General features: G+C 39.9%; 2 protein-coding genes across 7 annotated transcripts in view; one reads left to right on the forward strand and one right to left on the reverse strand.

Moving 5' to 3' along the window:
- Positions 1-27,618: 27,618 nt before the first annotated feature.
- mapkap1 (MAPK associated protein 1) lies at positions 27,619-225,174 on the reverse strand. 5 transcript variants are annotated; one of them, XM_052037363.1, is made up of 13 exons: positions 225,003-225,174; positions 221,643-221,729; positions 193,348-193,672; positions 191,796-191,888; positions 190,096-190,244; positions 133,330-133,502; positions 117,176-117,352; positions 101,730-101,842; positions 77,707-77,814; positions 60,899-61,039; positions 51,958-52,095; positions 38,375-38,472; positions 27,619-28,722 (listed from the first exon to the last, which is right to left on the reverse strand). In XM_052037363.1, the coding sequence occupies exons 2-13, from the start codon at positions 221,718-221,720 to the stop codon at positions 28,600-28,602; spliced, it is 1,716 nt and encodes a 571-aa protein (XP_051893323.1). In that variant the 5' UTR covers positions 221,721-221,729; positions 225,003-225,174; the 3' UTR covers positions 27,619-28,599. The 5 variants fall into 5 exon arrangements, with proteins under 5 accessions (XP_051893323.1, XP_051893321.1, XP_051893325.1 ...); XM_052037361.1 differs by having other exon boundaries at positions 224,949-225,174; XM_052037365.1 differs by lacking the exon at positions 221,643-221,729.
- A 34,882-nt stretch (positions 225,175-260,056) lies between these two features.
- LOC127582006 (pre-B-cell leukemia transcription factor 3) overlaps positions 260,057-268,438 on the forward strand; it is a 160,421-nt gene continuing 152,039 nt past the window's right edge. The window contains exons 1-2 of one of the 2 annotated variants that reach the window (XM_052036914.1): positions 260,057-260,972; positions 261,153-261,226. In XM_052036914.1, coding sequence (XP_051892874.1) covers positions 260,773-260,972; positions 261,153-261,226 — 274 coding nt within the window. In that variant the 5' untranslated portion in view covers positions 260,057-260,772. The remainder of the gene's footprint in view (positions 260,973-261,152; positions 261,227-268,438) is intronic. The other variant, XM_052036916.1, reaches the window with a different exon arrangement.

Below are 268,438 nucleotides of genomic sequence, written 5' to 3' on the forward strand. Positions count from 1 at the left end.
GGATTGTTGCTCCTTCTTAATGTTGGGCAGGAACCTGGCCATCAGGTGCAAGGTGCCCTCGGTGTTTCCGAACTTGGTGCAGGTGTGTCCCATCCACTGCTCCAGCACCACACCAGTCGCCCTCTCTAGATGTCCAGGATGGAGGGTGTCCAAAAGGTCATGACGTGCGAGTCTCCAGCGAACAGGGGAGAAGTGTACCCAACACTGCCCTCGTCCTGATGGTCATCTTTATGTGTGGCTGCATCAAACTGTGCGTAGAACTGCAGTACGCAAACACCAAGTGTCGCCACGTGCTGAGGTTCAACCTATCACTGGGGTTGCAGAAGATGGGCTGGTCTTGTTGCTGTGCAGTGTTCTATGAGATATAGGAGCAGGATTAGGCCATTCGGCCCATCGAGTCTGCTCCGCATTTGATCATGGCTGATTTGTTTTCAACCCCATTTTCCTGCCTTCTCCCTGTAACCCTCGACCCCCTTACCAATCAAGAACCTATCAATCTCTGCCTTAAATACGCCCAATGGCCTCTACAGCCCTCTGTGGCAATGAACTCCACAGATACACCAACCTCTGGCTGAAGAAATTCCTCCTTACCTCAGTTCGGAAGGGACGTCGCTTTATTCTGAGGCTGTGCCCTCGGATCCTAGACTCTCCCACCGATGGAAACATCCTCACCACATCCACTCTCTCCAGGCCTTTCAGTATCCAGTAGGTTTCAATGAGATCCCCCCATCATCCTTCTGAACTCCATCGAGTACAAGCCCAGAGACGTCAAACGCTCCTCACACGTTAAGCAGTCCAGCCGGACATCACTACACTGCTTGTCCTTCATGGAAGGTTCTTTCAGGAAAACACCTTTGACCATAAGTCCATCAGGCAGTGGTCAACATGGAACGTCCTGCAGGACTTGTAATTAGTTGTTTGTTCCAAACATCTGCCTTTTTAACTTTTCAGATTTATGTGGAGGATCTGCCCAGTGTCAGAGATTCCACTCCAAGAGTCTTGGCCACATTCTTTACGATGATGTTTTGAGGGAAGAGAGAAAACAGGTTAACCATTTTATTTCCTGTTTTAGATACTTAGTTCTGTTCTGTGTTTGGGTAAGATTGACATTTCATAATGGCTCTGTAGTCTTGTGTCTCCATACCCTTGTGACCTCCTCCCTCCCCACAGCTCTCTGAGATCTGTACTCTCCACGAATTCTGACCTCTTGATTATCCTCAAACTTTACCACCCCTGTATCACTGGGGGCCATTTCTTCAGGTGCTAAGGTCCCAAACTCTGGAATCGCCTCCCTAAACCTCCCCACCCCCCCCCCCCCCCCCCCCCCCCCCCCCCCCCCCCCCCACCCCCTCTCCTGGAAGCTGGAGCAACACACAACCTGCTGGAGGAACTCAGTGGGCTGAGCAGTAGGAGGGAAATCCCCTCCCCTACCTGCCCATCACCGTCCACCCCTCCTCAGTTCACCAGCCACCCCGGACTCCTGTATCACCTCTCCTCTCTCTCGGCCATTTCCCTGATTTTGACCTGAAACATCAACAATCCCTTCCCCTCCCCCACGGATGCTGCTTGACCCGCTGAGTTCCTCCAGCAGATTGTTTGCTGCTTAAGTTACAGAAGCTGGTTTTAACTTCTGCAAGTTCTGACGAAGCCTTGTCTGTACTCATAGAGTGTCTGTGTGAACACTGAGCAGCAGAAGACACAGCAACTCCTTCCAGCCTGACCTCCCTGCAGAGCCCACACTGCCGCAGTGTAGCCTCCTTGTTGAGTGGTGGAGGGTTCTGACAGCAGTGAGTGAGGAGGCTCTCCCACTGGGTTACCAAAGTTCAGGCAAAGAGGGCTTCTCGTCAAGCATGTGACAGTGAACTCCTGACACACTGTCATACCTGGAGTTTGAGTGCAGGTCGTGTCGGTCCCTGCTGAGATTTCAAAGCAATCAGACACTGGTGGGAGCCGAGCGGTGTCAGGAACGTGTGGAGCGTTATACAGATCAGACAAGCCTGCTGCAAACACCAAGGAGGGGGGTGGGGGAGGGGGTAGCAGGCAAGAGGATCACAGGGGCCAACCAGTCAGAATGCCTTCCGCTCTTCAGCTGATCAAGTTATTTCTCGGACACTAGTAGAAGCTGTTAACTCTACAGTTTTGGTAATGGTTTAAAGCGATGTACCATGCTGGTCAGAATGGAGGAGAGAGGCAGGGTGGGGATGGACACTCAGGAACAGTCCATAAATCTCTCCCTTCTCACCTTAAACCTGTGCTCTCCAGTTTTAGACTCCCTTACCCTCGGAAATAGTCTGTGACCTTACCGATGCTCCTCGTGCTTTTATAAACCTCCATAAGGCCACCCCTCAGCCTCCTACACTCCAGGGAAATATGTCCCAGCCCCTCCTTGTGACTCAAGCCCTCCAGTCCCATTAACATTCTCCTGAATCTTTTCTGTGTCCTTTCCAGTTTAGCGACATCCTTCCTATAGCTGGGCGGCCAGAACAGCACACACTTACAAACATTTCATTGTACTGGAAGACCAACGGGTTTCGGGCAGACCAAAGTGCGTCTATCACCGGATTGATAACACACAACCTGCATGTGAGTGAGCATCTCAATGGACGTGGTATCCGACAGCACCGAGAGCTATGGAATTGGAGTCGACTTTAAGGTTGTGGTGACAGGGAGGTTAGTCAGCAACTTGCTGGTCAAAGTGCAGGTCAGTACTCAGCTGTACATGGTCAAGTGAGGGATGGAGGTCGATAGTTTCCGAGGAAGAGCCTGGAGAGGCAACATTCACCCGGCTGAGGAGCGTTTGGTGGTTCTGGGTCTGCACTCGATGGAGTTCAGAAGGATGGGGACAGGGAACTCATTGAAACCTACCGAATACTGAAAGGCCTGGATAGGGTGGACGTGGAGAGGATGTTTCCATCAGTGGGAGAGTCCAGGATCTGAGGGCACAGCCTCAGAATAAAGGGACGTCCTTTTGAACTGAGATGAGGAGGAATTTCTTCAGCCAGAAGGCAGTGAATCTATGGAATTCGTTGCCACACAGGGCTGTAGAGGCCATGTCATTGGGTGTACGTAAGGCAGAGATTGATAGGTTCTTGATTGGTAAGGGCGGTTAAGGGTTACAGGGAGAAGGCCGGAGAATGGGGTTGAAAAAAATCAGCCATAAACTCGACAGTTTAATTCTGCTCCTGTAGGACTCTTAGCAGTAAGGAGAAACAAAGGGATCTTGGGGTCCACGTCCATAAAGCCCTCAAGGTGGCCATGCAGGTCGATAGGGTTGTTAAGAAGGCGTATGGCGTCTTGGCCTTCATTAGTCGGAGTATTGAGTTCAAGAGCTGCGAGGTGATGTTGCAGCTCTATGGAACTCTGGTTAGACCACACTTGGAGTATTGTGTTCAGTTCTGCTCACCTCATTATAGGAAGGACATGGAAGCTTTAGCGAGGGTGCAGAGGAGATTTACCAGGATTTATCAGGGGTTTTTTTTTGACACAGAGTGGTGGGTGTGTGGAACACACTGCTGGCAGAGGTTGTGGGGGCAGATACATTAGGGACATTTAAGAGACTCTTAGATAGACACATGAATGATAGAGAAATAAGATATCTTTATTAGTCACATGTACATCTATACACAAAAGATGCATTTCACCGTGTGTTGAATGTTCTGGGGGCAGCCCACAAGTGTCGCCACGCTTCTGGTGCCAACATAGCATGCCCACAACTTCCTAACCCGTACATCTGTGGAATGTGGGAGGAAACCAGAGCACCCGGAGGAAACCCACGCAGACACGGGAAGAGCATACAAACTCCTTACAGACAGCGGCCGGAATTGAACCCAGGTTGCTGGTGCTGTAACAGTGTTACACTAACTACGACACTACCATACCTGCCCTTGGCTATGCGGGAGGGAAGGGTTTGATAGATATTAGAGCAGGACAAAATGTCAGCACAACATTGTGGGCCGAAGGGCCTGTACTGTGCTGTAATGTTCTATGTTCTATCTTATGGCCTTATGGGTGAACCAGGGTTCCTGCTGAGCTTTGCTGCCAGTGGGTTGGCTGCTCTTCACTTCCAGACAGACTCCGAGCAGTGGGCTGTGCTCAGCACACAGTGCGGTGCAGAGAGGACATGGCTTGCCTCTCACTCATCCATTTAGTGGTTCTATTACACTGAAACCTCAACATAAATTGGTTACAGTCACCGTGTAAACGTGTCCGGCCTGGAAGCCAGTCTGAACAATATACGATGTTCCATTTCACTCCACTGGACCTCTGGGAAATTCATTAGGAATAAAAAAGCGAGATGACTATGGGTAATACATGTACACTGCCACCAATTACTGGTGACCATTCACAGTTTTATTCTAACTGCACTGTGCAATCCCATTACTGCACAGAATCAAGCCCAGAATGTTCAGCTTTATTAATTCTATAAGCTTATAGCACCAGTGGGAGTGAATTCACTTGTACCATAAAATCTATTGTGACTAGTAAGAAGGATTGAATAAATGGACGCATTATTTTTCATTCAGCAGCTCAAGTCCTGTTTGTCTAATCAAATGAGAGAGCTGGAAAAAGTCAACGAGAGATGACATACACATTTTGCCCAAGTTCTGTCATGTCAGAGAACAGTAATGAGAGAGTCAGTGTGACTGAGGACATGAATGGCATGTTCTGATATGATTACTGGTGAAACCGTGGCTTCTGATGAACTCGCCTGTTGTTCTGGAGTTAAACGACCCCACTGGTGATACCGTCGGCTGGCCAGTCAGAGGAAGTAAGGGCTTTCTGTTATTCATGAAACAGAGCCACGTTCTGCTCTCCCCACGCGTCTGCGAATGCCTTTTCCAGCTTCCCCTCAGCTCCAGGGAGTGGAGGGTGGGCAACTCCACTGGCAGGGTGCTGTGGGGGTCTCGTAACCTGGTGGATACGTTACTGGGACTAGCCTCCAGAAGCCCAAGCAGTTGTTCTGGATTGGTTCATTCAAATTCCTCCTCTGCAGCTGAGAAAGTTAAGTTCAAGTAAATGAACGTAGGAGAAAGCTCATCCTGGTTCATGGCGACCACAGAATGACTGGACTGCAATACAGCTGTCTAATTCACTTACATACTTCAGGCAAAGGGTCTGGTTAGGATGTGAGCCCTCACTCCACAATGCCAATGACTCTGAGATACATTGACATTTGGCTAGATAGTGTCACGGTCACCCAGGCCCTTCGGCCACCCTGTCTGTACTACCCATACAGGGGCAAGTAGGGATGGGGAATAAATGCTGGTGTGCCAGTGGTGTCTTTACTCTCTGTTGGGGCTTTTTGGAGCCATGTATGTCTCTAGACAAGAGTTATTCCCTATATTTCACCTACAGGATGTGGGCATTACAGGCAGGGCCAGTATCAGCCACTCCTGACTGCCCTTGCTGGGTGAGGATGACTCAACGCAGGAGCCACACTGAGGCCAGACTGGCTGAGGGTGAAAGATCGGTTTTCCTGAGGACGTCACTGAACCAGATGGGTTTTTGTGACTCCCACTATCACCGTTCATAGTCCAGATTTATTTAATCGAGTGACTTCAAATTCCCCTGCTGTTGAGGTGGGCTTTGCCCTGTGTGAGTGAAGTTAGGCCACCACTAAGATTGGCTGGTGACCAGCTCTTCCCATCCTGGGATGTCTGATTCCATTGGAAGGGCAGAACAAGTCCCCTGTTGCCCCCTCTGTGACCAAGATCCAAGTTCGCTGAGCACATAGCGGTCTCCCTCAGTGAGCAGAGGAAAGAGTTAGTCTACTCCTTAAAAACCTCTGTTATAGAAGTCAAATCAGCTTTATTGCCTTAAATGTTTTTTTTATGGACTCAAGTTGTTAGAACACTGGATTCCAGTGTGGGAGATCACACTGGTTCCATGTGGGTGACCACACTGGATTCCAGTGTGGGAGACAGCCACCATTTTGATACAGAGGTCATGGGAGACTATTGTTCATGTTGGGTCCACAAAGGAGTTTATAGATATGGTAGAGAACGCAGGAATGGGACTTCTGACCACTGCCCCTTCACCTTGTGCACTGGGATGTGGCTCCAATGTGATCAGCTTTCACAACATTGATCGGGAATTGAAGCTGGATTCATCTTCTGTGGACCCAGATCACACTTACCTGGTTAAACCACTGACAGAGTCCCTCAGCACGCAGGTCAGAATCATTCTCCTTCTTGATGGGAAACAGTAACCGTGATCCACGACAGTGGAGTGCGCGCTGATGGGTGTCTCTGCAGGGTCAGTGGATACCGAGGTTAGCAGATCCCACTCCTGGCGACCCCCACAGGGTCTGACACCTCAGGGCCAAGACATTTCAGGGTCAGTGGACCCCAGGGTTAGCTGAATTCAGGATCAAAGGTCAGCAGGTCCCAGGGCAAGGGCTTCTTAGGCAGTGGCCCTAGGTTGGTAACGTTGTGGGTGAGCTGATGTTGGTGTTTGTGGGTTGTAGGAGATACACGTCCACGATATGCCTGCAGGGTGGAACACATGGCTCCCACTTCACCAGGCCAAGAAATGGGTTGAAAAGCAAAGGCCATCTTCAGAAGAAGAATGGGTGGCTTACAGAGGCGTTTGTTGAACCTCGAGTTGTTGTTAACCTGTGGGTCCTGGAGAAACTTTTGACTGAAAGGGGTCATACCCAGCATCCACAGGGGCAGAGAGGGGCAAACACTACCCTGTGGTCACACCTCAGCACAGATCCCAAGGACTTTGAACATTTATTGGCACTTCTCCAATTGTTTTCAGGAAGGGAGTACCAGTGCGAGGGCCAGTATTTATTGTCCATCCCTAATTGCCCTGGAGGAGGTGGTGGTGAGCTGTCTGCTGGTGAAGGTGCTCCCACAGTTCTGTTGCAGCAGGAGTTCCAGGACTGAGCCCAACAACAGTGAACAACCAGCAATATATTTCCAGTTCAGGATGGTGTGTGACCCGCAACCCGTAGGGTTGGATCTCTGAGACAGCAGAGGTTATAGGTTTGGACCCAGTATTGGTGAGAATTCTGTTTTCTTTACACAAGTTGGGCCCCGGTAAGCTGTGTGAACAAGTCCTTGGGAAGCAGCTCAGCTGAAAGACGTCAGAGGGCACGGGCAGCCTTGATCCTCACTGGAAGTAACGCTTGGAGCGTGCATCGTCCTGTCTCTTTGAGCGTGGAAGTGTGGCTTTCAGTGTTGGTAGTTTCAGAATCATGGTCACATCAGCAGGAGGAGGATCTAAGTGAGCGAGGGGCAATTGTCTCACTCACACACCAACCGGTTCAATCACAGATCCAGGTGACCGCTGGCTGCTTGGAGATGCTCCCCTAACTTTGGGTGACTGGGGATCAGGGTTGATGAAAGGTCAACAGGAACCAAATCCTGGAGATGAAGGAAAGCCCCCGTGAAAGGAAAGTCATCTCCACTGTGTGGGTGGGGGTTGGGGAGGACCTAGCTCTGCAGGAAGAGCGGCTGAAACAGAGTGGTGGTGCCTTTGCTCTTTAACAGATTATAAAGATCTACAATGACCTGCCTTATTGTTGTGAAAAAATGGGAACAATTTTCAGATAACCAGCAAGGTATAAGGCAGGCAACAATAGAGTGTTAGAAGTTCTAGGGAGCTTGGGAGGATGAAGAGGTCGAGGAGGGTGCAGGTTTATTATTGTCACATGCTCCGAGGTACATTGAAACACTTTGGTTTGCATGCCATCCCTACAGATCACTTCACTACAAGGAAAAAGCAATAACGGAGTGCAGAATACAGTGTGACAGTTAAGGCATTGTCATCAGTGGTGTATTGATTATACTGGAAGCCAGGATTGCAAGGGTCTCACCCCTCTGCCTCCCCTCCCCACTCCCAGTCCCGATGCAGGGTCTTGACCCAAAACATCGACAGTTCCTTTATCCCCAGCCCCACAGACGCTGCTCAACCCGCTGAGTTCCTCGGGCAGTTTGTTAGTTATTCCAGCTTTTAAACTCCTGTCAGTCAGGAAGCACATCTCCAAACGTTCCACACCTGCTCTTCACAACTGCTACTCTTTGCATTCAGCAGACGGGAAGAGGAACCCACGACGTTGCAGAGTTTGGTCAGTTTCCAGCAGCTGTCCGTTCCCACTCCTTCCCCACCTCCAAAAACCTCCAGTGAGACTGCAAAAGGCAGCGTGACATTACTTCCATTAGAGCTCAGTTTGCATGAAGTGTTATAAATGGCTTGCTTTCTGGTTGTGAGTTGCTTATAAATGCCTTGTTTAATGAACTAAACCAATATAAAGTGGACACAGGTGGCACAGTGACAGCTTTTCACCTCCTGGGTCCTAGTCAGGAATTCCACCGATAGCTTTGCTGAACAGGTTACCGGGGCCACATTATTTCTGTCTTTAAGGCAGAATAGAAGGGAGACACACTTAGGCATTAATTGTCTCAGTGCGGACTAATTGCACTCTGCATCGAACACGTCTCAGGACTGAAGGTTTTGTAAGATAAAGCACCTAACCGTCGCCACTTAGATAGTCGGTTTGTGGGGGGAGGGCGATGGTTTGATGCTGGATTAGTGGCAAGAATTCTAATTCTGCCAACTGCAACCAAATGCCACGAACTACCATCCTCTCCACATCAAGTCTCCAGAGACATTCACCGTGTGCAATCTTCCACCTCAGTCACACTGAGACATCCCCCTGAGTCAACAACAAATCCCCAACAAACTTTGGGGATCAGTGAGACACACCCTTGTCTCTCAATCAGAAGGTCTGGTGCAGAGCGGAGGGAGATCCATGCAGTTAGAGGTACCATGTTAAACCACAGGTAATGCACAACGTGGCACTACTTCAAAGAGAGATATTCTCGATACCTTTAGCAGTATCTATTCCCCACCAATGTCACTGAAACAGATAAACTGGTCATTTCCACCTGACTGCTTGTGGGAAGTGGCTGGATGTGAACTGGCTGCCACGTTTCCTCTGAAATAATGGTGATCGTCCTTCCGAAGTTATTTGGCCGGGGAGGGCGTCACTGTCCCTTCACCATCGCTGGGCTTCTCCTGCAACTCCCTCCCCAACAGCACAGTTGGGAGCACCTTCCCAAGGAGTAGCTCACCCTACACCTCTCAAAGGCAGTCAGGGGTGGTCTTCGCCCTGCAAGACATAGATCTTATCTTAGAATCATATTCTTCCAATGACGCAAAAGGAAACCATTTGGCTCATCAAGTCAATGCTAGCTCCCAGGGGAGCATTCCTATTAATCCCATCTCCCCCTCATTATTCCCCTGTACTCCTGTAACTTATTCCCTCAAACATCTTTGTCCTCGTCTTGTAAAGTACTGTACTGCTGCTGCAAAAAGCTACTTTTCATCGCATTTTGAAATGCATCTCCTGTACAAGATGCCTTCAGGCAAATGCCTAGGCTGCTAAAAAGAGAATGCTTCTCTCTCTTTCTTCCAACTGTAATTATATTTCCTTAATTTACACTCAGTTCCCCAAGATCCAATGTAGCAAGGTTGGCAAAGTGCACAGCTAGTGCTGCTGTCACACAGTTCTAGCAGCCCAGATTTGTTCCTGATCCTGGGTTCTGTCTGTGTGGAGTTTGCACAGTCTCTCCATGACTGCATGGATTTCCTCCAGGTGTTCCAGTTTCCTTCAATATCCCAAAGACATGCTGGCAGGTGAATTGCCGACTGTTTCTTAGCTCTAGTACAGGTAGATAACAGGAGTATCGGGGAGTACATGAACAAAAATAGTTTGTGGGGAAAGTAAGTGGGGAGGGGGGGAAGAGATGGGAATGATGGGATGATTGTTGGGTTGAACGGCCTCCTTCCTTGTCACAAGAAACTATGAGAAATTATGGTGAGACCACACTTGGAGTATTGTGTGACGTTCTGGTCATCCAGCTATAGGAAGGATGTCATTAAGCTTGAAAGGGGTGCGGAAAAGATTCATGAGGATGTTACCAGGACTGGAGGGCTTGAGTTATAAGGAGAGACAATAGGCTGGGGCTTTTTTCTCTGCAGTGAAGGAGGCTGAGGGGCTGACCACTTTTCATGGCATTTATACCCCGGGTATGCATGCCTATGTCAACAATAAACTCGTTGAACTTGAACTTGATACCCATCAATTCCCCACTCCCTCACGCTACCAAATCTTTCTCTTGCCATTCACCCACATTAAGTTACAGTGGCCAATCAACCAACCCACAAGTCTTCGGGACATGGGAGGAAACAGGAGGACCTGGAGGAACCCCATATGGTCACAGAGAGAGCGTGCAGCCTCTTCACAGACACCCCTGGGTCCCTGGAACCCGGAGACAGCAGCACTACTGTGCTGCCCAAAACATAAAACAAAATGTTGGGTGGTAAAACCGTCACATCATTACCTCTGAAAGCCCTTTTAAAATTTGGGATGAAAAGAATTCAAAAAAAATCTTTCCAAGCCAGAAAGTATACAAAGGAATCAGATTTCTCCAGTGCCAGAGGAACTCAGCGTGAAGCAGAGTTTCTGCAGGGTCACCGTGCTTGGGTAGAACACTCTGCAAATGCGGACTACAGGTACAGTTACTGGTTTAAATAAGCTCTCCCATACTGGTCTGCACTGCCCCTGGGCACCAATGGGAGCTGAGCTGTGACCATGACAGGCAGACGAGTACTAATGCAGGTGTCACAATGCAAACTAATTGGTCCTCAGACATCCGAGGTTGTGGCACAGACAGACTCCAGAAATGCTGAGGAAATGCAAAACCCAGACTGGCAAAGCTCCAGCCCCAACTCCACCTAATTAGTCATCTCGTTAACTCTTCCCATTATCTTTTCTTAATTAAGTTGTTGGGGGAAACTTCAGAAAACTGCAACCATTTCCTTATTTATTAGTTGATCAATAAATCAGTTGAAACTGCGCTTTTGAGGCTGGTTTTAGAAGCCCAAATCCAGAGCTGGGATTCCAGTGGGGTCTCATTCACCCCATTGGAACGTGAGCAGCCAGATGGAGCTCACATTATGAAGAGGGTTGTTGTGAGATGGGTGGGGTTGGTCAGGATACGGAGGGTGATGTGGGAGCCATTGATCTTCCTGTTACCTTGGCGCAGGGTGGTTTACTGTTAGAATGGAGAAATCCTGGTCACTCTTACAGATGTACCAGAGAAAGCATCCTATCCAGATGCATCACGGCTTGGTACAGCAACTGCTCTGCCCAGGACCGCAAGAAGCTGCAGAGAGTTGTGAACACAGCTCAGTCCATCACGCAAACCAGCCTCCCCTCCATGGGCTCTGTCTACACTTCCCGCTGCCTCGGGAAAGCAACCAGCATAAACAAGGATACCAGTGCCTCTACTTCCTCAGGAGGCTGAAGAAATTTGGCATGTCCCCTTTGACACTTGCCAACTTTTATTGGTGCACCATAGAAAGCATCCTATCCAGATGCATCATGGCTTGGTATGGCAACTGCTCTGCCCAGGACCGCAAGAAACTGCAGAGAGTTGTGGACACAGCCCAGCACGTCATGGAAACCAGCCTCCCCTCCATGGAGTCTGTCTGTACCCCTCGCTGCTTCGGTGAAGCAGCCAGCATAATCAAAGACCCCACCCACCCGGGTCATTCTCGCTTCTCCCCTCCCCCATCAGGCAGCAGATACAGGAGCCTGAGGGCACATACCACCAGGCTCAAGGGCAGTTTCTATCCCACTGTTATAAGACTAATGAACAGTTCCCTTCTATAATAATATGTACTCTTGACCTCACAATCTACCTTGTTAAGACCTTGCACCTTATTGTCTGCCTGCACTGCACTTTCCCTGTAGCTGTGACACTTTACTCTGCATCCTGTTATTGTTCTACCTTGTACTACCTCAATGCACTGAGTAATGAATTGATCTGTACGATCGGTATGCAAGACAAGTTTTTCACTGTACCTTGGTACAAGAGACAATCGTAAACCAATACCAATACCCCACCCACCCTGGACACTCTCTTCTCCCCTCTCCCATCAGGCAGAATATACAAAAGGTTCAAAACACAAACCACCAGACTCAAGGACAGCTTCTATCCCGCTGATCAGACTTTTGAATGGACCTCTCCTATGCTAAAGATGAACTGTTGATCTCCCAATCTACCTTGTCATGGCCCTTGCACTTTATTTGCTTACCTGTACTGCACTCTCTCTGTAGCTGCTACACTATGTTCTGCATTTTGTTTTCTTTTACTACCTCAATGTACTTACGTATGGCGTGATCTGTCTGGATGGCACACAAACAAATGTTTTGCCACTGTATCTTGGTACACGTGACAATAATGAACCAATAAACCCATCCCTTTCCAACCCTGATCATCTCCTGACCTCAGTAAAAACTAGATACAAAGTACTTAATCAAAATGGATGGCTGTATGGAAGACTGAGATGTAATAATGTGCACAGTGAGCTAACTATGCTACATCACTTATACTGAGGGTGAATGATTGATGTTGCGAAGTTACAGGACTTGGTACAAGGTTGAAAACAACTTTTGGTTTCACACTAGGAAGAGGGAAAGATCTTGCCTTAAGCTGTGAAAATATCAAACCAACTATGGAACTGTATAGAAAATGGAAAAAAAAAACACTGGTGTGGTGGCTGCTGTCAGCTTAAACATGATTTCTCAATTGAGTACGCCCACATTACAGACATACTTGAAATATCTTTCTATCATTTTTCAGTCCTCCCTTGCACTAGGAGTGGTGCCAGAGGATTAGAGCACTGCTAATGTACCATTGCTTAAAAAGGGAGGAAGGAATAAATTGAGTAAATAAAGACCAGTTAATTTAACTGGTGGGGAGCAAATCAATTTTTATTACCCTCATTTATAAAGGCAGAGACTAATCGAAGGCAGTCAACAGGGTTTGCTTTCAGAGAACACTGTGTCTGTTTAATTTAATTGTATTTCCTTTGGGGGTAACAAGGAGGGTGGGTGAGGGTGGTGTGCTTGATGTAATCTACACAGATTTAAATGAGGCTTTTGACAATGTCCCACATTGTCTGTACTGTTATTATTTTTACCTGTACTACATCAATGCACTCTGTACTAACTCAATGTAACTGCACTGTGTAATGAATTGACCTGTACAATCAGTACGCAAGACAAGTTTTTCAGTGTACCTCAGTACAAGTGACAATAATAAGCCAATACATGGTCTGCTAGTCAAACAAATAAAGCTCATGGGATCCAAAGGAAAGTGGCAAATTGGATCTAAAATAGGCTCAGTGGCAGGAAATGAAGTCGAGCTTATTGTCATGTGCACAAGTACAGTGAGGTACAGGTACAATGAAAAACTTGCCGGCAGCAGCATCACAGACACGTAGGTTCAGACAACATACAAAACATAAATTATATGTAAATTATACGAGACAGTGAAGAGAAAAAATGAATGTGCAAAACATTAGTGCAAAACAAACCCACAATCAGAGACAAAATGCTGGAGGAACTCAGCGGGTCAGGCAGCATCATTGGAGGGAAATGAACAGTCGATGTTTCAGGCCGACCCCTTCATTGAGACTGGAAAGGAAGAGGGCAGAAGCCAGAATAAGGAGGTCTGGGGAGGGGAGGAGCACAGGCAGGCAGGGGACAGGTGAGCCCAGGTGAGAGGGGGAAGGTAGGTGGGTGGGGGAGGGGGGGTGAAGGGGAGTGATGCAGGAAGGTGAGAGGTGATGGGTAGAAGAGGCAAAGGGCTGACGAGGAAGGAATCCGGTAGGAGAGGATAGTAGACCATGGAATAAAGGGAAGGAGGTGGGGAATAGATGGGCAGGTCGTGAGGGCAGGGGAGGGGAAAGAGAAAGTATGAGAGGGGGCCACAGGAATGAGGGTAAACAAAGTGGGGGGGGGGAGGGGGGGAAAGGAGGAGAGAAAAGGGGCGGGGAAGTTGGAAGGTTACCTGAAGTTAGAGAGATCGATGTTGAGGCCGTCAGGTTGGAGATTCTCAAGTGGGAATATGAGGTGTTGTTCCTCCAACCTGCATCTGGCCTCAACGTGGCAGTAGAGGAGGCCGTGGATAGACGTGTCGGTGTGGGCGTGGGATGTGGAATTGTGGCTGTTGCGGCGGACGGAGCGAAGGTGCTTGACGAAGAGGTGACCCTATCTGTGTCGGGTCTCACCAACGTACAGGAGGCCGCACCGGGAGCACCGGATGCAATAAATGACATCCTCGGATTCACGGGTGAAGCGCTGCCTCACCTGAAAGGACGGTCTGGGGCCCTGAATGGTGGTGAGGGAGGAGGTGTAGGGGCAGGTGGGGCACTTTGCAGGGATAAGTGCCGGGAAGGTTATCAGTGGCAGGGGACGAGTGGACAAGGGAGTTGCAGAGAGAGCGGTCCCTGCGGAAAGCGGGTGGGATAGGGGGAGGAGGGGAAGATGTGCCTGCCGGTGAGATCCCGTTGGAGGTGGCAGAAGGTGCAGAGAATGACGTGTTGAATGCAGAGGCTCGTGGGGTGGTAGGTGAGAACAAGGGGAACCCTGTCCCTGTTATGTTGGGGGGGGGAAAGAGGGGTGGGCTGAAGGTTATGGGATGTCTATCCACAGCCTTTCTACTGCCACGATGAGGCCAGACGCAGGTTGGAGGAGCAACACCTCGTTTTCCACCTTGGTTGTCTCCAACCTGACAGTCTCGACATCAATTTCCCCAACTTCTGGGAACTCCTTCCCTCTGTTTTCCCTCTTTCCTGTGGCCCCCTCACCCCTTCTCTTTCCCCTCCCCCACCACCTGCCCATCACCTCCCTCTGGTTCCCCACCTCCTTCCCTTTATTCCATGATCCACTGCCCTCTCCTACCGGATTCCTCCTCCTTCAGCCTTTTGCCTCTTCTACCCATCACCTCTCAGCTTCTTACATCTTCTTCCCTCCCCCACCCACTTACCTTCCCCCCCCTCACCTGGACTCATCTGTCACCTGCCAGCCTGTGCTCCCCCTCCTCCTCCCCCCACCTTCTTATTCTGGCTTCTGCCCTCTTCCTTTCCAGTCCTGATGAAGGGTCTCGACCCAAAACGTCGACTGTTTATTTCCCTCCATGGATGCTGCCTGACCCGCTGAGCTCCTCCAGCATTTTGTGTGTGTTTCTGCAGATGCTGGAATGCTGGAATCAGAGACAAGTCCCCGGTGGTCCATAGAACACTACAGCACAGCACAGGCCCTTTGGCCCACAATGTTGTGCTGACATTTTATCCTGCTCGAAGATCTATCTAACCCTTCCCTCCCACATAGCCCCCTATTTTTCTATCATTCATGTGTCTATCTAAGAGTTTCTTAAATGTTCCTAGTGTATCTACCCCCACAACCTCTGCAGGCAGTGCATTCCACGCACCCACCACTGTGTGTCAAAAAAACCCTGACATCCCCCTTATACCTTCCTCCAATCACCTTAAAATTATGTCCCCTCATGTTAGCCATTGTCACACTGGGAAAAAGTCTCTGACTGTCCACTCGATCTATGCCTCTTATCATCTTGTGCACCTCTATCAAGTCACTTCTCATCCTCCTTCGCTCCAAAGAGAAAAGCCCCAGCTCGCTCAACCTATCCTGATAAGACATGCTCTCCAATCCAGGCAACATCCCAGTAAATCTCCTCTGCGCCCTCTCCAAAGCTTCCACATCCTTTCTATAATGAGGCGACCAGAACTGAACACGATACTCCAAGTGTGGTGTAATCAGAGTTCTATAGAACTGCAACATCACCTCGTGGCTCTTGAACTCAATACCCCAACTAATGAAGGCCAACACTCCAATCACCTTCTTGACAACCCTGTCGACCTGCGTGGCAACCTTGAGGGATCTATGGACGTGGACCCCAAGATCCCTCTGTTCCTCCACACTGCTAAGAGTCCTGCCATTAACCTTGTATTCTTCTTTCGAATTCGATCTCCCGAAGTGTATCACTTCACACTTATCCGGGTTGAACTCTATCTGCCACTTCTCAGCCCAGCTCTGCATTCTATCAACATCCTGTTGTAATCTACAGCAACCTTCTACACTATCCACAACACCACCAACCTTTGTGTCATCTGCAAACTTACTAACCCACCCTTCCACATCCTCATCCAAGTCATTTATAAAAATCACAAATAGCAGGAGTCCCAGAACAGATCCCCGTGGAACACCACTGGTCACTGACCTCCAGGCAGTGTTAGGATTGTGCAGGTTGGTTCAAGAAAGGCAGAAAGGGTGTTCTTGTATCTGGAAAGCTGTTACTATGGGTTTCCACAAGGCTCTGTACTCAGCCACTTGCGTTTTGTTAACAATTCAGAGTTAATTGTAGGGGGCATGGTAAAGACATTTGCTGAGGTTACAAAAGTTGGCTGTGTGCTCAGCAGTGGGAAGGGAAGCTTTGGTCTGTGAGGAGATGTGGGCGGTCAGGTCAGGTGGCCGGAGAAGTGGCAGGTGGAATTTAATCTGGAGGAATGTGGGAAGGGGGAACAGGATGGGGGGGATATATAGTAAATGGGAAGGTATTGGGAGGTGTGGAGGACCAGAGCTGTACATCTACAGGGAGCAGGACAGGCTACTGATGTGGTTATAAAGGCATATCCATGAGGCATGAAATGTCAGAGCAGGGAGGTCCTGCCGGAACTGGGTCCAACGCGAGTTGGGCCACAGCTTGAGGACCATTTTTCGACAGGCACTGAAACAATGGGCTGAATGGCCGACTGTGTTCGATGACTGAATTATTTCCATGATTCTATGGGAAAGGCGAACTTAATTGAAAGGAGTGTCAAAGGCTTGGTGAAATTCAGTATTGTGTTGCAACCCCCTCCCCCCTCCCCTCACTGCCTCCCACACCAGTAGTTGCTCCTTTAATGGTTAAGATCCATGGGCTTTAATTACCTCTTGATCAGGACCCAGGCCATCTCCACAATGATAGTTAAGATAAAATATGCACCAATTAATATCCACAGTAAAGTGTTGCAGATGTGTGTTGGGACACACACAAGATGTGACAAGGAACACTAATGATTTTAGTTCACAGGTCTCTACACCATCACACATGGAACAAAATAAGTTAGCTTCAAACCTCTTCATTGGAGAGTGCAGCGCAGGCAATGGACAGCACAATATTTGGATCATGCTCTGTTGCCGATAAGCTGCTGTGATATTGTCCTTCCCCTCCTGACACCCTGGCTTGTCTCAGTATCCCAGATATTGTTGGATTGTTTGGAATGTGAATCCAAGAGAGAATAAATGTTCGGCTGCAAAGAATCCGCTGGAGTAACTCAGCGCGTCAAGCAGTCCTGATGAAGTGTTTTGACCCAAAACATTAACAGTTACTTTCCCCTTACAGATGTTGCTCGACCCACCAAGTTCCTCCAGCAGATTGTGTGTTGCTCCAGATTCCAGCATCAGCCGTCTCTGGTGTCTCCAGAGAATAAATATTCACTGGCTCCAGTGTCTCCTGTGCTGATCTCACTGATAAATATTCCAGTTTCTTCCGACAAAACAATAAAACAAAACACAGGTCCAATCAGCAAAGAACGGCAACTTTCTTCAAAATCTAGAGGAGATAGAAACTTAAGTCTCTACCGGAGGAAGTCAGCTTAAAGTCCCACTGGCAGTGAAAGCATCCAGCTGAAGGGAAAAGTGCGGCAGAAAATCATGAAATGCACAAGCAGGAGAAGGTCATCCGACTCCTTGAGCTTGTTCTGACGTTCAAGAAGATGAGGGCTGGTCCTTGCCCACACCCACCTCCTCCCCCACCCTATCGATGTTCTTCTTGTTCCGTCAACTTGTCCTAAAAGTCTTCCATTTGCATGGCACCTTTCACACCCATGGATCATGCCAAAGGGGTTTGCAACCAATGATGTGCAAGTGTAGCCACTGCTGTGTTATCCAAAACAAAGCAGCCATTGTGCACAGAAAGATCCCACAGACAGCAATGCAATATTGACCAGAAAACATACATTATTGGATAAATGTTGGCCAGGGAAAAAGGGAGAACGTCCATGCTCTTCTTAAAAATGGTCCCATCTGAGGGAGCAGGGTGGGTCTGGTTTAACAACCCTTCTGAAAGACACCATCTTAAGCAGTGCAACACTGCTCTGGACTTCAGTGCTGAATGCCTTGAGTGAGACCTGCCCTGTTAAACACAGAGGTAAGAGAACTACCTACTGAGACACAGCAAGTTCTTAAGAAAGGAACTGATTCTCAGACTGACATTTACTGATAAGGCAAGCAAAAGAATGTTTCTGATTAATAACTATAACTAACCTTTCAGAAGCCTTCTCTCCATCTTCGCAAACCTCAACAGATTGGAGATTATGGTCAAACATGCCCAAGTTCATAATGTCAGATCCCAGAGTTTAGGCTTGAGGTGCTGTGGATTAACTCATAAAGACTTGCTCTCAACGTGGTCCCAATGTACCAGCAGTGGGGGGAGGGGGGTATTTTAATTAGTTCCAGCCAGGGGTGAGAGTACACTGATGGGGCACACTGTGAAGAAAGTGGTTGACACAATCAGTACTTATTGGTTGAACTGGCAATATGACTGTAGTGGGAAGGTAGAACACAGAACAGTACAGCACAAGGACAGGCCCTTCAGCCCACGATGTCTGTGCCAAACACGATGCCAAATTAAATGAAATCTCTTCTGCCTGCACATGATTCATATCCCTCCATATTCACGTGACTATCTAAAAACCTCTTTAACAACACTAAACTTGCCTCACACATCACCCTTAAACTTTCCCCCTCTCACCTTAAATACATGGCCTCTAGTATTTGACATTTCTACCCAGGAAAAAGATTCCGACTGTCTACTCTATCCATGACTCTCATATTTTATAAACTTCTATCAGGTCTCCCCTCAATCTCTGACACTCCAGAGAAAACAACCCAAGTTTGTCCAACCTCTCCCCTTTTAGCTCATACCCTCAAATCCAGGCTTTTAGCTCATACCCTCAAATCCAGGCAGCATCCCGGTAAACCCCTTCTGCACCCTCTCCAAACTTTCTACATCCTTCCTGTAACGGAGCGACCAGAATTGAATGCAAGTGCGGCCTAAGCAAAGTTTTATACAGCTGCAATGAGACTTCCTGACTCTTAAACTCAATGCCCCAACCAAATGAAGGTAAGCATGCCATATGCCTTCTTTACCACCCTGTCGACTTGCATGGCCACTTTTGGGGAGCCATGGACTTGGGCCCCAGGATCCCTCTGTACTTCAAACATTTAAGTTACTTTCGCCTCTAGTTTCAGGGTTGGAGGCGGGGTGGGGGCAGGTGAGGTGGTGGGGAGACACAATCAGAGCACTCATGCCTAATCAGTATTTATGGACCACTTTGCCTCCCTTACTGGATATGCACACGGGCAGTCATCGAGTAAGGACAATATCTGCCATTACAGTCAGAGAGCGGCTGTTTACTCAGGTTCCCACCTGAACATCAACAGATTGGGAGAGACTTCTCTCCGCATCACTCAGAAGAGTCAGCTCCCAAAATCTACATTCAAAATTATTCACAACCAAAAAATGATCCAGACTTAATTTCTTCCAAAAACTTCACCTTTATTCAGTGAATAATGTTTTATAAAAAACCCATTCCCACTTCTAATAGCTCCATTAGCCAAATTCATTAGCAGGTTTGCCAAGTGATTTTTTTTCTCTTGCATAGCTCACTCATTAATAGCCTAAGTTACTCACGCAATAACCTGTTACATGATTTGAATGCTAATAATACAGGCCCAATTACATGAAATGATACCTTCCATTATTCCTGGGCTGTAAACACAGGGTTATTTTACTCAGGTGTAATGGAGCTGTTGGAGCTTCAACGTTAATCTGTACATTTCCGGGTACTGATTGATTGCAAAAGGCAGGGGTTGAAACACAGAGTAGTGATGTGGCAGAAAGCAGAGATGTCACAAATCAGTGTAACTGAGGTGAGAGTTACACCCACCAGAAAAGAAATGCATTCTTTGCAGATTTCTAAACAGCAGTTCAATAACATATTCTGCAGATGAGTCTTCAGGACAATGACTATTCCTCATTTTTATCCATTGTATCAATCAGAGAGAGCGGCCGTCATAAAGGGAGGTTTAAAATTTGTCTGCAAACTAACTGCAGCCTTTTACCATCACGTGGACCCATTCTGCTTCACGGAAAAGGTTTAACTATGAGTGATGGCCCTAGTACAATTTGCAAGACCAGAAATTCTTAGTAATATTTCACCACTGTTCCTGATATGTGAGTGGAATTTTGTGAAGCAAACCAGAAACAAGAATTTACTGAACTACTTAGTGTCTAATGCCTCCTTTCCCAGATTCCTGCACTCTTTACCCCTGGGACACCATATGAGGAGCGTTTGATATCTCTCAGCCTGTACTCGACGGAGTTCAGAAGGATGAGGTGGGGGGGGGGGGGGGGGGGGATCTCGTTGAAACCTACCAGATACTGAAACGCCTGGATAGAGTGGACATGGAGAGGATGTTTCCATCAGTAGGAGAGTCTAGCATCTGAGGGCACAGCCTCAGAATAAAGGAAAGTCCCTTTAAAACTAAGATGAGGAAGAATTTCTTTAGCCAGAGGGTGGTGAATCTGTGGAATTTGTTGCCACAGAGGGCTGTGGAGGCCAAGTCATTGTGTGTATTTAAGGCAGAGATTGATAGGTTCTTGATTGGTCAGGGGGTTAGAGGTTATGGGAGAAGTGGGAGAATGGGTTGAAAAAAAATCAGCATGGATTGAATGGCGGAGCAGACCTAATGGGCCAAATGGCCTAACTCTGCTCCTTGTATCTTATGGACTATGGACCATCATTCCCAGTACAGTCTTTGCTCCTTCCCCTTTGTTGTTGTTTTGTCATGGGCTGGCACTCCCATCTCAAACTCCCACTTTGCCATTCATCCTCACTACCTTCCCTACAATGCTGCTTTTCACCCTTTAGAGGTCGGCCCAATGGACTCTGTCTACATTTCTTTGCGCTCGGTAAAGCTGCCAAATAATCAAAGACCCCCACCCACCCCCGCGACATCTCTCTTCTCCCCCCTCCCATCAGGCAGAAGATACAAAAGCCTGAAAGCACGTACCACCAGGTTCAAGGACAGTTTCTATCCCACAGTTATAAGACTATTGAACGGTCCCCTAGTATAATAAGAGGGATTCTTGACCTCACAATCTACCTCGTCATGGCCTTGCACCTTATTGTCACCTGCACTGCACTTCCTCTGTAACACTTTATTCTGCATTCTGTTATTGTTTTCCCTTGTACTACCTCAATGCGCTGTTGTACTGAAATGATGTGCAGGCAGATAGAATATTTAATTTGGCATCACTGTCAGTACAAACATTGTGGACTGAAGGGCCTGTTCCTGTGCGGTACTGTTCCATGTTCATAAGATCTTTATGACACTCCAAGATCAGGGCATGCCAGTAATGACGTAGGGACTTAACAGAAGAGTAAAGTCAACATGGATATAAACTGTGGGAGAAGAAGGAGTGTGTAAAATACTGGAGTTATGCAGAATGGGAACAAAGTGGTGATTGTACAACATAACTGTACAACTGCAGACAGTGGGGTAAGTAAATAAAATGGTGGGATGCAAAACTAAGGGATGGGTAAGAGGTTTGAGGTTAGATGGGTCCCATTTCATAGCAGCTGAGGTAGAGCGTTCAGTTCCAATTTCTGCAGTACTGGAAAGGTGCAGAGTTATTGGAAGGAGACCAGAGGAGGATGACAAGTGTGATTCCTGAAAGAAAGGCTGGTAATGAGGAGAGATTGTCGTGCTTGACAAACGTTGAGGGGAGGCTTGCTGACAGTTGTTGAAATTCTGTAGAATTAAATGAAATTTTTGGATGTGGAAATAGTTTTCAGTAACACACATGGTTTGAGTGTGGTTTAAAATTCAGGAAAGAGGAATTGTAGTCTAACTGAAGGGTGATAGAATTGCTGAATGAATCAGTGTGTGGGATTGGTGAAACTAAATGCAAACTGTACTCTCACCCAGTAAAACAAACCTAGAATGAAAGGCAGGAATCTGGTCAGGCACTAAGGAGGATTGCAGCAATACTGAAAATTGCAAAGTTTCTGCTCACATCAATCACTGTATTTATATGCACAACAACCATACCTTGTTTGTTGGTTTAGTGGAGGTATTTCTAGTGATTCTCAAGGACTCTGACAATGTTCCCAACCTACAGCTCTCACCTAACATGGGGATATTTTCCTTTGGAAACACAAGGGACTGCAAGACGCTGGAATCTGGAGCAAAAAACGGTTTTTGGAACTCAACAGGTCAGGCAGCATCTGTGGAGGGAATTGGACAATCAGTGTTTTGGGTTGAATCTGACTTGTCTTTCTTTTGTGGCCAGGGCTAATCAGTACATGTTAAAACCTGCCGTGCGAAGAGGATCACTTCCCAAGTGGTGTTACCGAGCCGCTACTGTCTGCTGGCTTATTCCACTACTTACCTTTATGACTGACATCACACAGAGAGGGTTGGCAGTGAGGTGGAGAAAACAAATTGAGGGCAGTTGCCCTGCAATAAGTGCCTCCGGTTTGATTTTACATCAGCCCTGTGTTCACCAGCTGGCACAAGAGAGCCAGTCAGTGTATTGTTATTTTTTCCAAGAAGCGCGATTAAAGATTCCATCTACCCTCATTCCTCAAAGTGCAGAAACCAAGTATGGTTGGAGCCAAGTATCTCACGCCCGGTTTGAAGTCTCTGACAAGTCATTAACATGGGGAGCCAGTGGAATGAACACTGACACCATCAGTGAGTATTGGAACCATTCGCCAGTGCTCCACATCAATGTACTGAACCATCTTGAGCATTTGATGTTCCTTTCCTCTTGTGCATGGGTGGAACCTACTGGTACCCGACAGAAACCCTCTATTTCCAACAGGTCCTGAACAGGATTGGTTCATGGAACCTTTTCAAAATTGTTGAATACATGTAGTTTTGGTCACTGTTATCCACTCCCCACCACCACCACCCCTGCGCCCGGGCATTTCAGGGACATCTGAGACCAAACACAGGCTGGGATGATTTAGGAGCATCTTCTACTACACACTGACCAGGGGCAGCTCAGAAACATTTTCTACTCCATGTTGACCTTGGGAAAATTGATGCCGAGTTGCACTTTGTCCCTGGAAAATGGGAATCCTTGTTCTGTGAATTCATTCCAGAATGATGAGCTCATAGGTCAGGTAAAAAGAAACTTTTTAAAACTTAAATTCAGTGATCCAGTCCCGGGGGGGGGGGGGGGGGCTCCCAGTGTCCCAGTCCCAGGGGGTTGGGGGGCTCCCAGTGTCCCAGGAGAGTGGGAAGCAGGGGTGTTGCCACAAGACAGCGTTGGAAGTTGCCAAATCCCAAATGACAGCATTCTTTGTAGTTAAGTAAATAAATCATGGGCTGTTAGTTTTAAGTGGTAACATTACATTTTTCTCCCACAGGGATGGCACTAGTTGATGCCTGGTGTTTGTGGGTGGCCAGGGTGGAGTTAGTGGGAATGTGTGCCAAGTTACAGGGAGATAAGGGCTTTAAGATGCACATTAAAACCTACCAATAAGACCGTGAATAAACAAGTCTTGCCACTGAGACCACCCTCGGTACTGGACACAGCCTTGATCTCCTTAACTGAGGGACATACTTCCCTTTGAGGTAGCAGTGCAAAGAGTCACTGGAATATTCCTGGGATGAAGGAGTTGTTTCATAAGGAAGGGTTGCAGGGTACAGGGTTTACAGCCTCTGGAGTTAATACAAACAAGAAGTGGTCTCATTGAAAAATGTGGGATTCAAATGTTGATGCTGTGGGGGAGGAGTTCCCCTGGTCGAGGGAGTCTGGAATTAAGGGGCATAATTTCAGGATAAAGGATTGGGCACTTAAGATTCCAAGGAGGAACTTCTTCTCAGAAGACTGCAAAGCTTAGAGTTGTGGTTGCTGAGACTGAGTGTGTTCAAAGCTGAGATGGGAAGATATTTGGACTTCAGGGGAATCGAGGGTTATGGAGATTAGAAAGGGCACAGGAGGCAAAACCAACAATGAGAATGGAACTAAGTTATGGAGCAGACTCGAGGGCTGTACCTATTTGTTGTATTCTACTGAGCCTGAGCAAGAGAAAACAAACCTGTGCTTCATCAATCTTACTGCTTACTTCTTAAATCTACTTCAACTAATATTGCTAATGTAACATTTATTATTAAATGAGAATTAGCACATAGGGAAAAAAGAATGCAGCAAGAAATGGGGTTAGTAAATTGGCTTTTATAGCCCTTTAAAACAATAATGCCCCATAAAAAGAATTTATATTGCATTTTTCTTAAAAGCAATTTACTAACAGATCTTCAGTAAAATATTTAAATCCATCTTTTAGCTATGTTTGTAAGCAAAACTGAAATTATGTTGACATATTGCAAAATACTTCAATTTTGCCCATTAAGGTGTTTATCAGCATGCTGGGAAGTACATGATTGAGGAAAAGTATGCCAGATTTTACTGCAATCGTAGCTTTAAAAATCCATAAAAGTACAAATTGTATCAGTGCCGCAGATTGACATATTTATGGAACAGTTTAGCTTTCTACGATGCATATACCAAGTTTACCTTTTTATAACTGGAACTGGTCCACATTTCACTGTGGCAAAATTCAAAAAGGAAACTCTGAAGGAAGTTGTTTCTAAAGGTCGATCTGGAAAATGTTTTTCTTTAAAATTCAGGTTTATGATCATCCTTGAAGGATTATCCTGCTGAGGTGGAAGAAAGCTGGAGCAGGGTGATGGGGAAAAGACAGAACAAAAAGTAAAACGATCAGAACTTCTACAGCAATAAAAAAATTTAAAGACAGTATAAAAGCTTTTGCAGTTTTGTTATGCAGATGAGTCATAATTTATTGAGGGCACTCCCGGTTACGTAGTTGGTCTTGCAATACAGTGCGTTGCATTGATAATGCGTAGAGCTCAAATCCAATGGTCATTTCACTGTATCTCAGTACATGTGACGATAATGAACCAATTACCATTTGTAGAATCAGAATATGAAAAGGTAGATGAAAGTGTAGGATTCTCTCATAATCCACATGCTTTCGGGGATTTTCGGGCTCTGCCATATATGGCCCCAGGTTTTATCGTTGTTCACGAAGAGACATAGTGACAGTACAAAGAAAATGGCACGAGGCTCCTTTAACCCCATTCCCTGGGTTGTCGGCAACTCTTGTCATCCTGAGAATCAGTACAAAAATAATTTATCTTGTGGAAGGCAAAGCCTGGTGCTAACTCAGTCACGGCTAAGCTGTGACTCAAACCATTAGTGCTCCAATGATCTGTTCCAGTAGAAACAAGAAAGGGCACTTGTTTTGTGGGGTTCAATGCTCTTCATTTCAGTGATTAAGCCGTCTCTTCTTGAACTTCACCCCTGTATAACTGGGAATCCTTATTCTGTGATTTGTTCCAGAATGAATGAGGTCATAAGTCAGATTAAAAGAAACTTTTAAATTTCAGTTTTAAAAGAAATGTCTATGTAAATATTGTGGCTTGATATGTTACTTGCTTTTGGAACAACATACTTGCCGTATCAATTCACGTTTACTCACTGTTATAGAACAATTTAAACATAGAACAGTACAGCACTGGACAGGCCATTCGGCCCACTATGTTGTGCCAATCTTGACGCCAATTTATACTAAATGTCCATATCCATATTCCTCCATTCCCTTCATATGCATGTGTCTATCTGAAAGCCTCAAACTCCTCCAAACTATCTGCTTCCAGTACTAACCCTGGTAACTCATTCCAGGCACCACGTAAAAAAACTTGCCCCTCACGTCGCCATTAAACTTCCCCTCCGTCCCCCACTCTAACCTTAAAAGCACGTCCTATGGTGATTGACATTTCTACCCTGGGGAAAAGATTCTGTCTACCCTATCTATTTAACCAGCTTCTTGTCTCCTTCGCAGTTCTGACAAAAAGACTCCAAACTGATATATCAACTGTTTCTCTATCCAGATGCAGAAATGACCTGCTGAGTATTTCAAACATTTTGTGTCACGCAGCACAGAAACAGACTCTTCAGCCTAACTGGTCCACTCCAAGATTCCCATCTAAGCTTGTCCTATTTGTCCATGCTTGGCCCATATCCCTCTAAACCTTTCCTGTCCATGTACCAGTCTGTGTCTACTAAACGTTGTTGATGTACCTGCCTCAACCACTTCCTCTGGTAGCCCATTCCATATACTGACCACCCCGAGTTAAAAAGTTGCCCCTCGGATTCTTAAATATCTCCTGTACTCTGGCCTAAAGTGGAAGCAACATACCATGGAAAGTAAAAACTAGGGAAAGGAAATTTGCACAGTAGCGCAGTAGGAAAATTATGTACAGGCAATTTACAAATCTTCACATCTCTCCAAAAATATAATCAAGAGTCTTGGCGTGGGCCTTGGGTGTCCAGATGTTTTCAATAGCAGTAACTGTGTCCATTCTTGAAGTGCTTCACATTGGCAAAATTAAACCATACCCCACTCCCCCCAAAATAGAGAAAGGTAGATGAGCAGCAGAGATCTTAACCAGAGGCAAAGGTAGCAGTGGGCAGGGAGGGAGCAAATCCAGGTACAGTAGGTTTTTGTGGAAGTGGGCAGGTTCTTTATTCACTCACATCAGTGCTTCCAACCCCTTATTGACCCTTGAAAAGCCGAGAACCAACTGCACTAGTAGTGTCTGGAGTTTGCATTAGGATGGTAGGGTCCCCTGCCTGAAGACCATCGGTGACAAGAATTCACACTCTCCAGCCGCTGTGGTGGGCTTGACCTTGTGCTTCTGGAACAATGGTCCACCTTGACGACCACAATGCCACCACACCCACGGGTGTAGGAGAGGAGGAACGTGTAGAATGTGCAGGCCGACTTGGCTGATGGTAAAAGATAACCAGGTACAGGGCAGCAGGAAGGTCAGAAGTGTACGAGTGCAAGGAACATATGGAGCTAAAAGGGAGTAAATGAAAGCAGACTGAAGATCCAGAGAGATTAGGACATAATTCTAAATTTGCTGGGAGGGAGGCAGCAGACCACAGAAGTTAGAGGACCATACTCCTGCCCAGGATCAGATACACAGAGCAAACAGAAACAGAAAATGCTGGAAACACTCAGCAGGTCAGGCAGCATCTGTGGAAGGAGAAACAATTAGCATTTCAGGTGACACCCTCCATGAGAACTGGGAAAGAGATCTGGCATATTTTTCTCTTCCCCAATTCTGTCAGAGTCCCAGACCAGAAATGTTACTCGTTTCTCCCTCCACAAATGCTGCCCAACCTGTTGAGCGTTTGTGTTTTAGATTTCCAGTATGTGCAGTTACTTGGTTTTCTTAAACATAGAGCAAAGTTTGAGAAGTAGCTTTTTTTCCCCCTAAGGAAGAACCTGTGAACTGATTCCAGAAGTGATGATAAAGGCCAACGTAAGCACCCAGAGGAGTGGAGGAAGGACCTGGCAAGATCATGGAAATGAATCACAGCTCAACACATAACTCAGTTGTACACCCACAGGTTGATGACACTAGTTTACCGGAGGAGTGGGTATTTTGGTACTAAGGCAGGAATCAGACAGCAGACTTCAATCTCACCAATATGAACTCGATACCTGTGAGATGATCCAAAGGAAGTTTGCACAATTCATTTGAGAATCCAAGCTTTTAACTCATTTTGTTTAAGTGGTCACTGAATGCTGCAGAGATGTTTACAGTGGTTGAATTTATTAAACTATTCCAGGGAAATGGCTGATGTGGAAAAATCTTCAGTTTGTGGACTGAATGAGAGGCCAGAACACTACAAATGGAAAGTAAAACTGTCTGAATCAGCAGTTGTTCATGGAGGATCCTGTAAATATGAGCTTGCTTTAAATTTATGGTGCAAACTTGTTGATAAAGAATATTTCAACTAAAGCTATCAGTTTTTGGAAACTGCAGATTTTTTTTTATACATTTTTGCCAGAAAGAAAATGTTTTAAACATATTATACATTCCCATACTGTCCTGAAATGACAGACTGAAATAATACCAGCTATTTCTTACACAGTGCTTTGTCATTATATTATAGTTAGCAGGTACAATGCAGGAACATTTACAGGTCACAGTAAAAACTAATGTTTATTTCTTCCAGAGGTCATTAAAAAATGTATTATTCAGCTGTTAAGAAAAAACTGTTAAACTACTTATCCAGTAATTGTATTTTTAAAAGAATCAGAAAAGGAAATTTCATGGTTTTGTCCCAACATGATTAACTTTCATCTTTGATCAAGTGACAAGCTACAACACCTGTGTGAAGTTGCTTGTCAGACAGTGCAATTTATTGTATCCATAATCCTTAGGTGATTATATAGGTGGACTCTCCCCATGAATCAAAGCACAGGGAACCAAATTGAGCCACCTGCATTTTTTTCTCTGATATGGCTGCTTGTCAAGAGGAAGAATCTTGGAGCAAAGCCTGCATCCCAAACAGGAAGCTAAGGATCCTTTGAACACACGAGTAGCAAGAGATCTAAATGTCTCCAAGTTTAATCAGTTTCTTTTGCTGTGCTCTGTTCTTGGCAGCCTGGACAGTTACAACTTCATGGTCCTATCTCCCACCTGTAATACTGTGGGGTGGGGACCTTCTCTCTCTCTCTCTCTCAGCAGAATTGTCTAGACAACTAATGTCGATGCTGCTGCTACTGTCCTGATTTTTTGTCCTTCTGAAAACTGAAGCTTGTTCTTCTGCTAAGTTTTCGTTGTTTTTGAGCCTGGTAGTCTGCTCGTGCCGAACTTGCTCTGGATTCCAAAATGTAGTTTATCTAGCAACAAACAGAAAAACACAGGTGTCATTATTTTGGCAGTTGTTGAAGATGGCAGAAAATCAGTAACAACTGTTTAGTTGGCATGGACTCACTTCTGTGCTGCCTTTCTCTATAACTACGACAGGCCAACAAATTTTCAAGAATGATCACAGATTTGGATCTCAGCTCCTGACATTAGGAGATTCTGAGTTTATTTTAAGATATCCTTAATAGTCACATGTACATCGAAACACACAGTGAAATGCATCTTTTTGTGTAGACTGCTCTGGGGCAGCCCGCAAGTGTCACTACGCTTCCAGCGCCAACACAGCAAGCCCACAACTTCCTAACCCGTACGTCTTTGGAGCACCTGGAGGAAACCCCATGCAGTCACGGGGAGAACGTACAAGCTCCTTACAGGCAGTGGCCAGAATTAAACCCAGGCTGCTGGCGCTGTAAAAGGGTTACGCTAATCGCTACACTACCAAGCAGAGGCTGACAGCTCATCCATGTTTAAAAACTGATCTTTGCTCAACTAATAGCGGTCAGTCAGTTACGATCAGCCACGGCCCTATTAGAACGCACAACTTGGATCACCTCAAGCTGTTCTGAAAAGCATTTGATGAACAGTAGTTTGGTTACAACAGGGCTGCACTTTTACCTCAACATTTGGTGGTAAATTTGGTCCGTTTGTTGAAATTTTTAATAAAATGTAACCCTCCAAAAAAAAATACACTTCAATCAATGAAGTTTTGCTGATTTGCCAAGACTTGTATGTTTAATTCCCATCTCACTCTTCTGTGTTAAAGAATTGGTTAACCTTTAGCACATGGCCATGAACTAATTTAGATATGAGTGAAGCTACAGAACTCAGGTTCAACTTTGAATCAAAATGATTGAGTGTGGAAATGATTTTTTTTTACAATGTGTCTCAATTAAAAAGGTTACCCACTTCATGTGAGTTCCTTCCCAGTATAGAACAAAATGCCAGCGCCGTAAGTTTAGGAGTGAATATATAACAGCCTTGAGGCTAATCCCATGAAGAGACCTAAAAAGGTGGAGAGCAGTGAATAAAATTGACACAGAAGCTGGTTCAGCATGAAAGACAGTCACATTAGCAAATCGTAAATACTTGTTTTACATGTCTCATAAAATGCTAATTTATTGGCCACGATACTTTGTGATGATAGCCGTGATAATTTTTAATGGAAGGTTAATGTAAAAATCAAAATGCAAAAAGCCCTTTGGCTTAGCATCAGTTGGTTCACTGAAAAGATTTGGCAGCTTAAAACCTGAACAGTTTTATGTACTGCTGGGTCTTCATAGTCGTTAAATTTTAAAGCTGATAGCTTCAAATGATTTTGAATATTTTTTTCATGGCTAATAAAACCTTAGTCTGGACTAGCAAGAGTGATTGAGACAGTTAACTTGCTAATGTTTGAGTCAATTGGACACGTCCCTGATGTAACACACACAATGACTGCTGGGCTCAGGAAAATCAATGATCATGAAAGTAAAATGGTGATGAAAAATATAAGAACAAGATGGGGGCCACGAGCAGATGGTAAGGTTTTAAGATACTTCAGACAGTTGTACGTTACCAGTTGTTCGAGCCAGCCATCTTATACTGAGACAAGCCAAGAATTTCTGCAGGGTGCCATTTTCCCATGTCTGCCATGGTGGTCACCTCAAGCCAGGGACATGACTTCAAAGAAAGCCCACACAGCAATAACATTCTACAGTGTGCAGGACTTCCTTTGTGTAGAAAAAGGATGGCAAAACTTAAAGTAGAAATAGGTCCACTGGACCAACAGAACCATAGATCACAGCCTGCTCCTCCCCGAACTCTGTTTCCAACTCTGTGCTGAGGAAGGTAAAATCTGTCTGACACAGAAATATTTATTAAATGTTTTTATAAATAAATAAATGCCAGCGTACATAACCACTGTTCACCATGTATTTTTTAATGAGCTTATTAATGTCACATTGAGTACCCCACCTGTACCTGCATTAAAGCTTCTGCAAGTGTATAGGATGTCAGTCAAAAGGATACTTCAGATGGATGACTTTGAGCCTCTCCTGAAACCTGAGAAGGGCAACGATGAAACACAGGAGAAGTGAAGAGCAGCCAGGTTATCCACTGAACATGGCTGCTGAACAAGATGACCCTTCTTTGGGACAATTTACATAATCTGCAGCTTCCACAGAAACAAACAGGGAGTTGCACCTGCCACGAGATAGACATGGACTTCAAATGCCCTTTCTTCGAGAACCCACCTACTCAACAAATATGTCTCTTGCAATGGTTACACAAGAGTGACTGCAGACGCTGGAAAATCTGGAACAACACACACACAAAATGCTGGAGGAACTCAGCAGGTCAGACAGCATCTGTGGAGGGAAATGAACAGCCGACGTTTTGAGCCGAGACCCTTCATCGAGACTGATGAAAGGGCTTGGCTCAAAACGTCGACTGTTCATTTCCCTCCAGTAGATGCTGCCTGACCTGCTGAGTTCCTCCAGCACTTCATTTGTGCTGCTCTTGCAATGTTTGGACTGGTATGCACTGGCAAAAGTTTACACAGTGTTTTGAGGGAGCCAAAATGTCTGGCACAGGAGGTAAACTAGTTAACCACACTGGTGGGAAATAATCAGCATTGTCTAAGCTCAGACTGCTGAAAGCTCCCTTTCTTGTGTGGGTGCTCCATTAATGAGCACATTTGCACTATGTTTAGGACATTCCTTTGTGTGATGATAGCTTGCTTGGTAAACCTGCAAATAGAGCAGTTAACATTTTAAGAACACAAAGTCAGGTATGATATTAAATTACCTCAAATGTGTTCTTGGCACTTTATTGTTCTGAATTACTGCAGCAATGTATGGAAGAGTACAAGTGAAACTTTACCTGCAATATTTAGGTTGACCATAAGATGATATCTTTATTAGTTACATGTACATCAAAACATAGCAAAATGCATCTTTGCGTAGAGTGTTCTGGGGGCAGCCCGCAAGTGTCACCACGCTTCCGGCGCCAACAATAGCATGCCCACAACTTCCTAACCTGAACGTCTTTGGAATGTGGGAGGAAACCGGAGCACCCGGAGGAAACCCACGCAGACACGGGGAGAACATACAAACTCCTTACAGACAGCGGCTGGAATTGAACCCGGGTCAGTGGCACTGTAATAGTGTTATGCTAACCGTTACACTAGCAGAAACATTTCACACTCCTTTATGCCAGTCACTTCACTTTCCTTCCCCTCAGCACCACTGATTAAATTGGTACTTGTGAAGCTTTCTGATTGTTCAGCAAGGATGCAACTTTTTGAATTACTGAAATGCTCGGTCACAAGTAACATGACTTTCTCTCTTGGGTCCTGTTATCTTTAATGTATTCATGTAGAAGATGGCTTCAATTGTGCCACTGGTTGAGAAAATATTTCCTCTACTTGAACTCACTGAGTGATGCTTACTGTCTGAATATTGTATCTTAATATGTTGCAGAGTTTATAGTGCAAGAAACATGACAATGTTGGTTTTTCTTTGGCATTAATGTGTAATATTTCTAAATGTATAAATGCCATTCACACTTGCATTTTTAAAAACTGAAATTCAGCTAGTTTTAATCTACATGGGAAGTACAGCAGTTTAGCACTTAGATGGCAATTTGAGAATTAGAAAAATGGTCCAAATAATTTTGTGTTGCTACTTTCTAATTGGCTTGATTGCCATATAAATTTTAAGCAGCTTAATTACAAGTCTTAAACAAGCAAAATAATGTTAACAATACATGAAGGAAGCTTCAACCTTTCGAGGATGTGCAGAATTGTGTTGGTATCATAATACAGTTCTTTGGTGGAGTAATGTACTGAGCTGAGATCTGGCAGGATTGAACTGGTGGCTGAAATCACTCAATATGATGACAGCATCTCGACAGTCTGCCTGAAGGTGAGGTGATAGTGAGCACCACCCATCCCCCAAACCATGCACAGGTGGAGGAGAGAGTAATTTAAGGTGGAGGATCGAGTGCTGAACATGCAGGTTGCTTTGTCTTGGTTAGGACCAAATGCCTCAGGTGCTGTTGGAACTGGACTCATCCAGGCTATTGAATAGCAATGCATCACACCCTAGATTTGGCAAGATTTTGGGGTGGCAGGATACAATTCACATACTGCAGGATGCCCAGACCCTGACCTATGCTTCCAGCCTTGATAGTTATGTGGCTTGCCAGTTTAGTTCTGAGTCATGCTATGAATACAGCAGGTTCAACGACAGTATTGACATTGCACATCCAGATGAAGCGTTCAGGCTCTTGAGTTGGATTAGTCATTGCCCGGCACTTGTATAACACAAACATTGCTTTTCGGTTCTCAGCCCAAGCCTGAACAGTGACCAGTTTACAGCTGCATGTCGGCAAGGACACGTTCATTACCCGAGTTGTGATGGATGCAATCCTTAGTGAACATCGACACTTTGACTTTTAAGATGGAGAGAAGGTCATAGATGAAGCAGCACAAAACATTTGAGCTTGGAGCACTATTCTGAGGAACTCCTACAACAATGTCCTGGGGTAAAGAAAACCGAGCTCCAATAATTAGAAACATCTTCCTCTTTGCTATCTGTGGGTCTGACCAGTCTGACCACTTTCCAACTGACTTCAGCTTTAAGTAGGGCTCTTTCATACCACATTCTGGTAAAAGCTGCTTTGATGTCAAGGACAGTCACTTGCATCACTGGACCAAGGCTTAATGAGAACTGGAATCAAATGATCCCAGCAGATCCCAGCATAAGCATTGATTAATGAGTTATCGATGAATAAATGCTGCTTGATAACACTGCTGACAACTCCCTCCAATATTTTGCCGATAATTGAGAGTAGGTTGTTAGATACTGGATGTGCCCTGCATTTTGTGGACAGGAGATAACTGGACAAATTTCCACTGACAGGTACACACCAGAAGTTTCCCATGGAAAATTTCAAACCTTTATCACCACAACCAAGTTGTAGTCAAGCTTGGCTGTATCTTGTGCACTCAACCACTTCTTGATATATTTGCTGAATCAAACTGGCTTCTCTGACTGATGATTTTCGCAAACTTGTCAGCCTCTTTTGCTCTCACAAACATTGCAGGGTATCCCTTGAAGCTGAAGAAAAATTGAAATGCTTACTTGGCCATTTTATTTATTTAATATGACTGAATTTCATGTCCCCAGCTTTCATGGTGGGATCTGAACTCTGTCTCAAGACTATTTAGGCTAGTCTAGTAAACTAACAGTTCAGCACAACTAACTGACCCCACATGGAGGATACAAGTCAATGTTATCAATCATGGATTAAGACAACTGAGCAGTGGCAAGATGTGGACAATAGTGTCTTCCCTCACCAGAGGGGGAGAAACAAAGGTTATCTTGGATGTTTTTCTTCTGCTTGTTTTTGCAAGATATTAATAGGAAGTGAGCAATTTGATCACTATTCAACACAACGGATCAGGACTGAAGCATTGCAGAGACATCCAAGTATTCTTATTGTCAGATTAGCAAGATTACTTACTAGGATGCCTGGTTTATTGCCAAGTTGAACTAAGAACAGTGAGACAAGACTGTGTACGTGCAATTCCCCACACAGTAGTTAACTGATTGAAGCAGGATCATCTTAGGAAATGCTGAGCTTGGACAAGGTGCAGGCCATGGAAGGGAACAACAGCAAGTTTGCCAGCTTGTGAAGCACTAAAACAAAACATTTACATAGTAGCACTGGGACAGGTTCCAGAGTGGGAAAATAAAGCATTAAAGTTACACACACTTGATTAAAATGAGTGTGAAGTATTAGGTATTTCCCAATCAATGAATTAGTCATGACACATACAATGCCAAGAGGCATTGACCGGTTACAGTGGGAAGGAGGACTTCTGAGCCTTAGATTGTAGCTTGAAGAGGCCTCCAAATAGAGACAGAAGCAAAAACAACAATTTCTTCTTTCAGACTGACAGATGGTTTACAGCTCTATGGTTTCCCAACTCTAATTTTGAACAGCCATAGCTAGCAATCTTTGAGCAGTTTCACTTTGTTGAAATTTCCAACCACCTGAATTCTCCCATGAATGGGTCTCCCTTTTCCTCATTCTCCTTCCCTGCAAAAGTTAACAAACGTTAATACTCTCTGGAGCAAAAATGAACTGCTGGAAGATCTCAACAGCTCAGGCAACATCTGTGGAGGCAGAGGGATAGTCGATGTTTCCAGTTCCTCCAGCAGTTTGTTTTTTTTTGCTCCATATTCCAGCACTTGCAGTCTCTTGTGCCTCTGTTGCTACTCCCTGCACTGTATGCTGAGATTTAGACCCTGGTGTTGAACCTCTTGGAGGCAGCAATATAACATTAGTCACTTAATCACCAACAAAACAAGCTACAGTCTGAAATTGCAAAGAATTTATGCACGTGGGTGATATTCCTGATCTAGGATACGAGTTCTATTAGTTGTTGTCACACCGCTAAAACTGTCTTGGGCTTGTGGCAGTGAACCATGTAGACATAGGTTAACTTATCTTTGCAGAGAAGCGGCATTAGATCAGGTTTGGTCTGGATGATTCAATTATAAACTCCCAGTCCAGTCCATAACTAGCATCTCTCTTTTCCATCCCCAGTGCAACATCTTTGCCTGGCTGTAATTTTGACCAATACATTTGATTTAAAATAGCTCTATTGCTATTGTCTATGATCTTGGTTTCAAAACCAAAAATTTTTGGTAATGAATTTTAGCCATTTTCGACACATCTGAATACAAATAATTTGAGAGCTTGTATTAATTACATTAATCTTGATATGCCCCTTCATTACAACAATTAAGCCTATAAATATACTTTCATCTAACAGCCAGCATTCATGTTAGTCCTGAACTTTCAAGTAATTCTTTAATCCCTTGTGCAGCCAATGAATCTCGTTTTCACTTAAGGCTGTACTTAATTGTGAGGTAAGAATGCAAACATTTTTCACACACAGAATAGTTGGTATCTGCAATGAGGTGCAAGAGGTGGTGGTAGAGCAGGAACAGTAACATTTAAGCAGCATTCTGTGGAGAGAGAAACAAGGTTAATGTTTCAGGTTGATGACCCTTCGCCAGACTGGGAAGGAGAGAAAACAAGTTAGTGACAAGTTGCACAGAGGTTGGGGGGAATTGAAAAGACAAAGGAAGTATTGCTGATAGGGGTGAGGCCAGGGTTGCCATGGGGTTAAGTTGTAAACAAGGCCTAATGGTCGACGGAGGCAGTTTGGGAGAGAGAACACGGTCCTTTGGTCATGAAAGTTTTTATATGAGGGCAGTTAGAGAGTGAGAATACAGTCAAAGGAATGTAAAAGCTGCAAAAACGCTGGGTCATGTGACATGCCCAGCTGTTGAGCAAGAAACTGAGCCAGTATCACCGATGGGTGACCCGGCCTGTTCTGATACAGGCAGTGAAAGAAAGTTACCTCAAGTTGTAGAACCTGATATTGCAGCTTCCAGTCTCAATATTGAATTCCACAACTAACTCACTTTCTCCGTCTGCTTCAGTACTGAACATTTCCGTTGCAAGTCACTAATCTGTAATATTGGTTCAGTGTTTCCTTTCTCCATCAGCACAGCCTGGGTCTGTCCTGCAACTTTTATGTTACTCAGTTTGTACCCTCATTCTCAAATGGCCTTCATAGCTTTTGTTCATGTTCTCTCACTAACTGCCCCATTAACCGAATGACCCCTATAACCATGCCCACAGTGACCCTGGCCTCACCCTATCAGAGGTGTTCCCCTTGTCCTATCCATCCCTCTCCCGACTTCTTAGCAGTTTGATACCACCTTGTTTTCCCTCTTTCCCAGTTCTGAAGGGCTTTCAGCCTGAAATGTTATCTGTTTCTCTCTCCACAGATGCTGCCTGACCTGCTGAATGCTTCCAGCATTTTCTGTTTTTACTTCTTACTTCAATAGCTCATTTAATATTAGACATCTAACAAAATGGTTCCTATATTTAGTCAAATTAATCTTCAGTGATGAAAGTTAAAAACTGACTCCCAGCAGTTAAGACAATGCTATGGTCAGATGTGGATGGTTTCAATCCCGATTCTCTTCATACACAAGCCACACACGTTACTGCCACAGTAAAAGAACAAAATTTTATTTCTAGAGAATTTTAAAGATAGTGTGCCAATGGGGGAAAGGAAATTCAATGTCAAGAGTTTGCATCACAAAATTATCAAGAGAAGCATTTAGGAGCTCGAGCTTTCCCCCTAAACCAGGCTGAAAATTGTTTGAGGTTACTGAAGAATTAGGTGCACAAAACATGTTCATTATCTTTGATTCCTTCTCTTTCTATTCAATTGTAGGTTTTTGCCATTAAAATGAAATACCCATTGAACTTAACTGCAATTTGAACTGTGTTACATCTGTTTTGATGCTAATGCTTTTACAACAGATTTTAATTTTAATATGTTAAAGCACTTCAATGAAACACTATCATTAACATTTTAATTGCAATTGGAATGCCTTACAGAATCTATAAACTCCAGCAAGTATTTAATATAAACTGTGTAGTCACCCAAAATATTGAAAAATAAAGAAAAAGACAAGTAAATAAAGATCAAAGTCGTAACGAGCATGATGGTGGTCGATAGTGATGTTCTTCTGTCAGTAACACTGACATAATTTACTGATGTGAAATACGTTGTTTTGTATAAAAACAATGAGTAAAACAAATTTAATTACTCCTCCCTAAATCAGTGTGTAAAATATATCATTGATCATAGGGTAAATGAAGCTGCTTTTAAATTTGCCTGCTTCCAATGAACTGGTTTCATGTAGCTTACTGAATTTTACTGTCATTAATAACTAGAAAACGTTCTTTTGAACAGAAACTTTGTTACTGCAAAATTACTTTCCCATCAAGTTACATCAGATTCAACACTTGCATCCTCACTGTGACGATAACACTTAAAAATTCTCAGTAGTTACCGTCCCAGCCCGGTTTATTCAGCTAATTTCATTTAATTCCAGTTTAATGTCAAAGCAGGCAGCTGAAAGTGAACGGATACATTGCATGGATCTGTTGCTATGGATTTTAATCTTAATGCAGATGGCTTAATAAAAGGAATGCTATCAGTTTTTCCTTTTTCAAGCACTTCATGCCAGGTCTTTGCACACGTGTCCTGGACACAAAATTCCTATCAGCAAAATTCCTGGTCTACAGAGACTCATCGCGCTGTTTAAGCAATAAATCTGGAGGCTGACATATTTTGTAAAAGAAGCTCAATGCAACTGCCAGCATGGATGGAGTTCTACAGCAAAGGAAACATACTTAACTCTCTAACACAAGGTCTCCATTCACACAGTCACGGGACAGTTCATGCAGTTCAAAACAATGCATCACACATGCAAAGATCACTTATGAAAGCACTGCTATAACTCACTCTCACTGGTGAAATGCTGCTATTTCCATAAGATGCAAATTGAAACACTTATTAAGATAAAGTGGAATTACTTTTACTGTTGAAATGCAGCGATGATGCTCCATACCTCTAGCAAGTTACAAATCATGTTTGAACTCATTACAGTCAAACTACATTACAACAGAAGTGTACAGAATTTATTGCCACACTGTCATCAGTCACCAGCTTTTCCTCAGCAAAATACCTGCTCTGCTACTAACCTTCAGCACAATTTCATTGACTGTGTTGGTGTCTGCTTCAAAGTAGAGATGCTTGTGGTCATGATTGCTTAGATATGTGAGCTTGAATATTGCATGGCCTGCAAGGCAAACAAAGGACAGGAGTCAAACAGATGAACAGAGTTTTACTACGGATGCAGCTTGACAAAGAAACAGATGGCGATATTAATGTCCCATCAGCAGAACAGAAGGAAATTGCATGATGGCGACAGGCTCCGCATGTCATTTCAACATCATTCAGGCAAAACTCACCACAAAGGCAACAGAACCCTTTTTAATATAATTTGATTCCCCATCCCATCACAATGGACAAAGTGCAAAATCAATCATTTGGTTAGTTAGGTCCTCTGTCAATTCGTTTCTATTCTTCTTGGGGGGAGGTGGTTGGGTGCTGCGGTTGGTGAGGAAGGAAGGAGGGATAAAAAGAAACCAGATTCTGCTTGCTGCTCATGTTACAGGAGGAAAAGATTTAACATTTGAGGTGGATTTATACAGATTTACTGCTTCAGACTGATGTAATATGTTAATAATCTGCTATATGACCTTTCTTAATGCTGTAGTTCTGGAGAGGTTATGTTAACATGCATTAGAAAATGAAATCTTTTTAATTTTGTCTTTTGATGCAGAGTCAAATATTTTAATATATGTTTAATTCAATGCCCACCACTATTCCAATAACCTTTTATGATATAATTTAGTACAGCAAAAGCATTAAATTACAGGGCATCAAGGATTTTTAGATTCATCTTACTAAAAATTATCAGAACTTCAAAATTCAGTATTGCAAGGCCAACATTACAGCTTTCATTGTCTATACCACTGTAGCTTTATGGATTTACAATTGGAAGTGGTAAGAGCAGCACCACTGCAATACATCAATACAAAAGTAATGAAGGAGACAATAGAGAAGAGAGAAAATCCTGAAGCATTTTCAGCCATATGATGCCATATCTTGTACAATGATGGCAGAGCTTGGTAAACTGGGGTACCCTGACGTCTTCCAGAGTTGAATGGCCAAGGTCCATTGAGCAATGAGGGCTTCCCATTTGTGCTTCAACTGTTTTGCATACACTACAGATTGTTGATATCTATAGAACTTGGTTTTCTGATGTAGGATGTATCCATCACTTGGCAAACAACACAGAGCAGTTGCACCAAATTTAAATAGAATAAGCTGATGATTAAGAAATGCACACACATCAGAAAGGAGTTACTGAGAAAAGATGAGCAGGATTCATCGTTGGATCAAAAGTCTCTAACAAAACCAGAATGAGAGACTAGCATTAACTTGCCTTTAGGTAACTAAAGAACATGTGAAATAGAAAACAGCATCTTCATTTATTCAAACAATTTAAAGTCCAATTCCTCCACAGGAATCAAATTAGTTTCTCTTAATATGGGAAATCTCCACATCACCCTGATTAGATATTATTATTTAATTATCCCAATACACATTGCTCTTCAGGACAACATGGTAACAGTAAAATTTGAGAAGTCCAATTAATAAATGAAATTTTTCTTGAATTTTACTACTCAAGTATCCTAGTTTAATGGAACTGAATTCAGTTAATCTAGTTACAAAATACATTGGCTTCCAATTCTAAGTGTCAAAAGGCTGGATGATGCACGGATAACAATGGCAAGCTCATCAGTCCTCACACTTCCACAAAGTGCAATAAAGATTTGGAAAGACTCAGGATTGAGTCAAAGGCAAAACAACTCTTTAAAGTTTCTAGCGCCCATTAAACGAGGCATGAAACATGGAAACAGGCCCTTCAGCCCAGAGTTCACGCTGACCATCAAGCTCTTACTAGCAGTGCCATTCTGTCACCCTGCTCTTGGGAAATAAGAGTCCACACTTAAGAGCCAATTTTCAAGGCTGGTGAGATTGTTAGGCAGTAGTTAACATTGATTATTTCATGAAAAATCAACTTACTCCTGCAAGCACCAGCCCTAACTATTTTCTTCGACTTCAATGGGGAATTATTCAGCAAGGCATAACATTATCTTGGTTAGGTTACTGGTTAAGCAACTTGAAGCACAAGTTTGGTTCTCAATAATAACAGATAACAATAGGTAATAAAATGATCACTCATTTAAGACAGAGGCAAGGAGTTTCTCGCCTCAGAGGATGATGAATACATGGAGACAGTCATTCGATTCAAGGTGGACGTTGACAGACATTTGAACTCAAGGGAATCAAAGGACATGGGGAGACAGCAGACAAGTGGTGTTGAGGCCAAGACTAGATGAGCCATAATCTGCATGAACGGCAGAGCAGGCTCCAGACCGACTGGCGTATTCCTGCTTACGGTCTCGCAATATCAAATATGACAATTTGGAGTCTGCAGAAAGCTTGTGCCATCGGTGGTACCGCGCTGCACCACATTGTGTGCCGTTACAGTCCTTGCTGATAATCAGTGCTGGGACTTCGAGTACACTTTTCCCTATTCATTCATATGAGGTGGAGATCACTGGAAATGCCAGCATTTATTGACCATCTCTAATTGCCCCAGACTTCATTCCCTGAAGGAATCTGGTGAACCATTTCACAACCATCCAGTAGTTCCATGTTCACCATTACTGTAACAAGCTTCAATTCTGTATTTATTCAATTATTTGAATATAAATTAGGCAGCTGCCATGCTGGGATTCAAAATCGTGTTTGCTGACCAAGTCTCCACTAGAGACAGGTGAAAATATCGGGGCTGCTGCACACAGGAGTAAGCAGATTTTTAAATGAATAAATCAATGATAATTACTGCCTAACAACATCACTAGCCTTGAAAACTAACTTAAATAAACATGGAGCCTCATCTCACGCAAGTTAACTAATGCTGGAGATTAAAAAAATGTTTTACCCAAGTCTTTTATCTTGATCTTAATACCACAAGTTTTCCCCAACCCTTATTGCATGTTCTATGCACGACTTAAAAGTTACCACGTACTTCCTGACTGCGGCTCAGCATGTCTGAGTGAGGAATAGGTGACACGGAGAGGGTGCACAGCACATCTGATGTTTGACTAGAGCAAGGCTTTGCTGTAAACCCAGCAAAAATTTTGTGGCCCACTCCAAGGTCAAGAGCAAGTGCTGTCCCTTTGATGCTGACAGTGTCAGGACATCAGAAGATAAATGGTTTGAGTTTTCAGTTGTAAATGCAATTAGAAGTGAACACAACTCAGGACAATTTTATATTAATAAAATGTGAAACTATGGAAAAAAAACTAGGATTAGCTGTGCAGGTTTTGGAGCAATGAATATTTAAATATTTCTGAGCATTTGCAGCAGGGTCAAAAGACTTTTTTTTGCTGTACAAATGCATATTGATCAATGAGAAACTCTCTCTAAAATGCCTCAAATAAACCTCACAAAAATACAAGGATTAGTCGGGTTCAAAACAACGGTACATTGAAGTTATAATTTTGGGTAACTATACAATAAAGTTAAATGGACCAGGTTTTAAACTGTCTAAATTTGCACATTTTAATATCACAGAACAATCCACATTCTCTGCATTGAAGAGATTTCTTCAAGAGGTGGATTATCAGTGATAATTATCATAAAATCATTTTGTTTACAATAATTTTGAAGCAAAATTAAAAATATCCCTTCACCAAGATGACAATAAGGAATGTTTCACAGAATGTTCTGCCTCTAGGAGAAGTTAAAATCCATTCTATAAAACAAAATCAAGACATCTAGTGGCAGTAAAAGCTAACTGCACTGATCTCAGACCCACATCCCAAGAGAGAAGGGTCAAACGCATCAGACTATTGTGAAATGAATACGTCAGAAAATAAATTGAGAATAACCCTGGCTTAAACAATGCCTTCAAGCCCGAGAGTGGTCATATTTCTTTGGAAATAAAATCTCTGGCAAACTTTCTGGGAGAAGAGAGACATAGATGTTTGCATCGTATGTAACCTCAAAATGAAGTGGCTGAGAGCACTTTATCCGGTTCATAACAAACAAGGACAAATATTTTAAACATTATAATGTAAACATTATACTGAATCTATCCATATGCATAGATGAAGATAATGTTTCACAAGAAAAAAAAGTGTTGAGTCAGATTTATGGCTTCACTGCATTTACCCATCTTGTTCAAAAATTCTGAGAATGATTTCATTTTACTTCATAGCACAGCTTTTGGGTTTCTGGTTACACTTTATATAAAAGGTGAACAAAAGTAATTTTGCAGATAAAAATAAAAATTTAGCACTATCATTTTTCCTGCCATTGACCAAACAAAATGACCTTTTTGTTTTTGTAACATTAACTTCATTTCTGACATGAGCATTTAAGTTGCAAGTATTCCTTCAGCACTTTCCATGTGGACCAAGTTTCAAAAACAATTATTCCCATTAAAAAGTCTTCGTCAATTACTTCCAGGAATACATCATTTGCACGATTCCAGATTATTCAGAATCCTGATTGCATGAGTTTCCTGCAAATGCAAATAATGTCTTGGTTTACATCTAACTACGTAGTAACCATCCAAATGTGGTCAGCAGGATTTGTTTTCTTGTCAATTGACTAATCAGGACACCGATCATTTTACAAAGGATAGAACATAGAACAGTACAGCACAGGAACAGGCCCTTCGGCCCACAATGTTACACCAAACTAATTAAACTAGTAATTAAGTGCCTAACTAAATTAATCCTGTCTGCCTACACAATATTCATATCCCTCCATTCTCTTATTATTTGTGTGCCTTAGAGCATCTTAACTTCTGTCGTATTTGCCTCCACTACCATCCCTGGCAGTGCATTCCAGGCACCCACCGCTCTCTGTGGTGTACTGAAGATCTGTGATTGATAACTCATGCATTCAAGAAGTTACTTAAAAGTCCTGGATCTGGCTACAAAGCAGCAAGGTACTCTTATGACAATATAACATAGAATACAAATGTTCTACCACATACAAGGCAGGTTAAAAATAACAGACTGACATTACCCAAGGCAAGTTAAATTTTGAAATCACAGGTGAGCTTACGACAAAGTGAATGTCACCTGCAACTTTTATCAGTGACAACAGCATAACATCTTTTACCCTCCCAAGTTGACGTAAGCGTCATTCAAAAAAGTATTGATGAAGGCAAGGGCCTTGGAGGAAGCAGGGTGCTGGTGGGAAAAATAAAATAGAAGGTGGTTTCTGTGATGAAAGTGATAAAGTCAGAGTTATACAACACAAAAACAGGCTCTTCAGCCCAACTCGTCTATGCTGACCAAGTTGTGCACCCGACCTAGTATCATTTGTGGCCCATATTCCTCTAAACCTTTCCAATCCATGTGTGTCTAAATGTCTTTTAAACATTGTAACTGTACCCGCATTTGCCACTTCCTCTGTACTTAAAAATAAAGTAACTGTCATCAGCAATCACCTCCAGTGGGCTGTGTCTCATGTTCACAGATCGCAGACCAATCCCAATTACCAGGAGAATCATGATTTTCACAACAATAGTGATGCAAGAAGTCCTGTAGCATTGCCTCCAACACAGGGGTCTGACAGAGGAGGAACGGAGTCTGTATGTATGTTGTGGAATAGGACCAAGAATAATTCCTTAGAGCCCAGTTCCTTACATCCACTGCAGATTGCCTGGGATACTTCAACTGCAGATTCTTCTATCCTCTGGGGCAGTCTGTCCCAGAAAGGAATCAGTAATTGTGTCTCAGGAATCAATGAAGTGGACAAGTTCTGGGTTCTACAGTCCTGGAAGAGACACACGCAAAGATCACCCTTTTTGAAATCAGTTTAGTACAGCACTAAATCAGCTGAAGGACACTTGGCCTTATTGATCAGTTGGGTTCCGAGATCTCAAATTCCCTTGCAAGTAATAAAGAAACACAATCAAGTTTTAGGCAATTTTTCTCCACAGTCACTGCTATTTTCAAGGCTGCTGTTGGTGGAAAGGTCAACTGACAATCCCCAAATCTTCAATAGAAGATGCAGACTTGTAGTAGTTAAACTGTCCGTGGTAAACCTCAAGTACTCAATACAGGGAGGGAGTTAGAAGCAGGATCCATACAGCTGAATGGAAATAGAAGTCCGTGGAGGAACTGATTTGCCTCAGAAGTGTAAGGTTTAGCTACCTCAACAATTATTTTGCTATAAGCACAATGGCTCCAATACTTGGGGATTCATTCAGGTTCATAAGGGCAGTTTTCTTCACCAACCAAATTCCCTCTCCCCTTTAAGCCTGACTTCTGACTAGGAATTTCTTTAACAAAAGAGAAAAGCGCTCCCATGTCTGAAATCTCAGCACAGACCACTTTAAACAATCTTGTAAGGTTGCTGATTTTTCTGGGGCGTAAAGGTGCACGAGTTGAAGCCATGATTTAATCCAACATAATAAAAACATTTGTGCGTGATTGTCTGCATCAGGGGTGGGTTTACGAATAGTTTTAACAAATTTCAAAGCTCGAACTGTCATGAAGGAAATGTTTTCTGGAAAAGATCAGGTACAAACTCAAACCATGAAAAAAATGCCCAGGTTCACAACCCAATGAATATCCTACCATCTTAAAAAAAAGTTGCTTTATTTAACCATCTGATGTGAAGATGAAGTAACCGATCCCAAGAACAACAAACAATAATTGTGTAGCAGCCATAAGAGGGAGGGGGAAGGTGAAAGTTGTCAAATTGTCATTAGGCAAAAAATCTCTGTCACCACATTTTTTGGGGCCATGATTTTGTCAAGGCATAATTTTAAGCTTACGGTTTACATTTACAGAAATGTTCTGTCATTTATCTTTTTGAATGTACAAATACTTCTGCAAAAGAAATGAGAAACTACATACTGATGACATATTAATTAGAGTTTCCTACTGGTTTCATGGTAAAAAGGGCAATTAAACATAATTATGATTTACTAACCATTAAGATAAATTCCCAAATTGGAAATTGTCAAATAATTTAAAAAGTATTTTTAAAAAATTTGACAAAAAGCCCCCAGTGGTACTAATGTCCAATGTATTTTAAAAGTCTCAATGAAAAAAAATCTTAATTAGAGGCTCATTAGTATGTAAATGGAGTGGTGTTTTGTTACAACTGAGTAGGGATGTTTTTTTTAAACAGAAAAACCTACTTAAAAAGTTATTACAATAAATGCAAAAATTTCAATTGGATGGTTTATTTCACTTTTTTCCCTAGACAAGAAAAATAATGATACTTTCTCTCATTTCACATGCTGGCTCTCAAACATCTGGTTTAATGAGGCACTTATGTTTGCTCTGACTTTTTGTTATACTGGTGGCAAAATCTAAAAAATAGTCACACACATGCATAATTTTCTCACAACTTTTTATATATACAAATTAATTGCTTGAAGACGTTAACAGCTGTTCTTCAATATTCCAACTTCATTTGGGAAACTGGAGAGTGAAGATCATCAGGCTACTCAAGAATGTGGGTGCTCAATCTCTCCTGCTACCTTCCAGCATTTTTGCATATCCACCAGCAGTCATTAGACTGTGGCCATCAGTGGGACCTGGGGCAAAACCTCCCCTTCCCTTACTGTAGGACCAAACGTTAGCTCAGCCAAATCAATAGTGCCCTAGGATTGAACTTGGGACCTTCTTGGTCTGAGTAATTGAATGACAACAAGGCAAAGAATTTACTATGGTAGCATCTAACAAACTTGAGCAAGAATATATTGAAAATTATCTTTGGAAATTCAACAATTAAAGGATTAATACACTTCTCCAAAGAATTAGCAATGCTTGATAGTGCTCTGTTCAATAAGAAAGGCTGTTGTGCAGTGAATGTGCTGAAATTTGCTGACACAAATGATTTGAATACTACTGAGATTAGTGAGTTAATCTGAGGAGCCCTACTAGACATTTACAGGTGCTGCATATGGAGTTTGCGTTTGAATTACAGTGCCACCACGTTTCTTTTCTCTGAATATGCTGTTTTCAAAAATCAGCAGCCAAATTGCAAGTAATCAAAATTAATGTAAAACAGACATATTGGTATGCAGGAAAGACAAAAATAATTTGGATAAAAATTATATTCAGCATTCATCATACACACACACAAGAAAACAAAACATCTCGCACACCAGTGCTCAGACTAAATGATACTGCTGGAAGATCAATAACGCTAATACCTTTACATACAGCGTGCAATCTTTCCAAATGGCTTGCAGTTAAATGCTTAGCGATTTTGTTTTAACATTTTATTTGGTAACATTCCCCTAGGAATTCATTTTTTATAATCAGCATTAATTTTGAAATGCATTGATAGAACCACCCATGGTTATGTGTAACTGAGAAGAATAAAACCTGGAAATTAAATGCATTACAGGCTGGTTTCTCTCCAGTGACTGCCCTGACCTCGTTAGCAATTCCAGCAATGTTTTAATTTCTGAATCCAGCACCCTCAGTAGTTTTGCTTCTGTACTGTAGTATCTGGTGAAGAATGGACAAAAAGTCTTAAAACAAGCAAAACTACAAGAAAGAATGGGTTGTCCAAATAGCCAATATATGGGAAGCTGAGAAAGTAGAAATCACAGGAGTAAAAGAGATTAAAGGAGAGAAAGGTGTTGAGACTGCACACAATCATAACAACATAGATTTATTGGTTCCAAAGGCGAGGAAAAACACATCAAGTCTGAAGTACAGTAATATTTAAAATAGAGAAATTTAACCTATTTAAAAGAAACACTGCACTGAACTCAGAAAGCTAATGTACTTCTCTTTAGTACAACAAATAATTCAATGAACACTTTGCATTGAGATTTGTTAAGCATCAAAAATATAAAGAGAAAGTATGGAGATGGAAGGATGAAAGTAATCACGAACAATTAAAAATATCAGAATTGTCTAATACTCCAGTGATTTTGTTTTGAATTTTGACACTATTACATTTAACCTCTCAAGGGCCCAAGGTGAGACAAGATACACACTGTACTTCTGTTCTTAAAAAGTTAGTTAATTTGATAAAATACAGAGTTGAAGCTTATAACTGAAAATAGGTTTTATCATAAAATACTGCTATTTCTGTGAGATGTCAAATCAGCTATCACTAGTAGCACGACAAAGGTATATGTGCAGTTTAATTGGAACAGTTTCATTTAACACTGACATTATAGGATACACATCAGGAACAGATCAGATTGCTTCAGTCCTGTAGCAAACTGACAGAAACCTCCTCATTAATACTATGGCGAAATGGCAGAGACTACAGTTACTCGCTGTGCAAGGGCTAAACTCTTTGCGGCAGACTCTTGCATCCTTGTCCTTATATTACAGCTTTCCCCCCTCTGCCAACTGACTCCTTTTGGAATGTTGCAGTGTACCTTGTAAATCACAGCACACCCCACTGCCCACCACTATCACCTCACCAGTCTTGTTTTAGGAACAGATGATAAATAAATCAAAGTGTACTAAGCAGTTCTTCCACATGGCAATTGCCTCCCTCATTCCTTCTGCAGCTCATCAATCAAACTATTGTCTACTTGAAAGCCAAGGCTTGTAAATGTCATCTCCACTCAAGTCCAAGTAGAAGAAAATCAGAATACTGCTACGAGTTTTAATTGGATAGTGTAATTAAACTAAAATACCCTGGTAGGCCAGTTCTGACAGGATAGTCAAGACCTCTTTTAATAAAGCTGATATAGTATTTGTTACAAGGATGATACAAATGCACAGGAAAATTATTTTAATTCCATTCCTAGTACCGTCACTTGCTGGACTCACTTAGGGTTTTAAATGGTTTTCTTTTTGCAAATGATGGCATATTTTAAAAGGAATTGATTAGAATGCAAAATTACTTGAAGTTAGCATCAGCTTGCTTTACACAATAATGCTTGTCGTCTAGTTAAGCAATTAAACTTAAAAAAAAGGCCAACAGGGTTTGGAATGCATTTTTAATAATCATGGGATGGTTTTTGGGTCAAGTGGGAGAAAAGTAAAGAGGAAGTTAAGAGTTTCGAAGGTAACCTGGCTGGGAGTAGCTTGTTTTCTTTATGAAAGAATCCCTTTCTTTCCCCTTACCCAAACCGACAGTTGAGCGCAAGAGCTCCACCGCACTGACAGCCATTTGGACATGCACAAGAACAATCTCGGTCAGCTCCTCACCTTCCTGCCACCCCCCACCCACCTAATTATATTACTGACAAAATTACCAATCATTGTCTCTTTAATAATAACTCAGCACAGCAGTGGAAAGCAGTTAATACAGTATCCAATATTATTAACATATTTGCTAATTGGCCAGGATTTACAATGCTAACAGCAAATCGGAACAGAACGTCCCGTGGTCGTCATGGAAATCACAACCAGTTAATCAGAGCTGTGAACCAAATTGAATCATCGCTATGACGACGATTACAAGAGAACCTCAGATCAGTGCCCACAGCATGTGGACTGGCACAGGCGCAAGGTGGTGTTAAAATGCCAACTTCAATCAGCTGGGGGACTGGGGATGGTAGGTGGGTGGTGCCAATAACTCTTGAGAAGGAAGGTAGTCCACAACCTGAAGGCTGAACAGATTCTTCAACACAAATCTGGACTTAACTCGGAGCCTTGCCCTCAACAAAATGATAATTGTTGCAAATTTCAACAAGGGAAAGAAAAATGCCTCCAACGTGGTGAAAAAATAATCCCTTGAACAGGCAGAGAAGATGGCAAGGGGTGTGGTGGGGTGATGTGAGGATGGGTTGGGAATACCTCTACTTAGCTATCACCAGTTGCAGTAGTTCTTGGTATTCTATCCAAGATGGATTAAATAGCACCAAGTAGGGAAAATGCATTAACAGGGAAAGTTGCATGTGGCTTTTGTACGTTGCCAAAAACAACAAATTGGCACTGGGGCTCAAGTATAGATTATCTTGTCTGACAACTGTGAAAGCATCCCAAATAGTCCAAATGCAGATTTAAAACCTGGACCCATACCAACCTGGCACTGGTTCTCTCCCAAACAGCACCTTAGGGTTACTTATATTAGGTAATTCTTAAACAAACAGGGTTTTTATCCATTTAACAAGGCAGCTGAGTTAACTCATACGGCTAGCTACTTTAACAATAAATTTGCATCAAAGTGAATTCTGTGAACTTGCTACACATATGTAATAAGTCACACAAGAAGGTCAGTATTAGTGGGAAGCCAGTAAATACTAACTGCGTATTAAATGAATTAGGATTACCTCCTTTTAAAGTTTGCTTCTGGTGTAATCCATATTACAGCAAGATTCAAGGCATTAATTACACTGAACTGAATAAACTCAAGAACAGGGCATTGCAGGGCACAGTGCTACATTAGCATGTGTCAAGTTTCTTTGGTTTTAAATGAAAACTACATAAAAACATTTCTGCCATCAATTTTGCTATCACTAACAGCCAGCACGAATTCTGCAAGAGAAGCTATTTTCGTGCAGATGTGAAATTCAATGAAAAAGACCGACTCTTGTAGGAACATCAATCAAAACGTCGACTGCAGTGACAGATCTCAACGGTGAGGGAGGGTTAAAGGTCACAGGTTAAGGAAAAAGCCAAGCTCTGGTTGAGCTCTAATATCTCTGTGGTAGAAGTCTTGGAAAGGTACACCCTCCTGTATTAGCCTACCATCATTAATCTTCTTGCCACCTTCTTTAGCTAGTCAAGCAGAACTGCTCAATAGAAAACTATATGATGGGGCACAACTAGAAGGCCCAGTCCCCATTATCAGGTTAACATTCTGTTAAGCCTCTCTGCAGCAATGGAATGATAACAATTGAAGAGATCAGGGTCACATGATGTAGAGCATCCAATTAATGATAAGCAGGATTTAACCAAATAATGTAGTGCTCACAAAAGAAAAAAAACTGAAATGTCTTTGTTGCATTTAACAGTCTGAAACAAAGCAATCTTTCATCCAGTATCAAGGCTTGACAAGTATATCAGCATAATAGCATTTTCTAACATTTTTAAATGTTGCATTGCGCTCTGTGTGTGTGTGTGTGTGTGTGTGTGTACGCACGCGCATGCGCGCGCGCAAATGCACTACATAAATGGAGCTATCTAATTACTGGCTGAATTGCAAGACATTTTGAGAGGCAAATTTAGGGTGATGCTGACTCTGTACTGTAAAGTGCACCAAATAACCTCTGATTAAGGCCACTGTCCTTCGAGCAGAAAAGAACCAGATAGGCTAGAAGCTGCAATGTTCTTTTAAAACAACAATCAGTTCACCGTGTTTGGAAATGTCAATCTTATTCTGTAAAAAAGGACAATATACTAAATATGCATCAATTTAGTGGTGTTTCGTTCATGATTAAACATTAACATATATTATATGGACCCTTAATATGTTAAATGGTCCCAAAGTATTTTGAAGATATTTATATAAAACTGATAAGAGGCAAGTTCCAAATGTTCTGGAATTTATTAACCAAAATACTCCAACTGACTACTCTGTGGCAGTGAAAAGTGAACATGCCATCTGCAAAAATTGACGATTTGACCATGCAAATCACTGAATTATGAGATCCTGCTAAATTTATACGCATTTCAATGACTAAACTTTAAAATAATTCATTGCACACAGAATACTTCAAATATTTGAAAATTTTTGCTTTGAAACTTTTGTTAATAAACTGATAATACAATGAGTTACAACTGCCACATCACATTTTTCAATTTGAAAATAACCATTTTACATTTTGAACATTTTCTTTAAGACAGAAGATGACAAATTAACTTATGACAGAGGCACAAATGCACCTCTCTAAAAACCGTTTGAGATACAGTGCTAGCATAACTTTGCAGGCAGCAAGCTGGATTTCTTGTAGATGCTGAGAAGGATGCAAGTCCATGAGTAAAACAATCCTGCTTTATTTTAAATCAATCCCCCCCCACCCCCCAAGCCAGTAATTTTGTTTCCCTTCCGTGAGCTTTGTGTAAAACTGCTCTAAAATAGGCTAAAAACCATGATCCTGATATGATACAGTTTAAACTCAACAAGCACTGTCTAATATACATTTGTAAGGACAACATTAAAACAACTGCATAAAGCACAAGACTGAAATCTTACATGTTATTTTCCTTCTCACAGTTTTAACAAATCACCAAAAATACTTGTCAAATTAACTTACTTATCTCTGTACAGACTACAATGGACTCTGATAAAAAAACACTAATATCATTAACTTCTTCCTACCACAACCTTATGTTCAACTCTACTGCATGCTTGTTTAAAAATAGGGGTATGATAAAAAGAAAACATCTAACTGACGTGAGAACACCAGTAGCTGATTGTTAGCCACAGACCTTATTAAATTCTCAACTTAAATTTGACTGGGTTTATCACCAGCCAACTCTGATAGATTAACAGGGCACCACTGCAGAGTGTGACAAAATGTTGTTCAACCTTTAGGCGGCTGAAAATTTAGGAACTGATTTCAGAAGCATAGCAGTTTTACAGCTAGCAATCCAAAAGATAAAATAATGTATCATAGCACCACTGTCTTATCTAATATTAAACCTGTGGACAATATGGAGCTCTAATTTTTCTATTTCAGTGTGTGCACTTATTCACAGAACAGCACAAAGATACAGCACAAAAATATAGTACCACATACTTGGACTCTTCTCTTCCACAAGGTCACAAGCGCAGAGTAGATCAGAATCAATTGAAATGGGTTTCTGTTTAATCCAGAACTTGGTGCTCGCCTTCTGATTAGTAACAGGGTCTATCTCCACCTTTTCTCCCGAGATACCTGTGAATCAGTGGGGATATAAACCAGTGGGCTGTGTAAGTGATTTTATATCAACCATTTGACACACTTTATAAATCTTAATGGAATGAACACATAAAATACTCTCTTAAGCCCTCTGAAACTCTGAGCTTTTCTGCAGCATTCTAAGAGAAGATTGAATACAGAGCAGATTTCTGGACCACCAGCTGAACAAAATAATGATAAAATGCATCTGATATGAACACTGTATTCTTAAAATAGTGGTGGTGTAAATTTGGTTACACTTAAAAAGCTTTTATATCTAATAAGGTCACCAAATGGTACCAGAAAGTTACAGAACAATTACAGCATTCTAGTTATTTAGAACACAAAACTACATGATTTTTAGATCAGATTGTTTGTGAAATGTAGCCAATCACGTTCTGATATTAGTTTTATAATTGTGGCGATACCAATTCCTCAAAGCACACCGTGTACAGAGGCAGAAGCAGTTATTCGGTAACAAGGCCAACCTTGATGGACGGTGCTGAAATACATAACTTGATACATGTAAGGCTTACTGAGATCCAACTTGAAATGCTTATTTGCTTTTATCTTTGACGAATTAAATAAAACTGTGTGGGGACAAAACTAATGGCCTTGATAGGGTAAGGTATGTTATTAGAACGGGGGTGAAATTGCCAGCAAAGTTTTATGGTGTGGAAGAAGATTTACTGTCATAATATGGTGATATTCTACATGAAATAACACTGCATAACTCAGGATGATATTGAATGTTTTTAGATGTGTAACTGTGCATAATAAACTCAGTACAGCAGTTCTGGGTAATAATATCAAGCACCATACAAATCAAACTTCAAAAGACTAAGTGGGTGAGAAAATTTCACAACATTAGTAAGCTCTCATTAAGTGGCTATCTTTAAAAATAAAATAAACCTTTCAATGCTGTGTTAAATCTAAAATGTTGTTAAACCTATAAATCTAATTACTAGGGAATGAAAAATATTGAGGAAATGTCCCAGTAATCATCCCTTATCTTTATGATAAGTTGAATGCATTTTCCTGAACTTTCTACCAGGTAAATGACCCAAAATGATAAATAGTCCAGGCAGTAGCAAAGCAACGCATCTTCAATCCGATGTCAAGAAACTCAAAGATCTAACTATTTCTACAGAGAGCTTTCTGTTTTCTGTTGAGCTGTCAGGCATCAATTCAATGGGATCCCTGCCATTAAGCGGCTGTGATGTCATCGACCTGGTTGAGCAGCCAATCAAAATTCTCCCGCCTTTATCGCAAAGATAGCAAACCAGGAAGTACTCAAGTTCTTTTGTAGGGTACTGTATAAAAATGGGAACCTGTGATTTAAAGGTAGGAGTACCACAATTTATTTGAAATGTTAATTCCCTTGTATTTAAAATCGTAAAAGAAAATTACTATAGATATAAACTTAGTTCTTTTAAGGGCTAGTTAACTTGCTAAGCAGTTACTATTACTTGGTAACACTATTAAAAACTCACTTTGAACACGTAACCTAGGACAAGATTTTCAATTTTGCAACAAGAATATTTTATAAACACCTAAAATTCAGATCTATTCACATGATTGCAGCTTGCTTACAGTGAAATACAGATAAGATGGATTATTGAAAGGAACCCCAGGACTCCAATGTTAATCTAAGTTGCTATCAGTTTCAGGGTGAAGTCCAGGTGGTCAGTGAACATCAGTGTTAGCATCATTACCATTGTGAAATTGGTGCTGATTTGGATATCTAGGAAATATTTTGCATCATCACCAACAATCAATTATAAAGCAACAGATTGCACTTTAGGAAAGCTTGACAGGAAAGATATGTCCACAAAGACATCCATTACATAATTTGCAAGACGGGCAATAGAATAAAATGTTTAACAGCCCTTCAATGAATTTGAACATGTGATTGGCTTCCTTAGTTTCAGACCGCCAAATGTGATCAATATGATATAGTTGCCATTTCTGAGTGCACAGTTGGTTGCTACAACAATGAATTAATGAAGTTATCCGTTTATTCATTTGTTTTGGATAAAGGATTGAAACTGGCCAAAACAGTAAGAGAAATCTATATGTCTGTCTGAACAGCTCCTTGGATGTTTAACTTTAATTCTATAAAGCAGTTTAACTTATCATTTGAAAATGACCCTGCTATCAATGAGCCCTCTTCTGGTAGTTATTCAGGTATTAACTTAGATTAAGAGCCCAAACATATAGTGGAAATAGAACCCATAACCTTCCAACATTAAAAAAAAATCGAGGTCTTGCTATAAAATGAACTAAACTGACACTTAAACAGAAAATTTAAAAAAAATCTGCAGATGCCAAAAATCTGAAATAAAGCAGAAAATGCTGTAAACACTCAGCAGGTCAAGCAGCATCTGAGGAAAGAGAAATAATTAAAACAATACTAATGTCCAGTCTCCTTCCCAGTTTTGCACAAGGGACTTCAACATGAAACATGAACTGTTTCTCTTCCTGCAGATGCTGTTTGATGTACAGTGTTTGCAGCATCTTCTATTTTACTTAAGGAACATATTTTCACGAAAGCCACAGGAATAAAATTTTACACTACACAATTCATTGTTGAACAGAGATATTAGAGGCTGTGATGGCATAAAAAATAAAAATTCATCTCTGCTGAGAAATTTTCAATATGGCAGGAAGCCAGCTCCTTGAGGAGATTGATACCATAATAAATATCAATCCATTGTTTCAACAAGATTGGTAATTCACACAGCCAAACAGGTGCACTCAAGCTCATTTTACTACAGACAAAAGAGTCAAACATAATGAACTATAGTTTGAGTACTGTAATAACCTACTTGAATAATCGAAAATCCGGTTCATTCAGAAATCTATGCCACTAATGTAATTTGTGGAAGGAAGTCTTATTCTACAACTGCTGGAGGTGGTTCTCCTCCTTTCAGAGTACAGATAAACTCAAAATGTGGTGCAGACACCTGGAAAATAGACATGTTCACTTCTGCACAGATTTAACCATTTGCCTGATCATTGTTGGTCAGCTGTTTTAATAAATGTTACCAACATGTTACGAGACTTCTATAATAACTCGTGGCGTGAAATACCTGGTGATTAGTTCTACAAGCTCAAGTAGAGACATAATTTGGTTTTGTATTATTTAAGCAATTTCCACTCCCACTTTACAGAAATTAATATCTCGTAGGCATGAAGCACTAAATTAATAAATAGCTTCCCAACTCTTCAAAAACCCCCTTTAATAAAGTAAATATAAATAAAGAACATTAACATGACAACACCCAACATTAAAAATTTGCCATTAAATAACTAGAGGAAAGTCATCAATATTTTTATGATTGTAATTTTCATTAAACATGAAAGACAGCATTAATGAACAGGATGTGCAAGCCCAGAGGAGTATCTGATCACTAAAAGATTAAAAATAAGCTAATCTCAATAAAAACACTAATTAAAGTCAACAGAATGTGTACATATTAATAAACTGAAGATGGTGAATACTTTCTACAAGCAGTTATAAATCGGATATTTTGAAAAAAATTCTCTCCAAAAAAATTACATTTTAAATTTACTGTAATCTGTCAAAGAAAAAATATAAACAATTGTTTCTACTTGACAAAGCCCCTGAACACTACTATCTAAAAAGGGAATACATCTAAAATTTATTCTATGGTCCAAAAGCTCCAGAAACCACAGAAGCAGTCAATATTGTTAATGTACCTTGTTAATTTGATGGGATTTGTCAGGTAACTCCACTGGAAAATTATATAAAACTGTTCCAGATGAACAGATGATAGTGACATGAATTAAACTGATAGAACAATACCAGAATATAAACCAGAAATGACACCTAAAGTGGCTGTTGATTTATTGCCATCCTGAGTTTGGTTCTGGGCTTCCATGTATATTAGTGCTACAAATCTGGGTCCATTTAGCAGCGAGATGCTCGTACATACATCACTAGCTCCTGCTCCAAGCCAAGGTCATTCCCCATTGCATCAATCTTTTCAGCAAAGGCTACTCCGCCACAGCTTGTTTTTACCCATTCGAGCTTGGTAATGTTTTGGGGGTGGGGGGCTGGTAGAGGGGAGAAGAGGGGAAGAAGAAAGAGGATAATGAAGCGACTTCTACTATTACCTTCTGAATCATTTTAAATTTTAATCTTAAAAACTGCACAGTGAACAGATTTGAAGCAGCTCTCCTTCACAAGCTTTTGGTAAAAAAAAAATAAGTGTACATGAATAGCTACCTCCTCTTCACCTTGCAAAATGTAGTGTGCAACTGAAGATATAAAATGGTGAAAAACTAAGCAATAATGGATCTAAATCATTCTGCATCTTAAAAGCAGAAATCAGTGAGATGTTTGCTGGCGTAATTCACAATTTCAGCTTGTACTACCATTTCTGTGCAGTCACCAACAAAATGGCATATCCCCAAAATATTTTTTTGTTTAGATATTCTCAATTTTTGTTAATCATAATTAACACCCATTTTTATGGGAGATAAAAATACTTTGCCTTGCACTAATTAAATTTAACTGGTCTACTGGAAGTTTGCCAAATTACATGTTACTTTTTCCTCAGCAAAGCATGAATAGCAGCTTCCAAGTTTTTTTCCTACCCACAGAGGTGAGATGTCATTCAGGGTACTTTAGAACTTCAAACAACAGACATGGCCACAGGAATACAAAGCATTATCCGACAAGTGATGGATTCTCCACTTCCCATAGTTAAATCTAAGATTTTCTCCTTTGTCATACAGAATTGTATTTTTTTCAAAATAGAAGGATCTAATAGGAAATATTTAGGAGCAGCTAAAGTCCAATTTAAGAAAAAACTGTTCCAACCAGCAATATCATCAATATTTTACCACTGCAGTGGTGTATTTTTGGTCACAGTGAGGAAACTTAGCAGAAGATTATTTTGAAAACAAACAAATTTAATGAGTCAGAAAAACTGCTCCTGGGAAAAGTCCATTAAGGCAATCCTGTGCAGTGGGCTCTTGTCAATTTTGAGAGAGAGGCAAAATTCTATCGTGATGGAGAAATAGGACATGTGCAGACTACAATAGGACTCTCGTAGTGTGTGAACGCCAAGGCTTTATGGCCATAGTTTCCTGCTTTTGCAAAGCTAGCAGAGAAAGACAGCTGGATTGTGGATTTCAGAGGGATGAATGGAGGTTTCAGGGAGAGAATCAGATTACAGTGGGAACCAAGGTTGGACTGGATGTAGAAAGGATCAGGAAAGTGGTTGAGTTGGGGATGGTTGAGGAGAGGATTGGGCCAGTGTTGGTAAATCATAGGGGGATTGGCAGGGGGAGGGTTGAAGAATGCAACAATCACAAGGAAACCACTTAAAGACCTTCCTGTTAAACAACTAATGCTACAGACCACTTGGCAGCAGCCAAGGTTAGATTTTGCTTCTTTAATGCAGAAAGTTAACTCAAACACCAGCAGAAGCCTGGTTTGGCATGGTGTTTATGGGTTGCCTATACACAGGACCATTTTGTATGTCAACTCTGAACTGTACATGGTTTATCACCACACACAATTAGCAGCACTGTGGGACTTTGCATTTTATGCAAGAACCACCTGCAAAGTTGAGGTACACAAAGCACCTGAATGAAGTTAATATTTGGGTTTCTAACAAACGTGCTACGGGATAGAATTTCCAGGCAGTTGTCTTCTTCTGATATAACAAAATCTTGCATTTGAATACTCTGCAATGCTTAAGATATTAAAAAATGTTTCATTGCTTTCAATCTTGTTTTGTCAGGAAACATGGCAGCTAATTTACACAGAACCAGACAGCACAAAGAACAATGATGTCTTCATGGAGGAATAAACACAATCCATACACCAGGAGAATCCTCATTCTTCGAAATTGCACATGATCCTTTTCTACCAAGAGGGCAGATGGGCCAGGCTGAGCATTTTATCTGACTAAAAGTGCAGCCCAGATAATGCAAACCCACCTTTGCACCAGACTGAAATGCATCTCAGATTGTGCACTCAAATCCTGATGTGGGGCATTAAGCCATGATCTTCTGCTTTGTGAAACTGTAGATAGGATTTGCAGTTGTAACTACCGCTTGTAACTAAATGACTAAATTTACCCAAGAATATCTGCAATTACCAATTATTTGGAGTCAGTCTGTAAATTCTCTGCCTCCTGAGGGATATCGTAAATGCGCCTTCCATTTTAGAGCTACCCTCTTTAACCAATGATAAATGTTATCATCTCGCTTTGGAAGAAAAACAGCACTAAACATTTCAACCACATTAATCTGCAAGTATCATTGTTCTGACATTGTAACTTCAGTGGTTATTGGCAATAGATAAAAATTCCAAACTTACAAGTGGGATATAGGTTTGCCAATATACTGATGGGAGAGAGGGGTGAGATCTCCCACGCTAATGCCATTTAAACAGCAGGCAGCCCAGAAATCGTGCACATGCACTGTCATTTGCTGAAGTCCCAGACTTACTGACAGATTCGAGATGCTGTCAGTTCACTCCACCACTGGGTTCCCCATGGAGACCAGCCTTGCTGAGATTCTGAGTATCATGCTGGGGGAAAATCACCTTTGAGATCCTGTGCCAAAGATCCTGCCAATTTCAATAGTGATTGTAAGGCTGTGTTTTGTTTTAGTTTAATTTTAATCGAAATTATGCTTTTAATTAACTATATTTAAAGTTAAAATGTTTATATTCTCTACTTCAATTTTAGAAGTGTTTATGTCACCTTTGTGAATATGTCAGAAAACATTTAAGATCACACATATTTTACAGCCAACTACAGCATCTTTGCTGGCCGGCAAAGCTTTCAGGACAGTTAAGGCCCTATCACAAGAGGCACTGCTCATGTCCAGATGTTGCTGTGATCTTCTGGGACATTTGGATTGGTCTGGATGTAGGGGACCCAAGTATATGGGTCTGAAACTACCCTGTGCAGGTGAACCAAGATCCAACCCATGTTTTTTTTTTAATTGAGGTGTTATTTTGCTGCAGAAACATTTACTTATTTGAAGTAAAATGAAAATTACTCTAAAAATAGTCCAGTGAAAGTGATTTTCCTTTACATTAATTTCATTGTGCACATCAACACCTTTCAACAGGAGTCCTCAGACGTTTCCACATTCACCATAGGCAGACTGTACCATCCATAAAGCACAGAATTAAAATATGACTGAAACCTCACATTTATAAGCACACTGAAAGGTGCATTAACCCCTGAAAGCTGTACTCACAGGTCAGTCCCATCAGTACTGAACAAGTTGAACCATTCGTTTCACCTAACAGCTCCACTCCCCTCCTATCATTTATCTTTAGTGATAAGGAATGACCTTTTCAAGTGCTCTGTTCTGACAGCTTCCAGATGCAGAGGGGCCAAAAAATTCTCCAAGAAGCAAACTAACAGCAACTAGCAGAAAAAGGTGGGCTTTGCAGAAGGATTGCATGTTTGAACGATACCGTGCAAAATTCTCACCAATATACGGAAACAAAACATTTTCACAGAAGCTAAAAATTCAAGTAGGATATCAAGCAAATAAAAATTGTCAATAGCATTGAGAGAACAAGAATATTTAGAAATTTCATCCTTTAGACCTACTGTGATTACGCCAAAGCCACCTTAACATTTCCTTTTATCCCTTTAATTATTATTTTCATATTTCTTCTTATATGTGGTTAATATGGCAAATTGTTTTGATTTAACAAGCACTTATGGTAATGTATTTCATATTCCAATGTTACTAGGTATGACATCTATGACACTGAATAAAAAAATCAAATTTGGACAGAATCATCAACAATTTGTTGATTGATCAGATAAGGCTGCCAAACATAACTGCAAGTTGGGTATTTTAGAATTATATCAATTTCAGGATAAATAACTGAAGAGGTAAGCTTTAAGTGTTTTCTCTTATGTTAAATTTGAAGGAACTGAGTTAAGATTATGAGATGTACAAAGTTCTTTATTAATAAGATGTAGCAATATTGCCTTCAAAGATATTGATTTATAATTTGCAATACAATAATATCTGACCACAGAGATTGTTGCCATTCTTACTACTTGAGCAAATTGTGGGAAATATCATACAAGGGTGGATCAGAAATTTCTGAGGCATCAAAAGAGTTAAGGCACTCTACTTGCTCAGATCAAAAGCAAAATTTCTTGCTTAGAACATTATGGCAACTTAACCCTGCATAAGAGAGCTTCAGATGGCTATTAAAGTAAAGGTACTTATTTGTGTTTATATTCATTTAAATTCAATTAGCCCTTAGGGGTTTATTGTTAATCTACAAGTTGAATGTTAACTCTAATCCTGTTCAAAGGCCTTTCACTGGTTTGTTTCCCTGTATTCAACTGCAGAACATCAACTTTGTTGAAGTATTTGCAAAATAACATCTTACTCTATCCTAGTAAAATATTTTAGACCTCACAGGAGAAAGGACACCAGAAAGCAGTTTATATGGGGCAAAGAATATACCATATGTATAAGTTCCTATTAACACATCAGTTTAGTTATATGTTAAAATATTATGGCAGCCTTTCCTCGGAAATATCTAATACTTTCTGCAGCAATTTGAATAATTAGTTTCTTTGTGTTCCATTACAATTAATGTAATTGGTGCCTACAATATTACCAGCCATTACAGAATTATTTTGAAAATGAGCGATTTGAAGGAAAGAGCAATTTACTTCAGGTAATTATTTTTAAAATCTAATTTTTGCACTGTTTGAAGTCATTTGGCAAGCATAAAAAGGCTGTTTCTCCCCCAAGTAATAACAATTACCTAATTGAACATCAGTGGTGAATCGAAGCTTGTGAACGACGCTGACTTTGTAAGATTTGTAGCGTTGACTGCTTAGAATGTCCTGCACAGTTGTTATATCCAGAGGCGGCTCATCCTCTGAACTCTCTTCTCCTCTTGAACCTACAGATCGAAGACAGAAGTGTGAGACAATCCATTTGCAAAACAAAAATTGCCTACTTGCTTAAAATGAAAACTCAATATTTAAAACTATAAGCAATGAGAATTATATGAAAAGGAAAGAATATTGGTTTGGTAAAATAAGTGAACAATATCTCATTAATTGTATACTTGAGAAAATAAATTAACATTTCAGATTTGGACTCTTATCAGAAAACATTAGACTTGAGTTCCTGTTGACTTAAAATCTCCAAGACACCGATTCCACGGTCACGTCAAACTTTGCTTTCTTTTTCAGGTGGCCAGTAAATTCTCAGTACTTCCAATTCTGACTGAGGTACCACACTCTAAATATAGGGGTAGATTTTCAACCTCCTGCTCAGGTCTGAAATGGGCTTTACAGATCTGTTGCCCATTTCAGAAGTTGCCCCGTTTTCATTTTCTTTGATTTCAAAACCCAGCAGTTTTAACAACTGACAGTTGACATGCAAAATTCCAGTTTTGCATCTCAGCAGGTGGTGAACAATCTGCTCCCTCGCTAATGCTGAGGCCTTCTGGCATTTTCTTGTTTTGCTTTCAGGTATCTGCAATTTTTTTTTGTTTTGGGGGCAAGCAAATCCTTTTAACACAAAAAAAACTATATTAAAACGTTTTTATGGAAGATCTTATAGTTCTTCTGACAAACATTAATAGCAGGAGTAAGCCATTGGACAAATCCCATATCCTGAGAACGTATCTCCGGCAAGAAGAAACAGCTTCTCATCACATACTCCTTGGATCCATCTCTAACTCATACATCCCAATGAAAGCACATCTCATTCTTCTGAGGAGAGATTCAGCTTCCTCTATTGTTTGTGAAAGGATAATCCCTTCATCTTGGAATTCTTGTTTTTAAATATATATACAAAAACAATGCTGTACCAACTTCAACTTGAGTATATCTTTACTTGGGTATGGAGGCCAAATTTGCACAGAGGTAAAATCTTGTAATTTGGTTTTCCAAACAACACACAATATATTGATCAAAATGATTAAGAAATCTATGAACAATCAATGCATAACTGAATGACATGGAAATAGTGTCAAGCAGAAATGAACACCGGTAACAATGCAATCAGAAGAATTGAAGGAAATTCCAGCAGCCCGAAGCAAGGGTCAGTGAGGGAAGTTCACTGTTGATCTGTGTTAAACATGCACTGGAGTACTGTCTGCACTTTGCACTCGGCTTCTGATTAGGTTCCAATGAAGTCAATGAAACCAAAGGTTGTAGGATGTTTACAACCAGTGGCCAATGCACTCTGCATATAGCTCCAGTGATCAAATATGAACCTTAAGTTACTTCATAGCAGCTTGAGCTCAGTTGTAAAACGTTTCCAACAAAATATATCTCTTCTCTTTGAAGGATTATGCTTTCCAATTACTACCACTTTGCTTTGGAATCTTTTAGTTATTGCTGACTTTTCGTTTTAATGCTTCATTCCTTTCTTTGTGCCAGTTATAGAGCTAAAGTTTTTGTTCTTTGCATAATGCTGCTCATTTTAAATTTTCAAATAGCTTATTTCTGCACTTTCTTAAAGCACTATCTGCTTCGGTACACTTCCATGGGCACAGTCCAATTTAAATAACCTTGCCCAGATGGACAATCTTCACATTCAAGTCTGATTGCAAGTGCTGGAAAGCTGTTTCCCTGTGAAAATATCTTTGCTAAAAATTGATACTCTCTTCTGGATATTCATTTCCAGCAAGAGTTTCAAGCAGGTCTGGCAGATTTTCCTCATTTAACCTAGGTATGTTGTGAGCGCTGTGGTACCCTTGTTACTTTACAAAAGTGACTACTCTTCATTGACTGTGTGAAGTCTGAAGTCACGAAAAGACTCAGACATGAACAATTGATCAGTGATGAAACCCAAAACCTTTCTGCTGATTAAAGTCCAGTAACAAAAATTTGTTCTTTAACATATACTGAATGCACACCACTCTAACAGCTATGCATTGTATACAAATTGCAAAATTTAGTTCCCATGCAGTTCAATGGAACTGAATTTTAAGAGAGCACAAAATGCAGGCACTAATGTAGTGCATGTTCAAAGCATGCTTTGAAGGATGAATTTGTAGCCCAGCATCTCTGCACTATTGGAATGGCAAATTCTCTTTTGTTTTTACCAAAATGAAAACCTTTCCTTATTTTATTCTGAAAGTGAAGGTTGAAGAATGGAGTTTCTTTCGTGTCAACATCAACCATTTGCAGGTCAGCTAAATCAGTCAGTTGTACAAGGTTATGTAGCACTGTAGCTTCAATCTGATCTCATGCAGACAAACCTTTCTGGCACCTCTGTATATAGGTTCTTCAATTTTCACATCCTTGAGGTCAGAGCAAGAAATGTTACTAATGCTAATTGGAGGTCAGTTTCTGATGTGAATCCTTGGAATTGATGAAAGACGCCCCAATTCCTTGCAAGTTTCCCCATTCCCTTAGATTTTCCACATCCTGGATTGGATTTAAACCTAACAACAGTAACCTGTATATATGGAGCACCGCTAATCTAACAAAACCTCAAGCCCTTCCACAGGAGCAAATGCAAAGGAATACCAAGCCACAGGTTTGTTTCGGTGGTTGAAAATGATCCCAGGATGGCACCTTGGCTTTCTGGTGCTACAATTAAGGTCAGAGCTTCTGTGGGAAATTCTGCCATTCGGTGACGATGAGATTTTCGTGTAGATGACCAAACAGGAGAGTTTTGGAAGCTTCTCACAGGACAAATGAAATGCAGGGGGATTACAGAATGAATTACAGAGTTCAGAGGCATAAAGGTGCAGCTGCTATGGGTGGAGTGAATAAATTGGAGTATGAGCAGCAGGGATGTACAAGGAGGAGTGTGGCAATCCCACTGGACCAACAGATCATACTTAGTTTCTTTGATTTAAATTTTCTTTATTTCCTTGATTTTATCATCCCATTATTCATCTATGTCAACTATCTTTACTTTTCCTCCATTTTCTAGAGAGCTTTATTTAACCGTAGTAGTGGTGAAGTCTGAAACTAAAACAAATAATGCTGGAAGAACTTGCAAGGCAAGCTGCGGCTGCAGCTCTTCGCCAGGACTGGGAAAGAGAGAGATGCAAGCAGTTTTCCAGGAGGAGGGAAGGTGCGGGAGGGATTTGTGGAACAAAGGGTGTGTATGTCTTAGGATGAGTCAAAATGGTTAATGGGCACAGTTATCAGCACTTTAAGCTCCTAGGCCTGTGTAATGTGTTGTTAATGGTACGGTGCTGGAACTTGCCCGGCACACTAGACTCTGCACGTTGAATAAATAAAAAGAAAATAAGAATTCCATTTTCTGGTCAACACTCAACTTCACCTGTCTTATGAACTGGTGCATCTACAAGGACCTACTACCGGAAAATCCCAAGAGTCATACCACCACCAAGACTGGTAAAAAGGAACACTGGTTTAGGTATCTGATAAAGAAAATATATAATACTCATTTTACATTTTAACTTGGGCACCAAGTCAGTAAATTACTGCTGGCTCTTTCAATTTGACAAGCACTTTGTGCAGTCAGATGGTGTAAATGATATTTCAAGTACGCACTTGATACACTTGAATATTAACAGTCTCCATTGTGCTCAACAAATGAAACTGCTTAAAAAGAAACACACTTTTGCATAAGGTTTTCCCAAATGAAAAAAAGTCATAGGTAATCGATCACTTAGTCATCAAGAAAGCCTACATAACAGGAAGCAAGTTGCTTTCACTCCAAGTGTGACATTTCCTGGCGCTAGGCTGTCGGCTAGAGCAAGTATTAAAAGCCTGCTGTCACTTGCTGTGAATTATACATTATTTGAATCCCTGGCATTTCATCTATTTTTCACTCTGAAATGAAATCAAGCATATGCTACATTATAGCAGGCAAAGAATGTAAATGTTAACGCCTGTACTGTACATCACAGGAAGAATCGCCCTCAAGTATAAAAAAATCCATAACAGTATCTAAATCCATGTTGAACTTGGTATACAGCTTTCTGGTACAACAATCACATATCACCTGCATAAATAACATGTTTCCGAAGGTTTAAAACATCTACACTAAAGCAATACATTAAACCCTCCATAAAGCAAGATACTACAGTGGAATAAGTATGTAGTACTCAATAAGTTAACTGGAGAACAATAAATTCTACACAAGCTAATCTTAAGAGATCCATACATATCCACTGTAGTGCAGGGGGTAGCACTCTTGCCTCCATATCAGGGATATCCTCTTGTGGGTATGTGAAACCTTGGACACGAAAGATCCTGCAGCACTATTTCACGTTTCAACCAATAATTGTCAGGCAGCATTACGCCAAAGAATTTACCTAATCATCAGGTTTCTGATTGTGGGATCTTTTTGTACAAAAATTGGCTGCTCTGTTTCCAATATCAGAACCCCGATTACACTCCAAAATTACCTAATTGACAAGTGCTTTGGGGACATCCAGAGACCCTACACACATGCATGCTGATTTTTAAAATCATTTCACGATAGTTTCTCAATTTGGAATGCATATTCCTAGCACAGAAACTATGTGAAAACAGAATTTATTGACCATCATAACAACGTAATAATGGGTTGCAAATACCAGTGAGAACCAGACCAATTATGAAAGAATCAGAGGGGAAGCTAAAATTAAAATAGGAGGCAGAGAGGGTATAAGAAAAGATTAGCTGCCAACATAAATGGGAATCGAAGTGTAGTATACCATTCATATGCCTATAAGTGTAACACACAGAGTGGAGCCAATTAAGGACAAAAATGGAAACTTGTTCATGGATGCTGAGAGCAGTGCTAAGGTAGTAAACAAGTACTTTATATTTGTCTCCACCAGGGAAGAGGCTGCTTCCAAAGCAATCATAGAGGAAATACTGGAGACCCGAGCCATGTTAAAAATTGATACCTCTGACACTAGAAAAGTTGGCTGAACTTAAAGTGGTTAAGTCACCCGGACTGGATGGGATGCATCCTAGGATTTTGAGAGAGGGGCACTAACCATAATCTTTCTATGCTCCTTGGACAACAGGTAGCTACTGTTACTTCCTTGTTCAAAAACAAATTGAGAAAGGATAAGCCCAACAACTACAGACTAGTCAGTTTAACTTAAACGAGGACCTTGGGCAATTCAATCAAACTGGTGCACATGGACTTCCAGGCTTTTAATATGGTGCCACAAATAGTCTTATCAGCAAAGTTGGAGCGCATGGCATAAAAGAGACACTGATACCATGGATACAAGGTTGGCTAAGTAGCAAAGTGTCACGGTGAGTGGTTGTTTCTCAGACAGCAGGTAAGTGTATAGGGGCATTTCCCAGCAAACAGTTGGGACTACTGCTTTTTTTTAATCTGAAGACCCAACTTTGGGGTGTAAGCACAATTTCTAAATTTGCCGATGACAGAACTTGCAGCATTGTGAACTGCAAAGAACAAGATATCTATCTCAAGTGTCACCACTCTTCCAGTGCCAACATAGCATGCCCACAGCTCCTAACCCGTACGTCTTTGGAATATGGGAGGAAACCGGAGCACCCAGAGGAAACCCACGCAGACGCACGGGGAGAGATAGCAGCTTTTGGAACGGACAGGCACCTGGAAGATGTGGTTTAATGCACGAAAATGTAAAGTGGTGCATTTTGGTGGGAAGAATGAGGAGAGGCAGTCTAAATGATACTGGTCAAAAATGGATGCAGTAGCAGAGGGACGTGGGGGCATGTGCACACACATCATTGAATGGTTGAGAAAGCTACTAATAAGACATGCCAATCCTGGGCCTTATCAATTGAGGCATTCAGCATACAAGTTGGGAAGATGATGAAACCTTTAAAACATGGTCCTGCCTCAACTGGAGCATAGTGTTCATTCCTGATCAGTGGGTATAGGAAGGATCTGAAAGCAACAGAGAGGGCCCTGAAGAGATTTACAAGATTGGTTTCTGAAATAGAATACATCGGCTTGTACTATTTTCTTTAGAGAAGACCTAAGAGAGATTTGATGGAAACATAGGATGAGACTGGACAGAATGGATAGTGGGAGACCATTCTTTGTGTGAAGGGTTTGAGGACTGAAGGTCATGGGTAATAGTGTGAAATGATGCATTTTGTGGATTTAAACCAAGGCAGGACAGAGAATGGCAGGGATCTGAGCTGTGTTGTTGAATAGAGAAACCTGGGGTACAGGTACATAGTTCCCTGAAAGTGGCATCACAGGTAGGCACAGTGTTGAAGAAGGCACAAGGCACTAAGTGCAAGAGTTGGGACATCATGTTAAAGTTGCACAAAACATTGGTGAGGCTGCACTTGGACTACAGGAAAGATGTGAGTAATCAGCAAAGAAAAGATTCATAAGCTATCTTTATCAGTCACATGTACATTGAAACACAGTGAAATGCATCTTTTTGCATAGTGTGTTCAGGGGGCAGCCCGCAAATGTCACCACGCTTCTGGCGCCAACGTAGCATGCCCACAACTTCCTAACCTGAATGTCTTTGGAATGTGGGAGGAAACCGGAGCACCTGGAGGAAACCCACACAGTCACGGGGAGAACGTACAAACTCCTTACAGACAGCAGTGGGAATCGAACCCGGGTCGCCAGCGCTGTAAAGCATTATGCTAACCGTTACACTACCGTGCCTGCCCAATGGAAGCTGCCTGGTTTGGATAACTTGAGTTATCAGGAGAGATGGGTGAAGCTGGAACTGTTTTTCCTGAAGGAGGCTGAGAGGTAACAATGACAGGCATATAAAGTTATGAGAGACATAGACAGATAATGTAGATAACCAGAGTGTTTCCCAAGGTAGGGGTGTCTAAAACTAGAGAGCATAGGTTTAAGGTCAGAGGAAGTTTAAAGGGAATCTAAGGGGTAAATTTTTCACAGAGAAGTTGATGTCTGGAATGAACTGCCGGAGGAGGTGGAGGAGGCAGGAACAATAGCAACATTTAGGAGGCATCTGTTCAGGTACTTGAATGAAAGAGGCATGAATTAATGCAGGGAAATGGGATTAGTACAGACAGGCATGATGGTCGGCATAGATGTGGTGGGCCGAAGGGCCTGTCTCTCTGCTGTACAACTCTGACTCTATACAATAAAAGGGAAGGGAATTAAGAATGAAATGAGGAGAATTATTTTTTAAATGCATCACCTTGTTGGAATCTGGAACGCACTGCCTGCAGATGTAGTGAAGGCAGATTCCTTTCTGGTGTTCAAGAGGCAATTGGATAAACAAATGGTGGAGAAAAATTTGCAGGACTAGAGCCAAGGAGTTTCCCTGGCAGAGAGCTGGTGCAGATGTGATGGGCCAAATCACCAGCTTCTGAGATTCTACGGTTCTTTGAAGCAGAACTGCATGTAGTAACGTACAAACATAGTATCTTGTTAACAAACTTTAAAAGCAAGCTTTTATTCTGTAATACCGACAAAACTCTAATTAGTACATTTCTAACTTTGAAGGTATCATGCCCAATATTGCTATAGCACTCAAAATGTAACCTCAATGGTCTAGGACCATAAAAGATTACTGAATCTTTCCAGTGTATTTTCTGCAGAATTGAAGTGGGGTGGGGCAATCAAGACAGAAATGTGATGCGTCAACTGCAACTGAGAGTCAGGGTCAACAGCCCTCATGCAAGATTAATGTTTGTAAATACAGGTGCACCATAACACTATCGATTCCTCAAGAATGCGTAGTATTAGAGTCTCTTACAGAACTTGAGTTCATGCTGCATTTATCATACAGAATCTCTCAGTGATGGTTTGGTAATCAAGGGTAGTGCATGCAACCATCAGCCATCCACTCAAATACACACTGGGGATTTACTAGAGTCACATTTTTCTGCAATTGTTATTAGTGGAAGATTGCCAGCTTGTCTCCCAGGGAGCTCAAGGTTCAATCAACAGTTTTAGCAAACAGTATTACAAAAATTGTTCTTCATGCCAAATTGTAAAACGTATGTATACAAAATAAGAGATAACGGGTTAATGACATCAAAAGGATTCCCTTTTATTTGCCAATATGAAATAAAATAAGGCACCTTTCATGAATCAACCTGCTTTTCTCCATTTCTTGGTACAAATTTTTCAATATAAAACTGACTTCATAGCTCCAAAGGTTTTCACTGTATTATTGGAAATACCTTGTAAAATCACTAAGCTATGTGCCAGGGTGAAGCCCTAAGGGACCTCATGATGGCACCCGAATTTGCTTTCGCATGCAGCTTTTATTCACCTACTGAAAGATATTCATACTGTGGCAATATCAAGCAAAAAAAGGAAAACATTTTATCCAGCACTAAATAATTTCTAATTCGGCCAAAATTGCACTGGTTGGCAAATATGCAGCATATAGAGGACAAGTTTTATTTTTTGTTACCTTGCAATGAAAGGTTGGGAATTTTTTTTGATGAAGATGCTATTTCAATGCAAGTTCCTGTTGTTGAAAGCCAAACAAGATGTGTCCTGTGCAACACAAGCAAATCTCATTTTTCAGTTGAATTCTTTACATTCATAAAGTGCCGGTGCCTTTTGTATCCACTCAATGGAAATGATGCCGCAGTCTTGAAGGAGGGTGATCAGACAGGACATTGTAATAGCATTTAGTCTGCGTTTGGTGGTTGGGGGGGGGGGGGGGTCAGGCCAGGCTACTTTATGGGTTCTTCAAATTATGTTTAAAGATTACTCTAATCTCTCATCACAAGCACCAAGATTCATCTAACACCATAATTTTTGTTTACCAACCATGCCATTTCTTTGCCCCAATTTCTGATTAAGATTTAGTAGATGTTGCAGATATCGAAGGATGTATAAAATTACACACCAAGTAAAACCACCACTAAGGTTAGTGCTGCACCTTCCGGGTGTCCAGAGTTCACAAACAGCCATCTGCATAAACGTCCACCTGGCGAGTTTGCATTACTTTTCCACCATCTTTCATTCATCTTTGATCCTTCTCCATTCAACAAACCACAGAAGTTGGAGTTTCCTATTCTCCAACTCCACTATTTAATCCAATGAGCTTTATGACTTGGAATAGATCATACTCTGATGTGCATCCTCCCAGATAGAGTACACTGCAGAAATAGAATCACAGGTTTTTCTTGCAGTCGAGGAAAAGAGAGCTCATATATTTTAGGCCAGAATACCTCTGATAGTTCTGAACCTTGGGAGAATGGAATAAAGGACAGAAACACTGATCTTTTTCAGACATATCCCTAAAAGCACAATGTTAAACTTCCAAGTCAAGCACACACACAATGCAAACTTTCTTGGTTGCAACCAATGAAGGTCTCAAGGCACTCCTCAGCTGACTGTAAAGAACTTCATTCAGTAATGAGCTTTGAAATTATCCAAAATGTCAAGTGACTGATCACAATGGCATGAACTGCAGTATCTGTTACACTTACTCTTACTGCTTACTATTTGATCTGTTAACCTAGATACAAAGCAATTAACATCTAACAGATGCCCAGGATACAGATATTTTTTCTCCCAGATTACTTGGTGCATCAGCAAAAACGTTGGGAGGTGGTGGGAGGGGGCATACAATTCTCAGTCTACTGTGCAGAGGGATTCAGAAAACAGCCCAGTTAAAGCATAAAGGAAACTGCAGAAACTTCTCCCAATCTAAGCAGGCTAATTTCTCCAGCAGAGAAGCATTCTCCGTTATACATTTTTAGGCTTTTGTGAGGAATCACTCCCTGTTCAGGTGAAGGCGATTCAAAGTTTGTACTATGTTTTAAAAAAAATAATCGAGGAACCTTGAACAAGCAGGTACAAGTACAGGTCCTCCCCAGCTTATGAACGCCTGACTTATGCATAGTCCATACATAGGAATGGGCGTTTGGGAGACCAGCGGAATGGATTTGCCAGCTGCTGTGGTGCTGCAGGCATCTTTTGCCGCCTGGGAACGTGGTTCGTGGCCGCATTTCTGACGTGCAGAGTGTTCGGGTCATGAACGGTTTGCAGGAACGGAACCCTGCTGTAACCTGGGGACGACGTGTAGCACCTCATTCTTGTAGGGCAACACACTTTAAACAGACCTTCAAGGATCTGGTTGATAATAAATTTAACATTCTCTACTTGTCTCAGAAATTGCAACTGGAAGGAAAAAATAAGCACAGGAAATAATTTGTGCAACACTTGATTTAGAGGCAATGTAAGAATCGAAGCCACGAAACTGAAACATGGTTGAATTGTGGAGCACGAGGGGATGCTTCCCTCCTCTTCGTCTACATGGCCTTCACCCTTTGAGATTCACATTTGGGGACTTCAAAAATCACAGAACTCATTGGCATCAGCTACCAATGCTGTGAACCAAAAACTTCTGAGGTAATTGGAACAATGTTGTCCATCAAAATCGACACCGATCAAGTTGATACCGCACGGGCTCTACCAACAGGGAAGCTGAAACCTGCTTGGCTGACATGGAGTAGATGTGTGCTTTTGGAGAACATGAAATTCAATGACCTATTTCCTAAAGTGATTTCAATGGAGTTATTAGTTTAGGAATACACTTGGAATACAATTAGAGGCAAGCTGTGTTCTTGCCTTGGTGCAGAAGGTACAAATGGACTGCTTGGTGCTACACTGTGTTGGTAACAGTTTTCCTTCATTTGGAAGATGGCTTGCTCATCTGTAGATAACAGATTAATGAATAAAGACAATAACTTCTTCCCATTCACTTGCATTTGTGCAGAGATCCAAAGCCAAGCCACAGCTCTTGGGAACATATATTTTGGATTTTGAGGTGTCCTAACAATGTACAATGTTCTAGATCCAAAGGACTAAATCCATTTATATTAAATCTGCCTACTACATTATTTGCAGGACATTAGGCCAAGTCAGCTGTATTGATGAGTTTGTGCTGAGCTCCAATAGTAGTAGGACAGGACTGCCTGCTCTCAGCACTGCTCAGCTGTTCAAACAACCTTGCTGGTTTGCCAGCTGCCCTACTGAACACTGCAATTGCCATCTTTAGATTTGCAGATCAGTGATATGAATACATCAGGAGCTTTCAAAACTGATCACCTCAACTGGATTTCCCTGTAATACACACAAAAAGATTCTTACTCAAGATTATCTTAAATAATATCACATATCCCAGTATTAAAAAGTGGTTCAGATGAGAACAGTGCTTTCAAACTGATGTACCCTGACAAGATCACATTGCCTTCATGGGTGACCCCTCAGTAGACTTATCAAGAACCTGACCATACACTTTGATATATTAACCCATTTCTTCTTAATATCCCCTCAAATGCCACGACTCTATAACCTTTGAAGTACTTACTGAAACAAAATTTAAAAAATAAGTCAAGTACAGAAACAACGGTATAGTATAATAAATCAATTGTTTATATTTCAGGACCAACAGTGCTGTTAGTGCACTAAGGCTGCACTCACCTTTATCTGATCCTACTTCTTGTTTGGAGTCTAAATGCGAAGAACTGACATATTTATACCTTTGTTTTCAGCAGAAGCAAGTTATTTAATGTGCAATATAGAATACAAGTGTTATTTATCTTGAACATTCCTAAACCTATAACCCCCAACCGGAAGAATAAATTAGCAGGGATACAGGATTTCTCACTGTTCCTTCACCGCCATTGGGTCAAAGCTCTACAATTTCCTACCCAACAGCAGGACTGCAACAGTTCATGATAGGAGCTCACCAACACCTTGTCAAGGGCAGCTAGGGATGGGCAACAAATGATGGCCAATCCAGCATTAGCCACATCCTGCAAAAGCAGAAATTCAGGCAAACCTAGATCCAATGACCTGAGCACATCAGCAATGGTGGCAAAAAGCACAGAATGTAATGGAACTGAGCTTGCAGGAAACATCAGGAGTAAAAAAAAAATAAATTTTAACAGATTAAGAAAACTGGACAAAGATTAAGAATCACCCCTGTGGTGGAGGTGCAGCTTAATTATTGATGTCCTCTTATGCTTGAAATTGCACCAGAAGCTTTGGGAGTCTTCAACACAGATTGAAACATAAGGCACATGCCATCACCTCATGCCAACGATTTCATTTCTTTTGCTGCATTTGCTTGGAAGAGTCTGTCAGAAAGGAGCTTGGCAAAGATTAAAGTTCCCAGATGTCTTATTATCCCTTCAATCTAACTGTTCTGTGAACCAAAGTTAAAGTACACTTCTGAATGACCAGTTATCCTAAAGCAAACACATGCGAGCAGTTTTCCAATGGATATGTCAGATTAATAATTTGCATTTTCTTTCGCAATTAATTGGAATTAGTATTTAACCCAATTTATGTCCCACCCACCCAAAGGACAGGGTAGACCAATAATATTACAAATCTAGTAATATGTCTATACTTTGACACTTGTGAAGCATGTTGTCAACGTGGTGGCTTTTGCAACAACCATTGATCCCGAAATGCACCTCTGTTGACAAGTTTTCCTGCATGCTTTAAATGCAAGCCATGAACTGGAACTTTATAAACAATTTAAATAAAGAATACCGCCCCCACAATAATTTAGTTATATTACTGCAATTGAATTACTGTAATGATGCACAGCAATTACCTGCAATTAGATAAACTGCCTATTCCAACTCCCCAACTAAATTTACAATATGAACTGAGCATCCACTGGAAGTCTTATAACCAATGTCAATAAATTAACACTAATTTGTTTTGAATGCCAATAATCAAATGATGTTAGGAGTTGACAAAGGCAAAAGGTAAACTTTCAGGCCAACTACCAGTGTAAGACCCACATCTGTGGTCTTTTTAACCAGGCTGGAATTTTAACTGTTCTGCTTGTTTATCTAAAATCTCTGGGCATACTTGAACATTAGAACTCTGAAAATATTCAAGCTGAAATCTCTGTTCAACATTTGACTTAGGAAGTTAGCTAGCTTCAATAAGGACTTTAACATTACAATGGATTGTCTGAATACTGAGCCAAAACCTACCCCTCACTGCATTTGCACTTCAAGCATCAACAAACCAAGCAGCTTAAGGTGACCTCAACTGGTTAGTCTCATTGAGTTATGCTCCGTTGTGGGTTGGGTCCAAACTCTATTTTCACCGCTGGTTAGCACCAGCCAACATGCAAACTGCTTTCCACTACTGTTAATGTACCCCAATCTCATGCTCCAAAAATAACAAATAAGATTTCACACATCTGCATATTATTAGAAGCAACACGGCATGCCAATTTATAAAAGACAAAGACTTTGAAATGTCTACGTTGATACTGCCATTGTAACATTCAACTTCGTAACAATTCCAATATTCTTGGTTAACTTTGGCTGAACCTTCCAAACAGTTATCATTTTAAATGTCATCTGATATTTACTGATAGTCTTTTCCAACATTTGATATTTTAATCTAACAATTCAGATCTACTTTAAATATAGATTTAATACTGAGATGCAAATAGTGCTGTTCTCCATGAGAGCTGGCAGCCAAGAGGGGGTAAGAGAAAGGTGTTCAAAATCATGAAAGGTTTAAGTAGAACGAATGAAGAGAAGTTGTTTCCAGTGGCTGGAAGGTTATTAAGTGGAAGGCACAGATTTCAAGTGACTGGAAAAGAAGCAAAAAAAACTTATCATCCAGCAAGTACTTATGGTTTTGAACATGTGTTAGTTTGGACATGGCAAGCAAACTTAATAGAAGCCTTACAAAAGGGTACTGGACAGATACTTGGAGGAAAAACAATTCAATGCCATCAGGAAGAAACATGAATATGGGATGACAGATCAAGTCAGAACAGACAAATAGGCAAATGTCTCCTCTTGTGATACAAGACTTTGTAATAATGTTAAGTTCCCCAATTCCTCAAACCTCATCTTTTTATATCTTCGTGTACTTCTCAGACTTGTCTCTTTTGTCTACATGCTTTCTGAAGTGCTTTTCTTCAATGCATGATGACCAAAACTGAAGTCTTGCAAAGCATCACTATTTCTGCAGAGGTACATTCAATCGTTCTAACTACATCCCCTAACACTAAATTTAGTTTTCTTCAATGCTTCACTGCATGACCTGAACTGCGATGAACAGAGTTTTCAAATACATGTAATACTTGATATTTCGTCTGATTGAAAAATTGATTTAATTTGGATCTGGTCTCCTAAACTTTCAATTTCTTTTCTCATCATCACATTGATTTCATGACCCATTTTAGTTATGCAGATTACAAACAGGATAATGCCAAGAACTCACCCTTTAAACTTTGTAAAACTTCACTTGGCTTCCTCATCCATCCACATTGTGTTCTCACCTCTCTCAGCAGTACTCTTGGTTTACCCCTTTTCAAGCCACAAGTTGCTCAGCCCCAAATCAATGTACCTTTCAGTTTAATTAGCAATCTTTCATGTGGCACTTGGAAACCTTTCACAATGACTAAACGTGAGATACTTATGATACCACCTATCTGCAAAATTCTCAAACAAGTGGAAGTAATCAGTCAAGCAAGAACCAGCTCACCTAACCACGTTGCCGGCCGTTTCTTATAACTTGCTATCATGTCAAATAGTAAATAAAAAGGAAAATTTAGAGGCTGTGCAAGGAGAATTAAACAAAGTGATAATTTTCGGCTTTTCTTACAATTTCTCCATCCTTCGCCTGATGGAAGGATTTTGTCTTCCGTTTGGCAAGCCAGATATCTCCAGCTGAGATCAAATAATTTGCATTGCAAGGAATGTCAACAGCATGCCAGCATGGTGACAATTTCAAGCAGTACTTGAACAAGCAGACTTCTCCAGCTTTATACTGAAATAGAACTTGTAACTTGATTTGTGAACAGCGCAAATTTCCAAATGATTGTTTCATGCAAAAGACTTGCAGTTTGGTGTATTATCAATAAATTATCAGATTTAATAATTTGCAGCATAACAGGATTGGTTATTGTTTGAAAACTGTACAGTCTTTAAAAATAATATACTGGATTAACACATGCTCTTGAATCGTTAAGCAAACACAAAATGAAACAACAGCCTTGCTCAATTTACAAATTGTTTTCAAAACTGAAAAATAAAACTTCCACTTCATTGTTACTAAATCTCAAAAGATACTAATGATCAACTTAAAAATGTCCTAGAATTGTAAAATACGACCAGCTCCAGAAGTCTTGAGTTAAAATGTTGAGCAGTCTTAACATTTTGACAAGATACTTTGCATTGATTAGAAAACAAAATTGTGTTGTATGAAGCAAATTAAACAAAATGATTGTATTCGTCAATAAACCATAAAAATATTTTAAGTTCTCAGTATATTTTGTTTTCTAATTTATACAAAGCAGCTGTCACAGATAAAGCCTTTCTGAAAGGGTATCCAGAACTGTCCTTGAATTAAAAAGACTGTAGGCCATTTTAGGTGCACGTTGGACTCTACCACTTGCTTGAGAATCTTAGACATGATGAAGGAGGCAGATTTCTTCTCTGGAAGAGCTACAAACCAGGAGGTTAGGAGGTTCATGTTTACTATCCTGACATGAGCTTTTTATTGACTTTCTTAAATTCAAATGCCTCATCCATGTGGTGGGGCCAGGATTCTGGGTTTCTCATTCAGTAATTTAACCCAAGAGTTACAACAATCTCTTTCAACCTCCCTCTCATTTAGGTGCATTTATTACATACAAATTTACAACTCTTAACATAAAACATTGTTCGACATACTACTGGTACTGAAAAGATGACAAGTAATTCAGTGTAGAGGCTATTACTGCACTGTAAAACTACCAAAACTAAAGCCCAATCAGAAATCATTCCCAAATATGTAGATATTTCACTTTCTACAGCTTTAATACGAATCTGACCAGAAAATCTAGAGATCAGCAATGCTTTTAATCCCAGTTTAAAAATATAATTAACTTCAAAATCCTGCTGTTTTGCTTTCAACTGCATGGATTTTTACGAGCATCGTCACATCAGGAGAACAGGTTTGGGTTTTTTTTTCCCCATGGGTTGAGGTAGGGGTGTGTTGGGTGGGTGTGGAGGGAGAAAGGACAAGAATAGAACTATTGAAGCCTTGAACAGCTCAAGAGAACATTTTCATTTTTACAGCAGCTTTGATTCACCTTCCTCACACTGTTAAAAGCTTAGCAATTGCAGCAAGTCTTTAACTCCAAAGTAATTTTGAGATCAAAACAAAAATATAATGTCAAGATTATTTACAATATTTAGGTCTTAGAAAAACCCCATCTGCTTCTGCTCAAAATGCAAAGAATATCTTTGGCATGTCATACATTTTTCTGAAAAATCTTTGACATTCCCGTCATCTTTTTCCAACTAAATGTGGAATGCTGGTTGTTCAAAGTTGAATTATTCAGATACCAGGTTGCAATTGTGACTGCCACTCCTAATGGTCAACATCAGTGAAAGAGACGTTGAAATAGAGGAGATAAGGAATGCAAACTCAGCTTCCACTGAAATTTTCTTCCAAATATTCCCATTGTAAAGAATGCTCTTCCACCAATCACAGCATCCTCAAGCATTCGTTTTATATCATTGACACCAAAATCTGACAACCCAGTGTCCCATTTAGCAGATTTTTATGCAAACACCACAACTTTTTTTATATACTTTAAGCCATTTCAAACATGCACATTTCTAATCAGTATTTTGCTTATACATATATTTTTTAGATGTTTGTCAAAAGTTAAAAAGTCAAACTTACTGTACTCTCTGACCAGACAGAATTCCAAAGTGCTCTGACTCTCTAAGGTACGATCTAAATCTACAGCTACGTTAGGTTCATTTTGCTTCTCAAGCCGATATTGATGTCCTGGAAAGAAAAAAAGGCCAGCAAATAATGTGAATGAGAAACTTTCATCCTAATTGTGTAGAAACTGTAGTTAAACACTTCAGTGATAGTGGTTATATCCCATCGCTTCCCCCAAAGCAAAAAAAAATGCCATGAACTGATTAACACATCAACCATTGTTTCAATAAAACCAGGGTCATTTGTATTTTATAGTCAAGGCTCAAGAAAGTAAATGGTTTTAGGCATAAAAGTTTAAATAATACATTAATACTCGTGGCATTTCTCCTATATTGTACAGCCATTTAAAGCAGCCCAATGGCAACAAACTAATTTAAATTGGTTTGGAAAATCTCCTTATTTTCTCGGCCACTGTTCTCTTTCAATGCAAAAGCAGATACAGAAAACAAGAAATTAGGTCATGGCTTTAATCAAAAATATTTGCTTCCTTCCTCACAATTTTCACTATTTATTTGGGAAGAATTTGATTGCTATTTACTTGCTGAAATATTATGAGATCTACAAAGACAAATGAAATTTAACAATCGTGTTTTTTTTTCCCCTCATATAATTAAGTGCTTTCTCTTGCATCAGTTTTCTCCCTCTTCTGAAGCCATTGAGCTCTTTCTGCACTCCGGTTGCCCTCCTGTATCTTGTCCAAATGGTTGTAATATGAACATGGGCATTGGAATGAGAGTTGACTGTTGGATCACAGTGGGTGCTCAGCTAATCTGTTCTCACTGAATCTCCAGCATGCCTCTACAGTGGGAGGTTCCTGCATAGTGACCAACGGCGTGAGCACTGCTGGATCTTCCCCTTCCCAAGCAAAAAACACATTCTGCTCACATCACTGGTTAACCCAGTAACTTGCTGTGAGCCTAACAAGCTCAACTGTTCAATATCTGAAACAGCTCAGTCCAATGACATTGTTTGAAAATTAAATAGCATACAAATTCAAGTCACAATCTGATATAATCACAACATTTGTGCAATAAGATAGAGGATCTAGTTTTACTGGGCCAGTAAAGCATTTCAGTGCCTCTGTAAAAAGCACTTACCCTGCTGCAGCCTTGCACTCATGTAGAGCAGCAGGGATACTCCAGAGTGCTCTGCACATCCTTGCCAGCTAGCCTTGAGTGTCATTCAGTTTTATGTAAACTGACAGCAATCATCATTTACAAAACAATGAAACTTTAATTCATTAAAAAGCTTTAAAAGTAAGGGGTCTAAGGAGGAGGATGACAGTTGATAACAACACAATCTTTTCCTCTTGGAATTTGAATCCTTGTCTTTCCCCAAAGAAAGTGTCCTGCGCTTGCCACTACAACAGCAACATTCATTCAGCTGCCTCAACATTGTTCTAATGGACACCAGCCCTAGTGGCACAGAAATGAGCAGTTTTACTCCAGAGCCAAAAAGTTGTGAGGAAGAGATCAAGGAGGTCATCTCACTGCAGCAAAATCTGAAGTGCATTGTTGTGTTAATGTGAGGGAAGCTTTATGCTGCAGCTAAACTGTGTCTGTTTGATATTGATAATGGTGTTAGAACTGGAAATGAGTTTCAATCCCCAGCATGTTAACATGAGCATAATTATCAGAAACAGAATGTTTATGAAAAGATTTTAAAAAACAGCAATATTCTTTATCACATGCACTGTGCTGTGTGACACTTAATTCAACGCTTAAAGCAAATTTCAGCAATCTTCATGTTGGCAGTTTAAAAGCTATATATACTTAAAATAATTTCCTAAAGATCCATTTAATTTGTAAAGTTATACTTTTTTTTAAATTCCAAAAGCCTTTAAAAAAATCATCTGGGTGCAGAAACTAAAGCAATTTCTGAATAACATATTGTAACCACCTGCATGTGTTACAAATGAACATGAACCCATCCTTCAAATGAGCCTTTCTCCAAAGTCAAAAGGTATTTTGGAATGACTCTGCAACACAAACCATTTCTATTTGGTGTAGATTTTAATTTCTTCATAATTTAAGCATTAAATCTTAAAATATTAATTACTCTGAAATCACAAGTTTAATTAATACAATTCAGTAAATTGCCCAAATAATACCAATTCTGCCCCATTTATATAGTGTGAAAATGCTGCACTAATCTTTGATGGCTACAGTAACACAAGCTGTCTTTGTAAATCAATATAAATTCTGCAAAGTGACAGATCATAATCTGTAAGACACTTTAGGATATTACATGTCAACTGGGGGTTTTACCATACGAGACAGCAGGCACATTATTGCAATTGTAGAAAAACCTGTGTATGCATAAACATGCTGTATCACAGAACCAACAGTGCAGGTGTTTGCAGACAAAAAAAACGGGCTGAAGCTATGGCTGCCCTTTAGAAAATGCTCATCTCTAACTCAAATGCCTGGTGTTAAACAAAACAAAGGGCTGTTGCAATTATGTACGACTACACAAGATATTTAACTTGTGTTAAGACTATACATATGCACAGCTGCACAAAACAACATCTTCTCCTTCAATGCCAGTAACATATTCAACATTTCCATTATTTTATTGTGGGATAAGATCTTGCGTTTGCACTGGTTTTTGAAACAAAGGAGCCTTGCCTTTTGTTTGAATGCACAGTTCAGACAAGTCCAGTGTGGTGAAAAGACAGAGGTTACTTTCCTAACAAACCTGACTAAATTGGAAAAAAAATACTGAAAACGTTTTGGAAACACAACCCATCAATTCTAATTTTTAAACTTTCACTTTCAGTCAACAACAGAAAAAGGTCCCTTCGAACTTTTATCTTCACTACAAAGTGTTCTTATCTCATGGTGGTGTCAGGAGCTTTATCTCTCTTTCAACTGACAACACAGACAATTCAGTTAAAATTGGAAAAGAATCCCACTTCAGTTGAGTAAATAAATAATCAATACTCATCTAAATGCAAATGAGAAACTAGCCCCCTCTGATAACAGGGTGCTTATCAAAGATCCAATTTTCTCCAGACAGTTGGATGCAACCAAATCACCATCATCCAGTCACAAACTAATGGATAAAAATCGTAACTAAACTGAGCAGATCACTAGAGATCAACTAAGTTGCAGGTTTCGGCCACTTCACATTTAACTAGCTTCGCTATCACTCACTTCCTCGTTTGGATCATTCCAATCAACTATGGTCTCTTTTTGAATGTGGTTAACAATTATTAGTTCAGATCATTAAATCCACAGCAGCAAATGATGAAAGCTGCTTGCTGAAATGAAGTAAATAAAATCTGCTTACAGCATCCTTTACGACAGAGAGCAAGGCACAAAGATTTTGTCCAATTTTCATGAACCAGGACTCTAATATTAAATCAAATAATCAAATTGCTTTTCTGTCACTGTGGTTAAAATAACACGTCTCTACATATCTTTAGTATGGTTGATAAACATTCTGTACTACAAAAAATGCACCATGGATTGCCACTCAATTGGTTAAAAACAGATCATAAAGCATTTCAGTGACAATGATGGGGCAGCAGAGAAAAGGCTTTAAAGATGCTTGAGAGTCTAACTTAGGAAAATATATCAACTTGTGCAAAATTTTGGGCTGCACCCAAAAGCAGCCAGAGTCTGGATGATGAGACAGGCACCAGGTTCACTCTCTGACAACTGTGAGACAACATCTGAAGAATCATCTCCCAGTTGCTTATGAAACATATGTTAACGTTAAACTCCGGTAAAGTTCACTTTGCACCAATCTAGTTCTTAAGATTTTTCACCCTGCCATCCTAAGCTTAGAACAAGGCCAAGGAATAGCTGCAAATTATGGAAGGGACTCATTGCTGGGGAAGAAAAAACATTAAAGCAGTTGTATGCTTTTGTTTGGCTGTCTGGTACATTAATACAGGAACAAACTGATCATAAACTAACCAGTCTGTGATTTAGTAAAGTGAACACTATTTCACCTCAAAGAAATCCTGATCTATCATTTAACCTGGATGAGGAAGTAGAGGGATGGGTTAGTAAGTTTGCTGATGACACAAAGGTTAGAGGTGTTGTGGATAGTGTGGAGGGCTGTCAGAGGTTACAGCAGGACATAGATAAGATGCAAAACTGGGCTGAGAAGTGGCAGATGGAGTTCCACCCAGATAAGTTCATTTTGGTAGGTCAAATATGATGGCAGAATGGAGGAGGGTCAGAGGGATCTTGGGGTCAGAGTCCATAGGACACTCAAAGCAGCTGCACAGGTTGACTCTGTGATGAAGGAGGCATACGGTGTACTGTTCTTCATCAATCACGGAATTGAATTTAGGAGCCGAGAGGTAATGTTGCAGCTATGTAGGACCCTGGTCAGACCCCACTTGGAGTACTGTGCTCAGTTCTGGTCTCCTCACTACAGGAAGGACGTGGAAGCCATAGAAAGGGTGCAGAAGAGATTTACAAGGATGTTGCCCGGAATGGGGAGCATGTCTTATGAAAACAGGTTGAGTGAACTTGGCCTTTTCTCCTTGGAGAGATGGAGGATGAGGGGGGACCTGATAGAGGTGTATAAGATGATAAGAGGCATTGACCATGTGCATAGTCAGAGGCTTTCTCCCAGGGCTGAAATCGTTGCCACAAGAGAACACAAGTTTAAGGTGCTGGCGAGTAGGTACAGAAGAGATGTCAGGGGTAAGTTTTTTTTTACTCCGAGTGGTGAGTGCGTGGAATGGACTGCTGGCAGTGGGTGGTGGAGGCAGATATGATAGGGTCTTTTAAGAGACTTTTGGATAGGTACATGGACCTTAGAAAAATAGAGGGCTATGGGTAAGCCAAGTAATTTCTAAGGTAGGGACATGTTCGGCAAGCTTTGTGGGCCGAAGGGCCTGTATTGTGCTGTAGCTTTTCTATGTTTATATAGTTAAAACCAATTTACAACATTTTAAATCTCAATGGCCTGGATAATTGAAAAACTACACTGGACTCCAGTGTAAGCTGTAAGTACATCTAACTGGGAACTCTGGCCACGAATAAAACAACTTGCAGAACATTTAATGCTTTGATCTTGCATTGGAAATATATTTGCACCCACTAACAAGTTAGGAATTCATGACATGCAGTTTTCGGCTCCAAAATTAAGTATTTATAAAAGAGAATATTCTGCAAATATTTCAGTCTTGTCAAAGCAAGGAAATCTGAAGGAACAGTTAAGGCAATTCAAGTCCAAGTCCAAAACTTGCATCAAGGTATCTACAACTGGGAGAAGTATTTTTGCAAGGCTGAGGCACAAAGAAAAAGGAGATTAAACCATTTCATCTGACTCCAAGAAATACACTGTACTCGATTTGATCAAAAATATATGCGTAGTTTGGGCACTTTTATTCTGAAGGAAAACCTTAACTTATTTTCAAGCTTTCAGTACCCCACTTTCTTCCTGCTGCTCTTTCTGAATTCAGTTCAATGTGATGGAAACAAAATGCAGAGTGACAGGATTTCCAGTTGTGTCAGGGGTTTCTGACACCTGCTCCAGTGCAGTAAAACAACTCCACTTTAAACCAATTCCAGCTAACAGTCTACTGACAGCTGAAGTGATCTAGGCTGAAAACCTAACTCTCAGTAAATCTAATATAATGAATATTTTTAACATACATTATATTGCCTTGGGAAAGATACATTTCACGCTGTAAATGCTTCTACTTGCCGTGTTAATATCCATGGAAAAAGAATTGGTTTTCACTGCCAAATCAAATACACTCATGATAGTCTGTTGCTGCTTTCCAATCTATTTCAGGTACGTGTCATATATCACTGTTCTAACTGTACCCAAGTTTGAGACTATCTTGTGTATATAAAAACCAAGAGCTTCTTGTAATGATTTGTTTAAAATAAAATGATCAGAATGAAGATATTTGTAACCACAGGGTTTTTTTTTTGTTTTGAATGATAAGTAGATTACTAAGCTGTATTGATGGTTGTACATAATGCACAGGAGTATCGTTTTTAACAGAACATCCATCTGGGCATTTGCACAATCACACATTAGGGAAGGAATACCAACGTTCAGAAAACCAAGTAACCCACCTTTTTTCCCTTTCCAGTGGACCATCACAGCTAGATGCAGCTTATATTGTTGGCCATGGCTAGAAAGACTAGAAAAAAAATCTGACAGCGAAATACAACAGATGAGGGTAAAGTATTACGTCCAAGATTTTATTTGGGGAGTTGTGGAGAAAGGCACGAATCCAACAGCCTTACCAAAGCTGAACAGAGCTGCAGAGTAAAGAGGTTAAAGTGCCCTTCGCACTAATCCCCCAACAAATCAGAAAAAGCAGTTGCTGACAATTTATTTCTCTAATGAAGTGCGACTTAATAAAGAAAGGAAAAGCCTCCCTACACAGTGTATGTTATGTTCATATTTAACCAGCCCTTGAGCCAGCTTTTGCTTCCATATGTAGCTGTGAATCGGCCTTTCTGGCAGAGATACTTGGATCTACATCAATTCAGTAACTTAAATGTACATAAATGTCTTCAGCGAAACTTGTGTGTGAGAGTAAAAAAGGTCAGAAAAGAGGAGGCAATTAGCCAAGATTAAGAATTACTCAAGCAAAGCCACTAGTGTTTGGAATGTCATCTTTCGTTACAAAAATCTTAGGAGACAACGAGATGGCCTATGGCAAAAGGTTCAGTGGACCAATTCAAGCTGGGGTAGGAGGGGAAGACAGACAACAGCTGGTGCAACAACCTATTTGTTCTGGAAGAATTTATTGTCTGTTTTAACTCATGAAATACAACTACTGTTAATAGAATTCTCCTGAATGGAAGGTGACAACCTCCACACAACCCTTTCTGCAAGTGCTTCAAAATGCATCCAATACCATTGATCAAGTCTTCCTTCCAGAAATGCAAGATGCTCAACAAAAACCTAATTCTTAAAAGCACAGATTAGAAAATCTCTCCCCAGAACAACCACTTTCTACCCTTACCAAAAAATTTCTTATTATTCACTTGAAGATTTTGGCATGCTCATTGCCAATGTCAGAAGAAATTGTACCAAATGTCACATCCACTGTGAATAGTGGGCATGGTGCTTCCAAGGTACAAGGGAATGCAGAGGACAAAATGGGAAAACCAAGACTAGGACAAAATTTAGCACGTTCACACAAAATACGAGTTCTTGATCCAAATACACTAATTGCAAACAAAGGAAAAATAAAGCAACTGGTACAAAAGACCAACAGTTAGCAGCAAGGGAACAAAATAAGTAACAACAAAGAAGAAAACTGAAGTAAAGGCTGAGGCGAGAAAGTGCATCACTTGAGAGACAAGACTTAAGAAAAGCAAAAGGGACAATCAAGGTAAAACACTGAGTAAAACAAACGTCCAATAGGGGTGCAATGGGTGGCACAGCAGTTATTGCTGCCGTCTTGCAGCTCCACAAACCCAGGTCTGATTCTAACCCCGTGCTGTTTGAATGGAGTTTGCACCCTCCCTAGATTTTTTTTTGTTGGATGCTGTGGTTTCCTCCAACATCCCAAAGACATGCATGGCTTAATGGCAAGTTGCTCTTTAATTACATGGCAAAAGATGGGGAGTTGATGGACATGCGAAAAAGAACACTGATAGGATTGGAGTCTACAGTCTACTCAAGAGACTGAAGATGCTGGAATCCAGAGCAAAGAAACAAACTACTGGAGGAACTCAGCAGAAAGATAAAAGGGTCTTGACCAAAGCCGTCGATTACCCATTCCCCTGCCTGACCTGCTGAGTTCCACTGATAGGATTGCTCTGTTAGATGTTTACATGGGCCAAATGGGTTAATTGGCATCCTCCAGTATAAGTAAAAGATGGTGATGGGCTGTACCACAACAATCAATACAACAATACTGCATTTTAAGATAAAATCCTGTATTATTGAGCCATAGTTGTACTATTTGCTATGTAAATATCAGTGAATATATCAAATTATATAACAGTGTCTCACCAGATTAATTTCTTCCCCACTTCCCCTGTACAACTAAACAAGACAATTTTGTCTGTGCAGGTCAGTAATTTGATAAATTCCTTTTTAAAAAAATGATACCATGACCAATAAAACAAAATAATTACTGATTCACTTACACATTCTTACAACTCCGGTCATCTCTCTCAGTATATATTTTTGTCAAAAATAATGAACCTGCACATTCACAACTAATTTGCTTAAAACTTCCTGCAGTTGGTTTTGTTTGCCTCCAGTATTTAATAGTCTTTCAGTTCCTTGGTTCTGGTTTAAAGGATATAAATACATAGAGTAATGTTAATACTAACTCCACTAAGGAATTAATCTAGCAGTGTTATCTTTCATTTTGTGATGAGAACTTGCCCTTCTAGCTACAAATATTGATGGCGTGTATACAGGGATATAACTTAACAACACAAATAAGGCCTATTTATTCACTATATCTGCAGGCACAAAGGACAACAGAAAACCTAATGGTCATGTACCAGCACATCAATGATTCTAGTCTAAGCACTGACCGATGACTGGCTCTGCAATATCGGGAGTGATCCAATGCAAGTTACTCCAAGTATTGCCACAAAACTACATTTTCCTTTTCTGCTTTCTCTTTACCACATGAGGTACAAATTCCTTCCAAGGGTAAGATTTTATTTAAGCGGAATAATCTTGTGTTGGTATTGGTATGACAGCGAAGGTCTACAGGCTGGTGGATCAGTCTAAACCTACTCTCGCATGCAACTTCTAATCTCTTTTTTAAAGTTCTTCTTCCACACTTTTTCTCTACTTCCAATTAATCACAGAGATTACAACATGCCTTCAAGCTGTAACACCAAGTACTGACACTGGTCAATATTTCCTACAATTCTGGTAGATTTCATCACAAATCTAAACCAAGTTGTTAAAGTGTTGCAAATGAAGTGTTAGATGATGGGTTATGATGTACCATGGAAAGAGAGGAGGATTAAAGAGAACTTTGTTTGTTTACCCAATAGGTTGAAAGCAATACTCGTTAAATTAAAGAATTCTTCCAACACCAAAGAATATACTTTTCTAAATTAATGACGTACAGAAGATAGAATCCTTTATGTTTATCTAAAGCAGATGTTTTAAGTTACAACTGATGATATAAAAGGATCATTCATGTTGGGAGTGAAGACAGTTGATTATTAGTCTGTTCATAACTATGGAAAATGCAGATCATGTCTCTGAAAAAAGCTGGCTTCCATTCAAGACTGTCTGTATTCATAATGTAACAATTCTTCATAAATCCATGGACTGTCTGACATTTAAAATAAACTCTTAGCACACTTATTAGAATACAAGATGCCATTTAATCCAGTCATAAAAGCTCAATGCAAATATATCCAAAACTGGGCAAGAATCCAATAGAAAACTGCACAAACAGGGCAGAACATTCAACTCCAGTGCCAAACATTTGGAAAGAACCATTAGTAGATCCGTGGAAGCCGTGTTGTTAGCTTTTAAAGACAAAAGTTGATTCATTCTTGATAAGGGAGTGGAGGTTACTTGGGGGGTGGGGGGTGATAAGAATGCAGATCTGATGTTACAACCAGGTCACCAATGATCTTATTGAATGGGGCAGTAGATTCAAGGGTCTGAGTTGCTTACTGTAATTCGTATGCTTCTATTATTTTCCTTACCACAACTTCAGTACAGAGATGAAACAGACTGGATGAATAATAGGAAATGCCAAAGGTCATTTTTTCTCTCAAAGTTGAAAATTCTACTGAAAGATTTATGGTATTCTATTTTTGGATGGGGGGGGGGGAAAGAGAGGATATTTATAAAGGATTTTCTTTAGTCTATATAAAAAACACATTGGACAGAGGTGAGCAGATACAATTTAAAAATTTGCTCTTGATCTTCGGCATCAAGATCTGATCAATGCAAGGAAAACCTGCATCCTGACCAACACACTTATTCCAGTAAAGCCTGAGGGCATGTACCACCAGACTTAAGGACAGCTTCTACCCTACGGTGATAAGAATATTGAACAGTTCCCTTATACAATGAGATGGACTATGACCTACGACCTCACAATCTACCTTGTTGTGACCTTGCACCTTATTGCACTGCACTTTCTCTGTAGCTGTGACACTTTACTCCGTACTGTTATTGTTTTTTTTTACCTGTACTACATCAATGCACTCTGTACTAACTTAATGTAACTGCACTGTGTAATGAATTGACCTGTAAGATCGGTTTGTAAGACAAGTTTTTCACTGTACCTCGGTACAAGTGACAATAATAAACCAATACCTAGGTCAACAACTCCTACACTTTCACAGTGACCACCAAGATTCCTTGGGAATCTGAAAAACACTTGAACTGGAGTGTGTATTTTAATCTGATGAGCTGAGCTCAGAAAGCCAAATCCTACCATTTACCAAGAATGCATTCCTATGCAACACCACTACCTCCTCCCATGGTCAGCCTCATAACTGCAGAAACCCTCAGCCATACTTTTATCTTGAGGCTTACCTTCTCCAACAGCAGCTTCATCAACCTGTGTAATATTTGTTCCCAGCATTGTAAATAAGTCACTAAAAGTTAACATCCAGGTTCAGCAAACAATTAGAAAGGCAGACACTGTTTGGTCCTTGTAATGAGAGGATTTGAGTAAAGGAGCAAAAGATGTTTTATTGCAATTGTACGGGGCCTTGGTGAGTATTGTGCTCAGTTTGTGTCTCCTTGCTTAAAAAAAGATACATTTGGCATGGAACGAGTGCAAGGAATGGTTCTTGGCACAGTATGTTTGCTCTGCAAGGAGAGAAAGAGTAGACCAAGCCTGTATTCTCTAGTGTTGAAATTTAGAAAATTCTTACAGGGATCAACAAGGGGATGTAGAGAGGGTGTTTCTTCTGATGAGAACTTATGTAGAGGGTGGTGAATCTTTGGACTTCTCTATCATGGAGGGCTGAGAAAGCCAAGTCATCGAATTCATTGAAAAAGAATAGGTTTCTGGACACTAAAGAACCACCAGGGATATGGGGATACTGCAGGAAAATGGACCCCAGCTAGAAATTTACCAATGATCTGAATGATTGGCTGGACAGACCTGCAGGGCCAGATGACTCACTCCTGCTTTGAGTTCTTACACTTGCATCAAAACTTCAAATGCCTCTTCAAACTCTGTCCAACTGTGCATTTGATCATCTTTCCTGACCCTTAATTCTAATTGGTGCACTTTTCAGTACAAAACACTGATAGTTTATTGAAATTAAACAGCTACAGAAAAGGCAGAGTTGCTTTTCCAAAGGGTTGAAATTGCATTCACAGATTGGTGCAAACTTTGAACTGAACAAAGCAGCTCAACCTGAAAATACATTAATACAAATGTAAACATTTCATAATAATTGAAAGGACCTCATTGTGCAGGGAATAATGCAATAAGAATAAGCATTGCTGCTCCATCTTCGGGGGAAAAAAGTGCAGCAGTGAATTTTAGTCACTGAACAAAGCATATTTCCACTTCTTCCTTTAGAGATGTTAACCTATAGGGAACCTCACTTTCAGAAGGAAAAAAAATCATTGAAACCTGCCAAAAAAAAACGTGAAAACATTCACCCCTGGGTACTGGATCACTTACATCACTGAAGTGACTATCCCATTTATATTGCAAGAGGCCGTTGCTAAACTGGGACAATGCCAGCTCAAATTCTGCCAGGAATAAATCAGTGTCACCAGCTGAAGCATATAACTTTGTATCAATTTTCATTGCTATTATTTGAAGTTATAAGGCTAGTAGAAAATTTCTAATGGCCTGGATTCTGCAGTTGCAGTGATGGCGAAACTGTCAGTGTTTGTTGTCACCATGCCATGCTACTGACAATAAGCTCAGGATTTCCAAACATGCATAGTTTAATGCAGGAAACCCTACACTGCTGTCAGCTATTCAGTGTTCCTCCACAGGGCACACAGCTTGCAGCCTTCACTACGTAATCAAGGGAATCACTCAGTTTATAAAAACAAACTCATTGTGAAAGGCCCTTAAAATGTTTTTTTGCTTTGATGCGAGATATGCAAATGTTTAACGTCACACTAAGCCATAATTATTCACTTGCAAACCTCAATTTGTAAGTGCAGATTGCATTTTCCTCAGATAAAAAGAATTGCAGAATGAAATTTGTTTTACAAAACTGTTTGTGGTATTTCAGCTTCCATCCAAGCTCATGCACAAACTCCAAAGTCATTTAAAATATACAATGCGATTTTTTTCCTTCCTGGTTTTCTGTGACTGTAATAATTCTTCAACGTAACTGGTTGTGCAATGACCTTGTTGAGGTCGTTGTTGTTGCACTGAAGGCCTGACAGTAATCCATGTTGGCAAAATGGAAGTCCACTCCATAAAACTAGCCTGGTTCTTGCAAGTTGCTTTTTGAGGTCTGTGTGCTGCTTTACCACTGATCAGAAAACCCAGATCAACAAAGAGCATTGGGTGGTTTCTTGTGGCCGCTGAATACTCCTCAGCAAGAATTCCTGTGTCATTATTTGCTGCACAGACTCCTTGATTTCCCTCACATTCACTTGCTCTTTCAGAATCTATCTAGTACTCTCATCTCCGCTTTCCCCACCACACCTCCAGTCAAGTCTAAGACTCCACCCACCCCAGACATTCTCTCTTTTCTCCTCTCCCATTGGGCAGAAGTTACAAAAGCCTGAAAGCATATACCACCAGGCTGTCCTTGCTTCTATCCTGCTGTTATAAGACTATTGAATGGTCCCCCAGTACAATAAAATGGACTCTTGACCTCACAATCTACCTCGTTATGACCTTGGACCTTATTGTCTACCTGCACTGCACCTTCTCTGTAACTGTAACACTTTATTCTGCATTCTGTTATCGTTTTACCTTGTACTACCTCAATGCACTGTGTAATGAATTGATCTGTGTGAATGGTATGCAAGACAAGTTTTTAACTGTACCTCGGTACAAGTGACAAAAAAAAACTCCAAGTGCTTTATTTTCTGTCCACTACTTTGTCCCTTCTCTGCCCAAGCTCCAAGGTTCCTCTTCCTTGCGTTAACCTCAGAATAAGCTCTTCGCATTCGTAGCCTTCAGTATGATCTAGCTTCCCATTAGATACAAACCTACTTTGTGCTTGTTACTAATCCTTACACGATGGTCACATTTTATTTCACAAAACACAGGAGTACTTTCAGAATGATAGTACCTTGGATCTCTTGGAAAACCCAACACATTAACATTTGTGTGAGTGGTCCCCAGAAGGGTTGTGGGTCATCAACCTTCCATGCAATCATTTGCTGCATCTTTAGTCTATCCCAGCACCTTCTCCACCTGTTGGCATCTTTTCCAATCCCTCCTTCAGATCTTGCCCATGACTGAAGCTTAGGGAAAGAAAAGGAGGAAGATCAAGTTTGGGTGAGATTGGTTAATTTGGTTCCAATTTCATCTGTGGAAGTAAATAAGGACCTGTTCTGTAATGACTTCCTTCCACACCAGCACACTGATCCCTAGAGGATTCCCAATCCTCTACCCTGCACTTCCTTATTTAAAGACAGCCTCTAAGTGACATCATGCATGTGCAAACTCAGCTTTAAACAACTTCTATTATTTACTCCTGCTCTTCACTTTTCCACTATTTAACACTGGACCACATCTCTCCCCTCTGTCCTTGGAGGAGCTCGAAGAAATACAGAACAAATCAACATAATAACTTTTGCGAACGGTGGGAATTGGGAAAACAATCTACTGGTAAAAAAGGCACTGGCTTAATGTACTGATGGACACCAGATATAATCTGACAAACAGATTTTCTCTGTGGTGCATACAATCTGATTGCAAGAAATTTGGTTTGTCCCCTTTGACTCTCACCAACTTTTACTGATGCACCATAGAAAGCACCCTATCAGGATGTATCACGGCTTGGTACGGCAACTGCTCTGCCCAAGACCGCAAGAAGCTGCAGAGTTGTGGACACAGCCCAGCGCATTACGGACACCAGTCTCCCCTCCTTGGACTCTGTCTTTACCGCTCGTTGTCTTGGTGTAGCAGCCAGCATAATCAAAGACCCCACCCCACCCACCCAGGACTTTCTCTACCATTGGGTGGAAGATACAGGAGCCTGAGCGCACGTACCGCCAGACTTAAGGACAGCTTCTACCCCACAGTGATAAGAATATTAAACAGTTCCCTTATACAATGAGATGAACTATGACCTCACGATCTACCTTGTTGTGACCTTGCACCTTATTGCACTGCACTTTCTCTGTAGCTGTGACACTTTACTCTGTACTGTTATTGTTTTTACCTGTACTACATCAATGCACTGTGTACTAACTCAACGTAACTGCACTGTGTAATGAATTGACCTGTAAGATTGGTTTGTAAGATAAGTTTTTCTCTGTACCTCGGTACGAGTGACAATAATAAACCAATACACCAGTCCTTTGGGTGCACATAAAGCCTCATTGTTCAGACCAACACTTAAAAAGAACACTTTGAATAATTAGCAGATAAAATATTAAAACCCCAAAAATATGCCCAGTTTACTTGGGATTATCCCAGTACTTCCATGGATACTGGTTAAACTGTCTCTCACAACACACAGTTATAATGATACATTTTATCACTTGTTAGGAGGTTGGGGAACATCAGCATTAGTTTGTTGACCACACGTTTTACAACTGATTGATCACCCTTTTGATCATGCTAGGTGCAAGGAGCGACAAACAATGGACACTTCTGCACGTTTTATATTGATAATTATATACGTGCACTCCGTTGAGTAATTTGACAACCACTAAATGACATGTCTCAAGCTCTCTTCTGCCAATATTTGAAACATGCCAAACAATGTGAAGTTAGCTTCCCTGCACAAGATCAATGCTTTCGTATTTTATTAAAACATGTGAAAATCTTATTCATGTATATTCATTTCTGAATCCCCAGCAGATCTCAGCACAAGTTGCTTTCCATCATTCACTTCACCTTACCATTATGCAGTTACGATCAGCACTTCTGTTTTACCAGTAAGCCATTTTCCACCTGTGACTGCCAGGAAAGCCATCAACCAAAAACCTGAACATGTCCATTGAGACAACACTCTTTGGATTTATCCAACGTGACTGCTTCTAATTAAATATCTGCCGTAACTGCTTCCTTTGCACATTCATCTTGTGCTGTAGAGAAGAGACCCTTGGAATTAGGTAGCATTGTTCACTTTTTATTTAAACTTCTCCCCCAAAGTTCTGACACAAGACATGTAACCTACAATGATACAGTACTTCCATTAACCCCCTACTGCTTTCCCTGGTAAAGCTGTTGTTGTTTATAAAGCTGCTCAATAAAGCAATGATAGCTACAGATGCTTTCTTTGTCCTTACCTTCAGAACTAGGGTATATTCACAAGGCATTACTTTCAGGCATAATACAAAATGTTGAAGAAAGCCCATAAATACATCTCAGCTTTAAATAAAACTAGCACCCAACATAAATTCAAGATCAGAGCTTTAACACAATTTCATATAATCCTAGTTTGTGGTTAAATTGAGAGTTGACAGGAAGACGTGTATCTACAAAGGTGAATTCCCCTTTATAGAATGCACCTTCGCAGTGTGCAGAATGACTCATTGCTGCAAACAGACATTGTGAGCATGACTTTTTATTGCTCGAGTCACCATGTCGAACAATTCCCTAGGATTGATCCGGTGTATGGATAAATGCACTTTAAGCTGTAGAGCCAAGGAAAACAAAGAAAATTAATTACCTGTATTGATATGGAACCTTTGAAAAGTAAAATCTGAAGATGCCATTGAATGATTGACAACAAACTCAAGGGTGCATATTTATAATATGCAAACCATTAACTTTTACGTACAAGAAAACTTCTGCTCAAGAAAAATACTAGAGAATAAATGTTCTGCACATAGAGTCACGATTTGAGATACGATTCCAACTGGATTAGCTGGGAAATACCAGCAGTTCCACATGGAACTGCCTGCAGTTCTCTGCTTAAGAGCAACCAAGTTTAGAATCCCCAAACTTGTTAAATGCCCTTTGTTGGTGTTTTCCTCACTATGATATTCTTACATCACCTAGACACACCGGAACATGTCTGCTGAACTTGCATGAGTCAAGGGCAGCAAGCTCATTTAAATAGAGGGGAATGGATTCAAGGAACAAGCGTGTTAGTCAATTTTTGAATTAACCAAGTTTACATGAATGATTTTAGTTGTTAAGTCTTAAATTTTATTGATTTAAATTAATTGTTTTTTGAAAAAAGAACATTAGGATTATTAAGGGAATCAAGGAATGGGGGCTAGTGCAAGAGAGTAGTGCTAAGCCAGGTTTCAACCATCATCTTTTTGAGTGGTGGAAGCAGCTTTTATTTCTTATGTTCTCAAATTCTTATGTTCTCTATTCAAAGTCCTTGCCACATTTGACGGTCAGCTAAGCTGAAGGGTGGCTTAGCTGGCCGTCAATGTTTATCAGCAGTTTTGTGGGTAGTACACATTCTGCTGCTATCTTCCCATCCCCCAGCCTGTCGTGGCATTGTGGCACAAAAGGCTGTGTTTAAAATTGAGGACGCTTCAGGCAACAATTTGACATTGACAGATTGGATAAAGGCATGTTTGTTCTGACCACACAAGTTGGCACAGGTAGCAAATTCTGGCCCGAGGTCAAACTTAAACTACAAAAGAGATTTCTTACTTCAGTTTTAATAGTCTTAAATATCAGAAACATCTAAAAAATTGTTGAGTGTAACATAGCTTTGTTTTCTGTTAGGCACACGTCAGCGATACGCTGCCCAAGGCCATGTTGCTCTTGGGACCCCAAGCACCTGATGAAGGAGTGGGGGACCTGTGCAATTAGCCTTCCACCACCACACCAGGCAAGGCCAGGCACACAAGGATCACTGGCAGCAAGTCAGATATTAGGCCAGTATTTAGAAATTACTTACAAAAAACGTGTAGCTGGTTTAAAAAAAACAATTTTGCTCCCCTTCACTGTTGAGGTGAGATTACTCAAGGATATTTCATTTAGTTATCTTGGGCTCCAGCTGATGTAGTTCACATCAATTGTTGAAGGTGCAAGATAATGGACCAAGTATTCTTGAGCAATGACACTTCAACCAGCACTAAAAGGGAAAAAGATTTGCCAGCTACTTGCATGCTGAGACAGGATTTTCGTCAAAGTATAACTGAAGGAATGGAAAAGTTTAATACCTCTGCACTGTAATCAGTGTATTTGATACAAATTTATTTCACCACCATGAATATAAAGCTCCCTTTACCAGCTAGCTTATGAAACAGCTTCCAAAACTACCTTTGAAATTTGAGAGCAGTTTGCCCATATTTTATTTATTCATGGGATTATGAACATCTCTCTGAACTGCAGCATTTGGTACTGTTTGTGCTCAGCTTTTTAGAAGGCAGTTAACATTCATGTACTGCACTGGGGGTCTGGAGTTACATACAAGGCAAACCACGCAGAATAAAAATAATTTACTTTCTTAAAGGAGATCAGAACAAGTGGTTAATTTCATGATTTCATCATCAATGATGATGCTAATTTTTTTTTTAAATTACAGCTTAACTAACTGTGTGTGAAGTCTCACCTGCCATGGTAAGCCAAATGCGTTTCCAGTCTCAGAGGCTTCTAACTTTGGTCAAAGTTTGAATGGTCAAGCAAAGCAAGCCACACCCATAAACTGGGGTTTTAAGTGGTATGCGGTGATACAATTGGTCACAAGTTCCAACAAATCAAAGCATTGCCTAAAAAACATGAGAGTTTATTTCTGGGAGGCCAAACATATCTGTACAAAATTTGTACATATTGAATTTCACAGAAAATTCATTGTGACAGTACAAATAACCAAGAAACTTGCAATGAAAATTTTAACAAGATGCACAAGTTGTTTCAAAGAACTAATTTTTAGAATTTCTTTTTTCAGATGCCAAGGATTATTAAGCAATTGAATCACTGTTCTTTAAACAACAGTTAAGAAACAAAACAAAAATCTCCTTCGTAAAGGGTAATAAAACTTGCACACAACAATTACTTAACTAGATGATCAGTGCAGTTTTGTTTGGGGTGGATAAAGATCCAATGGGCCAAAATATCCTCTAATAGCAAACATATACTTAAGGAAAAAAGTAAACTTTGAGATAATTGAGCTCATTTATCATCGATCAATTAAACTTAATGATCATCAGCCTCTGAGCTTTCAGTCAATAGGACTGATTGGTATTTACTGTATTCAGATTACTCAGTGAGGTGAACCATTTTTGTACTTCATACTGCTGTGGAGTGCTCATTTTAAGCTCATGAATTCAAGTACTTAAACTGAAGAACACGACAATAGCTCTGTATATGAATCAATATGGACACAGACTACTATTTCACTACATTTTGCACACTTCAACATTTTTTCCTTTCAGCTGAAGGACACACCAGTGAGATATGAGCTTTTCAATGATAGAAGACACACTTGCTGTTGCAAAGAACTGCTGGTCTCACTCTTTTCTTTGCCAGGACTGATGAAAGTTATCATGAGTGTGACTGGCTGACTTGATTTTCTTTTTGAATGCTAAAAAGACTCTTTTTAAAAAAAAGCTATAGCAAGACCAATCCTTAAGTTAACAGTCAGTCAATCATCTGAAATAGTAAGTTTCAAAGCTGTCCAAATTAAGTTTATTATTTTCTTACTCTATGTGCATTGATAAATTCCCATCTGGGTATCTACAATTGTTTGCAAGCCCAAGTCCTTTTAAAAACAATCCTCCTCTTTCAGGTTCTTGGCAATGCACTTAAGACAATAAATTGGACTTCAAAACCATTTTTGAAACTTTCCATTAATGCATTTAACTTGGCAAAAAAACTGATTATGCTTCCCTATCTGCAAGAAATAATGTGCCACTATTTAGATTATTTAAATAAATGAATTATATAAGAGGATATATTTTCATTTCACCTAACTGGAATTGCAGAAAGTAGTTTATTCATTAAGTGAATTATTCTGCCGCCACTATACATATTCAGATATCCTACAATTCTAGACATAGCAACTAGCAAAATAAAAATGAACGAAAATTGAAAAGTGGATTGAAATGCGCTGCTTAAATAATGTTTCTCTGGGCATAGCTGAGAGCCCTCTAATGCAAGAGAGCTGTTTAAGCATTACCCTGGCACAATGAACTAATCTCTCCCTTGCTAGGGAGATAATGTGACCCCCAGAATGCATAAAGTCACCCAAAAAGCGAACAAAAGCAGCTCTCAAAAATATAGAACCATTCATCGAAGCTAACGACTTGTTCATTATGAGTGATGATGGATAAAGACTTCTCATGCTGAGATGAAATCAAGATTTATATGCATTGCTTCCTCCTGCAACTTGTGGGAAGATCATCATCATTTAATTCTATCTCTGCGGCCAGTGATGGGCATCCAGAGAGCTGGTTATCAAACGGCGCAGTCAGCTGGCAAAATCAGAACGTGCAGTTGGCACATCTGGACTGCAATGCCACAGCTGAGGGTGAACAATGGCTCTTGGCAAGTGGCCAAATTGCTTGCAGACGCTAGCAGGTTTGATCCACAACCACCCTACTAGCTTTTTATGTGAATCAGATTTCTGAGTGTTAAATGCTCCTCTGCCATTTTTTTACTGCTCTTATCGGCTCTGCCGAATATGGCCTTGAGACAGCTCATCCATGTCCTTTCCTACTTTATCTATTCAAACTTTTAATAAAACTTCACGTTTCATCCACAGATAGTTAATTTAATCTTTGACAGATTATAGACCAGGAAATAAAAATTGCTGGAAATCAACTTTTACTATCTGATGGCATTTTGTGGTTCAGATGCCAACATAAAACTTTTACACTCAAGAACTGGCCCCGGTTTAAAAACTGAGAGTAACCAGAGTATGTCAGAAATGTCAAGAATGGAGGGATGCACTTTACAAATGAAGGAAAAAAGTTCAACTGTGTATTTTATTTCCTATTTCTGTATTCGTGGGATTTAAATTCTGTTATCTATCACAAAAGCATATCCAGAATATGGACTGGTAAATGACATTACTGGACTGCTAGTTCACCTTATGCACACTTGAGTTTTACATGTGGCAGTAATAACTGATTTTTATTTTACTTATTTGCAATTGGCTGTAGAAAAATTTAAGATTATCAATTTCTGGTTTTCTCATCAATATGTCTCGAGGACATCAGAGTCAACTGTGGATACTTAGCAAACATTTTTATTGCCCAAATACGAAGTAGTCTCATTTTAGAATTTGTTTTTGGACTCTCAACGTACATCCCTGAAGGCGATCCATCTGGTGCATTAAAAACTCAAGCTGACATGCTCTGATGACATCAACGAAGGGGATCCCCATGGACTGCATTCGCTACCTAGCACTGCAGTGTTGTTAGTGCGATGTTTTCAGGCCAATCAGAAGTAGGCTTTTAAACTCTGTCTCCACTGAGATGTTCATTACGTTTTGAAAAATCTCTGCAGGGACTACCGTTTTTTCTCACTATCATTTGAAAAAAGTTACCTTGAAATGAACCAACTATGTTCCCAACAATGCCAGCTCTCGAACATGGTTTACTGGAATCCCCTTGATGGATGTCAAAGCCAGCTCGTTTGTCTCTTTTAATGTACATTTAGACAATCTGTAGTCTGGCTTATAGAGGAACCTTCAGAAGATTGATCAAATTACTTCCACTGTTTCACCATTTCTTCAAAAAGTGAATGGTACATTAAAATGAATGAATAGATAATTTCATAATCTTTCAGTCACTAATCTGAATGCATTGGTTAATTATTATTAGCACTAAAAGGATCCAGTACATAGTTCCCAGAAGAATTCACTGGAAAATTATGAGTCCTGTCTCCATTAACCCTTTTACCAATAGCCCAACATAAGAGATCAATGTTACAGAGTATTTAATAGCCCTAGCAGTGACAAAAGGACTGGTAAATGACAATACTGGACTGCTAGTTCAGTACAGAGTTATCGGCATTACAAGTACAAATAGAGGTCACTGTTCCCATTGACTCCCAAAACTTCCAATTCTATTGAAATTCTCTGCTTTTTACACACGGTTACTTTATATTTTCTCTTAGATATTTTATCACCTTCCTTTTATTATTAAAATCTTCGGTCTGGCAGCTGTCTGTAGTACATTGTGGAAAATGATGTCATCCAAGTTCCAATTTCACTACTGTCCAGTGGTAATGTCAGAGCTGTACCTCTTTTTACCAACCAGTAGAAATAATGGACAGGACCTGGCTGGGGAATGCTGGCCCGAAACGGCTAGTGACCGCTCTTGAAACACCAGAAGGTTCACAGCATCTACACCAAAGTGGGAGGTCTGAACTTGTTGGATGTGCTCCAAGGTTGCAGTACAAACTCCAACTCCCCAGCAGTTACATGGGAAGCTGCCCCCGAATCTGCACAGGAAACTTGATCTTATTTGCATGAACGTTGAGAGGAACAGTCTTGGGGCAAAATGATAAACAAGCGACACTTTTATGAACTGACATTTTTAATAATTTAAGTGTTTTGAAGAGCTTAATTTTGTTTTGATCTTCATGATTTTTTAATGAAGCAAATAAAAAATTATGCTTCTGATATTTGGAAATATTCAGTGTTCTTGACAGATTTGACAGGCGCCCAGAGTTGATGTGCAGTTTTGCTGGCTGTCAAAAGATGTTTCTCAATCATTTCATGGGTTACTCTGATCTGCACATGTGATGGCATCACATCACACAAAAGCATCTGCCAGTTTCCAATAGTGGAAAGACAAGTCTGCACATACCACATACAGCGGCAAGCTCTGGAATAACCTTTCACTATTTACCCTCTTGGGATCTTTCAGAATTACTTAAGGTTTTTCAGATTCCCTTTTAACTCTTTCTGCTCCACATCAGAGGACACGAAGCTATGAAGAGGTGCTGGTCCAGGTTCAGTTCCATCTGCAAGGTTAGATTTCACTGAGTCTGCTCATCTCTCAGCAATTGTCATTGATTTTGTGCCTTCAATGAAGACTCTTCCAATGTGCATCACAATAGTGTTATCAAAACCAAGCCACACAAGGACACATTGATAAGCCAAGTATTTAAAATTGACCATTTTTGGAGAAGCACATCAAACAGATGTATATTACATGCACGGCCACCACCTTAAGTTCAGCCAGATTGCCTGCCACTCTGGACTTTGAATTGAGCTTCCAACCACATATCTTTCAACATTAAAGATCCACTACTTCCATTTCGAAATATCAGCCATCTTTGCCTATGCCTCAACCATTGGTTCCAGCCAGCATACCCGTGTTTGATGATGCAGTGGCTCCCAGGCCACCAATGACTGGCAGTTACAATTCTCATCATGAGAGTTAAGAGAAATTCTCCATGACTGTTCTCAATGGTCTTCTTCAGCCTGACAAGCCACCAACTACATTCCTCCATCTTCACACTTCAATGCATTGGTCATTCTCTTCGTTTCGCTGTTGGCTATGCACTGAACCATCTAGGTTGCAAATTCTTGAGCTCCCTTTCCCAAGTAGTCTCTCTTCAGAACCTCTCTCATTAAGTGTTTTGTCACCCATTCTAAGATCATCTTTGACCAAGATCCATTTTTATTTGTTATGATTAAGTGAAGCACGATTCCCACAAGGTCTGTGTGGCCTTTTGTTATATTTAGGATGTCTACTTAGTAACTACTTTGCCAACATTCATTTTCACAAATTCTACTCCGGAATAATATTTCCATTACGATGCAGCTCCTCGTAAGAATTAGCATCAAAGGATGAAAGTTGTGGAAAGAATTGGGATGAAAAGATTTCAAACATTGAATAAAATGTCAATTGCATACACTGTCATAAGGTTCAAGTTCCCACTGTAGAGAAATATAGAACGAAACAGTAGCTGTGCCACAAGAAATAATTAGCTTCTCCCCAAAGTTACTTCCCTTAGGAATGTATCTTTATATCTCCTTACAATTCCTGATACAGTAACACTCAGAAAATTCTTTGAGATTTTATCTGACCTCAGTATCAGCCATGATGGCACTGAATGGCAGAGCAGGTTTGAAGGGCAGAATTGCCAACTCCTGCTCCTACTTTCTAGGTTTCGATGTTGCCTCACTTCAGTGCTGATGTAAATTTTGTTTACAATTGATTTATAAATGGGTCTTAGGCCTTGACAAAAGCCAAAAAGAATTAATGTAGCAAACACTGATTTATCCCATTCTTTATTCTACAGTTGCTTATGAGCATCTTAATCTTTGAGCAACCTGCTCCTGTTTGAGACAGGGGTTAACTTTAAGGTTTTTGCCATTTGAAGGAATCAGTTTTTCGTCGTGCCTATTACAAGACAAAGTGACACCTATTACAAGAGTGGAAAGGAGGACAGAAGTAAAACAGGCCTTTAGCAAGAAAATAGAAATTACAAAAATAGGGTAACATTAATAATTGAAATGAAGAAATCGCAGCTAGTGGATATCCAAAATAAAAACAATAAGCAGGAAACACTCCAGCAGCTAAGGCACCATTTATGGATGGACTTGCAATGTTGTCTTGACTCCTCTTTGAGATGCTGTCTGACATGTTGAGTTTTTCCTGTATTTTGCGTTTTTATTAAAAATAATAAAATGGGTAAAGAATGAAGAGAGAGGAACAAAGGCAGGCTTTCCCCCCCCCTCTTTTATGCAAAAATTGTGGTCATGCAATTTTGCTCTGTAGCTTCTGGTTAATGCTAATACCTTTGGATCAATGTGTTAGATTGTTCCTTGCATCAATACACTTGCTCAACACTTTAAAAATCTGGACAAAAAAAACTCTGTTGATCAGCAAACTGAATGTTCATAATAGTAAGATCCTTCTGATAATGTAAAGCCTCAAGATCCTACTTAAAATGTGGCACAATTATATAACTGCTGCAAAACAAGTCAATTTACGTAATATCAATATTAAATCACCACACTGTGCATCTAATTTTTATATGGGCTTCTCATTTTTACCTGCAGCCTTTTGTGAACCTTTTCTTCGTTTTAGAGCCTTCTGTAGTATCTCCTTCATAGTGACATTCATACTGTCAACTTGAATAAGTGAGAATCCACTCTGTGGTGCATTACTACAATAAAAGACGAACAAGCATCATATTAAAGAACATTTGAAACTTAAGTTTAATTATTTCAAGATTCTATTGATTACACTACATCAAGCACTGAATTAAAGCATCTCAGATCACATGGTTGATATCATTCTGTGAAATGTCTCAAGACAGTTCACTACTCTAAACTCAAAAAAAATTCACCACCCATAATGCGGACATCAGAATTACAGTTAATTACTTAAATAAGCATAGCTTGATCTGAAGCAGCTCGTGCTAAATAACAGGTAGGGTAACCTATAATAATAACGCAGATTTTATAACAAGATGAAATACTGGCACAAATTAACAAATTCAATTTGAAAAATTCCCAGCAATTTTTCACAAAATATAAGATCATGATATCCAAGAAAAAAATATCCTCCATGATCGTGCTATTAGTAAGGTACAATATTCACCCAGTAATTTTCAGACATGTGTAGACAAATAAACAGATATGGACTGTCAAATTGAGCTGATTTTTTTTTTAGAAATTAATTTATCTTTTAGTTCGACACCTGATTATACACTATTCCATAAAACATAACAGTTTTATGTTAAAAATGTACATGGCATATTTGTTATTTAACTATTAGATTGCAATATTCCATTTTAAATTGGTGTCAAGAAGGCTGCTGTGCACTAAGGAGAGCTATAACACCAATCTTTTCTCATGTCACAATTCATGTGACGATCAGCAACTTTTTAGTACCAATTCCCTCTCCCCCTGGGATTTAAACAGAACAAGACAGAATTTGCCAGATCAGCTGTTCTTGACACCCAGTGAAGATTGTAACATTTTTCTGCTTCAGATATGAATACATCTAAAACCCATCTGAAGATTGTGCAAAGAACTCCTTCACCAGATATTAAACTTACAAATCCACATCCTTAAAAGAAATGCATCAACTTGACAGTAATCCTCAACCATAGCAAAGTGTCGGGAAAGAGGTACATAACGAGACAACCCAAAGAGATTTTTCTTGGGACTTGTGTATTTCAGTTGAGAGGAAGCAACTCTTTGCTTGTCTGATCTCATCAGATGGCTCAGAAGTTGCTGATTTTTGTCCCATTTATGGAAATAGTCTGAGGCCAGATTTTTAAATATCAGGACTGAACTATTATAAGCATAAATTGATTAAATTATCATTTCAACATATTTCATTCATTGGAGGGAGGCTGGTTACATATGTTGTAATATTTCACTGATGTGCACAAGAACCTGTAGAATTAAGAATGAACTTGGAAATAAAACTGAACTGATGAATCCTTAGGATCAAGCAGCCTTTCCCTCAACAACTCAGCCCCCACCACCTCCATTTTATTATATACAGCTCGAGATGGTGAGAATATAGTGAATTTTATGAAAAAACTTTTTTTAAACAAAATATATATACACACCTGCTGCAAGGTTTCCTTAAAGTTGATATATTGATTTTTGAATTGGCAAGGGAAGTGAAGTGGCTTCCAACTGACGTAAAAATTAACTTTTAGTCTTTTCCTGTTTTTTTTTAAAAAACTTCCTTTCCTTTCTCCATTTTGCTGCTAATTCCAGACAGGGGTTTGAATTCAACTATCAACACCTTCAAGATGGAAATGTAGCCAGCAATGATGCACACTGAATCTGAGCATTGTACCATCACCAGCTTAAACCAACAGCACGTCAGTGAACAGTGCACTCGCAACCAGCTTGCTGGGCAATAGCAAGAGGATCCTCTTGCTTTGCCAATCTGTTGGGCTAGTTTACCATGGTCAAATCCTTCCTACCAAGCAGCCGGCTGAGAACTGTCAAACTAATCATACATTACACTCTGTCACCGAATGCATGCTGAACCACAGCCATCACTTACATCAATATCTGGAGCTGATCCCAGACTGCTCACTGCAGACAGTTTTGCAAGCCAACCTACCATCAGAATTCTCTTTTCACAGTTACACAAGGAATACAGAGGTAATCATTTTTAAATTTCACTGTTACTGCTGTAGGATTCAAACAAAATTAAGAATGCGTAAATAAATTATAAATCTTCACCAAGTGCTTGGAAACGGGGAGAAAAATATTGTCGCAACAAATCCTTTCAACCCACAGTAAATACCTCGGTATAAATCTGACACCTACATCCAAAAGCTCCAGATATGAATATTCATATAAACTGAAATACAGATGGTTAAATTTCAGCTTTATTCATGAATATAAATTTATAAAAGGTGCTGTTCCAACATGAATACTACAAACTAAAATTCTGATGGCATTTAAGCACTTACAGTACAAGAAGAAATGTATAGCATCAAGTAAAAAATGTCTTCAAAATGACTATAATTCACATTTGTCAACATAATCAAAAAGACGAACTGTGGATCTTTTGCTGTAACATTAGAATATAGCTGATTGCCAACTTTTCTCTCTAGTCCCTCAAAACAATTGCACCCCACTCAACAATCTCATCTGGAAGTCAAAATACTATGTTTAAAACACAAAGTCATGAATCAGAAAATCTGCCATCTCCTTTGCTTCAAGCTACGATCTTACAGCAGTGAATATCTGGAAATAATAAAACTGCTGAAACATTACTAGAAATAATTTTGAAAATAACAATTTTTCATCTGGTGTACATTAATGATATCTGATATCTACGAATGAATGCAAGGAGGTAATCCAAATACAGGGTTCAGTTGACAGCCGCCTTCTCTGAGATTATGAGATCATCTGCACCCCATAATTTGATTACTTAGGGGCTGCAGTCATTGTTTTATGGATTATGACATCCCTAATTGCAAATACTTCCTGCTGGCTGACTAGCAACATTGGATGACAGGAACATTTTCAGCATCAAGGCTCATGCACTGAATATTTGTCATGATCCCATTATTCAAGGCTACTTGCATTAATACTTATAATACATGCACAGATGATCACAGGTTGGGTTGCAACTGATTACAGCTGATTGCAGAAGTTATTTCACCATGATTGAAGACCCGTGTGGTTTCTATCGTGTTCAAAATAACAGTTTATTCAAGTTGCAGTGCCTCACAAACATATCCTTTCCTGAAAAATGGAACATGCAAGATTGTGAGTAAAGCATGTTCCTCATGGCAATGGGAACTAGGTTAGTTACAAGAGATTCTGTAGATGCTGGAATCTGAAGCAACACACACAAAATGCTGAAGGAACTCAGTATGTCAGACAGCATTCACAGAGGGAAATAAACAGTCAACGCCCTTGATCAAGGGTCTTGACCTGAGGTGTTGACTGTTTATTTCTCTCCTTGAATGCTTTCTGACCTGCTGAGTTCCTCCATTCTGTGGAAGTAGATTAGTGTCTGAAACAGTCTCACTTGAGCCATGTTGCTATGGAGGGTAGTGAGGTCCATGCCAATAGTTGCAGCTGCTACTTCAGTGAGACCAGAAAAAGATAATAATGGGGTGCAAGGTTAAACACAAATTCCAACAGTGAGAAATTATTAAATTGGTTGAGGAAAAAACTGGATATTTATATTTAAATTGAATCAAATTTGACTTATTGCAATTTGTGGGTAGATGCATTGGTCATGCTGGGAACAACAATATTCAATGAAATGAATTTTGATTTTTTTTTGATGGTGGTTGAGGAAAGAACATTGATAAGTGCACTAAGTCACTTCATTTTGTTTGAATAATGCCATTACATCTTTCATTTCCGCTTAAACAATAACGAAGAGACAGTTGGGGCCCAGGATGAAAGAGCACTCCTACAATGGGCATTAGCCTGGGTTGTTTGCTCAAATGCAAAAACACCGATGTTCAGCCATTGAGGAGAATCCTAATTGATGTTCTGATTAAAATTCGGCAGCAGTGAAGGTTAGCTATCAAGTAATCAGAATAACTGACCTTTGATGAAGAGATATTCCTGATTCCTGACTTCTCTAAAATAAATTAAACCAACATCTTTTAGTTGACTTTAACATTAAGTTGGATTGACTTACACTGGTTTACATCACTTATTTTTAAATATGGGCAAAAACACAGGATAAAAGAGGCCAAAATTAATAATCAGCCCTATAGAACACAGTTTCAGAAACTGGTACATGCCCTGTTTGGGAAGCACCATTACACAAGCCTTCTTTCTAACACTGCATTCATTCCTGTTATTGATTCTTGCATTTAATTCCCAGCTTCATTAACTGTACCTGCTTCTGATCTTTGAAACAGCCTGGACACTCCAGGACGTCACGAGCCAGAAAATGTGGCTCGACTTAAGAACATCCAGGTCATAGGGCTAACGCAGATTTTAAAAAAAGTGCTCATCTTCTATGGACATTACTGACAAATAGTGTGGTGCAGGAATAAAGAATTACCCTCTGTATTTTTTCATTAGACTTTTCTTTTGTAACCGAATACATAAATCCATTGTGGCACAATGTTATATGTATCATCTTGTTACACCTGCAGACGTTTCATAAAAAGGCTGCCATGTCTCTGCAGTCAGAAATGATAAGTGAACCACCCGTGAATGTTAATGATAGTGATCATTCTGAGGTAACTGTGCTCTCCATCTTCCTCTACAGCTTCTGCAGCAGATAAAGGGTGGCAGGGTTTATTGGAGTAAAATGAAAATAACATACTAGGAAATTGCCACAAAATGCAACAGAAAAGTTACGAGTATAGCCTATATGAAAGATACTATGTTGACACCATTAAAAATATAAAAATCTACACCTACCAATCTATTCAAATTAACTAGAAATTACAAATGTTAAATGCAGAAAAGGGATTAACTATTAACTGAAGACAGCCACTTTGCTTTTTTTTATTAAAAATAGCAAAACTAAAATTTTTCAAAATTAAAACTCTCCTTGTCATAATGGAGCTTTCTTACCATCTCGGACTGCAACCTTTATCGCCGAATAATTTCCAACTGGGAGGCAGTCCTGGGTTGACTGAATAATATGGGCCTGTGAAACTTTCACTCCCAATAAACTACTAAACTTAATTTTGGAGCACTGTTATGAAAGTGACTTCCACAAACCATTAGGTGTGATATGCTTGAGATCAAGAATGCCAACAGCATTATGTAAAATCTTGGTCTCTCAAAAAGCTGCCTTCAATTGAGACCATTATTCGATTGTACAGTGACGACACTCAAAAGTTAGGTGAATCATGAAATCCAGTTTTATGCAAAAATTAACCACCAAAGATCTTTTCATTGTTTGACAGCTGTGATGCAAGAATGTAAGAAATAGGAGCAGCAGTAGGTCACTTAGACCTTTGAATCTGCTCCACTGTTAAGATGACAGCTGATCTTCTACCTCAGTGCCATGCCTCAGCACCACCCTCCACTCTCCTCAGATCCATAAATCTATCAATATCTGTTTTGAATGAACACAGTGACTCAGCCTTCACAGTCCCCTGGGGTAGAAAATTCCAGTTTCACCAATCTCTGAGAAAAGAAATTTCTTCTAATCTCAGTCCTAAATGGCCAATCTTTTATTATGAAATTATGTCTCATGATCCGACACTCTTCACGGGGGGAAAATCCTCCCTGCATCCAGACTGGCAAGCTCTTGAGAATTTGTTTTCATGATATCTTCTCTCATTCTTCTGAACTCTACAGAATACAATCCCACTGTATTCAATCTCTTCATACAACAAATCCACCATCCCTGGAACCAGTCTAGTGAATCACTGCTGTCCGTCATCTATGCCAAGTTCATCCTGTCTTTAGTTAAGGAGACCAAAACTGCACACAATACTCCGCATGTGGTCTCATCATACAATTGCAATAAAAATTCCTTGCTTTCAAAATTCAAATCCTCTTGTAGTGAAGGCAATATTTACCATATACCCTCCAAAATTGCTTATGCAGCTGCATGTTCGCATTCAGCAACTTGTGCACAAGCACTCCTAGAACATCAACATGATCCAATCTCATCATTTAACAAATACTGTACTTTTCTGTTCCGTGTCCTGAAGCAGATAACTTCAAGGCTTTCCACATAATATTCCATCTGCCAAGATGTCACCCACTCTCTGCCTCAAAACCTCTCTACATCCCCACTGTACTCACAATCCCACCTGGATTAGTTTTCAGCCAACTTTGAATTATAACATTTGGCCCTCAGCCAAGCATTGGTCCAGTGTATGAAAAGCTAGGACTCAACCCCCAAGCCTGCAATACCCCACTAGTTACGGCCTACCAACCTGAGAACAATCCTTTCATTTCCACTCTTGGCTTTCTACCCAATGACCAATTCTCACTCCAAGTCCATTTACAACCACCAATTTCAAGTGCACAAACCTTGTTAATCAACCTCACGTGAGAGACCTCATCAAATACCTTCCAAAAATCCAATACACCACATCCACTGGTTCCCTCTCATCTACTCTATTTGTCACATCCTCAAAGAACTTCAGCAGATTTGTCTAACATGATTTTTCTTTTATAAATTTAATTGGCTCTGATCAATTCCACTGTTCTTTTCAACATCTTTCATTATTAATAATCCAGCATTTTCCCTGCTATTGATGATAGGGCCAAGGGGTTGATATAGTTTCCCCATTTTCTCTTTCTTAAATATAAAAGACACATTTGCTATCCTCTAATCCACAAACAGTTCCAGAACCTACAGAACTTTGGAAGGTCATGTGAAATTGCTTATACTGGTGAAAGATGCTGGACAAAGCAGCGAACTCCAGTTATTTTATTAGAGCTTTTATTCTTTAAATACAAGCAGCAAACAAGTCACCCAAAAATTTAACTTAAAAAATGTTGGAATTAGAAAAACAATGAAACACACTTCTCTTCTGTAACTGGCTTTTCTCACATCCTGGCTAAGTAACTGCACAAACTATTCCCCAATTAGTTGCTGTCTCATCAAGGCTACTGTTGCAATAAAATGGTAGGTCGTGTGTGTATTATGGTCAGTATCATCGCACTATATTGTGTACATGTTCATGCAACAGATTGATTTAATATCTTTCTGCTGATGGCCTTTTATGTTCTCTGACCATTTGAATATAGTTCCTGTTATTTACAGAATATCTGATTGCAAACAGTGGGCTGGAGGAACATTTGTATCACAATTCACACTGAAAAGGATGAACTCAAGTTCAATAAGGACCCAACTGAACATGGCAAACACTTAGAGGATAAATACAATAAATTAAGGAGCAGCATGAATTCAATATCCATTCCCTTCAAAGTGGAAGGAGAAATGGAGGGAAAAAATAGAATGCAGTATGGGAAAGGAAGGTGTGCAAGTATTTTTACATTTCAATAATGACAAAATCTCCTGGAAAATTCAAGCCCTGAAAGAGTGAGAATACCTACTTGTAAGACTTAATATTCAGCAGTGCCAGACAAACAGCACAGAAACTGGCCCTTTGGTCAACCAAATCTGCGCAAACTATCAAGCACCCATTGACACTACTCCTACACTGAACCCATTTTATTAATACTGTGGTGTACAATCTTCAGTTTGCAGATCCCATGCCACCCACAGGACAGTCTGCGTCAGTGAATGGTGAACCTCATGCACTTACTCCCCCACCTGCAATCTCTTGTGAAAGCTACTTGGTCCTGAAAGCCATCTCCTGATTGTCAAGACATTGTGGAGGGCAGACTTCCTGCTGAAACACAAGCTCTGCCGCCAGAAATGCTTTTAGAACTAGCCAAACCACTCCTCCAGATTATTGGTGGCAAGGCTGGCATAGGACTTGGAATTCCATAAACAACTGCAATATTCAAAAACTTGATGGTTGTGCTTCAAAAAAATTAAATATTGAAAGAATTTTAAAATAATTTAATTAAAAATATTAAGAAACCAATATAATTAAATGCATGCTCATTTAAGCAATCACAAATATTTAAGTTATCTGAAATGTGCCCATCCCTTGCCACTGAAAGTCCTGTAGTTACTGAACATGCATCAGGTTTAAACCATTGCAGGTTCTAGGCCGAAATTTTCCAGTGCAATGACTTGAAGTTGACAGTCCACTGCAACAAGGACCTCTCAGTTAGTTCAGGATTCTCAAGTCTTCATGAGTGACTCATGCTGTCAATATGGCAGTCCCCACCAAAACATGATACATTTATGTTTTAATAAATATCAGATAATACAAAAGGTTAGCCTTGCTACAAGGAGCCTTAGGCTCCCTTTACAAGGTTTGTTAAGAAATAAGAAAACTAATGCAACAAATTTCTGGAAGATTCACACCATCTTCCCCAACAGTTTGCAGTTATAACCAGCCTAAACAGTACCAATGCACAAGAACTATTAGACCCATTCATCTGCAGGCATGTAGGACTCTAGAAGTGAATGGGAAATTATCTCAACCCTCAATAACATTCCAGGTCACATAATTACGCTTAGCTTGCTGGCCAATCAACTTTGCCGAAGAGTACTTTGGAAATACCTCAAAAGTCACCAGATCGGGTGGTTAAGACTGCCAAAGTACTTCCATCTTTTATGCACATCAAGTCTAAAGGCAGCACAATTCCCTCTATCGCTACTGCCATCCCCTCTGTCTCCCAACAGAATAGTCACATGAATGAAAAGCATTCCTGGAATGCTGATTTGTTCGTGAGCTGTCCTAGCGGTGACTTACGGTCAAAGCTCGTGTATGCCTCCCAGATATCTTACACCTGCTGTCAGCCAATTATTTGAAAATCAGTAATGGCAATTCATAGAAGTCAAACAGAAGTGAAAAGTTAATCTTTGCAATAATGTGAGGATTCATATCTGTAACTTGAGCTGCAACAATATCCAAATAAAATGATGGAAATCTGTAACAGGACCGGGAAGAGAAAGCTGGGTCACTTTGGATATGACCTCTAATTGGGACATTTAACCTACATTTTTCCCTCAAATGGTTGCGATGTCTTGCCTTTCCTCTTCAGCAATTTAGATCCTGATTTCAGACCTAGAGACTTGTCAGATATTTTTCAACAATGTACCTTAATTTACCAGGTTTATTTCATCACTAATTAGCTTCTTAAGAAAGCCATCAACCACTTAATGGTATTTTTTGACATTGCACATTCAATAAAGGTCACAGCCCAGAATTTGCTGAGGTTAAAATGGTGTAACCAATAGCACTCACTATTTTCAATAATAGAAATCAACAGACATTTCTGGAATGCACCCAACGCCCAGTCAAACACAAAACCTAGATGTTATTATCAGTGACATCTTTCTCCAATTTCTGCAGAAATTCTCAAGTTGATGATAACTTCAATGATGTACGCTCTGAAAATATTACACAATATTAAATGAGTGACTGAGATGAATGATCTACTAGGCTCTAATTTCTACTCCGTGGCCTTGAAAACCAATTCTGGCTTATTTGCATACGTAAGTAGGGCTTACATGAATACAGAGTCTGTGGAAATAGTTTCAATTATATCAAAATTCCTCACTTTTAATCATAAATATTTAAGTTCTAAGATATTTCTACTTCTACCTATACTTTGTGTACATCACAAGTTTTTCCACTCTATTATCTGGTTGAAATTGCACTTTTAACTTCCTGACTTGTTGGGTATTCTTCAAATGGACTGGCTCCTTATCCTGTTTGACGACATCAGTTATCGGAGCAGATTCCTGACAACAGCTGAAGTTTGATGAAAAGTCATCAACCTGAAGCATTTGCTGTTTGTTTCTCCACAGATACTGCCAGACCTGTTGAGTCTTTCCAGGAATTTCTATTTTTAATTGTGATGTACATCACACATTAGATATTAATGGTCAAACTAAAATATTTTTGTTTTTTCACAAATAGTGGGATCATTTTTGAGATTATGGAATGGTCACTGGCACAAACAGGGGCCTCGAATAAAAACGTTGTGGCCAATTCCAATTATATGTTCAACGCTCCACATATGTATAACAAAGGACAAACATTTTACATCTGGCCCAAAGCATAAATGGACAATCTATTTCTATCTAAAAAGTTATCCATTTACGTTTTAAGTTGTCAGAATGTAATATAATTATAGCAATTGCCTACTACTTTCATTAGTATTTTAAGCCAATTCTACTTGCACTCCTAGGAATAAACTGGAGAACCAACAGTACCTCCAGCCAGCACTGCAATCACTGTGGAAAATGCAGTTACAACAGACCTTTTAAATAGTAAAGATGAAAGGAGAAAGCAACCAGTTAAGACACATTTCATCAGGAAAATCTATACTTTATTCAATCCACTTCCCCCCGCAAAATGGACTGGTTTTAAACAAAGCTCTCAATACACTAATGATGGCATACAGGAGCCAAGTAACTGCCCTCAGACTGTTCCTTAAAAGCACTGCTGCATTACTTTGCCAAAGTCCACAGAACTTGCCAAATTTGGTCATGCCTGCTTAGCTTGCTCGACTGATTGTGCCAGAAAAGAAAATAAGACACAGATGTATTTGAGCTCTTTGTGGTGCCAGTAAAAGACAGTTAATGGCTTTATCTCAACCCTCCCCTCCAGCTGGGCACAGGTGGAGGATAATGAGGGCTCTCTCCCTATTCAAACTCAATTATTTACCAGTCATGATAACCAACATCTTGCACAGACAACCACATTAAGCTCGGCATCAAACACGCACCAAGAACTATTTCCGCTGACAAGCACTGAGCTTTGCTTACAAACTCAAGTGGTAATAGTTTTCATTGGCACAAATTTAACTCTTGACATTTTCCCCAATGGCTTCTGCTGAAATACTTCCTACTGAAATGGTGGTGCAGAAATAGTCTGACTTGAATATTTAAGATTCATCGCATAATCCTGCCTTTCCTAATCGTATTGTTAAGGGGCCAACTCAGTCACCTCATTTTTATTCCTAACTCTACCAATATGAAGTAAAATGATGCCTACACATCTGGCAGTTTCAGAGCAGTGATAATGGATTCCATCGGGAGAAGTGTATAATTGAGCTAGGTTTATTTGGAATTAGATGCCTAGGAGAATATCAGGAGGAAAACAAAAATATGAAAAGGCATTGAAACATAGAACAAAAATTTGTAAGAAAGGCTTATTCAAATAAAATGCAATGTATAACTATAGACCAAGACCCAAATTATAAAAAAGAACTTTTGTATGTTCAACACATTAAAATTATACTCTATTTCCATTTTCCTTCAATCAGCACAAAAGATACAATGTCAGCTCAAGTCTATACTTCCTTGATCGCTACATTTTAAATGCTTGGCTGTTTTGCACCACTACAGAACTTAACACTGATAAATAAAAAAAAAATGCCCATTTAGCCTTTTCAATCAAGTTTCAAAATCACTCACTGGTAGCAACTTGTATGACGTGCTTATGTGCTTATCACCACTTAATCTAAAAGAGTAAGCAGACATGATTTTAAGTTATTTAACATTTTGTAATCAGTGTGTTAAATTCTGTATGGGTGCAATAGAAAAACAATTAGAATTGCAGCATTACAGAAATACTACTTGAAAAAGAATTGTTAACAGGATTATGACAAGATAAATGTCATCTCTTTGATCTACTTCATCAGTATGAAAGTACCCATCAGACCAAATGCTCCCATAAGATTGAGAGAGGTGCTCGCTAAGATTATACCTTCATTCTCCTTCCTTTTCCCTTAAATATAGAGATACACCTTCCCACCTCTCATACAAACAAGCATCCAACCTGTACAACTAATATTTTACTCCTAAGGTCATCCAAATCATCAGCAGCTTCCTTCAAAGACGAGTCCTTGATTGCAGTTTCACCAGTGACCACTTCCCTCTTATCTTACCTAGATGGTATTCAACTGCAAACAGTTGGAATTTTCTGTCAAGTTGCTTGGAACTTTATCCAAATGAGGTTCACATTTTGTTTTACAAAAGACCATCGTGTAAATGCACAACATTGGTCTCAATGAAATTGATGGATATATAGCATGTGAACATTACTGTCATACATTACTTTAAAAAAAAATCCAAAAGTTCAGCATCATCAAGGTTACAGAACAGAATGTGGCCACTTGGCCCACCTAGTCCCTGTCAGCTCTGCAGTGTAATCCAATCAGTCTCATTCCACTGCTTTATCTGAGGCCCTGCAGAAGTTTATCTCCGTTAGGCCTGCACAATTTCCTTTTGAAATCTGTTATCATTTCTGCTTCCACCATCCTTGGAAGCCCAAAGTTCCAGGTCATTATTACCCACATCCACCTGTATGTGGCTTGCCCCAAACCTAAATGCTGCGTGTCCTTCTCTGGGTACCATCAAGTTAATGGGAACAATTATTTTACCTTATCGAAATCTGTCATAATCTTGGGCACATCAATCCACTCTACTCAAGCACTGAGAACACAAGCTTCTCCAACTTCACCATGTCGCTCAAATTCCTTGTCTCTGGAACCACCTCGGTAAACCACCTCCGAGCCCTTTTAACAGCCTTCACATCCTTGAGTGCGGTATACATAAATGGACATCAGACTCTAGTTGCCTAACCAGAGCTTTTTCTGAATTCAGTACAATTTCCCCACTTTTGTACTCCATATCTTGATTTCGGAAACCCAAGACCCCATGTGTTTTGCTAACCAGTTTCTCAATATGTCCTTAAATCTTCAAAGATCTATGCATACAGATCCCCAGGTTCCTCTGTTCCAGCACATTTTTGAACTGTGCCATTAAGTCTACATTCCCTCTCTCACAGTCACTGTGCCAAGAATGCATCAAAAGCAAATTTTAACATGTTACTCTCAGCAGCGGTCCTTGCACTGACCCTTGTGAAACATCCTCTACCACTGACCAGTGGGCAAAACCACAATTTGCTTCCCCCCCCCCACCATACTTAAGCCATTATAAAAAAATCTAAATTGAAACTAATCCCACTATTTCATGAACCTCAAATTTGTAAGCCAGCCTAGTGTAGCACTTTGTCAAATGGTTTCTTAAAATCCATACAGACAATATCCACTGCATTCCTTTCAACCTCTTTATGCATCAAAAAATTCTGATTGGGTCAGTCAAATAGGATTTGACTTGTACAAATCCATCCCGCCTTTCTTCAAATAACTTGAACCTCTCCAAGTGCCTGTTCATTTCTTCCCCCAATTTCTAAAGCCTTATGGAACACCAATGTACATTGATCAGTAACTTGGAAGGTTCCTGCATCCTTTCTTGAAGGATATCACATTTTCCCCTTTCCTGTCTCAAGATTATGACAAGTCCTCTGTTCATCACCCTTAGAAACCCTGGATTTAAACCATCCAGAAACCAGGCAACTTACCCACTCTAAATAAAGCCAGCCTTTTAGATATATTCTGCCTTTCAATTTTCAACCCAAAGATTTATCAACCACTCATTAAATACATAGTCTTGCCCTAGACCAAGAATTTGCCATCTTCTTTGCCCTTAGTGAATCATTGTTCACATGCTCGAAGACTACTTTTGGGTTCTCTTTTAAGATAACAACACAATTAACTTCAGAGCAAGGAAGGAATATGCATACTTTAAAAAAAAGATCAAGTGGGAGCATGTGAATTCTATTTCATTAAGTGGAAATTTCAGAAAAGAACCATGAATTTCAAATCCTTTTGTGTCTCGAGATGTATGCACAGTAATACTGGGGCAATGTATATAGACATCATTTAGCATGGTAACCCAGTACCTATTCCACCTAGGGTTAAACATTGTATTTTTTAAAATCATTTTTGACACCAGTTTTTCAAATATAACCGAAACCATTTTTGCATGGCCAACTTGACCTTAACTTCAAACTCTCTATTTTGCGATCCTTATATCAAATTAAACATGAAAAAGACTAGACTAGTCCTATTTGTCATTTCAGAGTATTGCCTTGAACATCTGAACGGCATTCTCCAAGTTTCCAGAAAAGTAAAAACTTAAAAAAAAATTCCAGACAGAATCTCCTGCCAAAAAGGAAACCATGTCAGGTTTACTTATTCTAAATCTACGTTAAGTCCATATGTAAGATTTCTGACTGGAACAACAATCTGGCTTTAGAATAACAAACTATTGTAATACTCAAAAAATGTGAAGGGCAAGAACTTCAGCTGGCACACAGCCAGATCAAATACTGGTGCACAGTATAAGACAGTACTGGCTCAAAGAAAGACTTTGCAGCTGCAATATGTAATTTCTCAAATAAAGGAAAGATGAATAAAAAAAAGGCATCAGAAAATGTTATGCAACAAACTATTCAGTAAATTCCAAGGAAATAAAGTAAATAAATTGCTGACCAAATATATTGACCCTAAGGCACCCCCTATTTACACAGATTTCAAAAAGGTATTTTCAACATTCTTAACAACTAGAACAAGCCTTCAAAGGATGCAATACTACATCAGTAAAAGTGCACTGACATAATGGAAGCTAGGAGTAATTTTACCAACATTTTGTTCTAATTAAATTCAGATAGATTTTACTTTAGTTATATTTTTCAGATTTTGTACCCTGAAAGTGCAAAATCTGGAAAAACTAAATGTTTAAAAAAATATACATTTACGTGTGGGCACAAATAGCTCCTTTACTCTCAAACAAGTGAATAAAATACACAGATTAATCTTAAATATAGAATTATAATCAGTTAAGGGTTAATTAAGCAATATATTTCAAGTTATTGAGCATGGTTATTGCTCTACCAATCGATGTACTATGCCAATGGTGCTGTGGGTGAAACTGCATGTTTATCATCAACCTTGTATTTTTAATCAATGTATACCAAAGATCTTATGCAGAATTAAAAGTGACATGAATGGTTGGTAATTATACAAATGCATGACTAATAACATAGACAAAAATCAAATGCAGCAAATGTTGATCTTAGTTCTGAGTTTGTAATCAGAGTCAAATCAGAAGGCTCATTTTGATTTCTTTAAGAAACCATGACTGCAGATATTTGTCCATTTGTCTACTGATCATTAAATAAACTGCAGAGGCCCTTAAGAGAATTCTTTAAAACATCAGGAATCAACAGGAGTAGTACTAACTAAACACTGCAGAGGAAACGTGCGTAATTATAACTTTTAGCAAAATAAAACATTCATCAGTATCGAATTACTTGAAACATCCCCAGTTTAAACAGTTTTTTGAAAAACAGATATTTAATTGCTCTTTTCATATGTGATGTTTTTCGGTGAATTTGGGAAGTTTGCACAAGGTTCTGTAAAGCAGAATAAGGATTCTCTATTAAACTACATTTTTCACATGTGGTGGAATATCATTCAACTGGTTAACAATACAACTTGATATTTATAAAATTTTATCAAGCCTATTAAAGTGCATTGTTTTCACCAAGTAAAATGTACTGGGTCAAAGTGGAAATAGTGTCAACATTAAAATATAACGGTTAATATATTTTTTTTAAACTTACATCCGAACAAAGAGAGACTGTTTTGCTGCCAGCCCAGGCGGTGAGTATTTCTCAACCAATGCCAGTGTACTGAAGCCGAACTTGTGAATCGGCTCATTGGAATCCAATGGTGGAAAATCTCCATCAACTTCTCCATCGTCCTCTGCAATGTGAAGGCAGTAGACATCCACATTTTCACTGTAATGAAGAAACAGGAAGCATAAGAAAAAGTCAAATTACCAGTGGTCAACTGACTGCAGTGGTCTGGGTCTGGCTGCAGTAACCTCCTGCTGATGAACAAAAGCCTGATTGGGCAAGAGTGCATGGTTGAGGAGAAAAAAGACAAAGTGCTTTGCTTTAAAAAGAAAAGTAATTTTCTTTGGGGAAAAGAGACCTCCAAATAAATCTAACAGTGCAATAGCTTACATTTTAACACATTTGCTTCCCACTCATGTTTGTAAGCAGAACACTGACTTTGGCAGAAAACTAGAGAAAACCACCATGCCACTGGTATTTTTGCCAACATATCCCTTGGCATCATTCGTATTCTTTTCTTAGTAAACAGCATCGTGGTTCACAGATTTGAAATGTAGGAACGCTCAACTGCTAATAAGCATCGAGAAAAAGCAATGTTCACCAGAGCACACGTTTTTAAAACCTAATCTACTTAACCGTGGACAAAATGCTTCCAAAACAGTCCAGACCAATATTTAATGGTTAGTGAGAATCTTATTTTAGAGACGATTAAACATTTACATTCTTTTGGCATTTGAGTGCAGCAGGCAACCAGAACACGAGAGACTTACAGAAATATACTGACAGATGAGACACACTACAGCCAGAAGACAGCCTTAGAATGCTGTGGCTGGTGGTACAAAGAGACAGAAGCTGCTCGCTGAATGGGGAACTTTCAGTTAAAGCAGAGGGAATACAATTGCTGTAATAATTAGCTTCTTACTCCCTATGCACAAAGGAACATTCAAAGTAAAATGCAGCATCTGAAATAAGAAGTGTCACAAATATAGAGAAAATATATATTACTTTCCAACAGGCATACATAAATTTCTTTAAATACCTCAGGTATAAGCAGAACAAAACACCAACAACAGCATATTCCCTGGATCTTATTCTTTCTAGTTATTTCATTTGGTTTTCTATCAACTATAAACAATAGTTCAGGCAGAGTGAAGACAGTCATGTTCTTTCTTAGTTTTTATTTCTCACCTAGTCCTCCGCACCCCTGAGCAGTGCCCAAAAAACTATTTTTAAAATTCAGGTATTTGATTAAAGAATATCTGATCCATTCCAACTGGGCGACCAGACAATTAACAAGGAGCTTATGTTTTGATACTAGATCAGACCAAAATAATTAACAAACATCACTGAAGACCTCCAACACACTTTCTCTCCAAAATACCCATAACGATATAACAGCATTATTTTACCATCATAAAATTTGTTTCATGTGAATGAAATATTGACAAATCTGTACTTGACATAATTGCTATTTTCCTACCTCTTTATTGCAATTTTTAAATTAGCTCCAATATAAATTAAAACTTGAATACTTTTTCAAGAGTCAAATTATTTATCCAATTTATTTTATCCATTTAGAAGCAGCACAAACAAAATTACTTTTTGGATAACCATCAATCTTCACCAATGCTCATGAGACAAAAAATAAATATATCCAAGCTGTACAATAAGGATACATGGCAACTCAAGGTCAAGGTAACCCCCGATTATTGAACCTCCATCAACAAAGTCATTTGATCCGTCACATCAGGAAGTGGAAATACAGAGTTGACGTGATCATTATAACATTCCCTGAACCCAGGACCTAATTTCAACAGTGAAGGGACCCCGAGAACTGATGGAATCAGAACATTCAAGCAGTTGGACAAAAGAAAGTCTCACAAAACTCAAGACTTCATCAATCTCATTTAGGTGAACTTGCATTCCATTGCAATCAACTGTGCCGTAGTTCAATATACAAACCCACTACAGCAGCATGATTTATTACACTAAAATTTCTCTTGGAATTGAATTTCCAATAAAATGGAATATCATAATTTTGTACACTGCATTCACTCACATTGCTTAACATCCATGGCTCTCCAAGAGGAATCTACTGGAGGTCAGGTTAACAATCACATCAATACACCTACATCTGAAACATATCAGCCATGGTTCAGTGGTAGTACTTTTCACCCAAGGTCAGAAGCTCGACTTTGTAATCCAATTTAATACATCACTGTAGCACAAAGCACTGTCTTTTGGATAACAATTGAAACCAAAATCTCATCAGCTCTTAAGTGCACGATAAAGACCCCATGATATTTTAAGACAGCAGGAAAATTTCCTTGTCCTTTCCAACAGTTATGCCCTAAAAAGATTATGGTGTCAATGGCCACTTGTGGGAACTTGCTGTGTGCAAACTGGTTTCTGTATTCAGCTACACTGTGATAGTAACTACGTTAAAAGCTGTCCATTGGAACTCAAGTACTTGTCGGATGCTCTGACGATGAGGTGTGACATGATTTATTTACTTAATAATGAGCAAGTCGGAGTAAGATAAATACTCCAGAATAAAAGTAATTTTAACAAATTTAATGTTTCTTCTTTAAAATTCAAAGATGTTTCAGAAGTTTCCCACTCCTCTGCCCTACCATTCAGCATCCAGGGAATCTACTTCACTGCTGGTCTATCAAACTACACGGTGAATAATATAACCCAATGGTAAGAAAATACTTGCATGGTAACTCAGAGGTGGATTCAATAAAATTAAAGAAAACGCCATGAGAAAACATGGGGAAAATATGTTTCCATGAGTTGGCTTTTAACTCTGCTATCCCAAGTATCAAATCCTGCAGGACCAAGCGGCATGAAGGCATGACATTTTACAACAAAGCTACACAACTCTTTATGCTTATAATTTAGGTTTCAAATCATGTTTATCATATTAATATTTTGACTTTGTACCATCCAACAATATTGAATTCAGTGACGTGTAAAATTGACAAAATTATAATATGTAAAAACTACAGGGCCAGAAAATTAAGACTGTGTACATTATCTTATTTGAATGCGGTAACTCAGTTGAAAAATGTCTGCATGAAAGTATTATACATCTATATTGTTTATAAAACTTGGGAAAAGGGTCAGAAAGTATTAACAATTATAAGGATATTGCAAACTCAGCTATCTCTTAGCTGCATCACAATTTGAATAGAAATGTCTCTTCATTTTTCCATTTCTCTTCAATTTTCATTTATATGAACATTCTAAAAACATGCCTGCAAACTTTTGTTCCTCATCAAATTCCCTTCCACAAGATGCTCATTTCTTGCTCTTCCATTTTTGCCTTTTCCTTTTGTCCAATCATGAAAGAGAAAGCTTTCTGAAACCACACTTCACCAACCTGATGAGTTTCAACATAGCCGTCCAATCCCTGCTCATCTCCAGCCCCAAGATGGGCCATGGGCACTCAGCTTCAGTGTGCCAAACCAGACCCTACCCCTCAGACCTCCAAAGAACTGAAACAGTTCTTGCATAGGACAAGTTTCCTTTGACACCAGCTAATTCCAACAAATGAAAGATATTGCTTGGATGGTTTTTACATGTCCTAGCTTTAGGTGACTTTAGAAGGATTTTCAAATGTTCTTGGATTCCTTCACTCACCGCTTCAGATTCTCAATCTGAACTGAAATTTTGAATCAACTTTTCTGCCAAATTTTCACCCACCCCTTAACTTCATTTGCCCCCATCTCCAAACGTTTTTTTTCTCAACTTCAGTCCCTATTCCTCAGGGCAGAATAAAGTCAATATCCACAACAAGCAAAGGCATCCAACACTTCAATTACAATTGCACCCATTTTGCTTTCTGCAAAGGCCTCCACTTTGGATGCCTAATCTCAGATACATTTGCTCCGATTCCACCTTTCATGCTGGTCTTTTCAACACCTCCCCTTTCTCCTCCATTCTCTTTTACCATAAATGACAGCATTTGAACATGTCCGTTCCATTTCCCACAATTCTGTCACCCCTTCCCTTCTCAACTGAACCTCAAGTCTGATCTCACCATTTCCACATTCAAAATACCAGCTTCCACAATCTTTGGCACTTCCGGCATGACACCCACCATCCAGAACACCTCAAACCCCCTTTACTAGAATTCACTCCTCAATGTAAAGCTCCAGTCCTCAATCACCAACACCATTTCCCCTTCCCACAGCATCTTCCTCTGCAACTACTATAGTGATACAGCATCTTCTCTTCCTTCCATCCAGGGCCAGAGACGTTTTCTACATGGAAGTGATTTACTGGTACTTCCAATTTAGGACACAGTTTGTTGTTCATAATGTGGCCCCTTTCACATTTGGCAAAGCAAATGCAGGTTGGATGAATGCTCTGAAAAATACCTCTTCAGTTTGCAAATCAAACCCTGGCTGATTGTCACTTCAGTCCTCGATCCAACAAGTTCATGATGATTCTGGTTATCGGAATGTATCATTCTCCTTTTCAGTTTTGTACATTGATCATTCAGTCATTTAGTCAACTTTTCATCCGGTCAGACATTCCATTGTATCCTGAAACTTGTTCCTTTAACTTCATGATACGTCATTGACTCGAAGCATTAACTTATTCTCTTTGTGCAGATGCTGCTTGACCTGCTGAACATTTCCTGCAATTTTTGTTCTTACTTCCATAATCTATAATACCTTTTGACAAATGACTGCAGCTTGGATAACTGTTCCACCGCGACAAAGAGCTTTAAGATCTATAATCTATTTGCAAAGACACACATAATAGATTAAACCATCAATAGAAACAAGCAACTTTTATACATCTTAAAGAAAATTGATATTTCACCACTAACAAAAAAAATTGTAAATGCATTCCTCAAACATGTAACCACTTCATTTGCTGTTCAATTTTCTCCAGTCCAGAAGTGAAAAATTAATTTAAGGTTGTCAAGATGAGAGTTGAATCCTGCAACATTGGATTATGGGTAGCAAAGCTGATCAGAATGCATGATCTCAAAATGTATACTTGACCATAAACTAAATGCATCTTTTCTTCCTCTGGAAGTACTGATGAAAATTGAGAACTACAACATCCATTGTGCTATACTTTGCCCAAGATACCCATGGTTAATGCTGACATAACACAAACTTGTTTCACAATTACACAAAAAAGGACGTGTACTTGTACTATTCCAGTAGCCTGATAATCATTACCAGGTGCTCCAAAACTGACCAGAAAGTCAAACCAACAAGTATAGTTTCAACAGTCCAAGATGAATCAAAACTGGACCCAAATATTAAATTGATGTGCTTAGGGGAATCTTATTCAAAGATCCTAGAATCATCGAATTGTACTGCTGGTTTGGCCCACCTCATCCATGCCAATCGTGATGCATATCTATGCTAATCCTATTTACTCTCATTAGGCCCATATCCCTCTACCCTTTCCCATCTAAGTACCTGTCTAAATGCCTTGTAAACATAGTAATTGTACCTGCCTCTACCACCTCCTCAGGCAGCTTGTTCCAGATAACCACCAGCCTATGTGGAAAAACTTACCCCTCAAACCTCCATTAAATTTCTCTCCTCTCACCTTAAACCTGTGCCCACTTGTTCTAGACTCTCTTGCCCTAGGGGGAAAAAAAATCGATCCAATGTATAATTTTATAAACCTCTCTAAGATCACCCCTAAGCCTCTTGCATTCCGGTGAGAATAAACCCAGCCCATCCAAATCTTTGTAACTACAGCCCTCCATTCCAGGCAACATCCTGGTGAATCTCTTCTACACACTCTGTTGCTACTATATTCTGCCTGTAGTGTGGTGACACAACTGTACACAATACTCCAAATGAGGTCGAACCAACCTTTTGGACCGCTGCAACATGACGACCCAACTCTTATATTTAATGCCTCAACCTACAGAGGCAAACATACAAATGGCTTTTTTACTACCTGTGTGGCCACTTTCAGCACCCAAGGTCTCAGTACATCAATGGTCCAAAGGTCCCTGCCATTTATTCAATATGTCCTACCAAAATTTGACTTCACAAAATGCGTAACGTTACTTGCCTGGACTAAATAATCTGCCACTGCTCTGCCCAACCTTCCAGCTTGATAGAATGCAGACCTGGGCAGATGGAGTTCAACCCGGATAAGTGTGAAGAGATACACTTCGGGAGATCGAATTTGAAGGCAGAATACAAGATTAATGGCAGGACTCTTAGTGTGGAGGAACAGAGGGATCTTGGGGTCCACGTCCATAGATCCCTCAAGGTTGCCGCGCAGGTTGATAGAGTTATTGAGAAGGTGTATGGTGTGTTGGCCTTCATTAGTCAGGGTATTGAGTTCAAGAGCCACTAGGTGATATTGCAGTTCTACAGAACTCTGGTTAGACCACACTTGGAGTATTGTGTTTAGTTCTGGCCGCCTCATTATAGAAAGGATGTGGAAGCTTTAGAAAGGGTGCAGAGGAGGTTTACCAGGATGTTGCCTGGATTGGAGAGCATATCTTATGAGGATAGGTTGAGCGAGCTAGGGCTTTTCTCTTTGGAGAGGAGGATGAGAGGTGACTTGATAGAGGTGTACAAGATATGAGGCATAGATCGAGTGGACAGTCAGAGACTTTTTCCTAGGACGAAAATGGCTAACACGAGGGGACATAATTTTAAGGTGATTGCAGGAAAATACAGGGGGGATGTCAGGGATAAGTTTTTTTTTTACACAGAAGGTGGTGGGTGCATGGAATACACTGCTGGAGGAGGTTGTGGGGGCAGATACATTAGGGACATTTAAGAGACTCTTTGATAGATACATGAATGATAGAGAAATGGGGGGGCTGTGTGGGAGGGAAGGGTTAGCTAGATCTTAGAGCAGGATAAAATGTTGGCACAACATTGCGGGCCGAAGTGCCTGTACTGAGCTGTAATGTTCTACGTCCTGCTGTATCCTGAGACAACCTTCGTCGCTGTCTATGGCTCTACCAATTTTTGTGTTGTCTGCGAATTTACTAGTCAGACCACCTAAATTCTCAACCAAGTCATTATATATTACAAAACCAAGGTCCCAGCGTGGAACCCAGCAGTACACCACTTGTTACAGACTTCCAGACAGAAAAATACCTATCGACCACTACCCTCTGCCTCCCATCACTAAGCCATTTTGGATCCAGTTTGCCAACATGCCTCAGATCCCTTGTGGCTTAACCTTCTGGACCAGTCTACCATATAGGATCTTGTCAAAAGCATTAAGTCATGAAGTCAGTAACGTGAGCAGTGTCGAAGCTCGAGACTGAGCTGGTAACCAAATGCCTTACTGTGTAGCTGCCCAAATGCATCCAAGCAAAGATCGAGACATTTCCTTCTCCAGACCAAACTTGCATGATAATGGACAAGCACCATGTTTAACAAAATGTATTATTTTTAAATGAATATTCAAGGTCTGCAGATATTCAAAGTAGTTAAGCCAAAACGCTTTTCAAATTTCTGCTGGTGACAGTCGGGGGACTGGGGAGGGGCAGGGAGGGCTAATGGATCAACTCATTTCTCTTCCTTCTCCCTGCAGTCACGGTATCACTGGCTACAAAATGCTGGCACAAATACCACTCGAGTAAAATATTATTCCATTATTCATGTGCCAGTATGCTTCTAAAATGTGTGGTTTAAATTTGGAATTTTAATTAAATGATTGATTTCTCAATTAATAAATTACAAAGTGCATGCTAATTGTTTAATTGGTCACTTGATCTACAGATCATTTATGAATAAATTGAGTTGATTTACAAAGTTTATTGATTTGACTTGACAATGAATTATTGAACTGACTAACTGATTTGCAATTTCACCAATTAATCCACAAAATTTCCACAAATCAGTTCAAATATGACATTATAAATACAGAATACAAAGAAAGTGATATGAGACCAGTTGTCATGACTCACTTCTACTTTAAGTAAAACAGATATTGACACTGCACTAATGATAATGTAAATCACAGTTTTAGAATGGCTAATATTTGTAAACAAATGATACTGAAACAGAAACATGTTTAATAATTACACTCCAACAAGGAAGCAAAGTGCAAGGGTTGCCTATCTCAGATTTTTCTGTTTGAGTAGCATACTCCAGTATTTATCTTGAAAGTCCCTCCCCATTTTACCCATTTTGTTGGGGGTGACTTTGCCATCAGTTCCTGTTATATTTCCATTGAAGAAACGCCGGGAGAAGCAGCCACTAGCAAGAGCACAGCCTAAACCATCCGACGTGGAATAAATTTTTCATTGTACCTGTGCACACATGTACTTGTGCATATGACAATGAACTATACTTTGACTAACACTTGAGCACATGCACCTTTTCAAATATTATCCTTAAGTTTTTGTTCATTTTTAGATATTTGGATTTTGATTTATATAAAGGATCGGATGGAAGATCTCCTTACAGCACCAAAATATTATATCTGGTTGGTGGGAAAACTGCTTCTGTCAGTGACTGTACACATTTTACTATTTCTGCAAGCAACAAGCAAAAGCAAATATCCCAAATGTTAGTTATGGCAATTCTTTCATCACCATGTAAACACCAACCAACAAGGAGCTATCCAGCCAATCCTGATTAGGTTCTGATGCAGGGTTTTGACCCAAAACATTCACAATTCCTTTCCCCCCCTCAGATGCTGCTCAACCCACTGAGCTCCCCCAGCAGACTGTTCATTGCTCCAGATTCCAGCATCTGCAGTCATTCGTGTCTCCACTTTTACTTGGGAGCTTTCCAGTTTATTGCACTTCAAATGTAGATCTACTTTTTAAAATGGTTGAAAGATACTGCATCCATCACACTTTCAAATAGTGAAGCACCTTCCAGATCCTCCAACAACCACCGGGTACAAAATTATCATCCCACTTCTCTCCCACCCCCAGCCTCTAATCTTTCTACTGACACTTTAAACCCATGCTCCTTGCCGCAAAGGTACACAATCCTTTCTTTCCATTTTCAAATTTTATGCATCTCAGCCTTTCCTGCTCTAAAAACACATCCAGTCCAGCCAATCCTCCTTCACAGCTAAAATTCTGCAATCCCAGCAACATCCTCGTAAATCAATATTTCCATTACCTTGTGGATCTCTCCAAATGCATTACGTCAATATTCTCCAGACCAAATTCCATTTGCCATTTCTTTCCACCCTCAAATTCCACTGATATCCTCCTGCAGTTTACAGCTTCCTTCCTTGATATCACCAAAAGCAATCTTCTTAATCATATTTAACTTTAAATCATTGATAGATATAAACTGCAAAGATATATCCTCCCGATCACAAAAAGTCACATAAACCATTATTAGTGCGATTAGGATCATTTTCGCACGCAACTTTTATTTTCCTTTGGTTCACATTGGGTCTTATTTTCCAAGTTTGACACTCAACATTTTAGGAACAGCTTCTTCCCCTCTGCCATCAGATGTCTGAACAGTCTATGAACACTACCTCGTTATCCCTCTTCTGAATTATTTATTTCTTTTTGTGACTTAGTGATCGTTGTGTCTTACTGCCACAAACAACATATTTCACGACCCATCAGTGATAATAAGCCTGATTCTGATGTGGGGCCTTGTCAAATGTCATGCCAAAATCCACGTAGACTAGATCAGACCAGCTGTCCTCATTACCTTCCTCGCTTCCTCTTCAAAAAAAAATTTAGGAAGGGCCTTTCCCAAACAAACTCACACAACCCAATCCTTCCCAGTCCTGATGAAGGGTCTTCAGCCTGAAACATCAGCTCCATTTCCCTCACCACATATGTGGCCTGACTTGCTGAGTGTTGACAGTATTTTCTGTTTTTTTAGATTTTTCAGCATCTGCAGTTTTGGTTTTCTTTTAATATACACCATTCGTGTACCAGGTCATAAAACAACTGACCCACTGGCAAAACCTACAACCTGTTCCAAAGCACAACTTATTCTCTTGATAACAGACAGTTCTTGTCAGGAAGACCATTAACATATTTGACCTCAAGAATGACCCCAGATGACCACAGATTGATTAAAACCAAACCAGTTCCAAGAGAGGCTGAAGGGAACAGTGAGAATGATTGATTATTCAATCAAATTCCATTTAAACATTGATTGCAATTGGATTAAGCATATCTGCAATATTCTAATAAGTGATGTAAAACAAAAGCTGGGAGAGTGGTGTTGGTATCCAAGACTAAAAGGGAATGGATGAGTGTTTTATAATTATGTCGGTTAGAAAATTGAAAGAATATTCACATGCTTGTCGCTAACTGGTAAGCCCCGAGATAGATCCAGGTGAGAAGGAGCAGTCGATGATGATATCAGATATTTTGGGGACGGAGGGCATGTTTTGCTGAGTTGAAGGCAGTGATGTAAAGCAACCAAAAGCAGACACGCAAGTGAATTAGGAGTGGGAGCAGGCCAATCATCATCTCAAGCCTGATCTGATTATAATTTTAACTCCGTATTCTTGCCTATCCAGAGTAAATTCACCTTTGCTTACGAAGCATCTATGTCTGCCTTAAAAATATTCATACACCGTTTCCACCACCCGTTGAGGAATGAAGGGTCAACAATTCACTAGTCCAACTGAGAAAAGGTTGTCTCGCCGAGTTAAAATTGCTGATTCCTTAATTCTAAATAGTTCTGCATTTTCCAGAAAGAGTAAATATCCTCTCATGTGTAAATCCCTCTCAATGTTGTATTTCAAACAGGAAGGAGACCATTCATGCTTCTAAACTCCAGCAGACTAGGCCATCCAATCTTTCCACACAAGACTACCAATTCTTTGCAGATATTAGTCTCCTAAACCTGCTCTGAAAAGTACCAACTTTTTAAACATGCTTTCTTAAACAAGGAAACCAATATCGTTCACAGCTGGGCCCAAGGGTCAGAACCTGAAATGTACACCGTTTCTCTTTACACAGATGCTGCCTAATCTGCTGAGTTTCTCCAGCATTTTCTGCTTTTATTACCATACAAAGTATTCCAGGTGTGATCTCACGAATGCTCCAAGCAGAATTTTCCTACGTATGCATCAAAAACAAATGGTAACACTGCCAGCTTTCCTAATTTCTTGCTATATCTTACCTCTGAGTTAAGCACAAGGACACCTAGATCTCTGCACACCTCAGAACTGTGTACCCTTCTCATTTAGATTGTTGTTTTTCCTGCCAAAATGGGTCATTTCTATTCCTTTCTAGCCTCCTTGTATCCACTTCACAAATTAGTTTCTCTGCATTGACAAATTTAACAGTTCTTTCAAGTTGCAAAAATTTGAAGCCTCAGCACAATTCCCCATAGCTCGTCCCTCGCAACATCTCGCCACTCAGAAATTAATTTAATTGTGAATATTCTCATTTCCAATGAGCCAACCGATCTTTTATCTACCCCAATACCTTACCTCTGATACCATGACCTTTTGTGTGTCACAACAGGCAGAAGTCAAAGAATTCAATAGCTTAGTAAAAGTCTGTCTCAGTTTTCAGTCTGTCATGCAATTGTCCATTTTGCAATTCAGCACACTTAAGTCCCATCATTGTGAATGTTTTTCCATAAATTTTCCATTCAACTTTCTAACTTGCTCAGTTAAACTTACTATAACAATAGTAATTACTTCGGAGCGGACAAACTATCATCAGTTTCCAAATTATCCTACTCCCCAACCTTCTGAATTCTAATGAACCCTTTGGTGCATCGACAGGCAAACAGAGGTGATTTTACAAAATGATAATTGTTGATGATTACCATTTAATAAAATGAATACAAGCCAACCTTCAATAATATCATTGCTGATCCTTAATGACAATTCCACTTTTTCCACCGAATGTCCGCACTTTAGATTTTGTGAGATCAACAATCTGAAGGTGGGGTGATGGAGCACGGAGGGGCTATTTGAGGCAGTAGTAAACTGGGCCAGTAGTAAATTGGGCCATTTAAAGATACAGAACTCTAAATGCTGATTCAAGGAATATTTTAAGATTTTCCAAATTGCAGGAGAGTTTCAGGAAAATAGTTGCAACAGGTAGGTGGTTGGGTACCTTCATAAGATCACCAAGGCCATCATGAAACAATGGCTTAATTTGCATAACAAATTAATTCCAAACGACCAGGGCACAATAAGTTATGATGTTTTTTGATACAATTCAACAATTACAAATTGACAGTGGCTTTAATACAGTTAAAGGAAAGTCGCACAACACTTCACAGGTGTTTTACCAAACCAAATTTGGCACCAGCCATATGGAGATACTATGACAAATGACCAAAAGCTTGATCAAAGAAGCATGTTTTATGAAGTGCCTTGGAAGAGGGAAGGATAGAGGGGTTAAGGGTGGGAATAATATCAAAGCAGTTAAATGTGTGGTCACTCTGTCATGGGTGTCTAAGATCAGACGTGCACAGCATTAGAATTGGAGGAGAATGTCTCTTGAAAGGTTGCCGGGCTGGAGAATGTTACAGGGATACGATGAAAGCCAGATTTAAAAACTAGGATGAAGATTTATAAGTTGAGCTACTGCTGAATCAGGAGCCAGTGCAGGTCAGTGATTGGTAAATAGGAGAGCATGGATTCAGGTGAATGAATGACTATAGAAAGTTTAAGTCAAGCTCAAGAACAAACCAGGAACTTGTTTTACATCAAATTCTTTATCATTAAAGTGCATTGGTTGAAATCTCAAAACATTTCAATAATCTTTTGCAATTTATGCTCATGAATATGTAATCAGTCATGAAATCCAGATGATTTGGTTCATTTGCAAGTTCAGAGAATAATCTTACTACAGATTTAATTGTCACAACAGGACAAATTGAATCATGGACCTTATTGTTCTGTTTATTATTTTTCTTCTGACTTTGGAGGGCTCCAATTCATTCAGCTGAAACCATTGGTTCTTCACCACTAGCAGGGCATGGAGCAATCTTCTCACTCAACAAAATGAGCAAGGAAAAGGTGGGGCTGACAGAGAGGTAACTTGGTGACAAATCAGAAGCATTAATAAGGTCTGCATTTTGTTTTAAAAAAGGGAAAACACAGCAAAAACACTAGTGTCTCAGGAGTGGCTCATAGCTTATGGAAACCATATCCAATATCATTGAGAGCAAATGCTTATTTTTCTGGATACAATGGCCAAAGGAATAACCATGTGATGAGGCCAGAAAGCAATTAGCCATCATATTATCTACTTTGAGTACAACCAATTCTTGCAAAAATGCACATCCTTATTAGCTTAGTAATATGTGGAAAATATTTCTCTACAGAACTTAAGCAATGATGCTTTCCAACTGTAATTGTGACAACCTATGATAGAATAAAAGAAAAACAATTAAAATTAATCATGTTACAGCAGACTATAATACCATGATACACTTCAGCTATCACTAGTCATAAAACCAAGGCAAAATTTAAAACAGATCAGATCAAAGCTCTTCAGGTTTGCCATATCCAGCCATGAATCATGGTTGACAATGAAAAACTCATTGGAGATGGCAAATGTTACTCAGTGACAGGGCAGTCCAGCATCTGTGTAAAAGCCAAAGTTTAAATGCTTGCAACCATATTCAAGCAAAAGTGTCCAGTGAATGATCATTTCAGCCTCCTCAGATCCCCAAAGAAGCCAGTCATCCACTAGTTCTCTCAAACTGACACCAAACAGTGCTCAAGCAAAGGCCATGGGTCTAAACAATCTCCAGACAATGTTAAAAGCTGCCCTCTCCTTAACTAACCTCCTGTTTGAGGTCTAAAACAACAGCATTCTACTGGAAAAACAGAACATGCCATCCACAAAACGTTGAATATAGTATCTGGATTTTTGGCCCTTTCAGCCTGCCTCGCCTGCCAACATGACCATGGCTGATCATCAGAAGTCAGTACCTCATCCTGCTTTCTTCTCCTATCACTTGTTCTCATTTGCCATTAAATACACTGAAGTTGGATATAGTACTAATGACTTGACTTGATTTGCCTTCTGTAGTCGAGAATTCCACAGTTTCACCACTTCGAGAAGCAGAAGAAATCCAAGGTAGCCAACTACTGTCCCATCAGCATACCCGCATTATCAAAATGATGGCAGGGTTGCTGATAGTGCCACCTATCAATGACGTGTTCACTGTTGCATGATTGAGTTCTGTCAGGATCATTCCACTCTATACTTCATTACAGCCTTGGTGCAAGTGTGGACAAATGAACCCAATTTCAAGAAGGTGAAAGTACTTTCAGATTAATTAACTGAAGCATCAATTTCTAATAAAATTGAAGTCAATAAGAATGGTGGGGGTGGGGACGCAAATAATTATCACTAGTTGTGAGTCAAACCTTGCACAAACATTGCGCTTATTGGAGGGCAATCAGGCAAAGCCCCGGGACATTATTCCAAGAGTTCCTCAGGGCAGTGTCCTGAATCCAACCATCTTCATTTGCTGCTTCATCTCAACACAACTTCCATTGTTCACCCAGAAACAGAGATACTTGCAGGTGAATGCACAGCTTCAGTTCTATTCATAACACTTTACATAATTAAATCATCTGCAGCTGAAGTGTTAGAAAAACCTAGGCAACATTTAGGCTTCAGCTAATAAACACATGTAACATTTACACCTGCATAGGGCAATTATCAGCAGCAAAAACAACCTATCACTTATCTTTGATATTCAATGGCGGTACCATTGCCAAATTCCCGACATTTACCACAAACTTGCTCGGATCAGCCACATCAATAACACATTGACAAGAGCAAATCCACAGCTGGGAAATCTGTGGTGACTGACTCACCTTACTTTTTAACACCTTTTAGTCTACAAGGCACAAGTATGGGTCCTCATTGCCTTGGGTGTGCAAGTCCAACAGCACAAGAAACACTACCCTTGATAAAGCAGCCAGCCTGATTGGCAATCCATGTGAAAAACAGCCCTCTAGTTCCTGGACGGGTATTCCAAGGGTCCCAAGGATGTACTCTACTGCCTTCAGACAGACAATCCTTTCTTTGCAGCGACTTTAATGCCTCTCTTTGACAACAGATGCAGACTTTATTTCTTCATTCACAGGATGTGGAAGTCACTGGCAAAGCTGACACTGATTATCCCAATTAACACATAAATTGACTTACTTGCAAGGCCATTTCAGGAGGTAGTTAAGAGTTAACCATAGTGATGGATCTGGAGTCACACATAGGGATACAAGGGTGACAGATTTATTCCGAGTGACATTGGTGAACTAGTTAGATTTCAATGATAATTCAGTAGTTTCACTGGTATGGGCAGTAAGACTTTAAAAATTCTAAATTCAGTTGAATTTCCATTGCCCTACAGATGTGCTGAGATTCAAACTTGATCTTTCATTTCTGTAAATCAAAACCAGTCCAGGAATGTTATTCTGGCTATCTTCCCTCTACTCTCTGTCCTGATGCAAGTTTCTATCCGAAATGTTGACAACTCTGCCCCCACTCCCACCCCCAAATGCTGCTCGACTTGCTGAATAGCAAGCTATTCAGAATTCCCAACTCAAACTACAATCGAGTTTAAAAAACACAACTTATTTATTCACCAAAACCATTTACATTTTCCATGTCCAGTCCATCTTCGGCTCCTGTACCAATTAAGCCTTTATTCATGCTTTGGCATCTCTTGGACGATTTCAACTCCCACCTTGAGATGGTCCACTTCAGGCTCCAAAGAATTCTGACTTGCCCAAAAGTCATTGCATTCTGCTTGCCTATCATCCTTTCCATTGTACATTGGTTCCAGCACAAGTTGTCACGTTCAAATCGCTCCTTGACTCACTCCAGCCAATCTCCAGTGCACCCTACAACTCTGCAAAGCTTCCCACAACCTTTCAAACTTCTAATTGTTGATTTTGCACATCTTCCCACCCTCCTTTGCTCAACAATAATTCTTGATATCTGTGCCTGCAGATTGCACTGTAGATTCCAAGTTGAAAGCCCCTCAAGATGAAACAAAATTGACTGATAAAAAGAAAGCACACAAAATTGCTGACGTCAAAGGAAATCAAACCTAAAATTGCATTACTTAACTCTGTTGGTAACCTGGGAACGCGTATAATCTAAAAGTTTGAATATATTGCAAAACAAGACAGGAATAAAAAAGGAAATAAAAACATTCTACATAAAAGAAATAAGGTGCTTTAATTACTTCAGCTTGGGTTCACGTCCTTCACTGGTGTACTGCCAGCAGAGTAAGCCAATCAGATCTTGAACTCTTGCATTTGCCATTGTTACCACGGTCATTGGCTGCATCTTATCTTGGCTTGTCTGCATAGGGAGGTAGACATCAATATTTTTGGTTGCTGTGGTACCTATGTGGCCCTGTGAGAGGGAAAACAACAAAAAAAATTTTTAAGTGGTCAAACAGAGAAATATTCATTTGTGAGTGCACTTTGTATAATCCTGCCAATTTACTTTGAGATGAAAACACTATTCAGCATATAAATGAGCTGACTGCAGTGGAGGTACTTCACCAAAACATACAATACTTCTTTACATTTATGACGATGAGAACACAAGAAATAGCTTAAGACCATTTGGCCCTTTGTGTCTGCTTTGCCATTTGTCAAGAAGATTGGTCATCTTCTAACTAAACACCATTTTTCTCCACTATTCAGATATCTCCTGATTCCCATACTGTCCAGTAATCTGTTGCCCTTTGTTTTGAGCAAAACGGCTGACCCTCCGGGGTACAGAATTCTGCACCTTGTGTGAAGAGATTCTCCTTATTTCAGCCCTAAATGGCTTACCTCATTTGGAGACCAACCCGTTTCTGTATTCTTCAGCCAGGGGAAGGAAACACCCTCCCTGTGTCTAGCTTATTTAGCTCTGTAAGGCTTCAAGTTTCAATGAGATCTCCTCTCATCCTTCTAAGCTCTACAGAATAGAGGCTTGGTCCACTCCATCTCTCCTCATGTGGCAGACCCACCATTTCTGCAAGCAGTCTAGTCAATCTCTACTGCACTCCCTCTACATAAAGGATTTCTTTTTTTTAAATTATGACCAAACTGAAAACAATGCTTCAGGTGCAATCTCACTGAGGCCCTGTCAAATTTCAGTGAGACAGCTTTAGTTTGGTCACAAATTCACTCTCAATTACAGTTCACATACTATTTACCTTCCAAATGGCTGGCTGCACCTACATGTTGGCTTTCAGGGGCTTTTGTACTAGGACTCTGATCCCTTTGAATATCAAAATTACCACATCTGTTTTTCTGTTTTATGCATGAAAGTGGATAACTTCACAATCTGCCAAAATAGATTGTGCCCAGCAGGTTCTAGCCCACTCAAAGGTGGTCTAAGTCCCCTTGAAGACTTCCTACATCCTATTCAATCCATTTACATTTGTATCAGCAACATATGTGCTTAACTGTTCATATAGATGGTGAATAGCCAGGGTTCAAGCATCAATCACTGCAGTACCACACTAATCACAGCCTACCAACCAGAGAACAATTAATCGACGATCTCATTAAATGCTTCAGCATGCTGAAGAGGCCAAGTAGTCTACACCTGATCCGAATTTGCATACGACAAAAGTAAAGCTGAAATACAATGGAACGCTGGAAATATTGAACAAGTCCAGCAGCATCTATGGTGAGAGACACCACTGTCTCAGGTTGATCACCTTTCATTAGAATTGTGATGACAGAGTTAAGAGGTGGACCGGAAAACAGTAGGGGGAGGGGGGAAAACACAGGAAGCTTCCTAATAGGCAAAAAAAAAACCCAGAATAAATTAAATGACAAAAAGGATGACAGTACAACCTATCAAAGCTAGGAATCTAAACTGCAAAATTGTAAATGATCTTTTAATCAATTTCAAGATTACAATCACATGCATCTATTGGATTTTGTCATTAACCAGGAAGGCACCACATTAAAATGATATATAAATAAAGAAGCAAGATCAATCACTGCAGTGCAGAGAATCTTTTTCACCAAATGAAAATACATTTTAATTGAGTTCAGAGTCTAGATTTTCCAATCAGTTATTTTAATACCAGCAGGAACACATTTAAAATAAATGTTCTGCTTAACAAGGCACGTAAATGGGATACTCCCAGTAATATAATAATGCCAATCAGAAAATCTAGTTTCAAGAGTCACACTTCAAAGTATTAAAAAGGCATTCCTGACCTCCAGCTGAAATAAAAGCAACACACAATCAGGAACCTGACTTAACAAGTGAGAGTGTCAGGTTCAAGCTACGTAAAGCTACAATTTAACAGCACAATAGCATAAATTGAATTTTTAATGCTGCAATACCCATAAAACCATTCACCCCACCTCACTGCGATCAACACAAGCTTTAGGCACCTTGTGGTGGGTCACAAAAACTGTCCGAGTCTAAAAAGGTTTAGAAGTAACAGTATAGCACACAAGGCACCTCTATGTCCAACTGTGCCTTTGCAAGCATTTTGGTAGAGTTTTCCAATTAATCTCAATCCCCTGGCTCTTCCCTCATGGTCTTGTTGATTTTACTTTTGAAGAATTCATCCAAATCTCTACCGAAAACAAGCTGAATCTAGTTCCACCATCATTCTACCCCCTCTATTCTGAATTGCAGTAGTCACTGTATAGTCTGTACCTTCAATGTTGCCTTTGGTTATCTGAAAACTCTCAGGGGCAGTTGTGCACAAAATATTACCAATAACATTGGCATTGTGAATCAGACAATTCCAAATGGCCTTTTCAACAGTATTTTAAATGTGCTCTTCAGCTCCTCATTAAATCATCAACCATAATTTCTTTGGAGTTCTTGGATTCATACGCATCAGTCTCCTACATAAACAAGGTGCATGCGGCACTTTTGCAAGAGCTTTCTCATGTTCTGATTCTGAAATTTATGTAAAGCAGTTTGGATTTTTTTCCCCCGCAACTGTTTTCTCCTGCAGGGGGACCACATCTCTAATGAGAACCTCTCTGACAGCCCAAAAGCTCAATAAACAAGGAGCTGCAGGGAAACTGTACCACATTACTGCTCAGCAAGCTAATCAAATGAAGTCTGACTGGACCACAGGGTGCTTCCAGTGCAGAATGATAAAATCAGGTTAAAGAAAACACTATAGCATGGAAGTCCAATGTTTTAAAACAGTGCAGATATTTCCAAGAGTTGTTTTAAGCACAACCTGTACAACAGTAGCCACGTTTGCTCATTGCTGTTAACATAACAGTACTTCAGATGTAAAAAATGGCTAAGTGAAACAATTGTCAGCACTCAATATCCACATGATGGTGGACACATGCTGCTTATTGCCTCACACACCATTTGATGACCTACTAAATTAGATGTGACACCTTGTAGCTGCACAGTACACAATTATTAATATTTTAAATTAGCATTTCATTGATCCACACATTCATAGCAGTTAAAACAAACTACACACCAGAATGTCTCAAAATTTTAATACTTCTCAATTGTTGATACATGTGTGAATTGACTAAAATTAGATCCTTTTGAAAGATGAATGAATTAAAGGCAACATTTTGCACTCAGGACTCTTCCAATCATTGCAGAAGTCACTGAGATATCTATTTTTGGGAGCTAACATAAACCGAGTATCACTTTGGGAATATTAGTGTCAGTTATCACACAAGGCAAAAGGTCTTGTTAAGTTGGTTGTTAATGCCAGCTTTCAAGGAGAATCCATGTCAAATTTTGCCATTGCCATAATGGCCATCTTGATCACCCTTTCTGTGTGAGACTTAATTCATTGCTGATCCGGGTTTATTAAGACTGTTCAATTCTGGAACCTTCAAACCAGAAGTCAGGATACTGTCAATTTGCTGTTTTCCAATATAGTACCTTAAGGTCGATGGACAAACTACATAAAATAGGGCCCTAAATCACAACAAATTTGAACTCGAAGAAATATCCAGGGGATAAAGCCCTATAATGACTGTATTGTAGATCATAATTCATACCAGGTCCCACATAGAATTTCAATCAACACTTCTTAAAGATGCTGTACATTTTACCCTCATTATATTGTGCAGATCTACTCAAAAATACATTTTCACATGTCCCAGGGAAAATTATTACGAAATAAAATACTATGAGTAACATTCAAATTATTACAACATGATTGAAGTAGTTTTACCATCATGGATAAGAGACAAAAAATATCCTTTTCAATATACAGTGACTTATTCAAGCAATGTAAAAATGAAAGTAACAACAGTGTGCTTGTGATTCAAAAAATGAGCATTCATCCACACTGCAGAGATAAAACCTATGTTGAGAAGATCTAGGCCACATAAATAATTCACAGTTACATGATCTATTCCATTAATGCCATATTCCATACTGATAACACAACATCATTGCCAAGTAATTCCAGAGGTGTTCAAATGTAATTTTTTAAAACTTCTATCTCTTTAAATCACTTTCTAGAAAAATCAATAAGCTTTAAATGTTAAAATAGGATTTTTATCACCATAAGAATGAATTACACATTCCAAACTCTATTAATCCTTGGAGAACAGGGTGCTCCTCAAAGACTTAAATGTCGATGTAAAGATTTAATCAAATACTATTGGAGAAACATATTCTTCAATCCATTATCAGATGATGTATCACTAGATAGAGGTTGCGGGACAGTCATTAATACTCTTGTAAATTACTAAAAAGAACCATTTCATAACATTCAATTGCTAAGCCATTTAAGAAAGCAATAAAAGGTATCAAAAATTTACATTATATTGTTGATGAAGACTGCAGTTATTTGACCAAATTAATTTTGAGAAGGGACAAAATATTTTAAACTATTTACTTCCTTGTACAGTTTAAAAACTTCCCGCCTTCAAACTAAGTTGCCAATGATTAATCACTGCTCCTTTATTTCACAAGATTTATGATTTTGAAAACCATAGCATACATACTTGACGGATTTTCAAGTAACAAAAACGAGAGTTATTTACTGAACAAATCTTCTCAAACACAAGTGCTGTGTTGCAATGGCCTAGTCCATTCTTCAAATAGTGTTTAACAGTAGGGAAATAGTTAATGATGTACATGGTTGAAACTAAAGTATTGTTGACAGTACAGTCAGTTGTACATTTGCAAAAGTTACCTATAAAGCATGTGTCCAGTGAAAGTAATAGTAACTTGCAATTTCTCAAACTTGGCACAAGAAATTCATCTATTATTTTTCACTCATTTAGCACAATGATGTATTTGGCGCAGTGGAGCTTTCAACTCTGCATCCACCTACATTCCTGGTACTGAATGCACACCTGAAATTTCAGTACAGTACTGAAGTTGAGTGACATCAAAGTCCTTGGAGAGGCCATGAAACCAAAGGTTCATCTGCGTGCTCAGTGGGTGAAATGAGCCTATGACATTAAAGAGGAAAAGAGCAGAAAAATTCTAAGCATCCTAGCCACAATTATTCTCCACCAACACCACAAAAAGCAGGTTATCACAATGCCGATTATGTAACACTGCTACATGCACACCAACTCACTGTTTGCTTACAAAACAGTGAAAATGCTTTTGAAGTAATGGGTACAGAGTGCTCTGGGGAAATGCGAAGTTTTTTCTCTACAAAAAAAATTTAGAAACAATTCATTTCAGTGACATCTTAACAAAACATGCACAAAAATAGTGCAAAACATGGTGAAAATTACTCAAAATGGTGGTGTACTTAGAAACCATTTAGCAGCATTTACTTAAGTCAATAAGCTGCACATACAATAAGGGTGGAATATCACATTTCCTCTGTGCATTGAAATAGGGCACAGGGAATCTAATGCTTTACAGTACACTTGGGGCATTTTAGGCACACTGTATAAATTTAAGAGAAAACCCCTAAATAATTGTGTAGATTGACAATTCACCATTTCACTTGAGTGGAAGAGAATATCACTGGATTGATTTTAGGGGAGAAACAAATCAAACCAAGGACCTACACTGGGGATATTTAAATACTGAAACTGAAAACACCAAATTTCTTACTTGGGGAATATCAAGGACTGAAGTTTACAAAGATGCAATTTTTAAAAGGAGCATTTTATAAAAATGGGCAGATAAAACAGAACAAGACAAATCTTTCTCATTGCATCAAAATTGTTGCTTACTCTTCATAGACAAGTCTTCAACATGCACCATGGACAAACTGGCATATGGGGTCAAATAGCAGGCAAGCATCAATGTAAGCTGCAGGACAAATAGTAACAGCAGGGTTAATTGGCAAATATACAAAGATTGATTTGTGGAAATAGGTCAACTGACCATTTCGTGTAGAGTGGAGCCATTTTATTGAACTTAATTGCATTATTGAGGTTTATGCTCACTGTCAGTGTAGCAAAGTTAAAAGGGCAATCTACAATTAAACACAATTCTAAATTTAATTTGATTTCCTCACTCCATCCACCAGATCTCTACTCTTCAAACTTCAATGTTCCAGCTTCTGTTTAGGCAAGTTTTGCTGACATGTAAAAAACAAATTCCTTTTTGTAGACAGGACCATCACCACTGTACGTGACCACCAGCCAATGCATTATACATTACTATGGGCGACAAAATTATGGCCCGGGAGAGAAATATCACCATCAAATCAAACTTGGTTTGACAGTAACTGATGTTATGCACATACATTTTAAGGAATAATCCTCCACTCACTGCAATTTTTCAGAAATAAATACAGAACTTTTACTGGGGAAAGATCCAGTAGTTTTTATTCCCCACATTCATTAAGTAGACTGTTTTAGTGAGTAAACTGACTTACTGATTGCACAACAGGCTTTGTCATGAGTCATTTACCCATTGTGCCTCAAAGATGTTTATTGACAATAACACTTCAATTTGCTATTGCACAGTTGATGCAAACCTACTGGAAAATATGCCAATAGCAACCTGCATATCTTCCCAGGAGCACCCAAAAACAAAATAAGATGCCAAGGTACAAAGATATATTAGGCCAGATGACCAAAATCACCATCAGGATGATGTAGTGGCTTGAAATGTTTTTTTTATGCTCTTTCACTGTTCACAAAATAATGGTTATTTAAAATCCCGAATGCCATTGTTAGTTCATACTTTTCTCACATGGTCGCGTACTTGGTCATCACTCAGGAATGAAAGAATCTCTTTCACAGTCACATGCCTCATGTATGCAAATAGAAAATTCCAAGAAAAATTACGCCATGCATGGACAATTTCACAAATTCTGGTCCTGAAATATCAATACTGACATTTTAGAAAACTTCATTAGTCATGAAGTAGTAAACAAGGCTTTACATCAATTCTTGCTCCAGCTTTCAGCTGTTTACTTAATATCATAGCTGAAATTTATGTCAATTAAAAACTGCAAAATAAAACTGATGCAAGATCCCAGTAGTTCTGTCACGAATCATCCAAAAAGTCAGGGATGATCTCATCCTTCAAAACCTGTCAGGCACCATTCTGTCATTTTTTCCTGCTGCATTTCAATGCTTTCCTTCCTTCACTGCTGCACCCGCACTACCCATTTGCCTTTCAGCTTGCTCACTTCATATTTACAACTTCTAGTTTCCCCAAATTCAAGAACTGAATGAACACACATTAATCTCCTCCACACCTTTCAGCAGGGCACTGAACAACCCATTTTCTCTTTCACAATAGGCAAGATTTCTCAAATGTAATGGCTGTGTTGCATTTGCCCTTTTAAGCTGCCTCAAAAACTTCTGTTGCCCTGCAATTCAACCCCATAACAACTAAGCAGCCCAATATTTCTCCCCTTTCTGAAGAGTCTTTTCTGGTAGCTCCCTGACATTTTAGCACAAAATATCGAAGATGCTATTTGTTTCATTAAGTAATGCTTTTTAACCCTGGAGTTGCCAATCTTTCTTCATCCTATTTTATTAATAAACCTCCAGTTGGTGCTCTTTAAACTTTCCTTTTTTGTTTATTCCAATACACAAGAATGGCACACTCAAAACTTACTACTTTCACTGTCACTGAGGTTGATCATCAGGGCATTACCATTTAATAATACTTTAACTGAGGATATTAAAACTGCAGAATTATTTTTCTTAACTTCTCCTTACAGATACCATGCTTTTATAAACCAGGATTGAACAGATTAGATGGAGGAAGAGTGTTTCTTATAGCTAGGGAGTCCAGGACCAGGGTCACATCTAAGGAGAAAGGATAAACTACTTCGCACTGAGCTAAGGAGAAGTTTCTTCTGAAGAGGAACAAACCTGTGGAGTTCTCTACCACACAAAGTAGTTGAAGCCAAATTATTTAAGATATTTAAAGAGCTGGATGTTTGTCTTAGGCTAGAGAGATCAAGGGTTCAAGGGATAAGGGGAACAAAATGGAGCCGGGTATCGAATTTGGATGATCAGTTTGAGTCACATGGAATGGCAGAACAGACCAAGAGTTGAATTGCCCTACTGTTCCTATTTTTTGTTTCTAACTTTAGTGATACTTAATTTTGTTTGAATTACAAAGGAATTCCCTTGATACGAATATGACTAATCAGCCTTGTAAACAGGCTACCTGCAGAAATTTAGCAGGCAATATCCGCTAAACTATGAGGATCACAACACAAAACCCTTGCTGCACCAACATTATTATGGAAAGGTATAACCTGACAAAAATGTTGATCTGCACAGATTCTTGGGAAATGCCTTAAAATGAATTGGCTTAGCATTGTTCCAAAGTGATCCAATAGCTTTTCTCCCCCAAGGAACACTCACACCCTTCCTCATCAGTGGTGTCCCAGGTTTGATCCACAACCTGTGCCCCAAAGTGTTGGCTCAGCAACCTTGAGAAACTATCAGAATAATTACCAGCTGCTGGAATTATACATTTGGACAAACTGCAGGGGTAGAATTGGGCTTGGCTACACTGCCACATTATCAGAGAGTAAAAGCCCACCTCTGCACATTGCTGTTGTCTGTTGGTTCAAAGGCAAAGCACATATTTAACCTCCTTCCAAAAGATAGAGAAAGAGACACAATATTGGATAAGTAACATAAAAAGCTGATGTGCTAAATCAGTGGCATTAAACAGCCACCAGTAATTCCAAATGCTGAAGCAGTCAGCCGGTATTTCTATCCAATTGCGGTACCTGGAACAACCAAGCCAAATTTTTTTTTGGATTCAAAATGTGTACCATCAGAATATAGCTGAATATGACAGAACATGACATGAAACTTCAGCACTACTCAATTCCACAAACTTGAACAGTCCTCGTCATTTTTTTCAAAATCATCTTCCACATGATTATCAGTAATTACTGAAATCCAACTGAACTCAAAAGTAACATCATTTGATTAATACATCTATTAACTGGCAATGTCTGTCAATTTTATTCCATACCAGGACCTTGCTCTTCCAACGTTCTTAAAAACCCATGAACCAAGTTTCAGCAAATTCTTTTGAAAGGTGAAGACCAAATCAATAATCTTTGACAAAACCAAAACAATCTGAATTATGAAGAAATCTTTTACAAAGCAATTGTCAACTTGATATAAATACATAAAACACTGCAAGATATTTAGCACATCAGGCAGCACCTGCAGAGAGAAAAAAAACAGAATTTGTGTTTCAAGTTGATGTGGTTGTCAGATAGATGAAATGTGTAAAAGTGGGTGTGTGCACAGCAAGTAGAAGTCCATCATCTGTGGGAACTTACCTGCACTAGCTCCCATTTACAACTTGGATTTTACACTAAACTGTGTCTAGGATTACTTACTATGACAACAGCTCTATCCAAAAACAATCTGCAGTCATCCATAAATAGGCTAGAGGGCAGCAGTAATTAAATGGGTAGAGGTGATAGCGGGGTAATAATAAACAAAAAACTAGGTCCACAGCATCATTAAATCAAAATAACAGAATGGAGGAAAGGACAGAAAATCTGACACAGAAGCAGGGTAGTCTAGAGAGGGGAAAGGCAGGTAGGTGCAGGGTACAGATTACCTACTGGATTAAGCAGGATACCACCAAGCACTAGCCACATCCCCTTCAATTCTCGTTTCTCTCAAGTATTTAATACTTCAAATACTTGAGACTGGAATGCAACTCTGCCAAACTGGTCACAGTTAACGAGACACCACCAAAACTAAATGCAAATATAGAGAAAATAACTTGCAGAGAAACAGTTATTGCACATTTGCTGGAAGGTTTTAAATATTGCTAGGGTGCTCTTTTCCACAGAATATTTATCACAACTGTCATCAAAGCAGTAGCTGTGGTTATTGTTCTTCATCCCTCAGCTGCTCCAAGGAATACATCTGATAGATGGCATCCATTTGGAGTCCAGAAAGCGGGGAGACAGGGAGGAAGAAGTGGCAGTATAAGAAGGGAATCAGGCAGAGAAGCAACTTCTGAAAAGATAAAGCATTTGGGAATCTCACATTCTTCTCAAGGGTCAATAAGCTACATGCCTATGATCCTTGCATAACAGAATTTCACATTTAAAGATGCATTACACAGTGTATTGAGGTAGTACAAGGTAAAACAATAACAGAATGCAGAATAAAATGTAACAGCTACAGAGAAAGTGCAGTGCAGGTAGAAAATAAGGTGCAAAGTCATAATGAGGTAGATTGTGAGGTCAAGTCCATCTTATCGTACTAGGGAACCATAACAGCTGGATAGAAGCTGTCCTTAAGACTGGTGGTATGTGCTTTCAGGCTTTTGTATCTTCTGCCTGTTTGGAGAGGGAGATGAGAGAAAAAGTGTTATGTTAAATATTGCCATGGTTAGATCAGACCTGGAGAGCCAAATTCAATCTTGTTCTTCTCTTCGATGGTCCCTCCAGATGGAGGATGGTTAGCTTCCATGCCACTTCTGGGTTGTGTGGTCCCTCATGACGCCAATGTGGGGCCTGCAGGTCTCATTATTTATCTATCTATTTATTTATTTTTCACAAACGGGGCAGGTCATGGGTTGGGGAGATGCGGGGGTGGAAAGACTTGGTAACTTAGAAAGTGGTGCACTCATTTTGATCTCCACATTACAAGCATAACGAGAACTGGAGATTGTACAAGGAAATTACAAACAACATTAGAATTAAACAGTTATCAGGCAACAATTTTAAGGGGCTTTCCTTCTGAAAAGGCTGAGGAGTGATCCAATTTAAGTCTTGAAAATTGTCCAGAGGTTCAATATGGTAAATGTACAAATAACTTTTCCATTTGGAGGATGTCAAAAATTAGAGACCATAAATATAGTCACAAGTAAATAAATTCAGAGAAAACTTAAAAACATTTGCGAGAATCATGTTGAATTTTCTACCATAGAATGGTTGAAGTCAATAGCATAGATCCATTCAAGAGGAAACTGGATAACTACAAGGAAATAAAGAATAAAGGGGTATGATTGTAGGTTGAGAAGTTAATTGGATAAAGTTCATCTGACTCAAAAGCACATCAAACCATCTGGGTTGTAAAGCTTCATTTGGTGCATTGAATGCTGTACAATGTAGATAACACAAATTTTCTGAGAGCTTGGGGCCTTGCAACTTCAGCTCCTTCAATGAAACCTATACAATTGCCTGCTCTCCAAAACAGTAAATAAACACCGCAAGAGCAGGTCAAAGAGCCCAGGGGAAGAACCTTGTTTTTTTGTGAACCTAGATTGGAAAGTGAAAGCACGTTCATCGAGGTGCATTACATAAGTCTCCCCGAGACCCAACTCTTACATCTGCAATTGATCTCAAGTACTCTGTAAAAGAAAACTACGATGACAGCAACTTGCAGAAGACTGCTCTGGCATTTAAAACAGCAGCCTGACTAGATGAGTGATCTACTGGACACGCAGGCGAGGCTTTGAAATAACTCCCACATGCGGAACCAGAAAGTCCATGGGATTGATACTGTCACGGTACTTTCAGTCAGAGGTACCAGCAGTTACTGAATATTGATCATAAAGCAAATTACATGGGTTCTTTTGCAATGGAACCAGATGACAATTCCAGTCTCTACACATAAAAGAGTCAGACAAATTATAAAATAGTCATCCAGAATTGCCCAAAATAAAAGGCAGCATATTATAGAGATATCCTGCCCTGAAACACCAAGAATCTAAGGAAATGAGTTGCTTTATTACTTCAAATACAAAAAGCACAGCATTACATAATTGCATTTTGATTAGTTGTCATCTCAATAAGGTGAAGGAGATCGATAGTGGCTGGGTATTTCCTCAGCATCCATCATCAGTAAAAGGCCTACAACATTAGATTCAACAGTGACAAGAGTTCTGTAAATAAAGACACTCAGCAACCATTTGCTCCAACTCAAAGAAAGAGCAACAGCGAGTGGCGACATTTTAAACGTGGAGGGATCCAGTAAAGCTACACAGAAACAGCAACCTCCTCAGCTCTTGAACAATCGTGTCCCTAACTACCCCACTCAGGACAATACAACTTGCACTGGTTTATGTTCCCTATCCAATGTTCTCTCTTAGATTAAGACTGTAGTATACAATATGGACCTCTAACATCATGAACAATGTTGATCTATGGGTGTTAAAAATAGTTGATACTGTCTAGACTAAATGACACAGCCACCCAAAAGATTTCCCACCTACATCGAGTGGATTATTTGTACATTGGAAGACACAGCCAACCCAAGAAGCCAGATTATATACCTTTTCAAAGTCATGCTTTTTTCTTTTCTTTACTTCACAAGCCCAACAAAATAACTCTGGTTAAAGAGACTACTTCCAAGTTGCAAAAGCAGCCTTGACACCTTTTCTCATCTCCCACAATCGGACAACCAGCCACCACAAAATGCTCCAGTATCACAGCCGAGACAATGTCTTGTATCCCCATAAGTTACATATCTGTGAAATTATTATTATAGCGATTTACTGAAGCAATCAGTGCATTAACCCTCTAGCACTTTTCAGTACATGTATTTTTAAAAGTTAAATTTTGCATATTTTTACAATATCGGCTTTTGGAAAAATCCATGTTAAGTTAATATTAACAATAATCAAATACAACTGGCTCCAGTAGTTTTTTTTAAACTACTAGATGGTTGTGGGCTTTGGTCTCGAAGATTCATACCACTTGAAAATGCTTGTCACAGCTGAGAGAAGGTTTTTGATTTCTAGGCAAAGCCACCAGATGGAGTACAGCGGTACTGGGGCGGGGTAGCCAAAACAGTCTACTTTGCTCTCCCACCTTATTTCCCCTTTCTCTACACCCCATCCCCCAACCATTCTTCTCTCAATTTATGGACAAACATTAGATTATTGAACAACCTGCTCACAAAAAGGGCGAGTTAAAGGTCAAGGAAAGAAAAAAAAATTAGAAAATAACACCCCAAAAAATCAAGAGCTGAAAATATTCAAATCTTCAGACTTTCTCCATTTAAATGCAGCTTTACTGATGTAAGATTTTCTTGTAGTTCTGTATATTTTCAGCAAGTTTCCACATGCAAATATTTAAATGATGGTTGTGAAGGGACCAAATTACTTAACTATCATTGAATAACACTTGCTGAATATGCTTCAGAAAGATATAAAATACATGGCATAAAATACAAATTAGCAGAAAGTTTTACATGTTCTTGAATTTGAAACATCTAGGTTTTATTTTTTATTATCAAAGAAATTATATCACTAATATTAGTATTTGGTAAAAAAAATAAAAACATTATATTTCATCTTGGTTGTAGTGTTTAGCATAAACACTGCCACCGCATTGCACTACACTATTTTTCAATTAAAAAGGTCCAGATGTTCATGAAGCTCCAGTAGGCACAGACACTTACGAGAAATGCTTTATCTGCATTGCAATAATCACTACTACATCAGTTCTAGGCTGCATTACCATATTCATGATTTTTCAACCTATTATTCCACCCCACCTCCTAACACACCAGTTAATTATACAGTATAGCAAACAAACGATCTACTCTGATTGCTGTAGTGCATTTTAGGTTTGATGAAGACTTATTTTTCTTGAACAGGTCAGAGATACAAAGTGAGAGGACTGATGCTATAATGACTAATATTTGACACGTGTCAGATATTTGAGGTATTTTCACTTTGCAGCATCTTTAAACTAAACAGTATGGGTGTATTGGTGGAAAGAAGTATTTTATGAATTTTATATTTTCAATATTTTATAAAATGCACCATTAAAACCATTGTATTACATTTCATTATTGTCTATTACTTACATGGCAAACTAATAGGAATTTGTAAAATATGGGTATCATAGTTCTGCAGTGGTAATTAAATAAATAGCCACTGTTTCACAAATCATTCCCTTAATTAGTTTTAAAAAGACACATCACATACTCTAGCTTTAAAACCATCTGAAACTCACAGAAGGAAGTGAATGTTACCGCAACAAATCTGTGCTGCTCCATCCCCATCGTCACTAGGCAGCCACAGTTCCCTATAATACCATGCAGCCCCGAGGCTCTCTCACAGTTTTCACAGGTGCTGGAATCAGCTGGAATTCAACTCCAGCTGCTCAGAGAAGATGTTCGATTTAATTATTCTCCGCTTTCCCAAAGGAAAATGAGAAAATGAAGGGAACAAAAGAGCACAAGAACACAGCCGAAATCCAAGACGGTCTGCAAACGTCCTTGACTAAGATTGTGACAACAATGATGTCTAACATATAGAACTGGGTTGTATTACATTAACAGAGGGATTTTAGCCTCAAACATGAGAACATTCCCAGACATTCCAATTACAGACACTAAGATTTAAGGTATTTTCTCATTTGTTTTGTATAATTTTTTTTAAAAATGTCCCGTGCAAAGCATTTGAAGCACTAGAAGAATCTAATATTCCAGTCTAACATTATAAAAGTTAGAAGTATGTCAACAGAAGAACATTCATTGTTCAATCATTAGAGACTGTGATTTTTTTCCCCCCCAAAAGACAACTTCAGGCTTCATTATATGGTAAAATATTCAATCTTGAAACAGAATCTGAAGACAAAAGCTCAACTATCATGATAGCAACAGTGTTGAGCTTTAGTGACCACAACTGGACATAAAAGGGGAAAGAGGCAAAAGGGGAGGAGGGGGAAATCTCAAAACACGCACTGAATATTCAAAAACTGAATTTTCATCCTTCCGTCTGTAATGACATCCGAACCCCTCGAGTCCGTTGCAGCCTCATTACACTCTCAGCCATCTGCTATTTGCTACCTTACAAAGCTTATGTCTAATTTTAGGTTTTCTTATAAGTTGTAATATAGAGTCCATTATGTAAATTATTCATTATTGCCATGAGTCTTCAGTTCATCCTGCTTTAAGTATTACATATTCAATGAAGAAAACAATTCAGGAATTTATCAGTTCCCAAGCATTCACTGTCAATAGTCTATTAAAATGTATCCATAAAATAGATACCAAATTGGATGAAATGATTGGAAGAGGACAGAACCCCACACAGCACATGGTAAAGGTGGAGATTTCACATCCTGAGGGTTGGCATATTGGAATTTCAGTATTTACTTAACAGAAATGTGGTACCTATGCAATGAATGCGCAGGAACATAATCCTCTGGCTTCACTAAACAACCATTTTCTGAAACTAGTCTACAATTACAACTGGAGAAGTTTAAAGTTGTGCTACAGTGTGCAATTCACTGCATTCAACAATTGCCTCTTTCATCTGTGCAAGAAGTTAAAAACTAGAAGCCTCCCCCATCCCCACAAGTAGATTTAAATTTCCAGCAGTAGCCATTATTATAGCACAACTACCAAAATGCTTTCGGATCATTTAATAGAAACCTTTCCTCTGTACACAGCAATACTCCTTGGAGTATTCTTTGTTAAAGCTGTAGCAGAGAAATAGAAAGGTCTAAAGATTTACAACCCTTCCAGTGAAGAAATGTTTCCTCATCTCAAGGCCCAAAAAGCAATACTTTAAAGCTACAGATTGACAAGAATGAATTCTTTTTGGGGTAAATCTGCATTAAGGCGTGGCAAAATGGTCTAGGTTTGAAAATTCCATTATGGCTAAAATTTAAAATACATAGCTTGCATAAAATAGCAAGGCAAGTCAGAGGATGAATTTTGTTTGAATTCACACCACCATTTTAAATTCAGCTTCAACCTCACTGGAGCTTTAATTATTTTCCCCCCAATCAACTGCCATGGAACTCACTGGCAATTACCGGTGGTTCCAAAGAACAGACAATAAAGTCAACCCAAGCACTCAGGATTAACAGAACCCTGGGATATCATGCCGTAGGCAGAAACTGCAGATTAACTCACTCATTTAAGTCAAAAAAAACAATTTTTTTTGAAAAATTTTGTAATTCTTGCATCATCTCTTCCTTTCCTCAAATCTTCCCTAAAGAAATTTTCATCTGCTGCATCTGCCAATACCTACAACAGAATGTGATACTACTCATCCAGCTGGATGGCAAGTTTTCTTGACTGTGTGTATGCGTTCTGCAATATCCCAAATTGCCTTGAGCTCATCATTGTCATCAATTAGACAAGAGTGAAAGTACTTAAGTAAGAGAAGACAAACTAGTGCTCATAGAATGTAAACACAAAATCATTGGACTAGACTAGCTTTGTTCACTCAGAATTCACATGACACTTGTAATTATATCTTACTAAATTAGCACAGTCATATCGTGTCAGATAGCCACAAAACAAATTTCATAATGAACCAATGATTGAAAGTATTAATTCCAATAATATACATTGATACTTCACACATAAAATTGACAGGTTGGAAGTTACACAGTTACATTGACTAGTTTGGTAATAAGCTCTGACAAAACAAAAGTTGCAGATTTGATGCATGGTTTCAGTCAGAACCACCACTCTTGGCCAGAACCCAGTTACGTATTTATTAAGTGTACACAGAATTCAAACAATGATGAATTTCAATCGACAATCTGAATGGTCACTGTCCAAGCTGAGAAAAATGAGCTTCTGAGTGACCCACAGAACCAATGACAGCTGGTGCTTTCAGGACATAAAAGGGAATGCACAAAGAAAAATTGGAAAGCAAAGAAATAATTTCTGCAGCTGTAGAACATCTCTTTAAAAAGCAACATCAACAATGTGTTCCTTATCGAGACATTAAAGCTCTTCCCCAAAGTAAATCAACCAAATTAAACTATGCCTCAGGTTTTAATCTCTGTAGTGCAGCTAAGACAACAGTGTGAGCGAGGCAAAAAAAAAAATCAGTAAGTTTTGGTTCTGAAAGCAGACCAGTGATTTCAATTGCTGTGTGGACATCGGTGTGTGTCAAGCTTTGGCTCCAGCTCCTTTCACTGCACACCCCCACCCCTCTGGACAGGTGAAAGCTTGGGCTCAATTGGCCAATTTGCTGACTTGTGGAGATTTTCCAGCAAGAAAGATCACAACAGAAATGACTTCCACCACACGAACACAGAAACAAATGGAGAAAAAAATAAATGAATGGAATTTTACCCTGCACTTCTTTGCCAGATAAGTCAAATAATTTAACACCACCAAAAAAAATAAATCAACAGCCTCAGCAATTAACATCCAACTATCCTGAAGTGGTACCGATTTGACAATAACCAGGTTGTGTATAAGTTAAATAATTCCACCATTGCAAGACCACCAACATCATGTAAGAATTGCCCCAACATTGATTGTAAAGCAAGTGTTTACTTTGACTTACCGCGTCTCATGGGGTATCTTATTATATACAAGAATGAAATAAACTATAAATTATAAATAAAGTGGTAATTATTGGTATAAAAAATTAGTGATCAAATAAAATTGAGTAATGGTTTATTCCAGCATGCATGGTAGTAAAGGGTTTATTCACTTGCTCCTTATTTTCTCCATAATAAACAACACTTGCTTTGTTCAAATATATCTCACTTGAAATCTTATTTGTTGGGAGGCTGCAAATCTCTGCTGCACTTGGAAAATTACAAAAGACATACAATCTCACAATGCCAAAAATTCAGGAAAATTCTCATCTCGATGACTCAACTGTTTAATGTTGAAAGCCCTTGGCAGCTTTATTTTTGAAAAACAAAAACGCAGTTCCAGCACATTTTTCTGCATATAGATTGAAAAATAAAGGCTCATCCTCATGTTTACAATGGCATTTGGATATTGGCAGCTGAAGTACTCTAAGTGAACTATTGTTCAACCACTGCAATTTAGTCAAGAATATTTGACAGATAGACTCATTTCATTAGAGAAAACTTATAAAAAGGTTCCATGATGGCTCAGCAATTGTACCCTTTGGCACAAGAGAAGTCAAAGGTTTAATTCTTACTTAAAGTCAATGCAGCAGTTGGGATACCATAAACATTCACTCTCAAAAAAAGGAATCCAATGCATTTGACTTCCACTGCAATTAAACAGGGCAAGACTATAAGGGTGTGAACTGAATAATCCCTCATCAGTTAGTCCATTTTTAAAAACTTGCTTCATTCTGGTTTAGTTAACAGCGTGGATATTATACATTAACAAATTTCAATTTTCCTGAGCCACAGTTATACATTCAAATTAATCGAAGTAAAATTGAATTGTGGCTAACGATACACTCGCAAACCTAACAAGCCTGGGTCTTGGGTTCAGTTCATGAAAAGATAACTTTCAAAACAAATGGGACCTAACAATCTATTCTTGATTTTAACTAATAAGTTACAAAAGATTTAGAAATGATCAAAACATGATGCTGGTTATTTTCTTTTTGCAGTTAATGATTTCTGCTCAAAGATGCAATTAGTACAGAATCTAGCTTTGCATTCATTACAGTTAGTAGATGCAACAGCATACATACAAAAGCTCGAACTAAGGTCAAATAATTTGATCATAGTTACTATAATCAAAATGTTCAAGAGAGGATGAACGTGAAGCTCACATTTACATCTAATACTTGAACATATGCTAGGCGATTTATAATACTAATAGTCAACTACAGTGTTGATATTGATTTTAACAGGACCTAATTCACCTTTAATATTTCACAGTAATCAATCTACTGTCATGAACACTCAAGAGAAATAGCATTAGGTCCAAGTCGTCAGAATCTTAATATATTGGTAGAATAATGAATGGCAAGCTCGTGCAAAAGAAAAAAATGTAATCATGGTGTAACATTTGCACAATGACACTTTTTTTAAAATATTAAAAAGTGAGACAATCTTAGCTGACACAAGTTATCAGCTTTCAACAAAATGTCAGCCACACAAACGTTAACCTTGCATCTAAAATGCTGTTAAAAAACCATACGTGTTTATTATCTGCCATTTCCATTCAAGCCACTTAATTATTGCATGTGGGTTTTAAAGAATGTGGCAATGGTGTTCTGTAATAATCAGGTGAATGCATTCTCAGATTAATATTCTGGATCCCAATGTGTTAATTTGATGCAACTTTTAGTTGACAATATGTGATTAATGTGTTCCAATGCTAGCTGAGCTTCTGCCTCTGACAGTTTAAAATGCTAGGTTTCTTTATCAGTATCAGTAGTTGACACGCCTTTGCCTGCTGCTTTGCTAGGACCACCACTAATTTGTAATGAACTTGCTTTTCATGGAGAACCATGATTTTTTAAAAAATTCTGTCAGTGTCATTTCCTTGAAGAAAATTACAAGTTTCTATAGGTGTGATTACTGACAAGCATTTGTGGTTAAGAGGCACTGCTTTACAAAGAGGATTCTATTTAATAATACCCATTTAAAACTGCTCATTATTAATGGTTGAAAACAACATCTAGAAACTTTTCCAAACTTTAACAGAAGCTGTACTGATAAAAAGAGAAAACGAAGTTTAATTAAGTGCTTTAAATTAAAAAAAACAACCAAATTCTCCAACACTTGCTGCAGGTAAGTACACAAAATTGTAGAGCTGTTTGATAATATTGGCTTTACTACCAGATACAAGTTAAAAAGACATTCTGCAGTTTTCCCTCTTTATCCTGTTTAGTTCATTTCTATAGTTATTTGGTCAATGTGCAAAGGTTTTTGCAAATATCAACACAATCTGCCACAAATACCCCTTGTAAATTAAACAGATATTTGGATATCTGGTTTATTATCTTAAGAGCTTTGTGCACATTGAAACACAAGTAGCTGCTTTCCTAGAATAAATGTGGGGAAAAAAATTCAATACAGATATTAAAATTTGTTACTTATGATATTGATCAAAATCAACTATTAATATAATTGCACTATTATTAGTCCCCCCCCCCCAATTATTGCTGAGCCATTGACATCTAGTGCAACAATTTATGGCAAAATTTCAATTGCATTGAAGCTTTAATCCAAGGGCACTAAACAGACGAGCAAAACTCAAATCACCAAAGCAAACAAAAAAAACTCCAGATAGGCCTGTGGAAGAGCTGTAATCCCCCAGCCGGCAAGACAACTCAAGACCTGACCATAAAGGGGAACATCAACAGTCATGGAACCACAACACAAGTAGGTATACAAGGCAGCTTCTACTGTAGGTGGTAAACACAACAAACTACTAAAGCAATTTTAATTTTGCAAAATGATATTAAAATGGGACTGAACTAAAGCTGGTTAGCTTGCTCCAATTAAGACCTGATCTACAATTTTAGTTACACATGAAGACTTGCTCTTGGCCATCTTGCTCAATGTATTAAATTATACCCACATCACAGTTAGTTTAAACGAAACATTTCTTTTTGGTACATGAACAATGTTGGCATGGCAATGTTTGTTGAAATCTTGGTGATTCAGAGAGTGGTGGGAGTGTCTTCCACTTGAAAAGATAAAGGCCTTGTTATGGAACTGGCCCACATTGGCATTCGCCATTTATAGATGAGAGGAATGAGATGAAGTTGTGGTTGGGATTGCCGCATTGCTTTAAGATCACGTTCCACAACACTATTGTTCTCATCCTTCTCTGGTGTTGGAGAATGAAGGCAGAAGGTTATATTCAATCACCTCCCAATTTTAAAGCTCCATATCTCTGGAAAAGTTCCACTTGTTGCAGTAAATCTTGATGCTACAAACCATTCACTGGCATTCACCATGACAACAGAAGCCCATTTTGTCAGGAGTTATTTCAAGACATCCTCTTGGCAACTTACGAGCACGTGCACATAACTAATGAAATTTCATAGCCAAGAGTACCCAAGCAAATCTTGAAGCAGAAATCATCTCAGACCTCACTAATAAATCCCACCATGAATACAACTCCAACAAAAAGCCAATAAAATCACACAATATTAGTAAACTGTGCAGATGGGCACAATAACCAATTATTATGAAGGAGCCATGCCATCTCTGGCTTTTTTTTTTGAAATCCAGGTTCATTATGCTTCAGAACTAACATGGAACAATGGAAAATATTCAACTTGTGTTGACTTGTCTGCAAAGCAGAGACCACCTTTGGCTATTTGAAGCAAAGAAAAGCCCTAAAAATAGGTTATTGCAGTCAAGTGCATAAAAACAATTAAATGTTTTTTCTCCCCCATGAAGAACACAGACATCTGGGCACAAGATTTAGATGCAATTCAATGTCCTTGTTGGGTATACCTTGAATGTGAATCAGTGCAAGGATTTTCATTAGTTTCTATTTTAGGAGCTTCATTCCCTTTTGCACTTACTAAATTGAGTAAACAAATGACTAATCCAATAGTTAAACGTACAATATGGATATGGTTTCAATTTCCTAAATTTTCTGGATTGAATAAATTTAATTTCTCAAGTCCTATTCAATCTAATTTTTTCTTTCAACCATCCAGAATTGACTCAGCTTTTTCTTTACGGAAAATGGAATAACGTTTTCGTGATTTATTCATTGATAACTTTTTTTATCTTTTGAACAGCTGTCTAATAAATACAATCTGCCCAGATCACATTTTTTCGATATTTACAGATTAGAAATTTTTTAAAAGATAGTTTACCTTCTTTTCCGACACCATATGAAATTGAAATTACGGAAAAAATTTTAGGTTTTAATCCTTATCAGAAGGGCCTGATAGCAATAATTTATGATTGGATTATGAAAATACGTCCAGAGGAACTTGACAAAATTAAGAATGAATGGGAAAGAGAACTCCAGATACTTTTACCTACAGAGACATGGAAGAAAATTCTTCAACTAGTTAATACATCTTCAATGTGTACTGGACACTCTTTGATACAGTTTAAGGTGGTTCACAGGACCCATATGTCCAAGGACAAGTTAGCCCATTTTTATCATCATATAAATCCTATATGTGACAGATGTAATTCGAAGGTGGCTTCCCTGACACATATGTTTTGGTCCTGTCCCCTCTTGGAAAAATATTGGAAAAAGTTTTAAAATTATTTCATCTGTATTGAATATTGATTTACAAACTCATCCTATTATTACAATTTTTGGGTTACCAATGATGGAATCTGGCCATTTGTCTGCTTCTGCTCGTTGTATGATCGCTTTTGTCACAGTAATAGCCAAGCGATCCATTTTGTTCAAATGGAAGGATCCAATACCTCCCACCACTTTTCAGTAGTTTTCTCAAACTATAGCATGTTTAAACTTAGAAAAAATTAGGAGTGGTACTGTTGATCCTTCGCTTAAATTTGAGGAAGTTTGGAGTTCATTTATTCAGTATTTCCATATGATATAAGCTGACCTTTTTCAGATCCCTTTCAATAACCCTTGAATATAGAGGAGCGGAATTAATGACATAATTTTTTTTAAATTGAAGAAATGTCAGTCCAGTTTTTTTTTTGAAGTTTTTGGTTTCTTTTGGTTTATTATTAATTTTTTTTGATTTGGGGGTTCTTTTCTCATATAATTAATTTCTTTTCAATTTTCCTTTTGTATTATGTTCACTTAATAAGAGAATGGGAGGTCCAGATTACTTTTTTTTACTCCTTGTGATTATATATATTAACTGTTATGATTGTTATCCTGATCTCTGCACCACATGTATAATTATTGTTATATATTAATTTGTACTAATTTGAAAATTAATAAAAAGATTGAAAAGAAGAACACATACAACTGGAGAAAATCTGTTCTTGAAACATTTTCTACAACAAAGCAACTGAGGGAGAAAGCAAAGAAATCACTGACAAGATGATCATCTGAAAAGCAATTTTTTTTGAAAGAAATGAAACTATGTACCTGATCTTCTTCCCCTTCTGTGATCATTTATTACTTGTAAATGAGCACTAAACAAAATAAGAATAAAATGTTCTCCAAACAGCATTTTACAATGAGACCTTTCATTCTGAAGTTCTCTCAAGATGGATTCAATCAAAGGTTACACATCTCAAACAGAAAATGTCACTATGGTCCTTTGTACACAAACAACATCCCTTGAAATTCTGTTTCATGATTCAAGTCAATTCAGTTTGATCCAAATATACAATAGAAACAGAAAAGTAAAGCACAGGAATAGGCCCTTCAACCCACCATGTCTGCACCAAAATGATGCTGAATTAAACTAATCCCAACTGCATGCACATGGTCCATATTCATCTATTCCCTGCCTATTCATGCATCTGTCTAAATGCCTCTTTAACATTGCTATTGTATCTGCTTCCACCGCCTGCCCTGGCAGCACATACCAGGCACCTCCCATTTTCTGTGTTAAAGAAACTTGGCTCACAAATCTCCTTTAAACTTTCCCCTCTCACCTTAAACCCTCTAGTATTTGATATTTCCATCTTGGGAAAGACTATCTACTCTCTATGTCTTTTAGTTCTATATACTTCCATCAGGTTGCCCTTCAGTCTCAAGGCATCCAATTGCTCCTCCTCAAAATCAACTTGCCCTAGAATATCAAACTCCTCCCTAATCTCACCAACATCCATGTCCTTTTCCTTGGCGAATACTGATGCAAAGTACTCATTATGGACCTCACCCACTTCCTCTGGTTCCACACAAATTCCCTCCTTTGTCCTCGAGTAGACCTACCTTTTCCACCAACTACTCCTGGGATTCTCCTTCACCCTACTTGCCAAGGACATTGCCTGGTCCTTTCCAGCCCTCCCAATTTACGTTCTTTCCTGCTTCCTTTACATTCAAGGGCCTTGTCTGATTTAGGCTTCCTAAACTTTACTTACGCTTCCTTTTTCTTGACTAATAATTCTGGTCTTTCAAAATTCCCGAGCCTTGCCATCCTTACCTTTTATCCTCACAGAAGGATGCTGATCCACAACTCTAATCATCTGGCTTTTGGAGGAGTAATAGAAGGGGGAGTATAGCCCCATCCCTGGTTGGACTATTTATATATTGCTTCAAGAAACACTCCTGGATGCACCTAACCAACTGAGTCTGAAAATAACAAAAGATTGCCATCACAGAGACTAAGGGAGCTAGGGCTTTACTCTTTGGAGAGGAGGAGGATGAGAGGAGACATGATAGACGTGTACAAAAATATTAAGAGGAATAGATGGAGTGGACAGCCAGCACCTCTTTCCCAGGGCACCAATGCTCAATACAAGAGGGCATGGCTTTAAAGTAATGGGTGGGAAGTTCAAGGGAGATATCAGAGGAACGTTTTTTCACCCAGAGTGTGGTTGGTGCATGGAATGCGCTGCCTGGGGCTATGGTGGAGGCAGGTGCATTGGTCAAATTCAAGAGATTGTTAGATAAGCATGCGGAGGAATTTAAAATAGAGGGATATGTGGGGGGAAGGGGTTAGATAGTCTTAGGCGAGGTTTAACGGTCAGCACAACATTGGGGGCTGAAGGGCCTGTATTATGCTGTACTGTTCTATGTAGGTCCTTTCAACATTTACTACCAAGGAATGAAATTCTGGAAGGATTTCAATATGTGGAACAAACTACTATGGTAGAGGAAATACACTGACATTTTTTGGATAGTACACTGGGGAGACGTGAAGCACTATAGCAATGGCAAACTTGTTAAGTGCCCACTGTCATCACAGTAAAACTGTGAACAACTTCTGGAGTGTGCACGTGCAGATTTAAAAGCAGATATCCACAGGTTGCTGTCAGTCATCATCTCCTCCACAAGGTACATTCTTTTGCAGCTTTCTGCAGTGTAATTTTCAGAAATCATTGATCTGTTGAATATTTGATGGTATTCATGAACTATTCGCACATTCTAAAAATGTTACTCTTTATTGTGCATGTTTTTAAATACACAAAGCCATAATTACTGTATTACATCTATGACCTTAAAACTTTATTGTGTGAATTGTTGTTCCTTCTGCTAATTATTTCAAAGTGCTTTTAGAAGTTTTTTTTTAAATATTGGTGATAATTCAGCATTTGTCTTAATCTTGTGCATGTAGCAATTGTGACTTTGCACTCCACCAAAAATCTTTACAATTTAATTGTAAACATGGTATTTTTGTTCCTGGTTTGCTGTCTACAAGAACTTTTCAATTGCTGGTCCACGTAAAGCAACACTATCATTGACTGCCATGGACATTCTTGGGGGCAGCTTTCAAGATCCACTGCTGCTTCATTGCTGACTACAAAATCCAGGTGGGAAGGATTTTTACTGGCCTTGGGGTTTACCTCAACTATTTAAATGATAACATTGGACAATGTTATACATGTTTGTTAGCTCATATCTCTGGCAATCAATAAATGGAGTTTCAAAACTAAAAGTCCATAATGCTTCTGAAGATATTAAAGAATTTGCATTTTACTAATATATACTAAGCACACAAATTGAACAATGCACTGAAGTTATTCTGGGCCTTTAAGTTACAAGGAGACATCAAACACAAACTCTTAATTTTACCCTGTTTACAGCAAGATTCTTACATTTCATTATATCGAAAATGACACCAAGATTTTCCTGTCTCTGAATGCTCACTACCATTTACCTTTTAACAAATGCTCTTGAAAGTCATTATCTACATGAAGTCAGTTAAAAGCAAGAGGCATAAAGGTTACTTTAATGCTAATGATGCCTTCACAATATACTCAAGTTAATTACTATTGGAAATTGTGGTTCTCTTTTAATTTAATGGTGAACACTTAACGAAGAATCTGCCAGAACAGCAGAATTGACAAAAATTATTGATGGTCAACAGGTCTACTTGAACTAAGTTAAAGTGTTTTGCTATCAATTGTTATTGCAGATTGGCAAGGCTAACTGAATAGACTTTTTAAATGAAACATTTGCAAAATTTATCATAAAATTCAGCTTCTCCTTTTATAAGTTTGCTCCCAGGAGTACCTACATCAGTGCCTTATAAAAATGGATTTTTTTTTTATGTGAAGATGCATCTGTATAATTGTATACGAATGCTACATCTATACTTCCAGGGATAGAGGAAATATCTGAAATACTGTAAACTCAATTTTCAGAAGCTTTTAGGCATGGACTACCAATCCAAAAGTATTACAATTTTTGCAGAGCAAAGTCTTGGCAACATTAAAGTTATAACTAGATCAACTGGTCAGTCATCCTGGATTAGAAGTAACAGTTAGCTGGAATAAAAGGACAATTTACTCGATCCTACTGAAATAATGCTTGTCTATTTGAATCCACCCAAGGGAGTTTAACATTTTAGCCAAAAATGAGGGCATCTTTTAACAGGGTAGTACTTTTTCATAAATGCACTTAAGTGTGCGTACATAGGCATGTACCTTTTTCCTGGATAGTATTATCTAGTCTAACTGACTATAAAGAAATGTTTATAAAACTATCAGTGGAAATGTCTGCTCATTTTCAATTATTTCTGTGATTCTATTTCAGGTTCACATTTCTTCAGAATGACTAATTTGTTTTTCCATGCTCCAATCCCTGCTGCAATTACAGACCATGGGTCAGCACAACTGACACCAACACAGACGAAGCATAGGAACTGCAGTCACAACAGTTCCTAACAATGGACCCACATAGTATTGATTTTAAACATCAATTCTGTTAGAGCTGGAGAAGTAACAAAGATAATTTGTGTTGAATTGCCCTGCAATGAATTTTCTCTATTTGATAAAAGTGACTTAAAATAGCTAAAAATCATTGCACTGGTTTACAGCTGCTGAATTCCAGTCGTAGTTAAGTTTGGATAGGTCCACTGTATACAGAGTACAAACAAATATACAAAAATTTACATTATTCCTATAAACTGCTTCTTAAAATTTAATTTTTCATAATGCTTTAAGTACATTATTCTGCATTACAGAGTTAATTATGGACAGTCCATAATTAAACTTCTAAAGCACACAAGTTTAAGATTCACAACTACGAATATCTGCACATTAACTACGTGAATAGTCTTACCCTGGGACATGAGCAGTTTCAGAGGTACGGATGGGTTGGATCAATGAGAAGGTAACTGCCAGTATTAGCTGTTTCTGTTCAGAAAGTGATCTGACTGGCAGAGTGACTTGCCGACCAAAGACCTGGCCATTATCTGTTTTCAAACCAGTAGGCCCCTGCCATTCAGCTATCCACGTCTTTAGAGATTTTTCAATGCAACTCAACTGCTGGATGGTGGGAAGCCATTGGGCGACTGAAACCTATATATCTGACCAAGCCTGGACCTCCTGGAGAGCATTTCGTGTCCATGCACTTATTTACCCAAAACAACAACCACAATTATTTTGGACAATTAAGTATTACAGATGCTGGCTGTAATATTCTTTCTTTTAATTCTACTTCCTCCAAGATCCTTGGCACGCAAATGCCAGTGACATTTTCTCAGCTGTGTCCTTCGTTGCGGTGGTGAAACTAGTCCAATCCCAAAAAGAGAGCACAGCCAAGAACCATGAAAGGTTACTTTGTCAATCACCTGTGAAACAAAGGAAGTCAAATCATGACTGTGCGCAAGGGCCAGTCACACGATCTAATTTTATGCAATGTCAGCCCTCCGAACTCGGTCAGCAGGACTGACTGTTTCCCAAGCAGTGCACACTGCCGCTGCAACTATCAGGTGGGCAGATGCCAGGTTGGATGACCTGCTCATTCCCCCCCTCCAAAAAAAGTCACCTGATACACTCTACTAGCACCGCAGTGACTAAAATTCGAATTATTCTCTGCCCATATCCAGTTCCTAGGCAGTTGATGTAGCAGAATACGCTTAACAATTTGGCTTTCCCCCACACAACAAAAAAAACCAAGATGAGATTTATTGTCCTTCCAGCCATCCTCATTACCTATGAATGAGCAATGCCATGTGCAAAATTATGGGAAATTCTGTCTGTGTGCCCATACTCATTATCAACTGAACTCTGATCTGAAAATCATTTCAACCAATTTACATTAATCTGGCTGGATTCCAATCCCAGCACAGTGAAAAGGCACTGGGCTAACCCACTGCACCAACTATCCCATAAATTGAGACTCTAATAAAATAATCCACAGTTTGGTCACAGCCATTTTTCCCTGCATTAATCCTTCATAATAGGTCCATTATCTATCCACAGCATGAAGGGAAAAACAGCAGAAATTCCGAAGAATGTGGTAAACTCTGATCCTCCAGAGAATCCCCGGTACCTGCACCTCCCCAAAAAACAAGTTAACATTGTCAATTTCTGCAAAGAGCCCTGGAATAGTTTGCTGACACAAATCATATCAAACTCACATCAAGAGGAATTCAGCAGCTGTAATGGGCTCCAGGATAGGGACTAGCATCATCTAAACCCACATTATTTTCCCTACAATTAGGCTACAATAAAGGAGCATACAATGTCACAGGTCTGTAGCACTAAAAACATTTGTGCTGCATCTTCACTTTGAAAAGTAATAAAGACAGTCACGTCAATAACATTACTGTTCCTTTTCAAGGTAAAGACTATTTAACACCACTATCAAATTTTACCATCTTCCTGGGGGTGGGTGGGTGGGGGTGGAGAAGAGAGAAAAAGACTGCCCTTTTCAGTTATAATTAATGCATTATCAAAACCTTAGCAGCCTTAAGATTGCCATTCTGATAACACAGATTAGCAGTTCAATTTAAAACAAATGCGGTAAACTTCAAAGAAACAGCAATGATCAGCCATAAAAATTCAGCAACATTATAACAGAGTCAAAACACAACTATTAGTCAAAAGCTCTAGCGATTTGAAAAATTGTAGCAACAGTTCTTCTATTTAATAGAAATTTATAAGACACTGAAAGCTCTGTCAGCGCACACTGTATTTCAAAATATAATGAAATGTCTAATGTGCATAGCATTTAAAATGTCAAATCATTTCATTAACACAGAAGATAATGATAGCAGTAATAAATTAGGCAAAGGCTGTATCAAGCCATGAAAGACTGAGCTAATTATTTAGTGTAAAATCTTTAGGATGTTTGTGTTTAAAGCACAAGTAACTTCCACAGCATAAAGCTATTATACACCAGATGAAGATGAGCTAGTGAAATTTTATCTCTGCTACGGCTATTCATAAATCTTGTATCTAATTTAATTCGATCTAGTAGTTGCATCTGACTTGCTGCACCACAATTTGATTACTGCAACCATACTTTTTAACCGCTGTCAGGAAAGACAGTACCTTATGTAAACATCTGCTACAACACATGCCGGCTTTCTAAAGCACTGGTGTTAAATCAAGCTACAAAGATGAATCTTTATTCTCTATACGAGAATGGATTTTCAATGAGATAACTAAGTGTTGCTTCGCTATACCAGAAAGGAAAAAGTAGCAATGTTTATACAAAAAACTGCTACAAATCGAGTGCAGAGGAAAAGCATTTTAAAAAACTGTTCGGAAATGCCTTCAGGAAAGTAAACGTATGCGGAAATATCATAACGAAATGGTGCATTAGCATCAGAAACAGGAGCTCTGCAGGTCATTTCAAAAGATTTCTAAACTTGCCTCAGTTTACACTTCAACCTTGATGTATCTTTTCACATACAAATTGTAACAAGCCTCAAAAAAATTTGACATTCTTGTTTATTAGAAAATGCAGTTAATTAGCAAGTCTCTTTTTTTTTCAAATCTATTTCAAGCTTTGAACACAAGAACCTGGCCCATAAACCTAGCAGGACTTAGCTTCTGCTTGCACTTAAATCCTTCTTAGTTCACCATCTATAATTTGCAGGCCTGAAGGTTCACAAAGTGTTGCCCATGGTGATTTGGTTTGAAGTGAAGGCATCATGATTTGCAGTTTGAGATTTATGGAAATTAATGGAAAATAAGGATTGAAACGATCGTCCAAATTCTTTAGCTGAATTGTCAAATATTGCTCTTTGACTGCAAGAGTTGAGTTTCTTTCTAAAAAAAAAGGGCTCTTTAAATTACTTTCCCATCTGTCTATAAAAACACGACATATACTTCAACTGTAATTTCCTCAGATATTTCGAAATAGTTAATTTTAAAATAAATTTAATTAATATTGCAATACTTCAGCTTCAACCCTAATCAAGTGCAATGTCTAAACTCTAGTGTCAGAGATGTTTAATAAATTACTTAAGAAATTGTGCCTGTTACTTGATGCTTTGCTATTCTGTGTGAAGTTCTGGACGTAATTCCCAGCTTAGTCAAATTGATAACACTCTGTTCACCTTACACAGGGATCATCTTGAACTGATGGTTGACATTGGTAAAGGGGAGGTCCACATTTCCAAGATCATGAGATCTTTATGGACAACTTTCCTCAACACTGAAGAAGGTTGCTTTGACAGTGACAATATAATACTGGCCAATGTGGCCCAAGATTTTCCAGCCCAGGATTCTTAGACTCCAAAATTTTAATTGGATCACAAAACATCTGCTACCATTTACTAACAAGTAACATCCTGAAGCTGGCTTTAAAATTGGGAATTGGAGAGAAAGCAAGAAAAAAAACAAATCACCAGGGAATGGAACTGAGAAAACTGTCGAATCTGTGGACTGACAAGTCTCCAGGCCTTGCTGGACTTGATCTTGGGATCTTAGAAGAAATGGCAAGTGAAATACTTGCTGCATTAGTTTTCATTTTCCAAAATTCTCTGTATTTAAGTGAAGGTTTCATTACAATGCAAAATAGCAAATACACCACTTTTATTCTACAAGAAGAGAAAGGAAAGAAAAATCTGTCATTTACAATTTGTTAGAACCTTACAGCATGCACTTAGAAAGATTTAGGGTGGGGGGTGGTGGTTTAATAATCAAGACATGCCAACACATTTTCCCAGTTTATTGAAGCTCTTTGAAGTAGCACGCTGCAGGTAAAGGGGAACCAGTAGATCTATTGCACTCGAATTTCCAGAAGGCATTTGATAAGGTGCTGCATCAAGGATGACAGCATAGAAGCCAAACTCATACTATAGGAGTTAACATACTTGTACAGATACAAGGTTGCCTGGTAACAGAAAACACAGTACGTATAAATGGATCTTTTGCTGACTGGCAAGATTTAACAAGTGACATGCTGGGGCTTCAATGTTTTGCGATTTATAGAAATGATCTGGATGAAGGCACCGACGACATGCTACCAAATGACACAAAGACAGGTAGAAGGGTCAGAGTTATACAGCACGGAAACAGGCTCTTCAGCCCAACTTGTCCACGCTGACCATGCTGCATACTTGAGCTGGTCCCATTTGCCTCTGTTTGGCCCACATCCCTCTAAAGTTTTCCCATCCGTGTACCTGCCTAAAAGTCTTAAACGTTGCAATTGTACTTGCCTCTACCACTTCCTCTGGCAGCTAATTCCACATATCCCCCATCATCTGTGTGGGGGAAAAAGTTGCCCCTCAGGTCCCCAGCAAGTTATCAAGAGGACGAGGCTACAGAGGGGTAGATTGGTTAACTGTGTGGACAAAGACCTGGCAAATGGAGTATAATGTAGGAAAGTTGTGCATTTCAGCCAGAAAAAATTCTGAAAAGCACTTAACGTAAATGGCAAGAGATTGCTCAGGTGAGATACAGAGGGACCCGTGTGCCCTTCTGCATGATTCACTGAAGGCAGGAAAGCTGACGGAATTTTGTTTATTGCTAGAGGAATGTTATATTGAGCATCAGTGACACAACTGGAGCACCGTATACAATACTGGTCTCCTTGGAAAAGGAAGGATGTTCATGCATTGGAAGCACCTGGAATGGGCACAGTGACCATTGAGTAAAGATTGGACAGGCTAGGTTTGTATCCGCAAGAGTTTAGAAGAGATTTAATTGAAACATGCAAGATCTTGAAGCATCTTGGCGAGTTGATTTGGTGAGAATATTTCCTTGAGAGAGAATCTAGAAGTAGCGGTGACTCACTGAGGCAGATGAAGCAAAATTTCTGCCATTAACAGGACACAAGTTTTTGGAATTATTTTCCTCAAAGGCAGTGGAAACAAGATCTTAATATTTCTTAGGCAGATCAATTCTTGACAGGTAAAAGGACAAGAAGTTATTGAAGGTTGGTAAGGAATACAGAGGTGGGGTTACAATCATAGAAACAGAAAAACTACAGCACAATTCAGGCCCTTCGGCCCACAAAGCTGTGCCGAACATGCCACTACCCTAGAAATTACTAGGCTTACCCATAGCCCTCGATTTTTCACAGCTCCATATACCTATCCAACAGTCTCTTGAAAGACCCTATCGTATCCGCCTCCACCACCGTTGCCGGCAGCCCATTCCATGCACTCACCACTCTGAGTAAAAACTTACCCCTGACATCTCCTCTATATCTACTCCTCAGCACCTTAAACCTATGTCCTCTTGTGGCCATCATTTCAGCCCTGGGGAAAAGCCTCTGACTATCTACCCGATCAATACCTATCATCTTATATACCTCTACCAGGTCCCCCCTCATCCTCCGTCTCTCCAAGGAGAAAAGGCCGAGTTCCCTCAACCTGCTTTCATAAGGCATGCTCTGCATTCCAGGCAGCATCCTTGTAAATCTCCTCTGCACCATCTCTATGGCTTCCACATCCTTCCTGTAATGAGGTGACCAGAACTGAGCACAATATTCCAAGTGGGGTCTGACCAGGGACCTATATAGCTGCAACAATACCTCTCGGCCCCTAAATTCAATTCCCCGATTGATGAAGGACAGTACACCATATGCCTTCTTAACCACGGAGTCTACCTGCGTAGCCGCTTTGAGCGTCCTATGGACTCAGACCCCAAGATCCCTCTGATCCTCCACACTGCCAAGAGTTCTACCATTAATACTATATTCCACCATCATATTTGACCTACCAAAATGAACCACTTCACACTTACCTGGGTTGAACTGCATCTGCCACTTCTCAGCCCAACTTTGCATCCTATCTATGTCCCTCTGTAACCTCTGACAGCCCTCCAAACTATCCACAACACCCCCAACCTTCATGTCATCTGCAAACTTACTAACCCACCTCTCCACTTCCTCATCCAGGTCGTTTATAAAAATCACAAACAGTAAGGGTCCCAGTACGGATCCCTGAGATACACCACTGGTCACCGACCTCCACTCAGAATACGACCCTTCAACAACCATTCTTTGCCTTCTGTGGGCCAGCCAGTTCTGGATCCACTCTGCAATGCCTTGGATCCCCTCTGCAATGCCTTGGATCCCATGCCTCCTCACTTTCTCCATTAGCCTTGTATGGGGTACCTTATCAAATGCCTTGCTGATCAGAATCAGATCAGCCATGATCTTTTTCAATGGCACAGCAGGTTTTAAAGGCAAAGTAGCCTACTCCTGCTGCAATTTTGTTGGTAAAGAACTACAACTTGCAGAACAAGCAAACTTAATTTAAGTTTGCAGACCTCTGTTCATTTAGTGATTTCACATAACAGTTCAGACTACACTTAAGCTGCTGAATTTCCAAAATAATCACAAAAAACAAAATTGTTGCTCTAAACTTTTCTTTCCAAACACTCATTTAAAACCATTATGGTATTTGTGTACTTAATTTTTTCCTTGTTAATGAGTTAGTACAAACTTGTCTGTTTCTTCCATTCTAAGTTTAAAAAGTGGAAGATTTCAGTTGGGTGTAGTGAAACTTGGCTTCTGTGTCATCAGGTAAGTTTGCATTTTGATTCTCAGCTTAACTTGCAGTCATTCTAAAAAAGAACAGCTATCATTAGCCCCTCAAGTTACAAAATGTCACGGCACAGAACAAAACAAGTGGTAAATTTCATTCAAGGAAAATACAATGACAAGCTGGTCCGCCTGCATCTCTGGAGGAGGAGGAGGAGCACATAAATCAGATTAAATGTTTCAAGTCAACAAAACATCAATCCTCTACCTCTCCATATAGTGCCTGGTCAGTTTTCAACATTTGCTACTTTTACTTCCACTTTACAAAATCTGTTGTTCACTTTGTTAGATATTTGCTATATCTAGTCAATGAAACTAATTGGAGCTAACATTTCTGATGATGGCAATAGTGAGACTAAGCTTGTAGTTCTCAGAGAGAGATGGTAGAAATGCTGGAATTTCTCATTACCTGAAGTCAAAAGCATGCAACAATGCACATCAGCATTTTTTATTCATATCCATTATGACTAAACAGAATTTATCACAAAATGCAAGAAGGTTTTAAAAGTACAAAATATTGTAACAAAGCTATATTGGTCAAAGTCAAGTTTGCTGTCATATGCACAAGTACATGTGCAATGAAAAACTTACTTGCAGCAATATCACATAAGCAGCATATTAAGGTTCACACAGAGGAATCATGAAATAAAGACTAGTCGTCATAATTTCACCATGCCACTCCTACATCTCCTCATAAACCATCCCTCACCTATCCAAGGCATAAAGCCTTGCATCTATTTCTAATACTGTTATTTTATTTCCCCTCCCTCCTCCTTTTCTGAAAAGATTTCAGTCATCTCCTCCTGTTTAAACTTTCCCCAAACACCTTTGTTTTGACCAGCCTTTACCACCCTTCACCCTACAGCACCACCTCATGTCATTAAATATCTCCTGGTCTCCTGTGTATTACAGACCACCTCTCTGCCCCCTTCCCATTTTTCTTCAAGTTGAAGCTCATGGTTAACATTTCTCATTTCTGATGGAAGGACATCAGCCTGAAGCTTTAACTGCTTATCCTTGTTCACATGCTGCCTCATCTGCCGACTATCTCCAGTATTTGTCTTTTCCCCCCAGATTGCAGCATCTGCAGTATTTCACTTCTGATAGATAATACGTTGCACAAGTTAATTTTCCAAGAGTTAACATTATAAAGAGTGAAGCTGCTTTCCAATGGACAGTTTAAATGGAAGAACAACTCATATGTCATGGTAAAATCTGGTGAAGGATGACAACAATCTGTTGGGCATCAAATGAAATAAATTAATTTTACCAGCTTCCCTGCTGCATTACACATACAACTTTCAACAAAGCAACAGCTTTAGATTTGGAAACCAGATCTTAAAAATATAAAACAAGTTCAATTTTAATAAATGTTTTTACTGTAGTTTGCAAGAAACCGTTTAACTCTTTCAGATTAATGAGCAATCTCATTTACTGTAAAGCCACCTTGAAAAAACAAGTTTAATTTAACTGGATCAAGATGTATAAATCATTGCATAAACTGCAATTCTGTGATGGTATCCTGGGTTGCTGTCAGAATTTCTTCATGTTCAAAAGTACCAAGAACTGGAAACCAAAGTTCAGTCCATAAGGTGCCTCAACTATGGTAAATTTTAAAAGCCACAAGCATTCTGCTAAAAAGTGAACACCTGGTCATTTTCTCTTAGGACCAGTTTGCAACACAAATGACACACCACCTGCCCGCATGCAATTGAATAAATGAATTGTTTTTTAAAAAAAACTGTACAGAAGGGCTTCAACCTGAAATTTTAACTCATTTTCTCTTTCCACAGATGCTGTCTAACCTGCTGAATTTTTCCAGCATTTTCCTTTATTTCAGATTTCTAGTATCACTCTGATTTCCCATTTTATATCGTTATGGTGGATCAAGGAATATGAAAAACATGGATGGCGGCGAGAGCCAAAGAAATCAAAAATCTGACAAAAACTGAAGCAGTGGGGTTGTGGAATAAAGGGGGGTTCAAAATCAATTATTCAAATATGAAAATTTGCAACTTAGCCAAAACTAAATTCTACTGAAAACAGCACTTCACTAACATGAGTAAGCAGGGCTATTTTCTACTCAAATGCATGTTGATTTTAATATTAGCTATTTAATAAATTCTCCAAACTATGCACTTTCATTAAAAGACCATCCTCATGTTATGGAACAGGAGTCACTGGCAAGGCCAGCATTTCCTGCCCATCACTAATTGCCCCTGAACATGTGGTGGGGGGGGGACAGGACAGGACATAACTCAGGGAATGAGATGGAGCAACTTGGCTGAAAGATGTCATTCCGTGAGAAAGGCTTCTTCAGGTTGTTGCTCAAGTCTGTGCATCAGTTCTCCCAATTTAGACAGACTGTTGAGGGAAGGGCTATGCACGGTCAAGTGCGCCGGGAGCAACATTACCACATTCAAGTCGAAGCCACATGAGCCACTCAATTTCATGCTTAATCTGTTTCAACGCAGTGGTTTGCAGGCAAAACCAGGCAAAGAGCAGATTTCCTTGCCTGAAGATGAGTGAACCAGATGGGTTTTTACGACAACCCAGAAGTCCACTGGTTATCTGCTGATGTTACCTTTATTCTATCAATTATTTTCAGATCTGCCAAATTAAGTTCCCTCACTGCTGTGGAGGATTTAAGATCACATCTCTCCACTCCACCCAACCCTCCCCCACCACCCATTTTTGGTCCACATCTCTGTAACATTAACCCAATAGTTTAAACACTATCCAAATAATTTAAACACTATGGCACGAATATCTTTCCACCCCAGTTCAACTTGGAGTAATCTCGTTGCTGTTCCACAAATTTTTTGGATGCTACCTGAACTAAAGTCTTTGTGCACAATCCTAAACCTATTTCAGTCACTGTTATCTATGTGATGTGTCATGGCAATCATAAAAGGAGTTATTGTAGCTAGCATCCACCTGCCAGCGAATACTCCCTGCAGTACTGACCCATTTATAAAAGTAGAGTTAAGGGTTTTGACAGATGGTTACAAAATCATTTCTCAGTATCCTCAAAATACTTCAGCAGATTGCTGCCCTCTTCAACTCCAAAACCAATGTCAAGAAAAATTCAAAAAGCTTTCACCTTGGCAACTGTGTTAATACAAGACGAGAAATTGAAATTAACATACTACATGTTTTTACATACTACAGAATTAAGCTGAGCAAAAGCAAAAGTTAATTGAGACGCTACGGTGATGAACTGGAACTTCGGATTACATCCTCTGCGAACACCACCAATGCTAAACTGGGCCACACAGCTGCTGGCAAAAACAAATGTCAACCAAGAGAAAAGCAGCCTGTAACAGGAGGAAGCAGATTCACATTCGAAAATTAAGTGAATCACCATCACCTGCATCTTTATTGAGAAGTCAGTAACACAAGGCATCGAAGATCCAAGTGTAACAAAGAGTGGCCTTCATCTGGTTCTTCATTCCTCAGAGTCATGGTTCATCAGTGCCATTTTCTTGCACTATTCCATATCACTTGATTCCCTTAATATCCAGAGGTCTATTGGTCTTCATTTTGAATAAATACAATGACTAAGCCCTCCACAGCTATCTAATTGCTAAAACCACGACTCTACAAGAAGAAATTCTTCTCACCTCAACCTGCCCCTCATTCAGGGAGCTTTGGAGTTTAGAAGAATGACTAGCAATCTCATTGAAGCTTGAGATCATTTGGAGGCAAGACACAGTAGATGTCAAGATGTTTCCAGTAGTGGGAGAATCTCAAATGAGAGTAAATTACAAGATTAGGGGATGGTCATTTAAAACTGAGATGTGTAGCTGTCTTCTCATCAAGGGTGGTAAATCTCTGGAATTTTCTATTGTTACATACCAGCAACAATAGAAACACAAAGAGCCATGTATAAGTGTTAGAATCTATTTATTAATAACTACTTGTAATAATAAGAGAAATAAAAATGTTAGGTATTAAACATTGACCCCAAAAATAAACTCAAAGTGGTGTGTGTGGCAAATTCCCAAACTCCAAGTCTAGGAATAGTTCTCAAAGTTCAGTTTGGCAAGTCATGAGGTAGAACGATGAGCAAAGGCTTTTTCAAAACCACGGTAGATTGTAGAGAGAATGCAGAGGGAGTTTACGAAATCCACATGTTCCACGATGGAACCCATACGACACCTCAATCACCGATGATCTCCATTGCTTTGTTCCGAAGTATCTGCCACACCGAGGGCATTCGATACGTGGCCGCCCACAGATATACCTGCTTTCCAGTACAGGTTAATGATAAAGTAGACTCCACAGATTGCTCCAAAAATCCATACATGGATTGTATAGTGACAGTCACAGCTATTGTTCTTCATCCATAGATTCAGAGACCAGCAATCAGTGTCTGTCTCCCTCTCTGCAATAGCCAGTATGCTCCAATTATAGTCTTGCCATCTTGCAGATAACACCACACACACACTACTGTCCAGGTGCCTTAAAGGGATATCCACCAAGTGGCAACTTGGCTCATAACACTATTATGGACACGCAATCATTGGGGGAATTTAAAGAGGAAGCAGATGTTTTGTTTTGAAAGAGGGCTATGGGAACCAGCGCAGAAGAGATGAGCCATGGGGGCAGATCAGCCATGATCATAATGAATAAGAGCTGGCCTGAGAGCAGAGTGGCCTACTCTTGCTCCGGTTCCTTATGTTCTTATAACCCCTGGTTCTTGACTCCTCCATTCACCCTCGAGTTCAGCACAAATTTTCTACATTACAACAAAATCAGCTCTTGTTCTTCTGCACTCTAAAGACAACAGTCCCAGTCTACTCAATCTCTCCTCGTACAACAAACCCACCACCCCTGGGACCAGTCCAATCTTCTCTGTACTCCTTCTGCAACAAATTAAACCTTGTTAGGAAAGGTGACCAAAACTGTACACAGTACTCCAGGTGAAGCTCACCAAAGGCTTATACAATTGCACCAGGATGTATTTACTCCAGACTAACATTACCCACTCTCTCAACATTTAAAACATGTGCTTTTGTGATGTGCATCAAAGTGGATGACTTCATTTCCCCACATTATAATTGCATCTAACACGTTTTTGCCTACTCACTTAGTTACAAGGATGGACCAGATATCCCATCATGCTCATTTGTATTTTAGTGATCAGTGGGGCCCTGTACTTCCATCTCTTCACCTGCAGTCCATACCCGCCACTGTGATTATTCACGGATGTCCAGCAGTGTCTGTCTCAGCATTTGCCACACCAGTTCATTTCAAAACATCCCAGGACTCGTGCAGTTGAGCCCCATCAATTTTAGAGCCCCACCTTGGTAACAGAAAAAGCCAGTTCATTCGTGACTCTCTCAATTATGGGGTCATTTTGTGCAATACTATAATTCCAAGCAAACTCATCACCAAACTCCACGACCTGGGACTCAATACCACCCTCTGCAACTGGATCCTTGACTTTCTGACCAAAAGACTGCAATCAGTGAGGATAGGCAGCAACACCTCCAGCATGATTATTCCCAATATTGGTGTCCCACAAGGCTGCGTCCTCAGCCCCCTACTTTACTCCTTATATACTTATGACTGCGTGGCAAATTCTGCCCTAACTCCAGCCACAAGTTTGCAGATGATACCACCGTAGTGGGCTGTATCTCAAATACCGATGAGTCAGAGTACAGGAAGGAGATAGAGAGCTTAGTGACATGGTGTCATGACAACAACCCTTCCCTCAATGTCAGCAAAACAAACTAGCTAGTCATTGACTTCAGGAAGGGGGGGGGGGGGGGGGGGGGCAGTGCACATGCACCTGTCTACATCAATGGTGCTGAGGTCGAGAAGGTTGAGAGCTTCAAGTTCCCAGGAGTGAACATCACCAATGGCCTGTCCTGGTACAACCACATAGACTCCACAGCCAAGAAAGCTCACCAGTGCCTCTACTTTCTCGGGAGACTGAAGAAATTTGGCATGTCCCCTTTGACACTCACCAACTTTTATCCATGCACCATAGAAAGTATCCCATCTAGATGCACCACAGCTTGGTATGGCACCTGCTCTGCCCGCAACTGCAAGAAACTGCAGAGAGTTTTGGACACAGCCCAGCACATCACAGAAACCAGCCTCCCCTCCATGGACTCTGTCTATACCTCTCCCTGCCTTGGTGAAGCAGCCAGCATAATCAAAGACCCCACCCACCTGGGACATTCTCTCTTCTCCCCTCTCCCATCAGACAGAAGATACAGGAGACTGAGGGCACGTACCACCAGGCTCAAGGACAGCTTCTATCCTGTTATAACACTATTTAACAGTTCCCTTGTACAATGAGATGGGCTCTTGACCTCACAATCCATCTTGTTATGACCTTGCACCTTATTGTCTACCTGCACTGCCTCTGTAGCTGTGACACCTTACTTTGTATTCTGTAATTGTTTTACCCTCTACTACCTCAATGCACTGTGTAATGAATTGATCTGTATGAATGGTATGCAAGACAAGTTTTTCACTGCAACTCAGTACAAGTAACAATAATAAACTATACCAATTGTGCAATAGATTGCAAGTTGTGTCATTTATGCAAAAAAAAAGCCTTCATTAACACTACCAAGCTTTCTACAGTGGCATAGGAACAAACTGGTATGCAGATCTAATTCAGTGTACTTTAAGCACTAACTTGCATTTCTGGGCATGTACCTTCACAGAGGCAATCAATGATTGTTCAGCCCTTGTAATTCCATTGTTTAAGCTAGTAATTAAACCATTGCCAATAACCATCACTAGGCAAATTTGCTATACCAATAATTCATGACCATTCACTGCTCGTTTCAAATTCAGAATTGCATCATAAATCTGCTTCCACTGCTACAGTTCTGATGACCAATTTTTATAATCATAACTAGTTATGATTAGATGAAGTTAACAGTTTTAAGTAATGGGCCAGTTCATCTGATCTGTGGACCAACAGTCGAAATAGTAGCTGCCTATGCTTAATTCAGTTTCTGCCTTTACACACAAACCTTTACACAATCACCATAGCTTCTACCTTCCAACCTCACACCCAAATTTCATGCCCTTGCCACTGCGAGTTTTATCTGCTGGCCTGTGCATCAATGCATTCTCTGTTCTTTCAGTGATGCAACCTCAGATTTTTCAGTACACTCAGATCTTTGAGTGATGACAGCCCTCTGACTCTGCTGGACCCTTGAAAGGAATGAGATCTCTGGCTTAGTCCATGACTAAGTGGGTGGTGTTGGAACAAGATGGGAGATCTTAAAGACCAACAAGCAGTGGGTTGGCAGGTAGGGGCTGGAAGAAATATTGTGATACTGAGCTTTGCCCTTCTAATGGGCAATGTATTTTCAAGCAGGCTGCACATTTTTTTTAAATAATATGCAATACTCAGTGGGCAAACATTGGTGACATTCCAGTGTCCTTTTTGGGGTTGGAGCAAATATAGACATTTCCCAACCTAATGGAAGGACATGCCGAGAAACACCACCCTGTCAGTCACCTGGGAAGATGAAACATTATGTATCAGTCCACATGCAGGCCATTCACCTTGTCCCTGCCTGTAATGATTGAAAAGTGAGGCAGATTTTCTCAAGTAGGGAGACAGTATTTTTTTAAATGAGAGAAAGAAAGTGTTGGTGTTCAAAGTGATCTGAATGTCCTTGTACACAAATCAGCAGAAGCTAACAGCAAGCAATTAGGAAGGCAAATAATACATTGACTTTTATTCCAAAAGCATTTGGGTACAAGAATATGGCTATTTTGCTGCAATTAGACCAGATCTGAAATATTGCATGCCATCAGACCTCCCAGACTGAGGAAGGTTATACTTGCAATGGAGTACAGCAAAGGTACACCAAATTTACTCCATGGATAAGAAGATTGCCCCATGAGGAGAAATTAAGCAGACTGGGCTTTTACTCCCAAGTTTGGAGGAATGAGAGGTGAAACATTCAAAATTCTTACGGGGGTTTTCAGGATAGATGCAGAGTTACCATTTACCTTGGCTGGGGCACTTCAGGAACCATGAGTCACAGTCTCAAAATAAGGGTCACCCATTCACGACAGAGTGGGAAGAAAGTTCTTCAACCAGAGGGTAGTGAATCATTGGAATTCTCTACCCAGGACTGCAGAGACTCAGTCACTAAGAATACTGAAAACAAGGACCAATAGATTTTTAGATATCAAGAGGTTCAAGGTTAGTGGAGGAAAATAACACCGAGATTAAAGATCAACCACTGGTTGAGCAAATTGGTTGAGCAAAATGTCAGGGATAAGATGGCCTACTCCTGCTTTTGTTTTTTTTATATATTCATCACACAACTTTCTAAGCTGAAACTTTCCATTCAAGCCAATATTCCATGTTTATTGGCATCAACTCTAACAACAATTTAAAAAATTACTCTTAATACAAAAGGTTAACTGATAAAATTACACCCAGTTATGAGATGAGGAACTTTGTTTAGATATTCTCTTGGCTATACGCCAACTTCATTTTGTTTTAAACTGCACTTCTCTAAGAGTATTTTAACATATTACTTTAAGAACATAATGCAGTGACTAAATTCTTACAGTATCTATCGCCATGTTAACCTTTGCCGATTTTTACTGCTTCTATCTATAGGAAATGGAATGCCTGAAAAGAATTGAACCTCATTAAATGCCAAGACACCATGCTTCATACAAGTTAACTATCTTAAAAAAGATTGTAAGAATAATAAAGTTATTTACTGCTGTTGTGCGTCTTGGAGGTGACTTTTTAGTTAAGGAGCAAAAACATTAAGCACCTCATTTATTGCAGACCATTTCCTCATTCATTGCAGACCATTTCCTCATTCAATATTCTCACACAATGGCCTTAAATTACAGGTCAGGCTCAATTAAACATTACAATCAGGACATCATCCAATAAAGCCTTAAAGACTGGGTTATAATAGGTGCCACACCAAATATAATTATTGCACAGAACCATTGTCACACTTTCCTGACTGGTTATGGAAAAGCAACCACCATTGACTAGTTAAGTTGCCTTACGTGGCAAATTTTTACATCATCGTTTGCCGTCTGTTTATGGAAGAAACAGTCAGAATAAATAACTGTAGTAGTTCTAATGTCATAAAGGGCATGGCCTGAAATCAAAGCCAAGTCCAACAGTTCAATCAATCTAGATCAGGGACAAAAAAGTGAAACATCCATTTCAAAAGCTTCAGTTCAGCAAGCTACTGGCCTGGATCGTCTCAATGTTCTGGTTCTCAATACTCTGACAACCAGCTGGTGCAGGTCTCATCCATTTCAACTGTCTCTGTCAACTGATATGACATAGAACTGGAAGGCAGGCAGGCACAAGTGTGATACTATTTCGAACATTGAAACAATCAAATCGGTAGTTTCGTCAAGGAAGACTGAAGATGATGTGATTTTCCTATCACCTCTCCGTAATTAGAAATTATATTCACTTACAGAAGGATGAGGCCCCAAGTTTTAATGCTCCAACATGTTTTGGGTTTAATTATCATTCTATATACATGGACAGATAATCTAGGCTGTTGCTCCTATGCATTATAGGGAGAGACCTGCACTATCAGAGATGGCATCTTGCAGACAAAACATTAAACTAAGACCCATCGCCTTCCCTTCTCAATGTTGCATGGCACAATTTCAAGAGCAGAGAGCTGTCCCAGTGTTGTGACCAGAATTTATCCACAAACATGCTGTAGATGTTGGAAACCTGATGTAGAAAATACTTTAAATACTCAGCAGCTAAAGCAGCAAGCAGGCAGAGAGAAAGATCTAACATATCAGGTTGATGACCTTTCAAAAAAGTTGAAAAATAGAAAAATTCAAGAAAGATCTGCAAAATGATCATCTTCTGCACTGGTGTTCTATAAAGCTTAAATCTGGTCAACAATGTTTAGGAGCCTGGAGAGAAAAAAGCTCTTGGTTCTGGGTTCATTAAAGTCAAAGAAACCAATTAATGTGCGAATCACATATTGGGAAATATCTGACTCAATTATCCGCACAGGGTGCTTGATAAAAATTCATTTTTATTAAACCTCTCAGCTATCTCAAGTTGAATGTCACCTGTCCTTTTAAAAAAAACTTAGTCTAATTGGCTTCACACCAGTAAACACCTGTCATGACCCAAATACCTGTAATTAAGATTCCAACATTCATATCATAAACTCTAAAGTTTGATTAGAATCCCACAATCAAAATGCTATTTGTAGAAATCAAGAAAAAACTGTGCACTCAAGTATAACAATTCTTATTTCTTAGCCAAGTATACTTGCACATACTTTTGTTCTTAAACTGCATACAACAGAATCAAACTTAACCAATGTTTTGAAGAAACACGTGGAAGGTTTACAATTACTGCTGTTCTTGGTAACAAGTGGTTTCAAACTGTTTTTTGCTGTTCTGACGAGCCCGCTGTTCCACTCAATACTTTTCCACAGGATTGCTTAATGAAAGATATTTTCTGTGTTGAAGTCTTGCCGATTGCTGTGGAATGGCTCCCTGCAATGCTAACTGCTCTCTCAAACACATGACCTAACCCTATGCTGCACCAATCAACGTTTCCCTGAATCATGGGTTAGAATAATCACTTTATCCAATGTTAGATATGCTAAATTAATTCTGCCCTTCTAACACATGCAAGCTTACAGCTCCATAGAACTGGCTCTGTGTTAATTTTCAAACTATGTGTGTCGAAGGAGAAATTACATTAAGCCAGGACAGTCAACATTAGACACGAGAATTAATTTTGATGCATCTAAATCAGCCACCCAAAGGTGTACGAAAATGAGAGGACAACATAGGATGTTAATCAAGACAAGAGGAGGAACCACAGCACACTAATGTTGGGATATTAAGCCAACAGCAACAAACAGAACAGATACAGGAGGACATTACAATGGTGCAAGTATTCAAGTTCCACACTCACGCACTGAAACAGTACCAATTCCAGGGCCAGTGTAATTGCATCAAAACATTCAGGATTTCTTTTCCTGCCATAATTTCTCTTCAGATGTTCCTTGATACACTTTCAAATGCAACAACCACTTGCACCAATAATCCCGCAGATTCAGTTTTCAAATTCCTTGAACATTTTCTTTCAACCTCCTTTTCTGCTTTTGGTACTTCACCCAAATGTATGCTTCAGTTCTTATTGTAACATTAACCAGGAAAGACAATCTTTCACTTTTTCCTGTCTCGTTCCCTTTAAGTTTTTGAAAACAACTGGGTACAATGGAGAAAGTATTACAACTGTACTTGGTAGATTTCTAGTAGCCAATATAATAGAGTCCCACCTTATTAGGCAGTTCCAAGGATCGACTGCTCATTATGTACATCACAAAATAGGATCATTAAGATCAGACAAATTGCTGTTGTAGATGAAAATGCAACCAAGTTACCACGATAAATCCATCCATTTTTGATATTATTACCCAATCAAATTAACAAGCATGTAATATAAAACAAAAGGCAAGAAACTCATCAGGAGAATCAAAATGGTCTTTTCAGGATCAGTCCATGAAATTCTTGTACTAATTACTTGGAGGTAAGCCATCTTCTCCAGCTAGCAATATTAACAACAATGAAGTTGCACAATAAAGAGAGTGAGCCTAGGTGAAGAAGTCCTACCTCAGCAGCTGTTATACACTGGAAAAAACATTACTTGCTCAATATTAATAATTAAGATTATTAAAACCTACAAGCTCTGATTTCAGTATGCAACTGAGTGTTTCAGTGTTATCAATATAAATACTACTCAAATTCTTAGCCTAACAAAAGTGAAATCCAAAGATTTTGTTAGCACTTCACAATTCCAAAGTGCTTTTAAAACCCATCAACTAGTATATGTTAATTGCTTTTACATTTATCTTAATTTTCACCATGGGCTGTCTAATGTGGAGTATTTCCCATATGTTCAAAAACAAATCTAAGAGAGCTGACTCTATCAACACTTACGAAAAATTAACACTACAGCAATTAGCTGCCTTCAAGTGATCCCCTCCCCCATTTTCTTTCCACTGTTTCATCATAAAATCACAAGTTAACCTATATGAACTTGCCTAATTCCTCTTCCACAGACTGCCTGTCAAAAAGCAAGCTGTCTAATCCCTATGAAATTTTTTTTCAAAAGAGCAGCCCACTATAGCTCCTGTTGTCAAACATATTTGCTTATAACTACCTTTTCAATGCTCTTCTCACACTTCTATGCTGGGTCATTTACAAATAGACAAAGGACCACAAAATGAGACCAACTGCAAAAAGAGAAACTATTTAATGCCTTAATTTGACTTCATGAACAGAACGATAATTGCCTCATTACACTTTTCAACGCAACTAAACCGTATGCATCACCAAAGCATTTCATCAAAAAGCAGCTGGAGGCTGAGGCAGATACATATGTATAATTCTGGAATAAATACTTCGTAAACAACTAAGGATTGAGGCACCAATTATGCACGTTCCATTTATAATATTAGCTTTCAGCAGTATACCAGGCAATGTACTGCAGGAAAAATACTTAGAACAAATATCCTTTCATCCTTAACAATGCACTTCTCACGTGACATGGTTAATTCATCACTTTAAATTGCTACGATCATCTGCACCAGACCTGTAACCACCGGTACCTCACCCTCGAGTAAAACAGCTGAAAATTCTCAAGAGATGCAACCCAACTTTCAACAGGACCAACGGTGTCCCTTAATGTTAAGCTGAGTTAGTGTGGGCAAAAGAAATACGAGATGTAGCACTAAATATCTCATGCAGAAGAAACCAGAATTATTAAGACAAGCTCAATTAATACTGAGACGTTATTAAAATAGAAAGCAAAATAAGATTATGTGAAACAGAATATTCTCCAGATCAGCAACTCCAAATTAGAGCAGTTCTCGAAAGCATTGTAGGCAATGGCTCCTATAATTCTATTAGATCAAGAGGCAAAAGATGATACTGTGCACAGAAACTCAAAAATGGTGGTGCATTGAGCAACAGTGCCAGTTTCACATGGGGCTGCAGGGCGCTGAGGTTATATTAATGCAAAAAGAATGTTGTGCATATAACCACTGCAGTTCCCAGGCTTTCACAAGGTTGCACACAGTAACAACATACAAATTCAAAAGGAACAAAAAAAACACAACCTCTTGCACCTGCTGCGTCATTCAATAAGACCGACGCTGATCTTTTATCTCAGCATCACCTTCCTGCACTGATCCCACATCCCTTGATTTCCTTAATGTCCAAAACTCCGTCAATCACAATCTTCAATATTTGTTTATTCAATAACTGAATTTTCACAGCCAGCTTGGTTAAGAATTTAGAAGATCTACTACACTTTGGGTGAAGAATTTCTTCTCATCTCTGTTCAGAATGGCTGCCTCTATTTTGAGCCCATGGTTCGAAACACCTGAGCTGGAGAAACAAGCTTCACACCTACCATCAATCAGATCTCCCCGCCCTACCCCCACCATCCCAGGGATCAAAAGGCTGAACCTTCACTGCACTTCTTCTAATGCAAGTATATTGTTTCTTAGGCACAGAGACCTGGCCCATATACAATAATCCAGATGCAGTCTCAGCAGGGACCTAAATAAATTAATGATGTCTTTACTCTTTTACTCAAATCCTCTTGTAATAAAGACAAACATACCATTTGCCTTCCTAATTGCTTGCTGTACCTGCATATTAACTTTTAGTGGTGTGTGTACAAGACAACCCAGGGCTCTCAACAACAATGCCTTTCAATCTGTCACCATTGACAAAGTATCCACTTCTTCCACTGTAGTGTCTTATCTCTGATTTTCGCACCTTATATTCCATCCAACACATCCTTGTGCATTTACTTAAACTGTCCATATTCCCCGAAGCTTCTCTGCAACTTCATCCTCACAATCCTTACAGCCATCTACTTTCGTAGCATCAGCAGAATTAGGTATATTCCACTTTGTGCCCTCACTGACACAGAATGAACATCTGGGACCCAGCTCCACTCTCTACCACACTCTGCTAATCAGTCTCCAAATACAAAAATACTTGTTCCAACTGTTTGTTAATCAATCCACACAATTTTTACCCCAAATCCAATATGTCACAACTTTGTTCCATCTCCTTCTGCAGTACATTTTCCAAGACCTTCACAAAGTCCAAATACACACATCCAGATCTGTTCTACAAGTTGCAACCTCAGAAGTTTTGTCAAATCAGTTCCTTTCTAAAATCCATGTAAATGCTACCTAATACTATTATCACTTCTTCCTAACTGTCCTGTTACCACTTCTATGATAATAGATTCCAGCATTTTCCCCCCAAGTCAGTCAGGATAAATAGCCTGCAGAGCTATTTCTCCCCACACTCTCCTTAAAGGTTACACTTGCCACCTTTTGATCTGAGGTAACCATCCGAGAAGCTGTATAATTTTAGAAGTAGACAACTACATCACCTCCAGAGCCAGCTCTTTCAAAACCTTGCAATGCAAGTCATCAGATCTAGGGGACCCACCACCTTGCAGTCCCATTTCCCTGATACAATTTACCTTACTAATGCTAATTTCATTCCTCCACATTTGACCTGTTGTTCTCCATAACTTCAGGGATATTTTCTGTGCCTTCTTACGCAGACGCAAAAAATAGTTAATTTCTTTGCTATTTCCTTACTCATTTCCCGTCTGAATGGAACCAACATTAACTTGTGCCAACCTTTTCCTTCTCACACATCCTTACAAGCTTCTCATATTTCTCACGAGATCATTCTCAATCTCATACTCGATTCTGAAATTTTCTCCATCTTCAGGCTTGCTGCTTCTGGCAACATTTTAAATCTTTTCCCTTGATCTAATATAATCTTTATATGTAAGCCACGACTACACCAGATTTTCTGTCGCATTTTTGGGCCTTAAAAGGATCTATAAAGTTGATGTCAACTACATCAATTCTTCATGTTAACCTTTGCTGTTTTAACATATCCTACGTTTTAATGTAGTTTCCTAAATTCCCACTTCATTCCTTTGTATTTTGCTTTATGTTTCAGATCCCTGTTTCTGATTGAACGAAATCACTTAGTTTTGTTGAAATACTATCATATTATGATCATTCTTCCCTTAAAGTCCCTTACGTACCATATTAGAAACTAATCCTTTTACTAGATCTAAAATAACCTGTTTCCTTGTTAGTGCTTTAACTCACTAATCAGGAAAAATATTCAAGACACTCCATGAAATTGTGCTGCACACTATTACTGCATATTTGGTCTGTCCCAATTATAAGTAGATAAGAATCCTTCACAATTAATTTACTATCTGAGTTACATGCACTTCAAATTCACCATTAAATATTGTGTCCTGCATCACTACAACTGCCCCTTATCATTTCTTAGCTCCACCCAAACTGATATTTCCTTTCAGTTTTCTGATTTAAAATCCTCTCTTCTGCAAACCCATCCCTTTCATTTTACTGACATTTTCTTAATCATGTAGATTATGACCTAGCAACAATGAAGAAGCAGTGATATATTCATGAATCAGGATGACATGCAATTCGGATTGTACAGTCGTGTTATTGCTGCCCTTGTTTTCTAGATTATAGATTTCAGGGGTTTGGGGGGGGGGGGGGGGGGGGGGGGGGGTGCTCGTTAAAAATGCCCAGGGCATGACTGCAGATCATGCCTTCAGCAGAACACAATGCCCATGGTGTCCTGAAGATGGAGAGATAGGATGGGCTTATGAATAATCAAGATTGCTTTACCCGAGATAACATTGCATCTTTAGTCCTGCTGAAGACTGCATCCATCGATGGGAGAGCAGTTACAACTCAGACTTGCAGAAGGTGGCAGAGTTTTTGGGAGAAGTGTCAAAAAGCAGGTTCAAAACACAATTAGGTCTCTCGCCTAGGGAGTTAACATGCCTGATCAAACTAGCTATGCTGATACAGGGGTTGGGGAAATGGGGGGGGGGGGAGAGAAGTAATTGGCAATGGTGAGACAGTGACTGAAAGACCAGGAGGAAATCCACCATGAATCTCACTAAAGATCAGTATGGCTTGTGCTTGTGAGATAGATATTGCTTACCACATCAGCTTATCATATTAGGGGTCCAGATTTTGCAGCACAGCTATATAAAGACAAACATCACTTCATAATGAGGGGAACAAATTTTACTGAACACACAAATACCGGCAAATATCCCAACTTCTGATCCACGTTACAACAATCTCCATTTCACAAGTTGCCTGTATACCTCTTTGTAGCTTTCTGAAACTGATGTAGATACCATCATTTAAGTGCAAAAATGTTTTAATCTTTTGATTAAGTCACTGATGAAGGAGATGAAGATGGTAGTTTGGTCTGAAATATTGCTACAGGAGATCCTCAGAGCAATATGCAGGTGATAGGTGGACCATCCTCGAACAAAAACCACCTTTTTTTTTGTGTTTTACATGACTCCGGTCTCTGGAGGTTAGCCACGTGGTACATACTGACTGCAGAAGAAATACTAAACTATCGCCACTTACTGAATAATAATGAAGCTTTAAAAAAAAAACAGGGCAGCTATAAGTGCACAGTCAATAGCAACACATAGTAGCAGGAAAGAATCAAATTGCAGTAAATGTTGAAAACAGGAGTTCTTGCCATCATTCTCACCAAAGAATGAAATGCCAGAGGCATATTTAAGGGATATATTGTTTAACTGAGTATATGCAGCCTCTCGTTCAGTCAAGTAGGAAATGAAAATGATCTTGGAAACCATGCTGGGGAAAAATGGACATGATTGGTTTAAACTGCAACCTTTCCAATGGTTTTATTTGTGAATGTAAAATGACACAGAACACCAGGAGACAATTGTACCTCTGCTGGTTTTTTGAAAAGGCTACTCAATAATCCAATTTCCCTCATTTCTCCCTTCAGAGGATTGGATAAATGCTTGAAGTGTTACAGTTGAATCTGTGTCTACCAACCTTTCGGGCAGTTCATGCCACCTTACAGTAGCTGGCTGCACGTAAAGCACTTATTTTTGCCTATTTCGTCTGGTTATCAAGGGGGAAAAAAAATGCCTGTTTACTCTCTGAATCTTTCATGATTGCGAACATTTCCATCAAATCACATCATAACTTTTTCTGCTCCAAGAACTGGCTCAGCTTCTTCAGTTTCATTCTGCTATTCTAGAGACTCCCTGCTCAGCAAGATCTTGATGGTTTTTTCTGGTGCTCAGAACTGAAAACAATACTCCAGCTGAGGCTAAATCTATGATTACATGATATCATTAACTTCCTTTGTTTAATATTCTATTTCCACGTTATTAAGAGACATGTTGAATTTCGGTAGATAACCGCATGCCTTTTTTGAGGCATTACTAACTGAATTCTATTACACATTTCTAAACATTACTAATAAACTTTGAAATTAAGGCCAAGATGACCAAGCCCTCTGAATTTATACAAAAGAGTAGTCACAACACATACTTCTGCAGAATATAACAATGCTGCTCCCTCCAATCTTTAAGTAAACAACTTTTCACTAATACTCTCTGCCTTCTGTCCCTTGAATTTGAAGCCCATCTGTCATAATGATGCTATTTTGTTTACTTTCTGGCATTCTGTCAAATATTTTTGGAGAGTCTGTCTACATATCAAACGTACTTACACTCAAGGCCCAACTTTCCTTTAACTATTCTTCTATTGTTTTTGGTTTCCTTTGATATTAACTTCAAACCTTTTCTCATACTTCCACTTTGCCTCTTACTACCCCTTTTAAATCCGTTCTGTCGTTTCTTCAATTAAGTATATTTCAGGAACTAAGTTTATCTGAGGCAGAGTATAGCACATTATTCTTTTCAGCCTCAAATGGGCCTCCTTACAAACAATTTAAAGATGAATAATTTTCAACTCATCAATAAATGTAATTAGTCAATTAACAACAAGATTCAAGGAGTCATTTTCTACACAAGTGAATGGAACTGAATTTTTAAAGCGAGGCTGTAATACAGTTGTTTTAATTCATGAACAGATGGATTCACGGATTAAAAAAGATACACATATTGGAAATAAATTACTAGTATCCAGCTGATCAAAGCAAAAGGCATGACAGACCAAATTCAACTTGCCGAAAATATAATAAGACCGAGCAAGGATTTTAAACAACTCAGTTATACCGTACAGCTTAATCTGCACGAGGACCTGAATTACGAGCAAGCTATATGTTCCTGATAACTCCACCATTACATTTGGTCCCTTCAGAATTAAACATGGTAAAGATATCAACAAGTCATTACAAAGCTTCATCTGTTTTGATGAGAGTTTAACAAAAATCTACCAACTCAAAGTGAAGAGTAAATTGAGCAAAGTGGCCTGTTAATTTAAATTTAATTTAATTTAATTTAAATGTTAATTTAAACGGCTACTGCCCTCTTCCTTTCTAGTCCTGATGAAGGGTCTTGACCCAAAAACATCACCTGTTTATTTCTTTCCACAGATGTTGCCTGACATGCTGAGTTCCTCCAGCATTTTGTGTGTGTTGCTCCAGATTCCAACATCCACAGAATCTCGTGTCTCCATATAGCCAACTTTCTGTGTTTCAAGACCTCCAACAACACCACCTTCATAATGTTGATATGGTCCAGGATATCACCGTTCCCTCCCCGAACTTACTGGCTTCCATGTCGTTCTCCACGGTAAATTTAAGACCTTGCCCATCTCCTGTGACTCGACACAGATTACCACACCGATTCTTCAGAGGACCTAATCTCTCCCTAGCTGCCATTTTACTCTTGAATATATTTATAGAATCTCTTGGGATTCTCCTTTATCTTAGCTGCCAGGGATATCTCGTAGCCCCTTTTTGCCCTCCTAGTTTCCTTTTAGGTGTACTCTTACATTCCTTATACTTCTCAAGGGACTCACGATCCCAGCTGCCTATCCTGATATATGCCTCCTTTTTCTGAGCTGCCTATCCTGATATATGCCTCCTTTTTCTTGAGCAGAAGCTCAATATCCCTTGCTAATCTTGCCAGCCTTGCCCTTCACAAACAGGAACATGCTCACCCTGAACTCTTCCCATCTCACTTTTAAAAATATTCCCTCTTGCCAGACATCCCTTCACTTGCAAGCAGCCTGTCCCAATCAACTTATGAGAGTTCTCACCTGATGCCATCAAAATTCGCCTTCCCCCAGTTTAGGACTTTAACCCAAGGAGCAGTCTCATCTTTTGCCATAACCATCTTGAAACTAATAAAATTGTGGTCACTCGTCCTAAAGTGCTCTCCCACTGACACATCAACTACTTGCCTAGTCTCACTGCCTAAAAGGAGACTGAATGTAGCCCCTTCTCTAGTAGGACCATCTACATTGCTTCAGAAAACTTTCCTGAACACACTCAAATTCTGCCCCAATTTATCCCCTTAGCACTAAGGTAATCCCAGTCAATATCAGGGAAATTAACATCACCTACTATTACAACCCTATTACTCCTACACCCATCTTTGATTTCCCGGCATGTATGCTCCTCTAATTCCCACTGCCTATTGGAGAGCCTACAGCATAAACCCAAAGTGAGCACTTTTTTAAAAATTTTCTAAATGTTACTCATATGGCCTCGCTGAACATTCCTCCTAGGATATCCTCCAAGTTCTCCCCAATCAATAGTGCAACCTTTCCTGCTCTCTTACCTCCACCTTTCTCACACTGGAAGCATCAGTACCTGAGAACATTTATTTACCAGTCCTGCCCATCCCACAACAATGTTTCCATAATAACTATAAAGTCACATTCCCATGTGCTGATCCACTACATGCAACTTAAATCTGTAACTTCTTGTTACGAACCAGCAACAAAAGAAACACACCGAGTCATGATTCAGTGTTAAAAGCTACTTTATTAATAGCTACTTATGATAAGAAAAATAAAAGTAGAAATGTTAGAATGTTAGAAGTAAAAATGTTAAATCTTAAACATTAACCCCAAAACTAAACTTGTAGTGCGTGTGTGGCAAACTCCAAGTCCAGGAATGGTTCTTAACGTTCAGTTCAGCAAACCATAAGGTGAAACATGAGCAAAGGCTTCTTCAACAACCACCATTGACTGATGACAAAACGTAGATGTAGAGAGAGAGAATAGAGAGTAATTACAAAATCCAAATGTTCCACGATGGAACCCAAACGACACCTCAGTGTTTACTCAGCAGTGACCACTCCACTGCATCTTCCTCACCCCGAAAGGCTCTCGAATCGTGGCCATCCACACAAATACCTGTTTCCTTCTACAGGTTAACGACAAAGCAGACTCCACCGGATTACTCCAATAATCCACACGTAGATCGGAGTGACAGGCACAGTTATTGTTTCTCATCCATCGATAGAGAAACTAGCAGGCTGCTGTCTCTCTCTCTCTCTTCTTCAGACTGACTCTGACTGACTGCTTCAAAAACATCATTACGTCCTTTATCTCCTGTTGTCGTAACCACGCCCACACACACACACCACTATGCTCTATCTTAAAGGAACATTCACCAAGAGTAACCCAAGTTTGTAACAATTCTCTAACTTGGAAACCCATGCAAAAACTGAAAATGAAGCTTACTCTCCAGGTAAAAACAGTTTTCTATTAATCTAGGCTGGTTTCATTTTGATATTCTCTAAACATTGTTTAAAGTCTAGGAAGCAGTTGAAAGAAACTGCAACAAAGCACACGATATAATTCAGTTTGTGTCAACTTAGAGCAGCAAAACAAAGGCTTCCTTGGTTGAGGGTAGAATGCACATGCATCATTTGTTTTCTCTGAAAAAAATCAGCAACACACAAGTATTTGCCACAAAAATACAAGGCCATTAGTGCAAGACACTATAATGGACAAGCTTTGAGAGCAAATCTGGAGAACATATGCAATTAAACACAAATCTAGAAATGGCTGTTAATGATTACCTGCTTTTCCACAGAAAAAGTCTCCTCCAATATAATCACCACAACACTGAACAGTATGAACACCAATCTATGAACTACCCTCACTAAAAAAGTAACTTGATCCTTTTGATTCTTCTACACAAAATATTAAGTTGCAAAATGCTTTTTTTCAATTTATATTTCAACATTTCCCTTTATTTTCAGCATTTTTCTTTCTTGGATCATTTTGCTCTCTAAAGTATTTTCACCAAGAGAAAAAGTGCATTGCCCTTCCCATCCTGTTGTGAGAATTCTTAAATGAAATCAACTGCTTAGTCTGCTTGATGATTTCAATGTTCATTGAAAGCAGGAATCCCCTGACAGCTGAATACATTTTACAAGCGATGATGTAAAAAGGAAAATCCATATGACAGATTATTACATCTATATGGACATCAGTGATGACCATTGCCCCTTTATTACTGACTCTCCTTCATCTTTCCAGAAAATTAACTATCATGACATTGTGGTGAAAAAACATGTGGAGTCAAAACTAACTAACTTGGGTGAATTTTCTTCCAGGACCCCTCTAGATATGAATGCAGCAACACTTTTCTACAATACCAAAGAATCCTGATGGAAAGCTTGCACGGAAATCACTTTTACAAACAAACACCTTCTATCTAATGGAAGAACTGGGCTCTAACCTGCCACCGAGCATATAGGCACCTAAAACAAGACTGGTCCTGGCTGACATTGCCACCTGATGCACAAATGACATCTTTAAACCTTAACAGTCAACTCCTGAGCAAATCCTGATCCATCCAATGGATGTGTGATATCATCCTGCCCCCAACAATCTTGGGATTGCATTTGCTGTTCCACGGTCGATTGGAAGGGTAGGCAGAACTGAAATTAAAACCGTGGGGGCTGCTTTTGCGCCTCAACTCGCCGGGACGATTGACCTTCCGCGTGGAAAAAAAACTGATGGAAACATGCATCTTTCATCTTAGAAGGGAAAATTAGAAAATCCCAAATAATGCACACATTCAGACAAGAATAAACTGGTTAAGTTTCTCAAATAAAAAACAACATAAATACAGGTCCCAATTTGCTGCAATGGTAAAACATGGATTTCCCCTTTCACAACATGACTTGTAAAATATCATCACTACCCATGCAAGTGATAGCAACTTCTAGAAATGCCAAAATTGCTTTCAGCTTTTCCTTACAGGGTGTTCTGTTTTATGTCTTCTCCAGAGCAATCAAGGGAAATAAATGATCTGTCAAGCACTTAGAAACTTTGTTATTTATGAACTACTCTTGCTGTAAAATGACTTTAAAATTAAAAAACCTTTATATATGCCTAAGTGAACTTTTAAATTGTATACCTAGCCATAAAAACTGATTAGCAATCTCTGAAGCTTGAAAGTAATTGTGAGAATTGTAAATTCTTGAGAAATAGTTCAAAACAATGGGTTTTAAAGTAAAATAGGCTGGAAATTGAGCTCTCTCTCTTTGTGGCTAGCTGATTGTTTGAATTGTTTAACGATTGGTTACTCAGCCAACTTGGTACCAGTGTTGAGAGAAACCAAGGATCCTTTTGATATCAGAAAAGGGGAAGTTCATACCATGGAAACTGCAAATCTTATCTGCCAACTTTGAGGTCAGTCGTGAGAACCACTGCTTTACAGCTGACAAAACTTTCACCATGCTTATTTTTGAAATTATCTTAAATGGGAAGCAGAGTTAGGGTTGAATAAAAACCCCTTAAAACACTTGCTGCTTTATTCATTAACTATTAAGCAGACGACTTGAACAGAGTCGAAAGGCAGTAAAATGGATTATTCAAAGATTATTAAATAACAAAGCAGCTTACATTAGGGTGGGGAGCATGCAGAAATAAGTCGAAAGTGCAACGGCAATGTTGATTGTGAACTCATATCATTTCCATAATGAGGAATATTTCTTCTGAACTACTTTTAGCAGATTTGTAAATACAATTATAACTTTACTAATAGTATACAGAGGAAATCTCCTAAGACTTATTTATTCAACTGTTCTGCTTTGGAGAGATGACAAGTTCAAGTCAGCACAATCAAACACTCGGCTTGTTAATTCTAAGGTTACTGAATGAATCCCTGAAAAGTAGTGACTTACTGCTGGTTATCCAACAATCTTGATTTGGGGATACAACTTTTATTTTGTTTATATACCAATGGCATACCGACTAACAAGAATGCAATATAATGAAATTCTATACTGCACCCACCTTGCCGTCAAATTTGGAATACTCATTGAATGGGTTGTTCAGCTGCTGTGGACAATGTTCAAGTCGTACAGAAAGCATAGACGATGTTCCAGTATTCAGTGGTTTTGCACGGAAGTCCTTCTTTTCAAACAAGCAACCTAGTTCTTCAGCTGAAATAGGAAGAACCGCTTTTGAATACCTGATCACCACAAGCTAATTACCCACGAAGTTTAAAACAAATTGTTTTCTAGTCCTGAAGGTGATGCACGTGCCCTGGTGCTTTAATACAAGTAAAACCAGACAATTTTTACTATTTTCGGGTACACCACCTTAAATATTCCCAGCCTGACAACGTATTCAAGTCTGTCTCAGACCCAAGGCCCTGAAGAACAAGTGACAACTGCACAGAACGCAAGGTACATCAAATAAATGAAGTTTATAAACAAGCAAATAATAAAAATAAAAGTGAAGGTAAAAGGTTTGCAGGGGTAACCAATATTCATGTTATTAAAAGTTCTATTTAAGCAGAAATTAAATAAAAAGCAATTTTCAAAGTGAATGCTTCATGTTAAAAGTTGCTATTAACTTGTGCCACATCCTTTTAAATCATTTGCATTAATCAAGTATTAGCAACTATATTTCTAAGAAGGAACTTCAACACAGAATTGAATTTCAATGGAATTTATGACATACACAATTGGAGAGAACAGCAAGTGCAGTTAAATGCTCATCTTCTTAACTTGTATGCATTATTTCCACCCAAATTAAAACTTAAGTTTATCAAGTGCACCATCTTCATAAAGTATTTCATGAACACTTTTTAGGGAAGATTCAAGCATGACTTTATTCATACCATGTATCTACACTGATGCCATTCAATGTGTTTCATGATCACAGGATTTCTAAAACGAGACTTATCAAAATAGACACTGAACTCTGCAGGTTGACAAAAATGGACAGTAGTTAATGGAGCTTCAAAATGATGGGAATTTTACTGAGTGACTGCAGCAATGACTGCTCTTTTGGTGTTGTGAACCATCAATTGTGTGCACCTGAGCAAAATATAAAGTTTCAGCTGATGACACTATGATAAGATAAAACTCGCAATCTTTTGAACTTTTGCCACAGACAAACTTTTCAACTTGCTCCTGTCTGTCACACTTTCTATCAAAATCTGTGCTTTGGAGCTACATTCAATCAAAAGCCATCAACTCAAAGTAAAAACCAAGTATCGAGTGCTTTACAATCTTGCCATCTCTGCAATTAATATTGAATAAAATTATTATTTTTATGTGCATACAAAAATCAATACAATGTGATTTTAATCAAAAGCATTCATAGGACTTTTCAACCATTACCCATTAAAACATATCACACTTTTTCTTCCAACCCACAACATACACTGAAAATATGCTGCAGTAATTTCTTTGCCACATTAACTTTATTTGCCAATATTAAATTTTCAAAACAGATCTTGAGATTAAATTTTTAAAACAGCATAACTGCATATTGCATGCAACTAACTTCAAAAGTTTTCATTTTTTAAGCAGTACTTTCACTCTGTTCCATGTTCAGCAACACTTTTTTAAATCAATATTGAGAATAATTTTAGTTTGAAAGGTTATTTTAAAATAACTTTAAGACTAAAATAATGGAAATATTGAAATCAGGATTTGCAGTGCAGGATCAAATTCCATACAACAACCCAAAACATGCCTTACCTGAAAGTATAGTGTTTCTTTCTTTCCACTGAATAATTTTTACATTTAATCTGATTTTTGTCGTTCTTTTTCGTAATCGTTCAAGCCTTTGAGCTGCAGAGAGGGGGAAAAATATTTAAAAAACCAAAATCTCTGTCTTAGAAAGTCAGCAATAAAAGTGTCATAATGAAATACAATTACACATTTTAAATGGGTATTTTATATTGTATTATAACTATGTCAAACGCTCATAAATTTTCAAAGATGACACCACAGCTATGCAAATACCAACAAAATTCTGAAAGTGTCCATGATTAATAATTGAATTTAAAAGACATAAAACATTAATAGAGCTCATAAAGAGTTTCAACAGTGCAGGGAATATTAAAATGTAAAAACATGTGTGATTAATAATCTGGTTCACAACTATAAATCATTAATAATGTTTCTTCCCGAAATGTTAATGGTTGGTAAAAGTCAATTGACTATCAGATTACAAGGAATAAAATTATTACCTGGGTTTTCTTAAACTCAAAAGTGAACTGAATTCCTTGTGCAGTATTTTATTACTTTACGATCAAACTAAAATATCAATGGATTATGTGTCTCAAATATAGTGCAAAGTGGAAACAAACACTAAATCCTGTTCGAATTTGGACCCAAAGGAAGTGCAGCTAGTTTTACTTGTATTCAATGTTGCTCACACAAACACATTGTAACTTTATAAATAGGAGCCTTTCGACTGTACTTCCTCCTCCCATAATATACACTGCCTGCTTTTTTTTGGATCATGAACCATCTTTCTGAGCAGACTTTTTAAAATAGAGAGAAAAGTGACCATAATCTTGCCATAAATTAGATACATCGAACAGTACACTAAATTGAGGAGTTTAACCTGAAACCTTCAGGAAAATTACTTTTTGGAAATCTCAAGTCTGACGCTATTGAAATATAGCAGCAAATTCTATTAAATAGATTGAGTGTACTAAGGCACTTTTAAATCTCATTAGATCTGAATACCATATCTCGCATTTAAAAGCTGCACATTATTTTCCAAATAAAGATGTTACTAAGATAAACATATAGAGTGGAGATAAGGGTGGGGTGCGGTGGGGAGCAGAGCCACAAGAGAAATCACTTGCTATTCAGCAGCAAGCCAGAATCCTGCAGGGAAAATAGTGAAGTGTCTACTTCAGTGCCATGAAGAGGTGAAACCAGCACCTTCTTGGTCTCGAGTTACAACATTGCCACACAAACCTTATGTAACCCCCTCCCCCACTCAAATGCCCACATTCTTACAAGTTATGGCACACTAAAAATGTCAAATTTTTCAAACCACACAACCTGATCATGTCCCAAAATCCCTATTTATTACAAGACTAATAGACAGTCTATTTTACTAATTTACAGAGTTTATTCTAAGCAAAATACTACTTTAGACTTAAAACTAATTTACTTCAAAGAATCAACATAACAGGATTACGAAGCATTACTGTGCAGTTATGGAGATAAAATTAACTCATTACAGACTAGTAACACTTCTTACTCACCCAAGATGCATTTAGGGTTTTACCTGTGTTTGATCGTCTCCGAATACCAAAATCCCAGCTTGAGGTAATGTCAACTGATTGCGAGTAGTCATAACCCTGAGTCTCACCACTCCCTTCCCCCTGCACATTCATCCTGAAATTGCTGGATACAGGAGCATACATTTTCTCCATATCAACATCATGGTCAATAAGAACCATTTCACACATCCCTGTGTCATCACTTGTGACATGTGACTGACGGATGTGAGCCAAGATAATAGCAGGGTTGTCCAGAAAGGCCATTCTTTTGATGAAGCAGCTTCTTTGAAAGTTATTTTCTCTCTTCCATGTTACATCCTGAAAGCTGAGCTGAAAATACACAAAATAAATAGGATAAATTTGCAGAGCACTGCAACTGATATCACGAAACAAAATTTTGACAAAAACTTCTACCCAATAATTATTATCAGATTGACATACCTTATAATAATATAGAATTCCTGGGGTAAAATATGTAACAGCAATGTCAGATGCAAGAATGCTCTTTACAGAAAGGGCACCAACTGAAAAATTGCAAATTTTAATGCTCGTCTACTTGTTTTTACACACACACACCTTTTTCAAGCAGTCCCTTTAAGGTTGAGGATGACTTGGCTGACTTGCTTGCACTCAAATCCTGACAGGTTTGAAAGATGCACGTGTGTCAGTTCTCCTAGCATGGGGTAGCCATTGCGCAACTATCAAAGAGGACTAACCCTCACTTTCAGTGGCAGGGTGTTCATTGATTGAAGACCAGGCTTTACTGCATTGATGACATATACATGTCAAACTGCTCATTTGCTCCCCACCCTTCCCCCTCCAAGAGGCCACCAATGTCCCTCTTAAAGGTACATTGGTTTATTATTGTCACATGTACCAAGATACAGTGAAAAACTATTTTGCATGCATTCATACAGATCATTTCATCATGGATGTTACCCCGAGCACCAAATCATCTCACCCCTTTCACCATTAGCACTGAAACGTTGTGCTGCAAAAAAAAACCTGTTTGAGCTGTAGGCCAAGTGGAGGCAGAGGCTCTCACAACATTTAAATATCTCGACGAGCACTTCCATTGCCAAGGCAGAGAAGGCTATGCACCAAGCAGCAGTCAATAGGATTAGAACAGATGGCTACTTGATGGTTGGCATGATGATGGTGGGCTCAAGGGCCTGTTTCTGTGATGTACAATCCCAAGGTCAAGGTAAATTGGCCCTCCAGGCAGGTAACCCTCATGAATGGGGAAAGCTGTAATTTTGCATCTCCTTACTATTGTTCCATTGGGCCAATGTTCTCAGGGAGGTTGCAATTGCTCAAGTTATGAATATTGGCTCCCAAGGACCTGCTTGGAGTCGATTTTCCAACCCTGCATTATTGAGAATTGAAAGCATAATTGAAGACAAGTGTGGGTGCAACTGACTGCAAATCAGAGAGACTGCGCAACTTCCTTTTCCATTCCAGATTCTCCTTTCTATCAACGTCATTGAATTGGTCGTTGGCTCTGCTACCATCGGCCAAAGGTACAATTTATTTGGAAAAATGTAATCATGAGGGCAGCTATACCAGTCGTACATCAAGAAAGATAAATTTAGATAGAACCAAAAGAACAGAAATTGGCTATTCAGCTCAACTGGTCCATGCTGGGCTTCATATTCAACGGGTCTCTTGCCACTGTAATGGTGTCCCACCTTGGCTCACATTACTTCGTTCCCATCTCCCTCATGTCCCTTGAATTGTGTCAGTGGCATCTGCTTCAACCATACATGGCAGCTGTTAGTCTTAAATTCTTGTCAACCAAGTGATATTCTGCAACTCTAAGTACTTCATCACTGCAGTCCACAAAGGAGCATAAACACGTCCATGCTGACCATCGAGTACCTATTTACACTAATTCCATTTACCAACAGTGTGTTTTGGTGATTCAAGTGCTCACTCTGGTGCTTCTTAAGTGTTGAGAGAACTTGCCTCCACCATCTTCTCAATCAGTGCATTGCAGATTACAACTCCCCTCCAAGTGAAAAATTCTTTCTTCAGTTTACCTTTCAACCTTCTACCTTTCACCTTAAGCCTATGCCCTCTGGTCTGAGGCACAACTGCCACGTGAAACTTATCTACCTTACCTATGCCTCTCATAATTTGAGCATACCTATATCAGAGCCTCCTCTGCTCCAAGGAAAACCAAAGAAAACCAGGCCAATCTAGTCATCCCAGTTGTGCCTCAGACCAGAGGGCATAGCCATAAGGAAGCATCTTGCTCTGTACTAACAATGCACAGCAAGATTTTTTGGAGAAGACACTGTTGGGTGTATCATTGGCCACCACTGGTCACATAACCCATCTTTCTGAACTGAAGCCCCACTTGTTTGCGATCTGTAAAATATGTAGCATGTATTTCTTATCTTCATGACGTACACAGCCTTGCATACTTCTTTGCACTTGGATATCTTGAGGAACCATTAACACAAAATTCAACTCCGGCAAGGTGATTGATCAGGTGACAGCAGAGCAACCAGCCAATTTCATGAAGTCAACAAAATCCAGAGTGGACCTTTGATCCATTTGCATACACCGATGAACAATTTCAGTTTCAATTTATGTCATATAGCAATATGGAAGATCAATTGCGAGAAGATGCCAAGGATTCACAACCCATGGCTTTCAGCAAATGAAACACTAAGAACAATGACCTACAATGGCAACAGTACAAGGATGTGAAAAATGGTAGATTCCCACATCCACACAGGCCAATCCATGATTCAAAGGCCAATTTACCTGGTCCCCTTGACGTACAGCTCAAGCAGATCTTTTATTATCATATAACATCCCAGTGCTGATGGTACAAAATAAGCTCAGATTGATGGCATGCGACACAACTTAATGTTTTTAAGAGCAAATATCATATCAAAAGGATGCTAGTCATGCTTTGAATCAGAGGTCAGTAAGTTTTAAAATTTGCATAAAACAAGAGGAAAAAACATTGGCTGACCAATTGTTTACAGGAAAGCAATTAATTCAGTACAAGAGAATAGTGAAGTGTATCAGCTCAACAGGAAATGTCTTTTTCAATACAACCCAAGTATCAAACTGAGATCATGGAAGCTTATTGTGCACAAATTGCCTGTTGATTTTCCTAGTGGACAACAGTGAATGTAATTTAAAAATTTTAAACAACTACAAAGTGCTTTAGAATGGTACTGATACCATGAGAAATGCAACAGGAATGCAAGTTTTTCCTTAAACATGGCAAAAGCAAAGCTGTATTTGCAGAGTTACATTCATAAAGCTCACTGTGGTGACCCAAGCTCATTGTGGCAGGATACTCACCAAGGAAAGATGCAACTCCTCCAATATTATCAGCTGCCTTATGACTTGTATTCTATAGTCTTTTTCAATTATTTTATCTTTGACACTGACAAATTTGCCTTTTGATTTTAAAAAAACTTGAAACAAATGATTGTATGCTCAAACAATTAAGTACAAAATGCAAGCTGAGAATAATGAATAAATGCATCCAAGTTCTTCTGCAGACTACCGAAGCCTTACACTACTCCTCACCCATGCACCAGTTCCAAATGTATTTTTATTCTCATTCATTTCCTCTTCTGGACATATTAGCAGGAAGTCAGAGCTTTTAAAAAGCAGTTGGGGTGGGGGGGAAGACCAACTAATTACAGCAACGCACATTTAAAACATCGTTTCCTTCCTCCACTTCAATCTCCAATCTCCAGAAAGCAAACCAGATTGTTTTAAACACCACTAAGAGAACGGCACTACTCAGTTCACACTGAATTCTGCCCAAGGTTCATAAAAAATACTCAGTATCGCATATGGTAGAATATACTACGTACATAATTCATGAATAGCAAAATACAAGTTCCAGCTCAAAGCTCAATTTCGGTAACACTGCAGTCTTGCACAGAAGCACTTGAATCAATGTACAACTAAATGCTCACATTGGCCTTCAGTGAGATACCGAACAGATGATTTTTTTGAAAAACACGATGACAACTTGTTCCTTCAGTCACACAGCACTACCACATAACATTATCCAAATGCACCACATGAAAGGCTCAAGTCAACAAATTTTTGTTTAGCTTTCGTTTGTGGTCAATGTTTCAATGAGAACTTCAAAATGCTCTTTTCAGCAGAATTGCTGGAACTCAGAAAAGAGTCCAATGCAATGTCTTGTTCCTACAAATTTCCCACATCCCTTTGGTTCCTTTTGCTGTTGTGTACATATTCAGTACATAAAGATAACTTCTTTGAGGTTGCAGGTTCCTCAAATTCAAGTTAGCAATTCTCTAGCCAAGATAAACCCTGCGCTCACCAGAAGTCTACATGGATACTATCTAGCAGGTACCACTTGATAACACCAGGAGGCAATTTGGCCAACTTATGCATCTAATTCAATTGGAATTCAACTGTCGTTGGTTAACTTAAACAACAATACTTTTACTTTGCTTTCTCATTGTGAACTTAATACTTACATGATAAGCTACCATACAGGAAACATCTGTATTTTTTATGTTTATGTAAACCTTAAAAAGAATGCATCTATAAAGCCAACAAAAGAAATTTTTTGTTGCACCTTGACCAAATTTAGATAAGTTCTAAAAAAATACTCAAACAACCGTTAACCCAAATGATCCCTTTTCTCAATGCATCAGAGAAGAGTTGGAACAACCCATATTTGCACAGTTCAATTCAAGGCAGAAAGTTGCATACAAGGAAAGGTAAACACCACGCACACAGTAAAAATTTAAGTTTGAAAAGTTTGGTCAAAAGTTGTGGGATCATAGAGAAGGGAAGTGGAGTGTTGGAAGAATTTATGCAGGACATCCCGGAGCACAAAGCCCTGACAGTTGAAGATTGAGCCAATAATCTCTAGGTGGGGGTCAGGGTAAAGGAAAGGGCAAAAAGAATGCACAACACATCCAATCTACCAGATCTATATGAAATGCCTATGAAAGTAGGTCAGACTGCTGGCAGGTGGATGTATGCATCCTCAGGCAATTATTATCTATTCATTAAAGTTCAACTATGACAGCAGGAATCTGGCCATATTGGAAAATATACGAGAGAATTCAAAGTACATCCATGGCAGGGAAAGCTGGTGGCATTACACTCAATAATCTCTCTAGAGGTGGTTCCAGAGTATTGGAGAACTGCTAACTTCAGAGGAGAGGCTTTTGGTAAGAACTGTGCACAACTCTAGGCCATAGCTTGAGAACTACATACAGTTCTGGTGTTATACAATTATGATTGTATCGGAGGGTTCAGAGTATCTAAAAGGACGTCAGGACTGGAAAATTTTAGTTATGAGGAAAGATTGGATAAGCTGGGAGCTGCTTCCTTTGGAACAGAGGCCGAGGGAAACACTCAATTGAACATATACAATTTAAAGTAACTGGTCTAAGAATTACAGGGGAGGAGAAAAGGTTTTTCACCAAAAGCCAGGCAAGCAGTTGGAACTCATTGGGTAAAAGGGTGGCAAAGGCAAATCTCTCTTGGATATATACTTTGAAGAGCTGTGACCTGCAGGACTTCCAGATCTGGTGCTAGAAGATAGGAATCAGTTGAGTAACTTCTTTTTTTTCCCCCAACTGGCAGACAATGGCTTAAATGACTTCCTTGTGTGTCATAAATTGACAATGAAGGTTCAGTATGTTACATGTGGAGAAAGAGTTTCCAATTTTAGTGCACAAGGAGACATAACTGCAAAAAAATGAATAACCAAATATGAAAAAAGCAGAAAATTCATATTTGTATGCAAAGAAATTAACGTGGCTGAAGCTGTTGGTTTAAGGAAAATCTTGAAGAGTACAAGAGGAAGGAGGGAAATTGTGGATGAAATGCAAAAGGAAAAAGAAAATCAGTAGATGAGACAGCAAGTGCTCACAAGTTGAGCCAATTGGGCCACTTTATGCTTGTAAATATGTAACAGTGCTGAACAGCAAGGTGCTGTTCTAGATGTTACCACTTATTTCGCCACGGCTACCGAGCTATGCAAAACATGGGTCTGGGAGATTTTCTGTTAAGTTAACTGATTTTGCTTTCTGGTGATGAGGGCAATTTAGTCCCTACAGGGACTGTTATCAATAAAATTTTTACAAAAAAAGTGTCCCAAACAAGTTCCAAAATTCAATGATCCACAGTAGAATACAGATATGCATGGATTAGACACAATGGCCATTTGGGCAAGAGACCTACACACAGTACAATAAAGTTCAAATAATCCCCTATCCCATTGCTCAAATTCTCAATGGTTCAGCACCTGCTCCCACATTCACTAACCTCACCCTGGTCCCTGTAAACTCACCTAGTTCATTGGAAAATTTGACACAACTGTATAACATCTGAAAAAAGGTCAATTAGAAGTGTGTTGGTGAATTAACACAAGTAATATCCAATAATCTGGAAAATCTGCCAGTCTGGCACCATCAAGATGCCAGACCATCAGACCCACAGAAGTGTCAAACAGCCTGACAGTTATTCTCACCGGATCACACACCTTTCTGACCACGTGGCAGATTCACACAGAGAAACTTTTGGCAGGGAAACCTCCTGATAACTGATCAAATGATAAATCCATGCTACTCACTGTTGAGCAACACTTGGAAGAAACAAAGCAGCAGCAAGGGTGCAGAACCTACACTGGGTGGGAGACTTCAATGCAGAGTGGTTTGGTGGTATTGCCACTGACCAAGTTTGCCGAGACCTGAAGAACAACTGCCACACTGAATCTGAGGCATGTAGTGAGTGAACCATGAGGGATAAACCTATTTGACCTCAGCCTCAATAATTTGCCCATGGCAAATTCACCCATCTATAACAGCACAAGTATAAATGACCAGTCACCAGTGTGTGTTCCTTGCGGACACAAAGCCCTGCTTTCACAGAGGACACCCAATACTATATTCTCTATGGCACTACAATCATGCTAAATAGTACAGACTCAGAACACATTTGGCAGCTCAAAACTGCACTGCTACAGCAGAAGTGTACACAACCACAATCTGGAACCTCATGGCCCAGCATTTCCATCACTCTACCATTACTATTATGCCAAAATTTAATAAGGATTGCAGAAGAGCACGCCAGGAGCACCAGCTTGCATGCCTAAAAGTGATCAGCTGCCAGCCTAGAAAAGCTGCAACACTGTGAGCTGAACAGCACAAACGGTATGTAATAGACAGCTAAGCAATCTCACAACCAATGGATTAAAATGTTCTGAAGTCCTACCATGATTGGTAGCGGACAATTAAAGAGTTAACAGAATATGATTCCCCCCACACCACCCCCCCCCCCCCCCAAGAACATCCCTACTCTCAATTATGGTAGGGTATAGCATACGAGTACCAAAGGCTGAAGCACTCACAGTATGTTCAGCCAGAGGTGCCAAAAAGATGATCCATTTTGGCTTCCTCCAGAGATGGCCATCACAGAACTTGGGCTCCAGCCAATTTGATTTATTCAGTGATATCAAGAAAATGATATAGCAAGGCAACCTACCAGCTGTAGAAGTGGAGTCATGCATTCTAGAACTATCAGCACCTCCACTTAAGCTGTTCAGTACTGTTACAATATTGGCATTAACACAACAGTGGAAAACTGCCATGATATGCCCTGTTCAGAAAAACCATGGCAAATCCAATCTGGCTAATTGCCAGTCTACTCTCAATCATGAGCAATATGACTAAAGGCATCATCAGCAGTGCTATCAAGTGGCACTTGCGCACAAATGCCTAGCTTGCAATTTTCCAGGACAATTATCCATAGACCTACTCACAGCCCAAGTGCGAACATGGACCAGAGAGTTGAATTCCCGATGCAAGGTGAACGACTGGCCTGAACATCAAGGCAGCACTTGACTCAATGTGACTTCAAGGAGCCCTGGTAATACTGAAGTCAATGAGCATCAGCGGAATAAGATTGAATGCCTAAAGTCATACCTCACACAATGCAAGATGACTGGTGGTTGGAGATCAATCACTCCAGTCCCCGGACATCACTGCAGGAGTTGTTCAGGGCAGTGCAGTGGGCCCAACTGTCTTCAGCTGCTCCAACGAACTTTCTTCACAATAAGATCAGAACTGGTGAGGTTTGCTTATGATTGCACAACACTCAATTCCAGTCATAACTCCTCGGCACATGCAGCACTCTATGCAAGCACGCAGCACGACCAAAACAGCATTCAGACATGTGCTGCCAAGTGGCAAATGACATTTGTGGCACAAATGATGCCAGGCAGAGACCATCTCCAACAAAGGGGAGATCTAACTACCCACACCTGACCTTCCATAGCATCTCCATGCCCCCTACTGTCAACATTCTGGGGGTCATTACTGACCAGAAACTCAACTGAACCAGCAATATAAATACCGTTGCAAGAAGAGTAGCTCATAAGCTGGGTATCCCAATTTGGTAATATATTACCATTCCTTCATTGTGGCTGGGTCTAATTCCTAGAAATCCCTACCATCAACACTGCAGGAGTACCTTCACTACAAGTACAGCAGCTCACCAGCACCTTCACAAGGACAATTACAGAAGGGCAACAGATGATGGCTTTGTTATTTATGCCCAGATTGCTGAAAAGAATTGAATTACAACTCATAACTTTAAAATTATTCCAATTCACTTCACTGCCCTGAATCAATTATACCTGGGACTCTCAGCTCACCATGCTCAGGAGATCCACCAGAAAAGTTTAAATAAAAATAACTATTGATATTGATACTGGTAGAAGTTTGAAATTAGCTGAATTTTTTTTTGGATGAATCAAATTCAATTTGTAACTTCTCAGGTTGGTATCAAGGCCTCTATGGACCTACAAACATAACTTGTGGAAAAAAGAACTACAATAACATAGTTAGACAATCCAAAATTCGAGATCAAAGATGCAGACAAGAATGTGAGTTATCAAACAAGAAAGGAAACTAATTACATTTACAGACCAACAGTAAGTAGCCAAAGTGTGTTTTTAACTCAATTGACAATAGCTGAAGTACAGATGAACCACAGGTAAAAGATCCAAGGAGAAAAATACACCTTTGAGATGTCTCCCTGACATCTGGAGTTAATCACACCAAACTCCAGGATATCTATTCCCAGAACCTTCACTCTTTAAAAAGGGACCAGCTGCATTCCACAGGGGACATGTTCATTATCCGACCGACACAAGAACATTGCTTCTGTATTTATATCTATATTTCATATCAGTTTTCCCATCCTGAACCCTCTCATCTCTAGTGACATCTTGGATATATTTTCATTGAAAAACTGACAGGCCGGGAGAATGGGTTGCTCATAATTCTGGGGTGCAAAGGGAAACTCTCAGGAGTTTGTAACAAAAGATCACAAACACAAAAAACAGTGCTTCTGTAAAGAAAGAGACATTAACACAATTCACTTTAAACATTATACACTAAAACATAACAGTGACCATAAAAATATAGATGTCCCCAAATGAGGAAATAACGTTGAGGCAGTAAATAATATGTAAAGCTAGATCTGTTAAACCTTATTCAAATGGCAGCTAAGTCTCCCAATCATGCAACCCGAAAAGGACATAGAAGATAATAAGACCCACGGCAGAATGTAAACACGAATGAAGTAGGTATCCCTCTCAAACAACTTACACACTTAAGTACACATGATGTAACAAACTACTAATTAACAATGCAGACCAACAATTCAGGTTGTATATAACAGAAATACTCTATTTTAGTATTTATGCAAACATTACAGAATAGAAGATGCAATATAGAACAAGTAAATTACATATTCAACATATTTGTTTTCTTTGAAGAGCTCTGACAGATTGCAATGTTAGTTAAATGCTGCACATGTAATTTTCTTACTGCTTATTATGTTGACAATCACCACTATTAAAATGTACAATTTCAACACAGCTGACTAAAAAAAATTGGGGTTAAACAACTAGTGTGACTATGCTTCAGATAACAAGTTATATATCTACAAATATAAACAAAAAATGCTGGAAATATTCAGCAGGTCAGGCAGCTGCTATGGAGAGAGTAACAGTTTCAAGTGCATGATATCTGCAAGTGAGTGAAAAAACTATCCATGTAAACTCAATTGATAAACCAATATGATGAAGTGAAATATTTTAAACCGAGGTTTTACCAAAGATTGGCCTCTTAACTTCCACTGTCAGAGGGGGATAAGAATCAGCTTTGTGCACACAAAGATATGCCAGCTGATTTTAATATAATCACTCTTTAATCTATGGCTATTCAATTACATTCAAACACACATCTTCCTTGGACAAATAGATTTTTGATAGGCAGCATTCTTTGAAATAACTTCTTCTGGTAGCTTTGTTTTATTTAAAAAGCATTGGGTATCAGACTTTTTCAAACCTGTATGGACTTCTGGGACCTTCAAATCAGAGCTCATCAAGCCAGATCCCATGAAAAAGTAAAACCATAGTTGAAGAACACAAGTTATTGTTCAGCACAACCTTGCAAATTTTTTAGTTTAAATAATGAAATAGTAGATGTCAGGAGGTAGACTTTCCATTTTAATATCAGTGCTGAAAGAGTGCAGTGACAGCTTGTAGTATACAGCTTCCACTGTGAAAATAAGGGGGGGGGGGGGGGGGGGGGGGGGGGGCAGAAATACCTGTGAATGAAAGCCAACATAAAGCTAGGAATTAGACTGCATTGGAGCTGTTGCAGGCAAAAGCATGCATCATGAAATTCTGAACAAGTTCTCATGTGGAGGACAGAACCTGGTTGGGACAATGAAAGACAAGCTCAAGATTATTGTTGAAGAACACAATGATGCTGGAGGAACTCAGCAGCCAGGCAGCATCCGTGGAGAAAAGCAGAGGGTCAACGTTTCGGGTCAGGACCCTTCTTCAGGACTGAAGATGGGAAAAAGGGAAACCCAATATATAGGAGGGAAAAGCAGAGCAGTGATAGATGGACAAAAGAGGGGAGGTGGGGTGGGCACAGGGTCGTGATAGGTAGATGCAGGTAGGAGAGAGTGATAGGCAGATATGGGGGAGGGGGGGGTGCGGTGAAGAGCAGATCTACCAGGGATGGGTCAATGCTAAGGGTGAGGAGAAAAAGTGGGTAGAAAAAAAAGATTGGCTAGGAAAGGGTTTCCTAGCCTCTTTTTCTACCCCCCTTGTTTCCTCCTTACCTTTGACTCATCCCCCAGTGGATCTGCTCCCCTCCCCCACACCTTCCTATCACTCTCTTACCTGCATCTACCTATCACCACCCTGTGCCCACCCCACCTCCCCTCTTTCGTCCATCTATCACTGCTCTGCTTTTCCCTCCTAATATAATGAGCTTCCCCTTTTCCTATCTTTAGTCCTGAAGAAGGGTCCTGACCCGAAATGTTGACTCTCTACTTTTCTTCATGGATGCTGAGTTCCTCCAGCATCATCATGTTTTTCATCGAGATTCCAGCATCTGCTGTCCTTTGTTTCTCCAGATTATTATTTCAGTATCAGAAATAGTTGGGGGGTGGGGGGGGGGGGGGGGTGGGGAAGGATTAGGAATGAAGTTCATTAAAAGCAGGCAGAAATTACACAAAGAAATGGAAACCAAATTCAGGCTCCAAGTAATCACATGAATCTGCAACTCTAGACTGGCTTAAGTGGCAGCTACAAAGCATGAAATCAACGTTGAACAGAACATAAAGAGAATGGCTTGCTTTTGCTTACAGAAAATTTCAGCTTATTCAGTATTTATTGTTGCTAGGACAAAGATTTCTATCATACCTTTGCAGAAAAAAAAGTAAAGGTGGATTAATTTTGTGGAGTTGACATTTGAACAGTGGAGAAAAGGGATCAAATGATGAGTCAAAAAAAGATCCTTCTACATTTAAACCCAATTTCAGTCTTAATGCTTAAGTGGCAATTAAAAATAAGACGAGCTGTTAGAAATCCTTCTCAAAATGTCACATGGTTGAAATGTTCACATGCACAATTGATTTATGTTGATCATCATCCATGTAAGGTTCTCTTTGTGGATAAAATACAACGTGAAATGTTAGTTAAATTAAATCAGCTAAAGAACGCAAAATCTGCAGAGGTTGATGAAATGGGAAATTTAAAAACATTGAAGAGGTGGCAACAATCTTTTTAATTTCTACATATCAGGTGAACAAAAGCAGCATGGCCGGATGACATTATCAAAATGATAATGCAACTTCAAGAGAAAAAGCTAAATGCAAAATTGACAAGCACTTCTCCACAAATTTGGAACTCTTTCCCAAACCAAAATAGTCTGCCCACAGATATTAAAGACAGATGGTTGACAAAGATCAATTTGTGTTTGTGGCATTTGTGTAGAGAAGGAGTACTCTGTTAGATTTTGATAAAGCTTTTAATCACATGGACAGGATCAACTTGGATGCCTGATATAGGCTCAGTTCATGGGGGCAAGGAGCAGGGAAGCAGACAAAGAATTGGAATCACAAGTGGATGGAAGGAGGCCTTCATCACCTGTGGGGTACAAAGTTTACACAGAAGCAATTTTAAGAGAATAGCTTCATTAGGTAGATTAAGGGCGGGGGGGGGGGGTAAATTTTCAACTCAATAATGTTATCAATCACCCCTTGGCATCCAGTACCATGAATGGTCTACGACAGAAGGTAGATACCCTAATTATGCAGCAATTTAAAATGAAATAAAGATCATTGTGGACAAAATCAAAGTTTGAGACTTCTAGGATTGCAAATGAAAGAATCAAAGAATGTTTGAATACTCAAGGGACTCTTGGATCAGGCAAGACGACTTAATTAAATTATCAGAGAAATAGATAGGAGTTAGGATGACAAATGAGCCAAAGCGTTGAGTGCTGGAATTAAAATGGCATTATAAAGGAAAAGGCGCACGAGGAGCTTGCTGACTGGACAACTGAAGAGTCAGATATTGAGTATAATCACGAGACCTGGATTCTGTGAGATCAGAGTTTGAGTGAGTCAGCTGAAAAGAGAAAGATGAGAAGAGGCAACATCAGACAAGAGACAACATCAGACAAGAGAAATGATGTTAAGTGATTGATAATACAATAAAAAGATTGAAGAGTTTAAAAGTAAAATTGGATGCTTTAAGGCTGAATGGAAAAAGAAAAAGATTAGGGGATAAAAAAAGGAGAATGCTTGCAGTCAAGCTACAGAATAAGAAAACTGAAGAGGAAAGTCCAAGTCTGTGGAAAGAGGAATTGAGAACTTGACTAAGGCATCAATAATGAGTTATGATCTGACATAAAAAGGGTGAATGAGTTATGAGACCAGATGAACAATTTTCAATAAAGGAAGTTGCACAAATATTTGACAAGGAGAAAAAAAATCCAGAATTATGTGAAAAGTGCAGGATGTCAGACAAATTGGATTCTTTTCAAAAAAAGTCAGAATTGGAACAGTGGAACAAAAGGTCTTTTTCGGCAATGTTATAATTCAGCAAAGACACATTGGATCATAACATTCATCATAAACTAACCAAAATATGTTGTATTTCGTTCTTGCATCTCGGCAAATATCAAAGAGTCTGGAACAGAATTTATGGAAATTACATGCTATTGGAAAAGTTAGGACTGCAGTTAATTGCAAGTTTGTGTTTATTAATAAAACATCAGATAGAGCTGTGAAAATCAGCCATTTCCTTGAATTTTATTATTTTACTCACAATAAAGATAGCAGCTGTGCCCTAAAGTAACTGCATGTGGTTTAAACAACATGCTTAAAAAAAAACTGTCCAGCAGAGCTAAACTTGAGTCATTTTATTTTGATCATACTGTTGGACATTTTGGACCAACACATTGACCAGTTTAAAATCAGCATCTACAGCATTATTAGAATTTTACAAACTGTTCAATACACACACCACACTATGAATGAATATAATGTTTACAAGCAGAAGATTTGCAAACTTGTAATTTATATCCATCATTTGAGAAATACCAGTGGCATTCCTAACACTGAATTTCCAGCTGATTTTACAAACATCAAAGTACATGAGAATTTCAGGCAACACATCAATGCTCTGGAAATGATTTCAAAACATGTCAATTTAGAGACATTCAGGTGGTAGTTTAATGGAATGGTTAATCATTATTTTTAAACAAATGAATACTATAATGCACAATGAATGCTCCTGAATGCAACAGCTTAGAGGTCTAAAAGGTTGCATTTCAGACTCAAAAATTGCCACTACCCCATCGATGCATCAAATAAATGTTGGCACCTTAATTGTGCCTTTATAACATTGTTAATGGTTTGTTAATTTACCTCCTACACTGTTATTATACTTCAAATGATTTAATGACTGCCAGGGGAGTATGCAACATATGCATGAGTTTTATCCTTCAGCATTATTTTCAGTTTAAATCATACATGCTACCCTTCCTTTATGTACAAATTAGTCATGTAAAAAACAAGGTTCTGGATTTTCATGTGACAAAATAAGAATTAAGATCAGGAATTATCCAATACCAGAATACAACCGTTTTGATGCTTTGTGTGTTGCAGGCTACACTTGCCATTGCTCATATCCAGATCTCAAAGCTCTGCTGCTGATGCTCTCTGGCAGCCCTTTGCTGGGGAGTACACAAAATGTTTTGCAGGAATACAACAAAAAAACCATCCCACCAGCAAAATGCTAACTCTTTCTATTGGCCAGAAGCAAATGCACCTATTTGCTTATTACAGTGAATTCTTGGGAAAACCATTTTCCCAGCAAAAGGAAACTGAAAATGCTATCTCAGCTGTAGGGAGGGGTTGACCGAGGTACAGTGGGTGAGGAGGCAGGGTAGGGAGGATTACAAACACAATAACCGTCCAGCAATCTTGGCTTTATGGAGAATGACATTTTGCTATTCATCGATACAAAACAGATGTTTTCATCTTTGAACATCAATACCCAAGATTGATTGTGATTATAAATTCAAAAGTCACTTCAAAAGTTTTACCTTCTACAAAGATAACTGCAATGTAAGGGTGTTCTTTTTAACCGTGCAGAAAGTAAGGGCATTCTGTCAGTGAATTCACAATACTAATCTCATAATTAGCAGCTTAATTAGGTAATTATGGCTTTGCAGGGGATGCCTAAATGAAAAATGACAACACTGCATCACGGTCACCTACTTATACAGCAGTTGTATTTTTACATTCGTGTAAGGAAAATAAAATCAGTACATTAAAAAATCTTTTCCATGGCTTTTTCAATTTAGCACTGAGTACTACAGTTTAGTTCCAAAAATATGCGTAAACTATTGTTCTTAGTGTATCTTTCTGCAAGATTTTTTCTCCCAAATCCTGGGAGAAAGTAGCTTGCCAAGCATTTCAATGCTCCAACATTTTACAGATATGATCATGAAAGGAGAAATGCTGTGCGGTAGTTTTCCTGATCTTCAGAGCCATTAAAGTACATGTTAAACGTGAAAGCCATTACAAGAAAAAAAATACAGCAACCAATTTGCACACAGTCCCACAAAATGGAGATTAATTGCCAATGGATTATGTGGTTTACTTGACCATTTCAGAGGGCAGTTAAGAGTAAACAATGCAGGATTTTTTTTCCAATCAAGCACAAATATCCAACATCTTTAGTTGAAGGCAACAGCAACTTCCTTGGCAATAATGGATACTTGTGTAACTGGTCACTACATCTGTACAAACATACAAAGCAGGAGTAAAGCCCTCAAGCCCCCTCTGCCATTATTAAGATAGTGGTTTGTCTGATTGTAACCTCAAGTCCACATTCCTGTCTATGTTCAGCAACCTTTCCAAAGATGCATATCAAAAAGTCGCGTCACCTCTGCCTTAAATGACTGACGCACTTGTGCATCCCCGCAAGAGGGAGGTGAAAGATTGCTAAGTCAAAGAATAAATAGAAGACAAGGACAGAGGAGAAAAAGAAAAAAAAAATCAAAAATGGCAAAAATACTCATGTATTGAGTGCACATTTCTGCTGCTGAAAACTTCAGTACTGACAGTTAAATGGAACATCTGAACAAAGTGTTTGGGTACTTGCTGTACATTTTCATAATCCATACTGAAGGTTTGTAAACTAAGCCTCTCATTTTGCTCTGTAATAGACCAGCCCAGGCACCATGAGCACACTCTTCTGCCAAAATGCATTCTACTCGAACATATTTACTTTCTCCATCTTCCTAAAGATTGTTGCCAGAGGTCAGCCAACACAGAACAGGGTAGAAAGTAAACCCATAATCCTCCAAAGTAGATCAAGTAAAATAAATATTCAAAGCTACATAAAAAGGTGTGGTGTGGAAGCTTCACTGTGCATTTCCTAAAATTAGGCATGCTAATGTATTGAATCTACTGGTTTACATTAAAGGAATTTGGAATTCTAACACATGAAGGATCAAATGCAGAGTCAAATTTCCTCAATCCCATGCAACTCCTGAATTACAGAAATCCAGGATTCAAACTGATAGTCCTTTTTTTTAAAAAGTCAACTTTTATGAACATGTCAATCTGTGACATTTAACGCTATAATTAAAAGGGTATTGAGATTGGGTAACCCACTGTAGATTTTAAGGGTCTTGGGTAATGAGGTGGTTGTGGGATTTAATTTCCAGAGTTCAGGGCCAAGGCAGTTGCCAGTGGTGAGATAAGAAAATGAGTGGCCAAAATTGAGAGGTGCTATGATTCCAGAGTTGCTTTGCTGGAGAAAGTTAGACAAAGCAAAGAGAAAGGCCATAGACAAATTTGAAAAACAGGATGACACTAGAAAAAAATTGAGACACTGCCAGACCAGGAACCACTGCAGGTCCTCAAACACAGGAGTATTACATGAACAGGCCTCAGTGAGAGTTAGGATAAGGGGAGCAGGATACATAGGAGAACATAAGATAAATAAGGGGAACATAGGATACAGGGTGGGGAGACGACCAGGAGAGAGAAGAAATTGTTGCCTTGAGGAAATAAAAGGGATGCCAGGATTTCAGCAAATCAGTAAATAAGTGGGGCAGAGAAAGTGGTCACGTTGATGCTAAGGCTATGGGGTCAGATGCACAATTAAGGGTCCAACAGAATGCCAATGTTGCATGCTGATTCATTCAGCTTCACACAGTGCCTTGAGGGGGGAATAGGGGGTATTTTCCTAAAGAAAAAGGGCATGGCAATGTTAACACTCAGTTTGATCATTTCAACCATTAATAGATTAGATAATATACCCAAACTTTGAGAGAAACACTGCCTGTTGGGCGAGATGGATTTTTGTGTTGAAAATGTAGTTTCCAGCCTTATCAGTATTATTGGCAAAGATAAAAAGAAATCCAGAATAAATAACACCAAATGTTATTTAGCTCGAAGAAAAGTACATGGAGAAATTGACCACTTTATTCATCGTCTGAGAACACCACCCTAAGAGTTGTGCGCCAAAACTGGTAATGCAGTCTGTGCTTTTAACAAAACTACATTAACATCTGAAGAAATACTAAATTCTCTCCCAAAGTAAATATCAGACTACTCAATGTCATATTATTTATCCCACTACATGGCACCACAACCTGGTCGATGACAAAGGCTACAGAGAAGAAACTTATGAATTTTGATGTCAAAGTGACTAGATAATCAACATCAGTTGGATAGATTGATTTGAATGTTTGTTGGAGAAAGAACAAAGCAAGTTAATAAGTCAAACTGCAAAGTAAAAGCAGTACAGTTGGCTGGATCATCGTGTTCTCAAGAAGTGAAAATTCCTAACTACTGGATCAAGCACTGAAACAGGAGTCAAACAGAGAAGGGAAGCATGCAAGGCCAAAAACAACCTAGCAAAATATACAGAGAAGGCCTTTGAAAAGCTGACATTGTCTGTGAAGAAGAGCATCAGTTAGCAAACAAACCAGCTGTTATAGAAATTACTGCAGCTAGCTGGACCAATGCACTTAACTAATGAATCACTGCACATGAAATGGAGGGCAGACAGATGGGCAGTTAAAAAAATACTACAGGATATATAATAAATGTTATTGTCATTTCATTTGAAGAAGAAAAGCAAATTAATTGTAGTAGTCTCTCCATTTCTCAGACATGTTCTGCACACAATTTCTACTTAATTCCACACCAATAGTTGAGACTAAGCCTCATCGAAAAACTTGATACCTTCAACAACATCATGAATTACACCAATGTCAGCCAAGGTCATTAACAGTGAGGTACAAACCCTAAAGATTCCAAGAAGCAAACTACTAACATGAGAATATTTTTTAAAAAGTATTCGTCTAACTAATCATCTGATAAATCAAAATATGCAAAGATAACAATGGCAAACACTCCTCAGCGTTCTCATCATGGTTCCATATTGTTTCAAAATCAGGTTTATTATCACTGACATATATCATGAAATATGCTGTTTTGCGGCAGCAGTACGGTGCAAGACAAAGACAAAAATTACTATAAGTTACAAAAATAAATATAGTGCAAAAGAGGAATAACAAGGTAGTGTTCGTGGACTGTTCAGAAATCTGATGGCGGAGGGGAAGAAGCTGTCCCTAAATCGTTGAGTTTGGGTCTTCAGTCTCCTGTACCACCTTCTCGATGGTAGTAACGAGAAGAGGGCATGTCCTTGACGGTTAGTGATGTCCTTAATGATGGATGCTGCCTTCTTGAGGCACTGCCTCTTGAAGATGGCTTTGACAGCAGGGAAGGTTGTGCCCATGATGGAGTTGGTTGAGTCTACAACCCTCTGCAGCCTCTTCATCCCATGCATTGGACCCTCCATACCAAGTGGTGATGCAACCAGTCAGAATGCTCTCCACTGTACATCCAGAAATTTATCAGAGTCTCTGGTGCCCTCCTAGTTTGTCTCCCAGATACTGGTTTGAGAACTATTACCACAAATCATCTGACTCTCTCCTATCCAAATCCAAGAAAACAAGACTATTCCAAACTAAAAAAAACTACAAATGCTGGAAATCTGATATAAAAACAGTAAGCACTGGGATAATCAGCAGGTCAGGCAGCACTGGACAGAAGAACTAAGTTAATGCTTGAGGTTGATGAGAACCAGACAAAAAAAAGAGAATGTTTTATGTTGCAAGAAGGGAGGGGGTGGAGAGAACAAAGGACATGTCTATGATAGGATGACACAAATGCTGTTGGTGCCATCCAAGAGGGAGGTGAAGGTTTGTTAATGAAAGTTGGTCTGTCTGGAGCAAGAATAAATAAAGGGAGAAAAGGACAGAGGAACAGCTCTCTGATTCAATAAATCATTTCTAATGATAAAGAAAGAAAACAATGTGCTCAAACTGTGAAATGCCAAGCACTAATAGCTACAAAATCTTCAGTAAAGGAATACTGGAAACACCCAGCAGATCAAGCAGCATCTGGTGGAGAAAAGAAACTGAGTTAACAGCACAGATTGATGAGCGAACATCAGAACAGACAGGAAAGGTTGATTATTTGAAATTATTTCAATATCAAATCCCGGGGATGTAATGTACCGAGACAGAAAACAAGGTGCTGTTCCTCCTGCTCACATTAGCTTCATTGGAACAGTATGAAGCCAAAGATATCTGTGAGAGAATGGGATGGAGAATTCAATAGTAATCTCCGGGTCACCTGTGTGAACTGAATGGAGGTGTTCTGCAAAGCCATCACCTATCCTGTTTGGCTTTGCCAATTCTTCAGAGGAAACATCGAATGCAGTGCACCAAAATAAGTGCAAATTTGGCCAAGGAACAAATCACTTGCTCTTCCAATTTAGCCTACTGTATTTAGTGTACACAGAGTTCTCCTGTTCACTGAAGCCAAATGGTAAGCAGGTGACTGCTTTACAGAACAACTCCTTGTAGTACACGGGGAGGAGGGGGGGGGGGGGGGCGTCGTCCCTGGAGCCTCCAATTCTAATATTAATTTCCCCATTATCCCAGTTTCTCTCACCACAGGTGCAGACTGACTTGCTGAATATCTCCAGCAATGCGTGTTTTTAAACCAGAACTACTGTTCAGTACAGGGAAATTTTAAGATAATGGGAATCTCAAGGAAATCATAGCTGGAGTTATTGCTGGCATAAAGTGGTACCTGTGATTTAATACTTCAAAGAAATGACTCCATCATTCAAGGAATGTTGGGAATGGGCAATAAACGCTGGCCTTGCTGTCCACACCACAGCGGGAGAAAAAGGAAAAAAAAATCCAAGATATCAAAATCATTCATTTAGTTGTAGAAATGAAATTGCAGCCTAGATCAAACTGTATAAAACAGATGATTAAAATTAATCTGGATTAGCCTTACTGCAATTATTTACATCTTACTGCTTAATGAAAACTCTTCACTTGCAAAGTGCAAACTCCTGATGTGTAGTGTGCAAAATTTTGCCCTGTAATGCTGTGATCATCAGGTACAGAGGGGAAATCAGACTTTTGCCTGGACTGGCATCCTAGAGACATTTATCACAGCTAGCAACATAACTCAGCCCATTTTACTTTGCATCAGCAGCAGTCCAAGTAGTACTACATAATATGTTACAGCAAAAACCAAGTTATTCAGCCCAAAAGGTGTCTGTTGATACATTTCTTCCATGTGTATCTCCTCCCACTTCATATACCTTTGCATTCCTTTGAGTCTTGTGTGCTTAAATATGCCTGTGGTAGAAACATTCATATTGTGGGCAATCTGAGTCAAAACAATTTCTCCTGAGTTGCATTTTACATCTACTAGTGTTTATTTTCTGTTTATTGTCCCTTTAATCCACTACAAAGCAGAAACATCTCTACATTTACCTTGCAAAAATTTTCAACCATCTCAAGAGGACACCCGAGTCCCAACTGTACACAAACAGCAAAATTTAGCACATGTATACCATGAGAAAATATGGGCAACTGAAGAGTGCAATTGAAAATAACCTTAAAATAATTGCCAACTTGCATTTATATAGGACCTTTAACATAATAAATTAACATAACAAAACATGCCAAGCATCATCACATAATCAAATAATTCATACAAAGCTGCACAAGGAAATATTTAGGGTAGACATCTTAAAATCTACATCTTTTGCTAAGAGTTAAGGGTCATCTTAATATGGAGGAAAGGAGGGTAACAAGATGGGTGGGTTTAGGAAGGAGTGTCATACTAATTGAAAGCATGACCATCAATTGTAACATAATGAAAATCAAGAAATACTCAGATGGCCAGGAATGGATGAGTGCCCCTATCTCAAAGAAAATCACAGAAATAGTGTTGGGCAAGGCCACAGACAAAATTGAAATCAAGGATGAGAATTTTGACACTGAGTGAGGCATTACTTCAAGTTGATCAACATGCACAGGGGTGAGATTTCATTAGGAGCTGGAATGAATTAAGACAAGGGCAACAAAGTTTTGTTAACCTCAGGTTTACTTAGGGTAGAACATTGGAGACTGACCAGGATCAAAGAGAAATAGGCAAATGGAGATAAAGGCTAATGTCAGCAGGTAAGCCAAGACAAGGTCAGTGTTCACTGATATGAAAGTAGAAATAGGCTATTCAAATGACAACAAGAATATGGGATTAGCTTAGATAGGCATTGTGGTCAGCATGGATGAGTTGGGTCAAAGGGCCCGTTTCCATGCTGTATTAATCTATGAATCACTCGACGTTCAACACAACATCATGTTTCAAACTTTCCAGCTCATTCCCAAGCTGCAACAATGAAGAGGGATGGAATCAGTGGCTCAGAAATGGAGTTTATGGCAGGTGTTGTTTCGGCCTTCCAAAACCAATTTTCGTTGGACGAAATTTCTGTTCATTCAGCAATGGATGTCAAACAATCAGTCTGATGATTTAGACTACGCACAGGTCAAGGCAGACGACATCAACATTGCCAGCGTACTCGTGGTAACCAACAAGTGCACTTTGAGATAAAGCTGCTGAGTAGCAGTGTGTCAGAAGAGGACAAAGGAAAAGGCCAAGTTCAGATCCCTGACAGATCTAAGATTTCAGGCAATCTACACAAATGAAGTGGAGACTCAGATCTTGAAAGCTGGATCTCCCCAGTACATCAGAATTGAAAGGGTAATGAGTGAAACTATTTCATGGAAGCTGTTAGATAGATCCAATAGAACTTAATGGGATACAGATACATCATCATTGCCCATTATAGGTCCAATTCAGTCAAAGTTGCAGTTTTAATCATTATACCAACATACTGAAGTTCATTTCCAACATTCAAACTATATCTAACAGTATTTCTTCTAAAAGCGGTTTCTAACCCATATTAATTACTTAGACTCTAACATACAAGATATTTATTTATTAGTCACATGTACACTGAAACACACAGCGAAATGCATCTTTTTGCGTTACTGAGAATGTGCTGGGGGCAGCCTGCAAGTGTCACCACTCTTCAGGCGCCAACATAGCATGCCCACAGCTCCTAACCCGTACGTCTTTGGAATGTGGGAGGAAACCGGAGCACCCGGAGGAAACCCACACAGACACGGGGAGAATGTACAAACTCCTTACAGACAGTGGCAGAATTGAACTCGGGTCACTGGTGCTGTAATAATGTTACGCTAACCACTACACTACCGAATTCCTCCAGTTACATCAGGAGATAACAACTGGAAAATTTTAAAAATCAAAATCAAGCAAATGTTGAGCTCTTTAATAAAAGACAGTTTGAGAGTCCTGACCTCTGACATTCAAACATTGAACTAAACCAGTGTTATTTATTGATTAAATGCTGAAGTACAAATCCACCAGTGCATTCACATTCCAGTATCTCACTAAACATTCACTTTTCCCCATGAGAGTCTGAGTTTTGGCACCAGGAAGAACATCAGACCCAACCAGATCTTAGAAACTCGCTCTCTGATATTCAAGTACATCACAAAGAGCTCAACTTTTCTTCTTATGAAGTGTTACTTTTTCCCCACTTCTGTTCATTTCAAGTTCTTTTTTTGTTTGGTCATTGCAGAACTACTTCCTTCTTAAAACAACACCTTTGATCAGCAAGTCCGCAGAATCAGAATCAGGTTTATTATCACTGACACGTTGTGAAATTTGTTGTTTTGCAGCAGCAGTACAGTGTAAGACAAAAATTAATGTAAGTTACAAAAATAAATAAATAGTCCTGTACCTCCTCCCCAATGGTAGTAACGTGAAGAGGTCATGTCCCATATGGTGAGGGTCCTTTATGATGGATGCTGCCGTCTTGAGGCACCACCTCTTGAAGATGGTCTTGATGGTGGGGAGGGTTGTGTCCATGATGGAGCTGGCTGAGTCTACAACCCTCTGCAGCCTCTTTCAATCCTGTGCATTTGGAGGCTCCATACCAGGCAATGACACAACTAGTCAGAATGCTCACCACTGTACATCTGTAAAAATTTGCAAGAGTCTTTGGTGACATACCAAATCTCCTCAAACTCCTAATGAAGTAGGGCCACTGACGTGCCTTCTTCGCGATTGCATCAATGTCTTGGGCCCAAGATAGATCCTGAGGTGTTCACGCCCAGCAACTTGAAGCTGTTCACCCTTCTACCGCTGAACCTGCAATGAATACTGGTGTGTGTTCTCCTAACCTCCCCTTCCTGAAGTCCACAATCAATTCCTTGGTCTTGCTAATGTTGAGTGTAAGGTTGTTGTGGCAACACCACTCAACCAGCCAATTTAACTCACTCCTGTAATGCCTCCATCTGAGATTCTGCCAACAACAGTAGTATCACCTGCAAACTTATAGATGGTTTTTGAGGCATGCCTAGCCACATAGTCACAAGTGTAGAGAGAGTAGAGCGGTGGGCTAAGCATGCATCCTTGAGCTGTGCCTGTGTTGATTGTCAGCAAGGAGGAGAATGTTACTACCGATCCGCACTGACTGTGGTCTCCCGATAAGGAAGTTGAGAATCCAGTTGCAGAGGCCCACGTTTTGAAGCTTGTAGTCTCCCTCCCTCTAAATAGAACAATGTTTTGATATGCTGATCCAAAAGTTATAAGCTGTTATTCTGAATCATCCTTCTTGGTTACTGCCACACTACATTTGCTGATCCCTTTCATATTCTCTCAAGATGTACCCCGAGGCTGTTTTACCTTGTGGAGGATGTTTAAACATTGCAATGAAATTTAAACTGTGTTTCTCATTTTAAGTCATTTCATCTTTTTGGCTCTGCTCACTTACTTTGATTTCTATTGTTCAGCACTTTTTCCAATGCACCCACCTTGAAGTGGTTTCTTCTCAGGCACATTACCACACAATGAGATACTTTTGACCATATGGATCTTTCTAAACTAAAAGCAGGAAAAAGAGCTTAGCAATGGTAACTTGTTTCTCAATTTTAACGATTGACATTTAGTCAACTCTTTTACTGATTCACTGAAAACTTGAAAAAGCAGGCATAGTGTCACACCAACACACATCATGATGCCCAATGGCTTTAAGAGAGTTAAACATAATTTAGGGCCTTTCAATGCAAATTGTTTCTTTTAATACAAATTACATAAAAAGATCCCACAGGTGAGTGAAACAGTAATTACATCGTGTAATACCTTTGGCTAGCTATACACCATATCCCTACGTTTGTGGAATTATTCAGTACTGTATTGAATACTCGTGTATGTTAAGACTTTTGTGATAATGGTAGCCTTGTGTGACCTTCTGTCAAATGATTTAGCATTGCATTTTTATACTTACTTGAAAAAATATTCCAGATGTTAAACAGCTGAAAACAATTGAAGTAATAGGAACCTCATGACCTGGCTTACTTCTCGTTATTGTGCCTCAGTACGATAACAGGGACAATCTTCCAAATACACTCATACACAGACTACTTACAACACTGAAAATTTCAAACTGTCTCATTATTTCGAAATTATTCCTAACTCCTAAGTTTCTGAGCGAGAATGAATCTGTGGTAAAGTTAAAACTTGCTGGTTGGGATGAAGCTTTTATTCAGCATTACTGAATTAGACTAAGAATTGAAGAGGGCCAGAGAAAGCAGTCTCTATGAAGTGGGCAATCATAAGCCATTCTTCCCATTCCCCAAAATCCTAGACTTCTCCAGAGACAAAAAAAATTAAATGACTCTGCCTTAAGATTTCTGAGAGTAAAATTCTTATGGTTCTCAACCATAAGATGAAATTCCTCATTTCCTTCTTTAATGGCCACCGCTTTTCTTCCAAAAGAATGCCTCCCAAAAGGGAAAAATCCTCTAAGCAGCTGTCCCATCAAGCTGCCTCCAGAATCTCATGTTCCAGGAAGATAACCTACCATTCTTCCAAACTCTAATGAATACAGACACAGCCTTTCCTCGCAGACAACCTCTCCATCCCAGTAATCGATTTTGTGATCTTCCTCTGAACTGCCTCCAATGCAAGTATATCCCTACATCAATAAAATCAAACTATATGCAGTGTTCCAGATGTATTTCAGAACCTCGATCTTTTCTAACGTCTCTGAATAAATGGTGATGATAACCATGCCTCTGCTCCTGGAGCACTGTTTTTCAATGTTGTTAAAAGACTTGAAATGCATTTTCTTATGAGCATTATATCTGATGTCTGAAGCTATAAAACTTGCCTCTTATGGAAAACCCAAGAAGCTGTGCCAAACACCTTTTGTCTATTATTCTGGTACCAAAATAAATCATTTTGTTCTTCAACTTGTTATCATCATAAAAAACCTTAAGACTCTTATTCCAACTAAATAATGTTTTCAGGGATCTCTGAGGAGATCAGAGAATTGGCTTTTGAAAGGGCATGCTGGTTGCAAACCTCGGCCTTCCATTTTCTAAAAGATCAGTAAATGCTGGCTAAAAATAGAAAAACTATATTCAGCAGCTATATGCTTATCATATCAGCAAAGCCCAATTCTTATTAATGCATGTGATTTTCATTCATTGAAGGAAAACTGTTTACTCGGAACCAATTGCAACAGTTAATTCTGCAAATAGGTGCTCAGCAAACAGAAAAACAAAGTTAGAATACCAGATAGAGAAAGCAACATGCCCCTCCCCCCCACGTGCATGCAATAAACTCAACATAACAGAAAAGCATCTCTGATCTATAGCGAGGAAATTAATGGTAACTACTAACCAGGATAACTGAAATTGCAATTAAAGTGATGCCTGTGTTCCTATATGACAAAGGAACATTGTTGGCATCCAGGTCAAAAGCTCATAAGGAAGGGCTGCAAATATCTCAATCACAATGAGATCTTACCTTCAATGTAAACTGCTTATTTTAAATTGCTGCACTGCAACTTCATCTGAGCATTTAATTATAAAACAGATTAGTCCAAGTTTGTTTGTACTCAATATCTAATATTGAGAAACCCCAGGCACCAACCAATGAAGCAAGGTCCACTATTCAGTCTACCAAACCTCAGGATCCCCTTCTAGAGTTGCCAACCACATTATCCTGCTGCCAAAGATCGGTACTTCCACACTTGTGCCAAATACCTGGACCATCCCAGTTCCCTCTATAGGAGCTATTAAATGACATGATGCTTTGGCCCTGTTAAACAGAATCAACATTTAAAAAAATGGAAATTAAATGTGCAAAGGCCTATTTAAGAACGAAGAATACGCACTTCAACTAAAAGCCGCATTTCTTTGCTGTGACATTTTCCCCCCCACACACACCAATTTCAGAATAGTCTATGTACGAACACAGGTGCCAATGACCATTCATTGATAAACGCAAGCATGGTCATTGCCACAGATTTCATAGAAACCATTGTGCAATTCAGCTCTTAAAATGTAAAGAACTTGCATTAATCAGCATAAGTAGGCCAGATAAACTATCACTTGTTACGTGACAAAACAACCTTCTCAAACTACACAGCTCACCTTAATACATCTACCAATAGTAGTGAAGAATATATATTCAATTCAAGCTATTTTGTTGTCAATAAGCAAAACATAAGCAAATTATTTCCTGTGGTTCATTCAAATTTTGTGCTCAATGAAAGCAAATCACAACAACAGTCCATTCAAGAGGTTCAAAATACCGCACACCAGCATTAACCAGTATTTCAATAAAAGGAGGCAAATGAAACAACTGGTCCAAATTTATATTTTTGGAGTCCTTTCACCAACCAGTTAGCTCCAGAAAACTAAGCATTCATTGGTAGAAAGATCATTTGTAACAGGAAAGAGACATATTACAGGAAAATAATTAAACTCCAACAATAATATTTTCTGCATTTCAAATGCTTACAACATTGTTTTCTGCTGGAAGTGAACCCGAACCTTGAACATGTGTTGTATTTGGATCTAACACCTTTTTAAGGAACAGATTCAGGTTGCAGCTCCAGAAGTTTAAAACAATAACAGAGGAAGACTGTTCGTCCTCATTGCCAAGACTGATGCTTTAAACCCCAATCCTTCTCCAAGAAACTAGGATTAATTTTGAGACAATGAAAGTAATCATTTTGTGCTTTTAAGCAATGAAAATTGCTACTTTTTCCAAAGATGATTTCTCCATTTGAAGAGGGAGGTGTTGGGGCAGAAGGGTATCTGATTATGAAATACCAGAGAATAAGTGGGACTGCAATTCAATCTCAGAAAGACAATTTGAAGCAAAAGTTTCCAAATTAGAAAACAAAATAGTACATTTTAAATGCCAAGACTTAAAATGCACCAGAACGTTTTATGTCAGGTATATGAGTGTGGGAGTGTTAGATAAGGCCATCTTATGGTTTAAGATTTTGGAGGCACAGATTGTAACAGGCAAATGATAAACCTGCACATAATATTTGTTGAAGTACTGTTGAAGTGTTGAAGTATACAGCTCTGACAAATACCTTGCTGCACGGTTATAAAACTAATAGAAAACAAGTATAACCAAGATTCACAAGGACACCACCAAGGATGAGAATTTTAAGTTAGAAACAGATTTCTGAAGTTAGAGCTTTTTTCACTGGAATACAACATTTTTGGACACCTTGGGCATCTTCAAAACGATGGTAAAGTGGAATTAAATTCCTCCACTATTCATCAGAGCTCAAATTTGACATAATTAGAAAATGTATAGATTCAGTTCAGACAAGACCTGGGACAGCTTTCCAAATTCTAATCACCTACAGTGCAAAGAAATTTTTCTGACCTCTTCGAATAACTGCTGTGAGCAAACTTAACAAATCTAAGAACCAATTATGATCAGTCCTACTTTGAAATGAGGGAAATCAGCCCAGATTCCATTAGCAACGTAGAAGAGTTTACCTTCAGCAGTACGAGAGGTACCTTAAAATGAGGCACCAACCTGGTGAAGCTACACCACAAGGGCACTTGCATGCTTAACACCAAATGCAGCAGGCTAGCAAAGCTAAGCAGTCCCATAGTCCACAGATTAGAGAAAAGCTATGCAACCCTACCACATCCAGTTGAGAATGGTGGACAATCAGGCAACGAATGGGAGGAGGTAGCTCCATGAACATCCCACCTTCAAGCATGGAGGAGACCTGCATACAAGTGCAAGAGACAAGGCTGAAGTATTTGCATGCGTCTTCAACCAAAAGTGCGAGTGGATGATTAATTTCACCTCTTCTTGAGAGTCCCATTATGAATGTCCAGCAAGTGGCTGAGTGCATTAGACACAGCCAAGACTTCTGTCCTCAGCAGCTTCCTGGCTATAATGAAAATCTAGTTACCAAGAGTAGTACCTCAAGCCAAACGAATTTTGTACTGTTATCAGTGGCCATTGGTCAACCTCAGTCGCAAAGGACAGCCTGAGAAAGTAAAAATCACACTAACATCTGTTCAACACGTTCCTTCTTCTACAGATAGCAGATGAAAATATAACTGATGCGATGACTCTCTGCAGTCGGTAGCCTGAATTGCAAGGTAACCTCCCAACATCTTGCCACAACTACTTTCTGTAACATTTTGCATGGTCCAATAGTTACAACATGCACTTTTCAGCAAATCAAAACATTATTGGGAGTTTTGACTGCTATAAAAAGTCAAATTTCTTTGCTTTCCTCTATGGAAGGAAATAGGCAGCAAAGGTGACAAAAGGTGACCATTTTCAGAGCTCAGGCCAAGGTTTTCCTGGTTAGTTGCAACAATAAAAGTAGTCTAAAATTAGAGAAACAAAAGTTTCAGATTTTTTAAAAACTAAAACCACTACTTGGTTGGCAAATTGGTGCATCTTAATTGGTTCTATTGGGCATCTGGTATCTGTGGACTGATACAAGGCCTAAAGGTCAGTAAATTTCCTTGTCCTGCTGCAACAATTTAGCATTACCCAAATAACAGAACCGACCATACCGCACAAGTGACATTTCACACCTCCCCTCACCATTTCCCATGCAAAACATCCTGTTGACTCAGAAGGGAGAATACCACTGCAACAAACTGAGAACAGCCTTGCTCACAATCGGATTGGTTGAGGGCATCCTTATTCATTTCACACAAAATTCTTCTCACAAAAAAAAGCAGAAAACTGAGGAATCCAGAATTAACATGCATACCAACACCACCCAGCTCTACACAGCACGAGCTATTTTTACTTCACCATTGCCTACAGATCATTAACTTGCTCGTCCAGCAGAGTAGTGGGTCAGCAGTTAAATTACTAAACTTGTAATCCATAGATGAGAGTTCAAATCCCATGACAGCAGCTGTGGAATTTAAGTTCAGTTAAAGCTTCATGAAATACAAAACTACCGATATTTTTTAATTTAAAAAAAAATCATCTGGTGCACTACTGTACTACACAGGAAAAAAATATGCTCTCCATATCCCATTTGGACCAATGTGTGACATCAGACCCACAGTGATATGGTTGATCTCAAATGCCCTTTATGACCCAGCAAGCCATTCAGTTGTATCATTATGATGGCAAGACAAGGCAACAGCTTACCACCAACAACCTCTCAAGGGCAATTTGGGATGAACAATAAACGCTGGCCTTGCCAAAGTCCATATCCAGGAGGAAAAAAAAAGTAGAACTAATCCTGCCTGAACCACTAGCAATTCACTATCAGAAAACCAAAGCCAAAAGTTCTGTCCCCATGTCCCTTTCCAGCCTCTGACTCAGACTGAATTGGACCAGTCACATCATGTCTGACAACAAGCTGGGCTTCTGATGTTACATCCTCCTTATCATAAACATTGCTTACCTCACCTCAGTAAATACATCATGACTTAGCATTTAAAGCCAATCTGCTACCAAGATCCTCACCTAGGGCTTATCAGGCATGAATATTCCAAATCTCTCAATCAGAATCCCATCCCCCAGAAACATTAGTTGATCCAAAATTCATTTGTATAATACTATGGCTAACCCACTGCATCCTTCGGCAAACTCAATTGCCATCCCTAGTTTCAAATCCTTCCAGGACCCCACTTGGCCTATCACATTATTGGACAAAAATGGTCCCATTCCTAGTTGCATCCATAGCCTGTGGGTTGCAACTCGACAAGGTCAAAACATGTTAAATGCAACAGATGGCTTAAGCTGTTTGTCAGTCCTACTGGCTCCTGACACAGTCCACTCCCTTAATCCCAGTCATCAAGAAATCTTTTAATCAAACCTTCCCCAAGATCCTCCATGTTTTACCAAGCTTTCAGCATCTCTCACAATTTCATCTTGGTTTGACGTCAAGTTTATCCGATTAAACTCACATGAACTAAAATGGGGCTTTTCCCATGAAGGATGTAACACCCATCATTCATTTCATAATTGACACAATCCTCATAACCCTCAAACAATATTGACATCTGTATTCCTCTATTTGAAGAGGGAAAAGCAAAATGAATTACAGAAACAAATAAGCTGCATAGCTTAAAGTGGCCTCCATCCCTGCAATTTTCCCTGTACACATAAGGTACTCAGAAATAAACAAGGTCATAAATTACTCATATTGTACTGATCGCTGCCGAAACAGAAACTTATTGGGTTGATAAAGTATCAACAAGCAAATCACACGCTTCCCCAAAGCCTGTGCGGTCTCCACAGCGTGTTTACAGCATCTAAATCCCGGGTAATTCCCACTCTTCAGATGTGCACATTCAACTATCAATCTTCCACATCCTTGTCAAGATACAACATCATTTCCCCCTCCCACCCATGAGATATAAATTGTGAAGTTTTAATCCAAAATATCAGAAAATGATGGAATTTAGCAGGACAGAGTGAGCGTGTGGCCTCTGATGTGAGCTGCTGTTGAATATTTCCAGCATTTTCCTTTTTTTTTTGATTCCCACTTGGCTCCGGCACCTTGGATGTAAAGAAAAAAACCCAGACACAATGTCAAATAACCAGCCCGAAGTTGACGCAAAGAAACAAAAGCACAGGTGACCCCTCGGTGCGGTGTGTGCAGCATCCTTCCACCCGAGGCGGGCTCCGGGCCGGGAACCCCCCCCTCCCCCCGATCTTGTTTACTCCTACACACCCTCCAACGTGTGCGCACTGATGGCTCCGGCGCTGCACTGCCTGCCGCCACGTCGGGTGAAAGTCTGGCGGCTCCGTGCTCTTCCCCCAGCCCAGGAGGCCCGAGCGAGGGCAGACCAACAAACTTGGGGCCGAGTTTGGTCCCGGGGACAGGCCGAGGCCGAGGCCGTCAGCAGGGCCGCTGTAAACAGACGGTGCTGGGCGGGGCTGAGGGCGGCCCCAGGCCCGAGGCCTCGGCCGAGGCGGCGGGGTGAGGTGAGGGGGGGGGGGGGCACGAACGTACCGTCAGCCGCAGGACTCGGCGCCGTCGGTCGGGCTGTCCGAACACGTGTGTCACCTGTACATCGCCGGCGCTGCCGCCTCCCCGGGGCCGCGCCGCTTATCCCCCGCCGCCCGAAGGACGCATCCGCCAGCGGCTCCGAGATGCGGCCCGCCCCGCCCGCCGATCCCACACCCGGCGTCACGGCCGCCCGTTCGCCTCACACCCCCCGGCTGCCAGGCAGCGACGGGCCCAGCGCGCCGGAAGTCCCACCCACCAAACGGGCTGAGTGACGGCGGCGCGGGCCAGTCAGGACCACCCCTCCGGGAGAGAGCGGCCGCTGATTGGACACGCGCCGCGAGGGGCTGGGCTGAAGCCGGGCTGGCAGCCAATCAGCAGGGTGGAGGAACGGCTCGCGCTGGGCACCAGCAAGTTCGCATGAGTGGCAGAGCGCCGGCTGCCAGCAGGTTCGGGTGAGCGGCAGCGCGCTGGTGCGCAGTGCCGGCGGCGAAGGGCTGCATTCGCATAGCGCCTTCGCAGATGATGCAAGTCACTTTCCAGCCAAGGAAGTCCTTTTGAAGTGTAGTCATTGCTGCAATGCAGCAATCATAACAACAATATGATGGCCAGATATCTGTTCTGGTGAAGATTAAGTATTAGCCAGGACAGCAAATAAATTTTCCTACTTCTCTCTGAAGATGCCCCACCTGATGCGATGCACCCACCTGAGAAAACGGATACAGTCTCAGCTTAGCACTTCAACAGACAAGTAGGACCTTCGACAGCGTCGGCCTCCTACGCTCCAAGGGGAAAGGTCCCAGTCTATCCAGCCTCTCCTAACTCAGACCCTCAGACGTTTTTGCACCCTCTCCAGTTCAATGACTAAAGCAGGGCGAACAAAACTGCAGGCAGTACTCAAAATGTGACCTTACCAACCTCTTGTACAGCTGTAAAATATGTCATCCCACTCCTGTACTCAGTATCCTGCCTGATGAAGGCCAGCGTGCCAAACGCCTTCACCACCTTATCTCCCTGTGTCGCCACTTTCAGGGATCTAGGTCCTCGCATCCCTGGGTCTTTCTGTTCTACAACATTCTCCAGGGCACTACCACTTACTGTGAAGTCTTTCAGAAAACCTTGGAAACAGAAAGAGAGTTTGGAAGAATCAGAATCAGATTTATTATCACTGACATAAGACTTGAAATTTGTTGTTTTGCAGGAGCAAAATCTTCATGATATTCAGGGGCTTTCAACTTTCGGTCCTCCCCAGGTGACAAACGCCTGACTTATGTACAATCCGTATATACGAGCGAGCGTTTGGGAGACTGGCGGGATGGATTTGCCGGCTCCTGCGGGCCTGCAGGTATTTCCTGCTGGGTGGGAACCCGGTTCATGGCAATATCTTTGTATATTACAGAGAAACCTGAACGGTTGAGTTAAACACCCTTGTTGGCCAATGTTTTTATTTAAATATATTGCTGGGTGGCCACATTTCTGACTTACAGACTATTCAGGCTATGGACAGTTCTCAGGAACAGATCACTGGGGAGAACAAGTACCCTTTAATCAGCACCATACTGGAAATTATTGGTGAAGTTTTGCAGGGTATATAATTAAGAGGTTGTCTAAAGTGACAACAATTTGAAGTTATAAGGCATTTTAACGGAGGAATGCATCCCAAAGCTCCTCACAAGAGTATTATCCAGTAAATGTTGGCTCCGAGCTGCATGAAGACATATTGGGAACAGATGGACAAAACTTGGGCTCAAAGGTAATGGTATCTGGCACAGGACAGATTTAGGAGATCTAAAGCAAAACCATCTGGCAGAATGCCTCATTGCCAGAACTCACCAACAAATACCCAGACCCCACGGCTGGCAGTGAGAGGGTCCCTCTCTGTTGGATCCTTCCTGCAGTCGGAGTTTCACCCCCAACATGTGCTGCTCTTGGGAAGGATGCGATGGGGATGAGATGATCACTCACCTCTCTGTGAACTGTACATTTGCAAAGAAGGTCTGGAGAAGGGTGCAAGTGTCCTTGTTGAGGTTCATCCTGAGCAGCTGCGTACCAGAGGATCTGATCTACTGGCTGTTCCCAGGAACACACAGCGAGACAGACATCAATTGCTGCTGGAAGATCATCAGCTGGGGTGAAAGGTGCACTTTGGCCTGCTCAAAATATGTTAGTCTTCCTGTACAATGAGATGTCCGTAAGGGAATGCTGCCGGCTGGCACATTCCAGGCTGCAGGAGTCCGTGCTGAGGGATGCACTGAAGCTCGGTGCAGCCAATGCTGAGGCTCTGTGGGGAAGGACTGCAGTCTGAGGACCTGAAACCACTGGGCACTGAGGAGCTGGGTCCTGTGTAACAGCCCCGCGAATACTTGGAGGATGTTCTGTTCAATGACACCAGGTAAGTGGCATTGGTGCTTTGTACATGGAATGTATTACCTTGACACCACCAATGCATTGACTCGACAACACTATGGATATAAAGAAACGTGCACTGTTTTCTATCTCTTGTATTTACTTATTATGAATGAAGTTTATTTTTGAAATAAAAGAAAACTTCCTCGCACAATAGGTACACAGAGATTATGTTTGTCAAAGTTCTGCTTAGTAAATAGAGTTGTAGTCCAAAGCAAAAAATGATACACCTGAAACAATATTTAGACAATGTCAGATAATGCAAAGACTATGTTTTATAAATGAACATAAACTGTACTCAGACAATAAACAGTAGACCATGAACCATTTTCAACATAAATACCTAATCTCTTGTGCAAAGTTGTAAGTCACGATAGATGTTTCCAAAAGGGAGTTTCAGTAATCCTGCTAAATAATGTTCATTATATTTTGATATTATCCTTGAAATGGCACCGATGAATACAGTAGCACGGCGCAAAGAAGAAGTACATCATGGCTGAAAATCAGGTAAGCTCAGAATCAGTAATTATTTGAGACCAGATGTTGCTTTGGTTTGGAACTAGGAGATCGTGAGAGGAAGGAGAAGAACGATTTGGAGACTGTAACAAATGTGGGTTTCTGTGGAGGAGTTGGGAGGGAAAAGTGAGAGAAATATTAATGTCTTCAGAATATTGTTCTGTGACCTGCTTTCCTCAGTAAATAAAACATTCCTTTCCAGGAACACAGGAGGGGAATTGGCAGAGTCTATGCCTTTAACTGAAAGTGGCTTTATATCAAATAAACTGCTGTGAGAGAGAAAAACAGGTGTTTGACGCAAAGAAAAGTAGCTGCTTCCAGACAACATTCATATTTAACAACAGTACAGAAATGAAGCAAAGACTGTTGACTGTGCTTAGAAATGGAGAAGCATAAACAGAGGGGGAAGAGATAAGTGAACATGTTTGTTTTGTGACCTTGGAGATGGCTTTATAAAGATACTAAAGACATCTTTTATTAGTCACATGTACATTGAAACACACAGTGGAATGCATCTTTTGCGTAGAGTGTTCTGGGGGCAGCCCGCAAGTGTCACCACGCTTCTGGCGCCAACATAGCATGCCCACAATTTCCTAACCCGTACGTCTTTAGAACGTGGGAGGAAACCGGAGCACCCGGAGGAAACTCACGCAGACACGGGAGAACGTACAAACTCCTTACAGACAGCGGCCAGAATTGAACCCCGGTCGCTGGTGCTGTAATAGCGTTACGCTAACCGCTACACTACCATGCCTGCACGGTTTGCAGATGACACATCCAGTCAACATTATATTATTAATTCTGATATCTGGAATAGATGATCAACAAAAACATGTATAACTAGAAGCTGATATATAATCACAGCAAGGTAACAGCATGGAATGAGGCCATTCAGCCCATTATGGAATAACAATCAGCCTATCCCACTCATCCATCCTATTATTTTTCTCGTACAATTATATTCTCATGAGTCTTTCATATACCTGAGATTGACGGAATGATATTTTGTGACTTTTGGGTGAGTGGTTTTGATGTTTAAGCCAAGAATTTCCAGTATATAGCTTGTTTTTGCAAGGTTTCTTACAGAAATTTACCATGTATAATTAAGAGATTAGAACTCGAGCAAAGCAGGCTGGATGCTGACCTCCCCTGATTATTGCAAATCTGTCTTCTAGTTTTCCAGAACAAGAAGTTTTTTGAACCTTACCATCTATGTGTGTTGAAAATGGAAATGGGAGTTGTCCAAAGATGGTGAAGGGGGTGGTGTCCTTTCACATCCATTCATCTGAAATACCTTTACAATAATCAAGATCTTTTGAAAGATACTTCAAAGTTGCAGTGATCCCAGAGGAGAGATCTATTCTGTCCGAATGAGAGGGTTTAGGAAAGCCATTTGGTATTGGTATTGGAATTGGTTTATTATTGTCACTTGTACCAAGGTACAGCGATAAAATTGCCTTGCATACCATTTGTACAGATCAATTCATTACACAGTGCATTGCGGTAGTACAGGGTAAAAACAATAACAGAATACAGAGTAAAGTGTCACAGCTACAGCGAAGTGCATTGCAGGTAGACAATAAGGTGCAAGGTCATAACAAGGTAGATTGTGAGGTCAAGAATCCATCTCATCATATAAGGAAACCATTCTATAGTCTTTATCACCCTGGGATAGAAGCTGTCCTTGAGCCTGGTGGTATGTGCCCTCAGGCTCCTGTATCTGCTGCCTGATGGGAGAGGGGAGAAGAGAGAATGACCCGGGTGGGTGGGGTCTTTGATTATGCTGGCTGCTTCACCAAGGCAGCGAGAGGTATAGACAGTCCATGGAGGGGAGGCTGGTTTCCATGATGCGCTGGGCATTTTAATAGTTAAATAAAAGATAGAAGCCATGGGGTCTATCTTTTTGTCTCTAAATATAAGATGAGAATAAAAGAGAATGGGGAATTTAGGGAGTGAAGTCAATATTTCAAAAGGGTAGGAAGTCGAGCAACGTGCAAAGGAGGATCAAGACTGGAAGAAGGTGATGAGATTATAGATGGGCTAAAGGTGTGGTCAGAGTGTCAGCTTTAGCCTGGTTTCGAGTGAGGTGGAGCCCTATTTGCTCTGATGAAAGATCACCAATCTAAAATGTTAACTCTGTTTCTTTCTTCACAGATGCTGCCTGACCTGCTGAGGATTCCCAGCACTTTCTGCCTTTATTCCCAAGCCCTATTTGTATTGCTTAGCTCCCTTCTGGCTAAAACTGGGAAAGAACTTTGTACCTGCCAGGGTAAAAGGAGATAGAGAGCTGTCTTCCAAACCTTTGATCGTTAATGCTTAGCGAGCAGGGAGGGGAGGCATTTATATTGATCCACAAGAGTGCAATGGATCAAATGAAGCATTGTCCAAAGTGTGCTTGAGTGCAATAATTTTAACCTCTGCACTGTCAGATCCAGGAGTTGAAAGAGTTCTTCCAAAGCTTCTCGCTCCACTTAAAGTTAGAGAGAAGGATATTTCGTAATGTCAGGTCAGTTTCTGTCAAAAATTTATTCAGGCTGGATAAATAATGAGGGAGTCTAGATCTTACAAAGAGCTGAAAAGGGCTTCTGTCTGAATCGTACTTCACTGTGTGTGCACATTGAGGAATATCAATGACCAAAACTTTTTAACCTAATTTTATGCACTTGACAACTTTATTCTAAAACAACTAAAGCTCTGTAAAACTAAACCTTGGCAAACTGCACACATTGAGCTTTACTACACAGCTCACACCAGACCTATCCTCAGGGGTGGGTGATGATGTGTGTCACCAACCTGTGGCATTTCCTGTTTATCTCTCCTCAGACACTGCTTGGCCTACTGATTTTTTCCTACATTTTCGGGTTTTCATTTCAGAATTCCAGCATCTGCAGTATTTTTGTCTATTCCGTCTCTGACCATCCCTGATGGAATTCAGTGTTTCTCTCCCCACAGATGCTGACTGACCTGCTGCACCTTCCCAGGATTTCCATTATTCCTGATTCCAATCAGTTGCTGTGTTCTGTATCTCAGAGTCCCAGCAATATGTATTTGTTTAACTTTCTCTCTTTGTTCACCCCTCTGTATACACCTCCAACAGACAGATTAGCTGCCATTAATAAGCCTTTTCCATCCTCTCCAAGCGAACACTAAACCGTGTCATCATTTTCTCTTGGTCCCCAACCTGCTTCCACCTGTTTGCCTTCTTTGTAATTTAAAACATTACTGCTTCTAAGTTTTCCAGTTCAGATGAAATGTCATCAACCTGAAACATCCACTCTGTCTCTCTCTCCATCGATGCTCTCCATGAATATTTCAAGCATGTCCTGCGCTTAATTCAGATTTACAGCATCTGCATCTGAGTTCAAAAGATGTGTGTTCAATTCCTCCAAATACACAACCTGATTACAGTGCGCTCAGGGTGCTGGTGTCAGAGATGCCATTCTCCACAGGTGTGATATTGGACCAAAGCTCCATCTGCCTTCTCAGGTGAAGCTAAAAGATAATTTGAAAAAGAGCAGAAGAGCTCTCCTGGTATCTGAGCAAACATTGATCCTTCACGTATTAATCCTACGATAAATTATCAGGTGCTTTATCTCACTGGAAGGCCGTCCTGTGCGTGAATCGGCTGTCACATTTGATTTTACAACAACCATGATTGCACTTTAGAACATGTGAAATATTTAGGGTTATGCAAAGAATGTGAAAGATGCTCAGTAAAGGCAAGCTCATAATTTCTTTGCTGGTGTACCGTCGCATTGAATTTTCAAGTCTGTGGAAAGCAGGATATTAACCCGGAGAATTTACAGCACAGAAACAAACCTCTTACCTGCTCTGGTCCGTCCCGTGCTCAAGACACCCCATTTCATCTTACCCTGCCTAAGTACGACGCCTGCACTTCCTGCCTCATTTGTTTATCTCATCCCCCCAGAAATGCATTGGTACTATTTGCCTCAATAACTCCTTGTGGTTGGTTGTGAATTCCACATTCTAACCACTACCTGGGTGAAAAATTCTAGTTAAATATACATATGTCTACTGACAGCTTCACATCAAAACCTCAGTGACGGGCAGCAGAGGCTATGAATAGTGTTTTTTTAAACCTTAAGTAGAGAGCTCTGCCTTTCTTTCTGTAATTAAATCCCATTACCTGCCGGTTGAAATAGTATTAACAGACCAATTCTTTTGGGCTGCCCTCCTCTGTATCAGAAGTCTGTGCGTTGAGGTTGTTGGCATGTTAATAATGCTCAGCATTTTAGGGTTAGAGGTTGTGATTCAGTCCTTCTTAACCAGGTTGTTGATATAAGCCCTAATAATGAGCGACTGTGGAGTGGGGAAAATCAGACTTTGATATTCTGCCTGATCAGTCAAAGATGACTTTGCAGAAAGGTCTGGGAGCAACCTACCCAATTGCCTCCTTTACAGCAGAGATCTGTCCAGACAGCTACAGAAGTAAATTACATTTACAACGTAGTATTAGTTGCTCTGTGTGAATCCAGGGCAGTAATGCAATCTTGGAGTTCAGCTGACAAATAAACCTCAAGAGCACTTTTATGATGTCAAATGAATCCCTCTATCAGATTACTGCCTTGTAATGCCTGGACAGCCATCTAATACATCCAATATACTCTATCTATTTTACTGGTCCGGATGACTCCATAATGTCGTAAGTAAACAGTGTAGATCATCCACCAGAAGGAAATTTAAATAGGCATTACATGTTTCTCCTCCTCCTGCTTCAGCTGCATGGTTTGTTATTGACATTTTTTTATAATTATTCGTTTTGATTGTATCTGATCGTACTGAAACACTTCAGCCCAAAACTCAGCACTGTACCCTCACCCTCACTGCCATGTGGGACACTGCAGGACAGAAGGGATTTCTTTAACCTGTTATTGCTACCCTCAGGCACACCCATACAGGAATTCCACCTCCTTTTCCTTGCAAAAATGTGACTCAACTACAGTTAGATCCATTTATCTGTCTGACTTTCTGATAATATGCGTCATACTTAAAATAAAAAAAATCACACTTTTGTGATTGGCTCATAATGTGAGGAGTATATCAATAAGCGCACTCTGATTGGGTCAGGTTCCCCCTGAATCAGTCAGAAATCATCGCATCCCAAATCTCTCGCAAGTTATTGGACTCACTGTGCGTGCTTGGGTGAGGGTCAGTCCGTGGTACGTGAAACTTGAGAGAAGCAAATCAATCCACCATACAACTGGTTTTACTTATTTCTTGAGGAAAACGTTCAACAGATGTTATTTTGTAAAGCTATACATTTAGCTTAAATATGTATAAATTAATTAAATAGCTGTCATGGAAGATTGAATCATTTTCTAAATCTGTTTAATTTGTGCTTTTTTTTTAACCTAAAGTTGAGTCTCTCATGTAAAATATCTCTTCCAATATTAAATCAGATGTGTGGTACCATGGAAACAAAGTGAGAGGTTGTAATAAGCAATTCCAGACATACTGAAATAAAAAAATAAAAATATTGCAAGATAAAAAGTGCAAGCAGGAAATTTGGTTCCTTTTGGATGATGCATGATCCGTGGTGAAGAGAGTGGAAGATGGAAATGCTTCAGACTTTTCGTCTTTCTCTCAAAATACAAAACAAAATTAAAAAAAGAGGAGATCCCACTCATTTGGTAGCAGTACCGTGGGCTGATTAGAAAGCGAGATGCCTATGTCCGAGACAAAGCAATATTTCTGGGTGTATGCATTTTTCAAACAGTTCATACAATCCATTTTTGTAATCATCTTAATTGAAGCACTGTACTCAATAATGTAGATTTATTTTCAAGAAAATTTCTGAAGAGGACAGTAGAACAGACTAAAAGGGACAAGCTGAAATAGTGAGAAACCTTAAGAACCAGGGTGAAAAGCAGAAGGTGGGAGAGTGCAGTGGATGGTGTGAGCGAGAAAGCAGATTCGATGGGTCTCAAAAGCAAGGACTCTGAACACAGTCTGGCAGTAAATGATTTTATTTACAAAAGACGAGCGGGGAAAATGGTAACGGGAATAACACGTGCGTACGGTTTATAGCGAGTGTGGGGAAATTGCACCGGGGATAAAATACACACACACACACACACACACAACGAACTAGGTACAGACAATCAGGGAAAAGCAATACGATACCCGCCACCCCTTGACTCAGTGCAGGCACAGCTCTCTGCTACTAGGGACACTAACTAAAACCCTCCTAACCCTTTAACAGTGCACACCTCACCAACAATTTCTCCAGCGCCGTTCCACAGTACTCGGCCTGGAGTGAAGCAGGGTGGTCCCTCGAAGACGACAAAGAGAAAGAGCCCAGCACACATGGTGCTGGAGGGCTGGGAGGTTCAGCCCAGGTAATTTACGGGGGGCCAATGGCTCGGTGCCAGCAAGGACTAATCAATTACAAAGGCCAATGGCCCGAGGCCAAGTACAAAGGTACTTAAAGGGGCCAATGGTCAGGTGTGTGCTGATGGGTGGGGCGGGGTCAGACCTTGATTTGCGATGGTGTGTCTTCCGACCAAGTAGTGGACAGTACTGTCACGTGACAGCCACGACCCTCCAGAATACAGATGGGCAGCAAGATATGTAGCAGACAAATGTTATTTACTTTGTTTCTGTGCATAACCAGTGGCATGGGATTTTTTTAAAGTTCATTGTTTAGAATGTGGCATCACTGACAAGGCCAGTATTTATGAGCTGCCTCTGGCTGCCCTTTGAGAAGTTGTGGGGGGGGGGGGGGTCACCCTGCAGTCCTTCTGGTGAAGGTGCTCCCACTGTGCTGTTGGGGAGCGAGTTCCAGGATTTGGACCAAGAAGGAATGGGTGACATATTTCAAGTCAGGATGGTGTGTGACTTGGAGGAGAACCTGGAGGTGGTGTTTGAAGTCACATTTCATCCACATTCATTGTAGAACCACATTGCAGATTGGCTAAATTAACAAACTCAGAGTAGGGATGTTAGTGCATCATTCAGATGACACTCCAGTGCAACTTTTGATGAAAAATGCATCAATTGGACCACCTTCAGGAAAGACAATAAACTAAATTAATTGTGTGTTTGGGTGATTAACATGGACTTAAGGGATCTTATAGTATATTTGAAGAAATTTGGTCCCTCAAATCTCTTTGCTGTTCTGTTTCCCAGCTGCATTTACATATATTGTCTCCACATCTGTTGATACAATTGTCAAACACATATCTATCAAAGGGCAAAGTAAAAACTGCTGGTGCTAATAACCTGAAATAAAAAAATAAATTATTGGAGATGCACAATATATCAGGCAGCATCTGTGGAGAGGAAAACAATGTTAATATTTCAGGTGGATAAATTCTCATCAGAACTGGAAAAGTGAGTGAACAAATGTTTCAAGTGGCAGAGGGGGTGGAGAGAACAAGGGGAATGTCTGTGATAGGATGAGGCTGAGGTTGTCCAGGTGACAGAAATTCCGTTGGAGGTTTGTAAGCGATGATGATGTTCATTGGAGCTGATCCAGCCAGAGGCGTGTAAACAGAGGGACGTCAATGAGGGCAAAAGAGAGGAATTGTGCGGTGCAGAACACAGCAGTTGCTGCAAATCTGCGATGAAAGAGAGTATCCAGCAGATCTGTGGCAAACGTAGCAAGAGAGGAACTGAGTAAACGTTATAGGTGGATATGGCTTCACAGATGCTGCCTGACCTGATGAGTATCTCCAGCATCTTCGTTTTAAATTTCTTATATCTGTCAAGGTCAGTTTACTGAAAATTTCAGTTGACACAGATAGTTGTACCTGCCTGTTTTGGGCCAAGACTCTCAATGGTTGTTGGAGCCCAATGGTGATGTCCTGGTTCAGGACACCAGAGTCTGCCCCGGGACCCTCTGTGCAAGGCTGTGAGTAAATGAACTCAGTCTCCTTAAGAGGGACCCCTGGTGGCCAATCACTAAAGGAGCCGGGATTTTTTTTTTGGGGAGAATGTTTATGGCACTTGGTTGGGCAGGAGTGACCTGCTCTTGACCCCAGGCAGGATTCAGCTCTCCGTCCCTCTCCCTGACCCCAACCTACAAATCAACTGATATTGCATTCTTGTACTCTCAGAAAACTCCCGCTGTGTGTCAGGAAATGGTTCAGGCACTCCTGTCCCGACAGGTGCTGTAAAAATTCTCCCCCACAAAAATCCTGGGTCCTTTCCTGAAAGGACTGCAGTGCCTGTGTCAGGCAAGGTGGAGTCCTCCTCCCCACAATTACTTGTCATTCGATTAGGAGAAATATCCAGTTCCTGGGCTATCGGCTAACTCGCCTTTACAACATTGGTATAGTTGGTGTGGTACAACATTGATACAGTGGTATCACAGTTCGCTATTTGTTTCATCAATGATTTGACATTTGAATGTTCCTCAGCTCCTGTTCGAAAAATGAAAAATCTGAGCTTCTGTTTTAAGATATTTCCCTAAAAGCTCAAGAGTAAAGATCCCCCATTGAAAATGATTGGGTTCCCTGAAACATCTCTTCAGAGGCCCTGTCCATGGTTTATGCAGGAGACTCGAATGAATGAAGCGCCGAGCTCTATGTTTAAGGAATAAGAGTTCCTTCAACTGAAGTCAATTTTGCCCTAAGTATACTTACACAAAACCACATGCCTTCAGTGAGTGAAAAGTGACCTCATCAAAATGACAATAGAGTGAGTAAAACACAGAGATAACATCGATTACATTTTTACACAACTCATAATGGAGGTCTCTAGTGCAGCAGTTATCTTTAACTTTTATCTTTCTGTGATTTTTAACTTCACTTCATAGTTTATGTGCAGGTTTGTTGCTGCAATTTAAGATTATTAACAAGGTTTCGTGGGTGTTATTATGCAATAAATAAATGAATAAATGCATGAGAACATTCATTATTAAATCTAAGATCAGGAAAACAAAACCAATGTTGAACAACGGTATCGATAAATAACTCAGTGTCAAAGCTTCCCAATATTCTGTGAAGAAGATGACTTTCTTTGTGGGAGACTGCAGGTTTTTTCAGATAATGTGACAAGGCTTGCCGTATCTGACACTTTCAACGCTGAAGAATGAATGAGTTTCAGTGATGTTGATTTGGTTCACCTCAACCAAAGTACAGTACAATTCATTTCAACATTGTGGGAGGAGAGGTTCAGCATTTCTGCTGTTCCTGACTGACCATTGAACGTTGGTGCTCTTGTGCTCACTTGTGTGATCAGTTGAGGCTAAGTTAAGACTCAGTCACAAAGCTCCCTGTGGTCAGGTATCCCAATGTAAAATCTTCAGAGGAGAAAGGAAGAACATTTCAGTGAATACAAAACACTTGGCATTAACAAAGTAAAACTTCTCTGATCTGAAAATGTTCTGGTTGTTTTAATCCCTTTTTCAACGGAAAAAAATTCTTTTTCATCATTGCTTTGTCCAAGCATCAGTGAAGCAGTGGAAATACACTTTGAACTGATGGGACAAGTTCACAGAAGATTATGGAATCATCCTCAGGGCCTTGGCCAATTTTTCTCCCTCAGTGACTGTCACTGAAGTCGGTGATCTGGACAGTTTCACATCCCTGGTTGACTGTAAGCAAACTGCTTGTTTTGTTTCTGACATTACAACAGTGTCAACACTTCATTAATACTTCATCATCTGTCAAGTGCTTGGGGATCCCCTGTGGTGGTGAAAGGTGCTATAGAAACGAAAGTCATTTTTTGGACATGGGAAAGACAATCTCCAGCACGTAAACCGTGCAGAAACGGACACTAACCAGCAGGCATTCTGCAGATAAAAGGAGTCATCACCAACCACAGCTTGTAGGGACTGTGCCCACAGTAGAAAGGTGGAAAGATTTGCCGTGATGAGAACAGTGTGGTACATTTCACACGCCATAATTGCAAATTAAAGGTGGGAATATAAAGTGTTTCCTAATCAATAGATATCGTACGTGTGCCACAAAAAAATATCGTATTTGGTGGGTATGGAATTGCCCCACAAAAATTATACATCTTCAGCAAAGCTCAATCAAGCTTGTAGGACCAAATTTCTTAATATTTGTTGCAATTCCCTTCCCCCTTTGTACTCTCCAGATGAAGGGTCTCGACCCAAAACGTCGACTGTCCATCTCCGTCCACAGATGCTGCCTGACCCGCTGAGCTCCTCCAGCATCTTGTGTGTTGCTCCAGGTTCCAGCATAGAACCGTAGAACCATAGAACTACACAGCACAATACAGGCCCTTCGGCCCGCAATGTTGTGCTGACCTTTAAACCTTGCCTAAGACTATCTAACCCCTTCCTCCCACATATCCCCCTATTTTAAATTCCTCCACATGCTTATCTAACAAGCTCTTGAACTTGACCAATGTATCAGCCTCCACCACCACCCCAGGCAACGCATTCCATGCACCAACCACTCTCTGGGTGAAAAACCTCCCTCTGATATCTCCCTTGAACTTCCCACCCATTACTTTAAAGCCATGCCCTCTTGTATTGAGCATTGGTGCCCTGGGAAAGAGGCGCTGGCTGTCCACTCTATTTATTCCTCTTAATATTTTGTGCACCTCTATCACGTCTCCCCTCATCCTCCTCCTCTCCAATCTTCCTTCATCCACAATCTCTTGTGTCTTCACTGTGCTCCCCACTGCTGGGTCTAGATTCTGTTTGAGATTATGTTATGACAGTGCAGCATCCCCTTGCTAATGCAATGGAGAATCAACCTGGACTTCTCCAGCTCAGTGTCTGGCTTGGGGGACAAACTGAAACCATGAGAGGCTGATATCACATTTGGTCTGTAAATGAGTCATAACTTCCCTGTAGTAATGAAAGGGATTATATTTAAAAGCAGAATATTGCAAATTTGCACATTTCCATCATGGGTTAATGAGTTGTACGTGACAAAGGTACAGGGGACATTGTTAGGTTGGGATAACGTCTGGTAACTGCTCCCCCTCGGTCCCTGTTCTCTCCCCTCCTGAACTACCCGGCCCCATTTCTTTGTGTCTTGCACCCTCCCCACCACTCTTCTCACCAGTTTCCCTCCCCCCTATTCCCCTCTGCCCTCCCCACCTCTATTCCAGGCTGCACCTTCCTCTCCTATCAGATCCCATCATCTCCAGCCCTTCGTCACTTCAGTTTATCACCTCCCAGCTTCTGGCGCCAATCCCACTCTCCCCTCCTTCATCTGCCGATCAACTTCCTCCTCTCACCTGGATCCACCTATCACCTGCCAGCTCCTGCTCCACCCCTCCCCTTCACCTCTTTGCACTGGCCGTCTCCCTTCTATCTTGCAGTCCTAGACGAAGGGTCTCGACCCAAAAGGTCGACTGTCAATTTCCCTCTACAGACGCTGCCTGACCCACTGAGTTCCTCCAGCAGCTCGTTTTTAGCTCCAGATTTCAGCATCTGCAGTCTCTTGTGTCTCCATCTGGAAGCATCAATCTGCTCACCAATTGACCCTGCTAAAGCCATGATGGAGATATCTGACAGGATACCTTTTTATCTCACTGGTGCTCCCTGTGAACCTCCTGAAAGAAACTCAGTTAGAATTAATAAAGTCCAAGATAAGTACACAAAACCAACATACCACAGATACTGGAAATCTGAAATACAAATAGAAAGTGCCTGAAATAATCAGTAAGTCAGGCAACATCTGTGGAGAGAGAAACAGAGCTAACATTTCAGCCTATGACTTTTCAATTCATTCATAATTCTAATGAAAGGCCTTAAGTCTGAAACATTAACACTGATCCTCTCCACAGTCCTGTCTGACTTGCTGAATATTTTCAGCATTTTCTGGTTTAATTCCAAAATAATTAGATTCAAGTAATTTGCATAAGTTCTCCACATTGCTCTTTAACTTAACAGCCTCCAATGGCAGAAGTTTTTATCTGGTTCCAAGAAGAAAGGGCCTGTTACTCTCGGGTCTCTACGGGTCTGAGTAAAGGCTGCTAAATGGATTAATGTCTTTTGGAGTGTGACCCCACGCAACAGACTCACCCTAACGGCAAGAAATGAAGGACACAGCAGCTAAACTGAACCTTTTCTTCAGCAAACAAACTTGGCCTCCAATAAACACAAGGGACGCTGTGTTTCTAATCTCTTTGGTGTGGAGATTTTGGTGTGAGCTGGGAGGAGAGCTGCTGTGATCCAAAAACAAGTTTTTTGCCACAGGAGTTCTCTTATTGTGACTCACAGGTGAATTTACACTGTGCTGAAGTTGTCGCTAAGATGATTCTAGCAGGGCTAAATAACCTTATCTGAAGGAGGATTGAAATCAAAGCTACATGGATGTATTGATGCAGTCTGCCATATTTCATTGTTTTTTTTTGAATATATGCATTGAAGATTACAACTTTAAACGGAGATTTATCTCACTGAGTCAAAAGCTTTAAGCTGTGAAAGCTAACTGATTTCTACATCAGCCGTGTTCTGACCATGTACGGGACGGACTCCTGCATTACCCTGTGCGTTAATTGCCAATGCCAGGCTTTTTTTTTGTTGAAGTCATAAAATGCCATAACTGCGTGTCATTCTGAAAATGAAAAATACACAACCTGAGAGGAGTTTTGGGGAAATGCACGACATAAATTACTAACAGCAGCAGCTGGGAGAACAATTTGAAAACACCAAACATAAATTCTGAATAATCAAAACTGGGTGGTGAAGCAGTGAGTAGATGTAAATTAAAACTTGGGCATTGCTTTGATCGTAAAGGTCCATGGGCAGTGTTGCTTCTATGTAAATGCAGCTGGGCAATGAAACTAATAAATCTGCCCAACCTCCAACACATTCAGTAAATTATCTTAACTCAATTTGCATTCTGATATGCACCAACTATTTTCAGAGGTAACTCTGGAAAAAGAAGTTGACAGCAGTGAAAGTAAATTGATTTGGGTGTATGAAAAGAAGATGCCATAGTACTTTGTGGACTACACAGTATTTACGAAGCTCTGAAATCTCATTTCCCAAGATTTACTGCCTTCTGATACAGTAGTCTGTCCACCCACCATCCATAAAGTATCTTCAGAAATACTGCAGCACTTTTCAGCTGGCTGTGTTGGGAACCCATGACATTTATCAATGGTTTTCTTGTGTTCCCTAATATTTCTGAGAACGTCTTTATAACTTATTTTCACCTTGACCATAGATAAACTTGTTCCCAACAATTTTCATAAAAAGCAGGAAAAATTCATTCTGGCTAATTACTGCCCAATCAGTCTATTCTCAATCATCTTCAAAGTGATAACAAGCACAGAGGCAGCTTTATCAAGCAATGCTTACTCGCCAGTTACCCCGCCACTGATGCTCAGTTCTGGGGTTCACCAAGGCCAAACAGGGACTAAAAAGATTAATTCCAGAGGTGAAGTGAGAGCGATGGCTCTTTACATCAAGGCAAGAGGTGCAACAAGGAGCACTGGAGGATCTGAAGTCAATGGACATCAAGGGGCAAACACTGCAATGGCTGGAGTCCTCCTTTGTACAAGGAAGAATGTCTCTGGTTGTCAGAGATCAGTCATCCCAGTCACAGAATATCACTGCAGGGGATCCTGAGGGAGGTGACCTGGGCCCAACCATCCTCAGCTACCTCATCAATGGCCTTCCTGCCACCTCAAGGTCAGAAGTGGGGATGTTTGCTGATGATTGCACAGTGTTCAATTCAATCCATGTCTCCTCAGCAAATGAAGCAGTCCATTCCTGCAAGCAAGGAGACCCAGACAACATTCAAGAATGGGCTGAGGAGTGGAGAATTAGTGAAAGAACATCAACAGGAAACATTATGTCTGTGTCTAACTCCACTGACGTTGCCGGACTGCACAGTTCTTCCATCATTCTTATTTTGTTTTTTTGCTTTTCAACTACATTCGTTAGTTCAGTGACAACCATAAAAATGAATTGGAAAATATTAGTTATCCACAAGCTAAGGCAGAATAAGGAACCAAGAAATTTTCATGACCCCATGTTGAATTTCTTAATACAAAATTTCTTAATTAATTTATTTTAAAATACAAGATCTTTTTTTTCAATAAAACTGATGTACATACTGATGGTCAGTACCTTTTTTCATTTTATCAATTGGGCATTCAGATAAATATTTTTTCTTACTAATGAGTATAGTTTAGGATGGTGAAGCATTAAATATTTCCTGGTTCAATGTTATGTGAGCTTTAGTTTTTTTATTTTTGTTGAGAAAGAACAAAGAAAACAGACAGACTTCACCTGCATTGCTCAAGACAAGAGGTTAGATCAGTGGGGTTATTTAAAGAGGAGGTGGATAAACTTTTGAAAGGTCAGGAAATTGAGGGCTGTGGGGAACTGGCACTGGAGAGGAGATGAGGCCTGGGTCAGATCAGCTATGATCACAGTGAAGTGGGATAGTCTTAAGGGGCCGAGTGGCCTACTCCTGCTCCTAATTTCTTATATTTCTTTCTTCTTACTTCCCAGAGGTGGACCTGAGAGGGCCAACTTTGTTACCCAACAGCTTCCCATCCCTCTCTGTACAGAAGTATCCAACCACCACCCAGCGCCTCTCTACAACAGCACTGCCCAATTCCAGGTTAACTTCGTGAAGCATCAACCTACATCGTTCTAATCTGTGACAACAGGAACATCACCTTCCTAGTCAACCAGTGAGAATTTCACGCCGTTCCATCGGTAAGGTTACCCAGAGATGGAAGTTAGATCAGGCAGAGGGAATATGATTATTGTCATCTAGACAACGATGGAAAGTTGGTACAAAGGAAAGATTTAAGGTCCTTTGACACTGGAATACATTTGGGGGTCAGAGGGAGAGGTGCAGTTGGTTTAACTTTTGTCTAGAATGGTGATGAACCTGAGTCCTTGGGAGAGGAGATGTGAGGTACTCGGAAATGGATTAAACTAGATATGGAGCAGGGGGAGGGAAATCCATTCATTCAAATCATGATAGCAATGTTGTTTAACATTCATTTATAGGATGTGGGCATCGTTGGCAAGGCCACCATTTCCTGCCCATTCTCCCTGTGACCGGGGTCCCCTGGGTCCTCCGGTTTCCTCCCACATCCTAACTGCCCTTGGAAAAGTAGAGGTGATGCTTTATTGACTTGCTGGAGGCCTTCTGGTAATTTGGGCTCTATTTACATACAGCAAAGAACAAACATCACAATGAAATTTATGACTATCTATTCCGCAAAGATGATGTTGGTTGATTGATAAATGTTGGCTTGAACCTTCTTTGAAGATTACCATGAAATTCTTCCCGTCCAACTGAGAGGGCACTCCCTTGATACACACGGATTTGCAGGTTATAAGCTCAGGGAGAGCTTGGACCCATGGCCTTCTGACTTGATCCAAGTGTGTTGTCTTGGAATCAAGGCTGATATTTATTAAGAAGGGAAGGAGACACCAGGTTATTACAGACCTGCCAATACAGTAGCAAACGTGGGAAGTTACTGTGCTGTATCACCAGTGATGGAGCCCTTAAACTATTATCAGCTGATCAGAGAGATGCAGTATGGTTTGTGAATGTCTGACTCAAGTGCTGAATTTCTTCAAGAATTCATTGGCTTGGTAGACGGAGAATGATCGCTTCCATAAAGTAATTGATAAGGGCAGAGCAGCATTCACCCTGCTGCTTGCTGTTCTCAAGACCCGAGTGCTTTCTCCATGGAGATTGCACGTTCCCCTGTGACCATGTGGGTTTCCCCTGGGTCCTCCAGTTTCCACATCCTAAAGGTGTGCTGATGGATTATTTAACAATTGTAAATTATGGGTCAGTGACAAAATAATCAAAGGGGATTTGATGCATATGTGAGAGAGGATGTGTTGTGGGGCTGCAGAGAAATTAAAAGAATGGTGAAGATGTTTCCCTTCTAGGAGCTGGCATAGACCTGACTGGCTGAGCGGCCTCCTCCTGTGTAGTAACAAGTAAATCAGTAGCACACAATGAACTGTTTATAAATGATGCACTCAGAAATGAAAATGTATGAAATTGGAGGTAACTGGTGAGATGGGTTGGTAGGACATTGAACGTAGTGATAAGGAATGCATTCTCTGACTGCAGGATGTAACTGCTGGCACTTTCCAATATGTACTGGGCCCTCTACTTTTTAACTATATCTTTAGATTAACAGCTTTACTCTCTAACTCCACACTGAGCCCATCTGAAACTTGTATATGAACTTCTCTCTTCCTTCCTCAAGGGATTCTTCTCATGTATAAATTAAAAACCTGACATGAACATAACCGAACCCAAGTCTGAGTGCTGATAGTATGTTTCGTACCCATCCTCTCTTGACCTGACCTTCACCATTAATATCTCCTCACTTGCAGTAATGCTGAGCAAATTGTCTGATCTCAAGAAGCCGGACCGTATAATGCAGATGTACTTGAACCCAAGTGTCTCATCAGAATAGACATTCAGCCCAGCACAAACCTGACATGTGTAGTCAGGTCTTATTGGGCTCGGATCACCAAGCTCGACCGTTCAGATGGATCTGCACAAGGAGTTGGAGTAATTTGTGTCGACAGAGCAGGACATTACAAAGACACTGGTTAAGGGATTCCCTGAACTAGTCTCTTTGTAATGTCCGACAATTCTTAAAATAGTGAGGTGAGGCTATCAAGGGAGCTGAAGTACAGAACGGGGATGATCGAGTTGAAGTGTGGAGCTGACTCAAGGGACTGAAGAGCCTTTCTTTGTTCTGCATTTCACCAAATTCCAGTCTAGTTGTTGAACAGTTGGTGAAACAAATGGGAATAGTATTGATTTCCTCCAATACTGACCACCAAAGTTTCAAAAGTAAAGGTTCACTTTAAGTGAATTCTGTTGTGATCTCTGCCGACCTGACTGAGGAACAACATTCCTTTGAATCCAAAGCACATTTTACTCTTCACAGATTAGACGTGGGATTATACAAATGTGGTTCTCGACATTTACCTCACGTGAACGTCAGTGCTGACAGTAGAAGATCTTCACCTGCGACCTTGGGCTATCGTAGAATTCATGTCACCCAGGAAAACAGAAAGGATTGGAATTCTTGAACTGAGAATTCACCCTGTCTCTCCATGTCACGTGACAGCGTGTTATTCCATTTTCAAATCACAGCTCGTGGTTGGTGCAACTGCAAATGTAATACATTTGGATTCCTCCAGATGAACTAGAGACAATCCATTAAAGCCTGTAACAGACACTCTTTTTAATTACTTATTCTTAAGAACAGGCTCATGCAACTTTGAGGAGCATTTGTTCAGCTTTATTTCATTCCCACTTGCTCTTGAGCTGGTGGTGAGCTGCCTTCTTGAACAGGCGCTTCCGCTAGTTTTTAAGTCCAGGACCTTCACAGGATGCCACAGTGTGGCAGCTGGTAGGACTGCCGCCTCACAGCTTCAGTGATCTGGGTTCAATCCTGACCTCTAGCGATGACTGTGTGGAGTTTGCATGTCCACCCTTCTACCCTTCTAGGTACTCTGGTTCCCTCCCACATCCCAAAGGTGTTCAGGTTAGTAGGTTAAATTGCCCGTAGTATGTAGCTGAGTGCGGATTGGTAGATTAATTGGTCACTTTAAATGTGTGGTGAGTGATAGAGTTTGGGGAGGTGTTTATGGGAATGTGGGAGAATAAAATGGGTTAGGCTGGGATTAGTGTGAAAATGGGCACGTGATGGTTGGTGTGACCCCACCAGGTTCCACACCACCAGGTTCAAGAACAGCTACTTCCCTTCAACCATTTGGTTCTTGAACCAACCTGCACAACCCTAATCACTGCCTCGGTATAGCAACACGATGACCACTTGGCACTACAATGTGCTTTTTTTGTTTTAATTGTGTTCTTTCTTTTATAATTTATGTTGTTAATTTATGTTTTTCTTGTGAATGTTACATATCTGATGCTCTGTGCCTGTGACGCTGCTGCAAGTAAAATTTTCATTGCACCTGTGCACTCATGTACTTGTGCACATGACAATAAACTCAACCTTGACTTTGACTCATTGGGTCAAAGGGCCTGTTTCTATGCTGTATCCCTCCAGGACCTTCTGACTTTAATAAGTTCCAGGGAAAATTTGTGGGGATAATGGAGTTGTTCTGTGAGCTAGCATAGACTCTATCTATAGTCAAGATGTCACTAAAAAATACAGAGCATATGGAGTCACTTCTGTTAAAACCAACTTCAAATCAAGGCATCAAGGCCATGGTCGTTTGAATACCAGTCACGTCAATGCTCATTGCCCTTGGAATTTCAAAACTTCTAATATTGAAAAGATGATATGCAATGTAACTTTGGAAATAAACAGGAATTGAAACCACTTAGAGAGTCCCAGGCTCTCATGCAGAAAATAGGTGCATGTAACAATAAAAATGTATCGCTGCAGCCCAGTCCTCTGATAACCATGCTTGTTAAATTATGATCTTTGGCTTCTGAACTGAGAATCTGATGAAAACAATTCCATTTTTGATTTTTGAGAATTGCTGTAAAATACTTTTGAATTATTGAGGAGCCAGGCTGTATTTAAATGCAGCAGACACACTATCAGTTTCAGTCACCTATAGGAATATTATTGTTCAGTACCTGAATGCTATTCTTTGGACGAAATTCATCTGTAAGTAGTTTCAATGGTATGTATATATACACTGTTTGTATTTAATATTTTCCCAACAGAAGTCCATTCAGTTTTCCCAGAACAGAAGCCAAGTCTCTTGGATTGAATGAGGGTACTCAAAGCACCAGCACCATTTATAAGGGAACGTTTCCAAACATTGACCATAGAGATATACAGGCACATTACTGCTTCGTCCCATTCAATCTGGGTACTGTGGTTAATGCACAGTTTCCAACAAAGCAATTTGAAACATTATGTAATTAGTTAAGAAATCCACACAAAACAAAAATCAATTAATAAGGATTGGATTTTTTGGTTTTCAACTGAGAATAATTTTTAAAAAACACACCTGAAGACACATTTTTTACTCAGATAAAGTTGAGGGATGATGATTTATATTTTCTAATGTCAACCTGCATTTTGCTTTAAGAACATAGATTTCAAAGTGTGGACATTGCACACACAGATCCACGAGGTAGACACATTTACTTGTGATAAAAGAGTTGGTGATATGACTGGGTAATCTATAACTCATAATAGTTAAAGTCTGGAGGGCAGTATTCAGGTATTAATTGGTAATTGGTTTATTATTGTCACATGTATCAAGATACAGTGAAAAGCTTCTGTTCGCGTGCCATCCAGACAGATCATTCCATACATAAGTACATCGAGGCAGTACAAAAGGATGAAAACAGAATGCAGAATGTAGTGTCACAGCTACAGAGAAAGTGCAGTGCAGGTAGACAAATAAAGTGCAAGGGCCATGATGAGGTATATTGAGAGATCAAGAGTTCAGCTTTATCAGATTATCCTCATCACCAATTTAGATTACTATAAAAACCTAAATTTCCCTAAAAATGTTGTGAGTAACCTAAGTCCCCAATTTGCTGAATAATGATAATTGAAAAAGCAGCCCCAGGTTGAACCAAATTTAAATGGAAAAATTCAAGTCCTATTCATAAACAATGCACTGTACCAGAGAATATTAGGACAGGGTATACTTTTAGCAAAATTCCTCCTGTATTGAGTTTCCAAAAATAAAGCAGGTCATGTGATGAGGGAGCCATAAATGTATTTCTCAAAAAGAGAAAATCCTGTCAAAGGTGAGCTTTTCAGTTTTTCTCATGTATTGTGCAGCTAAAATGGACTTCTTCTTGTTCTGATTGTGTTCTTTCTTGGAAAAATTGGGTATAATTTGTGTTTAGTTCATGTTTTTCTCGTGAATGCTGCTTGTCTGATGCTCTGTGCCTGTGATGCTGCTGCAAGTAAGCTTTTCATTGCACCTGTGCACACATGTACTTGTGCATATGACAATAAACTCGACTTTAACTTTGACTTTTTAGTTACGGAAAACAGAAGAAGAAAATAAATTGGAAAGAAAATAGCTTTTAGTTCTTGCATTATACATTTTTCCTAGTTCTGATGAAACGTTGGCGACATCAACATTCTCACACCACAGATACTGCCTGGCCTGTTAACTATTTCCAGCAGTTTCCGCTTTAGTTGACCATGTTCATTTCCCGTTGTAATTTCCCCTGTAAATCCACCTGTAAAATGAGGTGCAGCTGTATTTCATGACCTGATATCCTTAATCTGGGAAGAGGAGGGAATGCCACTGGATCTCAGGGAATGCCATAATCGAAATCATCTTCAAGAAAGGGGACGTTTGATTGTGGGAGTCACAACGGGGTCTCCTTTCTGTCTGACACAAGGAAAGTATTCGCAAGAATCCTCACCCATCTCCTTCCATTGGTTTAACACAGACATCTGTAGCGCAGTCCAAATCAATGGGTGGGAAACAGACAGCTTCCCCATCAAGTCTGGAGTCAGGCAGGGCTGCCCTCTCTCCCCTGTCTTGTTCATGTGCTGTATAGAACCATTTGCCGAGTCCGTCAGGAAGGACGAGAGCATCAGAGGGGTGACGTTGCCAGGCAGTGAGGTCACCCAGGTGAAGACCTCCCTGTACATGTACGACGTCACCGTCTTCTGCTCAGACCAGAGGTCAGTTCGCAGATTGATCAGCATCTGCGACCAGTTTGAGTTGGCATCAGGGGCCAGAGTCAATCGCGCGAAGAGCGAGGCCATGCTCTTCGGCAACTGGCCCGACCGATCCGTCGTCCCCTTCACCATCAGGCCTGACTATCTGAAGGTGCTGAGGATCTGGTTCAGAGGGGCTGGGGCGGGCAACAAAAATTGGTGGGAGCGGATTGGGAAGGTGAAGCAGAGACTGGAACTGTGGGAACGGCGCTCCCTATCGATAACTGGGAAGAACCTGGTCATCAGGTGTGAGGCGCTCTCAGGGCTGCTGTACTTGGTGCAGGTGTGGCCTGTTCCTCGCTCCTCTGGCTTGGGAATCACCCGCGCCATCTTCCGGTTCATCTGGGGATCCAAGATGGAGCGGGTCCGACAGGCCACCTTGCACGAGTCCCTGGACAATGGGGGTAAAGGTGTCCCCAGTGTCACCCTCCTCCTGATGACCACCTTCATCTGTGGCTGCATCAGGCTGTGCGCGGAACCCAAGTACGTGGGCACCAAGAGTCACTATGTGCCGAGGTTCTACCTGTCCCTGCTGTTGCGAAGGATAGGCCTGGCCCCGTGGCCACACGGCGTCCCGGTCAGCTGGACGCTGCCACGCTACCTGTCCTTCGTGGAAAAGTTCTTCCAGACCAACACCTTTGACCACACGTCCATCAGGCGGTGGTCAGCACGGAACATCCTGCAGACACGGTAGGAGAAGGACTCGATGGATACTGTGGGGTGGTTCCCTGAGCAGACTGTCCAGACCATCTGGCAGAATGCCTCATTGCCAGAACGCACCAACAAGCACTAAGACCTCGCTTGGCTGGTGGTGAGAGGGGCCCTCCCAGTCAGATCCTTCCTGCAAGGTCAGAACATCAGCCCCAGCACGCGCTGCCCCCAGGAGGACTGCGCTGGGGATGGGACGGTCGCCCACCTCTTTGCGGGCTGTGGGTTTGTGAGGAGGGTGTGGTGAAAGATGCAAGGGTCCTTGTCACGGTTCATCCCCAGCAGCTGCGTAACAGAGGATTCTCTGATCTACGGGCTGTTCCCGGGGACACACATGGAGACGGACATCAACTGCTGCTGGAAGGTCATCAACTCGGTGAAAGGTGCCCTTTGGGCTGCCCAAAACTTGTTGGTCTCCTAGCTCTGTGAGATGTCCGTAGGGGAATGCTGCCGGCTGGCACATTCCAGGCTGCAGGAGTACGTGCTGAGGGACGCACTGAAGCTGGGTGCAGCCAATGCAAAGGCTTGGTGGGGAAGGACGACAGTTTAGGTTTCTTCTGCCACTGGAGAGGGAGGGGCGGGGTCAGGCGAGGAAGCCCCTTAAAGATTGTAAATACGGGATTGGGGTATCACCCCAGGGAGCCACACGAGTGGCGTCGGTGCTGTGGTTTGTGTAACAATTAACACTAATAATTGATCTGTACACGAATGTAAAGGTTTGCACTGTTTTATTATTGTATAGTTTGTCCTTTATTATGAATAAAGTTTATTTTGGATAAAAAAAATCTCCTTCCATTGGTTTAAGAGTCTCTCCCAGAATTGTAATGCGAATTTTATTCATAATATTCACAATTGTGTCAAGAGACACAATGGACCTGATATTCACTCTATGGTGACTCCAAGAAAAGTGAAAGAAGCAGTATCAGCCACTCTCCGAGGCCACCTTTGAACTCACAAAAGCCAACGTCGTGAGATTAAGGAGAATTAAAAGACTTCCATTTAAGCAGCAACAAACAACCCGCTTGAGAAACTCAGCAGGTTGAGCAGCATCTGTGGGGAGAAAAGAATTGTTGGCGTTTCGGTTTGAAACCCTGCGTCAGGACTCAGCTTGATTCCTGATGCAGGGTTTCGACACAAAACATCGACAATTCTTTTCGCCCCACAGATGCTGCTCAACCTGTTGAGTTCCTTCAGCAGATTGTCGCTCCAGCTTCCAGCCTCTTGCATCTCTAACTGCCTAAAATGAAGCTTTTGTTTTGACGGCCACGATTGTAATGCAGGAAGCACACCCACAGACAGCAGTGTGATAATGACCAGATAATCTCTTCTTAGTAATGGTGATTGTGGGATAAACAGTGGCTGGGGTACTAGGGAAAACTCACCTGCTCTTTCAAAGAAGAGTAGCATGGGGTCTTTTGCATTCACCTGAGAGAGATTATTGTCCAATCTGGAAAATGGCCCCTCCTGCCCTTCCTCAGCACTGCATTGTATTGGTATTGGTATTGGTTTATTATAGTCACTTGTACCCTGGTACAATGAAAAGCTTGTCCTTACAAACCGATGGTACTGGTCAATTCATTACACAGTGCAGTTACATTGAGTTAGTACAAAGTCCATTGATGTAGTACAGGTAAAAACAGTAACAGTACAGAGTAGAGTGTCACAGTTACAGAGGAAGTGCAGCGCAATAAGGTGCAAGGACACAACAAGGTAGATCGTGAGGTCATAGTCCATCTCATAGTATAAATGAACCATTCAATAGTCTCATCACAGTGGGGTAGAAGCTGTCCTTCTAAGTCTGGTGGTACGTGCCCTCAGGCACCTGAAGTGTCATTGAAGTGACATTGAAGTGTCATCTTGGATTTTGTGCTCAAGTTTTTCAAGTTTGTCTCAATCCCACTAACTTCTCAGTCAAAAGCAGCAGCAAAATTAAGCTTCTTACATTGGCAATTGGTAATTGGTTTATTATTGTCACATGTACCAAGATACAGTGACAGGAGATTCTGCAGATGCTGGATTCTGCAGATGCAATACACACAAAATGCTGGAGGAACTCAGCAGGTCAGGCAGCATCTATGGAGGGAAATAAACAGTCGACGTTTCGGGTTGAGACCCTTCATCAGGACCAAGATACAGTGAAAAGCTTTAGTTTTGCATGCCACCCACACAGATCAGTCCAAAATATAAAGGGAAAAGCAATAACAGAATGCAGAATATAATCTTACAGTTACAGAGAAAGTGCAGTGCAGGCAGACAAATAAAGTGCAAGGGCCGTAATGAGGTAGACTGAGAGATCAAGAGTTCATGCTACAGATTTAACCCATTTGAACTGACTGTGTCAGTCACTTTCTCACCAGTACGGTGTGCAGCTGGTACCAGTTTACTGTCACCTCTGGTCAGAAGCAGAAGTGTCATCCATTGATTCACCCGTGATGTTATTTCTGAAAAAGTAACTTGTTCCCTGAGGAATCGCTGTGAAAGCAGTGAATATGTTTTCATTCAAGAATTATGCAAAAATGTAACTTCAAAATGATATAAATGAAAAAGAATTATCAGAGGCATAGATAGGGTAGGCAGTCAGAATCTTTTTCCCAGGATAGAGTGTCAAATACTGGAAGGCGTAAACTTAAGGTGGGTGGGGGGGAAAGTTTAAAGGAGATGTACGGGGCAAGTTCTTTACACAGAGATTGGTGGGTGCCTGGAACGGGCTGCCAGGGGTGGGGGTGGAAGCAGATATGATCATGGTGTTTAAGAGGCTGTGAGACAGACACATGAATATGCGGGGAATGGAGGGATACAGATCATGTGCAGGCAGAAGGGATTCAGTTTAATTCAGCATTGTGTTCGGCACAGACATTGTGGGCTGAAGGGCCTGTTCCTGTGCTGTCCTGTTCTAGGTTCTGTGTATATTGTAAGTAAAAAGTAAATCAATGAGCCATAAATATACTTTTCTTTTTCCTTCGTTCATTCATTTATAGATACAAGGGGGATGAGAGGAAGTTATTTTTTTACTCAGATAATAATTACTTTTATGGGTGGTGGAGAAAGAATCACCGCTCCTTTAAAACGGGAGAGATAATGTAACTTGCAGGGTAACAGTGAGGGAATGGGCCGGATGTGATAGCTTATCTAGGAACTGGCAGAGATTCAATGGGCAGAATGGTCTCCCTCTGTGCTGATTCCATGATTGTGCAATCCATTTCCATCCCTCTATTTATTTATGCCCAATTCTGAATTCCTGAGGGATCACCAGCTGGTCAGCCTTGGATATTATGACTCTTAAACCTGATGTTGAGAGGTGAATGATTGAGACTGCAGTGATTCATCCTTGCAGTAGGTTCAACACAGAGCAATCCCAGGTTACATGACCAAGTTAAAAGATGTTTTACCTCACTCTAAAAACAAACTGACAGCAATTTTAAACATGGCATGGTGGGCATAAGAGCATTTTTTCTAGATAAAAATCTGGTAATCAGAAACAATGTTAAATATTGTAAAAAAAATCCAAACTTAGTATCCTGTATGCAGGAATTGATTCTCTCAGCCTTTCCAACTTATCTGGAGTATTGATCCTTCATCTAAATTTCTCAATGAAATATTGGGCCAAGGAACATTTCATTCATGCAATTTTAATTATTAAATATAGTTCTATAAAACAGCTTAAATTAGACATTTTCTTAACAAAACAACTGTTTTTAAATTGCTGTTAGTGTCAGCATTGCAGTATGTTTGTCTTCAAGCAGACTGGCTGTACTCTGAAGTCCCAGTGCACAGTGTATCTCGTTGTCATCGGTTGTTTTGGCTATATCAATCATTAGGTTGTGAACATCACCCAGGGATAGGAACTCTTTTCACTTGTACATATGAAGGGCTAATGAGGGCCCTCTAATGAATGTTTTATGAGGATACTATTGAAGAAGCACAATATGTGTCCCTCACCTGCAGCTTGGGTAAGAACACAAATGTGAATATTGCTTTGCGAAACATTTTTATTGGGGAAAATTGTAGTAGTTTTTTTTTGCTGAACGAAAATGGCAGTTCTATCAAACTCAGCCAAGCCTGAAAGTAAACAAAATCAGCACTGGGGTTATCTCTTATTAATTTTTTGTTTGTGCAGCCAACAGTGTGGAAATTTCCATTGTTTCTTTTGTGATTTAGAGTTGTTGACTGACTAGCTTTAAAGCACGTCTCGTAGTCTAATAGCAGGTAGTGGTATTTCATGACTGCACACTTGGCCGTGGTTGCCAGAAACAGTGAATGCCTCAGCGACATGATGGTGGAGGGTCCTGCTTCTTTGCTGGGACATGACGTAGTTTGCCATCGGTGACTTCGGCTGTCCTAGCTGTCGACGGGAACAGGCAGCCAAAGAAGACCAGCTCTTTAGCCATCTCTGGCCACTTCCTAGTCCCTTAAAACAAATCAGAATTTTGCAGTCTGAGGGCAGCACCAGCAACGTGTAGGTTCGATCCTGACTTCTGACGTCTACTGCCGTCTACGATCACGTGGGTTGCCCCCTAGGGTGCTCTGGGTTTCTCCCACTTCCCAAAGATGTGCTGGTTGATGGGTTAATTCGCACTGTAAATTACCCCTTGTGTGGGCAGATGGGAAGTTGACAGTCATCTAGTAGATTACAGGGAAAATCGGTAGGGGATGGATCAATGGGATGGCGCTGAGAGCTGCTGTTGACATGATGGGCTCAATGGCCTTCTTCCATGTTGTAAGGAAGCACAAAACGAAAAGGTCACCTGCACATTTGTTCCAGCTCTGGATTGGATAACGGTGCGGGGACGTACATATTGGAACAGATGGGGCCATAAATAGAAACTAAATGAAAAATAAAATTCATCACAGGCAGTGATGCAGATCAAGTGGTGTGAAATCAGAATGGTTACACACAGCACCTGGGAATTAATTTGTTGCTGTTCTGGGGCTTACACAAGGAAGGGGTTGACAAGCAGGGACACAGGACTTCCCCAGCGGAAGAGTGAGGTTACGGATGTGTAAGCACATGTTCACTGCAGGACCATAAGGATCTGCGTGTGTTCCCCACACTGCACCCCATGGCTGGCCTGTTGCAGTCAATGTGACCTATTATTGGATGCAGTCAGTGCTGGTGACTGGTCCCACATCACCTGTTTAGCACCACAACCCAAACCAAATTCCTAGCCCACGTCATGATGTATATTGTGTACTCTTCTTCTTCCTTTGTGTTCCATCTGGAAGGTATGACCATGTTTTGTGTCCACAGACAGGAACCTATTTAACTCCTTTCTTCTCAGGTAATGTTTCTCATGCTGATGAACTAAAAACAATCAAGTCATGATTAAAGTAAATCTAACTGATCCTAAACATAGTATAATGTGGGCTAAAGATCGTTCCATTATTAGTGTATGAATGCTGGACTTTTTCATTTGACATTCCTCTGGATTTTTTTTTGCATTTGTTTAAATAATGGGTCGAATAATATTTCGATTGCCACAGACTGTAGTTTTAGAAGATTAACTTACAGAGCAAAATATCATGTACCATGCCTGTCATATGTCCAGTGGCACTGTAAATGTTTGCAACGTAGCTGCTCAATTTTTAACTGGAAAGTGATAAGGGTAGTGGTGTGAGGATGTGTTTTCATAATGTACCTTCATTTTTGAAGCAGTTGGTAGAAAACTAACAGGAGCTTGAGTTTCACTGTTAGCAACTCATACACAGTGAAACAGAAACCAAAACTAGCAATAAACTTGAAGGGATGGAAGTAGGTAGCTCTGTTACAGGGAGAAGGAAATATGAGACAAAGTGCAATGGAAAAGCAAATGGATTAAGTCAGTCAAAGATGATAAGAAAAATAAAACACATATCATCTTTAGTGGACGTTAGAAATATGTCTAAATGATGTACTGCTTTACAACATGAAGTTATTGAAACATAGTCATGGTTTAATTGCTGGTGATAATCTATGATGAATTATTACAACTTTCTATGCTGATTAGTTACTGATAACTCATAAGCCCCAGTAGGACTACCCACTCTAATGATTTAATTTCAATTTAAATCTATTTCTACTCTGTGGCCTTGAAACTATTGAGTGTTGAAATACAGTTCCAGCCACCTGCCAAACCTTATCCACATGTTCCATATGAATGGGACAGTGAACATTGTCACCCTTTGGACCCATCAAGGTCAACTCCGATCGTACAACCCACACACGAGGGGGGGTCAGTGGTTCACAATCAGGAAAGGACATCACGGGAACAGTTTGCCCCTCTCTAAGGCAACTTGCAGTGTCCTTGCATTCCAGCTGAGATCAATAACTGTACCGTGGCCTAAGAATCTCTCAGTTCAATGAGTCAGTCCATATATACCTGGTCCTGGATTCCATACTCACGTGGTGTATTTGTTGTGTTCCCTCTCTTCAGGCAGGGTTCTTCAGTAAAGAGAAAGGTTCAGGTTACAGACCTGTCAGCACCCGGGATGGATTAGATCCATTGTGGAGGGAGGTAGGGGGAGGAATGGAAGAAGTCCTGGCCGTAATCATTCAAACATCTGCAGATTTCAGGGCAGGTGTCCGAGGAAAGAAAAGTTGTAAAAGGTGTTGTAGGGATAAACCCAGTAACTACAGATCAGTCAGTTTAACCTTGGTGGCCGGGAAAGTTCTGCAAACAACAGTCAGGGATACAAGTAGCCATGTCTTGGACAAATGTGGGATTGATTCGACAAAACCCCCATAGATTTGTTAAAGGTAAATCGTGTATAACTAACTTGTTAAAGTTCTTTGATTAGGTAACAACTCAATTAAGATCAGTGAGGGAAATGTATTTGATGTGGTACACGGACTTCCAAAATGCATTTGATTAGATGTCAAATAATAGGCTTGTCATCAAAATTGAAGGGCATGGTTTGTAGCAGCATGGACAGGAGATTGGCTAGAAATGGGAAAGTGGGAGTTGTGGTGAAAGGTTGTATTTTGGACTGGGGGTGGGTGGTGTAAACTGATGTTCTCTGGTGTACACTGCTGGGGCCACTGCTTCTCTTCCCGTAGATCAATGATGTGGACTTGGGTGTGCAGGGCACAGCTGCCACATCTGCAGGTGACACAAGCGTTGGGGGCATTGTGAGCTGTGAGAAGGGTAACAGAAGATGTGGAGAAGGTGGGATGGGCAGATAGCTGACAGATGAGAGATGTGAAGTGTTATATTTTGGAAAAAAAACTAAGAGGCAACATAAACTAGAGGCAGGATTCTGGAAGAGATCCAAGATCAGGGGGACTCTTATATGGTCCATCTAGCACAATAAGATGGACTGTTGGTCTCACAATCTCTCTCATCATGGCCTCACACCTTATTGTCTGCCTGCACTGCACTTTCTCTGTCACTGTAACACAGAGAAACCCCCTAACTGTTGTTTGCAGAACTTTCCCGGCCACCAAGGTTAAACTGACTGATCTGTCGTTACTGGGTTTATCCCTTCAACACTTTTTACAACTTTTCTGCATTCTGTTATTGGTTTCCCTTGTACTCCCTCAATGCACTGACCTGATGAAATGATCTGTATGGATGGCATGCAAAACAAAGTTTTTCACTGTACCTGGGTACATGTGACAATAATAAACCAATTTACCAATTTGCAGGTATGTAGGTTCATGACTCATTGAAAGTGGCAGGGCAGGTTGAAAAGGTGGTTAAAGAGAGCAGATGGCATTCTGGAGTACAGAAGCGAGGAAGTCACCATGAGCTTTTAGTTGAGTCACAATTGGAGTCCTGTCTCAGACTTCAGGAAAGACGTGAAGGCTTTGGAGAGGGTGCGGAAGAGATGTATCAAAACTATTCCAGGGTTGTGGGACATTGGTTATGGGGGTAGATTGGAGAAGATTGGATTGTAATCCTTGGGGGAGAGGAGATTGTGAAGGCTCTGGAAGAGGTATCCGAAGTCAGGAAGGGTGCAGATGAGAAATTGCGCAGAGGTTGAGAACGAGAGGGCGCTGAATGAAGATGACTGAGTAAAGAATCAGATGATGTGAGTGAACAGGAGCACACACGGAGTGCCGGGGAATGGTGGTGCTCGGTACAACTCGAGCCTACAGAGGGGAGCTAAGTAATTACCGTAAAAGAGGAAGTTTGCGGGCTCCGAGGGTGGTACGGGGAATGGGACGAGCAGGAACGCTTTTGCATTGAGTTATCTCACACACTCAGTCCGCGAACGGCCTTCTCATCTCCGGGATCTTGTAGGCGTTACAAGGATGACTCGATTTTCCCTTGGCTCTTGAAATCATCTTGTTTCTAAAACTGTGCCTTGAAACCACTTTCATAAAGTACGGGCACATTGTAAGTTTAAAATCTCTTGGCTTGACTGATTGAAGGCAACTCTCCTCTTTGACTAAGTTGGGTGACACTGTGGGTGGTTTTACCACCAATTTTGTTTTGTTTTACTTCGGTTGTATTCATGTCCAACATTCTGCTTTGCATGGTTCTCATCGACCGCAACACCCGACTTACTGCATTTAAACTAAAAAGGACAGAAACCCAACACGAACAACTTACGTTAACGTGGCTCTGCAAGCAATACTTAATAAGTGAAATTAATGTCATATTGCACAAACAAGTCATTTTAAGCATCATTCGGATTTGGATGAGTCTTCTGCCCAAAGGAATCCTAAGACGAAACCATTTTGCTTCTTGTTCATATGTATTAATTCCTAGATGTTTTTTCTATAACGCTGTTAAGTTAGTTTAAAAGTGCGTTGTTCACTGCCATTGTGTCTTGAATGTCCGCTTTTCTTCCATTTTTTTTCCCAGTGTGTTTTCGCGATTTGCTAAAATCGACACCACCTTATCTTCATTTTGCTTCAGGATAATTTCCTCCTGCTGGATGTGCCATTGAAAATAAGGCAGAAGTTGATTGCCCCGCGCATCTGCCTCTCCCAGTTGAAAGGAGATGCGCTGAAGGTGGTTCCGAAGGGAAAAAAATGCAGAGAAGGAAACGGGAAAATAAATTAAGGAGGATGGGGAGTGGTATCCGTCTGCTGTTGGGGAGACCATCTGGAAGATGCTGCCGTACTTGTACTACCTGTCCACTGAGTTTAGTACTGCATACGACAAACGAGCGAACAACCTTATTGAAAGGTCTGCACAGTGGCTTATTGTAACAGCAAACAACTGCACGTATTTACAAAACATATATTTATTTTTTAAGTCCCCAAAATGGGGCCAGTAAAATTCATGACTGCGTCCTTCCCAGCTGTAAGGCAAGAATATCAGTTGCAGCTCAAACTTGCTTGAGAGGCTATGGGGATAGAAACTGGCTCACTGTGCCGCCAATTATTTAGACACTGATCAAAAATAAGTGAAAATCCATAAACCGTGTTACCTCGTATTTTCTGTGTGCCAATTTAAATAGAAATATAAATTGCAATAAATTATCAGTTGCTGTGGAGCCTGATTGTAAGTTCGCAAATTCGGGCAAAGGAAAAGGGCATTTTCGAAGCTTAGTCTTCCAATATCGAAAATTCCATTTATTACAGGATACAGTGCCATTAAGTTTCAAATGATTTTCAGAGACGGTTCATCCCTCGTCATAATATTGTTACTCGCAAGCCGAAATAAACGAGTCTGTTTTACACCATAGAAATCGAAGAATTATATCTATAGCTAGCAGTTCGTTTAAGAAATCTCATCAACCGTGTTATTCTTTGGTGCTATGAGGATTTTACATGGGGTATATACAGGCTTATTTTAATTAAAATATCGAATATGACTTTAGAAGAAAGATTGTTTTTTTCAGGCATTTAACGAAGCAATTAAGAATAGAAATTATAAAATACTCATGATCGGAAACTCGGGAATAAAATGAATGGAGTGCCTTGTCCGATTACAAGATGTTGCATGCAATAATTATGATAATGTGTGATATTTTGAAAATAATATGATTTAATTAAAACAAACTCTATGATTCAGACTTAGAAACTAATACGTATTGATGAAATCTTAAATTCTCTTACAACTTGGTTAAAGTGGCTTATCAATTACCCTGCATTGAAATACCATTAATGAAAGACCAGGCTTCCATGGACGGATAAAGCTGGTCATGTTCGAGAGATCATCAATGGGACACCGCTATTAGAGAATCAATGAACTACATACCAAGTGAACAGAAAACTATATACTCTGCATAAAAAAAAGGAACAACTGCATGGATTGTAAATAAAACTCATGCATGGAAGCAGCGCAATCAAAGAATTGCAACATTCAACATAGACATTTGTAAATTGCAACATTTTGCAAATAACTCTTCCATTTGCAAGATTTCGCTGGGTTCTAAAGTAGTGTAAGCTTTGGAAATAATGCAATGCCTCGCTTGTTTTCCAAGGCGGCAAGATGAAAGAAAACGTAAAAGCGTGCAGTTTCGGTATTAATTTAAACACTGGAGCAACTTCGGAGCCTTTCTATTTCCCGTGCGTGGCCATTGAGTTGTTGCTCGGCTGCCGATGCCCGCACCGCGGCTCAGAGATGGCCACCAGGCAACAATAGAGCGCTCCCAATAAAGTCGTCTGCTGCCATGGTAACCAGCGGCCCTGCGCCGCGTGCGGGTGACGTCAGCGTTCGGAGGGTGGGGGGTTGCTCGCTCCCTTTCGAAACGGGCCAATCACAAGTTGCCGACCGTTAAATACAAACCCTCCCCCTCCTCCCCCCTCCCCGCCACCCCGCCAGCTGAACTTGACGCCGCCGAGCCGCGTCCCGCCCCCGCCGCCTCGCCATTGGCCCATCCGGCCGAGGACGGCCGGCGATTGGGCGGACGGCCAGCTGTCCGTCACGCCGAAAGAGGCGGGAGGGGCGCGGCTTCGTCTCTTGACGGACGTCGACGGCGGGAGGAGAAGGGGGGGGAGGTCGGCGCGAAAAAAAACATTTCCGTCGAGTTCAGGGGATGGATTGAAGAGAAAGAATAAACAGAGGAGGGAAAGAGAGAGAGAGAGAGAGGGAGAAATAAAGCAAGGGGGATAAAAGTGTGTGGGAGTGACAGGGATGAGGAGTGACTGTGCGGCCGGGCAGTGAGTGAGGGGCATTGCCGGGCTCCGACCGCTCTCCCCGCCACGGGCCGCCCTGTCGAAGCGAGGGCGGAGTTTGCATTTTATATATATATATATATATATATATATATATATATATATATAAATATATTTTTTTCTCTTTCCCTTAAACTCTGACACGTCTGCAGTGAGTGAGTGGCATTGGCAGTCTGTCAATCCCTCACCAAAGCGGCCATCAAAAACATAAAGAGTTGGCTCGTAAATTGATCCGGCGAATCATTTTTATGATCTTTTATTATTATTATTTCCCTTCTGTCTTTTGAAGAAGCAGCTTTACTTTTGATCTTGTTTCTGTAGAGGGGTTTTTTTAAAGCGAGATCTTGGATTTTTTTTTTAAAAAAATTATTTTTCAGTCTTTTTTGTGACAAGTTTTTTTTTGGGGGAGAAAAATAAGGAATTGAAAGCAGCCAAAGCAAGTGTGTTTTCCCCCCTCCCCAGCCCTGCCTCTCCCTCGGCTCCAGCGCTACCTGTACTTGATTTATATATTATATATATTGTTTTATATATATAAATTTCTCCCGTGTGCTGCTGCGGCAGAGTATGGACGATCAATCCAGGATGATGCAGACTCATCCCGGTGTGAGCTTGGCTGGACACTCGGTTCAGGGGGGCATGGGGCTGCCTCCACATGTGCAAGGACATGAAGGTGCAGACGGCGACGGAAGAAAGCAAGACATCGGGGACATCCTCCACCAGATCATGACCATCACCGACCAGAGCCTGGACGAAGCACAAGCAAAGTTGGTGGCCTTGCGAAAAAAAATCTTTTTTTTTGTGTGTTTTTAGCGCTCAAATTCGCCGCCATATTTTTGACTTTGAGTGCTATAAATCTTGTTAATTACTTATATTTTCTCTCTTTTCCTTCTTTCACCCCCCTCCCTCCCCTCTCCCTCTTTCCCCCACTCTTCTTGTGTTTGCAGGAAACACGCGTTAAATTGCCACAGAATGAAGCCGGCCCTGTTCAGCGTCCTGTGCGAAATAAAGGAGAAAACAGGTAGAGCTCCCGGTTAATTTTAACCCACACTGTGTGTTACTTGTGCAGCCTGAACTCCGGCGGCATGTGCACCGCCATCTTGATTTCTGTTCCTCTCCTATTTCATTTTGCACACTGTAATAATGCTTCACTAAATTTAACAATTCATAACGGTGATGCTAAATGAAATGTGCATTAAAATGCTCGTATATCACCCAGAACACATCGCCTCTGGCACCCACAATACAGCCGCCTTTGGCGCACTTTGCTCAATGCGGAGCAGAAAAGTAGCGGCGTGTGTGAGATTTTTGCATCACAAACTAAAACTATAGTCGGACTTTGAATCGGGGGGAAAAATGACAATCGTCCCAATATCTGGAGTAGAGTGGTAGTTGTATTGTTGAGAGCGGTCGTCTGATATGTTTTTGCAGTAATTTGGAGCGATTGCGTTGAATAGGAAATGCTGGTGCTCGGTTTATTCGGAGTTCAGGGTTTTGGGAAATGCACTATTGCAAAATTGCAACAAAATTCCTTGAAGCAGTCTTTTAGAGTGCTTTATTATCCGTAAATTAATTGTAAGAAAATATATTCAAAGTACACAATGGCAGATTGGGCTGCGTTGCTTTTAATGCAGATTGTGTTTCTTGTACAGTCCGGATTATCTATGTTAGATTTTCAAAGGCATCTGAACAAAATCTCAACTCGTGTACAGTAAAGATTTAAACCACCGCAGTCTTTAGGGTTTTTTTTACGTATCGGTGCAATTAAATATTCTAAATTCCTCGCGTCTTAACTTTGAAACCGTATCATAGCATCCAACTCCGGGTTTAGTTTTTCATGTTTGAAGTTTTCATTTCTGATGCGCTTTAGTTTGCCCGTTTGGTTTGGGACCAAAGTGATGATGAAGCGGGCTGTATTAGAGATGAGAGAAATGACTATTCCGCCAAGGTGTTTTCTTTCAGGGATCGGGAGCCCTTTTATTTTACCTTGAATAGCATTCAGTGAAATTTTCGCTGCTTGTTGTCAAGGCGTTGTTGAAGGTTTAACTGGAAGGTTTAGCTCGCATAACAAAGAAAACGTAAAATAGAAGTGTAGGTGGGGGGAAAAGTCTCCAAAGTTTGTGTCTCTGAGGAACACATTTCAGACGGTATTTTGCAGAGAAGATGTCACGTCAGTGTGGAGATTTGGCCTGGCTCTTCTAGTTACTATTTCTGTTATTTTTCTTGTTCCAAAGTTGATTTTAAATCTCTGTTGCAGGCATCATAAAGTAAATCCAATAAATTTAGAACTCGGATCTTTGTAAATGGTCCGACTGCTATTCAGGTACAGCATTCATATACTGTATTGTGAAATTATAAACGCGATGAAACCGATCAGGACACGCGTTTGACTGAGCCTCGGAAACATAGTTTCCATCAAATCCAACACCACAATAATTCTGAAGGAAACGTGTGGCGTTGCATTCTGGTAGAAATGTTGCAGTGATGTTTTATTGTTGGAGGTCCAGTGTTTGGCAGGACTTGGATAATAGCAAATCTGAGATGATGACAAATATTTCCACACGTGTGGTATTCTTTCCCGAGTGATGACATTTCTGACGCGATTTAAACGGGATTATAGAAACCGATTTTACTCGGGAGGTTTCTTTATCAGTTTTGCTTGGATTTGTCTTTATAAAAGGCAGTACAGTTATCGGGATTGTGCAGACACTTTTCCAATAACCTAGGAAAAAAGTTCGACGGAAAGCGAAAATGCCACGACTAATCCTGCAGATAAAACGTCCATTAAGTTGTAACCGAAGAACTTAATTAAATACATATATGAATATAATATAAAAATACAAATACAACTGTTCCGAATGTCTAATATCCTTGAGATATTAAATAAAACTCGAGTACATTTACTGCGTGAACAGATGGCGTTGTAAAAAAGAATTCATCAATTCTTCGGCCAGAGTAAAAAAAACACTTCTGAAGATTTTGAATGCTAACAATTTATTTTGGCACTGGAGAAATTATTTCCGTTTTTTACTTTTCTTTTGACATGGTAATGAGGGAAGTTTTAGTTGTTTATGGTTAGAATGTTACCTTTACATAGAAATATGGCTTTAAGATTGGCATATCCTGTGATACAAGATGCTACACAACACACACTTTGGCAAGGGATTGAAGCTAGCAATATGGAACATCACTAGCAAAGCCAGTATTTGCATCGTAGCTCTAAGAACCCGGTTTATTACTTCTAGGCTTAATTAATGGAACATTGTTTTGTTTTAGATAGTTTAATTATGACCCAGCACTTCTGGGTGGGTGTCACAGCTGCTTCTCCTATCTTGGAAGCACCCACACGCCCGTTTTTCGGGTTATAAATATATTGTCTGAACTTGTGGCTTGGATTGAGTTGGTCTGGGCTTTCATAGATTGTATTAGAGCATCTTCGAGACATGGAAAGTGCATTCAAAAATTAGTATATTTGAGATAACTCGATTGTAAAAGTCGGCCCGATTGTATGCATTCCTTCACTTTACCACAAGGTAGCGGGCTTTTTCGTAAAGGCCGTAATCCCTCACCCGTTTTTAAGGTATTTTTTCTGCCGATCAATATTTTTCTCAATTATCACATTAAACAACTGATTTCGAAACAATGGTAACCTGCATTTTGATGCGAAGCAATAACTATGACGTTTTGTGGAAGCGTGGCAGTCTGGCCTTTTGTTGCAGCGGATAGTATTTTGAATGTATCAGCATGTGTATTGGTTTAAAGCCAGCGATTTAAATGAAGTATGGCACCAGACGAGTTCTGAAAATACTCTTATCAGTTTTCTTCACCACTGGGCATAACAGATTTTATTTTTGGAATGCAGAAAAGTTTAGATTTCTGCAAGATGTCAGCAGGGTGCACTTTGACGAGTCTTTCCCGCTGCTTCCATGACACAATTTTCTTTCTTGTGGAAATACAAACGACACAAACCTCTGCTCAATGGACAGATTTGAGTATTATAGGATTTCTTTTGGTATCGCCATACCCCAACTGAAGAAGTTATCCTAATTAGAGCGCTGGTACCATGCTTTCGCTTTGATAACAATGGACTTGTATTTCACTGAGGCAGATTACGGGGATGTTTGGCTCCATCAGTGTCAACACTACCAATACAGAGAGATTAGTGTCTTTGAAATTAGATTGTAGAATTCATGCAACATTGTACTTCTAATGGTCCCTATAGGAGCAGTTGAAATGTAGTTTAGGAAACTAGAAATGTGAGTAAGAGCAGTTTTAGAACATTTTTCCTTATAATTTCTTTAAATGAAAGCATTAAGTCTTCACTTGAAATGATTCTTTTATTGGTGCATTTTTGGTGCTTTATTGTGAGTGCATTGACAATTTGGATTATATTAAATCCTCCATCCTTGTTCCATGCATGCAATAAGAAAATGTAGTTGCACATAGCTCCTGTTTTAGATCAATCTAAATTCTTGTGGTTTTTAACAATTTAAAAAAACTTTTCACCACCTTAATATTAAAAATAACTTCGTTATCGTTCCCCCCCACCCCCTCAGTAATATATTCGAGGGTCATAAAAATCGTTTAGTTTCTAATGTGCAATAGTGTCAGCTAATTTATCCAGCTGTCATCTTAGTAGCTTGTCTATTAAAGTTAAAGATACTGGATAAAATGCACTGAAAAAATATATGGACAGATGTCAAATAAACTTTTAAGATATACAACCAACTCGACTGAAAAAAGTAAATGACATTGATTTGCTGAAGCTGTCTAATGGTGTACTGATGGTTCACCAGATTTGTAGCCATTGTGAGGCTTATAAGCGGAACAGACTTGAAGAAGATCATAAAACTTAATGAACTCCTAGGCTGCAGGAGGTTTCCGCAGGGGGAGTAAAAGGGCTGCTTGGCTGGTTTGGCTGGTTGTTGAATTCTTTATGTCTGAAGAGAAATGAAGAAAATGATCACTTGTATCCAAATTTTATTCTATACTACTTTGTGACTATTTTGTTCATGGAAGCTTTGATGTGATTACAAGGATTTGTGTCTTCATCCTCTATTTCACCTGCAGATTAAAACAAGATTTGATGTTCAATACAAATATGATGTATGGAAATAATTCTTTTATTGGTGTGTATGTTCGATCTTGACAAGGCAAATGCTGTTCTGTTGTAATTGCTACACAATGTGGTTAAATGAAACTACCTTCTAACTTGCACATCTGATTTTTTTCCCCCAAGATTGGGGGAGATTAATTTTGAAAATTGAGACTTTTGAGTGGGTTGTTTTTATTTTTCATAGACAGTTTTGATTGACTGGACTGTACAAACTAATAAAAAAAAAGAACCTGTAACATTAAAATAATGATTTAAGGATTTGTGTCATTACAGATTAAATTGATTATGCTGAGGAACGAATAGATAATTCAATAGCACTAGTAATGAAAAACTGGCCATTTCCTTAAAGCAGTCAGCAGTGATGTCCAAGAATAACTTTTGCTTTTCCAGGCTTTATATTAAATTGTTGGCATTAATATTTTCAAATATACTGGGATCCTGTTGTTATAATGTTAGCAATTGGGGACATATTTGGATGTTTTGAATAATCAGATATGTTTGTATTAGTGGAAGACAGACAAATGCAGAAATTGTTGCTTGGTAAAATGTGTAAGAATATTAAAGAAATGCCTTAATCTAAATTCATAACTACAAGCTTATTGCAATGGAATTCTTTTTTTACATGGAAGCATTGTACTATCTATGGGGACGGCAGTTATTTTTGATCAAGTTGGGGGAAAAAGACTGAAATCACCATCTTAACACACTGATACGCAGCATGTTTGTGGAACATTCTTTCTGATCATGCTGAGTCTCCATAATAAATTGGCTGGTAATATCTGTTGTTTGAGAGATTAATTTGCGTTAGTCTCTTAGTTGGTGCTGCAGACTTGTAGTGAGAAAAATGCTCAGTTCACTCTTAAGCTGTTGTTTGATCAAGATGATCAGCATTGTTGAGATAGCATATCTCTGCCAAAGTCTACTTTCTTGCATTAGATGCTGACCTCTTGTCATGGTGGCTCTTATTCAATAAACCATTCATGTCTTTTAAGTATGAATTTGGTAAATAATTCATGTCAATATTTAATATAAATTTTTAACTTCTGTCAGTGCTCACCTTTATTGGTTTGCCAAATTTGCTTGTTCGTTCCAGCTAGCTGATGGATTGGTCTGCCTTTTCTGTATTGTGGTCACTTGTTTAGAATAGACGAAATTGTTTTATTGAAGTTGGTACACTATCTTTACAAAACAAGTTAACTCTTGACTGGCCATATAAGAACTGTTTGATTTATTTAAGTTTTTTTTAAAAAAAGGTACTCTTTTGTCTACCTGATATTGACATTGGTGGCTAAGACTATTGGAAAATTATCAATCAATACCTTTTGAAATAGTGTGAACAAGAAGAATGATAAATATAAAATTGTTCTGGATATATAGACTAGCTTATGGAATTGTACTGTAAATATAAATAGTTGAAATCTACTTCTATATCTGCCTGGTTCATGACCAAGTACAAATTTGAGACTGCTAAGTAATGGTGGGGGGGGGGGGGAATATATTCTGTATTAGGGCAATTGTTTCTCAGTTTTCATTCATTTAGTTTTAGGAAATGTTTTTCTTCAATGTAGCCTGACGTTTGTTTGGATATCTAGATTTCATTTACATAAAGGGTAAAATGTTTCTACGTTGTTACCCAGTGTATAATGATCTCACACTCCTTGTTTGACAGAAATTTTATAATTTGGGCAGTGCTTGTGTTTAATGTTGGGTTCTCAGAATCTTTGATTATAATGTTATATTAAAGTTGGATAGTTGATATGGAGACACTAAAAATATAAAATGAAATTACAGTGCTAGTGTCAGCTAGGAATTGAATAATTGCTCTCTGGTGATTAATTGACAAGTTATTGAGTTGGTTGCTCTTGGTGGACGTGTTTGAAGTATTTGGCGCCAATGGTTTTTTTTAATTTATAGAGGATGTTTTCATTTTGTTGATAATGTTTTCTGTACTCCCATAAATCTTTCATTTTCAATTATGTTCTGTCCAGTCATATATTGAATAATTTTCTTAAACAGGCTTGTTATGTTTCTTTATTTGTACTGTTAGTAAAAATGATTATTTTTGTTGCTAATCTTTGATCATGATCTAGAATAAAGGTTCAGAACCTATATATTTTCTCTGGTGATTGGTTAAATATTTCTGATCTGGAAATACTATGATACTTGGTTCCCATGTAAATAAGAATAAACTCATAAGTTTGGACTTCAGAAGAAAAGGAGAAGACAACTGAAAGTTGTGTAGACTTGATGCATGCAGTTGATATTCTGTTATTAGTGAAAAATATTTTGCCATTAAGTGTCGGGGGATATGTTTAATCAAGTCACTTTGATCCTCTTGTATGGAGCACAGTAAACATTGTGTTTAAGGCTGTCGCAGGTTTCAATGTTCTGTTTGTTTAGCACACATTCAAAGCTGGTATGTCAATTTTGATGCTTCATTACTGCTGTAATTCATGTTCTGTTGTCCTTGATTGAATATCTTCAGATGAATGTTACTATTTCCGACTGGGTACCTCCAAAGCTTTGGGATACATGATGCCCAAAGCTTTGAATCCACCAGTGATGGTTTTGTTGCAGCTCTAATTGCACCAACAAAACAAACACTGGAATGTATTTTAGGTCTTGAGCTGTTAGTGTGGCAATTAGCATATGGATTGGCTGAAAAATGAAGTCCAAATGAGCTAGGGTTCATTCCATGTGACGTTAACGCATTGCCGTGCGAGGCATCCAGTCCTTGTGCAGTCAGAAAGATGTACTATTTTTATGATGAATGAATGCATCCAGAAATGTGATTAATTGTTCTGGTAATCAACAGAATGTTTGATTTGCCAAACTAATCGATTGGCACAATTTTAGCTGCCATGTAATCTTTTTTAATATGATTATGTGCCCTTTTATATTTTTAAAGTAACATGTCTCCAAGTCAATATTGCTTTGTTTTTCTATTTATGGTCCTGATTTGGTTTGCAAATATTTTTAATCAAAAGTGAAGTAAGCTGTGGGTCTGCATGAAATTTAGATCTTTCAGCCTTGTTCAGATCAGTGTCATTGTAGATTTGTTCAGTGGAAGTGTTTGGATAGAATAAATAGAATGAATGATTTTTCAGTGCGAAGTGT

This window comes from Pristis pectinata, chromosome 23, assembly GCF_009764475.1.
Source record: "Pristis pectinata isolate sPriPec2 chromosome 23, sPriPec2.1.pri, whole genome shotgun sequence".
NCBI classification, from domain to species: Eukaryota; Metazoa; Chordata; class Chondrichthyes; order Rhinopristiformes; family Pristidae; genus Pristis; species Pristis pectinata.

What these genes read in the sequence shown, in the direction of transcription:
- mapkap1 (XM_052037363.1), bottom strand. Translation starts at nt 221,720, where the DNA reads ATGCTTGAAGGTGGGATGTTCATGGAGCTACCTCCTCCCATTCGTTGC. An exon ending in ACCATTCTCAACTGGATGTG is followed by an intron (nt 193,673 to 221,642) that starts GTAGGGTTGCAT and finishes GTGTATTTTCAG; the next exon opens with CTCAGCTTTCAGGATGTAAC. An exon ending in AGGTTCACAAAAGGCTGCAG is followed by an intron (nt 77,815 to 101,729) that starts GTAAAAATGAGA and finishes TTTTCTTTCCAG; the next exon opens with GACATCAATATCGGCTTGAG.